Source organism: Crinia signifera, chromosome 4 (genome assembly GCF_055691185.1).
Source record: "Crinia signifera chromosome 4, ASM5569118v1, whole genome shotgun sequence".
NCBI classification, from domain to species: Eukaryota; Metazoa; Chordata; class Amphibia; order Anura; family Myobatrachidae; genus Crinia; species Crinia signifera.
In genome coordinates, this window is record NC_139220.1 from 286,423,595 (window position 1) to 286,711,952 (window position 288,358).

General features: G+C 44.6%; 5 protein-coding genes and 1 long non-coding RNA gene across 8 annotated transcripts in view; 2 read left to right on the top strand and 4 right to left on the bottom strand.

Moving 5' to 3' along the window:
• The window catches only part of LOC146075550 (gamma-glutamyl hydrolase-like), a 17,542-nt gene extending 16,955 nt beyond the window's left edge, over window positions 1-587 (bottom strand). The window contains exon 1 of the mRNA XM_083184891.1: window positions 486-587. The gene's annotated coding sequence lies outside the window, so the exon portion shown is untranslated. The remainder of the gene's footprint in view (window positions 1-485) is intronic.
• A 4,390-nt stretch (window positions 588-4,977) lies between these two features.
• ADAM9 (ADAM metallopeptidase domain 9) lies at window positions 4,978-91,810 on the bottom strand. 2 transcript variants are annotated; one of them, XR_014473591.1, is made up of 23 exons: window positions 91,326-91,810; window positions 64,174-64,268; window positions 63,901-63,962; window positions 57,034-57,112; window positions 53,466-53,542; window positions 51,064-51,250; window positions 47,925-47,990; window positions 43,600-43,668; window positions 40,376-40,545; window positions 38,020-38,101; window positions 35,042-35,175; window positions 27,771-27,942; window positions 26,527-26,619; window positions 25,762-25,957; window positions 23,477-23,582; window positions 21,900-22,095; window positions 21,620-21,700; window positions 18,415-18,520; window positions 15,193-15,334; window positions 12,558-12,825; window positions 11,738-11,805; window positions 9,702-10,915; window positions 4,978-9,658 (listed from the first exon to the last, which is right to left on the bottom strand). XR_014473591.1 is itself a non-coding variant. In XM_083184892.1 (22 exons), exons 1-22 carry the CDS (start codon window positions 91,402-91,404, stop codon window positions 10,840-10,842), a joined length of 2,604 nt encoding a protein of 867 aa, XP_083041018.1. In that variant the 5' UTR covers window positions 91,405-91,810; the 3' UTR covers window positions 4,978-10,839. The 2 variants fall into 2 exon arrangements, 1 of the variants encoding a protein (XP_083041018.1); XM_083184892.1 differs by having other exon boundaries at window positions 4,978-10,915.
• A 567-nt stretch (window positions 91,811-92,377) lies between these two features.
• On the top strand, window positions 92,378-107,562 carry TM2D2 (TM2 domain containing 2). Its single transcript, XM_083184893.1, has 4 exons — window positions 92,378-92,699; window positions 93,541-93,628; window positions 98,406-98,521; window positions 106,982-107,562. Exons 1-4 carry the CDS (start codon window positions 92,521-92,523, stop codon window positions 107,193-107,195), a joined length of 597 nt encoding a protein of 198 aa, XP_083041019.1. The 5' UTR covers window positions 92,378-92,520; the 3' UTR covers window positions 107,196-107,562.
• A 14,414-nt stretch (window positions 107,563-121,976) lies between these two features.
• HTRA4 (HtrA serine peptidase 4) lies at window positions 121,977-170,714 on the bottom strand. The gene is made up of 9 exons (XM_083179877.1): window positions 170,270-170,714; window positions 141,908-142,007; window positions 139,809-140,013; window positions 138,926-139,120; window positions 138,766-138,798; window positions 130,561-130,675; window positions 126,381-126,438; window positions 123,204-123,299; window positions 121,977-122,604 (listed from the first exon to the last, which is right to left on the bottom strand). Exons 1-9 carry the CDS (start codon window positions 170,712-170,714, stop codon window positions 122,439-122,441), a joined length of 1,413 nt encoding a protein of 470 aa, XP_083036003.1. The 3' UTR covers window positions 121,977-122,438.
• Window positions 170,715-185,685: 14,971 nt separating this feature from the next.
• LOC146075554 (uncharacterized) lies at window positions 185,686-212,620 on the top strand. Its single transcript, XR_014473592.1, has 3 exons — window positions 185,686-185,755; window positions 208,379-208,410; window positions 212,503-212,620. It is a non-coding gene; the product is annotated as an uncharacterized LOC146075554 (long non-coding RNA).
• Window positions 192,144-288,358, bottom strand: part of PLEKHA2 (pleckstrin homology domain containing A2) — a 107,519-nt gene continuing 11,304 nt past the window's right edge. Inside the window, exons 2-13 of one of the 2 annotated variants that reach the window (XM_083184895.1) lie at window positions 284,784-285,210; window positions 281,892-282,052; window positions 279,099-279,155; window positions 268,865-268,913; window positions 267,448-267,545; window positions 256,851-256,976; window positions 256,618-256,770; window positions 219,076-219,144; window positions 217,464-217,534; window positions 204,057-204,120; window positions 199,603-199,680; window positions 192,144-193,527 (exon numbers count right to left, since the gene is read on the bottom strand). In XM_083184895.1, coding sequence (XP_083041021.1) covers window positions 193,213-193,527; window positions 199,603-199,680; window positions 204,057-204,120; window positions 217,464-217,534; window positions 219,076-219,144; window positions 256,618-256,770; window positions 256,851-256,976; window positions 267,448-267,545; window positions 268,865-268,913; window positions 279,099-279,155; window positions 281,892-282,029 — 1,218 coding nt within the window. In that variant the 5' untranslated portion in view covers window positions 282,030-282,052; window positions 284,784-285,210 and the 3' untranslated portion in view covers window positions 192,144-193,212. Of the gene's footprint in view, window positions 193,528-199,602; window positions 199,681-204,056; window positions 204,121-217,463; window positions 217,535-219,075; window positions 219,145-256,617; window positions 256,771-256,850; window positions 256,977-267,447; window positions 267,546-268,864; window positions 268,914-279,098; window positions 279,156-281,891; window positions 282,053-284,756; window positions 285,211-288,358 lie in introns of both variants that reach the window. The other variant, XM_083184894.1, reaches the window with a different exon arrangement.

Below are 288,358 nucleotides of genomic sequence, written 5' to 3' on the forward strand. Positions count from 1 at the left end.
AGCCCGGAGCTCTGCAGCAACTAAAGCATACACGTTAACCCTCCTGCGTCGCACCGCCACCGTTACAGTACACACACAGCGGGTTTAATAAATGAGGGGAAGCACTATCCCCTGCTTTAGCGCACGGGGATAGTGCATATGCCCCATAGCGGTGTTTGATAAATCTACCCCTGAGTCCTTCCAAACACAATATAAAGGTAAGCAGTAAAGGGAGCACCCACAATAAACACTTAAACACTATGAATACTTAAACATTATGGTTAAGAAAATAAACTCCTTATGTAATGATTTGCAATTGTGTCCAACCAGTACTATAACTCTGTATAATTAGCTCTGTCGCAGAGTCCACTTGAGTGGCTGACCCAGTACCTCTAATGCAGGGGTAGGCAACAGACGGCCAGCTAAACGTTCCTAACTGGCCCACTGCTCAAAACTGTAGCGCAAAGGCAAGCGGCCGCTTGTCATTGCAGTACAGTAGTCCCAACCTGTGTCACGGCCGCCGCTGGGAAGAGCCGGGATTTCCTCCTGTGTGATGATGTGAGCCTTTAGCGTGGTGACACGTTGCAAGGCGCTGCACAGCTTGCGGGGCGGAGCCAAACGCCAGTCAAAACTGGTGTGCTGCTGAGAAGAGCCGTTTGGTGGCTTGCGGTGCAACTGTCAAAACTGGTGTAAAATGGTAGATGCTGCTATCTGGGTCCTTGTGTCCCCTTACTATAATTTGTGTTGTTATATATATATATATATATATATATATATATATACACACACATACACAAACACACTCACACACATAGAAATCAATTTAGAGAGCTGTGATGACAGAGATTGAGTAGCTAAAAGCCTATCCAAATGACGGTGCCCTAACTAGTACAAGATATTTTGTGTGCGGCCCTCGGATATTCACTGGAAGTGTTAAGTGGCCCCCCAGCCGAAATAATTCCCCCCCCCAACTCCCCCTGCTCTAATGGGTGAAAAAATCACCAAAGAAAATGGTGGAAAAATGAAAAGCTCTTTATAACCAAATGCAAGGTATACAGCATAATACAACATACAGGAATAAGTATCCGGAGATGACTACACCAAAACTCTTATACGGGATACAGTCGGTTGGTCGACCTAAAGATGGTCGACATATACTGCAAGGTCGACAGGGGTCTATGTCGACACGGGACAAGGTCGACATGACATTAGGTCGACATGGGGTTTTTCACTGTTTTTTGAGCCGACATGTGCCGATAGGTGCTATTTCATACCCTACCATCCATTAGGGTGTGGTGGGAGAATAAAATCGTGCCGAGCGCAGCGAGCCATTCAATGCACTTGATCCAGTGTCCATGCTGACTGTGTCGACATTCGGGTCAAAAAACAGTGAAAAACCCCATGTCGACCTTTTGACTGTCGACCTAATGTCAAGTTGACCTTGTCCCACATCAACCTAGACCCCTGTTAGCCTTGCAGTATGTTGACCTAATGACTGTCAACCATCTTTAGGTTGACCCAATGATCCATACCCTCTTATACAACCCAATCTGTAGTCATGCTTACCTATCATCTGGCTTCTAGCACCAATCTTTCACCACCATACAAGCTTGGTACAGAGATAGCCCAATGTTTCCCATCTGTTGGCATGCACACAAGGGGCCTTATTCTAGTTCACTCTTAGAGGCAATTTTCTTCTCAGATGGACAAAACCATGTGCACTGCAGGGGGACAGATGTAACAGGTGCAGATAGAATTAGATTTGGGTAAGTTATTTTGCCCCCTCATACGCCAATTCCCCCTCGCTCCATTTTTTTGAGCGAGGGGGAATTGGCGTATGCGGCTCCAGAAGCAGCGAGACTTGCGGCTAAATACTGCGAGTTTCCTTCATTAGCCGCGGGTCTCGCTGTTTTGGGGAATTCTCGCTGTCCTGTGACGACGAGGATTCCCCTGGAACATTGAATAGAGCGAGCGGCCGGCGCGGGGGTTAAACCGCGAGGACTGCTGGTTTTCTGCAATCCTCGCTGTTTAACCCCCTCACTGGCCGCTCGCCGCGGCATTGAATACACCCCTAAGAGTGAACTAGAATGGGTGTGGTACAGGGGTCGGACAGTCGGGATCCCGACAGTCATTAGCCACATGTCGGCATCCCGACAGTCAATATCCCAACTGGCCGGACCCAGACAGCATGGTGAGCGCAACAAAGCCCCTTGCGGGCTTGCTACGCGAGCCACCTGTTCTATTCTCCCTCTATGGGGGTCGTGGACATCCATGAGGGAAAATAGCAGGTGGCCGTCGGGAACCCGGCTATCAGTGTTTTGACAGTCGGGATCCCGACGTCGGGTAAATGCCTGTCGGGATCCTGACTGTCGGGACCCCGTCTGGCACCCACTATAATAAGGCCCAAAGTGACTAAGGGGAAGATGTTTCAAGCCTCAGAGAAAAATTGGAGAAGTTGCACAAAGTAACCAATCAGCGTCTGTTATTTATCCAGCGGAGCCTTTTAAATGATAACTAGAAGCTGATTGGTTGCTTTGGGCAAGTACTCTAATTTATCTCTCCCCAATGGGTTTATTTACTAAGCGATGGATGCATGGTCTGCATCAGTAGGAGACCTGGCATAGTTGAATGCTGCTGCAGTAAGTCCGGCAAAAGTCTCTATGAATGTTTTGAGCAACATTGCAGTGTGTCTTCTCTGAACCTGTGAGTTTACGCGTGAAGTTTAAAAAAAAAAAATTGGACCAAATTAGGCTGAAAAAAGTATATTGTATAAACATTTGGAAAAATTCTGAAAAATTCACATTTTTCATGCCCGTTGTTTCTCCGGGGATAACTGAATATTGGGCTAAACTTGCAACATGGCGATTAGTAGTTGATTGGTTGGTACGCTCTTCAAGCTTTGGAACATCTTCCTCTTACTAACAAATTGGTCAATTGAGACAATAGCGCCAAATTTATTCAACATTTTTTTTTTAATGATCAGCCTTCATTTCACCACAAAGCCCTTCAATTTAGACTTCGCACTGGCAGACTCTTCTGTGCTGTGCCATTTAATTAAATCATGTTCGCACCATGCCAAAGAAACTCACCCAAGAACATTTAATTACTGAAGCTATTTTAAAGCCCTGTACAAATGGGGCAATTTCAGCCGAAATTGCCAGGGATATGGTTGGTGAATCGCTGGTTGCAGGAGCAGCGGCTTCCCCTGGCAGGTGGTCTCCTTTTCATCAGCAACCATTGCTGGTTTCTAATGAAACCGGGACACTCAGCAATTTGTGGAGCTTAAGTTGAATTACCCAGAATGCTTATAACAAATAAAAAGGACCACTATTTTTCCTTTCATTGCCACCAATTATTATTGTTTATGTATATGGCGCTACAAGGGTTCCGCAGCGCCTGACAATACATAGATGAGCAAAAAGGACCAAGAAAATAATGATTTACAGTTTAGATGCAAATTAGGACAAGTAAATGGTAAATAAAAGACAGTTGCAGCAGTAGACACGGACACAATTATGAAAGTGGCAGAGATATAGGGCCAGATGCACTAAGCTTCAAAAGTGATAAAATGGAGAGTGATAAAGAGACAGGATTATATGCATTTGCATTATTTTGCCCATTCTCACTGGTTATTACATATTTCACCTAAAATCTAGTGATGGTGCATATTTTAGGCCCTGCTCCCTTTCCACCCGCGAGTCACAGCACTGCTTTGGCCTGCTGCTGCTGGTCAGGAAGTGGTAGAGTGTGCAGGCTGGGGCAATATGTGCGCAGTGTGGGGAACCTTGGATGTACGATATGTCTAACACTGCTCTAGGCTGCCAATCCATGTTGATAAAAGTCAGTCGGGGCGGATGCCATTACGAAGCTCCAGAAACCTTTGGCTGCCCCTGGCCTGGGACTTTACACCAAGAGACAGACTTCTGCAGCAGAGGAGGCGGGCAGAAGGGTTTTGACATCACACGGGGCGGAGGAAATGCCATGTCACAGTGAGTATGCGGCGCAGGGAGGAAGCCTTCCACTGCGCCACCCTCACACGCTATGCTGACATTTGATCCATCGGTGCTGGAGATGAGGGTCCGTGTAGTTTATGCAAAAAGAGCTTTGGACCCTGCAGTCTGCTGTAGCAGCCAGGAAGAAAAAAAATCCTGTGTATAGCACTAGACATCTGCAGATGCGGTGGGCCTATTTTGGAGGTTTATTAGCAACTAATTGTATGCTGATTTTTAAATAAATAGGTAAAAAATTACTTTTTTTATTATTTAATGTAGCATATTTTAACAATTTTCATGCACATTTCAATCATTTTATGTTGCATATAATCCTGTCTCTAGTGATAAACAACCAACCAATCAGCTCCTACCTGACATTTTTTAAACACATTCTGTGACATGGCAGGTAGGAGCTGATTAGGTGGCTGTTTATCACTCTCCATTTTATCACGTATGAAGCTTAGTGCATCTGGCCCATAGTCTTAGAAAAGCACATGAGGAGAGAGGGCCCTGCTTGTGAGAGCTTACATTCACAGTTTATCAGGGGTCCTGACCGTGACTGCATTTAGAAATGACAAATGATCAGCATTGTTGCCATGACAATATTCCTGAAAAGCAACAATGGTTTATTTAAGCAGTTTACATCTCTGAACTTTCTTTATAAAAGGAACATACACACACTCAACGAGCAATATAGTTACCGATGTTGGCATAAACATTATAGTGTATACACACTGAACGATATCGCTTATGGTATCGATCAGTGATGTCAACTGACCCCTGTGATATGGTCACAATCTGACCGCATGTTTAGACAACTGGGAGGGTCGTTAAGGACCCACGGGAGAAAGCATCATTAACGATATATAGTGCATACACAATAGACAATATGCATGATAATATTGTCAACTGTATCATCGTGCATATCCTTAACGATTATCATGGGTGTGTCCACCTTAATTAAGAGTTTCAAGATCTGTGATAGAAAAACAGGGATACTAAAACGTATTACAAAACATTCTTTATTGATTACAGTGTAATTATTTTACATGTTTAATAAAAGCCCTTCAATAAAATCAAATCAACACAAAACAAATCAAGTGAAACTTCAAAACAAAATTAGAAACAAAGTGGAGGTTAGTATAGACACAACCTTGAAACAAGATCACATTCTGAGTGTTGCTTTGCATTTAATCTAATTGCAAGACAGAAAAACTGTAACCCTTCATAACAAGCTAGGTGTTCGAGAACGTCACGTAGAGTCAACGCTGAGGATTCTGGGAGTTGCAGTTCTGCAGCAGCCAAAGCAGGCAATATAGGTTGCAATGTTTGCAAGTAAGTTTTATTCCTCTGACAGACTAAACTGTACAGCAGACCCTATGTATCACCAGTTACTAACATTCGGATTTAGTTCTGATGGCTAAAATATTACACTGCAATTAGGAAAAACAGTTTGAAAGCATTCCCAATAATGTTCTAGAACATTGATCATAAGTGGCTAAATCATACAATGTACAGTAAAGTAATAATAAACAGTGGTTTTATGATACTCGTCATAACTGCGCATAATTAAGTAATGTTCTCAGTCTTTGTGCTCCAAAGCCCAAGTTACAATGTCACTCTGAAAATCATATAGTCCAGCTATCCTCCGATCTTCTTTGTAAAATTGGAACATGTGACTTAAGCGACTAAATCAAACATAATGACACTTCCCAGTATACGCTGTGATTTATTGTACGGTATACTAGTTTATTACAGTGGAGACCGTGATCAATTCATCAGGTCAATAAGCACAAAGGGCCTTATTCTGGTTCACTCTTTCTGACAAATTCCTTCTTAGATGGACAAAACCATGTGCACTGCAGGGGGGCAGATGTAAAATATGCAGAGAGAATTAGATTTGGGTGAGTTATTTTGTTTCTGTGCTGGGAAAATACTGACTGCTTTATTTTTACACTGCAATATAGATCTCACTTTCAAGTGAAACCCCACCCAAATCTAATTCTCTCTGCCCAAGTAACATCTGCCCCCCTGCAGTGCACATGTTTTTGTCCATCTAAGAAGGAATTTGGCAGAAAGAGTGAACCAAAATAACCCCAAAAGTGCCTAATCCCTACAGAGTCCCTACCGGCATGTATATGAATATTGGTTCATAAAGTAAAAAAAAAAAACACACTTAAAAAAGGAAAGAATAACTGTACCCAAACTGAGAAAGAATGTTTTATGAAAAGGATCACTTAATTAGTCCTTCATTCACCAGAAATATCGATGCTTATGGCTCACATACCCATCACACACCCCTGTAATGACCTCCTCAGCTACTGTTTCAAACAGGCCAATTGGGAAGGGGATGTGATGTACGGACACTAGAGAGGGCGGAACCTGAAGGATACTCTGAGTGATGAGTAAAGTAAAGTTGGTTTTATACCATAGCCCCCAACTGATTGCATTTATACTTTTCCATGTACAGTGTCATTAAGTGTACAGTACCTTACCATAAAATGTATATATTAACAGTCATGCAGCATACAAAGCTGTTAGAATGCATATATTGCAATAGTATGTGGAAATACGAAATGTCGAACATGGTGACATGCAATTTAGCAATTTCCAGACTTTAGCATAGCTCTGTCCAAGTAAAGGGGTGACATAGATAAATGAATACAAATATAGATAAATAGATATAATGGTGTCTCTATAATGGGTGCAGTCTTTCAATACTTTTCTCAGGAGGACCGCGGCAGTGACCCTGAGCACTAGGTGGTGTGCAGGGGCCATACACCCAGTATTTTGTGCATGCACAATAGGGAAAATGGCCACCTCGCCATATTCTTGGAGACCTGTGCACCTCCTAGTGCTGAGAGTCACTAGGATATGGTCACTAGGTCGATAACAGGAAGGTAAACATGCATTGGGTCGACCATTGAAGGTCGACATGGGGTTAGGCCGACACATGCATTAGGTTGACATGAGCTAGGTCGAGAGTCAAAAGGTCGATTATGGGGTTTTTCAATTTTTTTTGAGCCGACAGGCAGTATTTCATGCCCTACCTTCCACTAGGGCATGGTAGGGACTGTTGACCTAGCCCATATCGACCTAATGCATGTGTCAACCTAATGACCCTGTCGACCTAATCCCATGTCGACCTTGATGCATGTCAACATTCCTTTTGTTGACCCTATGAACCATACCCCTGTCACCGCCTAGATATTAGGGGCCCTGATGGAGACTGCACAAACATCCCCAGATGGATAATCAGCAGATGCTAGGCTGACAGTTGGGTCACAGTGCTGTAAGGCATTTACTGACAGAGACTATACTATCAGTAAACATGTAATATAAATGTGTGCGACAAACTGTACTTACTTAATCTTTTAGTGTAATAATCAAAATATGAATGGATAAATGTGTGACTTTATACTTTATATATAACCCCATTTCTATATACAAACCTCTTATCAATAAATAGAATATAGTTAATACAAATACATCACATGTGTAGGGTATGCATTATTTCATGCTAGAAGCATTATTTCCCAATACACTTAATGAGACTGTACAGAACAACAAGCAGCTGGGACAGGAACAATGGCATTATTAGAGAAGTTAGCAAGACCTCCAATCCGTAACAGGGAAAAATGATTTATAGAATATAAAAGGACAGTGCCATCTAATGGCCAAATAATCACACACAAAAGTCAGACTTTTAAGAGAAGTAGAGAAGTAGAGAAATGCAAAACATTATTCCGACCAGCATTCTAATTACGTCTACGCCAGTCACCTGACCAGTAACCTGGTCAGTGTTGTACACCAGTAACCTGGTCAGTGTTGTACACCAGTAACCTGGTCAGTGTTGTACACCAGTAACCTGGTCAGTGTTGTACACCAGTAACCCGTTCAGTGCTGTACACCGGTAATCTGGTCAGTGCTGTACACTGGTAATCTGGTCAGTGATGTACACTGGTAATCTGGTCAGTGCTGTACACTGGTAATCTGGTCAGTGCTGTACACTGGTAACCCGGTCAGTGATGTACAATGGTAACCTGGCCAGTGATGTACACTAGTAAAAGTGGGAAGATTTGGGCTAGCGGAGTGACCAGCACAGTTAGAGGGGGTATATATAAGCTAGTGTTACACAGGCTAAAAGCTACACCCCTGACTCTTTCAGACCAGTAACTGCACACAGGCTTATCCCCATGTGCTTAAAGGAGATGATCACTCAATTAAACGGACAGGAGGGGTCTAAGATAGTTTGAGGGGATCATGGGACACAGAAATCTGTTAATATTTAACACTTTGTAATATCTTCGTAATAGCAGTTAAATTTCCTGTAAAAAGTAACAGGTCACAATTTCTGAGAAGCAAGAAAAATGTTTAGCAATCTACAGACATTGGGTTAAAGAGAATTCCAATCATACATTCTTCAAAAAGTATACTGTATTATATACTTCAAGTATATTATTGCAGACAAACATATAACATCATCTCAAAAGGAGTGTTTGACATGAAGGGAACACAGGACAAAATGGATGGAACAGTGTACTAGAAAAAAAAAAAATTCAACACACATTCTTATAAAAACACATTTCAAAATGATCTTCAATCATCACGCTCATAACACTGCAAATAGGAGAAATACAGCAACGTGTTTGTAAATCAACAATGAATTAAAGAAGTCACTACCACCAGCTCCCATACCATCTCCCATCACCCTTGGAACGGCTGCTACAACACGAAGCATCAATCCGAAGAGGACCTGACATGCTTTAGGTTTTATTGTTCCTGCTCCTAGAGGTCTGTGACACCTGGCCTGTGACCTGCAACAGGATCTTTACTTCCGGACACTCTAGCCTCTGTTCCAGGTATGTGCGCAGATGGAAGCTTAGAGACAGCCTGTGTACATTGCTATACAATGTCATTCCACCCCTTGTAGATGCCCTGCTGCCTATCACCTCACACACAGTGGTGGGAACCACCCAGAGCTTTCCCTGCAATATATCTACACTGTGTAGGAGTACTGTGGACAGGAAGAAAGGATCGCAGAGATGAAAGGGGCTGGAGGGTGGCGATAGCTGAGGGAAGTACAATATTAAGGGGCCTTTAGGAGAACTAGGTTTGTTTATAGGGATGTGATCAGTAGGTGTACAAGCATTAGGTTGACAGTCATAAGGTCAACAGTCGCTATGTACACATGATATAGGTCCAAAAAAGCATTAGGTCGACATGAGCTTTTTATGGTTTGTTTTTTTAAAGGTGTGTTTTCATACTTTACTATCCAAGTGGGCATAGGGGGGAGCATATAATAGTGCGCTGAGGGCAGTGAGGCTCCGTGCCCCAAGCAGAACGAGTGAAGCAATCCAGATGGTATCCATGTTGACTTAAGTTGAAATAGACACCAAAAAAATAATAATGAAAAACGAATGTCAACATTCCCCATGTCGACCTAATGGCTATGTTGACTTAATGCATGTCGACCTATTACAAGTGTCGACCTAATGACTGTCGACTTAAGTTCTGTCTACAGCTATTACCATTACCCATTTATACAATGAAAGTAATAATGGATTAATGAGGTGAAGTAAAATTGAGGGTTCTTTAAATCAGGAATATGAAAAGAATGAATAGATAATGTTGGAGTTTGATGAAGTTCAGTGGCATAACTCTAGAGCGTGCAGGGGGTGTAGCTGCTATGTGGCCTGGCGGCTTGGGGGGCCCCAAAGGCAACTCCACTGCACCCTCTAGCCTTACCGGCGGTAAGCAATCGTCACCCAGCCTCTATACCCCCTCCCCATAGTGCGGTGCTCCAGGACCAATGATGTACGGCATACAGAGCTGTACAGGGTAGCAAGGGCATTAAATGCCAAAAAATGTACATACAGTATACATACTTACGAATGCACCCTCATACATCGAGCCTCAAAACAAAATTTGGGAGGGTATGAAGCAGGGCATGTTGGGAAGTGTAGTTCAATAACAGCTGTAGGGCCAAAGGTTCCCCATCCCTGAACTAGATCGTCACTGGTTACCCTCTAAATACCACACCAACTGGGTAGACGTCATCAGGGACCACATCATAGTATAATAGCAGACAGCGATTTTGATTACTAAAGTAATATAAACTAGGGACATCAGCTGAGGCATGAGGCAGTCTGTGCCTCAGTGATTTTACTGGTTTATAATGAACTCATTGACTTCATATTGGTTCAAGCCATAAAACGGTCACCTCCGAGTGTAGGTGATGGATACAAGTAATGATATATCAAATAAAAACAAAAACTGCAAGACTGAATCGGTCATAAGGCATTTTGCTGGCAGCACATTCTAATAATCATTATAAAAATGCATTCTACAATCTAGATCCTTTGTTTCTTGCATAAGTGACTCCTAATAAAATGGTTATTCACCTTTATCCCAAACAGAGGATTAATTATGGAAGTGATGACGTAAAATCAAGGCCATATATCGGATTGGAGAAATCAGTCTGGAAAAACTTAATGAAAATGAGATGATGACTTTCAATGGTCAGATTAATTCTAACATTATTGCATGTACATAATAACTTCCGCAATGAGGCCTAGTAATTGGGAAAAGAGCAGTATACGACTATTACATCTCAGATGTTTGTTCTGGAGCAAGATCCAAATTCTGCGTAAATGTTTTCTGAAATCCTCACATGCACAAAGCCATGTCTGGATAACCGCTTGGAGTACTTGGAAAACTCATACTGTGCACAGTCCCCACCAATGTCAGGCCATTTCTTATCTCTCCCAAACTTCATAAAGGCCGTGTGTCTCGGAAACACAGATGTACCTAGTCAATGTAAAAAAAAGTCACAAATAAAATGCTAAACTGATTCAGGAGCTGGGTGTTATACCGGTGGGGCAGGTGGAAGACGTGATGGGGCAATGTTAGGGGTCATCTCTCTTTGGTGAGGAGGTGGAGGCCTGCGGAGATAACAGAATAAAATGGACAAGTCAATGAGCAATTCTACTGTCCAAAGAAAAAAGCAATCACAAAACATAACACCTGGAGGGGGCTCAGGAAAGAAAAGAGTGAGATGCATCCGGCTGGTGGGAAGCACCCAGGGGATCCAGAGATGCAGCCGCATATTATACACACACACACACACAGAAGAAAGGTAGTCGTCACTCCGGGTCTTATGCAAAACCTGGCCATTTAAGCTCAAGAGGAGTGCCACCAGCACAAACTGTAATTATATATATATATATATATATATACATATATATATATACATATACATACATACATATACATACACACACACACACACACACATTTAAACATTTTACTGGGAGGGTTATCCCTTTGGGGGGAGCCCACACTGTATTGGCACCTTTCCCCATGTGTCACTTTATATGCAGATTTTTAGTGGGGCATAATCCAACCCCCAACCACCCCTTTCACCAGTGTCACGTGATTTCTGCCCCCCTAACCTTGCCTCCTTTTTGCAGAATGCCACTGCTGCAACTGATCTCTGCACCCACAGAGCTCAGCATATTTGTGGTTGATGGGGGGGGGGGGGGGGGGCTATGTTCCCCTTCTTCAGTTTTGGTTTACAGCACATGCATTCTGGAGAGCTAAATGAGGATTAATGTTGGGGAACACAGACCTCAACATCACCCCGGGGCAATTGGAGCTGGAGATTCATTCACAGAACAGATTACAACTATGACAGACGGGGGACACAGTGGGATGGTTTGAAGGTTCCATGTCGGCAAAGGCCAGGCTGGAAATATGGCACTTACCTAGATGGTGTATGATGAGGCTGTTTCACCATGTATGTTGGAACCGCAGAGTTACTTGGTTTATAAGACTGTAAAGAAAGAATAAAACCACAGTGGACAATAGAACTAGAACAACTACATGGAAAGGAATTCTGACCATCACTGTATATATAAACATTTCATCCTCACAAGCTATGTACAGGTGTGTCCTCATACTCTGTAGCTTCAGTAGTGCCAAAGAACCAATCTCTGGACAACTTGGCCAAAATGATCATATTGTGTGTGCATATAAAACAAGGGAGCAACAAAACTACTTTGCTAAATTGCACTGATCAATTTGTCTGGCAAGTGGTTACACCAGGCTGGACTTTCCTCAAGGTTGAAGGTTGAATCTGATGCAACCAGTAAGAAAATGAAGATTGTGCTACTCTCGGAGGGAACGTCAAGCCCCTCTGTTTTCGGATTCCCTCCCCCAGTGTCTACTGTGCTGTTAAACGGGCAGCCCATGGCTGCAGACATTTGCAGGGCCCAAAGCTTTGTAATAGACCTTTACCTTGCTTGTGTATATCCCAGGGCTGCAGAGGTAAACCGCCATTGGAAAAATGTAGGTACCTGTGGAACCTCATGTTCTGATCATTGGTGGATCAATATCTTACCCAAAATGTTTAAACAAGGTTTATTTAAAATTAGTGTTTCACTACATACGCTTAAACCTAGGTGGTGTCGGGCACCTCGATCCATATGGCAAATTGAGGATAGGTGTGTGAGTACACATCTGTACATAAAAGGAGAAAAGCAGAATGTTCTGTTGTTCTTTATGTCTTCAGTCACATGTACTCACGGGTTCATGAGTGGATGGGTGCATATTTCTGTTGGGTCCCATAGGTGGCACATTTCTGGGTGGTGCATTGGCTGCTGGTCTACCACCTGGTGGAATATTTTGTAGATTTCTTTGTGGACGAGAAGTCGGGGGGACCCTGGCTGTTGGCCCATTCCTCGGTGGATCATCCCAGTCTGGAGAAGTGACTGGGGTGTTTCTTGGTGGACTGGTAGCTGGACCACCTTTGCTGGGAGCATTCCTAGGTGGCTTTCCCTTATCTTGTCTTATTCTGCCAACAACAACGAAAAATAAACTTCTAAAGTATCAAAATGTTCATAGCCCCCACACAAACCCCCACTAAAATTGTATCCACACCATCCATCCCTCATTTAAAGTGAGTGGGGATAGCGTTGTGTTAAATCCCAGCTGACCTTTTTGTCTTCTTCAATTAAATAAAAAAGGATGTTCTTCTTCAAAAGAGCTTCTACTTCTGCCATAATAATAATCATCTTATACAGTGGCTAGGACTTGAAAGGATGATGATGGTTTATCTTTCTTGAGAACGGATTCCCAAATAATTATCTTTAAATAATTTTTTTCAGATCCTTTACCATGTAAACTACTGAATAGTTTGTTAAATTATGTTCACACTAAGGCCACACTAATTTGTTCTCAAAATGGGCAAACCCAAGTGCACTGCAGGTGGGGCAGATGTAACATGTCAGAGTTAAATTTGGGTGTGTTGCAACTGAAATCTAAATGTGTAAAATTAATGCAGCCAGTATTTACCCTGCACAGAAACAAAATAACTCACACAAATCTAACTCTCTCTATACATTACATCTGCTCCTCCTTGAAAACAAATTTGTACTGCGATCAAATCTGAATAAAGGGCCTAAAGGAGCTCTGACTCTACAAATAAGCATGGAAAGAAATATTAACTCCATATAATGGAAAGCAGATGTTCGATATAGATTGACAGGGCACATGATGAGGATACATGGATAGTGAATTATAAGATGGCCATACATCTATAAATCGATTGTCAGATTGGGCTGGTTAGAACAAAGTCCTGGTAATGGATGAGAGCAAATGACAGTTGACCATTTGAGTTGAAATGCTGGAAAACTGCCAAAAAAGATATTACCAGGTTTTTGCTCCAACCAGCCCCATCAGACAATCGATCTGTAGATGTATGGCCACCTAAAGTTTCAAAGTTTTACCAGACCTCGTCATCAGAACACATCAAGAATTACCTATAGCAGAGGTTCTCAAGGCACACCAATGGTCCAGGTTTTACGGATAACCATGCATGGTCAAAAGGTTAATTAGTACCCCAGTCAATTTGATTTAAACATCTGTGATCAGTCATGGATATCTTTAATACCTGGACTGTTAGGGTGCCTTGAGGACCAAGTTTTGGATCCACTGACCTATGGTATGAAAATTATTTGGGGGAATTCAAAGAACACCATGAATACTTAGTGAGGAATACTATAATTCATGTTGGCTCATGCCAAACTAACCTAATAAGTTTTTATGAGGAAGTCAGCAGAAATCTAGACACACTGGAGATGCTGTAGACGTAGTTTACCTGGATTTTGCAAAGGCATTTGACACTGTGCTACATAAGATGATTAATAAAATGTGAGGATTTGGGACTAGGCAGTAAAATGGGCAGCTAGGTAAGGAACTGGCTGCAGGACAGAGGATAGAGGGTGGTTATAAACGGAGCTTGTTCAAGCTGGATACCAGTACTGAGTGGGGTACCACAGGGTTCGATGCTAGGGCCTCTTCTATTGAATATATTTATTAATGATATATAGAACAGAATACAGTGTATCCATCTTTGTAGATGGCACAAAACTGTGTAGGGTGATGCATCTAGGGAGACATAACCAGGGTGCGACTTCTAATCTAAAGCAGCGGTTCTCAAACTGTGGGTCCTGACCCCAAAGTGGGTCCCGACCTTCTCAGCATGGGGTCACGACTCCATGTTGCGGACCATCAGGCTGATGACTTTCCTTGAATCACAGACTGAGATTAGAAGTCTGAAAAGTCTGTTGAATGTTCTGTTATTTTAGACTCCTCACATCATTTTGTGCCTCCACAATGCTGCCATGTATGTGCTGTCTGCTGACTAAACATGAGTTGTAGTGACCTTCTGCTGTAACCTGCTGAGGTCCTCCAATTCATTTTATTGTCTGATGGGGTCCCACAGCAAAATAGTTTGAGGACCCCTGATCTAAAGAATCAGAAAAGGACCTAGGAGTCCAAAATCGACAAAAAACTGGGGTGCAGTGCTCAGTGTCATAGTGCGGCCACCAAGGCCAACAGGATACTAGCCTGTATGAAAAAGGGCATGGAATAATGTAATTATACCACTCTATAAGGCACTGGTTAGACCTCATCTGGAATTCTGCGTGCAACATACCAACTAGGCCGCTACACATTTATCAGAAATATTGACATTTTTTTACATTTAATAGTTACGGTTTAAATTGTAGACAATGTCTAGTTCGACTGCTTGCATCAACCTTTTGTCAATGTCAACCATTTCACGGTGTCAACGTAGTCACTGTCGACCATTAATAGACAACCTAAATAGCGTAAGCTTAAAAAAACAATTGTTGGGAAAAGGTAACATTACACTTACTCGGGCGCATGTGACCTCTTCTTCCTGCAAAACCGCCTTTTAAGGTCATTTCTTCGGAAAAATATGAAGGCTCCAAGTGCCACCAGTGGTACAATGAGTAAGAAGAAGACGAGCATACCGTCCCTGAGAGAGGTGTCTTTATCTGTAGTATCCAGAAAATAAAAGAGCGTTCTGGTCAGATACAAAGACTAGACCGACAATGGTTATATCGTTTGTTTCACTACCCTGACAATGCTCCTATGAAAATGGCAGCTCAGTTCTGTCTGCAGTCAGTCGGTATCAATTCTGTCTGCTTCCTGCAGATGCGATTCCAAGGTATCCCTGATCTCAAAGCTAGAGACCCAGAAACTTTTTAATGCCAAGCCAAAGATTCCAGCACAGTCAATGTTGAGGTGTGAATACATGGATATATTATGAAAATATTTTATATAATCCTGTATAATAAAAGGCTAACTGCTCCATAAATCCAATTCAAGTGTTTTGCTCACTGGCGGCCACTAGAGGGCACCCAACAGAGCCATGAAGTGTTGCTCCATTCAGGCACGCACATTCACCGTCGTTGATATTCCGCTTATGCGGTTTTGATAAGCTGGTAGCTAGCAGATGATATTAGGGCACCCAGACTAATATCTACAAATGGAATTATAACCTTCATAAAAGTCGGAGGTGTTTGCCTTTTCTATGCAAAAAATAAAATAAAACCCATGAAGGAAACAACTTAAGAAGCAGGTACTTCCTGAGGATAACCAACAACCAGTGAAGCAGTTTTCAGAACAAAGGGGCCGGGGTATTCCCTCTTGCTCTATAATGGACACCGATTTCTGGAGATATTTACATTTCACAGCTCTCCTTGTATGGCATAGACTGAGCAGAGACAGGGAGACAGAATGGTGTCAGGTCGATAGTCAATAGGCGAACACCATATGGCTAACAAGCAAAAAGTCAACACATGAAAAAAAACAAAAAAAACACCTTTTTTTTTTTTTTTACCATCCATGTGGTCTCCGATTGGGGATGGTAAAGTGTGCAGAGGGCAGTGATAATGGTGGTATGGTCATTGGGTCAACCCATATTAGGTAAAAATGTTTTTGGTCGACCACTGAGCGGCGACATGGCTGAAGTCGACACATGAAATAGGTGTTTGTTATTAGGTCGACATGGCTATAGTATACAGGGTTGGAAGGTTGACACAAACATTAGGTCAACAATGGGAGGGTTGACAGTCAAAGGGTCAACATGAGTTTTTCAGTTTTTCTTCCCCGGATGTCGACACAGTCAACATGGACACCACTAAAGTGTACCGCTGTGCTCACCAAGCTTGGGGAACACTATTTTAATGGGTGGAGATCAGTTGGTCACCAGCAAGTTGTTAGACAGTCATTAGGTCGACATGTGTCTAGGTGGACATGCAGGAAAGTGGACATGAGTCTAGGTGGACATAGGTTAGGTCGACAGGGTCATTAGGTCAACATGGGTTCCGTCGATAGTCAAAAGGTCGACAAGGGGATTATCACTTTTTTTTTAGCCGAATGTCGACACAGTCAACATGGACACAGGTTAAAGTGCACCAGGTCCCCTCGCATGGCTTGCTGCGTTTGCCATGCTTCGGGCTCTGCACACTATTTTATTCTCTAACCACGCCCTAGTGGATGGTAGGGAATGAAATACCGCCTGTCGGCACATGTTGACTCAAAAACCAATAAAAAAAACCATGTCAACCTTTTGACTGTTGACCTAACCCATGTTGACCTAATGACCCGGATGACCTAATGACCATGTCGACCTAGACTAGTGTCAACCTTCCTGCCTGTCGACCTAATGACTGTCTAACTTGCTGGTGACCAAATGACCGTATCCCATTTTACTCTCCCATCACACTGTATCGGTGGCAGGGCATGAAATCCCGCCTGTCGATACGTCGTCTCAAAGAAAACGTAAAAAACGCATGCCGACCTTTTGACAGTCAACTTTTCCATTGATGACCTTCTAACCCTGTCAACCTTCATTGGTCGACGTAATAACCGTATCTCCTGATAACGGAAGTGAGGTACCTTGCCTGATGCTAATTTGGAGTCCACATGATAAAATCTACAAATTGACACAAGAAAACATAAAAAAACTCATATCAAGCTTTTTATGTGTTGATATTTTATTTGTGTCAACTGTGTGCATGTCGACCTATCGACAGTCGACCCTTTATACCATAACCAGATAGAACTTGTGTTGTAGAGTCACAAAAATCCCACATATGAATGCATTTACGGAAGATTATATTTTTCGCATAACGTCTCAGCATAAACAAAACTGGATTTACAAAGCTGCAATTGTCCCATAAGGGGAGTGGCCAAACTCCAGGGGCATGCTGAGCACTGAAACGTGATAGGCCGCCCCTTCTTTCACTCCTGTCACATTGTAGCACCAGTTGCAGGAGTATGCAGCGACCATGTATTCTATGTAGAGCAGCATGGATGGGTTATACTGCGCAGCTGCCAGGCAGATCGGGACAATGCAATAATGGCAAGAGAGCCCTGAAATTGGAGCACTTGGGAAGTGTACACAATATCTTATTTTGCAGACCATTGCACGTGTGTTCAAATAACCCATTAACTAAAGTGTGGTTTTCAGCTCTCAGAAATTAATGGTAAAAAGCTCTTTGTGCATGAACCCGGTATTCCAGCTGCTGTGGAACTACATATCCCAGCATGTGTAGCAGGGCATACTGGGATATGAAGTTACACAGAAGCTGGAATGCCACCTACCCCTGGTGTAAACAACTGTACAGTAGGACATCATTTGTCACGTATCGACTTAATAAAAGTGACAGCTTGACTAGATTTCCTTAAGACTAATGGCTTATGTACTAATCAAGAGACACCAAAGGGGTAACAATAGAGGAACAAGGCGTGTACAATTATATATTATATATTAAATGCACAGATCAGCAAGCTGGTTAATAGTAGAAAGTTAAATTTTGAGGGATGCGGTTAACACCCCAGCAGATGGGTTGGCCGCAGTCATAATACAAAAACACCAGCATAACGACATGCGGCAACAAGACCGACATTAAAATCCCAATATCTATGAGAACTCAGATGCTGAGATTCTGAATGTAAGTATTGCGGCAGCTTAGCGTTAGCCGGGGGCGGTGCCATTGTCATATGAAGTTCTGTGGATTATTAACCGATAAGAAACCATATTGTCCACCCATTAACAAGATCGTACCATTATACGTTGGGCCACTGTCCCTGCTTCCACCAAAGCCCTTTTCCTTACAGTCAGGGAAGGCCCAACCTTCATTGCAGTGGCAGTTCTTATTACTGTTACACACCTATGAAGCAAACACAATGTTTTCGCTGAAGTCAGAAAAAAGGTGCAACATAATATCATTAGATAAAACAAGACGGTCGAAATAACGGAAGAAAAACATTTATTAATAATCTATAGTTACGCTCTATGGGCCTAATTCAGACCTGATTGCAGGACAAATTTGTTCTCAAATAGGCATAACCATGTGCACTGCAGGTGGGGCAGATGTAACATGTATATAGTTAGATTTGGGTGAGGTGTGTTCAAACTGAAATCTAAATTGCAGTATAAGAATAAGGCAGCCAGTATTTACTCTGCACAGAAACAAAATAACCCACCCAAATGTAACCCTCTCTGCACATGTTACATCTGCCCCACATGCAGTGCAGCATGGTTTTGCCCAAATTTGCCCTGCAATCAGATCTGAAATTGAGCCTATGTCTCACTACTGGCAAACGTTATGGTTCCCATGTAAAGGTTGTCATACACTACGATGTATCGCTGCAGTGTCTGGCCATTCGCGGACAGCAGCGGTTGGCAATTCTATTGCCAGGAGCAGCTCAAATGAGAGCTGCACCATCTGTATACAAGAGTCAATGTGTCATTATGTAATGGGAAATTACCATTAAAAATGGAATAGGTGGTGTCTGCTTGTTCGAATTTAGGTTTTATTTTTGCTATTATGTAGGTAGACAGCCAAGCATTTTGTATTTGTTGCTGGTTTTGGGGACATTGTCACAATGATGTTTACTTGTTTGTCACATTTTTTTTAAGTAAATAAGAAACAGTTAATTTTTAAACAAATATTCAAATTAATGAGATTTTTTAAAATAAAGGTTTTAGAATAGGACCTCAAGTCCTAAAATGAAGATGATCTGCACTATCATATATTTCCTATCTGTACCAGTGTTCAAAGAGAAGTCAATGGGGAAGATTTACTAAGATGTGTATCCTACTTCATATGTGATGTTTCGGTACTTGTGAGTTATCCGGGCTGCCGATTTTTTCATCGCGCCTGAAATCGTGGGCATCGCGTCGGTCGTGGATGTTATAAGGAGCCGCGACGCGATGCCCGCCATTTCCCATAGACAGTAATGTTAAAAGACGCGATGGACCCGATTTCCCATAGACAACAATGTTAAAATAAAATGACAATGTGAAATTGGCCAATATGGGCATTTCACATTGGATATGTTTTTAAAAAAAAAATGTTTCATGGCCCCCCACCACCGTTAACGCCACCCCGCTATTGACGCCAACCCGAAGCGTGGCGAGCGCAGCGAGCCCGCGAGGGGCGGCGGTACGCGTCCTCCGACCTTTTCATACCCCTACTATCCACTAGGGCGTGGAGTGAGAATAGAATAGTGTGGCGAGCGCAGCGAGCCACCGAGCCCGAAGCGTGGCGAGCCCCGCGAGGGGACGCGGACACCTGTGAAGCCCGCAAGGGCACGCGGATACCTGTGAAGGTATCCGCGGGGCTCGCTGCGCTCGCCACGCTTCGGGCTCGGTGGCTCGCTGCGCTCGCCACACTATTCTATTCTCACTCCACGCCCTAGTGGATAGTAGGGGTATGAAAAGGTCGGAGGACGCGTACCGCCGCCGCTCGCCACGCTTCGGGTTGGCGTCAATAGCGGGGTGGCGTTAACGGTGGTGGGGGGCCATGAAACATTTTTTTTTTAAACATATTCAATGTGAAATGGCCATTTTGGCCAATTTCACATTGTCATTTTATTTTAACATTGCTGTCTATGGGAAATCGGGTCCATCGCGTCTTTTAACATTACTGTCTATGGGAAATCGGGTCCATCGTGTCTTTTAACATTACTATCTATGGGAAATCGCGGGCATCGCGTCCCCTTATAACGGCCACGACCGACGCGATGCCCCCGATTTGGGCTAAATCGCGGGCGTCGGTCGGGTGTCCTTAAGTTAAGGACAAAATCAGCAGCCCGGATAACTCACAAGTACCGATGTTTCTATGGGCAACCAATCAGAAGCTACTTCTTATTTATTTAGCACCCTCTAGAAGATAGTAGACAGGATCTGATTGGTTGCCCGTAGCAACATCACAGGTGAAGTAGAATACACATCTTAGTAAATTTCCCCCAATGACATGTAAAATGACACCTATTCCATGTAGACATGATCACATTTACCCTGGTTAAACTTCCCATTACGAACTAAAATGTAAAACAAAGAGGGCAAAAAGGAGACGCATGCGCAGTCTAATCCCGAAATCCCGGGATTGGATACTCCAATCCCGGGATTGAAATACCGGACATTTTCGAAATCCGATCCCGGGATTGGCCACCCTAAGCAAGAGTGAGGGTCTGCAGCAGAGATGGGGCAGACCAGCAGGAAAGGAGAACCATTGTGTGGGCAATAAGAACAAGTGTAACATGACATGGGCGGACTGAGGTGACCAGCCATATGACTGATCCATTTTACTAGAAGTAATATATTATTCATTTTATTGTTATTATTGTTTATTTAAAAGGGCCACAAGGGTTCAGCAGCGCCTAACAGAATACATAAACAAACGGTTGCATCAGTGGACAAGACATGGAAGTAATTATTAGGATGGGGGAAACTGAGGGTTAGGAGCTGTAGAAAATTGTTTATTGCAGTGGTCCTCAAAGTCTGCCCTCAGGACCCCACACAGTTCCCATTTTCCAGGTCACCCTACAGGTGCACTCATTACTGACTGACACATTTTAAAAGATCCACAGGTGGAGCTAATTATTTCATTTAATTCTGTGAGGAGACCAGCAAATCATGCACAGTGTGGGGTCCTGAGGACCGACTTTGAAAACCTGTGGTATTATGTATCTGCAATATATTGCGACAATCAATTGACAGTCAGGTTGGCAAACCAGGAATATTAAATAGGTTTAAAAACTGGTGAAAATGGGGGCTTTAAGAGAGGGAAAACAAAATGAGGGGAGAGGGTGAGGGCTTGTGAGCGCTTACATTCAGAGTTAAGAACAAACTCATGTTCTACAATTGAAGAAAAGCTGTTGCCCCCAATATAGTAGATAACAAGAGTGAAGAAAGCTGTGTGAAAGCTGCTGCATTTGTAGGATGGATAGAGACATTGTATAAAATAATATATCATACTCACCCCATTACCTGCACATTTCGTCTGGACATCACAGTCATATCCGAGTATTGTTGCACTAACGCACTGGTAATTCTTGCACACCTAGTAAAAGAAGAGTACAAACCACCAGGTCATGTGATACAAACCATGTGTTAATGGACAAAGTGGAGTGCTTGTCTCTGAAAGTCATAGAGCTACTTACACAGTAAAACAAACCAAACGTGTGGTATGATAAGGATCCAATGAGTGTTTTAGCAGCACGGTGCACCAAACATGAATAGCAGATTTATGTAACTCTTACCTTGCCTTTGTCACAAGTGGTGCCTTCGTTGACCATGGCTGGATCTGGGACATCGGTACCAAGCTGGAAATCCACTCCAAAGCATACAAAGGACACATTGCCCACAGTGATTGGAGTCTGACTCATAGAAGGCCGAATGCCAAAACTAGGCATAGAGGTCACATCTTCACACTGCAGCTTCCCACACTGGGCATTCCTGAGGCAGAGGAGTACAAAGGTATCAATAATATGGGTGGCGCCCAGCTGCACTCAAGTTTAAGCCCCGTGATAGAATACAACATGATTCAAGCCATCTACCAATTTGCCTTCTTTGACGAAAATGTTGCCAAATACCGAATTTTAGGGGAATGCTATTAGCTTTGATAGTTTAATGTGTGCAAAAAAAAAAAACTGTCTTTTTTGTATATTTTTTTTTTGCTTCAGGATAATCAATTAGAGACCATTTTTGTACCTGCTTAATTAACTACTTTTGGAGGGCAGAAACACGTAGAATCCGTGAAGTTCACAAGCTTAGGTTTCAATGCCGCCTTTGCGAAAACAGGCAGCTTTTGAGCCTGAGGATGCCCCGTCTCTCGTCTCTCCTCTCCCCATCCCCCATCCCCCCCCCCCCCCACCACCACAAAAAAAAAAAATGTATATTGTGCTGCCGGCAGCCATGCTTCGGGCTAATTTGATAGCTCTGTGCGGTCCATTAGCCTGCAGTAACTTACCCTGACTAAATGAAGTCCCCCCTTCCACTTACCGGTTCCAACTACTTCCTGTTACCACATGAGACTTCCGCATCTCTAGCCGATCCACACCTACTTGCACTTTATGCCACCCTTTGCAACCTCTAGTTCCATAGCTTCATATGCCTCCACCGTAGAGCACCCTGCTTTCTCCACCCTTCAGTATGTGGTCTACCCTGCAAAAATGTCCTCCTCATTTCTTCCTGAGCTGCACCCAATTTCTTTTATTGCATTTTGCAAACAAACCCTTAAGGTCTCTCTTAAGAGGCTTATTCCATTTGCCTCCTACAGACCAGAGGAAACATGTATTCATGCCTACAAGTAGGCCTATGCTTTGAACAAGCTACAGGGCAGGCGATGACAAGGACACATATGCTGATCATGCAGAGCCATGCACAAGCTCTGCATATGTGCATTCACACCTATTCCGCTGCTAACGCTCCAACAGTGTGCTCAGAATTTAATTACCAATTAGAATAATTAATAAACGGTGTCACTGTAATTATTGCAGTGACCGGAGCCTGTCATTGCAAACATTGCCATCAGGGGCATTTTATCAAAGGAGGCGGCTTGTGAGAATCCTATGTAAGTCTATTGTGCATGCACAATACCTCAGGGAAAAAGGATATATACCCATCACCCCGGCACATTTTATGGAAGAAAACACTGAAATAGAAGTAATTTCAATGGGCACAATTTATGTAGTGTGTGCCCTCCTAGACACTGGGGCCTGTGTGTACTGAATGCCATTGACCCATTGCAAAAGGAAAGCTAAAGAACAGGTGAAATGGATTTAGACATACGGTAGGACTGCAACGAGAAACGCCTAGGAGAACCGTGGTGACTTACTTGGCCTCGCATGGATTGTACTTGTTGCCTTGGAATCCACAGTTCCCGAATCTGTCACCTTTTTCATTCACCTCCCGAAAGCAAACAGGAGCAGCTGCCTTCGCCTCTACGACAGATAATGGTGCACATGTCACATCATTTCTCATTGTATCCATTTTCTATTTCTATACCAAATGTCTTATTATTTCAAGCTCACTTAGGTGACAGAAATCTAAAACACAGAGACTGAAATCATGTGACTGGCACCACAAGCACATGACCTGCTGTGAAGGAACCTAGGGCATGGCTCATGACTGCATGAAGACTATACATAACCAGACAGCTCTATTACAAGACTGTCTCTCACGTTATATCCTAATCACTATCCGAAAATCAGACCACAGGAAATATAAGTAAATAAATAAATCTTCTAAGTTTCATTCCATTCTTATTTTCTGCTAATTTTAACAATTTGACATTTAAACTACTCAAGAATGAAAAGAAATAACACTTAAACGGAGCAAAGCACATCACATGGCTCAGCCCTTAGGAGAACCACATCATTTAAATACAACCTCAGCCTCACTAAGGGGCAGATTAACTAATCAGCTGCTTCGACCAATGTTTTTCAAACGGCAGAAGTAACTAATTGGGCAGCATGGACAGTGTAGTCATTAGCATTACTGCCTCACAGCACTGAGGTCATGGGGTTGATTCCCACCATGACCCTAACTGTACAGAGTTTGTATATTCTCCCCGTGCCTACTTGGGTTTACTCCGGGTACTGCGGTTTCCTCCCACAATCCAAAAAATAGACATTCTAGGGTTAATTTGTTGGAAGCCAAATAACCTACCAGTATAGGTGTGTGTGTGTGTGTGTGTGTGTGTGTGTGTGTGTGTGTGTGTGTGTGTGTGAGAGCGCGTGTGTACATGTGGTAAAGAATATAGATTGTAAGCTCCACTGGAGCAGGGACTGATGTGAGTGCTCAAATATTCTCTGTAAAGCCCTGCGGAAAATGTGTGCGCTATATAAATAACTGTTAATAAATAATAATAATAATAATAATAAACAAATGCTAATCCTGGGATGATTTAACATGAATTGCTATTGTCCGATTTGAAACCCATCGGACAAAGCTGATCGATCATCGGGGCTCTGTAAACATAACGCACAGTAAATCTACACGTTACAGTTACAGGTGTGCACTTTGGAAAACCTACTCCCCCAATCAGGCACTGATTGGTGGGTTGCATCATTGATGTGGGGAATAGCAGAATACGGAATACTCAAGGCAGAAGTTAGGACTTAGTGTGCCACCAGTGGCAGGGCTGAGCTCTGCACCAAGAAACAATAAAATTGTTGCCGCTCAGCAAACCCAATCGATCATTAATGGCTAGATTTAATATTCTCCCATACACAGAACTACAGTATATGCGCCCCAAATCCTCAAGCTTGAATTTGGTAATGGTGATCATTATCTGTGTGCACCTACTCCAGGAATCAGGTCTATTTATGCTTAGGTCATGCCGTTGCTTCAACAATCCCGCACTAGGCTTTGCCAAAATAACCCATTACCGCCCAGTTTTGCCTATCCAGGAGCAACAGTTGTGTGCATGAAATATGTATGAGTGTGTATCGCCTGTACTAGGGTACCCTCAGGCCCGGAACACGCAACCGACACTTCCGATTTTTAATTATAACCGAGATTCTTATTTTCATGGTAAATTTTTCTTTTTTATGAAATCAGAAAATTACAAAACTTATTTTTAGATTTTTTGCTATTTTCACTTTACGTTCTGAAGCCAAAATTTTCTCAAAGAACGTTTAACATACTTTCTTTCTGGGCTAAACACCAGTGTCATATTTGTCTGCTGGATTACCCATGATGAATTCCTTAATACAGGATTTTTTCTCTTGTTAGACTAAAGGGGTGTAAACAAGGTGAGATTTTGGCAGGAGATTTTTACTAGATAGTCAAAATCTCCTAGAAGCTTAGCCAAAATTTCCCTATTTTTCTCCTGCTTAGTCAATATTGTCTAGCATAGATTGCTTAGTATAGATTGACTGTGCAGGCAAGGCAATTTTGACTAGATCATAGACTATCATTACTTAGACAAAATTGCTTAGTCAAAATCTCCAGTGCATCTAGCCAAAAGCTCTCAAAATTGCTTAATCAAAATTGTCCATTAGCCATAATCCCCCTGTGTGTACACCCCTTTATGTTACGTTTGTCATTTAATATGTAAAGTAGTAATACTGTACAATGGAACAACATTTCTTAGCTAAAACAATAATAAGATCTTACTTGATCCAAAAATGTCCTGGCACTGGGCATCATGGTACTGGCAGATGCCGTTATAACAGTAGGCTTTGCTGTTTTGGCATGGGCTCCCATTCTGAATAAATACATCAGGCTGGCAGAACGGGGAAGAGCCATTGCAATACTCAGGGAGATCACATTCATTGGCCACACCACGGCACACTGTACCACCGGGAGAGAACTGCCAGAGAAAGCGAATATACATCATGAGAATAGACAGATAACAAAGCTCTAAGTAACTACAGCACTACAGTGATGTGCCAAGGCAATGTCCCATGGCGCACAGCACTGTACATTAGAACAGTCAAGCATCACTCATTTAGCGCTTTCCCACAACACGGCCGACCACAAGTAGAGGAAGACAGCTAAACCCTTTTGAATATGTCAGCTCAACTGCTCTTGAGGTTCTTTGTACACTAATGACTTCCTCTTTAGGGAACATGTTTGGCACACAGATGGAAATCTATGATAAAATGCAACTGGTGCCCGAACAATAATATGCACAAGTCCAAGAAGAATAACGGCACTCCTGAGGCAAAAAAAAAATGGTTTCAAACCATGCGGATATATATATCTACTGTGTATACACTAAAATATCATATATGCACATGCGTGCGTGCACGCACACACAGACACACACACACAGTTACCAGCAAGAGGGGATGCCAAGCAGGCGTAACTTATTACAGCGCTCGTCACCCTGTTCTCACCACACATACACAAAACAGAGCATGTGTGTTCAGTACCAACCCGGCAGCTTTGGCAGCAGGACCCATAGGCGCACTGAGACCCTGAGCGCAGTTTGCACGTCCCAGGCTGACAGCATGGATCCTTTTCACATTCCTGGAAAAAAAATGAAAATATGCAGTTAGGAAAAGGCACAATATAAACCAACACGGAATGAATCATTCCCATCTGTGACGACAACAACAAAACTAACACAAGGAAGAATGACTTCCTGGTTTGTGATAAATCATTATCGTGACGGATTGCGTCACTACAGAAAGTAGCAATCTCAGTGGCTGACCATTCATGGACAGGTGGACACATAGGGGGGTATGCAATGTCATTCTAACTCCCGCAGCCATCTCCCGACGGGGGAGATGGCTGCGGGGCCCTATTCAAGGCTGTCTTCCCCGACAGCATTGAACAGGGGTTTTGCGCAGAACGAGCCCAACATCACAAGCTGTCGGGCTCGTTCTGCCGAGAAAAGCAGGAAATAGGCGAGCTCCCGGCCGGAGCTCGTCTATTTCCGTCATCAACTCGCGGCCACGCCCCCTTCTCGCAGCTCGGCGGCCGGGACATTGAATCCCGACTGCCGAGCTCCAGGCGAGTTGACCGAGAACGGGACAGGGGCACGGCTGTCGCGCTAGCTCAACAGCCGTGCCCCTGACATTGAATACCCCCCTAAATCTGTGCTCCTTAACCCTTTGAGTGGCAAGTAAATTTGTCAAAATTGGTGTGAAAATTGGCAAGCAAACATTGTTATTCATAATAATGACCTGTAATATTTGCCTCATATAAGAAATATAATTTTTTTTTTTTTTTACACAACATTTATTTGAATTTATATAACAAATGTGAGAAATATCTCACAAAAATGCTGACAAACGGTTAACATGTCATACTGTACAAGGGACAGGAAGAGAGTGTTCGATTTTGACCACAGGCTAAAATAAAAACGAACACAAATTATGAAGCTAACCGCTTCCCTATTTTTCTCTCAAATCATAAAAAAACAATGATTTACATTAATATATTCTATGCTATATAGTAACCCCTAATAGCAATAATGTTGCACCAATATGATGCTGTATAAAATCACAGGACTGTAGGTGTTCAGTCAGCTAACAAGTCCCTTGACCACAGTATAGCTAAAATGCAGAATATACTAAATATAATTAATGTTTATTGCTGGTAAATTACTGCAGAAGTATAGGTCAAGTCTAATTTTTTCTGAAAAATCACAATTCAGACAGTCCTGTGATCTTGACCTTTAGATTTCCGCAATCACACTCTTCCCCTGGGTCCACCAGCTTGTTCCCGCAGGAGGGGGCGCTGTATTCCTCATCTGGAGTGGGCACATTCAGGAGGCAGCTCCCACCCTTGTTCAGTGTCAACTTCTCAAAGTCGTCTTCACTGCATGTGCTGAAATTTTTAGAACCACTGCAGGGAGGTAAAAGGAAAACTTATGTCAACCCCTTGTATATATCTCAGCAAATAAAGTTACTATTAGACTAGAACATATGCACACATTAAGAAAACACAGACACATAGCACTGATGACACAACATTCATGTCCAAATGGAATGACACTTTAAACGAGTGCTCACGGAAACTCATTACACTCATCATAGAGAAACATGACACAGAACTTGATGCACTAAATACACAAATAGAAAACACCAACAAACTCATAGAACCATACACAAAGGAACCAGGGTACAAAGACATTGAGGATATCACAAAGCAGAGACTAGTAAACAAGGAGGACCAGATTATTAAAATTAAAATCAACAAGATACACAGGGATCTTAAACCCAGACACACCAATACCCATTCGAGATCAAACAACAAACCTTCAGCAGGCCACACAACCAACAAACGTAAGACCCTCATTCCCCACACCCCAAACAAAAGACATCACATCACCAACAAACACAAAAACGTAACAACACCTAAATTATATAGGAACACAGGACTTACCTACCAACAATACATGCACAAACTCCACACACATCAAACATCCGGACACACACAACCAAAAGTTAAAAAGGTGAACACGGACAACAGCACTAACGGTTTACCCACTAATAATACCCAGCCAACAGAGACAAACAACATCAGCTTAAACACAACTGACTCAGAATCTGAGAGTGATTCATCATTCTCAGTAAACGAGATAGACGACGACACGGAATACGAACACCTGGCAAGGCTGTCCTTCGACCAAGGGTGGGTCACAACACTTAGAGACTACCAAAATACCACAGCGGCAACTCCAAATAACACCACAACGACAGCAGAATGGGGGGAACATTTTTTAGACACAGAGACAGGCAGACTGGCCTGTCTAAAAAATCCCAGTCAACAGAACCCCCATCCAGAACAAAACACCAAAAAAAAGACAAAAACCAGAAGAGGATGCCGAGGAGGCTCCTCTAAAAACACCAAAGAAACAGAAACAACACACACCAGAACAGACATAGAGAAACCCAACAACGACCATACTGACAACACAGCCATCTTTAACTTAAGTAGCACACCTCTCACACAACTGCAGGAACAGGTACTTTCAAAAGGTCTCAAATTTGCACCTACAAACAAACCCAACAAATTCGACATATACTGTGATCTACAATCCTTCACCAGGAAACTGACATTGAAAAAGTACTTCAACTCCAACCCCATAATCAGAAACCATGCAGACTCAGTCGACAAATACAAACACACACTGCTCAGACCAAAATCCACCTTCTACCCCACTCACATGAAATCTCACCACATCAAGACTTTTGAGACCCTAGTGGCTAGAGATCTTGACAACATGAAGGACAAACCAAACAAGTACGACACTAATAACATGACTAAGCCAGAACTACAAGCACTCAAAACCCTGGAAAAAAATGACCAGCTTATAATCAAACCTGCAGACAAAGGGGGTGGTATAGTGGTACTGGACCAACATGACTACACAACAGAGGCGCAACGCCTACTCAATGACATCAATACCTACAAACCACTGAAGGGTGACCCCACACAGCAATTCAAAAAAGAACTCGACACACTTCTTAAAACAGGCAGAGACAATGGCATCATCAACAAACATGAGCACATGTTCTTACAACAGGAACACCCCATCATACCCGTCTTCTACTACCTCCCTAAGATACACAAAAACCAGACACATCCACCAGAACGACCCATTATCTCAGGTATCAATTCCCTCACCTCTAACTTAGCCCAATACACAGACAACTTTCTACAAGACCATGTAAAAACACTACCCTCATACATAAAGGACACCACTGACATCATCAACCACTTACAAACCATTAAATGGGAATCAGATTACTGGATAGCCACCAGTGATGTTACGTCACTATACACAGTCATTAACCACAACCAAGGTCTTGAAAGCACAAAACACTTCCTAGACAGAGACACTGAACTCCCACCGGAACAGACCACCTTCATCATTGACGCCATCGATTATATCCTACACCACAACTACACATGGTTTAATAACACTTACTACCTACAGACCACCGGGACCGCTATGGGATCAAAAGTGGCACCCAGCTATGCTAATCTGTTCATGGGTAAGTGGGAGGAGGACCATATACAGACAGGGCATAGCTGGAAGGACAATTTGATCCTATGGCGGCGCTTCATTGACGACATCATATTCATATGGAAAGGGACACTTGACTCACTCAATGACTTCACTCACTACCTAAACACCAACAACAGAAATCTCACTTTCACCACCAATATCAGTAAGACATCAGTCCAATTTTTGGACTTAGACATATACATTGAAAACAACAACATACACACAAAAACATACAGGAAAAATGTAGATGTCAACAGCTACATACTCTACACTAGTGCACACCACAGACCATGGCTACAGAACATCCCGAAGGGACAATTCCGACGCATCAGAAGGAATTGCTCCAAGACAGAAGAATTCATAACACAAAGCACAGAACTCATGGAACAATTCCATGAGAAACTATACGACCAGCACATAGTGAAAACCGCCCTGAACGAAATCACAGCACTCGACAGATCCGCTACACTCCAAACTAAACCCAAACACAACCAGACAGAAAACAATGAGGTAACATTCATCACCACATACAACAAATCAGCTAAACAATTCCACAACATCCTCAAAAAACACTGGCACATTCTACAACAAGACCCTGACCTCACTCCTGCAATACCTGACAGACCCAAAATGACATATCGCAAGGCACCGGACATCAGAAAAAGACTGGTACACAATCACATCAAACCTAAAACATCTACCCAGACAACCATAGACCACACCACAGGTTTCCATTACTGTGGAAAATGTGCAGGCTGCAAAAACTTAACCACAAAAACCACCAAGAAAATACAAACATGGACATCAACAACCATAGATAAAACATTTAAAGTCACACATCAGGCATCTTGTGAACACACAGGGGTGATCTATCTCCTCAGATGCCCCTGTGGTCTCGAATACATAGGTAGGACCACACGCACACTTAAACAACGAATCTACGAGCACATCAGGAACATTCGCATAGGATATGAGAACCACAGCGTTTCCTTACACTACAAAACCAAACACAATAGCAACCCCAAGGACCTATTCTTCATAGGAATAGAGATCCCACCAAAAAACTGGAGAGGAGGTAACCACATGGACACCCTCAACAGAAGAGAACTGTTCTGGATCTACACAATCAAAACCCTGACCCCTAGAGGATTGAACATAGATTTCCACAATAGCCATCTGGGCTAGTAAATCCAGTATATACCCATAATGTAAGGAAACGCTGTGTTTCATACCAACTCTTGCACAAATGACACTTTACTGCAGCACAAACACCTCCTCACACACACCCCCTAGAGCTGACAGACACATAGCACCCGATGGGTTAATAACCCCTTAGAACCATCCACAATAAACGGGACATTAGGACTCCTTAACAATACTGATAAATACACTCACATCATAATCCATAGTTAATACACAAACTATGCACACATAATACACCACTGTCTATTGCATACTGACACCGCTTTAAACATCCAGCTCACGCAGGGTTAACAACCCAGTTCAGCTACACACCACCATCATACCTCCCCCCCCTCCCCTCCTGTGAGTGACAACCATCTTGTCCAATCAGGGGCGGACAGCACGGACCAATCACATCAATGAACTGATCTGCTGGCACGCCCATTCAGCATATAATCACACCAGACTTAACCTACAGCATCCTTGATAAAGGCCCACAGTGGCTGAAACGCGTTGGACAGACACACGCAGCACCCACAACTACTACCATCACGGAATCACCTAAGTCTCCTCCGTGCGGAGTCGAGCGCACAGCTTCCCCCCGGTGACATCATCGCGCTAACCCGGAAGTTAGCGTCCGGGTCAGGTAACTGTGGAAGCCGCTTCCACACAGACGGAAGGGCTCACAGACTTCAGGCAGCGAGTTGAACTTTTCTCACCACTGCCCAAACAGCGAGGACGCGACACCCAGCATCAACACCGCTGCACTCACTCTGCAAACTAATCAAGTCGGTAAGAACTCTGGGAGCGGGGCGCCACTACCCAGCAACAGACTTTTCCTGTTCTGCAGCAAGGAGTGTAACCTGGACTGTCCGCCCCCCACTGTTTACCCACCCGCCCGCGGGGCATCCCATACCCTCCACCCTCCCCATCTCCACACCAAAGCCTTCGTGAGACATAAGCCCAAGGGCTTATGGTAAAAAGGGTTCTGCTGACCCCTCATACCCTCCGGGGCTCACCACAGGCCACTGCATATTTACCCACCGCTGTATGAGACAATCCTCACAGGCTTATGGTAAAGGGGCCTGTTGGCACCCCCATCTCCCTCACGGGACTCATCTCAGGCACCCCCACCATCCACAAACTTACTTTACCCCATTTATATGTATACTGTATATTATGTCTTATGAACAATAAACATATTATTCAGAAAACCAGCATTTTGTTATTTATTCTCACATAATACACAACCAAGGTGAGCGCTTGACAAATACTATTTGTTTAGAACATATGTGTCGCTAAATAATATATATAAGTTGACTGATGGATGTATAGTAAAATAATATCTTGTTTTTGGAGAGAAAGCAGATATTGTTACAGGGACAGATGTTTATTTTTCATTGTAAAGGGCGATACAAAGATGGTGTTTCCGGACTGGTTTGCAGTCTTCTAAGTAACAGAAATAATCATTTGTCTACACGCTGACATTTTGTAGGCTTTGCTGCGACCCAAGAAAAGAATTGCAGGGCGCTCTAGGGTGAACAAGAATTAAACAATTTATTAAAAAACAAAACACAATATTAAAACAACGAATACACAATCATATAATGCATTTAAAATCTCATAAATGGTGCACCATTATATCTAGCTCTGGGAATTATTCGTGGCCAGAGGTTGAGGATTGATTCCTCAAATTAGAGGTGTTTGAGTCCCAGTATAATAACTGAATTTAGTGGCAAATGTCCAGATTTGCTTAAGGTTCTCAAATGAGGGCTAGAGAAACAATAATGGACCAATGTCAAATGGCGCTGTTCTGTTGGTGCCCGTGCATGCGGAGGGCAAGGACTTCTGTCTGGTGGCTGGGTGACAGTGTCCGTCCTGCCTCCACTTGGTGTTGGTTGCACGGCACAATATAATAAGCACAGTCAATACTTGAAAGTTTAGTGCGCCGCAGCGCTATCTCACCCCTCTCGTGCAGCTCGGCTGTCTCCACTGTGTTCACACAGATAATGTTAGGGGAATGCCCCGGCAGCAGCTCCTTCCTTTTGTTTGTAAGCGTCAGGTTAAATACCTTCCACAGCGCTCTGTCACTGCGTCTTTGCAGGTAATACAGGTGTACGGCTGGAAAATCTGAAGAAGTCGGCTCTGCAGGAAGACGTAAGCCGGCAGCAGGGGTGTGCTTCTTTAGTATCCTTTATGGATCCTTTATGGAACGCGTTTCTCCGCTCACAGGGCGGCTTTCTCAACCAGAGAGTGATACTCTGGTTGAGAAAGCCGCCCTGTGAGCGGAGAAACGCGTTCCATAAAGGATCCATAAAGGATACTAAAGAAGCACACCCCTGCTGCCGGCTTACGTCTTCCTGCAGAGCCGACTTCTTCAGATTTTCCAGCCGTACACCTGTATTACCTGCAAAGACGCAGTGACAGAGCGCTGTGGAAGGTATTTAACCTGACGCTTACAAACAAAAGGAAGGAGCTGCTGCCGGGGCATTCCCCTAACATTATCTGTGTGAACACAGTGGAGACAGCCGAGCTGCACGAGAGGGGTGAGATAGCGCTGCGGCGCACTAAACTTTCAAGTATTGACTGTGCTTATTATATTGTGCCGTGCAACCAACACCAAGTGGAGGCAGGACGGACACTGTCACCCAGCCACCAGACAGAAGTCCTTGCCCTCCGCATGCACGGGCACCAACAGAACAGCGCCATTTGACATTGGTCCATTATTGTTTCTCTAGCCCTCATTTGAGAACCTTAAGCAAATCTGGACATTTGCCACTAAATTCAGTTATTATACTGGGACTCAAACACCTCTAATTTGAGGAATCAATCCTCAACCTCTGGCCACGAATAATTCCCAGAGCTAGATATAATGGTGCACCATTTATGAGATTTTAAATGCATTATATGATTGTGTATTCGTTGTTTTAATATTGTGTTTTGTTTTTTAATAAATTGTTTAATTCTTGTTCACCCTAGAGCGCCCTGCAATTCTTTTCTTGTGTATTTTGTTTTTAGAGGGTGGCAATCCTCTTTGGCGGTGGCTGCAGGGGAGCAAGATACAGCACCTGACCCCTAGCGCCAAAGACCTTATTTTTCTTTTTGCTGCGACCCAGGCCATTTATAGCAGAGGGGAACAAGAACTAAATAAATTCTGCTTTTCAACTAGGCTGTTAAACAAAGGGCATATGGTCACTAGGTCCACCCCATTTAGGTTGACATGCATTGGGTTGGCGGTTGACCACTGAAGTCCGAAATTTGAAATCGGTCAACATGGCTTAGGTTGATAAGGTTGGAAGGTCCTCCATCCACTATGGGGTGGTGTGAGAAAATAATAGAGTGCAGCGGGCCAGGAGAAGGGACGCAGTACACTGTACTGGCAAAAAAAACGTTAGAAACTCATGTTGACCTTTTGACTATCGAACTTCCCATTGACCTATTTGAGGTGTCTTCAGTGGTCGAATCGATGCATGTCAACCTAAATTTGATCGACCCAATGACCCATACCCAAACAAACACAAGGCAAGGCTGTATTTTGTTTTACGCTCCATACAGGAGAATGTAATACTTTTTGGTATAAATACCTGTTAATATGAAATGGCTATATAATAATAGCCTTAGTTAGCTCAACCGCAGCTGAAGAACAGTCATGTCATGTAATGCTTTAAATTAAATTGGTGAGACCTAATTTCACATCTGTCCGTATCTACTGTATATCTTTTATTGTCCTCCCACAAGAACCTTTACCTGGCTCCAGAGTTCATTATACAGGTGCTTACAGGACAGGTACAGATTCGGCTGTCGTCATGATTCATTCCCAAATTGTGGCCCAGTTCGTGAGCCACAATCGAAGCAAAAGACGGCAAATTCTGGTGTGGATACTGAAATAAGAGAGAACACATAATTCACAACCCTCGATAAATAATATTACAATTGTAAATTCTGTCTGTTTCTACTGTGAAGAGATTCACAAAGATTTCTCTCACTTTACGGCTGTTGCAAAATGAGACTGTAGTAGGAAACCAGCTATGATCACAGCTTTCTTATGAACGGACTGCACATTGTTTGCTAATAAGCTCATTCTCAGACTAACAAAGAAAACTCCGAACAGCATAGAGCCCAACGACTTTTATATTCTCAAATCTGTTACTTTATGATAAGAAATATGAATTCAGTATTTCCCATGTTGCCCTGTACATGTCTGTTTACCTGAATATTAAATCCTCTGCAGAATAGCGCGTCACCAATACTTCATAGCTTTATATACTGAGATATGAAACAGCACTTATCTACTTATGTTACTGAGGGGTAGATGTATGAAGCGGTGATAAGAGATGAGAAGTGATAAAGAGCCTGGTACTTTATCACCGGCCAATCAGCTCCTAACTGTCTCTTTTTAAACCCAGTCTGCAACTTAACAGTAAGGAGCTGATTGGCAGGTGATAAAGTACCAGGCACTTTATCACTTCTCCCTTATCACCGCTTCATCCAACTACCCCTGAAGGGGAGATTTATTAAGCTTGGTGAAGTGATAGTGTGGCTGGTTTTTATCACCAGCCAATCAGCTTCTAACTGTGAAGTTACAAGCTTGGTTTGAAAAATGACTGGTAGGAGTTGATTGGCCGGTGATAAAAACCAGACACTTTATCACTTCACCGAGCTTAATGAATCGACCCCTGAGTTACTTTCCTTTTCCCTCCGAAACTCCTGTACATTGCCAAAGGCAAAGATGAAGAATGCAGATGTGCTATTCCAAAATGACTTATTAGAATTTTTAGATGTAAGTAGCAGGAGAGAGCTGTAAGTGAAAAGGGAGACATGGGCATTGACAAGAAGAGGGAGAAGGGCTCTGCTCTGAGGTGCTAACAATCAAGTGAATGACTGGATAATGGAAAGATCTTAGAGGGGACAGAATTTGACACTGCAACAACAGTCATCTACAAACCGGGCTGCAACAATTTTATATCTGCTACACAGGCATCCCCCAACACAAGATGCATAAGCATTACCCAGTGTTCCTACTGGTCCCCCAATGCTGAAAAGGCATTTTCGCTTGCAGTGTCTTAGTCCTTCATGTTTCACAACTTAATCTACACAAACTGCACCTTACACTATAACCCTTCTGCAATGATTTCAGAAAATAGGGTTGTGCAAATGCAAACCCTCTTTTCAGAATTTAGTGTTACTAAGCCCATCGTAATGAAATCACACATAACTATGTAGTACTGGATTCCACCCAGGCCACTGAAACCACAGAATTGTGATAACAACCTGCTCTTAATTATGAACCCCCCCAATCATCCCTCCAACATCTATGGAAATAACTAAGGGGGTTCTTCTGGTTCACTCCATCTGGCAAATTCCTTCTTAGATGGACAAAACCATGTGCACTGTAGGTGGGGCAGATGTAACTTGTGCAGAGAGAGTTAGATTTGGGTGGGGTTTTACTTCAAAGTGAGATCTGTATTGCAGTGTAAAAATAAAGCAGTCAGTATTTTCCCTGCACAGAAACAAAATAACTCACCCACATCTAATTCTCATCTGCCTTCCCCCCCCCTGCAGTGCACATGGTTTTGTCCAAGACAAAGAAGGAATTGTCAGAAGGAGTGAACCAGAATAAGGCCCTAAATCCATATACTATATTCTCAGACTATAAAATCAACCCACCCAATAAATGTTTTGGGGAATGTCAGCAATACTGTACAAGTTAAAGTACTTAGGAATATATTACACAGTAGTATCATCAGCCTCATCAAGCTACATAACCAGGCTTACTTGCTAAAATTAAGGTTGACCTCACGTTCTGGAATAAGTGCTTGATATCTGGGACTGGGAAAGTAATCTCCTCCTAGCACCTAGAACTTCCTCTTTATTATACTATGGGGCAGATGTATTAAACTTTAACAAGAGATAAATCCAAGGGTGATAAGGAGAGATAAACGTCCAGCCAATCACCTGCTAACTGCCATGTCACAGGCTGTGTTTGAAAAAAGTCAGTAAGGAGCTGATTGGCTGGACGTTTATCTCTCTTTATCACCCTTGCATTTATCTCTTGTTAAGGCCTAATACATCTGCCCCAATGCTCCTTATCTGGGAAGGAATATGCCCCCCGAGATAAGGTTATGCAGAGGCCTACACAAATACAGAGTCTGTGCGGGAAATTTACTAAGATGGGAGTTTTATTTCACATGGGAAGTTGCTACGGGCAACCAATCAGCAACTATCTATTATCTCCTAGAACAGAGGTGGCCAAGCCGTGGCTCTCTAGCCGCATGCGGCTCTCCCCCTGTTAAAGTGCGGCTCCTGCTCCCATTCACCTCTCATACATTAACCCCTTGAGTGGTGGGTTTTGGTGGGGCAGGACAAACCTACCAAGGCAGGTTTGTCCTGCCCCAGCAATTCCCACCACAGGACGTTGGAACAATGGGCCACAGCCACTGATTGCACCACTCTAGGATATGGGGAAGGGTTCAATGTACCTGGACTTGGTGTGATATGATTTGCCAGAGTACTGAACACATTAAACGTGTTCAGTAATGTGAAATTTAAAAGTAACAAAATATACAAATTAACTACTAACGTTAATTAGTGAGTGTTAGGATATATTATTCCTGGATTGCTGCTATAGTAAGGAGAATATAAAGTTAATACAGGTTTCCAAGACAGCCTACTTCTACACCAGTGGTGGAGATGCCATTGAAGCCTAAATAAGGATAGCATCATACCACATTTATGCCCCCTGCGTGACTCCTTGAACACACGGTGCCCACAAAAGCCATTCCTGCTGTGCCGCCAAATCCTTTCTTCCTATAAGGAAACAAAGCAACAGAAAAATATAAGTCATGAAACTGGGAGTTTGTTAAATATTCACAGAGATTTACATGCAGATATCGCTTCAGGTCAAGGCGCTGCTGACATGATTGTCATACATAAAGGCACGTACGTCTCTTCTGATAAGTGTAGGCAAAAGATATTCAAAATAATGGGCAAATATGTCATGAGACAGAATATCGCTGACTGACTGGCCGAAATAACCATATCTAAAAATAATATTTGATGATAATTATGTATGTCAGGTGTTCAGATTTATTGACTGTTGTATGGGTCCTTATTGACATACAAGAAGTGAGTTTGTGTTTTGTAATGTCATGAAGATTTGTCTGGCATAAGTACAAATACCACTCTGCATGGAGCACAGTGTCCTGCTTTTAAATGAAGCAACATAGGGCCTTATGCGGAGGTGCGTGCTGCTGTGTCTGCTCTAACAGCTGCTGCCGGAGTCACAGACAAATAGACAAATGCTACCACCAGCCTTTCACTTGTGTAATAGTGTGCGCCAAAAAGTGCCAGCCCTGAGACGCTTGTACAAACTGTAATAGCACCATCAACACTTGCCCAGCCCTATGGCATAGCAAGGGTCGATGGGATGGATTTTTGGTGTTCCCTTCAGGCTATCTCCCAGTCACCACCCAGGAATGCAACAGTGCCTTTCAGTGTACTCTCAGGGTAATACATACACCGTAGAGTTTCTCTGAATTTGTAGCAGTGGTGTAACTATAAAGGGGGCCCAAAAAGCAATCCCCGGCACCCTCTTGATTTTTTCTATTTCTTTATTTAAAATCCTAGTGCCGCTGCATGAGTTTGCGGCCCTCATTTTTAGTACTGGAGAGAGGGCAAGGGAGGCTTCGCTGAAGAAAACTGCAGCCAGCTGTAGCAGTGTAAAGACCCAGCGATGGTGAGTATCCCTCAGTCCTTTTGTCATTCTGTCCTCCCTGTATGTCTATCTTTGCGCCCCACCCTTCCCTCCATTTATGCTGCCCCTTCTGTCCATTCATCTGTCAGTCTGTTCCCCATTATGGTCTTCTGCCATTCATCTATGCCCCCGGTCCATCCAACTGTGCCCACCAACCATTTTTCTTTTTATCTATTGTGGTTTGCCCCCATCTGTCTATGCTCCTCCTCCATTCGGCTATGCCCGCAACCCGTCCATCTTTCTATCTATGGTGCTATGCCCATCTGTCTATGCCCCCCGTCCATCTTTCTATCTATGGTGCTCTGTCCCCATCTGTCCATCTTTGACCCGTACGTCAGTTGTACCCCATATGGTAGTGTCTGTCCATACATCTGTCCTCTCCTCCCCCTGACTCTTTCGCCTTGAAATGGTATCTTTCCCTTCCCCTGACACATTCTCTCTTTTCAAGTCTCTTTAGCTCGCTCTCTACCTGGTGCTCTCTTTCTCCTGACACTCCTCTCTTCCTGACACCCTCTTTCTCTCCTTAACACTCACTCTCTCTTGCTTCCCTTTCTCACTCCCACTAACAACCCTCTCCTCTCCGACATTCTCTCTCATTCTCTTTTTCCCTGATTAGCCCTCTCTCCCTCATTCCACTTTTTCTCTCTCTTTCCCCGGAACCCTCTGTCTCCCCTCACTTTTTTATTTTCCCCACTAAAGGGCATTGTAGTGACAGCTGCAGGGGGGGGGGGGGGGGGGGGGGGGTGGTATCTATGGATTTCTTGGGCATCCATAGAATCCACAGTTCCCATGACCAATGGAAATCTATATTTCATTCCCACAAGCTCTCCTTGTGGTCACTAGAACCAGTCCGCAGTAAGTCATTACTGCCTTGGATCAGCCTAAGTGGATTTCTGTTAGTGCTCGGACTACTCTACATTTGATCTGCATGGGACTAACAATGTGCTCAGAGAATGGTACAGATAAATCACAGTCATTAAATTAATAAAACAACTTATGCTAGGTAGGGGGAAATGGGTATCCCAGCTGCTAGTGTTTATAAGGATACCATACAACACAACAGTATAAAGGATACCACACAACACAATGGTATGAGTATACCATACAGCACAATGGTATGCTGCAAGAATACTATATAACAAAACAGAAAAAGTATAACATAACAAAACAGAATAGGTATACCATATAAGCACAACAGAAAAAGTATACCATATAACAAAACAGAATAGGTATACCATATAAGCACAACAGAAAAAGTATACCATATAACACAACAGTATAAGATTACTGTTCTGTTGCCATGATACGGAGATGCGATGAGCACTCACAGGACAAACTGTGCGCTGTCGTGTCTGCGGAGCGGCACCAGCTCCTTCTCTCGCCACTGCACAAAACGCCCCAGGACATCTCCGGCGCTACCGTCAAGAATGATTTTGTTGCCAGCTGTCCAGATCTCCAGTCCAACCAAGACAATTCGGATATTCAGCATTGAGTACATCTAGAAAGCACAGGTGACAAAATGATTTCCAGAGAAGGAGAAGCAGCACATCATGCAGCATGTAACCATAGATCATGTATCATTTGGGTGTCCCTGGTTAAAGCAATCATATTCTATCACCCGGTAAGGAAATCAGATTGTACACTATATTGGAGCACAGTGTAATATGCCTACATAGCATCCTCTGATTCTACAATACTGCAGATTATGGTAGCACGGTAATAGAAAAGTCCATTCATAGTAATATTACATTTAGATCAATAGACTATGTAACCTGTATACTAGTCAGACAGGAAGTGCCCATTCCACACAATATATAGGACACCTTCTAGGTGGCCAAGGTTCTGCCTTCTTGACCTATACACATCAGCCATAACATACCACTACAGACAGGTGACGTGAACTATATTATATTATCTTGTACCTGTCAAGGGGAAGGAAGTTTTAGGACGCAACACTCAGTGCTAGAAGCAGGAAAACATGAAAATGTACTCTGCATGCAGTGGTTAATATCTACCAAAAGACAACCGGTGAACTGGATATAGGGTCATAGGCATCCAGGCTTATTGATGCATGTGGGGAGTGAATGCTAACCTGTCTGGTCCTATCCCACAGAGTAGCTAATGTAGCACAACCACAAACTGCTGAAAAGGTTAATGCTGGCAATGACAGAAAGTGTCTGCACACACAGCGCACCGCGGCTTGCTGCTGCATTTGAGGTTAGGTAGACGCAGACCAGAGAGAGGGTGGTATTCAATTGTTATATCATGCCCGATCTCCCAACTAAAGTGATGGGGCGATATTCAATTGATGTATTTTTTTTGCACATATCGCACTCATTTATGGCCAGGTTTAGCCACGCATTCGCACATTTCAGCTCACCAACCCCGGGGATAGTGAGCTGGAATACTGGTGAAAAGCAACTGAATACCACCCTCAGTGTCCATACTGACCCCTGTCTACAAGCCTCATCATGAAGGACAGATGGACATGTGTGCATTGTTTGCCTGAAGAGAAGGAATCAGGAAACTCAGTCTAAGGCAAGCCGGAGGAGTCATCAAGCTTCAAAAGAGATAACATGGAGAGTGATAAACAACCAACCAATCAGCTCCTAATTGACAGGTCACAGGCTGGGTTTGGAAAATAACAGGTAGGAGCTGATTGGCTGGCTGTTTAGCACTCTCCACTTTATCACTTTTCGAAGCTTGATACATCTGACCATGTTAAAGGAGGTGAGCTGTTGCTATTACCTGAGAAATTGGGTTGGGCTGAAGCGCTGCCTGGGTATACTAAATACAGTGAATGGAAAAAAGAAGAGAAAGGGTGTATTTGGTGCATAAAATGTTTATTTAAGTAAATAACAAATAGTGCAACGAAAATAATGAATATAATACATACAAACTGTTGCATGGGGTGCAATGATGTTTTGTGGGGATAATGGGTTGGGTGGCCCGTTGAGTACCACTACTGAGAGCCCCTGAGGGTATTGGGGTATCAACAGATCCCTTTGTACCATAAGCCCAAAAAGGGCTTATGTCTCTCAGCAGGTGCAACCTTAAACGGGGCTTGGTTACAGTCTGGGTGCGTGCTGGGGATAAGCAGGGAGCGGCGTCCCGCTGGCCTGCTTCTTACCCTGTCAGCGTTGCGGGGTTGTGCGGTAGTTCGTGGTGCACAAGCGCTTGGATCCTCCCTTGGGTGGACCACCAGTGCGGGTGATGCGGCTTTCCCAGTCCTGGGAAGCCGGTCGTTCCTCCTCCCTTGTAGGTTGGTGTGTTAGGTGATGCTGCCCGGGTGACGCTGCAGCCGCAGCGTGCTTCTCCCGGTGCTGGGTCTGTACGGACGGTTCCACTCACTCTGTCAGCGCCGTCACTTCCGGGTATCGGGTCAAGGATCCTTGACAAAGGCTATTGACAGCCGAAACGCGTTGGACCTCAAACAGCAACACCCGCACAAGACGGTACATCACCATCTACAGGACAAGTCTCCTCCGTCGGGAGTCGAGCGCACCATTCTGCAGGTGACGTCACCCGGGAATCGCCGCTGGTCTCGCGAGACCCGATACCCGGAAGTGACGGCGCTGACAGAGTGAGTGGAACCGTCCGTACAGACCCAGCACCGGGAGAAGCACGCTGCGGCGTCACCCGGGCAGCATCACCTAACACACCAACCTACAAGGGAGGAGGAACGACCGGCTTCCCAGGACTGGGAAAGCCGCATCACCCGCACTGGTGGTCCACCCAAGGGAGGATCCAAGCGCTTGTGCACCACGAACTACCGCACAACCCCACAACGCTGACAGGGTAAGAAGCAGGCCAGCGGGACGCCGCTCCCTGCTTATCCCCAGCACGCACCCAGACTGTAACCAAGCCCCGTTTAAGGTTGCACCTGCTGAGAGACATAAGCCCTTTTTGGGCTTATGGTACAAAGGGATCTGTTGATACCCCAATACCCTCAGGGGCTCTCAGTAGTGGTACTCAACGGGCCACCCAACCCATTATCCCCACAAAACATCATTGCACCCCATGCAACAGTTTGTATGTATTATATTCATTATTTTCATTGCACTATTTGTTATTTACTTAAATAAACATTTTATGCACCAAATACACCCTTTCTCTTCTTTTTTCCATTCACTGTATTTAGTATACCCAGGCAGCGCTTCAGCCCAACCCAATTTCTCTTGCATGACCCATAGGGGGCACGGGACACCCCTTAGGCTAAGCAGCGCCAAAACCACGACCCACAGGGGAGCGCAGTATACCCACCTCTAACACTGTTGCTATTACCTGCATGATATCTTCATTTCATAGAACACAAACATATCATAACAAAATACAGATACAGTGGAGAATGGACACACAGGACATTTAATAACATGTGATATATTTATAACACTGTAATCAATGAGCTCTGATCAGTCCAAAGTACCAGATAAAATAAAGCCAAGCTGTAAATAGTTTTGTCTCATTCACTCTGTTCTTAACAGTTCTGTGGCCACAAATGGCATTTGTATCTATTAAAAATCCACCAGGAACTTTAAAACTTTTTACTTACGCTATCCAGGTAATTAGACAACTGTACCATCTCTGATCTCACAGCTGTGACGTTCCCAAACATGTCATACTGGAAGATAAATCAGACAAGATAAAGGAGTATATTAGGAATGCTATGTACTGTACTGTGCGGCCATATTGTTCATGTTTACAGTAATGAGGTAGTAGTTTTAGTAGTGTCTGGCTCTGGATTTGGTGTGGGACCCACAAGAGAGAGGTCTATGAATATGGTGGTAGCCAACACTGCACAAGAAATCTTTTTTAATTACTATAGTAATCCTCTGGCAAACATATTTGTGGAGGCTGTGTGCCTGGATTCCCGGGGCGGGGGACATGTGGGTGGGATCCTGACTGATGCTGGAAATGTCCAGAGGAATTCTTAGAAATTATACAATAACAGATGTTCAGCAGCATTACATCACAACCTAGATCTAATAACAGAGGCACGAAAGCACAGGGATAATTGCTAACAGATACAGGTTGAGTATCCCGTATCCAAAATGCTCGGGACCAGGAGAATTTTGGATAACGGATTATTCCGTATTTCGGAATATTTTAATATTTCAATGATGTATTTTGAAGTATCTTGCATTTATGCTGTATAAACACATAATATACACACAAATATATTTTATTACCACATAAAATACACACAAATATATTTTATTTGTTCAAAAAACAAGGTTTCAAAACGTGAAACAAAATGTGTGTACTATCTCAGCACTGAATTTGAATGCCAAGCAATCATTTTCTTGTACATATATAGTGCCAGTTACATATCATGTCCTCAGCAGTGCTGTTACAAATGTCCCCAGTGAGTTTTTAGCAAAAAAAAAAAAATTTTTCACTTTCTGGAATGTCCGTATTTCGGAATAATTCGGATAACGGATATTCGGATACGGGATACTCGACCTGTAATGCAAATTCATTAAACAGAAATAAAATCAACTCTGAATCAGATTAGTAGAAGAAAGTCACAGATTTTGTACTATATATGGGACATTTTGTTTTGTGCTAGTCAATAAAAGTACATAGTACAGTGGAGGACACTAACACAAAAAGTTACACATAGGTACCACGATTAGAACAGTTTGGGTGTTCCATGTTTTTTTATCATTTTATTATTATTATTTTTTATAAAGCTACAGAGAAATTGTGCACAGGAGAAGCATTCCTTATACAAAATGCTCAGGAACAGAAGCATTTTGGATAACAGATTATTCTGTATTTCGGAATATTTTTATATTTCAATGCTGTATCTTGGAAGTATCTTACATTTATGTTGTATAACCACATGAAATACACACAAATATATTTTCTTTGTGCATGAAACAAGGTTTTAAAACATTAAACAAATTTTGTGTCCCATCTCAGGCACTGAATGTGAATGCTAAGCAATCATGTCCTTGCACATATTTAGTGCCAGTTACATACCATGGCCCCAGTAGTGCCAGTTACATACCATGGCCCCAGTAGTGCCAGTTACATACCATGTCCTCAGTAGTGCCAGTTACATATCATGTCCTCAGTAGTGCCAGTTACATATCATGTCCTCAGTAGTGCCAGTTACATATCATGGCCCCAGTAGTGCCAGTTACAAATCATGGCCCCAGTAGTGCCAGTTACATATCATGGCCCCAGTAGTGCCAGTTACATATCATGTCCCCAGTAGTGCCAGTTACATATCATGTCCTCTGTAGTGCCAGTTACATATCATGTCCTCAGTAGTGCCAGTTACATATCATGTCCTCAGTAGTGCCAGTTACATATCATGTCCTCTGTAGTGCCAGTTACATATCATGTCCTCTGTAGTGCCAGTTACATATCATGGCCCCAGTAGGTTTTTAGGAGAAAAAAAACAATGTTTTTTTGGAGTAATTTGGATAACAGATATTTGGATATTCAACCAGTACTGGGATTGGAAGGCATCTTTGCAAAAGGCTTGGTTGGATTGCACGTAAACCTGCTATTTAAAATGTGTTGAAACCTGATGAATGGTACTCCAGCCAATCAGCTCCCAACTGTAATTTTGCAAACACATGGCAAAGGCTGATTGGCTGGAGCACCCTTTATCATATGCAAGACATTTTAAATATCTAAAATAAATGCCTTCTACAAGGACAGAAGTGAACACCACTGTGTGACACAGATGTACAGATTATGACTTGTTCAGAGCGGTATAAGCATATATAGTAATATATTTGCTGACTGTTCAGTTTTACATAGGAAAATGCTCTCATCTGAAACAAAGTATCAATTAATATTCTTTATAATGAGTCATTGTAAGAGCATCCATGGAACAGACTAACTACATAATGTATCACAGAGAGGGAGACAATCTGTGTAATATTATCTGGACTGTGATACGCCCATGTGTTATGTGCTGGAGGCAGACCACAGGGCGGGTTTCTCAGAACCGTTGGACTCTTCAGTAAAAAGGTTCTGAAGGGTTCACGTTCAAACCACTGCATTCATCCAGTATAATCTGTGTAATTGTACGGGCTCCGCTTTATAGGTTGTTACTGTTGACAGTCAATAGTTCGACATGCATTTGGAAGACAAGTATAAAGGGTCAACATGTAACAGGTCGACAGTGCTTAAGGTCAGAAGGTTCAAATAGTTGAACAATACGCACATGGATGATCAGTTAGGTTTTATTTTTTCATCATTTTTCAGATGTCAACCATATGGGGTCAACCTACTGACTGTCCACACCCAAATGTATAACAGTACAGCAAAAACAAGACAAATATCCTGTAGTAGTCCACACTCTAACACTGCACAAATGCATCCAAATCATTCAATTCCATGGGCCCGATTCAGACCGGTTTCACTAGGCTGCATATATTCGAAGCATAGCAAACAGGTAAACACCGAACGTCCACCCCCCTAGGCCCAAATATGCTCAGTCGCATACACATCCGCTCGCATGGGAGAAAAAAAACATTCAATGGTCGCTCACCATCGATTGATTTTTTTTCTCCTTCGTTTAGTCTGGCCACAGATGGCTGAATTCGGGGTGGGCGCGGACGTCATGTGTTCACCGTTTTTGTGGGCACGCCCATGAAACAATGGGTGGTCCCCTGCATCCGCCCTCCCATCCTGGAACTAACGCCCCAGCAAAGTGAAGGCGTTCGCACATGCGCAAACTCCTAACATTGGACGAGAGAGCAAATTCTGCCCCTCCCATGTCCGCAGCCAGCAAGGACCGGAACATAGGAGCGGAGATTGGTTCTGGTGTTAAGGAAATGCCTGACGATCCATGTGGGCCTATGTCCTGTCCTTGTCATCAGTCACTAGTAGAACAAGGGGCTGCTGACGTCATCAAGAATCAGAGCAGCCGTTAATAAGCCAGAATGCAGCTATTTAAGTGTCATAGGTACAAACTATAGCCTGCTTTACAGTGGCTGCAGTGGTAATATTACTTGTTCAGATCTATTTATTCACCCATGCACTAACAGTTCTACATTACATGAGCGTTACTTGCCATACATTGCCTTCAGGGGAAGTGAATATGCATGGTTAGCGGATTCCAATATCCGGCTTTAAAACAAACAACTGTAACATTCTCAGTTGTTTATTATGTCTGGTATGTACTAATGTAGTACAACCCAGTATTTCTGGGTTGGATTGCCGGGACACTGTACCCAGGATTTTTACCAGGACGCATTTCCACTAGCAAACAACCCGGGTCAGTGCGAGTCCCCGCACAAAATCCTGGGTTATTTTTGCTAGTGGAACAAGGGGTATAACTAATCCAGCTAAGGCTGGATTCACAGGTACAATAATATTAATTATCTGCTACAGTCTGGCTGTACTGGATACTGAACACAGCTGTAAAAAGAACTGGATCTTTAGAACACATCTTTATAACAAACCAATTTGGCAAGGTCTGTGGTGCAAGTTCAGGAGATTTGTGTTTAAATGAATTATGTTGTTTAAATCATGTTAGTTATAAGTAAACGTGTATTTTCTTGCATATCGTCTAGCGTGTATGCACTATATCGTTAATGATGCATGCTCCTGTGGGTCATTAGTGACGTCCTTAATTATCTATACATTCAGGATGAGGAATTATATCACTGTATATGCAGCATGGCCCTAGCTCAAACCTCTACCAAACCGGGGTTTGCCCTTCTCAGGCCTATGTACTATTTATCAATGTACTAGGAACTTGTGACACAAAAGTAAATAGTGAATACTGGTTCAGCTGACTGTCTCCAATGTCTTTAAGTGATCAATGTAAATTAAAAAATTATTTTGGTCAGTGGATAACGCAAGGAATAATGCACTTCATACCCAGAGTCCTTTGCTCCTATGACCTACCCTTTCCTTGTCAACCACCAAGAACAGTTCCACGTATCTTGTCCGTGACAGGATTGCTCTCTTCCTCTAAATTCAAGAAAATAAAAGATCACAAATAGGTTTATGATTGTGACACATGTAGATCTATACAATTTATATGTTTTTCAAAACAGCTGTGTGAAAATGATGTATTAGTTGTAATGTTACTGAGAAAGCTGCTGCCACAGACTAAAATTAAGTATACTGCTTTTCGCACAGCTTCATTATGTTTGCACTATGAGGGTTATTCTGATTCATTCGGAAAGGCACCATCACTCTCTAATGGACAAAACTATGTGCGCTGCAGGTGGGGCTGATGTAACATGGGCTGAGTGTTTTATTGTTTCTGTGTAGGGTAAATACCGGCTGCTTTATTTTTACACTGCAATATAGATATCAGTTTGAAGTACACCCCCCACCCAAATATAACTCTCTCTGCGCATGTTACATCAGCCCCACCTGCAGTGCACATGGTTTTGTCCATTAGAGAGTGATTGTGCCTTTCTGAGTGAATCAGAATAACCCCCTATGTTGGCCTTTTCATGTATAAAAAAGTGTTTAAGGCAGACAAATTTATTTAAAACCTAGGAGCCAGGATGAAAGTGTAGGAGCCAGACACATAAGTGCCGCTTACCTACATGCTCGTTGCTATGGGTTTATTGCTTGATACCAGGGGTTACCTGCTCGTTGTCAGGGGTACATAATCCTTGCCAACGGGGGATAACCCCTCTTCCCTCCCCCTCCCCACCATTACCACGTATGGTAAAGACAACAGCCAGGAAGAGCGATGGGAAACCCACCCAGCAGGTCCGCGGCTATTTGAAAACTCGAGCCCAGCTCGCAAGCCCATCAGAGCTTGCAGTTCGACAGCCAATCAGAAGCTAACACTGCCGCTCCTGATTGGCTGCCGAACCGCAAGCTCCGATTGGCTCGCAAGCCTATTTTTGAAATCGCCACGCCGCAGACCTGCTCTGATACAGCCCAAGTGGGTTGTCCACCCCTCTGTCTGGCTGTTGGCATTAAAACAACTCACCACTCTGCCCGGCTTGATCTGCTTCCTGGCAAATCTGGTCGCCAGGAAGCAGTATCTGGTCCCCAGGATTTGTTCAAGGGGGTATGTAGTTAAGTTGCTAACGGACGGAATACCGATTGACAGAATCCCCACAGCCAATTGCCGATGGACAATATATCGACATATACAAAACACTGACAATCGAAACACTGACCACATGAAATTCCAAGTAAAACGCTGACAGGAAGAAAAAAACACCACAATTCTGACAGCCAAAATAATGACACAAGTAATACTGATTACAATATTTCATGATTTTTTATTTATTTTTTTAAACGGACTTGTTCACACTTTATCAGTGGGCATAGACAGAAAATATTATAGTGTGCCGAGCGCACATTATAACTGTGTTGGTATTTTAACATGTTTGCCATTATGATGATGTCAATATATTGACCGTAGGCATTTCAATAGTCAGTATTATGTATGTATCGGGATATTGACCATAGGAATTTACACCCTGCTGTGTCGAACCAAGAAATTGGCGGTAATTCAGTTGTAGGTAAATCATACTGATCCCGTTTACGGTCAGAATCTTGTACACAGCGATGGTACCGCCAACAGGTCATGTTCTGAGGATTTCCACTTGTAGAAGCGGGTGGGATAAATACTCACCCAACAAAATACGTTAGCTAACCTGTGCATGATTAAAGACATTCATAAACCATGACATGTTGGCGGTACTTGAGGACTGCAGTGGAGAACCCTGGTATAAGGTGCTTAATTCTACAATTGTTTATCTAGAATTGGCCTGGAGTAGAGAGTTTACAAGGAGCTAATCTCTGCGTGGTGCCAGCCTACTGCCTCCCTTTCTGCATCAGCATTTTATAGATATCCACAGTTCTTAGATTCTTTTGCAAGCCTTTTCATCCTGAAGTATTATTAGCAGCAATCCGATAAAACCTAATGAAATAAAACACTATCAAGTCTTAAAGAGGACTTTTAGCTTTTGGTCTATGAATAGCAGTGGAGGATAAAAGCTAGTAAATAAAAATAAGCTCCCCATCTGCCCTAACAACAGATGGCAATATTGTAGTTCAACACAGATACATTTTTAAATAATTTTTTTGGGCCAATTAGAAAGTGGTAAGTGTAGCCTAGAACCGTCTTTAGATCATGCAAACAAAAAACGTTAAAACAGGTCTTATTGGTATCTGCTCGACAATGTCTACGTCGACAGTCACTAGGTCAACCACTAATGGTCGACAACTGAAAATGGTGCCAAATACTAGGTCCACAATGTCACAAGGTCGACATAGACATGGTCATACTTTACCATCCCAGTGGGCATAGCGGGAAAATAAATTGGTGTACCTGAAGCATGGAGAGTGCAGGGGGACGTGGTACACCAATACGGTGTCCATATCGACATATGTCGACAGACACCAAAAAAAACCTGTAAAGCTCACGTTGACCTTTCTTGGGTATTGATTTAGTTTCACGGCGGCACTTCTAGCAGTTCGTATGCAAATCGCATGCGATATTATCATACGATTCGATCTGCGATGCGATTTCCACGGGGCTCATTGTGTTCGCCACACTTTATAAATTCTACTCCGCGCCGACATGGATAGTGGGGGTATGAACCGGTCGGGAGGACACTTACCGCTGCACTCGCCATGCTTCGGGCTGACGAGGATAGTGGGGGTGTGCTAAATCGCATCGCAGATCGAATCGTTTGCAAATTGTGTGCGATATTTGCATACGATGCGATCTGCTAGGAAGTGCCGCCGTGAAACTAATCATGTACCCTTTTTTGTGTTGACCATGTCTAAGTTGACCATTTGCTTGTGTCGACTGTGTGTCACTGTCGACCTAGTGTATGTCAACCATTTTTCAGATGTCGACCTAATAACTTGACCATTAGTGATCGACCTACATACATTCGATCATTTATCCAATTTACATATGAAGTTGGTTACAATACTAATGCTACAGGGTTATATAGCCAAGCCCAGTTTATTGTCTGACCAAATGCCACTTGTTATTCAGTTTTGTAAATAGGAAAGCACAATGGGAAAGTAATTAGATATATAGGTAAATGTATACCCGCAGTAATTGAGTCATGCCGGGAGAGTGGTGGTGCTCACTCGCATGGTCCACCTCAGGACTAGACACACCACAGACCATTGGCTCCTTCTTCACATTCTCAAGACGATAAATCAAGTGATGGGACTTGGAGGACGATTGTAAGGGTTCAATGCCGTAGCTTCCATTTTGCAGGTGTAGCAGACCGCTGTGACAAACAGAACTTTGTTGTAACCTAAATGTTTTAAGAGGCAGCAGTTCATCCAAATCTGTACAGTCAGCTTGAGTCAGGGCTGGCCAAACCAATTATCAAGAGCTACCAGCAGTCCATGTTTTCCAGACCGCCTAAGCTGGTGCACAGGTGTAGTTCATTACTGTCACTTTCTCAAGCATGTGCTGCATTCATTCCGAACAGACACATTTTACAGATCCACAGGGGTGCTGAAAATCATGAATTGTTGGCAGATATTGAGGACTGTTTGGCAACCCCTGGCTTAGGACATCCACAAATGAGCAAGAAAAGGCCATTTGGCCACCTATAGTACTGCACAGCATCATCCACCTGTATCACATGACTTCCTTCTAAAGCTTGTTGTCCATTTTACAGATCAGTTTATGAACAGCACAGGGGGCTTATTGGCTGTACAGATTAATATAAAAGGACAGTAGTTGTCATTATTATGCAGGTGACTGTCCTTTTGACATGAACCGTCTACATAATACATCTCTGTCCTTGTCCCCATTTACACTCCCACCCATCTTCTTCGCACTGCTAATGCCTTTTACTGCCTATGGATTATTCCTCCCACTCTTACCTCCAAGACGTTTCTCTGGAATTCTCTACCTCCCTCCCTCAGACTCTCCAACTTTCTACAAAATTCAAAAGGGGCTCTCAAGATCCCTTATTCACCAACCCCAGTGAAATCTCACCTTAACTATCTGTTCCATACTTACATTCTACTCCATCTGTGTCACCCTTTTCTGTCTGCCCCTGCCCTTTAGAATATACGCTCTCATGAGCAGGTCCCTCTTCACTTATGTGCTTTTCCAGTACTTGTTTCCTAGCACGGCACCCATCGCATACCGTACTTAGTGGTGTTCGGTGCAATTTTCCCGTTAAATTAACAGGAGTGCTTGTACAGTGAAATATCGCATAGCATTGCATGCCATCAAATGGCATGCGATGTGATTTTTAATTGTACAAGCACCCTGATGGGTGCTTACAATGTTAAATGCACCCTCATTGTCAACGCCACTATCAACGACAACCCGAAGCACGGCGAGCGCGCGAGGGGCGGTGGTACGCGTCCTCTGACCTTTTCATACCCCCACTATCCACATCGCCTTGGTTCTGAGTTTAGAAAGTGTGGCGAGCGCAGCGAGCCACTGAGCCTGAAGCGTGGCGATCGCAGCGAGCCCCGCGAGGGGCAGCGGAATACATGTAAAGTATTCCGTGTCAGCTGGCCATGTTTCGAACTCGCCACACTATCTAAAAACAACTCCACGCCAACGTGGATAGTGGGGGTATGAAAAGGTCGGAGGACGCGTACCGCCGCGCTCGCCATGCTTCGGGTTGGCGTTGATAGTGGGGGTGGCGTTGACAATGGGGGTGCATTTAACATTGTAAGCAACCATCAGTGCTTGTACAATTAAAAATCGAATCGCATTGCTTAACCATCTTTAATGGCACCAAATTCTGTGGTTTCAGTGTACTCTGCTGATGCAGCTATGTGTATGTACCCTGTACTTTTCCTCTATTGTATTCAACTGTAAGGAACGGTTTTGCATATTCATCTCTGTATTCTGCATTGCGGATCCCTTGTGGCGCAATATAAATAAGGGATAATAATAAAAACAACAACAACCACCCACATATACAGAATATAATACAATACTTTAAAAACGTGTGTCCTTTACCAACACACCACAGAGACAATCAATTTGTACTAAAACAATGCTCCTCCTAGGGAGAATGGTCATAAATATTGGTTCATCATGCAAAATGGCTGCCTTTATTGTATGCCCAACACTGGTAAACTGTGAAGGCTACCACCATGAAAAAATGGTTTTGTTCTTGGGTGGAATCATGGGTGCTAAAATGAAGTCCTAAATGTGACTTTCTTTGAGTTCTGTAGAACCAGGCCCTGCTTTGTATAGACCAGTGATGTTACTGGAGAAGGTCCCAGAGATATGATGGGACCCGCTGGATCCGCAGAGCACAAGAAAAAAGTTTAGGGTTTTATTTTAACACGCATAAAAACAAGAAAATGACATGATTATTTTATATCACACATGAATAGAAAACAAATGTTTAAAATGAAAAATTCTGTTAAAAACAAGCATACTATGAAAAACAAAAGCATAAACATTCAGAACACCATCTGGTTATAACTTAGCACATGCAAGGACAAGGTGATAGCTACCGCAGGCCTGAGCAGGTGCTGATGGCCACTCGCGACTCCGGGTCCCCTTCTGCATAGCCCTGATAAATGCAGGGGTCCTGAGAGAATACAGAAACTGTAAGGAATAACATCACTGCATTGGAAACACAAGCTATAAAGAGAATAAAAAGGGGTACAGTACCTGCAGGTCACTTTAATGTTTTGAGTTGTGCACGCCCTCTTACCACTTTCATAGCCTAATTTATTTTTGCCTTATTTCTGTACCTATCGCTATATGTACTGTACATTTGTATGGCTCTGCCAATGTCACTGCATTAAGGGGACCATACGTCACCATCACAAAGAAAAAAAAAAAGATTCAGATTCCTATTTTTTTTCTCCCTGATGTAACAATTCTCCAATTTACCATTATGCACCACACTTTGCATATATTTCACAGTGATTCGCAGATCATTTTCATCCAAAAGTCAGATCTGCAAATCTAAAAAGTGTCTATTTTAAACGGTCTTAAAATCAGCTGATTGTCACCATACACTGCCCTATTGGTTGAAGAAATCCAACATGAATTACGGAATCCGATCACTTTTTGGTCAGAGTCAGTCATTGGTGAACCTTATGCATTGTCAAGTAAAAAAAAAAAATTCGCAAAATGCAATTGCTGATGTTTGGGCCCCATTAGATTCAAGTATCCTGATAGCAGTTTAGTTTTCCCTGGCTATAAGATTATTACAATTACTAAGTGATACATGACTGAAAGGCTTAGCGGAGATCAAGCAATGTAAAAATAAATATATTAAAGTTATCTGAAGGTGGAAACCCTAAAAGAAAAGGGCAATTAAACTGTATGTCCTGAAATTAGTGATGTTTAAAGGGATTTTTTAAATTACTTCATTGCTACAATCTTCGGTGAACTAGGAGTATCTCCAATAAAGGCAATAAAGCTGACAGGCTGCTCTCTGACAAAGTCCAGCTATGATAATAGAGGCATATAGAAAGAGCAGATTGTGAATACACCACCAGGGGGCAGTGTAACATCTTCCTGGATGGCAGCAAATCATCATGTGTCTAGGTTATCCCTGGCCCTGTTGTCACGGGTTTTATTTACCAGGCCCATTTTGCAGATTGTCCTATGCGTGCTCTGTAACCAGGCGCACATGGTGTAATGGTTAGCATTACTGCCTCACAGCACTGAGGTGATGGGTTTGATTCCCACCATGGCTCTAACTGTGCAGAGTTTGTATATTCTCCCCGTGCTTGCGTGGGTTTACTCCGGGTACTCCGGTTTCCTCCCACAATCCAAAAATATACCGATAGGCTAATTGGCTCCCAACAAAATTATCCCTAGAATGTCTGTGTGTGCGTGTACATGTGGTAGGGAATGTAGATTCCACTGGGGCAGGGACTGATGTGAATGTTCAAATAGTCTCTGTAAAAGCGCTACGGAATATGTGTGCGCTATCTAAGAAATGGTTAATAAATAAATATACGTGTGAGATTTAGCGGTTCAGTGCCACCTAGTCATATCACCACTTGCGGTTAAGGGGCCTAAAGGAGACAATGGGGATTTTCAATGTAGGCAAAGATTAAACATGGATTTGGACATTTAATACCAATATTTTCCTGATATAATTTATTTTTATTTTTTATTTCACTCCCCTGCATCTATCACCAATACATAGTGGTGGCAGCCATCTTGAGGGCTGGACCTAACCCTTAGTCAGGAGCTCATTACATCATTTAGGCCAGTCAGTAACTCGTGACATCCGCTCACAAGATGGCTGCCTCCAGTGAGCGCAACAACGGATAAAAATGATCATTTCAATTATCAAAGTAGCTTACTTTATCATGTGCATTCAGAAAGTATTTGCTGTTCCAATAAATCCTAATATAATCCTGATAGGAAAAGTGTTAAACAATTGATTTTTATCTAGCAGGAAATCTATTTTTCTAACTGGAGACTGCCTCATTTCCCACTGCATGTGGCTGACCGATAAACTGGGTCTTATCACCAGTTCCTGCTGGCTCACCAACAACAAGACATACGTATGAGCCGCACACACAGTATAGATGTGCTTATGGACACAGGATGGGGAGACATGTACAACATGTCCAGTCCGGGAGGAAATAATGTGTGTCAACTGTGACCAAGAAATATATGGGCATGGTAAGAGACAAAAGAAAGAGTACAGTGTTGAGCGATCAAGTGCCAACCAATCAGCTTCTATGTGTGAAAAAGGCCAGTGAGCAGCTGCCTGGTTGGTACTTTATCTCTCTCCAAGCTTTGATACATATGCTCCACAACCTTCTGTCAGTCAAAAGTGGAAAAACTCTGAAATGTTGATTTGCTACAGAGAAGAGTTTTCCTTTTATATAGTAAACCAGTTATATTTACTCAGATAATCCTATGTCAGTATCCACCAAAGTCACTGACTATGATAGACAAATAAACTGCCCTATATTAAGCAATATATACCAGAGTAAAGGTCCATACACACTTGGCCGCTATGCCCAGCATCTATGGACCGGGATGATCACTATCACCGCTGGGGGTAGAGCCTCTCAGTGCATACGCAGTGCAGCCCGGCGCCGACAGATGGGGAAGGGCGGCTTTACATAGCGCAGTGCTATGCAAAGCCGTTCTCAAAGCCGCTCATCTGCTGGTATAACCAGCAGATGAGTGGCTTTCCCGGCGATTATGCAGGAGCGCGCAGCAGCGTTCATCGCCGGGGCATACACACTGGGCATCTTTGAGCCGAAAGCCGCTCAAAAATGCTGTTTTGAGCGACTTTCAGCTCAAAGTCGCCCAGTGTGTGTGGGCCTTTACAGTTCATACCTCCGTAGTGACACCACTGCCTAGAAGTTGTAAGGACTCAGACCCGTTTGGAGGGCTGCAAATTTGCCACAGACTGGGCATGCACACAGTTCGCGGGGTCCCCTTGCATAAAGACCGTGCAAAGGGTAGCCTCCGCTGGCCGTATGCCAGGTGACTGACAGGCAGGCAGTGTTCCAGGGTGGACCCCTGTCATTTCATGGGCATACCCACAAAAATAGTGGGCGTGCCCATAGAAACACTAGGTAAGCCCCAGTGAATGCAGGCATACCCCTGTCCTACTGGGGGCAGGTACATGATGTCAGATTTGCGGCAATGCAAGCAACCAGGGACACCCGGCGGCTGCAAGCACCAGAAACAGGAGGTAAGGGTCAGATGTACTAAGCTTGAAAAGCGATAAAATGGAGAGTGATAAACCACCAGCCAATCAGCTCCTACCTGTCATGTCACAGGATGTGTTTGAAAAATGACAGGAAGGAGCTGATTGGTTGGTAGTTTATCACTCTCCATTTTATCACTTTTCAAGCTTAGAACATCTCGCCCTAACTAACCACAGGGATGCCGTCAGAAGGGTGTGTGTGCGTTTGTCAGGGAGGAATTAACCTGCTCTCTAGGATGCGAAAACCAAAGCCTAGCGAGCAGTTCTGAATCGGACCCTTATTCACTTTACGTTACAGTTCATAGAAAAGGTGACAATTCAATATCATTGGCAAATACACTAAGTCAGTAACACACTGTAACTCATTACGAAGCACACACCTGATCATGAATCTGGCTTGCCAGTCTTGTTCCATTTCCAGCATATGTATAAACTGTAAAATCTTTGGCTAACAAGTTTCTGTTGAAGAAAAAAAAAGAAAATGATAAATACGGACTTGAGTAAACTTTGCATAATACATATTATGTATGCTCCAGCTGTGATCCCATCACATGGAGATCAGGACTAGTCTGTAGTTGGCTCTTGTGGGGCTGGGTGGGGCTGGCTACACTGAGCCTATTATTCCCGTATAGATTCCTGTAGCTTCAGTTCCTGGACTTTGAGACCAATGTAATAAAAATGTACATGTTATAGGATTATACCACACGGATTGGTAAATCAGGGGGATGATTCCCAGAATATAGAAGAGGAACCTGTGGCTATAAATACAAAGCATTTCTCAACATAAATGTGATATCTTGTGTAACTTTAGTTAGTGACCTATAACCACTCATCTGTTTTCTCCATTAGGAAATATTTTATTTTACTGCAAAAAGAAGCAATTGTAAAACAGATCATTAAACAGATCACATTGTTCAGAAGGGGCATCACTGTCCTGTCAATCAGACTGCAAAGTCCCATTATCATGTCCAACACTGATGGTAGCTGTGGCAGATTTCGTCCCTGGGCATGTAGTGACAGATGTCTTAGCACAGAGATAATAGGGAGTAAATGCTTAATATTCTATTGTGTAAAAGCAAAGTCTTTTACCCCTTTCACACCAGCCAAAAATCCTGGGTTGGCCGCGACTAGTGACTAGCGCTGGTGTGCAAGGTTCCCGGGACAAATTCCTGGGAAAATTTGCTGGGATTTCAACCCTGCTTGCTAGCAGGGATGCTCCTGCTACCACCCCGGGTTACTGGCTGGCGTGAAAAGGAACCTCTCCGGGCAGCAGGGTCCGGGCAGCGGCGGCTGGGTGCTTGTAGCGCTATTTTCCAGGCAGCGGGAAGCGCTGCTGGATTTGAAAACATATTGAAAAGCCTGGCGGGACCCAGTCAGTCAGTCAGTCAGCGTCCGACCAGTCTCTTCAAAAAAAATTCAAATTCAGCAGCTTTTCCTGCCCTGCTGCCTGGCAGGGCCTAGGCCGGTGTGAAAGGTGCCAACCCGGAAATGTCCCTGTTTATGAGCCCTGGACTGTATTCCCGGGTAAGTCCCTGCATTTTCTGGTGTGAAAGGGGTATTAGAGGTAAATGTACTAAAGCTTCTACAAATAAAAAGGGGACGTTTCCCATAGCAACCAACCAGATTGTAGGATGAAATAGATATGGGGAGGAGGGGAATGTATGATACAGACAAGGATTACGGGCCAGCAGGCATAAACACGTCTGCATTTGGCTAGCGTTTCATTGGGTGTGCCCACCGTTTTCGCAGGCACACCCTTGAAATGGTGGGGGTCCACCCCCACACACCCACTCCTTGTCAATGCTGTGATCTGCTGGCAAATAGAAATATTTTCCAAACCGATCGCAGCCGGGCAATGCGCAGTGGCCCAAACATCGGTCAGTGTCGGATTTCAGACCTGGCCGATGAAGTCTGAATTAAGCCCATAGTTTTTAAAATTTCATAATGAAAAACACAGTAAAAAAAAGTTGAAATACTCTATTACCCCTTTCACATCCACATGCCAAGTAGGACCTACGATATTGATCCTGGGTCCGATCCGGCACCGACGCTTTCACTTTATGAAAGTAATGAATATCAGCTAATTTCCAGCAATATAACTGACATACTGTATACGGCTCAAACTGATGATCATATGAGAATCCAGTAATAGTCACTATTCCCGGCCTTCTAGAGGTCATTAATAAGGACAAAGGAAACAGCTGACTGGCCTGATAATGAATCATAAAAATCAGCTATCTGACAGAACACAGGAAGCATGAGAGACGTTAGGTTTTATAGAGGATAAGGATACTTTAGTTTCTCTACTACTGTCTTGTACGCTAAAGGCCCCCATACATTAGTCCGACTTGTCCTAGGGACAAGTCGGACCTGATTTCACCCTGCAGCTCCCCAGGAGGGGGACACACGATTAGGCACTTGATGTGCCAAGGTTTGCATATGATAAATCGCATGGATTTATCATATGCAGTCCCCGGGGAGCTGCAGGAGGAGGGAGCCATGCGGGGGACATCAGCGGGTGGGGGGTGCCGGCTAATAGAGAGCCGAGCAGGGGGAGGCTGCATAGGGAGCCGGGCAGGAGGAGGCTGTTGCGGTGGGGTGACAGCGGGAGCAGAGCGCCGGGCAGGGAGGATGGCGCTGGCTGCCGGGCTGCGGCGGGAGCCGGGAGGAACAGATAACTTGAAAAAAAACAAAAAAAACACATACAGATGACTAGCAAGCCATTGATTGGCTGAGACCTCTCTCAGCCACCAATTGGTTCACAAAACAATGGTATGAACGATCGAAAGGCATCAGTACTTTTGGTCAGGTGAGTGCGACTGGGCAATAAAAGAAAGGTGGGGAACTTAAGCTGGGTTCACACTAGACTATGTGCAAATGGTGTGATGGTCGTCCCAATGGGTCTTATTCTAGTTCACTCTTAGAGGCAAATTCCTTCTCAGATGGACAAAACCATGTGCACTGCAGGCGGGGCAGATGTAACTTGTGCAGAGAGAATTAGATTTGGGTGGGGTTTTACTTCAAAGTGAGATCTATATTGCAGTGTAAAAATAAAGCAGCCAGTATTTACCCTGCACAGAAACAAAATAACTCACCCCAATCTAATTCTCTCTGCACATTTTACATCTGCCCCCCTGCAGTGCACATGGTTTGTCCATCTAAGAAGGACTAGAATAAGGCCCCATGTGCACTGCAGTGGGGCAGAGGTCACAGGTTCAGAGAGAATTAGATTTGGGTGAGTTATTTTGTTTCTGTGCAGGGTAACAGACATAGCTAAATGTGAAAAAAAAACTCATGGTATCCGCAGGATACCAGAATATGGCCCTTAAAATTATAGCAATTAAATCCAGGGATTGGAGCTATCAATCCTGGGATTCCAGGATTAGTCTGTGCATGAACAAATATAATGCCAGGCACGCTGGGCGCCCGCTCAGATGCTGCCCAGCTCCTCTAGTGCGGCCCTGCACAGAGTGATGTGATGTCATAGGTCACACTGCGCAGCCCGCTTGCCACTCCAACACCCGGCTCCAGATCGCAGCCTGGTTTGGAGGGAGAGGGGGGATAAAAGGACATCATTACATTGCCAAACTCAATACCAGATATGCCGGGAATCCAGGGATTGAAAAAAAATGCCCCGGATTGGCATGCCTACTTGTGGTGCCTGATGCTTTTGATCCTCATACCAAGTTCAGACTGCAAATGCAGGGTCGCACAGAGACTTTGAAACGGTTCAGTCCTGGTGCGACCTTGCATTTGCAGTCTGTTCAGATTGCATCAGCGAACTGGAAATATTGCCGGTTCACTGATGTCATGTGGGGGCGCGGTGGAACGTCATCAGGGGCAGGGGAGAAGGCAGCGCTCAGAGCTGGCGCTGCATCAAGCGCTGCTTCCTCCATAGTATGGAAATGGGTCGCTTCACTAGATTAACACGTTCACACTGTACAGCAACGTACCGGTAAGAACCCTTTTTACCTGGTTCGTATTGCTGTGTTGCTACGGTTAGCTGTAACCTGGTATTAGGTGCAATGTGAAAAGGTGATTACTGTATCATTAACAATCACAAAGGTAAATGCAGCAGGAGAAAGAATGTGTAAGGATATAGGGACCTAGTATTAATAATTGTGGCACTGCCATAATTATTAGTCTGTATCACAACAGATCTTTTCATATTGAATGAAAATATTCCTGCGATGTACGAAAGTTAACTCCAAACTGCATGCCCAACAATGTGACATAACGGGACAATGAACCCAGTACTGGCAGAAAGTGGATGCCAAGAGGGTATAGCCCTTTATTTGTATCGGTGTCCAACATGATGCCATCAGTATACTCATGTGATCACAGATTTAATCACATATTGCCACCTACATGTAGGTGACCTCAGTTTTGCAATCAGCAATATGTTAAAACAATGTTTCTCACAGAAAGACAGCAAAACTTTAAGCAAAACGATTTGTAAGATTACGTCAAACTGTGATGCGGTGATCATCATTAAAAATACATTATACTGTATTGAGGATAACATTGGCAAGGACTGGTACAGACTGTGGCAATGGAGATTATGACTATGCTGCCTCAAGTAGAATATGTACAATCAATATTATGTTTAACCTTCACCAATAATTCATAAGAAGCAGCTGCAGAAGATTATTGGTGTCCTGTATAATAAAAGGCTGCACCTCACCTTTACGGGGGGGGGGGGGGGGGAATTCAAATGTATTGCACTAAATGGCGCCCAACCAAACAGTTCAAGTGGTCGCTCCATTCCTGCGCACACACAGCAGCCCAAGTTGACATTGATGTTATATTGTCCCGTCATTTTGAAGGGCTAGTAATGTTATTTTAGAAATTTCTGTGGTGCTATATAGAGTAGGCTGTATATAGCTGCCAATATAGATCACCACTTTAACATTTGCACATGATACTCTATAAAGTACACTTATAGCAATAATAATTATTGTTAAAGGAAGCAGTTTGCAAGAAGCAGCCAGGAGGTAGTGACTTCCAGGCAAGCAATACATACTTTACATGGGACAGAATTTGGGCATGTACCACAACAACGTCTCCCTGACCAATTTCTGATTAAAAAAAATGGAGCCGCAAGCAGAACAGACAGATGTGGGAAATGAGAACGGAGATGCAGCAAACACCAGAGTGGTACACTCTAATCTGCCTGTATCACAGAGCTCTACTGATAAATATATATAGGAACAAGGGGCCTTATTCTAGTTCATTCTTTCTGACAAAATCCTTCTTAGATGGCCAAAACCATGTGCACTGCAAGGGGGGGGCAGATGTAAAATGTACAGAGAATTAGGTTTGGGTTAGTTATTTTGTTTCTGTGCAGCGTAAATACTGGCTTCTTTATTGTTACACTGCAATATAGATTTTGAAGTAAAACCCCACCCAAATCTAATTCTCTCTGCACAAGTAACATCTGCCCCACCTGCAGTGCACATGGTTTTGTCCATCTAAGAAGGATTTTGTCAGAAAGAGTGAACAAGAATAAGGCCCAATGAGAGGGCTCCAGGGGACTTCTCAGTAAAAACTAACAGTACCAAATCCACATGTTCAGTTAAAATATACATTTCTGGATTATAGCGGAGAAATCGCATTGCATTCCAGGATGAGCCACGCTTAGATCGCAATGTAATCTATAAATATACACTCACACACACAACCCAAAACAAAACAAGGTACTGTACATGTCCAAACGTGTTTTATTTGTAAAGTCTATGCAATCTTGATGGAAGATCATTCTGTTTAACCTGTGCCAACATACCGAATATTTTATAAATAAAACATGATTGGACATTTACCTCCTTCTGTCTTGCTGGATTGTATTATTAGATATATTGTTTAAATTGTAGAGAGATTATATATATATATATATATATATATATATATATATATATATATAAAAATATATATAAAAGTTTACTGGTGCCTACAGCCGTAAGCACCAGTAAACTTTTCTTTCACAGGACCCGGAGTGACATCTATTTATAGGTAATACCGGCACTCGTTGGACTTCACAGCATAAGAATAACAGACACAAGTGTCTTAACAGCGACGTTTCGGTTTAAGCTCGAACTTGAAAAGGTTGAATAAACCGAAACGTCGCTGTTAAGACACTTGTGTCTGTTATTCCTATGCTGTGAAGTCCAACGAGTGCTGGTATTACCTACCTCTGTAAATTGTGCATACATACGCAAGACAGGGCACCGGGGTGATACTATCTACTATTACATCTGCTGAGAGCTGAATTGACGTGTGTGTGTATGTGTGTGTATGTGTGTGTATGTGTGTGTGTATATATATATATATATATATATATATATATATATATATATATATATATATATATATATATATATATATATATATATATATATATATATATATATATATATATAAATATTAATTTTTTTTTTTTCTCATCTATATATGAGTCTAGAGTCCATGAGTCTCCTAAACACTTCCATCTGCTGGCAGAGTGTGAAACTACATCTCTTTCTCACACATGCACACAGAAGGTAGCAAGCTTTTGCTTTGAGCAGGCTTACTAGTTTATATACATATACGTATAAGGCTAACTGCCCCTCACTTCTATGGAGGTGAAGTACCACCACTGACCACTAGATGGACCATATTACGCCTCTGTGTGCTAAAATATGTCATAACAGAAAGTGAAAGCAATTCCTGCAGGGACATTGATCTGTTTCAAACTTGCTGTATATGGAGAGAGGGAGCTGTAAATCCAGAGACTGGAGGTAGGAGTAGATAGAGACTGGAGGTTCGGTGGAGAGTTTGTGGGTTAAAAACTAGAGATGTGCAGATCCGGATTTACCCGGATCTCAAAAGAGGATCTTATTGGCTATATGTGGTCACATGTTTTTGCTAGCCAATAAGATCCCGTTTTGAGATCCGGGTAAATCCAGATCTGCACATCTCTATTAAAAACTGTCAAAGCTCAAAGTGAAAGTACATTGCAGAAGCCATCAGTTGAGGAGTTAAAATAGAAAAGTTATCACAGAGAAAATAGAATGAAGGGAAGTCAATTTCAAAAGTGGTTAAAAAAAATTTAACAAACAAATACTATACCTGTCTGTACATCATACACATCTCAACCCATTACCCAACCAACCCCGCTCCTTCTCCTCCTCTGAGTCTCCTCCCCTCCCACACAGTAACAGAAGGTTGTGGGAGAGCGCAGCATTAGATACGGGGGATGGGGGAGACAATACCTGTTCTGCTGGAGATGTAGTATGTGTTTCTTGCCCTCGGCCTGGATGACGTAAGACAGACCCTGCAAATATTAAACAGAGAGTACAATGATTCCTATTCAAATAATCCAAGTCATACGTACATCATCAGCGTGAGTCACAGACTTCTTATGAGGGGCGGAAATGAAGTTTTACATATTTTGGCACAAGACCGCTCTCCTAAACAACCCCAGCGACTCCATTCAGCCATCTCCCAGGAGCACTTTATTATCAAACACAGAGAGGCTTAGTTACCTCGGACAGGGAGCCAGACGCATCTCTTCTTAGCCGAGTTACTCTCTGCGGTATAACAATTTCATAGGAAGACAAGAAAGATGAAGGGTGGTCACCTAGAAAACATATAGGACAAATCTGAGTGTTGCAGTCCACAGAAAGTAACACCACAGGCCCGTTACTCAGCGGTGATGGCTAAGCTACAGTAAATAACCCATATAAAATGATTGAACAATTTGTATCCATCGTCGTCTGCCGTTTACATTATGTAACCAAGACGAGACATTGATCTTTTTAAAAAGCTGATTACTAAGTAAATAACATACAGATCAAGCCCCAGAGGTAACAATGTGACCATGTGCTCCTGGGCTTTATATATGGTTGAGGTGCAGGGGTCCTGTGGGTGGGGTGCATTAGTACCACGGTTGGGGGAGTGGCGATGTTGGGTGGGCGCAGGTAGGGGGAGGGTGTCCGGTGGTGCTTACTTACACTGCTTTATCACTTGCAAGTCTGAGTGATGCATTTTTCCTGATGAGAGATTGGGGAGGGGCGATCTCGGCAAATGTTGCACCAATAGGCTATTAGCCCCGATCAGTCACTCTAAAGCCCTGTATACACGGGGCAATTTAAGCCATTATCGCTGAGCGACCATATTGCCAGTGTGTTTTTTGTGTTGTGGGAGATAAATCTATAGGAGCGTGCTCCCGCAGCCAGCCCTTAATGGTCACTGGAACATGCTCCTGCAATTATGGCTAAAAATGCTGGATTTCTAGTCAAAATGAGGTAGAGACAGTACGAGACAGAATAGCTTGCAGTTTTCAAATCGATGATCACTGATGAAATAATAAAATAAAAAAAACACACGATACAATATATTGCTGAGAGATATTAAGCCAGTACACTGAACAATATACCTGATCTCCCATTTAAAGAGTCAGGAGATCACAGGTGATATTCAGTTGATGTTTTTTTCACGCATATCACGCTTATTAAAGTTGTGTTTAGCCAGACATAGCGGTTGCACCAGACCAAACAAAGGGGCACACATCGAGAAGTCCCATTTGTGCATTGCAGGCCACCACCTCACCACCACCACTGGGGGGTGCAAGCTGGAACAGAGCTACATTTGAATAGCTCAGCTGGGAGCCTTCTTAGTGGCTGCCAGCGGCGTACCATTTGAATACGGCCCATGGACTCAGGCTCTCACTATGTCATGTGGTGGGGAGGATTTTGCATGACAGAGGTCAGGGGAGTGTTCCAGCGCCTCTCTGCTGACTATCTCCTTTTCTATGTGACTCATTTGCCATGGAATTCATAGGACAGTGAGTAAACTGCAGAATTCATCATCATAAATAGCAGACTGAAGGAAACCCAAAGAAAAATTGTAATAACAAAACTATTTCTTATAGCCTGTTATGGTGATTTTTATATTAATGGGATTGTTGCTTTCAACCACAATGTTTGAACTATTTTTATTAGCCAATGAAATATAACCTTAGGCTAAACTTTCTATAGCTCCTGCACTGACATGCATCAATGGGAAACATGCTTTCCAGGTCGCACAGGAAGCCCTTCAGCTGGTAAAACACAGCGTTCTGACAGCTAAATCTCTCTGCAGCATTTCCTGTGTGACTTGGAAACTGTATTCCCAGTGCGCGGATATGTCATTTCCTCCCAGTCAGATCCCCGATGCTTGGAAATGGCCTGGGATGATTTTAGGCTGTCTCTCTGATTATATTACTTTTCACTTAGCAGTATCATCCCCGATACACAAAGCACTGGGATACAGAACCAAATAGCACACCAGCCCATGAGCTGAATAGACTGTCAACATGTTGTGTTCCTGCAGCCAAATGAACAGCATCCACAAGTTCACAAGAGATTCTGCCATCACAATTATCACAGTATTACCGAAATGCCCCCCCAAAAAAGAGATACTGGTTTTCAAAAGAAGCCTAGAAAAGAGTTCTATAACCCATAGCAACTTTGGGGATTATTCTGACTGGCCAAAAAAAATCGGTCGCCTGTGCAAACGCGCAGGGGACCGATGTTTGGTGACTGAGCATAGTTATTTATGTGCACGTGCAGCTGCTGTGTGCGAGCGCCCACAGAAGTCTGGGTGGGGGGCGTGGGGTTGGCGTGCCAGGGATTCGCCCATTAAAATGCCCAACGTTCCCATGAAAAATTCTGGGAGTTCTCATGGAAATTCCCTGATGACGCGGCTGTGGGAGGTGGGCAGCTGACATCAGCGGATGTCAGCTGCCCACCCCACACAGGATGCCTGCAGATCAGAGACACCACAGAGGTGTCTCTGATCTGCAAACGCTGGAGATATCATACGATGGTCACTGATCATCGAATGATTTCTTCCCCTGCACCCAAGGCTGCGAATGGATGATTATGCGGATGCGAGGAGGGGGGGGGGGGGGTGTACGGCCGTGCAGGAGGCATCTGGGGGACTTGCAAGGCTGCAAAAATGTCACCTTGCGTAGGAAAAAGCAGAGGGGCTTCCATAAAAGGAATGGATCTTGCTGTGACCATTCAGCCTATGCAGTAGACCCTTAAGCCGCCCATACACGTCTCGATGCGGGCGGGCGTAGTGGGCTGCAATAGCAGGTATCAGATTGCATGTGCATGCAATGCGATGCAATTTGATGAAACCCAAGTACAAAAAGTATGTGCAAGCACATACTTTTTGTACTGTGCGATGAGGTGCGCGGGAGCGCGCACCTCAAAGCACACATCGGCTTAGCATGCTTAGCAGCGTGTATGGGCAGCTTTAGTGTTATTAATAATGTGTTATATAATACTTTCCTACTCTCCCGCAAGTGCCGGGAAACTCAACATTTACCGAACAATCCCCCCGCAACCTGGAAAGAGCTAGGTACACACCAGGACGACTAGGGCACGATTCTGTCAATTTAGATCCGATTCCGACCGGTTGTATGCAGATTGTGTGTACTATCGTGTGTTTTTGCCATTTATTTGATCCGATTCCGATCCAATGCGCGTTCACGCCGCTCGTTTGGTCGCATCTTTGGTCCTACGTGCTGCAGGTAGGATCCGTCAATCCCAGGCCGACCGACCGTCAATCGTATGCAGATCGTGAGTGTTTTTTGCCGCCTCCGTCGTCCGTCCGTCGGTGCGTCCGTCGTTTGATCCAGCCTATTTGAGTGGCATTTCCTAAACACTCCCCCGGCGCCATGTTTTTCCACATAGCAAACAGCGCTGGCGCAGCAGTTGGACTCTCCTTCTTGTCTCATCTCCCAGAACAACAACCTGGTATGTTTGCACTCCCAATGCTCTTCTATGCATGCCCACTGTTGCCACCAATGTATATAGTGTGTATAAAGCACTGGTTTGGCAACCGTGCACCCGACCATGTCACTTTTGTTTTTTTGGGTGGGCCCCATCTGTGTGTGTATACATATAACCAATGTCCACCATTGCAGTATTCCAAGCACTCCTCTCTGCTAGGCCCCATTCACCTGTGTGTGTGTGTGTGTTTGTGTATATATAGATATATATACATAAACCATTGTCCACCATTGCAGTATTCCATGCACTCCTCTCTGCTAGGCCCCATTCACCTGTGTGTGTGTGTGTGTGTGTTTGTGTATATATAGATATATATACATAAACCATTGTCCACCATTGCAGTATTCCATGCACTCCTCTCTGCTAGGCCCCATTCACCTGTGTGTGTGTGTTTGTGTATATATAGATATATATACATAAACCATTGTCCACCATTGCAGTATTCCATGCACTCCTCTCTGCTAGGCCCCATTCACCTGTGTGTGTGTGTTTGTGTATATATAGATATATATACATAAACCATTGTCCACCATTGCAGTATTCCATGCACTCCTCTCTGCTAGGCCCCATTCACCTGTGTGTGTGTGTTTGTGTATATATAGATATATATACATAAACCATTGTCCACCATTGCAGTATTCCATGCACTCCTCTCTGCTAGGCCCCATTCACCTGTGTGTGTGAATAGCAATCTGCACAATAAAATGTATAGTGGTTTTCATAAAAGTTTATTAACATTTTAAATACTTAAAACATAAGAACTAGGTAACTGGTGTAACTATAAAAATTTAAATATGAAACAAAACATGGGTATAACTATAACTATAAAAATTTAAATATGAAACAAAACAAACAACTAAAATGGTTTTATCTTTTTACAGTCCCAATGTCCAACGCAAAGGAACAAGAGTTTTTGGAAGGGTTTATTGAAAAATATCGTACACACGAATGCCTGTGGAGAACCAAATCCAAGGAGTATTCAAACAAAATGAAAAGAAACCAAGCCTTGGAGGAGTTGGCACGCTACAGTCTTCCATTTCATCCAGAGGCCAATGTTGAATGGGTGAGGAAACGCATCCAGAATATGCGCACGGTGTTCTTAAAGGAACACAAGAAGATGGAGGCTGCAAAGAAGTCTGGTGCTGGAGTCGACGAGATGTATCAAACATCGCTCTGGTACTATGACCGGTTGACATTCACCCTCAGCCAGGAGTCGATGAGGACAGGAGTAGTCCTTATGGTAGAACATGAAAACCAAGAAGTCACGGCGCAGGAGGAGGAGGAGAATTCGCAGTCTGCATCGGTGAGTCTATTTTTTTGGCTATCTAATTGATTCCTCCTGCCAATCCACAGCGCCCTCCCCATTAAAGTAGGCCATGTACTCTTCCCTCACCTGTTTGGCTCGTGCACTCCCTGTGTAGCGTTGTGTTGGGGTTTGCAAGGAGGATATCTGCACTACCTCCTCTGGCAGTTCTTGGTCTTCTTGGAGTGCTGTGCCTGTAGCCCTTTGCTGTGTGGCTTTTCTGCGGAGCAAATTGTGCAGGACACAGCACGCCGTGACAACCCAGTCAATTTTGTCCACCCTCAGGTTAATGGCAGTGTGGAAAATGCGAAACCGGCTTGCCAGGATGCCAAAAGCATTTTCCACAACACGCCGTGCCCTGGATAGCCTGTAGTTAAAGATCCTTTTGTCATGGTTCAACCCCCTTTGCGCATATGGCTTCATGACATGCTCGTGCAGGCCAAAAGCCTCGTCAGCCACAAAAACAAAGTTAAGCCCCTGTTTAGTTTCCTGGACAGACGGCAAGTGAAGGGTGTTCGCTATGAGCCTTTCGTAGAACTTTGTGTCCTTGAAAGTGCCACCATCCGATGCACGGCCATTCCTTCCTACATCCAGGAAGATAAACTCATAGTTCGCATTAACAACAGCCATTAGTACAATGCTAAAATAGCCCTTGTAATTAAAATAGTAGGAACCACTATTGATAGGCTGGGCTATGCGGACATGTTTGCCATCAATGGCTCCACCGCAATTTGGGAAGTTCCATCGCTGTTCAAACTCCTCTGCGATGACTTTCCATTCATTCACGCTGGTAGGGAACTGAAATTAGAAGTAAATAGAATTGATTAGTAAACATGTTCAATTTTTTTACAGCTTGGTGACTACCCACCTGCAACCCCAGACCTATCTGTCCTATCTGAGAATGCATGCACATCGAACGAAGTTCCTACTCCGGCACGCACTCCGCCACCCACCCTGGAACCCACTCCACCACTCCCCCGTGCCAAAAAAATGCGTGGCAAAGGAAAAAAAGGAGAAGCAGCGGCACATGAAGAATTTATGATGCGGGCACATCAAGTCCTGCAAAGAAACCCCGACAAACATGACAACTACTTCACTTATGTGGCAGAGTGTGTTCGCAACATGGCTCCTGACCAGCAACTTACTTTTGAAAAGTTATGCATGGAGTTGGTGTATAATGGCAGTTTAGGGTATCTCAACAGTGGCACTAAAATAGTTGGCATTGGTAGTGCACCAGACACACCACTGTCATTAGAATCACCAGTGCCTACTCCGCCTGCCACCGTAGCAGGCCAGTCGAGCACAATTCCAACACATACCCAGTCAACACCTACACAGCCTTCTCAACCCCCCCAGTACCGTCAATTCTACAGTTCTTTACTGATAGAAGATCCAGAGTGTCCTGTTTTTGAGGATCTGTCTTAAAAAATAGGCTACTTTATCATTTACCATCGACATGGTCTCAGCTGCAGGTATGTGATGGCCACTGCTCACATGGCGTATGGCGCACATCAATGGGGCCGGGACCATTGCATCTGCGCCATGCGCCATGTGGGCCGCAGCCTTTACATATCTGCAGCAGACATCCTCTGCCACACAAGGGCCACAGTGTGTATTTTTGTTTATTTATATGCTGCTACCTGTACCTGCATTACCAGAGGGAGAACAGGATTCTCCTCAATCTGGATAGCAAACTCCATTTATTGTCCTTTTGTCTTTGCCAATAGTATGGGGTACTGTGCGGCAGACATGGTCTCAGCTGCAGGTATGTGATGGCCACTGCTCACATGGCGTATGGCGCACATCAATGGGGCCGGGACCATTGCATCTGCGCCATGCGCCATGTGGGCCGCAGCCTTTACATATCTGCAGCAGACATCCTCTGCCGCACAGTACCTATCCCTACTGTTGTAAGGGCATGTTCCAGAAGTTACCAGAGTGTGTTTTTTTTGTTTATTTATATGCTGCTACCTGTACCTGCATTACCAGAGGGAGAACAGAATTCTCCTCAATCTGGATAGCAAACTCCATTTATTGCCCTTTTGTCTTTGCCAATAGTATGGGGTACTGTGCGGCAGACATGGTCTCAGCTGCAGGTATGTGATGGCCACTGCTCACATGGCGTATGGCGCACATCAATGGGGCCGGGACCATTGCATCTGCGCCATGCGCCATGTGGGCCGCAGCCTTTACATATCTGCAGCAGACATCCTCTGCCACACAGTACCTTATCCCTACTGTTGTAAGGGCCTGTTTCAGAAGTTACCAGAGTGTCTTTTTTTTCTTTTTATATGCTGCTACCTGTACCTGCATTACCAGAGGGAGAACAGGATTCTCCTCAATCTGGAGAGCAAACTCCATTTATTACCCTTTTGTCTTTGCCAATAGTATGGGGTACTGTGCGGCAGACATGGTCTCAGCTGCAGGTATGTGATGGCCACTGCTCACATGGCGTATGGCGCACATCAATGGGGCCGGGACCATTGCATCTGCGCCATGCGCCATGTGGGCCGCAGCCTTTACATATCTGCAGCAGACATCCTCTGCCACACAGTACCTTATCCCTACTGTTGTAAGGGCCTGTTTCAGAAGTTACCAGAGTGTCTTTTTTTTCTTTTTATATGCTGCTACCTGTACCTGCATTACCAGAGGGAGAACAGGATTCTCCTCAATCTGGAGAGCAAACTCCATTTATTACCCTTTTGTCTTTGCCAATAGTATGGGGTACTGTGCGGCAGACATGGTCTCAGCTGCAGGTATGTGATGGCCACTGCTCACATGGCGTATGGCGCACATCAATGGGGCCGGGACCATTGCATCTGCGCCATGCGCTATGTGGGCCGCAGCCTTTACTTATCTGCGGCAGACATCCTCTGCCACACAGTAGCCCGTACTTAGTGGGAAAGTTTAAACTGGGTCATACATACTTAAATTTTTATATATAGTGTGTGTTTTTGTACAATATCTTTTATATATGGTATTATAATATATTTGTGTTGACACAATCTATTTACTATTTTACATGTTTTAACCATGAAAGGCCTAAAAAACCTGTTTCTGTCCTAGGCCTAAATTATAAATAAAAATATTTTGTTTGCACAATAAAGTGTACAGTGTATATTTCATCTTACCTTGCAATACTGGTACTGCAGCACCTTCACAATGGCTTTGCAGGTCTCCGGGATGATGAGGCCCAAAGCTTGCGGGGAGATGAGGGATCCAAACTTTAGGTCAGCAAGAGACCGTCCTGTCGCCAGAAACCTCAGGGTCACCACCAGCCGTTCCTCAGCAGGGATAGCCATGCGATACTTGGTATCCTGCTTCTCGATGTGGGGAGTCACCAGACGCAGCAATTCCTGGAATGTGGCATCATCCATCCTCAAGAAGTTACGAAAATCGTCTGGGTTATTCTCCCTGATGTCCCTGAGCAGTGGCATGTGCGAACGAGTCTGACGCTGAAGTAGCCACTGCTTTGTCCAGCATGATCTTTCTCTCCTGCGCTGGGCTCTCTGACGCCTGAGCTTCAAAACTGCATAATAGAGCAGGTACTGTTGCTGGTGACTACCCATCACTGCATTCTCCATAGTGCAGGGTTAAAAGACACTTTGTAATGGCAGGCAAAACAAAGTAATGTGTAAATAGCTATGTCCAGCGTTCAGCAGGTATAAACCAAGCCTCACTAGTAACAAAGCAGAAATACACTGGTTTAAAATGGCTGCTGCTATTCCTATCCCCCTCTGCTAGTCCTCCCCCCTCTGCTAGTCCAGCCCCGTCATTCAAATTTCAAAGGCCCATCTGACGACGGTCGCATGTGTTCTTGCAAAAAAACAAAAACCAGCGATCCGACCGTCTTAACGACCATCGCGGGCGCATCGGGATCGGATCTAGATCGTTCCGCAAAAAAACACAATTTTTGCTAATCGTTTGCTGGGGACTGCCTGGGAGCTCCCGGGAAGTCCAAGGGAAATCGTTCCATGGTCGTCTATCGGTCGTGAACGACGGTGGTCGTCCTGGTGTGTACCCTACATACACCTCCCACATAATCACACCCACTTCCTAGTGAAGCGGGCAGGATGAGTAGATTGCATAGGGAATTATGGTACGCTATGTCTAATGACATGAATTTGCCTCATTTAGCCCAGCAAATCACAACATTTTGGAGACGGGGCCTACTGAGTGACAACCCAACCTGGCCCCTTGGAAGCCTAAGCATTTTCTCCTCTCTGGGCTTCTACAGGAGAAGAGACGTTATAAGTAGGCAAGTATGTATTATACCTGTAATAATGTGTTTTATATAGACATTATCCACACTAAGGGGTACATTTACGAACACTTCTAAAAATTAAAATGGGTGATGTTGCCCATAGCAACCAATCAGATTCTGTCTATCCTTTTCTAGAATGCAATAGAAAAATGATAGACACAATCTGATTGGTTGCTATCGGCAACATCACCTATTTTCATTTTCAGTAGCTTTAGTAAATTTGCCCCTTTAAGAAGACCAAAGTGTATATACGGGTACCAAAATAATGCCGGACATGCTCCAGTGTTCCGCAGAGCAGGGGACCTGGATTGTTGTATGGCGCCCACATAGGACGAGAATACCTATCTCTTATTGGCTGTCCATTCCGCTATATCGAACGTCTTATTGTGACAGCTATATATGTCAGAGGCATTGCATTCAATGCACTGTGTGTGAGGCAGACTATAGCATGATAAGTGCCAATTGTGCCCAACGCATGGGCTGAGCTGACATTTGTAAATCCCCCTCTAAAAATCCATTTTTGTCAAAATAAAACCTAATAACTGATTAATTGCAAATAGTTTCATTTTACCTGAACACCGGTTTTATAGGTTTGCCCAAATACTGGGATTCTGACCTAACCTAAATGGTCCATATTTTATTATTTTCCGGTGCATGTAAATGTAATACAACATAATATATGAGCTGCTATGCCATGTATACTATTATTTTTACCTTTCTAGTATATGCCATGAGGGATAGTCACATACTTTTAAACCCTACAAACATCCGCTTAGGCTCTGCCGCTAAAACACCTCAACTTTACTCTCAAACAGAAACTTTTATAACCTGCCAACTTGGATTAGCACAGAACCAACACTCTTAGCAATCCCAAACCACACGCCCACGTGATAACCCAACCAGCGCTGCACATACAGTACAAGTCATTCTTTCAGAGTCTTAGCAGTCACGGAAACTTCTGAATAAGTTATTTTCGCCTGGTCTGGAACATGCAGACAAGTGTACGACAACCTGCAGCACAGATACAGCTGTGGGGGAAGCCGTACATGGTATAGTCTGATCACATTAGCACCAACTACGGCTGGGTATGGGTCATTGGGTTGACCCAAATTTAGATTGACCTGTATTGGGTCGAAAACAATGTAGACAGGGCTTACGTTGACAACTGAAATAGGTCGACATGGCTAAAGTCGACAGAGTTGGGAGGTTGACACAAGCATTCAGTCGACAACGGCAAGGTCGAATGTTGACATGAGTTTGATGGATTTTGTGCCGAATGTCGACAAAGTCACCGTCATAGTGTACTGCTGCCCTCGCCATGCTTCCGGCACGGTGCCTAGCTGCTTTTGTAACACTGTTCTATTTTCCCTCCCGTATATTATATACACACACATATATATATATATATACACACACCTATAAGACTCCTTCCATCAGGCAGAAAATCCCTGTAAGGCCTCCATGGAATTCCTGCCTTATCTCTCCCTGGGCTCAGACAGGATAATAACAGACAGGAATTATAACAAACAAGGCTAAGGTTTCATTTGGTTCCAGCAGCAGCTAACAGACAAGGTCAGCCCGATAGAACCAGAGAACACTATCCACATTTATAAGAACTTATTCCTATACCTCACTCACACTGGACTCGGCAAGCCCCACCCTATCTCCCCGAACAGCTGCTAAAAGCCCAATCCCTGGATACTAATAATGGGGATGAAGACGAACAATAGTCAAACTGTGAAAAAGACAACCAAAGTATAATGAGTAAGGAAGTAGGATGAGCAATTCCGATCCCAAACACTTGGAGATAACACAAATTGTACAATAAAGAGAAAATAAAGTGTATACAAGAACATAGCACAAAATGAGTAAATAAACAAACAAGGATGATGCATCATTTTATATATCATGAAGGATGTTTTAGAAAGACATGGAAACAAATAGACATACTTGGAATCAGCTTTCAAAAGACTGACTTATGGGAGAAATCACAAAAATCCCATATGCCTGATTACTGTACTGACCAGAGCATCCATCAGCACTGACTGAGGACCCCAGCTAGAGGCTCCCTGTAACGGAAGCTGTATCTGACTGATAAGGCTCCAATGAACCAATCAGGGGCCTTATTGCATGTGTCTAAGCTGCACTGTGTATGTTTTGCGGCGGTCAGGTAACAGATAGGACTTATTCACAAACTGGTTGACAGGGACTGTTTGGGACAGCCACACCATACAGGTGTCATTTGCAGCTTTATCACCCTTGCCAATGTGTGTGTGTAATGTGATCCATAAAGGTCAGTACAGCCAATGTAGAGGGTGACCCTTCTGTACTTCTGAGGTGATCATCCCTACTACAGACAGGCCTGTTTCAGTGTTTCAGTCCTTGTATGGATCACATCATGCTACCTGCCTATATATGCCGTAACCTGGGATCTACTTCTAGTCTGTACTACAACTGTCCGGCATTAAATAAAGAAGATGGAGACAACATTTTGCCCTCTGCCAAGCAGTCCGGATCCAAAGCAAGTGATAAGAGGAAACAGTCAGGTGCTATATCAAACACTACATAGTAAGCAGCACCAGGTGCTGGTGAAGAAGCCTGGTGGTGGCATTGACTACTCTCCCCAACTAGTGCACAATTGTTGGTAGGGGACTACTCTCCACCCAACTAGTGCACAGTCAGTGAATGTCTTGTGGTTCAGTTCCCCCAATGCTATGGTCAGCAGCAGTGCTATCATCAAGGGGGTACTATCGGCACAGCTGTCTTGAGCCTCAAAGATGTCACTAATGCCCAGTTATGTAAAACACACAAAATGGCTGCCTGCCTGCACAGTGCAGAGAAGACAGGCACACATTAAAGCAAGGAGGTAAACAATCCACAAAATAAAAAGGTTTGAGGTTTTCATTAAATATACTCAAGTAACATGGATGTTACAGAAGGAACAACACTTTGTGTTTTAAAAGGTTTCCTTCAGCAACAATCAATGACTTGACAAGTAAAGCTTATGCACAGCGTTGACACGTGCTGTTTGTCTGTGTTTAATCCTGGCCCCCACCCAGATAGGTCACCAGCCCCTCCTAGTCAGTCAGGAAGCAGCAAGGCTGAGCTGCCCGTATAAAGAGATGCATCGCTTTTGGGAAAGGCTTTCAGTCTGTCATAATTCGGGACATAAGAAATATTTATGTTATCTGGGCAGGAAACCAACTTTTCCCTAGTAGTAACTAACCACAGGAGTAGTCTGGGAGTATGGGAAAAACAAATCCGTGAGACCGATACAGAGCAGATCATTGCAACAGAAAGGAACATGACGAGTACATGTGAAATATGAAACCCCTAAAATATTTGGAGCTGCTGGAGTTTGTATATTCTCCCCATGCTTGCATGGGTTTCCTCTGGGTACTCTGGGTTGCCTACCCTCCCAGAAGCTGCAGGAGACTCGTGATGAGGGCAGTCCCACGCATCTCAGGAAAGGTATTTGGTAAGGATAGCCATCGACCATCGATGGTTTAAGACTAATACAGAATAGCTTTAACATCGATGGGGGAGAACCAGATGGTTCTCCTTCCTCGATGGCACAGCATAACTAAATAGCTGTTTTTGTCTCCCGAAGGTGCAGGGACATGGAGCAGAGCTCCGAGCACCCGTAAAGCCCCTCCCCCAGGTTCTGATTGGCCCATGGGCCAGTCAAAGCAAACAGATGACCATCAATAGTCAAAAACATAGATGGCCATCCATTAGACATTATGCTACTATCGATGACTGTTTGTACTAACACCATCAATGGTAACCATGGCAATGGCAATAGTACTGATGGCCATCACTAGTGTGTGGCTCTCCCCTATCCCACCAGCTTCCTATAGCATGAGGATAACAGCTTAGAAACGGTGTGAAAGGGGCCGGGCTAAAGGATGGGAATGGTGATATTCAGCCCCGCCTCCTGTCTGCACAAATAGTGGGCATTTTCCCATTATGGGGGCAGGGCCCACAGCAGGGTTTTATTTGAATATTCTCTGTAAAGCACTGCAGGATATGTGTGCTCTATATAAATAGCTTGTAATAAATGATACATTCAAAACACTTAAGCTCAACAATTGCAATGTGCACTGAATACAGTAGAAGACAGTAATAGTATTGATATCTTCTCAGGGTCAATCCAGGTCTGCGAATAAAATCACTGCACTGGTGAGGAAAGGCCCAAGGGCAATAAATAATTAAGGGTAAAACAGTGATTTTATACTGCAAACATTTGCAAGTTATTGTTATACTTGGATCAAAGAAACCCTTTCAGACTGCAGGAGCTTATATGTATTATGATTTCCATTCATATAATGTATGATAAAAATAATTAGCATTTTTAGAAATTGCAGGTTACATCATTGCTATCATATTAAACCATTATTACACAGCTTGCAATAAATCAGCAGGCACTTTCAAATATTTGCAAAAGGAAAATAGTCTAGATCTTTTTTTTTTGCATATGCATCAATTGCTTTTGCAAGTGAAAAAGAATCAGGCCCAAAGTATCAGCCCTTCAGCTCCTAACTGACATATTACAGGCTGCATGTGAAAAATGACAGTTACCTTGGTATATGGATCATTAGATAGACATAAATTAGGGTCGACATGCATGAAGGGCGACATGGGGTTAGGTCGATAGGGTCATTAGGTTAAAACAAGTCAAAAAGGTACACATGGGGTTTTTCTGTTTTTTTACCCAAATGTGCACAGCGTCAACATGGACACCGATATGTAGCACCATGTCCCTTCACTCGCCATGTTTTGGGCACCATGCCCTAGTGGATGGTAGGGCTTGAAATACCGCCTGTTGGCACATGTCAGCTCAAAAAATAGTGAATAACCCCATGTTGATCTAACTCCATGTTGACCTTCAGCCTTGTCAACAGTCATGCATGTCAACCCAGTGACCGTATCTCTTTATCTCGCTCCAAGTCTTATGCAGGGTACACACCAGGACGACTAGGGCCCAATCCCCTCAATCTAGATCCAATTCCGACCAATTGGATGTAGATTGTAGGTAGATTGGGCCCTTTTTTTTCCCTGTTCTGGTCCGATCCCGATCCGATGCGCGGCCCCGCGGGTCGGTCGGTCGTTATTAGGATCTGAAGAACGACCATACAGCCAGGGGCGGGTCGCCATCGGACATCGTGAGCAGGTCGTTGTGGTTTGTACCCTACATTAGTACATAGACCGTTATAGTTTATTATTAATCTTTTTTCTCCATTACATTAATTGAGTGCACACCAATGAACACACTCATTTAACCGTTTGAGTGCCAACATCTCTGTAAAGGATGTTTAAAACATCAGCTGGAAATGCCAGCGTCGCTCACATTTGTTATATAAATTGAAAAAAAATGTTGTGTAAGAAAATATAATACTTCCTATATAAAAAAGGTAAACATTACAGGTCATTGTGATGAATAAAAATGTTTTTAAAGCGGCAATCATTTACACTGCAAAACCGTTTTGCTTTTGCAGTGTAAATGATTGCTGCTTTAAAACACTGAAGCTTTCTTACCAAATCTCTCACTTTCTGAATTGTTCATCCTATTACATTTCACCCACTGATAATGATGACCAAGTGACTGACTAATGACTGTTAACAAAGAATGAGAGGCAGCCACTATGAGCAATAAAACCACAGTTCCTGAGAATGTGTACACGCATATTTTACCTCAACTTTGGTAAACAGGTGACAACAGAAAAACTTTACTTGGCTCAAAAATGACAAAAAGAAATAACTATGTGTGCTTCCTCTATGTAAGTACAATGGTGCATTTCCTAAGAGGATTAAAACAGCGACTTTGGCAGCTTAGAAACTATATTTACATAATGCGCTGTTTAATTAACTGTAGGGAGTTGATGTATCTACATACAGGAAGTCCTGAGATTCCCAGCAGCCGGAGACCCTCTCACTGTGTGGCCATTCACACAAAAGAATATATAATACATACATAACTACATATCTGCACACAGGGCCTGATTCAGAAATGTACGCTAATGCTGCCGTATCTGGGAATGCCATTGTACAACCATAGTCACCGTGCCACTTAGATGCGTGCACAATTGGACGATAATTGATCAACTGTGTATAAATTGTGTTTGCCTACAACTCTGTATCAGACCCACAGCTAGCATATAGAATATTGAAACACACACACACATGCCGCAGACAAGATGCCAGTTGTGGGCCTCTCTATAAAGATCTCAATGACTGCAACATTACTAATTTTCAGCCAGGTGCTACACACAAATTCACAGCTGCAAATACATAACAGTAAATCTCTAAGGGCCAGATGTATCAAGCTTCAAAAAGTGATAAAATGGAGAGTGATAAACATCCTGCCAATCAGCTCCTACCTGACATGTTACAGGCTGGGTTTGAAAAAATTACAGGTAGGAGCTGATTGGCTGGCTGTTTTTATCACTCCACTTTATCACTTTTTGAAGCTTGATACATCTGGCCCTGAATCAGGCCCACAGTCCAAACACCATGTTTTTGAAAAATTGGTAAATCGGTGTCCACAGGAAAATCCTGCTGCACAGCAATCCGAGAGAGAAAGAGAAAGGGGGTATTCAATTGGCATCATTCAAAAATTGCCATTTTCCAGGATTTAAGCGCACTGTGGAAGGCCGTCCAGCACTTCTGGTATCCTTTCAGCACTACCCGGATGTCCCAACCGGGGTTGGGACCATTTACACCGCCCACGACCCAGGTCCAACCAGTGTTCAACCCTGGTCAGGACCTGGGTAGGAGACCAGTGTTACTGGACCTGGGTTGGCCCCTTTTACACCAAGGCTGACCTGGGTCCAACCTGGGTTATTCCTTGGTGTAAAAGGGGTATAACATTCCATTCTTGTAGATGATTGCTTGGAAGTAAGATAGCAAGGATCCACTATCATAGCGAGATCTTGTGTGCAGCCCGGAGCCAGCAGCAGGGACAGCGTTGTCCCTGCTGTAATGCTGGGCACACACCAAAACGATTTGGGCACAATCCCATCAATCTGGATCCAATTCAGACCGATTGGATGCAGACTGGATGCAGATTGGGTCAAAATCGTTTGGTTGGATCCGAATTGGATCAGATTCCGATCCTACCTGCTGCAGGTTGGATCTGTAGAAGATCCATTCATCTGAATACAGATGGGATCGGATAGTATGCAAATCGGATTGCACGATTTGCATACAATCCAAATCGTTTTGGTGTGTACCCAGCATTAGGATAGGCATTGCATGCCCAGTGCTGGAAATTTGGGCAATTTGTGGCTTTTATGGTAGATGTATGCCTGACAGGCATTCATACATCACCCATGCTGCAAACTGCAATACAGAAAAACAGAAGGACAGCGCCTGAATGGGAAGCTCAGGGCTGCCCCAGGTGCACATTATGAGCTACTTTAATACAATAACAAGCCAATAAAACACCTTCTACTGGCGTTAGTGCAGGAAAACACCTTACACTATGTAATACATCTACCCCAGTGTTCATTCCAGCACCCTGAATATTTCAAAACTTGTGCAGTTCCTATTCCCTGTCTGTGGTGTCACTCTCTACAGTACTATAGAATGGGCATGTCATTCATGTGGCTATATGAGTGATAAAAATCCCCAAATAGATAATCTAAGAGTGTCTGAATACATCTAACATACCAGCACATGTAGTCACCATAGCATGCAGTCAGCCAGAGCACATCAAGAGTTTATGCAAAGCAGTAGCTAAATACACCTCTCAGGCTGCCCAGAGCAGCTGCAGTGTCTGCTATGGCGGGGAGAACATGGTGAAATCTCCATGATAAGCAGCACACAATTCAGCCTAGCAGAGGTCCCCTAAACCAGGCCTAACCATAGTCACCAAGATTAAAAAGGGGGGGGACTCCCCCAGAACTGTTCCTCTATTCTGAGCGACAGCACTGACCATTGGTCATGGTAGCCACAGACCTCATGTGACCTAACGTAGCAGCCAAAAGCGGGAAGACGTCAGATATGGTCACGCCCTGGCTGCCATTGTAGCAACGTGCATCTTAGTAACCTGAACATTGGTCCACGGTGACTAGAACCTCTACATGCTACGGTTACACCGTGGCATTTGCTGCTAATAATATTCTTTAATTAGTGTGCTCTCAAAAACAAACAAAGTATAACCCATAGCGGTGCCCTGAGTCATCACATAAGCTTGCCTTTGTGATGCCTGCTAGCGCTCAGCGACATAGATCTGGTATTACAATCATGATGCTAAAAGCACAATCAGTAGAATGTTCATCTGGATCCAGGCATTCTTCTAGAACACTGGTATAACAAAGGGTTACACAACCAATGCCCTCAAGCAAATAGTGCAGCCAACTGTACACAAAATACACTCAACATGTTCCTTATGAGGCAAGATGATGGATGCAGATCAGAAACAAAGGGACCTTGCTCCTGTGAGGGTTTTCTTTTCGAAAGTCATTGTCAGTAACTGATCAGGCTATACTTGCCTACTCTCCCGGAAGTCTCCCAGTGTTTGGGGTAGCAGGCAGATCTCCCCCATCCTTGCTGCACCCTAGTGAAGGGGGCAGGATGGAGAGGTAATCACTGACATTTGCATGTCCATGGGGAGGGGCTAAAATGATGCAAGGTCGACAACTATTGGTAGACATGGTCAAAAGGCGGACATGGAAAAAGTTTACATGAAAAAAGGTCGACATGTATTTCATATCCTACCATCCAGGTGGAAGAATACAATAGGGAGACTGCCAAGCGCTGCACTAGGCACTGTGCCCGAAGCATGGCAAGCCATGCGACGAGACGTGGTACACTTAGACAATGGCCATACCTATGTGGACAGACACCAAATAAACATGAAAAACTTATGTTGACCTTTTGACCCTGTTGAAGTTTTGACCCTGTCGACCAATAGTGGTCGAGCTTTTGACTGTAGACCTAGACATTTTACATCTAATATACCGTAACCATGCATAAGGCCTAGAGGCAGGGTTAAACCTGCTCTCCTAATTAGATTTACAATATATTTGTCATTCTAGAAAACGTATCAATGTCTGATTGTGTCTCCCCAAAAACATGTCTGTTGGCAGTGAATGAAACTACACATCTTTCTCTCTCACACATGCACAAACAAAAAGGCAATCACAAGGTAGCAGACTAGCTTTCGAAGCATGTGCTTCGAGCGGGCTTACTAGTAAGATCATAAACCTAAACGAACGATTGACACACACGCACACACATAAGCTGATTGCCTGGTACTTTATTACTCTCCACTATCACTTTTCAAGAATTGGTACATGTGCCCTGAATATTAACAGATTATACTTCAAATCAATTGTGTCGCATGACTCACTTTACATACGAATGTGACTCAAGGTACATTTTCCGTTTTCTGTTCGCACAGAGCTGATACAAATGACTCAAACCTGTGGAATCCACGTGAACAAATCAGTGTAGGCCTGTTTATCTTCCTGAATGACTGAGAAAGTGATGGGCATTTGTAATTGCTATTGCTGTCTGCTCTGCGCTCACTGTGAATAGATAGCACCACACGCATCATCTACTCACTGATGGTGACCGCTAAACCGCAACTTTACCCACCCATAGGTGGAATCACCAGAGGGCAGGCTGTTTCAGTGGGGCACTAATATCAGCTCAGGGCGCATTTTGTTATTTTTAAATTGGGCAGGGTGTGGAGCACAATTGAAACAGCCTACAGCAGTGGTTCCCAACCCTGGTCCTCAAGTACCCCCAACAGTGCACGTTTTCAAGGTCACCCGGCAGGTGCACTCATTATTCATGCACATTTTAAAAGATCCACAGGTGCAGCTCATTATTTCACTGATTCTGTGTGGAGACCTGCAAAACGTGCACTGTTGGGGGTATTTGAGGACCAGGGTTGGGAACCACTGGCCTACAGGGAATAATACCAGGTAGCGTTTATACAATTGCCCATTGTTGAGCCATTATCAGTTACATTGAGTTCCATGTGTAATCCGGCACACAGCCACTATAGGATATCAGAGTGATTGACAGGAAGACAGCATAAGGGGGAGATGACGGAAGAGTGGTCAACAACATGCAGGTATGGATGGGCTGTTTTAGAGATGGGTAGCTTAAGGTGTCTGTAATCCTGTACTCACTTCTTTTGTATACATTGACTCACTCCAGCCAGCTATGCTGTGTAACCATGGGGCTATGCAGGACGCAACAATCTGTGGATCTGCGTGTGAAATGCGGCTGTGTACACAGCGGTGTTCCTCTATATGATGACTGAGGTGCGCATCTCTTTACAAACAAAAAAATGAAACTATGTAGTAATGCAGAAGTCCTCAAACTATTTTGCTCTGGGACCCCATTAGACAATAAAAATAATTACAGGACCCCAGCAAGTTACTGCAGATGGCCATCACATCACATGTGTAGCCAGCACATACATGGCAGCATTGTGGAGGCACAGAGTGATGGGAGGAGTCTAAAATAACAGACAATCCTACAGATGTTTCAGACTCCTTGAACCACTGACTGAGATTAAAGGAGGTCTGCATCTGCCCAGTAAAGCCAAGCACTGCCCCAAGGGCTATTTCACACACTCAGATTTGACCTGACGGCAGTGCCTTTCACATGGACTGGATTTTACCCAGACTTAATGGTGTGCTTATAAAAAGAAGGTATACAATTAGATAAATAAAAAAAAAAATCTGCTTCTGCCAAGGTCGTCACATTAATTCTCTGGGCGGGGGGTTATATATGAAAACCGGTGTGTGTGAAAGGCCTTCATCTCCCTGGGCACACACTCGCATGTTAGGATGGGCCGGCCACGGCCTGGCAGCCATCCTTTCCAGTGGGTAGAGCAGTCGTGTAGCTGGCAGCTGGGCCATGTCCGGCCCATGTGAAAAGGCCTGTAAGCTTTTACTAATGATTACGAAGTCTGGCACGGCTTTTGCCCATCCAGGCTAAGCTGATGTGTGAAATAGCCCCAAGACCAGTGGACGGCAGCACGCCGACACACCCTCACTTACACTATCACAGACCGGCCACATGAAATCTGTCTCCCGCAGTAGAGAAGCGGGCTATTGACGAGCTTAGCTATCCCCATTGTGGAACGATTACCTTCTGCTTACTGCTGCTACTGGGATTGTTCTATGCAGGACATTCATTCATTTGTATTTAGGGTACTTGTGAGTTATCCGGGCTGCCGATTTTTTGATTGTATGCCTTAAGTTAAGGCATACAATCAGATGCGATGCGATGACCCGATTTTTCCATAGGAATCAATGTTAAAATGGACTGAGTCCATTTTAACATGGAATTCAATGGGAAAAAGGGGTCCTTTTCATACCCCTACTATCCAAGTGGGCATGGAGTTGGATATAAACCTGTGGCGAGCGTAGCGAGCCACCGAGCCCGAAGCGTGGCGAGCGAAGCGAGCCCCGCGAGTGGACGGTATTCTGTGTCCGCTCGCCACGCTTCGGGCTCGGTGGCTCGCTACGCTCGCCACAGGTTTATATCCAACTCCATGCCCACTTGGATAGTAGGGGTATGAAAAGGACCCCTTTTTCCCATTGAATTCCATGTTAAAATGGACTCAGTCCATTTTAACATTGATTCCTATGGAAAAATCGGGTCATCGCATCGCATCGCATCCGATGGTCGCATGCGATGCGATGCGATGTGCCCGATCCGACCCGATTTAGAAATCGGCAGCCCGGATAACTCACAAGTACCGTATTTAGAAGCTGCTGCACTTCTCCCATTCTGTTTGCAAACATTTTAAAGAAGAAGGTTCAATTACCGTCCCGTTTATATGATCCTCTTCCTTGCATATCAGATTTGATACTGACATTTTATTGAAATTAGATTCTGTATAATTTATCACTGATTAAATATTTTAATAATTACTTTGTGTGTTATGCATTTATTTCATGTAAGCACCGTTTCATATACATTATTTATTTACAGTTTCTTATATAGCGCAGCAGATTCCATTGCGCTTTACAATAGTAGACCGTGATAAAACAAACTGGGTAACAACAGACAGACTTGGAGGTAGGAGAGCCCTGCTGCAAGCTTACAATCTATAGGGATATAGGAGGGAAACACAAGGACAGGCACCAGTAATAGCATAGCAGTCCCACCACATTAGCGCATAGTTTCATTTTTATGTTTGTTAATATTGGTACTTTTTTTTTTTTAGAGAAAAAAGACATATTAATAAGCAATCACCGGCATAATAAAAATTCTGCAGCACCAATTAATATTTATCACACTAATAGTGTGTAAACACGGGGCGATATGGCTTCCGATGTTGCCGATATAGTGAACATCGGAAGCCATATCGCATACTTTTTTAGGGCTTGCGAGCCCGATGCGCGCTCCTGTGTGAGCGCAAATCGGCAGTGGCATTAACATTTTTTTTTTATATGGTACTTCTTCAACTTACGTTAGCCACTACGTAAGGAGAACAATCGTGACCTCGCTTCACTTGCCACAAGTTTACTAAAGGTAATATATGGTGGCGTGGACATAGGAGAGTGGCGCGGACCCAGGGTGGTGTACAGTACGTAAGTTCCGTAGCGTAAGCGGTGGCCGCAAAGATGAGGAAGCACCTTTTTTATTTATTTATTAGCCTTTTGGAGGTTGGTACTTCAATACACAAAATTTGCAGCTGCAGTTGGAAATTTTTCCACATCTGAAGCAAGCCCTGAGTGTTCACTTGTTGCCTAATGTATCCCGCACCTCCGCAGGTGCCATTATAATGAAATAATCAATCATATTCATTTTATCTGATCGCGTATTATTGCTATGACTGACAGGTGTATAGCATCACCAGCAGCTGAGCTGTTACAAATCTACCTGAAAACTAGACTTCATCCAATACAAAATATTTGCTCACATCTCAGAACAAATGGCTTAAGAAGATGATCATGTTATAATTTGTACTTGCACATGATACCACAAGTCATAAGAAACATACAAAAGTTTATTGCTGCAAGCAGGGAGGTTACCACATGCCGTAACAGGTCCACAACAACTAGAGGAATTGGAAAGGTAGTGGGTAACAAGTTAGCCACTGGTGTAGGGGGCGCAATGGATAAGAGGTGCTCTGCCAAGCTGCAGTGTTGAGAAGGGGGTAGTTAGCCCCCGTTAAAATACAAAGAAAACACAGGGGTACACTGCGCTAAATAACAACAATTCTAAAGAAATAACATGTAGTGCCAATTGGGTGAAAAAAATATGAAATATTTATTAAAAAAAACATAAAAAAGTCAAAGCTCCCTTTCTTCCCCAAATGATGGAGGGGGGGGCGGGGTATTTAACTGAAGAGGAATAAAAGTGTAGTCCAGTTCATACGGTACCGTATTCAGTAGAAACCAAGTAGCGATGGGTCTGTTCCTATGTTGTCTCCAAAATGAAAAGCTGTGTATTTGTATCCAATGTGTCCAGTGTGGTTATGGGACAGGATTTTTGTGGAGTAGCAATCTCCTGGTGTAACACCCGTATCCTGATTCGGGCAAATGGAGGCCCCAGATGGAGGAGCACCTAATGGTTGCCGGTGGTCACAAATTGGACTGCAAACAAGGAGGAGACTGGTCCAGATCCAGATAATGGAATGCAATGATGTTTGGGAACTGGATGTGGGTATTCTTCTGGTCCACCAACGCGTTTCGCCAGGTCTCTGGCTTTATCCAGGTGACATTGACAAAGCACTAACAGCAGGGGGAATCCTGGGGGTAACAAAAGAATAGGAGGCTCTGACAACAGCAGGGGGAATCCTGGGGGTAACAACAGAATAAGAGGCACTGACAACAGCAGGGGGAATCCTGGGGGTAACAACAGAATAAGAGGCACTGACAACAGCAGGGGGAATCCTGGGGGTAACAACAGAATAAGAGGCACTGACAACAGCAGGGGGAATCCTGGGGTAACAACAGAATAAGAGGCACTGACAACAGCAGGGGGAATCCTGGGGGTAACAACAGAATAAGAGGCACTGACAACAGCAGGGGGAATCCTGGGGGTAACAACAGAATAAGAGGCTCTGACAACAGCAGGGGGAATCCTGGGGGTAACAACAGAATAAGAGGCACTGACAACAGCAGGGGGAATCCTGGGGGTAACAACAGAATAAGAGGCACTGACAACAGCAGGGGGAATCCTGGGGGTAACAACAGAATAAGAGGCTCTGACAACAGCAGGGGGAATCCTGGGGTAACAACAGAATAAGAGGCACTGACAACAGCAGGGGGAATCCTGGGGGTAACAACAGAATAAGAGGCTCTGACAACAGCAGGGGGAATCCAGTTGTTACAAATAAAAACTAAAAGTATAACTATAATTATATATAGAAGCATAGAATTTGATGGCAGAGAAGAACCATTTGGCCTATCTAGTCTTCCCCTTTTTTATCCTTCAGATAATCTCAACCCTTTTTGAGATAGATAGATAGATAGATAGATAGATAGATAGATAGATAGATAGATAGATATAGCAGGGGGGGGGAAACAGCAGCACTCCAGGCGTCTTGTCAAAAAAACACGATCATGTTTTTTTGACAAGACGCCTGGAGTGCTGCTGTTTCCCCCCCCCCTGCCTTCTATTTATTTATTGGAGCAGGCACCCGGCGCAGACAAGCTAAATACAGGGAGAGCCGGATCAACCCCATTAAACTCTATATCTATCTATCTATCTATATATCGAGAGATATATAGATATATAGATATATATATATATTTTACACACACATACTAATTTGTTCTTCTATCTGTGACCAAGACTATACAGCAGAGGGAATCCTGGGGTAACAACAGAGTGAGGCACTAACAATGGTATGCAGTCATTAGGTTGAAAGTCAATAGGTAGACCAATATTGGTCAACACATGAAAAAGGTCGACATGACGACAAGGACTCTCCTTTTGCAAACACTACACTCCCTAGGTCTCAATGATACAGCCCTTTCCTGGTTCACATCTTACCTATCTGATCACTCTTTCACTGTTCGCTTCTCTGACTTTACTTCCTCCTCACTACCTCCGTCAGTCGGAGTTCCGCAAGGCTCAGTCTTAGGTCCTCTGCTTTTCTCAATCTATACCTCCTCGCTTGGCAAACTAATCACCCCTTTCGGATTTCTCAAATTTATCTATCAACCCCAGAGTTGTCACCAGTGGTTTTGGGCCGAGTCTCTGAATGTCTCTCTGCCATCTCATTTTGGATGTCTTCTCGCCAACTCAAACTTAATATTTCCAAAACAGAATTACTTATATTCCCGCCAACTAAGAACAGTTACCATCCTGATATCTCCTTCACTGTTGACAACTCGACAATCTACCCTACCCCACAAGCTTGTCGCCTAGGGGTCACCCTCGACTCTGAACTGTCCTTTCTTCCCCACATTCAATCTGTCTCCAAATCATGTTACATGCATCTAAAAAAACATATCCAAAATACGACCGTATCTCACACAAGACACTACTAAATCTCTTATCCATGCACTCATTATAGCCCGCATTTAACTGGTCTTCCCAAGAACAGACTCTCACCACTGCAAGCCATTCTAAATGCTGCTGCGAGGCTGATCTTCCTTGCAAGACGCTCATCGTCTGCTGATCCGCTCAGCCAGTCCCTCCATTGGTTACCTGTATCTTACCGTATTCAATATAAAACACTTCTACTTGCATATAAAGCTATTAACCATACTGCACCAGCTTATTTCTCTTTACTTATCACAAAATATCTCCCATCTCGACCACTCCGCTCTGCACAAGATCTGCGTCTCTCTTCTGCACGGATCACTAGCTCCCATTCACTATTACAGGACTTTCATCGGGCTGCTCCCATCCTATGGAATGCCCTTCCCTGCACAATAAGACTCTCCGCTAGCCTCCAAACCTTCAAGTGTTCCCTGAAAACTCGGTACTTATGTATTATCTGGGCTCCCATGTTAAATGAACCCCATTTTTTCATACCCCTACTATCCAACTACGCATGGAGTTGATTATATATAGTGTGGCGAGCGCAGCGAGCCACCGTGCCCGAAGCGTGGCGAGTGCAGCGAGCCCCGCGAGGGGACGCGGCCTCATAAGAAAAACGGGAGCCCAGATATTACATAAGTACCGAAAACTCACCTCTTCAGGCAAGCCTCTCATATTGCAGTTCTACACACATAACCCTCTGAGGCACTTATGTATTATATAGCTTCCCTTCTGGACTTGTAACTTGGTGGGACTACTATGCTATTACTGGTGCCTGTCCTTGTGTTTCCCCCCTATATCCCTATAGATTGTAAGCTTGCAGCAGGGCTCTCCTACCTCAAAGTCTGTCTGTTGTTACCCAGTTTGTATTATCACTGTCTACTATTGTAAAGCGCAACGGAATCTGCTGCGCTATATAAGAAACTGTAAATAAATAAATTAGGGCAAAAGGTCGACATGTAAATGGTCAACATGACTTCATCATGATTTTTTTTTTTGTTAAAACAGACTTGTTCTTACTTTAGCATCCCAGTTGGCATGGAGGGAGAATAGTGATTGCACCATGCCTGGATCATGGCGAGCGCACGCAGTACACTCATATGGTGTCCATGTTGACATCAGCCGACACAGGCACCCAAAAATGAATGTCATGGGCAGTATGAATTGTGTAATGGTTAGCATTACTGCCTCACAACACTGAGGTCATGGGTTAGATTCCCACTATGGCTCTAACTGTGCGATGTTTGTATATTCTTCCTGTACTTGTGTGGGTTTCCTCCGGGTACTCTTGTTTCCTCCCATATTCCAAAAATATACTGGTAGGTTATTTGGCGTCTAACAAAATTAACCCTATAATGTCTGTGTGTGTGTACATGTGGTAGGGAATATAGATTGTAAACTCCACGGGGGCAGGGACTGATGGGAATGTTCAAATATTCTCTGTAAAGCGCTGTGGAATATGTGTGCGCTATAGAAGAAACTGTTAAGAAATAAATAATGTCATCCTTTTCATATTTTGACAATGGACCAATATGAAAATGTGACAGTTAGTAATGACTACAGCTGTGCACCAGCTAGGTGAGGTGGAAACCGTGGACCATTGGTAGATCTCAAGGATCGGTTTGGCCAGCCACATCATCTGAAAGACAATGTTCTAACGAAAAATTATATTTCCCTATACAAATGGCGTGTTACTGAAAAAAGAAAAAATACGATACATCTTGGTACATCTTGTCCATACTTGGACACCTTGAAAAAGCTCCCTAGTGGAGTGAAACGCGTTGGAGGTTTATCAGACTGACTGAATACAAAGAAAGTCCTGAAACACTGCAGTGTGTTCCTATCCTGATCCTCTGACAATCTACATCATTGTGGACACTATCCTGGGCCACACCATCACCCAGAGGCAACCCCTGAATCATTGTGGACACCATCCTGGGCCGCACCATCACCCAGAGGCAACCCCCAATTCTTTCCTGGCAAATTTACATAAGAGGAATTTGGATCCCCAAACAAGGAATTGCCAGCGGGGCTCTACTGCTTATGTCCCAGTCTCAACAATACCAAGTGAGGATTTCTAAGAATAAGGACACCAGATCTGCACATACAGAGCTCTAAAAACCAATCGGTTTCTCCAAAAAATACGGTACCGTATGAAATTACAATATTCATCAGTTCAGTCAATTTTTAATTTGCTTTCCCCTCCCCTTATTTTTAAGGTTTTTGAATGGCCAATATCTGACCTATAATGTTGTGAAGTTTATATTGTTTAGAATCAGAATTTAAAAAAATAAAAACCAATATAGTGATACTCGAAACGTCTATATTAATTTTGTTAAATATTGGATATCAGCGCAGTCAACCTCCCCTTTTTCTACATCTTGGTACATACCATTATTTTTCATATATAGAGCAGATCAAAAAAAATTATAACAGCACATTATCCAGAATTAGAATTACTGGGGTATCATTCAACTTGTAAAACAGATGCTATAGGAACAAAGACGTTATGGTGCTGCACATGTTAAAGACATCACATTGTATAGAACTTTCAGAAGTTCAATGTCTCTCACATGGGATCATAAAATGTGATAAACATCTATAGGATAGGACAGTAAATGGCATCTGGATCAGGCATGTGACTCCCAAGCTCAGAGCAATGACCAAATGAGGAACGTGGTGGTTTAACGCTATTATTGCATACAGTAAAGCAACGTAATATACTATAAAGTAACTACAATAAGATCTACTACTGTATATAAAATAAAATGTATCTACAATACAGTTTTATAAAGATAAATAGATTATCCTTACCTAGAGCCACTGTGCAGGTAATAATGATGATGAGCAGCGTCCCTGTGCAGAGGGTGACAGACAGGTAGGTAGAAGCCATGGGATGTAAACTTTAGTGTAGGTGATGTTGGTATTTACAAGAGCAGCAATCTCCTCCCCTCAGCTCCAGTCTGATCTCAATATGTGTCGCCCCCTGCTCCCCACCTCTATAACTGCCCCCTAGCTGAGCCTCATGCTCAGGCGGAGCACGTCACCCCCTTCTCTGCCAGCAGTAGCAGATCCCCCCCACCCCAAGACCGAGGAGGTAAGAGTTTCTATGCAGGGAATGTAACACTGTCCCCACGCAGGAAGAGCACTGGCAGCGGGAGGAAGATGAAGATGATTCCCTGTGTGTGTCCCACTCCCAGTGCTGCACTCTGCCCAGCAGCTGATCATTCCCTGACCTCAGCCTGATCAGCGAGCATGCGCGCACCGGCTGCCTCCGACCTGACCAGCTGCTTCTCCGAGTAGCAGCAGCGCCATCTCCTGGTCTCATGGTAAACTGCAATCAATGCAATTCAGTGATATATAAACGAGTTCCACACCGGTAACGTGTCCATAACGTGCCTTACCTGACCCTTTCCATTGAGGAAGAAAATGCAATGTTCCTGGACTTCCCTGGTAATGTATGATTGCCATCACCTCTGGTGAAACACCTTTCTGATCAATTACCTAGCTCACCACAGGTGATGGCAATCATACATTACCAGGGAAGTCCAGGAACAGAACATCTTCTCCCTGAAGGAGAAGCAGGCAACCCTGGTCTATAGTACTGGGATCGCTAAACAGAATATTTCACCATTGCTGGAATTAAAAGTACTGTACGTAGCAGGGTCTCGTTTATCGCGTGAATAGGCTACTATGTTAAATAAGGTGTTGCTTTGCATTACAGACATAGCTCATATTGGTGATTGTTTGTTTTTTGCTCCCATGACACATAAAACTGGGACAGTGCTTTGTTTACCAGGGCGCTTCCATTTTCTTGGAGACCAATATACATCGCGGGCAATACAATTCCAGCTCTGCCAAAATGGCTCCGGCAGTGCAGACCACCGATAAGGAGGGATTGTTGATCTCACACAGGACGTTCCGGCGCTGCAGTGTGATTGGTTGGTGAGGTACTGGCGGAAGAAGCCGGCAGGAGCGGGTTAGGCCGTTCTTCTGCTGTGGGAAGAAGATGGGATGGCCGGTACCGCCAGTGGGGTATCTTTTACTGGGCGGCCAGGGGCTGCTCTTGACGTTCTCCCTCATCGCCTCGCAGAACCATACCAGCCCGGCCCCCTCCCCGGAGCTCAGCACTACCCCGGCCCCCGAGCTGAGGGACCCCAGCGGGCCCCTCGTACTGTGCGAATACCTGTGAGTAGGAGCCCTGGCCCTCCGTGTATGTGATGTTACCCCAGCCAAAGGGCGGGAGTGTGAGTACCGTGTGACAGTAACACGGGGGAAGCGGGGTATGAGTGCAGTGTGACAGTATCACGGGGGGCAAGGTGAGCGAGTGCAGTGTGACAGACAGTACCACAAAAGGGGGTGAGGGAGTGTGAGTGCAGTGTGACAGTACCATTGTGGGCAAGGGGAGTGTGAGTGCAGTATGACAGTGCCACTGCGGGGGAGAGTGAGTCATAGTTGCCTACCCTCCTGCATTTTGCAGGAGACTCCCTGAAACACCAGCAATCTCCCTCATTAGGCTAGAAATCTCCCTCATTTCACCCAGACCACATTACACTGTTACATTTTTTTTGGGGAAAAGGAATGAGAGACAAATACAGTTACACTGAATCATCAGCACCATTCCCAGCACTTTACCAAGTATAGTAGCTCTTACTAACTGCTTTGGGGCTCATCTATATTTGGATATAAGTCATTTTAAATTACACACCCACGCTTCTAAATGCCACGTTCACAATCTTTTTTCACAATGTCTCCATATATGGAACTAGACACGCCCTTTGGGTGGAGCATAACATGTCCCCTCAATGGGGCGCTTTGCAAAATTCTACTACCAACTATAATCTCCCTGAAACTAGTTTTAAAAGTAGGCAAGTATGGAGTGAGTGCACTGTGACACTACCACAGGGAATGTGCCAAGGTTTGAATGTAGATGTATTGCTGCACATTTTGGTATGTTCTTGGAATCCACTCAGATGTTTAATCCTGAGAATTGACTTTAACTTCCTATGTTTCACCATTTATGTCTCAGCCCAGAAGAGTTTATAGAGTGTGATGATCCAGTAGACCACACAGGAAATGTGTCTGCCCAACAAGATCTTGGTTATGGATGTGCTAAGGTGAATACCCAGCTGGCATTTATCTTTTGTGGATTAATTCCCCATCTATTATTACAGCATTAGATGTCCTTGCATAGTTACAATCTGAGACATTAATTCTTTCTTATTCATTTTAAAGAGTCATTAGTTTAGTTCACAGCTGGCCTTAATTATAGTCATACAGTATTGCACAGCCACAGAGAAGTGACCATGCAATATCGCACAACTAATATGCTAGTATTGCAGCAGGAGGCGCCTGTCAAAAATATGGCTCCTGACAGCATCTGAATAAACTCCACAATTCTCAGTATGCTATTAGTAACGCTTCAGCCTTTATTGGCCTTTATCAAGCACAGCAAATGTTTTGCTGTGCTTGATAAAAGCCAATAACATGCACTGATACCACTTATCGGGTTGGGATCATTTGGTCTACAGCATGATGGTCGACATGGGAAAAGGTCAGCCTGGTTATAGGTCGTTAGGTCGACATGGGGTTTTTCACTCACTATGCGTCGGGCACGGTACCTCGCTGCGCTCGCACACTATTTTATTCTCCCACCACACCTTAGTGGATGGTTATGCATGAGATACCGCCTCCCGGCACATGTCGTCATAAAAAACGTGAAAAACCCCAGGCCGACCTTTTGACTGTCGACCTAGACACTGTCGACCTAATGACTGTTGATCATCATGCTGTAGACCAAATGGCCGCATCCCCCACTTCTCTCCCATAATGATGATTGATACAGGTACCCCTTTGGCATATGGGACTTATAACAGTCCCCCTAATTAGTTACTGTCTACGTTTGTTGTTTTTTAATTGATCATATATAAGAATTCACAAATAAACATTTTTCACTCTAGGATTTTTTTTAGGGCAGGATGCTGACCACCAGGCAGGGCACTTTTTTTTTCAATCAAGAGAGAACATTTTATATTAGAAGTTTGTGAAGTTTGTGAGTACACAGATATAGAATCGCATACATCACAGAGCGATTCAGATCAATCCTCTAGAGGTAGACGTCCTTTTTTTCGCGAGCGTGTTTACACGCGGAGTCGAAACCGGGGTCCAAACGACCCACCAGAAGAGGGGGCAGAAGGCACAGGAAAGAAAGGAGCAGCAAGGGGGCGAAAAGCCCGGAATTAGCGATCTATAATTTGTCTAAATACAGCCCGACCCCGGCAGAGATGGCAGTACTATCGAAAGGTCTGACATTTGTTCAGACCTATAAACCTAAAGCCATCGATGTCGATGTGGAGCTGTACAAATTTCAGAGAAAGCTTAATTTAATGGATTTCTTTAAAAAACATGGTACAGGAGCTGAGAGGAGGGAGGGGCCCTTTAGAGCCAAAAGTGTTTTTGATCCACCCACCACAAGTGCATCGATTGAAACTTTTTTTAGGTTGGTCAAGGCAGATGTTAATTGTGAACAGAGACTCAAGAGACCAATTAGGTCCAATTTATCTAAAGCAGAATCGGCAGCCATACGATCACTACATGATAACAGCAATATAGTGATCCGCCCCGCCGATAAAGGCGGGGGTATTGTGATCATTGATAAAAATGACTATATCGCAGAAGTGATGCGACAGCTGAACGATACGCAATGTTACAAGCGCCTGACCTATGACCCAACGGCATCCTACAAAAAGGAGATCGATGCAATAGTGGATATGGGAGTGATGAATTGTTGGATAGACACTGACACCTCAAACTTCCTTAAACAAGAGTTTCCAAAGATACTATTGATTTATGTGCTGCCAAAAATCCACAAGAGCCTAGTGGCCCCCCCAGGCAGACCAATTATCTCTGCAAGGGGGTCACTAGGCCAACCATTATCGCAGTTTGTGGATTTTTTCCTGCAGCCAGTTGTGATACGAACCCCCTACTTTACCAGAGACACTACGGACTTTCTGTTGAAGTTACGTAGATTTGGTGATCCCCCACCTGATAGTCTGCTAGTAACCTTAGACGTTAGTAGTCTTTATACTAACATCTCGAATGATGAAGGCACAGCAGCAGTGAGAGAAATCTTGACTACCAGCAGAGATTATTGTGGTCCACCAATTGATTATCTCATTTTATTGATTGACATCATTCTACGCAAGAATTATTTCTTATTTAATAATGAATTCTTTTTGCAATTATCGGGAACGGCCATGGGGTCGAATATGGCCCCGGCATATGCCAATTTGTATATGTTTTTTTATGAAAAGACCTTCATTATGGCGAATCCTGAATTTTCAAGGTATATAAATTTTTATATGAGATTTATTGATGATCTTTTTCTTGTATGGACCGGCACTAAGGAGCAATTGGATTGTTTTGTCAGCCATTTGAACAGTTTACCTGGGCGGATAAGGTTCACACATAAAAGTGACCCTACCACCATGGACTTCCTTGATGTAACTGTGAAAGTGGTTAATGGCATCTACACAACAAGGGTTTTCAAGAAACCGACAGATAAAAATACGCTTTTGGCCTATTCCAGCTTTCACCCACAACCCCTTAAAAAAGGACTTCCTTTTTCCCAGCTAGTGCGTGTGGCCCGGATAACTTCAGACAGGCGAGAGCTTGAGAATGATCTCCAACAGATGGCACAAAGGTTCCTGGATCGAGGCTATGACGCCAACGAAGTAAAAATAGCAATGGAGAAGTGCATGGAACTAGATCGCGAAGCATTGCTTGTCCCAGAGTCTAAGGATAAGACATTAAATCGTGTTGTGTTCCCAAGCACATATTCCACGTTATCTAGTGCCATAAAGAATGCAATTTCAAAGCATTGGCACATCATTAGGACTGATCCTATAATTGGCAGTGAGTGTGAAGAACTACCACTCTTTAGTTACAGACGTAGCCCAAATATTAAACAAAGGATAACCTGCTCTGATATTAGTCCTGGAGCCAGCAGCAATAAAAACTGGCTAACCCTGAAGAAAGGGGCCTTCAAATGCACTGGGTGTGCGAATTGTAGGTTTTTGACAGTTGGCACTCAATTCACCCATCCCATCACGGGAACTGTCCACAAATTGTTCCATCGCATGAACTGTGAGACAAAGTACATTATATATGTGATTATGTGCCCATGCAAGAAACTTTACGTGGGAAAAACTATCCGCATGGTGAAAGAAAGAATTGGAATGCACAGATCATCCATTAAAAAGGCCTTAAATTGTGTAGATGCCAATACCCCCCCGGTGGCGAAACATTTTTTTGAAAGTGGACATTCAATAAAAGATTTTTCCTTCATGCCGGTCGACCACATCCCACCACTGCGGAGAGGTGGCGACAGGCACAAGATTTTGTTACAAAGAGAATGCCAATGGATTAAAAAGCTAAATTCATTATCACCTTGTGGACTCAACGAGGAGTTCCCTATGTCTGTTTTTCTCTAATCACCGTATATTGATAGAGTCAAAATTTATTATTAGGTTGTAGGGAGCTGCTTATGATTATCTATGGAGGGATTACAGTGATTTATTATCAAATTTCTTATGGGTGTATGTATACTGTCCAGTTTTTGTAATTTTTGTGCTTTTTGTAATTATTTTTTTGTAATTTTTTTGTGAGACCAGTGTGACGCGCAGGCCTGCAGTGGACAATGTGGTCAGTCCTAATTCCATAAACTTCCTACCTTACATAACGAGCCACCATAAGCCCTATAGGGAGCAATAGACGCTGTAATACTTAGCGCGTTTCCCACGGTCCCCTAGGCAACAAGACGCTCCTAATGTAGGAAATGTGGGCGTGAGCGCCGCATGTTACCAAGGTAACACAGCGACGCGAGTCCTGTGCCTTGGACACTGAGAGACGGAGGTGAACGCGATGATGTCATCGCGTACACCGTCCTCAGTGTGAAGCCCCGGCAATGAGTTGAGACGCTTGGTAGGTGTCTCTATGACAACGCCGTGACGCATTGACGTCACGACGTACTAAGCCCATATATGGACATCCGGGATTGCAATTGTTTAAGTGCAGGGGCGCGTGCATTGGTCAAGCAATTAAACCATCACAGGTGCGGGGGATTTGAATAGCAGTGTGGCAGCTATATACTGGGCTGATCTGCTCACTTTGAATGAGTCAGTCCAGGATGAAGGCATGAAAGCCGAAACGGGCTCGTCGACTGCTATTGGAAATCTCTTAGGATGGGTGAATATTTGAGTGTCCCACCATGAATTATTTTTTGCAAATCAGTCCAATCATGATATGAACTCTTTTGCTATGAGATCCATTGAGCAATAAATGGAATTTATTTACTTCAACCAAAAGGTGTGCTGCCAATCATATATCTGCAAGGATACATGTGTTTCTATATATATATATATATAATCTCACACTCCTCTAGGATTACACCTAGTAAACCTTGTCATACTCTGTTGTGCCCATTGCAAATTCTGTCATAATGCCTATTACACATTGTGGCACACACTGTAATGACTCTTACACATTATACCACACACCATATTGCCCATTACACATTATATTATGGCACACACCAAAAGTTCTCATTGGCATTTCAGCATGGTGGGGGCAGTTTAAGGGCGCACAGTGCCACACACAAAAAGGGCAGGGTGCATTTTGAGGTTTTAAAAATGGGCAGGGTACGGCACCCTGCAAAAGAAACTTAGAGGGAACACTATATAGTTATTAAAAAATAAAATGTCAAAGTTGGCAAATACTGTTTTATATCTGCTGTAGTTGTTGGTAATGTAAACAGCGGGATGTGTTTCTCTTTTATATGCAAGTAGCGTTAATGAATTATTTATTATGAATAACATGGCCATTTCTGTTCCATAGTTTGGGGGACAAGCGTACAACGAAGTGGAGCACACAAAAGTGTGGTGCCGGGCTCTGGTCGGAATTGAGTGCGCTGGACCTCGCTTATTCCAACGTGGGAACAAGCCATGCATCAAGTATGTGTTGTTCCCTGAATCAATGTCTATAGGAATGGAGCCTGTTTCTCTAGTGCTGCCATTATGTACCCGGTTTCTAATAATAAGCTGAATATTGTGTGTAAACAGGAGGTGCACTTTACGAGGAAATGGTTATGAGAAGAGTGGAAAGGCATTTAGATGGAAATTCAGGGTTGTGTAGGATGAAACCCATAGAACATAAGTAATGGTGTAAGAAAATGACTGTTAGAGCAGGAAGATCCTTGCCTTACTGTATGTGACCTTTCATTTTTGCTATTACCAGCAGATGAGTGACAGAATGGATGGCTTTTCACCATAACTCCCTGCTACGGAAAGCCTTCCATCCTGGGGGAAATGGCTGGACAGGGGGAAAACGCTCAGTGTGTATGTACTCAGCGTTTTTCAGCCCAGCTATTTTCCCCGTCATTGTGAACCCCATACACACTGGGCATAATCGCCCAGTGTGTATGGACCTTTAGATAATGAAATTAAAACTGCTTGGTATAGGTATAAAAATATTCATAAAGAGACCAGGAAAAAAATAGGCTTGAAGTTGCCCAAAGGATATACAACTGTTCTATGTAACAGTTTTGTTACTTTACATATGCTGTATTATTATAATACTAATAATAATTACACTCCTTAAACTAACTTTGCCCCTATGTGTAATATACTATAAATCATCCTCCATTCTTCTGAGAACTGCAGTGCTGATAATATTCTGGCTCATGATCTCATGATCTTTACATGTATATGACGAAATTATGCTTATGTCTTAAGGCCCATACACACTTGAAGATTTTCATTTCAAAAGACTTTGCCAAAATCTTTGATAGATATATCTTTCCCCAAAGTAGTGCTTACACACTGAGCTATTTTCCTTAAAGAGCGAGAGATTTTCAGGAGGCGAAAGACTTTGCTGAAAATCTTTCATACAAAAGGCTATTTACATAATGGGTGGGGAGATATATATATATATATATTAGCGATGATTCTGGCACTCACTGCATAAAAACGATAACGATCCTGGTGCCTTCGGTTAGAACACCTAATGCAAAGCATGCAGGGGTCCTGTATATATTCGGGGTGCGGCGGCACTCAGTCAAAGAAACAGCGGTACAGCCTTTAAGACGCCAACGTTTCAATATTTAATCATATTTTCGTCAGGGCAGCAATAACATGTAAAAAACTCACCATACTTATAGTGCAGACCATCACCAGATCCTCCCTCGAGGCAAACGCCGACGCAGTCGGAGTCGCCAGCGGAAGTCATCACCCTGTGTTACAACCATCACCATCTTGGTTACTGGAAACAAAGCATAGGAATCACTATCCAAGTACTGGCAAAACAGTTTACATAGAAAAAACGGAGCAACTGCAGCACAATAATACATAGAAAACGTAACATTTGTAGGAACACTTTATAAAAAGCAATGAAGACCCATAGTCTCATTAAGTCCCTTTGGACTCAATGTGTCAAGAAGGTAAATCCATTTGGATTCTTTTTGAAGCAAGCATTTAGATCTGTTCCCCCCACGGGAGGAGGGAGGGACATGGTCTATAATGATATGCTTAAATGCCGTAGGGGAGTGTCCGGCTTCAGCATAATGCCTAGCAACAGGCTGTGTACTGTTGCCAGACAACACAGCGGCACGGATTGCCTGTCTGTGTTGTGCCATTCTGATTTTAAATTGGCAATCGGTTTTACCGATATAATATTTGCCACACGGACAAATCAAGGCATAGACAACGAAACATGATGAACAAGTTAAACGATGATGGATTTTAAAGGATTTGGGCAACGAGGGATGTTTGATGGAATTGCCTGTGAGCATATACCCACAGGTCGTGCAACCAGTGCATTTTACACATCCAAGTTTAGGGGTCCCCCAAAAACCAGATGACATCTGTTTGCCCATACCCGTTACATCAGTATGTACGAGGTGGTCCCTCAGGTTCCTCCCTCTAGAATAACTTGTCATGATCCTTTTCTTATTCAGGGCAGTCAGGTCAGGGTCTGATGTTATAATAGGCCAGTATTGTTTTACTGCCTGTCTGGCCAATCCACTAGAGGTGTTATAGCGGGATGGCCAGATAAGTGTATTGGCATGATTAGTTTTGGCTTTCTTAACTAGAGTACTAGCTCTAGTTCTGTTCATAACCTTATGATCGATTTTCTTGATGTTAGGATTGAAAAAGTCAATAACATGCTTAAAACTACTTTGTATGTCAAACCGACAGACCGTAATATTCTCCTACCCCCTTCGAGTTTTCACCCTTTACCAGTACAAAAGGGCTTGCCCTTATCACAATTCTTAAGGGTTAGGAGAATTTGCAATGATGACGCTGAAGCCAATAGGCAACTTGACTTAATGATTGACAAATTTGCAGTGAGAGGTTATGACAGAGCTGATCTGTTGGCCACTAAACATAAGGTTATGAACAGAACTAGAGCTAGTACTCTAGTTAAGAAAGCCAAAACTAATCATGCCAATATGTAAGTATGGTGAGTTTTTTACATGTTATTGCTGCCCTGACGAAAATATGATTAAATATTGAAACGTTGGCGTCTTAAAGGCTGTACCGCTGTTTCTTCTTTGACTGAGTGCCGCCGCACCCCGAATATATACAGGACCCCTGCATGCTTTGCATTAGGTGTTCTAACGGAAGGCACCAGGATCGTTATCGTTTTATGCAGTGAGTGCCAGAATCATCGCTAGTATATATATATATATATATATATATATATATATATATATATATATATATATATATATATATATATATATATATATATATATATATATATATATATATATATATATATATATATTCGCCATTTAAATAAGTACAGTGGGCATACACATATATAAACATCAGTGGGCATATACAAAAATTGGTGGCAGTGGGCATCAGCATATAAATAAATAAACCGTGGTGCCAGTGGGCATCAGCATATAAATAAACAATGGTGCCAGTGGGCATCGGCATATAAATAAATAAAAAATTGTGCCAGTGGGCATCGGCATATAAATAAATAAACATTGGTGGCAGTGGGCATTGGCATCTAAATAAACATTGGTGCCAGTGGGAATTGGCATATAAACATTGGTGGCAGTGGGCATTGGCAAATAAACATTGGTGGCAGTGGGCATTGGCATATCAATAGATAAACATTGGTGGCACTGCAGTGGTACTCACTTTTGTGCTGCGGGCAGGGGGACAGTTGGACGGGCAGGCACTTTATGATTCTTCTCTTCAGAAGTTCAGTCCTCCCCCTCCTCCCTGCTCCGTGCACTGCAGAGACAAGACGAGCTGGGGGAGGGAGCAGGGGAAGGTCAGCAGCCAGATTCCGCTGCTGCTGAACGGAGCAGGGAGAGGATAGAAGCCGGGGAGGGTATCTGCTGCTGCTACTGAACAGAGACCCCGGGGCGGAGAAAGGACAGAAGCCGGGCTGAAAGTCTATCATCTTTCAGCCCGGCGGCAGGGTGAGCGTACACACTAAGCGATGATGGCTCAGATACCAGCCATCATCGCTAGACATGCTGGTCAAACCAGCCGACGTGGGACGTTTTCAGCGATGATGCGGGAGCGCGCATCATCGCTGATCTGCAGTCGGTGGCCCATACACACTGATCGATTTTCAGCTGAAAATCGCTCAAAACAGCAGTTTTCAGCGATTTTCAGCTGAAAATCGTCAATTGTGTATGGGCCTTTAAAGTGGATATGTTATACTTGATATTTATGGACACAAGAAATGTTGCTGAGTTGGAACGTGTGTGGGTGTGTGTGTGTGCGCTAGTCTAGTGTTCCTTGTGTGTTTCTGTACTGAGCATGTGTCAGACTTGAGCGTTCACAATTACATGCTTGCACGCTTCTCAATCGAGTGTTCATTTGTGACCAGAGTTGGAAATGGGTTGTGCAAGGTCTTTGGGTAGAGGCAGAGTCCAGTGTGGGTGCGTGTAAGCAAAGAGGCTGTGGCTCAGAGATGTATCTTGTGCAGCTGTTATAGGGCATGTGTAAGATCGCATTGATGATGTTGATTAGCAGCAATAAAGGCATACAGAGGCCGATGCATCTTCAGATGTGTAAAAATATGCATACAGGAGAATATACGCCATTTTTTTCTGTGCGCACTTCTATGTAAAATGTTTCCAACTCTGTATCAGCCCCAGTGTGTGTGTATATATATATATGTGTGTATGTGTATGTATGTGTGTATGTATATATATATATATATATATATATATATATATATATATACATACATACATACATACATACATACATACATACATACATACATACATACATACATACATACATACATACATACATACATACACACACACACACACACACACACACACACACACACACACACACACACACACACACACACACACATACATACATACATACATACATACATACATACATACATACACATATATATATATATATATATATATATATATATATATTAGAAAAATGCAGCACTCCACGGCAGTAAAGCAGTAAAAAAGCTTTAATATCCAAACTTAGTTTGGATATTAAAGCTTTTTTACTGCTTTACTGCCGTGGAGTGCTGCATTTTTCTATCCTATCTACATCCCTTGCTGTGCGGGCACCCAGGCTGAATTATACACGGAGGTTGTGCCATATATATATATATATATATATATATATATATATATATATATATATATATATATATATATATATATATATATATATATATATATATATATATATATATATATATATATATATATATATATATATATATATATATATATATATATATATATATATATATATATATATATATCTCTATATATATATCTATATATATATATATATATATATCTATATATATCCCCGGCACTCCGGATACGTGGTGAACTTGCCTGGTGCCTTCCGGGGGGGCGCACTGTATGTACAGGGGCCCAATGGATATGTCACGGTGACGGCGGCACTCAGGACTTAGTAACAATAACAACAGGAGGCTGTGTTAAGTTCAGCGTTTCAGCGCTTGTCGCGCTTTTATCAAGAACAGCATGAAGTGATACAAAGTGAACTTACCAAATATATAGGAGCTCCGGGCTGGTGCTGTGTCCGCCTCCATCAGCTTCCTGCTTCCCTCCAGTGACGTGGGTCGCCCGGAAGTGATGTCATTCGGCAGTACCCGGTAGCTAGGCAACGTGTATACAACGCATAGATGTGAGCTGCAAAATATAAACAAAACGTAGCAGCGTTCTGTCTGGTCAAAAAACTGTGATATTAAGGCATACAATTATGCAAACATGCTCTGTGGACTGTGTGTGGAACAACTACAATATTTGACACTGTAAATCAATGTGAAAAAAACGTGAAAACATGACAAGAGCAGTAACAGATCATAATTTCCTAGTGATGTGACACTCAATTAATGATGCCTCACGCTGAGTGGGTGGGGAGGCTTTCTAAAAATATCTTAAAAAAGGAACTAACTTAATGGATCCTTGTGGCGTAAACAATACTTTTTTTACTGGTATTTCTTAATCAAAAAAAAATGTAAAGATGAAAATTCCACTATCGAATGAATTTTTCAAAAGGTGCTTGTAAGCTCTGTGAACATCTGCTGGGAGGATGTCCACCTACATAAATTCATCATCTCCCGGGTATAGTATTTAGTATAACACTGTATTATCAGTATCTATACATTAAAGGAAACAAGTCAGTCCCAGGGAGTCATTTAACCCCCTTGGGGTCACTGTTCCCAATTTGAATATCCAAGAGGATTCAAGTTGGAGGAGTCTCTTCCCTCTGTCTCCTCCTCGTGTCATGGGGGGTATCTGATCTATAATTCTATATCGGATCGATGAGCTCTCATGCCTAGTGACCGGTTGGTCGCTGGTGCCCTTCACCAGTGTGGCTTTAATGGCCGACCGGTGCATGGCCATTCGCTCCCGGAACTGTCTTTCTGTCTTGCCCACATACTGTAATGAGCAGGGGCATGAAATAACATATATTACACACTTGCTGGTACATGTAAGGCGATGTTTAATGTGATACTTTTTGCCTGAGAAGGGGTGGTTAAATGTTGGTCCCGTGAGCATATAGCCGCAGGTGACACAGTTGGGACATTTATAACATCCGTTTTTAGGGGGCGGCAAAAAGGTTTTTTGTTGGGGTATGCCTAGGTCAGAGATGTCCGAATGGACAAGTCGGTCTCTAAGGCTTCGGCCTTTTCTGTAGCAGGGCATCAATTGTGTATCCTGTAGATGGAGACTGGGATCTGATTTAATAAGTGGCCAGTATTTACGGGTTTTTTGTTTTATTGTCGGTGACATGCATGAATATGTGTTTACCCGTGTCACCTTGAGCGTTTCAATTATCTCTTTTTTGGGTCTTAACAAGTTTTCTCTGGGAATTTTGATGGCTTTAATTTTCATGTTTAATAGTTTTGGGTCATACCCCCTATCTAAAAATTTTTGGGCCATCTTGTCCACCTGTCTCAAAGCCTCTGATCTGTCACTAGTGATTCGTAGGACCCTAATGAATTGACTATAAGGGAGAGAGTCTTTAGTCTCCCTGGGGTGTGCACTAGAGGCCAGTAACAGGTTATTTCTGTCAGTTGGTTTAGAAAATAGTTTTGTGGTGAGTCTGCCTTGTTCTCTGGAGATAGTCACGTCTAGAAAATTTACACTTGTGGTGTCTACTGTGTATGTAAATTTAACTGGGTGATCCAGACTATTGTGCTGTTCAATGAGTTCTATGAACTCCTGGGACTCTCCTGCCCAAATGAGCAGTACATCATCGATGTATCCATGGTACATGATGATTTTATTGCTGACTGTACTATATGGGTAAACACATATTCATGCATGTCACCGACAATAAAACAAAAAACCCGTAAATACTGGCCACTTATTAAATCAGATCCCAGTCTCCATCTACAGGATACACAATTGATGCCCTGCTACAGAAAAGGCCGAAGCCTTAGAGACCGACTTGTCCATTCGGACATCTCTGACCTAGGCATACCCCAACAAAAAACCTTTTTGCCGCCCCCTAAAAACGGATGTTATAAATGTCCCAACTGTGTCACCTGCGGCTATATGCTCACGGGACCAACATTTAACCACCCCTTCTCAGGCAAAAAGTATCACATTAAACATCGCCTTACATGTACCAGCAAGTTTGTAATATATGTTATTTCATGCCCCTGCTCATTACAGTATGTGGGCAAGACAGAAAGACAGTTCCGGGAGCGAATGGCCATGCACCGGTCGGCCATTAAAGCCGCACTGGTGAAGGGCACCAGCGACCAACCGGTCGCTAGGCATTTTGCCCAGGCCAGGCATGGTATCTCATCGATCCGATATAGAATTATAGATCAGATACCCCCCATGACATGAGGAGTAGACAGAGGGAAGAGACTCCTCCAACTTGAATCCTCTTGGATATTCAAATTGGGAACAGTGACCCCAAGGAGGTTAAATGACTCCCTGGGACTGACTTGTTTCCTTTAATGTATAGATACTGATAATACAGTGTTATACTAAATACTATACCCGGGAGATGATGAATTTATGTAGGTGGACATCCTCCCAGCAGATGTTCACCGAACTTACAAGCACCTTTTGAAAAATTCATTCGATAGTGGAATTTTCATCTTTAAAAAAATGTTTTGATTAAGAAATACCAGTAAAAAAGTATTGTTTACTGGATCCATTAAGTTAGTTCCTTTTTTAAGATATTTTTAGAAAATCCATTAAGTTAGTTCCTTTTTTAAGATATTTTTAGAAAGCCTCCCCACCCACTCAGCGTGAGGCATCATTAATTGAGTGTCACATCACTAGGAAATTATGATCTGTTACTGCTCTTGTCATGTTTTCACGTTTTTTTCACATTGATTTACAGTGTCACATATTGTAGTTGTTCCACACACAGTCCACAGAGCATGGTTGCATAATTGTATGCCTTAATACCACTATTTTTTGACCAGACAGAACGCTGCTACGTTTTGTTTATATTTTTCAGCTCACGTCCATGCATTGTATACACGTTGCCTAGCTACTGGGTACTGCCGAATGACATCACTTCCAAGCGACTTACGTCACTGGAGGGAAGCAGGAAGCTGATGGAGGTGGACACAGCACCAGCCCGGAGCTCCTATATATTTGTTAAGTTCACTTTGTATCACTTCATGCTGTTCTTGATAAAAGCGCGACAAGCGCTGAAACGTTGAACTTAACACAGCCTCCTGTTGTTATTGTTACTAAGTACTGAGTGCTGCCGTCACCGTGACATAGATATATATATATATAATCTCCTAAGCTTGTAATCAGGCTGAATACATCAGTTAAGTCCTTGGGGCATGTCCCTCGTAGTATATATACGGAACAAATGTGAAATAAAAGCATTCTGTGACCAGTTCATTGTTGCTCATGTGATGTCCTTGTCCTCTTCCAGGTACACCGGTCACTACTTCATCACCACTCTGCTGTACTCCTTCTTCTTGGGCTGCTTTGGGGTGGATCGCTTCTGCTTGGGACATACAGGTGCCGCTGTGGGGAAACTCCTCACTCTGGGAGGCCTGGGCATCTGGTGGTTTGTAGACCTTATACTACTCATCACCGGGGGTCTAATGCCGAGTGACAACAGCAACTGGTGCACCGTCTACTGAGACATACATCGGGGATTGTCCACTCTCTCCCACCCCCCGGACTGTTACAGCACCGCAGCTGTGGACTTATACAGAAGAACTGTAATCTGCTAAGACCCCTGCCACAAATTCTACTAGTTCAACACGTTTGATAGGGTACATCATCGCCAAAGATGGCTGGGTTTATTATTATTTTTTTTTTATGCTAATTTATTTATCCTTTAGTGTAATCAAGGAAGAAATTAATCCTTTTGACTATCGGTTACCTCTGAAATTACACAAAGCAGAACACACAGAGCCATTGTTATAATTGTGAGAGACTATACTGTAAATACATTATAATTGCCATGACCTGGTTTAAAGTTTAATAAAAGTAACAGACCTTATACTCCTGCAGCATCTTGGCATTCTGTGTACACAACGTTATTGGGGAGCTACAAACATGCCCTCGTTGCAGCCATCATCAATAATCCTTTACTTGATCAGGACTCATTCTTGAAATATAAACTACCGCCCTTTATCTCCATCCATCGCTTATCCCCACCTCACCACTTCCATACCCTCTTCTCCACATAAACTGCCTTAACTCTTTTCTCTAATGTAGCCATTGATACTGCAGATCACCACCTCCTTCAACCTGTCCAGTCCTTTGAACTCTAAGGACACACTCATTTTTTTAGTGTAAAACCACCTTCACTGCTTCTGCTCTGATGCCAGTACCCCTCTAAACTTCTCCCCCATGTGTCTGTTCTTGTATGTTTACACCTCCTCTGAAAATGTAATGGGCTCCATAGGCCTCCAATACCATCTATATGCAGATGATACCCAAATATATCTCTTTACCTATGATCTCTCTTCATTCATCCTCTCTTGTGTCTTTTGACTTCTTGCCGCTTGATCCTAGATGTTCCAGCCCTTTCTCAAACTCAATATATCTGAAAACAAACTGATTATGCTCCATCCATACAAGACCCCATGACCTGTCCTCTTCTGTTGACAGTACCACCCTTCTCTCTGTCACTGGCTTCATCCGCCATTCCTCCTTAAATCGCTCCCCACATCCATTTTCACAATCTTGCTGCTTCCACTTTCTATCTCCAACCAGTCTGAGCATGGGTGCCACCAAAGCTTTCAGCCATGCACAGATGGTGCCTCATACCCCTAGCCTTAATATGCAAGAAGCAGTTTAAGACCGGAGAGGGCCTGCTTGCCAGGCCCACTATGGTCCATCCCCTCTCTCGCTGCACACTAGACTTTTGCTTTGTTACAGAGTTTACTGCATATGTACAGGTCTCCATGAACAGGGCACCTTTGCCACATTTCCAGTGACGTCTCTATTGTGCATGCACAAAACACCAGGAAAATGGCTGCCTCACCATTTTCCTAGGGATTTTCTGACACAGGACCCTGGAGAGGTAAGTATAATTATGCCTGGCGCAAGTGAGCCACACCAAGCTTTTTTCTTGACGTTTCACACTGCAGACTCTGTGACACTACTGTGTACCGGCCGTACAAGGCTGCAACTTTAACTGCACAGGAATTCATTTTAAATATGAACAGTCGGATGTAACAAAACAGAACCTGGTGTGAAAAAAGCCATAGTTGCTGCAGTGCATCATTACTCAGCTGGGAAAAACAAAATAGCTTCAAATAGATCACGGATGGGGAATGCTTGGCCCTCTAGCTGTTGTTGAACAACGCATCCCAGAATGCCCTGCAACAATTTGAGCATGGTCGAATAGAAAAACTGTAGCAGGGCATCCTAGGATGTGTAGTTCAACAACAGCTGGAGGGCCAAAGGTTCCCCATTCCTGAAATAGAGTAATGCACTAAGAAAGTATTAATCTTTCTTGCATTTCTTTAAATGTTACATGAAGTTTTTACATTTCTGCTGCCTCATGTCCATAATATTAATTGTGCTGTAAACATATTGCTCTAATAAATAATATATATAATTGATGAAGTCAGACCGGACGAAACGCGTTGGGTGTTCCTAGCCTTCAGAATCTTTTTAAGATAAGCACTTTATTGAATATATTTACGTCCACCTTTTTTTATATTTGTTTTTTAAAAATATTTTATATATTATTCTTATACTGTATTGTTATAAATAAAAAATGTTATATTTATATATCATCGTATATACAAAATTATCTTTGACCATATATCTCCGGTTCCAGATTGCTACAAAACAATTAGTCGCCGCTTCTTTATTCGCTGTATTCATTTTTGTTTGGAGTAATATACCAATATTATATGAAGAGTGCATAGCCACTGAAAGCAAAACCAACCCAAAGAAGTTTTTTTAAATACACTAACCCACTAACTGATACTAGTGGAAAAAGTGTTACTGAGGACAAGGGAAAAGCAAAACTGTTAAATGAGTTCTTCTCATCAGTATTTACTAAGGGAGAGCAGACTGTGGAACGAACATTTACCACAAACGGGACAAATAAGCCAGATCTCATTGTGGATTTCACGCCGAAGGAAATAATACTGAGGCTAAACAAACTCAAAACAAATAAATCACCAGGGCCAGATGGGATTCATCCGAGGGTATTAATGGAATTAAGGGATGAACTAGCTACCCCCCTACATTATATCTTTAGCAAGTCACTATCGACAGGTATAGTACCAAAAGATTGGAGAATAACAGAGGTAGTGCCAATATTCAAAAAAGGAAGATCCCGCTAATTACAGACCCGTTAGTTTACCCACAATTGATGTTAAACTATTTGAAGGATTTTTAAGGGATGGTATCCAGGAATATTTAGATAATCACCGTCTACTCAGTACTAACCAACATGGGTTTGTGAAAAATCGTTCATGCCAAACTAATCTAGGGTTCTATGAAGAGGTTAGCAAAAACCTCTATAATGGAAATGCTGTAGATGTGATTTTCCTAGATTTCGCTAAAGCATTTGATACTGTCCCACACAAGAGATTGATTAATAAAATGGAGAACCTAGGATTGGGTGAAAATGTCTGCAGATGGGTAGGGAATTGGCTATGTAATAGAGAACAAAGAGTGGTTGTGAATGGTGCCGTATCAGATATGATACCGGTACTAAGTGGAGTGCCCCAGGGTTCGGTTTTGGGGCCCATTTTGTTTAACATTTTTATTAACGATATTGGGATAGGGTTACTCAGCAATGTATCCATCTTTGCGGACGATACAAAACTTAGCAAAGTCATCAAATCATCAGAAGATGTCACCATGCTTCAAAATGATCTTGCAATTCTAGATGAGTGGGCAAAAAAAATGGAAGATGAGGTTCAATGTAGATAAATGTAAGGTTATGCACCTTGGGAGACACAACCAGTGTGCAAGTTACAACCTTAGCAGAGAGGAACTGGGTAATTCCATACTTGAAAAGGATCTAGGAGTCCAAATAGACAGCAAACTGGGATGTAGTGCCCATTGTAATGTAGCTACAAAATAGGCCAACAAAATTCTGGCATGTATTAAGAGGGGAATGGAAACTAGGGACTCAAGGGTAATTATGCCACTATATAAAGCATTGGTGAGACCTCACCTCGAGTACGGAGTACAGTTCTGGGCCCCACACTATAAAAAGGACATCATAGAATTAGAAAAAGTCCAAAGGCGAGCAACAAAGTTTATTAGGGGAATGGAGAGATTAAGCAATTTGGGACTATTTACATTAGAAAAGAGACGTTTAAGGGGGGACATGCTCAACATATAAGATAAGAATACTTTATTGTTATTAACAATACATCACAACAATGCACTGTCAACAAAACTTAACACAAGAACCTACACAAAAAAAAAAAAAACATTTAGGGCAATTCCCATGTCACTTTACAGCATTTAGCATACGAACAGCAGTGGGAAAAAAAACTATTTGTCATACGCTTTGTACGTGCCGAAATACTGCGATATCGTTTTTGTGATGGCAAAACTTCAAAAGCCTTGTATTTTGGATGGCTAGGATCTGCTAAAATACAATTTGCCTTCTTTAACAATCTATTTTTGTATAGATCATGGGCGCATGGTAAAGACACCCTGATAATTTTGCCTGCAATTTTTATGTACAAGTATATCAAGGGCCAATATAAGGAACTGTCACACACCCTCTTTTCTACTAGAAAGGAATCTAGGACATGAGGGCATGAGTATAGATTAGAAGAAAAAATATTTAATTCAGCTAGTAGAAAGAATTTCTTTACGGTCAGAACAGTCAAACTCTGGAACTCTCTTCCCAGAGAGGTGGTAACGGCTGGCTCATTAAATGCGTTCAAGGCAAAGTTGGACAAACATTTACTGGAGAAAAACATCCATGGGTACAAATAAGAAATATAATTTGTTTGTAAAATACCAGAACCTACCAAATCAGCAATGGATATCTATACCAGGTTGAACTAGATGGACGCAAGTCTTTTTTCAGCCTTACCTACTATGTAACTATGTAATACTCTATTTCTTTAAAGACTGGCTGACACCCTTTTTTAAAATACAATATTCCTTGATTCGGTGTCCAGGGACATAAACTCACTACTAACCAAATCGAACAAGAACAGAAACCCCAACTTGACCAATGAAGAAAAACTAACTTCACCTCAAAAAAAAAAAAGACATCACCTCATGGGATGAAATCATAATCAAACCATCCGATAAAGGGGGTAATATTGTCCTGTGGCCGAAAGACATGTACACCAGAGAGTCCAACAGACAGTTACAGGACACCAACTGTTATAAACAAATGATATTTAACCCCATGGATAATTTTAAAAGAATCTATGACAGATTGATAAATGAAGCCCATGCGAAAGGCACCATCCTTAAAGGTGAACATGCCTTCTTATCGGTAGAGCACCCCCGAAACTCCAACTTTTTACATGCTCCCTAAAGTACACAAAAACTTGACAAATCCACCCGGCAGGCCAATTGTCTCAGGCATCAATGGACTCTTGGAACAAGCCAGTATCTTTTTGGACAAACACCTGAGACATCATGTCCAGATACTTCCATCATATGTGCAAGATACACGTGACATACTGACGAGGATCCATGATGTCCATCTACAGGAAAATCAAATCTTAGCAACTCTAGATGTAGAGGCACTCTATACATGTATCGAACACGACCTGGGAATATCGGCAGTCCGCTATCTCCTGACAATGGAAGGCATGACAGAGTTTGGCGAATTCCTACTCACACTATTGGAGTTTGTCCTGAAAAAGAATTACTTCACCTTTGATGACAAGTATTTCCTACAGACCCGGGGAACAGCGATGGGCGCGGCCGGTGCACCAACGTACGCCAACCTGTTCCTCAGTGGTAGGAGAGGGAAAAAGTGTTTTCAGAAGAAAACAAAGTCTTCACGAATAACATCATAACATGGGTTGGTACATAGACGACATCATGCTTATCTGGCAAGGGGACCAAGACAGTCTCCTAAAGTTCATCAATAAACTTAACAACAATGTCCTCAATCTCAAACTTACTCATTACATCCACAAGGATGAGATCACCTTTCTGGACTTAACCATATATCGATCAGAAAATAACGAACTACAAACCAAACTCTTCAGGAAAGAAACCTCCACTAACAGTTTACTGTTCCATGAGAGTGCTCACTTCCCACCAACCATCAAGAATCTCCCCAAAGTGGAATTCTTACGCCTGAGGAGAAATTGCTCCACCACAGAAATGTATGAACTCCGGAGTGATGACCTGACCTTGAAACTGTTGGAACGGGGGTATAGAAAATATAGAATTTCGGGTACAATTGCGCAGGATAGTACCAAAGCAGCTAGGAACACCCAAAACAAGTTACACCAAAACTTGACACAAATATACAAAACAAAAAATTCTTGGGGTTCTGTGCGCTAGGGCAATGAGTGTAAGTGTTGAAGCTTACACTTAGGTATATTAGACAAATAAGTGATTCCATAAACTGAGTGATTCACTTACACTGAGTATTATAGTATATAGTTCACAACAATGGAATAAATCCTGATATGTCCAGCAGAAATTTATGATTCACTCCACTGTCTCTTGAAAACCTTCTAGAAAGAGAGAAACATTGTGCAGACACCTTTTGTAAAGGGGGGTACAATTTATTAATCCGATGCACTCACAAAAATAGGGTTACATATAGCATATCTTTACCAGCCGGTTATAGAAGAAGGGGACGATCTCACCCAACCGCAGATGGATTCACAACAATCGATTAGCAGAAAGCAAACGATGAAAAATGTGGTCAGCGGGTCAGAGATGTTCTCCCAAGTAGCGTGTAGTTCTTTTCTCCAGCCAGGGGTACGGTCTGCTCAATGAATTTCGGACCTTGTAGTCCTTCGTCAGGAGCATGACGAGTAAATTAATCCCAGTGCTTTGAGGCAGTAATGCTAAGCATTACACCATCTAGATATGCCGATCCCTTCTATTTCCATAGCGTCCTGCTATGGAAAGCCGGTCATCCCCTGTGATAATCGCTGGCCGGGGGAAAATCGCTCAGTGTGTATGCACTGAGCGATTTTCAGGACAGCAATTTTCACCTCAATGCTGTCCATACACGCTGGGCATAATTGACCAGTGTGTATGGACCTTTAAAATAAAGTCAATTATTAAGCATCTCGATCAAATCAACACTTACAATAGGCTTAAAAATAAAGATCTCTCATAGGCTGATTCCAGTGAAAGCGCACTGATGGAACCATGAGCTGAGCAGTATGCGGTCCCTGCGTCGACATTGACTAGGTTGACATTCACTAGGTTGACCATTAATGGTTGATAATGACAGGTCGACACAAGGTTAAGGTCGACATGGATGATATGCATTTTCACTTTTTGTTTTTGAGGTGGTTTTTCATACTTTACTATCCAAGTGGGCATAAAGAGAGCGACTAATCGTGTGAGTGAAGCATGGCAACTGCAGCGAGCCATGCAAGGGGACGTGGTACACAAATACAGTGTCCATGTCGATATAGACACCGAAAAACGCATGCCGACCTTATTCATGTTGACCATGAGACTCGGAATCGAGACTTGGGATAACAGCTGGTAAAATGGAGAATGTTGTTTCTATGAGTTTATTGAATAGAGTAGTGGACAGTGAACCAGCATGGTTTATTATAGTTGCCTCCAAATAATTGATCTCAGTAGTGCTCACTGCACTGGTGAATTTAACTGGACTTTCCCTACTATTGTGTGACTCCATGGGTGAAATGTAATAGGATGAGAGATTCAGTAAGTGAGAATTTCTGGTAAGAAATCTCCAGTTTTATTAAAGCGGCAATTATTTACACTACACAATCAAACTGGTTTTGCAGTGTAAATGATTGCCGCTTTAATAAAACTGGAGATTTCTTACCAAATCTTACCACTCTCACTTTCTGAATCTCTCATCCCATTATATTTCACCTCATGTGAGCTAACATTTCAGCCACTGGTCTACTGCAAATTAACAGGAGGTACTCCATTTTATATTGTGTATAAAACAATATCCGATGAGCTATAGGAGGGGCAGAAAGAATACCTGTTCCTCAACCTCAAACATAAATATATTCGCTTACGATGGGGCTACTGACGCCCCCATCGCACACCTAGTCTGAACGAAAAAGATGTCTAGGGATACTAATCCCTGGGCATTTTTTCAATCCCGGGATTGACAAATGCTCAATCCCGTGATTTGGCATCCCTAGTTCGCAGGTGTGTCCCTGTACCCACCCCAACACAGGCCGACCTGTACATTTACTTACATTTGCGGGCAGGTGTCCGGGAGTGGAGTGGGTTCGGAGGTGCATGGTGCATCTGGGTGCGTGCACCTCCTCCTCAGCAGCTGGAAATGAGGCGGGCATGCAAAGGAGAAGAGGTTGGGGGCAGGCAGGAGAAGGGGGTGGCTGCACAGTGGGCGGTGTGGCCTGCGCAGCGTAACCTCAAACAGTCATGCTGCGCAAGTCGCACACCGTAATACATCCTGCCAACAAAACTACTGCTCAACACCATAAAGTTTGGGGATTGTGACTGTACACTTACCTGTACCTCTTCCCGAATGAGAAAAAAACATATATTTTGGCTTTTTATTTAGTTATGTACCTGTAATTAGTGTGCACTTATTGTATATTATACATTTTGCATCTGTCAATTGTACGACTCCTTTAATATTACCTTTGCATTATAGTGACCTATATTGTATATTTCTGAGCTTCCAAATCACACCCCATTTGGGTTCAGTGTTCCATCACTATAATGTAAAGGTAATATTAAAGGGCCCGGATTTTGGGGGCATACCACCCAAGGGGTCCAAATAGACGCGCCCCTTTCTTGGTGCACGTGCCTTCGAGGCATGCATGTTGTTAGCTCTTTAGCTTGACTACAGATATTTTTTGGCTCTTTACCTCTGGCCGGTTGGCCACCCCTGTGCTATGACATCATAGTAAAAGCAAAAATAAAAGTATTATACTACAATAAAGGAGCTGATTAACCAGCAACTGTTTGAGGACTTGTGTGTGAGAAGACCTATAACAGATGGTCCAATTTGTATAGGTCTTGTCATAGCACGGTAGGTTAATTGGCTCCCAACAAATTAACCCTAGAATGTCTGTGTGTACATGTGGTAGGGAACATAGATTGTAAGCTCCACTGGGGCAGGGACTGATGTGAATGTGCAACTATACTCTGTAAAGCGCTGCGGAATATGTATGCGCTATATAAGAAACTGTTAATAAATAAATAGCACACCGTAACCAAATATCTGCAGTTTGGAAAATCAGTTTAAAAATTAACGCCATACAACCACATGATGGCAGCAGATAACTGACAAGGAACCCACACTCATTGATTCCCAGTGTTACCAACAATTTATGCTAAATCCAATAAGACATCTTCAGAGAAATGCCTGTATAATTTTAACATACTATTCCATACTCTTTCAAACTCTGATTTTAAATCTTACTTTTTCACTGGTCTTGTATTGTCCATAAATATACCAAAAGGGAGTATTAATGTATACTTAATAAAAGTCCAGTTTTAAAATTACTTAACAATGCGTCCCCAATAACAGTTCCTTTCCTATGATTTTGTATTATGTTTACGTATTTACTGTTGGGAACACGTATTTACTGTTGGGAACAGCACCCCCCATGTCAATTTATTTAATTTGGGGTCCTCTCACAAACATCTAGTGTGCAGGTTCGCTATATGCTCCCTAGAGGAGAAAATACACCTTAAGTACACATGTTTTGCGCAATATTCAATTTGCTGTCCTTTTTTGTCGGGCATTATAATTTGTTATCTGGAGATGACAGATATTCCCGAAAAATAGATGTGACTGGTATTTGTGTTTCTTTGAAAGTGTGTACGCATGTTTACGGTGAGGATGGAGCAAACAAGAGGACTCTCACCAATCCGTCAACCGGGAAGGAGGCTGTTGCTGCCATCAAAGCATAAACTCTACCCACCGTTTTTTCCACCAAATAGTAAATATTAATTTTAAACAGATCTATTCATTGCTTTCAACGGACACGTTTGCTGTTGTTCACATCATACAAAACCCTACTCTTTAATGTTCAATGGCCACAGCTTATATTAACCATTTGGCTGATTAGCTGTCACAAGCAAAGTGGGGATCAACTGTCCCCACTCTCCTCTATATGTCGGCGCATGAATTTTAAAACTTGCATTAAATGCAAAGTATCACATCCAACTTTTATTTATTGTGTTTGGGAATATGGTAAGAGTAGAAAGTTTTGGCATAAGGTAATTCAGTTTATAAAGTCCATGTTCTCCACACATTTGCCTCCTGATCCACTAGCTTGTTTATGTTAGAATTTCAAAAATTGGGACATAGGCCAGGATAAAAAAAATATTTAATTTCTCTTGCTAGTAAATATTACTGTGGCAAAGAAAATTATTCGCATAGACTGGACTCATCCCTCGTCCTCTTTACAATAAGAAATTACAAATAAATGAACTCTGATCTTCTATATTGATAGATGTTCTACTATTCTGGAAATGGATAAAATGGTTTCACTGGGTGAGAAGCGTTAACAGCAGTGTGCATGGGAAAACTTACTGGCTATACCGGCACCGCATTAAAATCATCCTTTCCTTCTGCCCGGCGACTGCTCTACTTCTTTGCGGCTTTATTGCTACTAGATAAAGAATTATTCTTGTTACATTAAATTTGTGGTTTGTATATTAATTTCATGTTGGCCAGCAATTATATCAATTATACATTGCCTTATAAGTGCAGATCATTTCCTTTTCCCCCTGAATTTAGTTGTCTCTGGTTTGAGGACTAGTTAACTAGTTATAGACAGAGCCCCCCCCCCCCCCCGTGTCTATCAATTTATCTGCTGCTATTTCTTTAATTTTATACCTATTTACTCTTTTTATAAAGAGCACCTGATTTCTTTTTGATCTTTCTTGAGAAAAAACAGGAATTTATCAATGCTTTGGATGTACCTACTCAAAACCACATTTTGCACCATCTTAATTTGTTGGATGGTGCAACCTGGAAGAACTTGCCAGATTACCACTGGTGTGTAGATGTTTTTATTTACCTATAATATTGTATTATATATATAAATTGTATATTTGATTATGTCAACATTCTTTGGTCACCAGTTTGTTGATTTATCTTTCTCCTCTTTCTTCCCTTCTTTTCCTATGTGTACTGTTTTCCCTTTATCCCGGAATATTTTTTTCATGTCATTGTTGAATTGTTTGCACATATTTATTGTTATTCATCATTTTGTTTTCTTTGTTGTCTTGCAACATTTGTAGAATCGTTATCTTTGATATGTAAAGGGAGATACACATGTGGTGACCTGGCTTTTTAGCTGAGCGATGTGCTTCAGCACGATCACTCAGCATACATCACGATGCACCCGCGATGTACATCACAATTCTTTCTGTTGAGAGGCCGTGCTGAGCGGGGCTTTGCCTATTTTTAATAGGCAATGCCCCACGATATAGGAAAAGTTCCTTGCTGATGACGCATTTGACAGTGCATCGCCATTGCTGCAAGCCCATATACACAGAGTGATCAATGCTCAAAGTGATTGCTTAGAAAAGGGGCTGATATCTCCCCATGTGTATGCCCCTTAAAACTAAATAAACTGTATTTGGCACTTGGCAGGCTGGATGCATGCAACCTGAATTTTGATACGTCTATTGTCACAGTTGCCAATCCATTTGTCACACCACAGTGACCAAGCTAGTTATAGATCCTGGGTGTAAAAAACTATATAAAAGATGGACATGTGTATAACAAATAACAGTTGTATTAGTAAAATGGAATTACATCATAATACAGAAGTGTTAAACATTATATAATGGAACATGTATATTGTAAATGCATAAGAAAATAGTCAAAAGTTGCAATATTTGAATAGATATATGCTATATGTAAACTTCTAACTCAAATGCCACATTTTCTGTTTGTATTTAACATGTCAGATTTGAATAACTAAAATTATGACAAAATAGCTTTGAAAACCTTGTGCTCTATTGTAGACCCTCTGAGACACCTATCTTTGCTCAGGGTGAGACTGATTACATGGTAGTAGACTGCCTTTGTGTGTACGCTGGGCCATGGTGCAGAACACGTATAACAGGCACTGTGTGAGTATGGTCCACTGTGGTGTAGAACGGGCATCACTGGCATTTGTGTATATGGTCAACTATGGATCCAGAACCCGTATCACAGGCACTGTGTGCAGGGCAGCCGATAGGAATGCCGGGCCCCGGTAAAAAATGTTTGGGGGTGTCCTAAATGCAGGAGGCGTGGCCACATCCGCAATTAGGACACGCCCCTAAAACATTTAGGGGTGAAAATTCACTTTAAAGTTGAGGGAGGAGTGTCGCCCCCCCTCAGCAGCAGCACATACCTACAGCATGGGCTGTGCTGATAGCAGGCTCAGCATGGGTCTCACACTGTCAGTGAGATGCTCATGCTAAGCCTGCTTTCAGCACAGCACATGCTGTATGTGTGTGCTGCTGCTGCTCGGGAGAGACGGAGGGGGAAGGGGGGGTAGACCAGGGCCCCCGCCGGGCCCCTCCAGCAAGCCTGGGCCCAGGTAATTAGTACCCGCTCCTCCCCCCCTCTCGGCAGCCCTGACTGTGTGTAGGGTCAGCCATGGTGTAGAACGGGCATCACCGGTATTTGTGTATATGGTCAGCCATGGTGCAGAGCACTTATTCAGGCATTTAAAAATAAAATATAATACAGGTCAAGGAAGGACTAACCTATGGTGGCACGTAGCTACATACTGGGTGAGCCAACTGTTTAATATCTATACACAAAACACATAGACCCTTCATAACTGGCATATCAAAGATAGATGGAATCCAGAGACTGAGCAAAAAAACCTAAATACAAATGTATCCTATCTAGATTAGAAACCTCATGAACCATACCATGGGGTTGTCAAAGGGGCTTATTTGTATTTACATTTACCCCATTACTGCTGAAGTTCCCTATCATGATTCATATAACTATAAACCCTGGATTTCTTTGATTTCTGTATAAGCCCATGGCCACCAGCTTCATAGATCACAGAACTCTGGTGTTTCCTGTATAATTTACAATAGGCGTGCACAATATCCAATACCATATATTATTCAGCACTAGAACTGTACGTAGCACCGCTGGGCTTCATCATAGCTGATTACTCTATTGATACAATGTCTGACATGCAATATATGATCTAGCTAAAACTATTATCTGGCATGCAAAGTCCACTATACTGTATGTGCTATTTCTGGGTTCTGGGCTTGCAATTGCTGCATTGATCGTATTCTTATACACGTCTGTCTGATAAAGGGCAGAATGTGAGATGCATGGAATAAGGTGGGATCACTTCCATGTTACTACTAGTCCAGATAAATAGATATTATCTCTCTTATCTTCCAACTGTTCATCTCCTACCAAATGTCTCCAAAATGTTCCATTGTAAGGGTTTTATGTCCCTGTTGTAATTATTTAATAACATCCACTGTGTTTTTAAGTGCTTTTTTGTTTGTATCAGTAGTTCTATTAAATAAGCTTTATTTGTGTATCTATTGCTGGTACGGATATAATTATCTTCTCCCAGCACTGAGATTGCTGTTCTATCCCTTAAAAAAGGGCAGGCTATATTGCATTGTGGTGTTTCTGCATCATTTCTATCACTTGCTAATTGTTCCGGCTATGTCAGTTGACTCATTAACACCCCTGTTTATATAACTCGTTGGGGTCAATCCTATTGGGTGTAGTGGGTGAGATGTGCTGTTGTCGCTGCATTTCAATGCCGGCATTGGCAGACTATCTCGCACCCTTCGGGGCTGCGGGCAATTTTTGTGAATTTGTACCACTGTGAAGTTCACCCGCTGCCACAATGGTTCACACTTGCTATACAATTGTGGCTAATAGGATTGACCCCACCAGAATCCAGCTCTGCTATGTATTGTATAAAATATGATTATGGAGGTTATTCTGCTTCACTCCTTCTGGCAAATTCCTTCTCAAATGGACAAAACCATTTTTACTGCAGGTGGGGTAGATGTTACTTGTGCAAAGAGAGTTAGATTTGGGTGGAGTGATCTTCAAAATGAGATCTATATTGCAGTGTAAAAATAATGCAGCCAGTATTTATCCTGCAAAGAAACAAAATAACCTACCCAAATCTAATTCTCTATGCACATTTTACATCTGCCCCCCTGCAGTGCACATGGTTTTGTCCATTTAAGAAGGAATTTGCCAGAAGGAGTGAACAAAAATAACCCCCTATGTCCTTATATAGTGTTCATTCTAGAACCCGCTATTTTTGAAAACCCACGCAGTTCCTGTTCCCTGCCTGGGGTGTCGCTGTCTGCTGTAGTGCTTCTAGCACAGTGTGGTCCGTATATCAGCACTGATATGCAACAGGAACTGCATGGGTTTTCAAAGATAGCCGGTTCTAGAATGAACACTACTTATATAAGGCATTCCCTAACTCTGTCCTCAAGGAACACTAATGGTTAAGTGTATGAAGATGGGGTGTTGCCCATTGCAACCAATCAGCTTTTACTTTTTATTTTTTTAGCACCTTCTAGAACATAATAGATAGAATCTGAATGGTTGCTATGGGCAATATCCCATCTTCAATAGAACTCCCATCTTAGTAAATTTACCCCTAATGGTGCCCACACACTAAAACGATTTTTTTGCAGATTGGCCGGTTGCTGATAAATCAATCGATAATCGGATGAAAATCGTCCGCTATCGGTCAGATGCGTGCTCCTGCGGATCTTTTGCTAAATCTTCTGATCTTACATGCGCATGAAAGATCAGAAGATTTAACAAAAGATCCATAGGAACGCACATGGGATCTTAAGAGAAATCTTTGGTAAAGATGTGCGCTTGCCTGAAAAAAGAATTCAAGGCTCATTTATGCGCACATCCTAATATCGCAGTGTGTTGGCATCTTAAGAGTCCAGGTTTCATTGATATTCATGCTTAAGCAAAAGTGTCTTCATTAGTACCTTTGTTCTGTTGAATTAACCATCTGTGATGAGTCCTGGATATCAAACGTGCACTGGTGTTGTGCCTTGTGGACCGAGGTTGGGAATACTTGCTCTATACCAGGGATGGGGAACCTTTGGCCCTCCAGCTGTTGTTGAACTACATGGCATGGCCAAATAGCAAAAATGTAGCACGGCATGCTGGGATGTGTAGTTCAACAACAGCTGGAGGGCCGAAGGTTCTCCATCCCTGCTCTATACTAACAGGTAACATGTCACGGCAATTATATACAGCCAACATACTTACACAATATATTGCTACTAAACATTTTAAAGAAGTGATTGTATTACTGTCATAATATTGTTTCTTGTCGCCCAGCTTTACAACTTCCCACAAGCTTACTTATATTTATATATGGATATATATATTATCTTTGCTATGGCCATTATTTTGCTTTCTTTATGAGTGTGTGTAATATACTTCATATGTGTTCCCATGATTGGTTGTGTTGATGGAATTCCCGTCGTCACTGAATATTGAGTTTGGCACAGACGTCATTTGAATATCCATTTGAGATCTGTTCTCTGTATATTTGTTCTCATGTATATTTGTGATAATGGGAAACTCATCCTCGTCCAGAGTTTCTCGAGTATTTTGTGAAGGGATTCATTCCCATCCATTTGGGAGTTCAGAATCTGAGCCATCTGGTGAGTTCCAAGTGTAAACGTCCAAGCACATGACACAATGCGGAGAACAGAGATCCTAATGAAGGATTGGAAGAGCTGATATTAATGTGATACAGCAGTTGGTTCTAGCCCATCTCCTCAGGCACAACATTGAGGATAATATCTTCATTGCCTCGCCGCACCACAATGGATAAGGTTTCGCTGATCTTCACTGCTTCGCTCACCTCCTCGGTGGTGGCCACCATTTTTCCATTAATGCTAATAATGACATCATGATCCTTCATACCCGCACTATATAAGACGATTAGAAAAGTTAGAGGAATCCAACAAATATTTTATGCATTTACTATTTATCTTTAAATAATGCCAATGTTATTAATAACTGAATGAAACATCATCACTCTCTACCATCTTGTTCTTGAGTCACCTCTCTCTCTCTCCTTTGCTGCCATCTTATGGTTCTAGCCATATCTTTGTCTCTAGGCCTGGTGGCACCAAAATTTTCTTGCTCCATCCGTTTCCTATTGTTACTGCTTATACCTCTGCTCTCTTTTTTCCATAACCAAAATCATCATGGATCCAGAAATCGTCATTGCTGCTACAAGGATTTTCTTAAAAACCACAGCCATGACGATTTCTGGATCCGATCTGCACAGGACCACGGATTGGAATCCAGATCAGAAGTTAGTCACTTATGACACTTCTTGTGCGATTTTTTTTTTTTTGGCCCGATAGGTCAAAATTGTGGAAAAAAGGACCATTTAGTATAAGTGAATGGTCACCTTTAGTCTCACAATGGGCCCAATTCAGATGTGGATGAAGTTGCTATCACAACTGCTTTTTTAAATGTTAAAAGAATAGTTTGGCTTCCGATTAATCAGCAGTTTTACCTTGCAGCCGCAGTTCCGGGGAGGACTTCAAACACATACACTCCAGAGTTAACATCAGGGAAATCTTTATCCCGCATCTTAAGCTCACGAATAAGACTGGAAGACAAAAATACATACAGTATACCGCAAAGCTTCCACTATAACAAATGATATATTTAAGTCATAAGCTTATTTAAAGCTTGCAGGGTGTATTGAATTAAGCAGATGGGAGTTCTTCAAAGCATTTAAATTGTTAAATGAATAACCTATAATATAATTTTCACAACTGCCTTCTATCTATGTATATGGCTCTCTACTTGCCTCAGGTCCCATCACTACATCCTACCATTTCCTCTGTCACATGCATTCCCAGTGTGTATAACCTTCGTGAAATTATGACTGTAATTGTGAACCATTCATGTATTGTGGCTTTATATTACCATTTTTTATTGATCATGGGCACATTTGTCAAAGCATATGTTACCATCTGAGTGTAAATGCTAGAGGTGTTCCAATGGATATTACAGAGGACTTAAGGTACCAAAAAACATAAGAATTTTTTTTTGATGATTGGCCGATTTTTACCGCAAGAACGGCCGATCTCAATCGGATGCGCGCTCCCGTTGATCTTTTGCTAAATCTTCTGATCTTACATGCTGCATGAAAGATCAGAAGATTTAGCAAAAGTTTCATAGGAACGCACATGGGATCTTTAATAAGGATGCGCTTGCCTGAAATCTTTAGTTCAGGAAGAACAAAAGATTTCAAGGCTCATTTATGCACCTCATTTATCTTAAGATCGGAGATCTTTCTAGTGTGTGGGCACCTTTACACATTGGACCACCCCATTCCCAACTGTGTGGTGCCTGACTCATCGTATGATGTCTACACTGGAACCACAGAATGATATTTACATGAAGGGAAACTGTTGATATCTGCAGAATATACTCAATATTGTTGTGCAAAAATTGGTATTCACGCTCCGGCGTACATGAGCTCTGACACTGCATTCACATTGAGAAATATGTGACTGCAGTCAAAAGGTGCCCATACACGGTACAATTATTGTATACAATTTGGACTAGATCGCATCGCATAGGTTTTGCAATGCAATGAGATTCAATGAGATGAGATTTAGTTCAAAAAGTATGCGCAGCACATACTTTTGATGCTGCGCGATGACAGGTGTGCAGGAGCGCGCATCTCATCGCACCCAGTAATTGTACCGTTTATTGTCACCTTTAGGGATGACGGTCAGGGGCAAACGCAGGATTTTCAGAAGGGGGTTTCCAGAGGGGCGGAGCAAAGCACGGAGATGGACACTTAGGTGACCCTGTAGGAGGACATGTGACCTCTGGTTATAGTGAGCAGCAACAGTGTTCAGGCTATTTTATCATCACTATTAGTGTGCTTATTCCTTCTCTCCTAACCAGCGCTCCTAGGTGACCCCAGGGCCACAAATATATAGACTTAGGTGACCTAGTATATGCCGGGTCAGTTAAAGTATTATAGATAGACCAATGTATATAAATAATAATAATAAATATATATATAAATACAGCAGTGTAGACCCTTGGGCATAGCAATGTATTGGGGCCCCTACCTATCTTCCAGCGGTAGGGGTGAGGGGTGCTATGCGCAGAAGCTTTGATGTCCCGCAGGTGGTAGGGGGTATTATATCAACCGCTCAGCATGTAGGGCTCAGTCATTTCCACTAATTACCCCTTTACTGCACAGATGGTGGGAGATGGGGTGGGAGAAGGGGGCATTGGGCTGAATGAAGGGGTCCCAATACATACCTTCCAGGGTGGTAGAGGATGTTTAATACACAGAGGAGGGGGGTATAGTGGAGTGGGCTTATTATTCATAATTTTCTGGTGGGAGGACAACTTGCTTGACTGCAGATATCTCCAGTTCCCGGAACTAGATTTCTTAGCTTTTAATAAAAATTAAAAACTAGAGAATCCCACCTACCAAATGGTATTGGGGACTAGGGGATCAGATTTCAGGAGGCAGAGCAATTTGCCAACGAGTATATAAAACTACATACCAGGTGTGTGGAGCTGGAGCAGAAACCAGCTGCTTGAAGGCTGATATCTCTGATTCTGGGCACAGTAGAGACAAGCTACTAGTGTCCATCAAAGGGGGAGAGTCCCAGTCAGACAGAAACTGAAATATCTGACTGGTGAGAGCAATTAACAGGCTTGGATGGGGACCACTGCTTTGAAGTCAGATATCTCCGGGTCCCCAGGGCCGATTATTAAAATTCTTGTACCCATGGAAAGAGGGGATCCTCAGCTTTCAGACTAGGGTCCTCAGATTCCTGGGGGGGGGGGTTCTGGGTACCCAGACCCCCCTCCCCCCCTGCGTTCGCTACTGACGGTGCCGGTTGACTCAGCATTGCGGCGCTTGGGCTGGACAACAAAGCGTCTGAATCGTTTGCGGGTTGTCAAACGCAGTCACTGTGACCTGGGCCAGCAAGCGACTGGCTTCATAACCAGAGGATTATCCTTAATATGTGAGCACTTTGCTATATAGGGATTAAATAAGTCATGCCGCACTGTCTTGTCCACAAATTCATGAGACTTTCCTGACACACTTTGTGTAGTGGCTGGACCCATATATGGGCCCCCAGCAGGGTTGGGATTGGAGGTGTAAGTGACCATGAACCTAATCTAAACCAATGTCCTCTAACCTTTCTTTTCTTTTTTTTATGCAGGGATGTGCATCGACCCAGGTTTTTGCTAGTGGTAATGCAAAATCCTGAGTCAACTGACCTTGGTCCAGGGGCAGTGGGGACAGCTAACCTGGATCGATGCAACCCGGGTCCCTTTCACTGCAATAGAGAAGTGCTGTAATATGCTCTCATCTCCCAGCGCTGTCCAGGCCCCGCCTCCCGATGATATCACCCGTCCGGCTTTATGTCGGGGCGCCAGCGGGAATAGGTTTGTAAGCCGGGTCGCACCCGGGTACAAGAATCCTGGGTGCGACCCAGCTTGCAAGTGGAAAAGGGGTGTTGGATAACAAAAGCAGGCATCTGGTTGGTTGGATGGTTGCTATAGCTTAGTGTAATATTGTACTGTGATACAGAACAGTGCCGGTAAATGTCCTTGCTGCTTGTATTACATGGCCTTGCCTAAGGAACTAATTGAATACTGCAGATTCCAGAGTGCTGACTGTAGGGAAGGAGAAGCCTACCTTGATGACAGCTGCAGCATTCTCACTCCCATGTATTTCTTCTTTGGTAGGGACTTTCCTGTAGAAGACATATAAAGGTGATGACCACATCCCTTTGCAACATGTACCCTCCATTCTTCTGAAAATGATTAACAATCTTAGCTATATCTATGACTTATGCTAAATCTGGTGGATGTGCAGTATTATGCCAACACTACAGTGGCAGTGTGTACTATAGCAGGATGGCTATAATACCAGGGACAGATGTTTTTCCTGTGCCAATGAGGACATTATTAATGATCACAGTCATACATAATACATACCTTCCAATATTTTGGGATAACAGATCGGTACATATGTGAAAAGGGGGCATGGCCATGGGAAAAGGGGGTATATCCCAGCAGAACTGGTATAGAAATCTATATAAATCTGGTGAGAGGTGACTCGTTGCACCACCTTGCATAGTGCACACATAACACTACATGAACAGAATATGAGGAGATTGATTACTGAATAATCAGTCGCGCTGCCTGGCCACCGCACCCCACGCAAAGCTGCTCAGCGTCAGGCAGCTTTGCACCCAGAAGGACGTCACTGCGCATGCGGAGAGCGCTGACAGTCCTTTCCCCGGTACTTGTGTATTATAGCGGCGCCCCCGATGTCCATCGTACGATGAACGTATCGCATCGCATGCCATGTACCCGATGGCATGCGATGCGACGCGATTTTGACCCCCTATACGATGAAAAATCGTATAAGCACCCTAAAGGGTGCTTTTGAGCACCCTAATGGGTGCTTACAATGTTAAATGCACCCCCCCCCCACTATAAACGTGAACCCGAAGCGTGGCGGAGTTGAGAATAGAATAGTGTGGCGAGCCACCGAGCCCGAAGCGTGGCGAGCGGACGCAGATACCTTCACAGGTAAACGCGTCCCTTCGCGGGCTTCACAGGTATCCGCGTCCCCTCGCGGGGCTCGCTGCGCTTGCCACGCTTCGGGCTCGGTGGCTCGCTGCGCTCGCCACACTATTCTATTCTCAACTCCACGCCAACGTGGATAGTGGGGGTATGAAAAGGTCGTAGGACGCGTACCGCCGCCCCTCGTGGGCTCGCTGTGCTCGCCACGCTTCGGGTTCACGTTTATAGTGGGGGGGTGGCGTGGGGGTGCATTTAACATTGTAAGCACCCATTAGGGTGCTTATACAATGTTAAATCGCATCGCATCGTATGGCATTGTATGCCATGTACAATGGCATACAATTTGAAAATTGTATGCCATCGTACACTATCGAACGATGTCGCATCGCATACCATCGTATGCGTTATGGTATGCGATGCGATGGGCGCCGCCAAAATACACAAGTACCCTTTCCCCTGAGTGCACCGGGTCCGCGGTGCACGACCCCAATGCACTCTTGGAAACGCCGGGTGCTGGGCCAGGGGAGAGCGGCTTACAGTGGCTGAGACAGAGCCCGGAACCAGGAGGAGGAGTCAGGATGCCAGGGGGAGTCGGGCCAAATCGGTACTATCGGTACAGTCTTTATATTCCGGTACTGTACCGGTAAATTCGGTATAGGGTATGCTAATAGAAGCGTAAACTTTTGTAAATGCTGACAGGTGATACATTGGTCAAGGGGATTTCCTGTTTCCTTTGAGTCTATGCCTAACACTAATACAGCCTAACCCGAATCCAAAAATCATTTGTTGACTGTGAATGTCGACAGAATGACTGGTCACGCTTTTGCTTAATCCAAATGAAATAAAAATACATTAGATTAAAACATTTGGGGTGGGAAGTTCTAACATCCGCTGCCCATTTTCGCCCCGCTTCGCCTGGTAACGCATTGTTAATAATCGAATATGCTCTAACATATGCGATTATTAACGCAAGGGACAGCTCTTGCGATAAGAGCTGTCCCTTGCGATGCGGTACCGGCTCTGGACTTCCGAGTCAGAGACCCGGGAGTCCGCCTGCGCAGAGTGACTGGGATGGCCGGGGGCATGCTGGGAGGGATCAGTGATGGATCCCACACAGTAGTGCTGTGGTAAGAAGCCCATAGGTTTCAACAGGGAATCACCAGCTTTTGCTGGTGATTCCCTCCGCAGCGCAGCCACTGTGGAGGGCCATTGGAGCATACAGAAATGCAGTAAAAACCCTGATAACGGGGTTTTTACCACATTTCTGCTTTAGAGAATCTCCCCATTGGTCAGTGGAACATCCTAACAAAATAAAAATGAACTCTTAGTTTAGCCCATGCATTCTCAACCCTCCAGTGGCCCCAGCAAGGTCTGTCCCTGTTTTGCTATGTACATTGCACTGCTAATCCCCTCCTGGTCCACCTGCTTCCCCCAACAGAGGGGACCTTTTCCCCTCTAGATCCTCTCTAAACTAGTGAACCCAAGTGTTGCCTGTATACCAGGGCAGGATTAAGGCTAGGGGGGCCCCGGAGCAATTAGGGTAGGGAATTGGTGCAGGGGGGGGGGGGGGGGGAGTGTAGATTGTGCGTAGATCCAAAAATAACCCATTTCAGGAGGGTCAAAATACTCTCTATCTGTACTTCCCTCTTGATATGATTAGTCTTCATTCTAGCACCCTCGTAAAATCCTTGCAGTTCCTCCTCCCCGCCTGGGGTGTCACTGTCTGCTGTGGTGTTTCTAAAACAGTCTGGTTTGTATCTCAACATTGTGATACAAACCAGACAGTTCTTGAAGCACCACAGCAGACCGCGACACCCCAGGCGGGGAGGAGGAACTGCAAGGATTTTACAAGGAGCAGGGTGCTAGAACGAACACATTATGATTGGCATCAAGTGTGTTTAAACTATTTCAATTTTATAATAAATGATTTTGAACACAGGTAATTGCAATCTTTAAGAGGAACATCCAAGTAGAGAGGATTTTGTCCCTCCTGGATGGGTCATGTTGGGAGGTATGAGTTGTGTACAGTATATTCTATTTAAGCCACTGTAATATATTCGATTTGAACTACAGTAATAGTGTAATAATGTATGGGTACTGTTTATAGCACTAGCTAATTGAGACAACTTTTATAAAGTTTATTTGTAGTGGACCAAAGACAACTTAAACTACCTTAGAATACACATAGAAATGAAAATTCTACTGTATCATCTATCCTGTCACCCGCAAGTATAGCAGCAGCCTCTGTACTACTTACACACTGGGACGGGAATCAGGAGAGATAGTGATGTCACTGTGCTCAGGCCAGGGGCCCCCCCGACAGGGGGTGGCCGGGGGTACAGTATTCCCCGTACTTGTGTATTTGCAGAGAACGGCCAGTCATTTGACAGGTATTTTAAAAATCTAATAACCCCCACTGCGCGTCCTGTCCCGCAGCGCTGCTGAATGAGAGACTGTGATCATCACACCGCCCGGCCAGGTCAGCACTCGCCGGCGCCGCCAGCCAAGCGCTCAGGGACCGACTACCCGCCCCACTGCTCCCCCGGTCAGTCTGCATGCATATGCCTGTCAGGTGGGCAGGCATATGCATACAGGGAGGTCGGACGTGATCGTACATGCTGACCGTCCGACCTCCCTGATCCGGTCCGATGCGCACGGGACCGCGCATCGGATCGGATCAGATATCACACACCTGCTGATTTCACCCGGTTATTGGCCCAAAGTGCCGAAATCGGATGAAATCGTCCCAAAATCGCATAGTGTATGGGGGCCTTAACCCTGACACAGTTCTGCTACTAACAGTACAACATCCTGAGAATGGGGGACAAAGAAGCCACTGTCATGGCTTTTGGATATGTTGTGTTGTCACTCCGAACATTGCTTTGGTTGTCATGATTATCACAACTGGGGAAATCGGTCAAGAAAATCATATATTAACCATGGCATTAATATAAAAACTAGGTGGGGTGGGTGTTCTGTGGGGCAGTGTTTAGCCAATCGCTAAGCAGTAAAAAAAAAAAGTGCTTAGCGAGTAGGCGCTGTAGGTGTTATGTTTTATGTCTATATAGCGTGTAATAGAATTCAAGTATTATAGTTTCTAGAGGTCAGTTCTTTGGAGTATAAGATTATTTGGCTTCATGATCAGTGCCTGTAAGTATTTAATGTTGTCATTATTTGTGTTGGCCTGAAGCTGCCTAGATCTCTCAGCTGGCACTACTGCTCTAAGGAAATTATGCTGTTGATTAAGGACAAAAGAAAACATATCTGAAAGCGTTGTAGTGTACCTTTAAGTTGACGGTCATGTGACTCTGCCAAGAACTGCCGGATTCGATCAGATGGAATTGCAAATGATATCCCTGCCGTCACTTTCAGTGTGTTTATACCAATGACCTCACCGTCCTATGAAAAATCAAAGGAAGCCAGAAAACGACTTCAGCATTCTGCACACCACACTAATTACACACATCTACATTGAGATAATAGAATGTCATTTGTATTGACCAATCAGGTTATTTAAAATAATGGGTAGTGCTGTTTACGGTAGACTGGGGAGGTAGATTCTTAGGATATAAGTGTAGGTAGTTTGTGAAAATAGCTAAATATCTAGGATTATTTACAGTGGTCTGTGTGTCAAGACAAAATGTGACAACCAAACCCAGTGTGATTGTGATCAGTGATACATTGCTGATTCCCATGAAACATTTGCCATAATTTCTCCACAATTTGTGTTCTGTTTTGGCCCCCACTGGACCTCCCAATACCACAAACATCAGGATCCCCCCTCCATCTACAGGTCCTATCATTGGATACCTTCAGTTACTTTAGAACACCACTAGGTTACCATTGGCCTATAAGTGGACTCTACACAGGGAGACTGACTGACCAGAGCAGGTTATATTCATTTACCACCAATCAGGTCTCAGTGATACATTGTTTTTAATATATGCATATCCATGTCATCAATTTTAATTTGTGCTTATTCGTATAATAAATCTGTATTTAATAGAATTGCTTGAATCATTACTTGAGCGCTGCAAACCTTTTTTTTTTCTATTCTCTATGGCTGTGACTGATGCTCTGCCGGCTACTGCCTGGTGCTTTGAGTATTGCAGTATGACACTGCAGTGTGGCATAATGTGTAGGCATTACAATGTGGCATAATGTGATACCTATACAAATCAATGACTCATTTTCCAAATTTCACTAGAATAAATTTGAAGAAAAAGGTTATTTTAAGACTAAACTACTCTCACATTAGTAGTAATATTGAATCATTGCTTCTTCTATGTCCTAATGTGTATAAGTGGCTTTAGTGTGGGGTAACATGAATAAGAGGCACTACTGTGTGGTTGTCATTTGAATAACAGACAGTGCTCGTGTGGTGTAATGTGAATTGCGGATACTACTGTCTGTTGTAATTTGAATTTATACTATTCTGTGGCCACACCTGCATATATTCCACTTAGGGGAGCACATGATAAAATTAGGCTCAGGCCAGCCCTGGGTATACTACTAAATACCTCCTGTTTCTCTTCTCGTTATTTCAAAACCCTGACAAGGAAGCGAGGGATGACTGACAATATGGAGCCAAACTATCCAGCCTACCTATCTATGGCACTAAGCGCTACTACTCCAGTCCTGAGGTCACATCTATTTATGCATTTATATCAGGGTCCGGTACCACTATGAAATCCTTGACGAACAACAGGAAGATCCTGATGTCCAGAATCCTGACACATTCCAGATGGCCAGACTAGTAAGTACTTTACCTCACCCCTAATCCTAACCCTAGCCAGCACCCTTCCATATCCTAACCCTAATGCCCCCCTTCTACACCCTAACCCTATATTATGGCGCCCGTGCCTTGTTCCAGTGCACTTGCCCAAATTACTCAGAAATGGTCGTGGTACCATTTTTCTGGAGATTTTTGTCTTCATTGCCGAGATGTCACCGTGGGGCTCCGGATGGGTACATATTATATATGGGTGTGGGCCCCCTGGACCCAGAGAATATGTTATAGCAATGCCTATGCTACTCCTCCCACTTGGACCTCCCCTAGTGCTTAACCTCAACCCTTGTGCTCACCTCGGGATCCCACTGTCAGACTTCTGAAAACTATGCTCCTCACTACCATTGCTTGTTGAAGTTAATTACCTCCGCTGTCTGCCAGGTAGACCAACCCACCCACCCCCACGCCCCTCCCCCCCCCCCCCCACAAAAAAACAAAACATTTTCACGATACTGCATCTTGAAATAACGAAACAAAATCTGTATAAAGAACAGCACTTTTCTTCCACGCATAGAGTTAAATACAGGAAAACATGTTAGACACGCTGGACATCTGATACATCAGCCAAGCAGATTGTGCCTGTACTTGTGTCGTAATATGACGGCTGGGGCAGGAAAGCCAGTTTAACTAGTTTATTCAGCTTAATATCAATATCTGACATAGAGCAAACACCTGGGATGAATTGTGCAAGAAGGAACATGTGGTCTAGAAGTCATTGATCATGTTAACAGTTTGACAGCATAAGCGCGGTCACTATAGAAATCAGTGACTATTAAAGTAAAGAAATTTATCATATTAAACATTTTACTGTAGCTCCAACTATTTTACATTTAACTGTATCATCAACAGGCCCCAGGACACTGTATTTTCATTACACTTTTAAACCTTATAAAGTAGTCTGAAGAGTGATGTAAAAGGAAAAAATGCATAATCTGTTACTTGAATCCACATAATTGCAGCCAAGCGCCACAATGTTCTGCCCAATGATCTACATTAATCAACAGTTTTCCTCTATCACCACAAGTCACTACACTATGTACTCACTAACATTGTATCTTCCTTTTGCTCATCACCTATCATCACTAGTCTCTCTATATATTCTGCCTTTTGGGATCTAACCTATCCTTCCTATCTACTCCATTCCTAGATCTCCACATATCACCTCTCACTCCTATCCACTCTCTCCCTACATCTCCACATATCACCCCTCCCTCCTATCCACTCTCTCCCTACATCTCCACATATCACCCCTCCCTCCTATCCACTCTCTCCCTACATCTCCACATATCACCCCTCCCTCCTATCCAATCTCTCCCTACATCTTCACATATCACATCTGCCTCCTATCCACTCTCTCCCTACATCTCTACATATCTGTATCACCCCTCCCTCCTATCCAATGTCCCTACATCTCCACATATCACCCCTCCCTCCTATCCAATGTCCCTACATCTCCACATATCACCCCTCCCTCCTATCCAATGTCCCTACATCTCCACATATCACCCCTCCCTCCTATCCAATGTCCCTACATCTCCACATATCACCCCTCCCTCCTATCCAATGTCCCTACATCTCCACATATCACCCCTCTCTCCTATCCAATGTCCCTACATCTCCACATATCACCCCTCCCTCCTATCCACTGTCTCTACATCTCCACATATCACACCTGCCTCCAATCCACTGTCCCTACATCTCCACATACTGTATCACCCCTCCCTCCTATCCACTGTCCCTACATCTCCACATATCACACCTGCCTCCTATCCACTGTCCCTACATCTCCACATATCACCCCTCCCTCCTATCCAATGTCCCTACATCTCCACATATCACCCCTCCCTCCTATCCAATGTCCCTACATTTCCACATATCACCCCTCCCTCCTATCCAATGTCCCTACATCTCCACATATCACCCCTCCCTCCTATCCACTGTCCCTACATCTCCACATATCACCCCTCCCTCCTATCCACTGTCCCTACATCTCCACATATCACCCCTCCCTCCTATCCACTGTCTCTACATCTCCACATATCACACCTGCCTCCTATCCACTGTCCCTACATCTCCACATACTGTATCACCCCTCCCTCCTATCCAATGTCCCTACATCTCCACATATCACCCCTCCCTCCTATCCAATGTCCCTACATCTCCACATATCACCCCTCCCTCCTATCTAATGTCCCTACATCTCCACATATCACCCCTCCCTCCTATCCACTGTCTCTACATCTCCACATATCACACCTGCCTCCTATCCACTGTCCCTACATCTCCACATACTGTATCACCCCTCCCTCCTATCCAATGTCCCTACTGTACATCTCCACATATCACCCCTCCCTCCTATCCAATGTCCCTACATCTCCACATATCACCCCTCCCTCCTATCCAATGTCCCTACATCTCCACATATCACCCCTCCCTCCTATCCAATGTCCCTACATCTCCACATATCACCCCTCCCTCCTATCCACTGTCCCTACATCTCCACATATCACATCTGCCTCCTATCCACTCTCTCCCTACATCTCTACATATCACCCCTCCCTCCTATCCAATGTCCCTACATCTCCACATATCACCCCTCCCTCCTATCCAATGTCCCTACATTTCCACATATCACCCCTCCCTCCTATCCAATGTCCCTACATCTCCACATATCACCCCTCCCTCCTATCCACTGTCCCTACATCTCCACATATCACCCCTCCCTCCTATCCACTGTCCCTACATCTCCACATATCACCCCTCCCTCCTATCCACTGTCTCTACATCTCCACATATCACACCTGCCTCCTATCCACTGTCCCTACATCTCCACATACTGTATCACCCCTCCCTCCTATCCAATGTCCCTACATCTCCACATATCACACCTGCCTCCTATCCACTCTCTCCCTACATCTCCACATACTGTATCACCCCTCCCTCCTATCCACTGTCCCTACATCTCCACATATCACCCCTCCCTCCTATCCACTCTTTCCCTACATCTCCACATATCACCCCTCCCTCCTATCCAATGTCCCTACATCTCCACATATCACCTCTCTATCCTATCCAATGTCCCTACATCTCCACATATCACCCCTCCCTCCTATCCAATGTCCCTACATCTCCACATATCACCCCTCCCTCCTATCCACTGTCCCTACATCTCCACATATCACCCCTCCCTCCTATCCACTGTCCCTACATCTCCACATATCACCCCTCCCTCCTATCCACTGTCCCTACATCTCCACATATCACCCCTCCCTCCTATCCACTGTCTCTACATCTCCACATATCACACCTGCCTCCTATCCACTGTCCCTACATCTCCACATACTGTATCACCCCTCCCTCCTATCCAATGTCCCTACATCTCCACATATCACCCCTCCCTCCTATCCAATGTCCCTACATCTCCACATATCACCCCTCCCTCCTATCTAATGTCCCTACATCTCCACATATCACCCCTCCCTCCTATCCACTGTCTCTACATCTCCACATATCACACCTGCCTCCTATCCACTGTCCCTACATCTCCACATACTGTATCACCCCTCCCTCCTATCCAATGTCCCTACATCTCCACATATCACCCCTCCCTCCTATCCAATGTCCCTACATCTCCACATATCACCCCTCCCTCCTATCCAATGTCCCTACATCTCCACATATCACCCCTCCCTCCTATCCAATGTCCCTACATCTCCACATATCACCCCTCCCTCCTATCTAATGTCCCTACATCTCCACATATCACCCCTCCCTCCTATCCAATGTCCCTACATCTCCACATATCACCCCTCCCTCCTATCCACTGTCCCTACATCTCCACATACTGTATCACCCCTCCCTCCTATCCAATGTCCCTACATCTCCACATATCACCCCTCCCTCCTATCCAATGTCCCTACATCTCCACATATCACCCCTCCCTCCTATCTAATGTCCCTACATCTCCACATATCACCCCTCCCTCCTATCCACTGTCTCTACATCTCCACATATCACACCTGCCTCCTATCCACTGTCCCTACATCTCCACATACTGTATCACCCCTCCATCTCCACATATCACCCCTCCCTCCTATCCAATGTCCCTACATCTCCACATATCACCCCTCCCTCCTATCCAATGTCCCTACATCTCCACATATCACCCCTCCCTCCTATCCAATGTCCCTACATCTCCACATATCACCCCTCCCTCCTATCCAATGTCCCTACATCTCCACATATCACCCCTCCCTCCTATCCACTGTCCCTACATCTCCACATATCACATCTGCCTCCTATCCACTCTCTCCCTACATCTCTACATATCACCCCTCCCTCCTATCCACTGTCCCTACATCTTCACATATCACCCCTCCCTCCTATCCACTGTCCCTACATCTCCACAGATCACGTTTCCCTCCTATCCACTCTCTCCCTACATCTCCACATATCACCCCTCCCTTCTATCCACTCTCTCCCTACATCTCCACATATCACCCCTCCCTTCTATCCATTGTCCCTACATCTCTACATATCACCCCTCCCTTCTATCCATTGTCCCTACATCTCCACATATCACCCCTCCCTTCTATCCATTGTCCCTACATCTCTACATATCACCCCTCCCTTCTATCCATTGTCCCTACATCTCCACATATCACCCCTCCCTTCTATCCATTGTCCCTACATCTCTACATATCACCCCTCCCTTCTATCCACTGTCCCTACATCTCCACATATCACCCCTTCCTTCTATCCACTCTCTCCCTACATCTCCACATATCTCCTCTCCCTCCTATCCACTCTCTCCGGACATCTCCATATATCAGCTCTCCCCAGGGCCGGACTGGCCACCTGGCACTTCTAGCAAATGCCAGAAGGGCCGATGGCCTTGTGGGCTTATTTTCTGCATCGCGCCGGGCGGTGGTGTCATTTTCATATTGACCTCATGACATCATGACTTGCACATCTGATCCGCCGGACCTCTCCCTCCTATCCACTCTGTCCCTACATCTCTGCATGTCACCTCGGAGAGGAAAGTTTCATTGCGCTTCTGGGGCCTGGACATGAGCCTAACGTCATCAAGCTCCACCCCACCCTTAGAAGTGGCACGATTTGCGGGTGTACTTGGAGGGACATCTCTAAAATTATGTGATTTGCATCTTTTTAGCCCCACCCCCTCGCTAATGCCGGTATTGAACCTGCAGGATAGGAGGAGACTGGGGGGAATGCGGGGGTCCGTGGGCTTGTAGGAAGATTGCCCACCCTTACGGGGGGGGGGATTTTCGGGAGGGTAGGCAAGTATGGGGAAATTAAGTATACTCTCCTGACCCCTGCCGGTATTCCCTCCATCGGGATGTTGCTGTTGGTATTCTGAATGCTGGCATCTCCACTACCAGTCATTTATATGTATGCCATTAAAGGAAACAAGACTCAACTCCCCCCTCCATTAATAACAGCCCTAATTCCCAAAGAACAACAAACCATCTTCCCCACTACCCAACCACCACTGCCCCCACCCTCCACTCTCCTTCACTTTTTTATCCTTTCCTCCCTTAGTTATTGTATTTGAAACCTTTCATGAAATATTCCCAAAAATATAATTTACTTGAAAGTACTTACAAATATATTTACTTTAGACAGTTTATATAAAGATACACAACATAAAGGTAGTACATATCAATTACTGCATTGCCAATTTACAATATTTAGGTCCTCATACATATGGTGCCGTGATGACCCAATCACACGACCTGTTGGCACTGCCGATCCACTGGGGAATCGGAGAAATTGAGGATGGCCATGCGCCCAAATATTTATTGTGTGATCTGGCTGGTTAGAACAAAAATCATGGGAGCAAATGACAGTTAACGATTCGCTTTGAAATGCTTGAAAACTGACAGAAATGGAATGTTAAAAATGCTCAATTTTGATTGGGGGATCGGGATTTTTAAACATGTTTTGAAACAGATCAGGGGATCAGCCCATTGCCCTCTGTTGTATGTGGGCCTTTACATGAATTCCTTCAGCACAGTAAACTGAGAAAAAAGGGATGCCTTTAACCTCCAAATACTGATTTTTCTACTGAAAATTTTTTAAATGCATAATGGGAAGATTTATCAAAGCTTCTAAAGAGGTTTAGTGCTCATAGTAACCAATCAGATTCAAGGGGGTAAATTTACTAAGATGTAAGTTCTGTTGAAACCAATCAGATTCTACTTCTACTTCTTTATCTAGCACCTTCTACAGCAGTGGTTCTCAACCTCGGTCCTCAGGACCCCCAACAGTGCATGTTTTCCAGGTCTCCTCACAGAATCAGGTGAAATAATTCGCTCCACCTGTGGATCTTTTAAAATGTCAGTGACTAATGAGTGAACCTGCCGGGTGATCTGGAAAACATGCACTGTTTGGGGGTCCTGAGGACCGATGTTGAGAAGCACTGTTCTAGTAGATAACATAATCTGATTGGTTGCTATGGGCAACATCTTATCTTCAAGAGATCTCCCATCCTAGTAAATTTACCTCTAGCTATCGGTTTTATAGAACTTTTTCTAAAATGATAGAATCTGGTTACTCTGGGCAACTTCGTGACTTGTTCTCTCTACGAGTTTTAATGACTCCAACCCCCCCCCCCCTCCCAATTGGGCACACCGATAGAGGGGTTTAGTGTATAGAGTAGGGAACAATGGTTACTTACTAGATTTACCAATGGTCCTCCAGAATTGCCATACTGTGAATAAGAACAGAAAGATGTTTATGTCCATAAATAAATAAAATGATTAAAGCTAGATATAAATAAAAGTAGAGTATAATGATCTCCAAGTTCCCATATGTTTCTATATATTTATTTTACTTACATTAATAATGGCATCTGTCTGGATGTAATCCATGTCGGAATCTTTCAGCCCCAGTTCCTTGCCGCCTCGCTGGGTGGTGCTGATGATCCCGGTTGTCACAGTGTTCTGTAGAGAGAACGGGCTACCAAGAGCAACCACAAATTCTCCAGGTCTGAGGTCAGAGGATCTTCCCAGCATGAGCACGGGGAGTGGTGCCTGGAAAATGACATTGTACAGTGCTAGTTTCAACCTAGTACAGAGCCTAGAGTAACAGACAACAGTGAAAGGTGTAACGTGAGGGTATAGCATTAGTACCCACATTAGTTGTGCAAATGTTTACTGTGCCGGCCCATTCCCTTACTGGCTACTACAGTACATTGAAGGCTAAAAAGAATAAGCTACAGAATATATCAAAGACCACCAATAACCTAAACTCAGAATGATTATTCAAGAGAATGCAGCTAATTAATTCATTAGGAACCCATACCCTATTGGTCATAAAGTGCCTCAGTGATGTCACTGAATCTTTATAAAGTTAATGATATGCCACATTGCTTTGATTATTATAGGCCCGAAGCAAAGCAATGCACTGGGGCCCCTGCACACCGATTTAAATGGAATTTATTGAAAAATCATAACATGCTCCCACAAGTTTCCATACAGTGAATGGCTTTCAGCACTCAGGTGAATAGTCCAGCCATCCACCAATCAGCATGCTGACTGCCATCCACTGTCCCGCTGCAGGTTGGGAGTCAGGTATAATATTCTGCCTTGCCGCTATGATTGTGTGAATACCACCTGCCCATTCTCAATGGCCCCTAGAATTGTGTGCAGCTGCCCAGTGTGCCCATATAATAAGATGGCGCTGCTGTTAATAGGGGGCATGTTTCTCTGCGATACTCACATCTGGGTCGATTTTGATCAGTGCTATATCCAACTTTTGATCAATGTCCTTCACTTTAGCATCATAATGAGCACCGTCCTTCACTTCCACTTTTATCCTCTGCTTGTTTGTGAGGACATGAGCGTTTGTCACTATGAGTCCATCTTCAGACACGATAAACCCAGAGCCACTAGACACAGCCATCTCCTGACCAGTGAATGGGGACCTGTGACAGGAAAAAAATTGCTCATTTTACAGTTGTCAGAAACATTCCACAGACCATTCCATCAGTGGTTGGACCCGTATGCAGGGCTGATGCGCATGGACCCGATGGGATGTCAAGCACATCTGATTTGGGGCGAATTCTCCACCCGAACCGTCGGAATCAGGTCAAATCGCCCCAAATCAGACAAATGTATGGGGGCCTTAACATTCCTGTTGAGTACATGACTGCCTGATTCAAGCCAGGGAAGTATCATGCTTGACAAGTGTGACAGGAGTCTGCTGTCATATAGTAGGAGGGTGCCGGACAGTTTCTCGATAGTGGGCATCCCAGCAGTCATTACCCCGACGTCGGGATCCCGACAGTCAAAACCCAGACACTCGGGGTCCCGACGGCCACCGGCTATTCTCCCTCGTGGGGGTCCACGACCCCCATAGAGGGAGAATAGAATAGGTGGCGAGCATAGCGAGCCACCGTGCCCGCAGCGTGGCGAGCGCAGCGAGCTCGCAAGGGGCTTGGTTGCGCTCACCATGCTGTCTGGGTCCGGCCACTCGGGATCCCCACGTCGGGCTAATGACTGTCGGGACCATTTACCACACCCTAGTATGATGGGAGGTAGGTTTTGAGAAGTGCTCCACCAAAGTGCTTAATGAAGAAGAAAGTAAAATTGGTGATCCCCATTAACTAACTTCATGCAGCTTCATACAAATAGGTTACCATTGCTATCTATGGATAATACCTATCGTAATGAAAGGTATGGGCTGTATCACTTGATGCCTTCCAGTGAGCTTGCCCTTGTAACAGACGCTGGGCCAGTCCGGCTCATGTACACAGGTCACTACTTTTAATACAACTATAACTATAGGGTCCTGCATTGCCACATATGAGGTAAAATCTCTATTTAATGATTGCAAATCAACCTTCCCATGCTTCACATGTGTCTGTAGGAGACATATCACAGCTGACATAAAGGAATTTATCTCATAGTTGCGAGAAACAAAATGTAAATTGTGATGTCCTACAGAGAAAGCTATTATAACGACAGATAATAACCAAGGGCATATGTATCACACCTTAGAGGGGTATTCAATCCCAGGATTCCAACTGTCGGAACATCCTGACAGTCAGAATCCAAGTAGTTTTCCCACATGATCTCAACAGTCGGTATTCAATGTTCCGACTGTCGAATGAATGTGGTTTGGCAAAAACGGGGCAGTTTTGTCGAAAAGCAGCCATGATTTCAGCTGACCTGGAACATGTGACCTGCTGGGTGATTTGGAATGGAAACTGTGAAAGTTATTTGCAGCCACCCACTAAGCAAGGATTTTTCGACTCTTAAACTGGGTACACACTAGACGATATGTTGTCCTATCCAGTGTATTGGACTGATGTATCGGACACATCATCTAGTGCAGTGGTAGCCAACCCTAGCCCTCGAGAGCTACCAACAGTGCATGTTTTGCAGGTCTCCTCACAGAATCACAAGTGAGCTAATTAGCTCCATCTGTGTATCTTTTAAAATGTGTCAGTGATTAATGAGTGCAGCTGTGCAGCAGCTAGGTTGTCTGGAAAATGTAAACTGTTGGTAGCTCTCGAGGGCTAGGGTTGGCCACCACTGATCTAGTGTGTACCCACTATGTCATTAACGATGCGCGCTCCTGCCTGTTGTCAGCAACACCCTCCATCTGCCCTACATGCAGGGCCAACTGGAGATGTTGTTTGCCGGGTCCTGCCACTGTCAAGCTGGGTACAAATGGTATAATGTGTACTGATCTTAAGGTGATAAAAGGGGTAAAACGTTCTTCCCAGCAAATAAGTGCCTGGTTGAAATCAGACATATCAGATAGTCACTACATTTTACATTAACACCGCATAAATCCCTATCATAGAATATTACCTTCTAAATAGTTCCAGATGCACAACAGCCGGGGCAATCTTCTGCACCACATCCGCTATGAAATTAAACTTGTATCTCAGGCTGTCAGGATAACTTGAACCTTTAAAAAATATATGTAAAGTTGTTAACTTGCCAGATATAGAAAGATCATTTCAGAGGATTATATATTGTTTAATTTGGTTTGTTGTCTGAATTGGAAGTAAACCTGGTTCATGTTGCTTCTTATCTAATACTAAAAATGTCTATATTTTAGAGACGTGCAGTCTCTGATTTAAGGGGCATACACACGTAGAGATCTGTGCTAAGCAATTTTGCTAAGCAATATTGCTGGTGTCAAGATATCCCATGCAGAGCACATACACACGCAGTGATTTGTGCTAAACAATTTTGCTAAGCAATTTTTCTTAGCAATTTTGCTTAAGCAAAAAAAGGCCGGGTAGTTGTTCAAAATGAGAGATTGCCATCAGTATCTCTCATTCTGTACACACAGAGAGATTTGCAGTCATGTGCTAAGCAATCTAACTAGATTGGGACTGCATGCACTGACTTAGTTAGCAAGAGATATTTAATCTCTCGGAGCATACACACGGAGAGATCTGTGCTTACTTTCTAAGCAATCTAGTTAGATTGCTTAGAAAATAGCACAAATTTGCTCTGTGTGTACACCCCTTAACTCTGATTTCAAAGCAGGATCTTATTGGCTATCAACTGTCAACAACTGTCATGTGATTTGGGATAGCCAATAAGATCCTGCTTTGAAATCAGAGTAAATCAGAACCTGCACATCTCTACTATATTTGGCTGTATGAACAGTTACAGGGATATTGTGGCAGGTGCACCCCATAGTACGCTGTGTACAAAAAAATCCACCTGGAAATATGAGTATTAACGCTCATGATTGGCAGTTCTACTGGCACACCCTCTCTGCAATTTGCCTACGTGAGCATGCCCAGTTACAGCCCAGTGACACCTCTACAGTAGTAAAAAAAGACAATGTGAAAAAGAAGATAAACATTGGGATTCCTATGGTCTTAGACCGATGTCGGAATCCTGACTGCCGAGACTCCGCCGGGGGGGAGTGCTAACAAACACCCTTGCTGAGTGCTCCACACTGGAGATGCGCTCACCATAGGTTCTATTCTCCCCCTATGGGTCATGGACCCCCACAAGGGAGAATAGCCCCCGTAAGTCAGGATCCCGATGTCACTCTATTTACCATTGGACTCCCAACTGTCGGGAGGTCATCCAGTACCCAAACATTGTATGTCATGCTGCCTCAGTCATATTTCATAAAGGACAGTGGGGCCGATTTATTTATTTACAGTATCTTATGTAGAGCAGTAGATTCCGTTGCGCTTTACAATTGGAAACAGTAATAAAACAAACTGGGTAATAACAACTAGACATAGAGGCAGGAGAGCCCTGCTTGCAAGCTTACAATCTATAAGAGACAACAGCGAAATGCCCCCTTCGGTAAAGTGATGGCCCTTGACCATCAATGATTAAAAATCATTGATGGTTTATGGCTGATGATGAATAGTTTTGTTTTTGAGAACCATTGATGTAAAGCTTAATCAAATAGTTTGGTCTCGCTTTTTTCCCCAAGGGAACAGGACACGGAGCATAACTCCGCCCCTGACACCCATGAAGCCCCGCCCTGTATTTTGATTGACTCACAGGCCATTCAAAGAAAATGGATGACCATGTAAAAAAAAAAATCGATGGCATAGTAATACACTATTGATGGCCAATTGCACTTTTGCCATCGATGGCAAAAGGCAACAATGGCCATTCCTACTTCGGTATAGGAGCCGGCGGCTGAGACAGCTGTCTCCGTCATCTGGAGCCTTGATACCATTCACAGCTTTGTGGTAAACTCTCCTCCGCAGGAGGATGAGGAATGTTCGGCGATTTGCCCCGCCGGGAGCAGCAGAGAGGAGGCCATACAGGACACCCGCGCGCAGACTCGCAGCCTTGCCTGTCAGATCTGTTGTAGGCACAGGCAGCAGCGCAGCAGAGGAGACAGGTAGGCTTCATACAAGCGGCGGGGCTGTGGCGGGCCTGAACAATGAAAACTCGCGAGATGACATCATCATCTCGCAAGCGCATCAGCGTCTGTCAGGATGCGGAGGCAGGCCACAGAGGGGAAATACAATGGAGGGCAGGAGGCTTTTTTAGACACCCGGATTCTGGGAGAATCCGGGAGACTGGAAAAGCCTACTGGAGGGTTTCCACTAAAAATGGGAGAATCCCGGAAATCCGGGAGAGGTGGCAGCCCTAGACATGGAAAATGTGCACTGTTGGTAGCTCTCGAGGACTGGAGTTGGCTACCCCTGGCCTAGACTGTTTAGTGGGTTATGGTATTTTAGATCTACAATGTCTAGGTCTACAGTCATATGGTCGACAGGGTCCTCCACGCAGTAGTGGGGTCCGGTATGATATGCCGGCGGTCGAAATACCGATGCTGGAATCCCAACCGCCGCAATGCCGACAAGGGATGGCCGTGGTTCACCACCCCCTTGCGGGCTCGCTGTGCTCGCCACGCAGCGGGCCCGGTGCCTCTCAATGCTCGGCACACTATTTTATTCTCCCTCAAAGTGCCGGCATTGATTCCGGCGTTGGTATTTTGACCACCGGGATTCCGATCGCCAGCATATTGACCACATACCCAGTAGTGGATGGTAGGGTATGAAACACTGCCTGTCGGCACATGTCGGCTCATCTATCATGAGTCCGGATACGGTTCAGTGTCATCACAAATAGTCTTCTGAGCCACTCACTCCTGGAGAGCTCTGGCGATATTCGGCCTGTTGTGACAAAAGGTGGAGTGGAACTGACAGATAGCGCTCAGTGGTAGCTAAATATCGAGGGTGATTAGCCTCAGATGGAAAATATACAATAAAATATTTATACAAAACCAAATACAACTTCTCAGTGTCGCACAGGATTTGAATGCATTGGGTGGTTTCAGTTTTCCACATACATCCAAGTGAATTCTCCCCTATTAGGCATAAATGGGAGACACAATAGGGAAAAACATGGTGCAGATCATTATGATAAAAAGTATTTAATAGGGTGGATACACTTACAAAGTGTTGTCGGTTATAAAAGCGTATAACAATGAATCCAAGGCAAAGCAGCAGGCATAAAGATGTTTTCAGGGAAGAGCTACTGTCCAGGGTCCCTTGGTCTGGAATCAAGGGGGGCTCAGTCCAGGATCTTCCTTTGCCGTGAGTACTGCTACCCGGAAATCCAATGTCCAAACGCAGATAGAACACGCTTAACGCGTTTCGGAAACCAAAGTTCCTTCTTCAGAAGCGTGTTTAAAAAGTCCCCAGGCAGGCATATATATACCCCTTATCCTTAAAAAAAATACAGTGCAGCTGCCGCTACTCGGCGTCCAATATCCGGATTCTGTGTGAAAGGAAGATGGCGGTGCGTTCCGTATACCGGAAATACATCACTCCATGCGTTCCAATTGCCGGAAGTGATCGCGCTGCAATGAGTTAGACGTGGCTGTGCATTCCAACGTAGTCGCGCTTGCGTTCCACTTCGTTCTTTAAGACTATCACACAATTTGGATCAGTAAATATGCATGTAATAAATATTCACAGGGAAAACGGATATTGTGTACATAGATCAGCAGTATATATTGGATCTCTGTCACCTGTCCTGGATCTTGGGTGTTTTCTGCTTGCTGAGAGCAACTCACTGTGAGTTTTAGAAGTTCCACAGCTGCCAATTAAGTACCACAAGGATGTCTTCCACATACAAATCCTTAACTATGTGATTTGTAGACTGGGTGGTGCCCCCCCAGATCCTGGCGCCCTATGCAGCTGCCTAATGGTAGAGCCGGCCCTGCTCTTTGTCTTTGGCTCCTTCCAGCTCTTCATTCCAGATTCAAACATCTTTGCCAGTGCAGAACCCCTTCAAGAACTTCATCCTGGATCTACAAATCCACATCTGTGCTCAATTTCTTCCAGTTTTCGCCTCTGGATCATAATCATTCTTAACTCCGTGTCCATTCTAGTCAGCCGTTATTTCGCGCAAAGACATATTTGTTCTCACCTCTTGAACTATTTTTATTTATCTGAAAGACGTTATTTGGAACTTGTCTTATTGTTTTTCATTTCTAAAAAAGTCCATAATTAAACCTGCTCGCTTTAACCAAGTAATCTCTAGTCCCGGTGTGATTCCACAAACCCATCCTAACCCACTTCTGTGACAATTTACTTAACAGCAGAAATCTTATGTAAAAGACTGCATGTGGAATAAGTTCAGTGGTGGGCTGGGCAGGGGGGGGCAGGGTGCCACATGCTTCCCCGGGCCAGCACAGTTGTACTTTGCTGCCAGCTACACAGACTTCTTCCACTATCAGTCATGTGGGGGAGAACAGTGGTCCTGCAGCCAGCAACATAGCAATTAGTCAGAATAACTCAGATCCCGCCAGCTGCATCTCCTGTTCCACGGACCACCAGCAACCAGGGGGGTACTGCAGGGTCTGGAGTCCTGGGCCCAGCCACTGGGACATCATGGGGTGCTGGCCCATTCATTCCCTTACTCAGTTGGCAGCTCCAACCCTGCCTCTGTCTGGCTCCCAGCAGCTTGAGCACCCGGCATTGGGACCTCTGTCTTCCCTGCCACCTGGCTGTAGCATCTTTTCCATGGCCGCTCAGTCCTGCCTCCCGGCTGCAGGCATCTAGTCCATCCCCTGTCTGCTTCCTCTGCCTTCAGCTGTATGAGGAGGTAGAGGAAGTTCCGCCTGTGCCCGCCATCTTGCTAGGACAGGGTTGGCTAAACCGGTCAACGGTCCACATTTTCCAGATCACCTAGCTGGTGCACAGCTGTAGTCATTACTAACTGTCACATTTTCAAACCTGCTGCATCATTCCTACTATAGATCCACAGGTGGCCTGAAAAACATGAACTGTTGGTAGATCTTGAGGACAGGTTTGGCCACCCCTGTGCTAGGGCCACAGCAGCCTACAGCACTTGCTCCCCGAAACCTCATATGCCCGCTCTCTGGGGCATCGTGCACAAACTACAGTCAGCACCTGCTCTGCAGCTATTACAGCCCCAGCTCCCCACCGTGACAGTTTGAATGTGCTTCACGCCTGGCTCGCTGGGGGTTCCCCATGTGAAGATGACCTTGATGGTGAGCGGCTGGGAAGGGGCCATCAATTTTCGGCTGCTGCGGGAGATCCTGGAAGACTAAGGAGGTAACTACCCATGTGCAGGCTGTAAAAGGGTTTGTGCGAGTGAAAGAATGAAACAAGCTGCTGTAAACACACTACTGTCATCCTCACCCTGCCGTCATCCTCTTGCTGCCATCACGCAAACACTGTAATAATAACCCTAAAGCTACTGTCACGCTCACATTTCTGTTACCAACACATTGCTGTCACTCTCATGCTACCATCACCCTCATACCATAACTCCCAACATGACCCATTCCAGGATGGACACAATGCTCTGTTTCTGGACTTCCTTCTAAATTTATGATTACCATCACCTGTTTTAAACAGGTTACTTGATAACAAAGGTGTTTCACCACAGGTTATTTTAATCATAAATTAAGAGGGAAGTCCAGAAAGAGAGCATTGTGTCCCTCCTGGAGAGGGTCATGTTGGGAGGTATGCTCATACTGCTGTCATCAAACTTATGCAGCAATCACTAAATCACTGCCATCACCCTCATGCCACCTTCACCCACTCACTGCCACCATCAGCCACACACTGCTTTAACCCTCACACAATCCTTTCCCCCACACACTGCCTTCACCTTTATGATGCCGTCACTCACGCCACCATTACCCACTCACAGCCATCACCCTCCCACCACCGTCACCCACACACTGCCATCACCCTCATGCTGCCATCACCAACTGTCTGTCAATGCAATGTGTTGGGCCACTTGCTTGTGTTTGCCCCCCAGGCTCAAAGCTGCCAGCCAGCCCCTGAATAAGTTGTTCTTCCTTTTAGCCCCATGAATATAGGAGCATCACCACGCAAAACAGTGAATGCCTCTGTCTGAGTAACAGTGAGAAGTGTTCGTGGGTAGGGCCGGCAGGCGTTTCACCTCCATTTTTCAGGAGTATCCATATTAAGGACTGCAACGCAAGTTTCCTTGGACTCTCATGCCAGCCTGCGACAAGCACCCAGAGCAAGGTTAAACTTACTCAGGCTGCGGTCGCAGAGGAACGCCAGGACCGATGGTCACGTTAGAAACATAACATTTTATGGCGGATAAGATATTTCTTTGTAAGGATATCCTTATGTCTATCCCATGCATGTTTAAATTATTCTACTGTCTTAGCCTCTACCACCTCTGATAGGAGGCTATTCCATTTATCTACTACCCTTTCTGTGAAGAATTTTTCTTCAGATTTCCCTGAACCTCCCTCCCCCAGTATCAGTGCATGTCCTTGTGTTCTAATACTTCCCTTCATTTGAAGAATGTTTCTCTACTGGACCTTGTTAAAACCCTTGGTATACAGTATGTGAACGTTTCTATCATGCCTCCCTTTCTCTTCTCTGCTCCAAACTATACATATTGATATTTTTTAGTCTTTCTTTGTAAGTTTTGTGATGTACAGATAGAGCGCCTCTCTTCTGGCGGGGGTTTTGTGGTCGGATCGCCAACCGCCGGAAGGGGACGCACGCGCACAAGACACTTGCGTGTCCCCTTCAGATGGAGCGCCATCTCGCCAGCGGGGGGCATTCTGGTAAGCCACGGCGCTAGCTGAGAGGCACTCCATCTGTAGGTCATGCACCATTTTAGCTGCCTGTTTTTTACCATCTCTACTGTATTTATAGCCTTCTTGATATATTGCCTCCAGAGCTGGCATTTTTAGCAGACATTTTGCACATCACTCACAGAGATGTTGGCACTCAAAAGGGTTAATACCATATTTAGCCTTTAGTTTTTTTAATCCAAGTGCGTGATTTTGTATTTTTTGTCATTAACTGTGATTGCCGTGCTCTTGACAATTCCTCTAGCCTAGATCATCAACCATTTATTTTACCCTCCTGGTGTGTCTACCCTGTTGCATACCTTTTTGTCAGCTGCATAAAGGCACATTTTACCTTCAGTTCCATGTGCAATGTCACCAATAAAGATATTAAAAAGCACTGGTCCAAGTACAGATCCCTGGGTTACTCCACTTGTAACATTACCATTCTATGAATGCAATCATTCTGTTTTCTTACCCATTCAGACATCATAGTATCCAATCTCATGCTTTTGAGTTTATTTAGCAGTCTCGTATGTGCAACAGTATCAAAAGCCTTACTAAAGTGTAGATAAGCTATTTCTATGGCCCACCAATTACATACCTCCCAGCATGACCCTCTCCAGGAGGGACACAGTGCTCTCTATTCCTGGACTTTCCTCATAATTTAAGATTGCCATCACCTGTGTTGAAACACCTTGCTTATCAATAAACCTGTTTAAAACAGGTGATGGCAATCATACATTAAAAGGAAAGTTCAGGAGCAGAGCATTGTGTCCCTCCTGGAGAGGGTCATGTTGGGAGGTATGCAATTACTTTAGTCACCCAGTCAAAAAACCCCAAAAGGTTTGTTTTGCATGATCTTACCTGGTGAGTTAATCTACAGCTTTATTTTAATAGTGTATCCATTAATTTTCCTACTACTGATGTAAGACTCACTGGTTGGTAGTTGTTTGCATCTTTCTTGCTTCCACTTTTGTGCAGTGGCACCGCATTTGCTATTTTTCAGTCCCCTGAAAATACTCTAGAAGCTAGTGACTGGTTGAATAATTCTGTTAATGGTGCTACCAGCACCTCTTTAAGCTCTTTGTACCGCAAACATATCAAGGTTCAATGCTATCGCAAATGCAGGCAGGGACAGGGGAAGCTAAATCAGGCCCATAGTGCATATACACTGTGTGATCTTGCAAAACCTATCGTCAGTGGCTACATCCAGTAGTATGTGGTCATTGACAATATCTTCAGATTGAACTGCATGTGCAGACGACAGAGGACCTCGCTAGGTAACGATATACTGTATTGCATACACACTGGCCGATATAACAGATTTGTCATTATGAATGTTCATTATCTCCAATATAGTTTTCATGTTGTCTAGTGTGTACCCAGTTTAACTCAATCCTGTGATTAATACATTTTTAATGAGGCTGACTAATCTGGTATTATTTCTGGGAATCATGGATCATGATCTTCCTATCACTTAGGGCCAGATGTATCAAGCTTCAAAAACTGATAAAGTGGAGAGTGATAACCAGCCAATCAGCTCCTAGCTCTAATTTTTTAAACCCAGCTGGTAACATAGCAATTAGGAGCTGATTGGCTATATGATTATCACTTTCCATTTGATCACTTTTTAAATCTTGATACATCTAGCCCTTATACACTTTCACACCGCCGATTTGACACAAGTTATTTGTGGTTTAACCCAGGTCACTGCTTGGTGTGAAAGAGATTAAACCTGGGTCCAGTGACCTGGGAATCCAACCTACTGTAAGCTGAACACCAGACAAGCTGGGTTACGGGGCAGTAAGGGCACCCACATACTGTTTGTCCACCACCTGCTGCTATAACACCCTATTGCCACTGCAATGCAATGCACATTATGCTAACAATGCACCCGGCTCCTTCCCTATGTGAGGAGTGGGGACATGGGGCGGGATGTACTAAAGGGAAAATGTGGTAAAACACCCATTTTACTGCATTTTCCTATGTACTATTACCCGACCGCACGGATTTCGCCGGGCAGGGTCTCGCCACCTAAAGGTGGCGATACCCTATAGAAGCCTATGGGCTTCTTTTCACCACCCGCCGCCTCGCCGCAACCCCGCCGCCTCGCCGACCCCCCCCCCCTCTCCCCCTCCCTTGGGCTTACCTCCTTTGAGGTCCTCCTGGACGCCGGAAGGTAAGCCCTTCCTCCCCTAGCAACGCAGCCGGCCGTCCTTCCGGCTGCAAAGGGAGGAGGAGGCGCCGGGGACAGCCTCCTTAGCTTTCCCCGGCGTGTAGGCGGCAGGGAGGAGACTGAGACCCCCCACAGACCACAGTACAGGTATCGCGGGGGGTCTCCCTTACCGCACCGCGATGCCAGCCGCATATGTTGGTACATATGCGCTGGCATCGCAGCGGACAGGCGGCGATGTATATTAATACATCCCGTTTATGGGGAGAGAAAGTGTCTGAAAGCAGACGGGGAGGGGGAGGAGCACCCAGCTCCCATCTCCAGCACAATGCCGGAAGGCAGTCTGCTAGCTGTCACAGGCTCCTCCCACCAAAGCACACATTGGGTAATATTATATATCCAGAGGGGAGCTGTATAATGTTATATGTACAGTGAGGGGCAGTGCCAGATTTCCCAATTAACACGGGAGAAGCGCAGCTGGAATGGATGTGGGGTTCCAATTTTCACTAAGGGCCAAGGATCTTATTCAGGTCCGTTCGTTTGGACCATTTTGATCACAAGGCATTTCATGTGCAGACGCAGGTGTGTAGTGTTATATGTAGGGTGGGCTGGTATGTGGTGTTATATGTAGGGTGGGCTGGTGTGTAGTGTTATATGTAGGGGTGGGCTGGTGTGTAGTGTTATATGTAGGGGTGGGCTGGTGTGTAGTGTTATATGTAGGGGTGGGCTGGTGTGTAGTGTTATATGTAGGGGTGGGCTGGTGTGTAGTGTTATATGTAGGGTGGGCTGGTGTGTAGTGTTATATGTAGGGTGGGCTGGTGTGTAGTGTTATATGTAGGGGTGGGCTGGTGTGTAGTGTTATATGTAGGGGTGGGCTGGTGTGTAGTGTTATATGTAGGGTGGGCTGGTGTGTAGTGTTATATGTAGGGTGGGCTGGTGTGTAGTGTTATATGTAGGGTGGGCTGGTGTGTAGTGTTATATGTAGGGGTGGGCTGGTGTGTAGTGTTATATGTAGGGGTGGGCTGGTATGTGGTGTTATATGTAGGGGTGGGCAGGTGTGTAGTGTTATATGTAGAGGTGGGCTGGTGTGTAGTGTTATATGTAGGGGTGGGCAGGTGTGTAGTGTTATATGTAGGGGTGGGCTGGTGTGTAGTATTATATGTAGGGGTGGGCAGGTGTGTAGTGTTATATGTAGAGGTGGGCTGGTATGTGGTGTTATATGTAGGGGTGGGCTGGTGTGTAGTATTATATGTAGGGGTGGGCTGGTGTGTAGTGTTATATGTAGGGGTGGGCTGGTGTGTAGTATTATATGTAGGGGTGGGCTGGTGTGTAGTGTTATATGTAGAGGTGGGCTGGTGTGTCGTGTTATATGTAGGGGTGGGCTGGTGTGTAGTGTTATATGTAGAGGTGGGCTGGTATGTGGTGTTATATGTAGGGGTGGGCTGGTGTGTAGTGTTATATGTAGGGGTGGGCTGGTGTGTAGTATTATATGTAGGGGTGGGCTGGTGTGTAGTGTTATATGTAGAGGTGGGCTGGTGTGTCGTGTTATATGTAGGGGTGGGCTGGTGTGTAGTGTTATATGTAGAGGTGGGCTGGTGTGTCGTGTTATATGTAGGGGTGGGCTGGTGTGTAGTGTTATATATGTACAAGGAGAAACTCTATCATTTTGCTCATTTTATTGAAAGAAGCCTCAACAAGTTTGTTGTCCAAGGGCCCCTGCAGACCTTAATCCAGCCCCAAATTATGGCCCTCTGGCCATTTACTGTAACCCTTCACTGCCTATTGTGTCTATTTGACATTTATTACTCCTCAGTGGAGTTTTTGTTTATGTGATTACTCTGTGTTAGAGCTAATTCATTTTAATAAATGCTGTGTATACTGTCATCAGCTGTGACATATACTGTTTTGTGCTTTTTATTCTCTCATATTATTATTATGTTATCATTTATTTATTTATTATTTATTACCAGTTATTTATATAGTGCACACATATTACAAAGCACTGTACAGAGAATATTTGAACATTCAGTAATTGTGTATTATCAGGGAGCCTGGCTACGCTACCTTTTCAACGTAGGCGAAGCTACGTTGTCAGCGCCGTGATAATACAGGAGGCAGCACTGGGAGCAGGGTGGTGTGGTTTATACTTACCCTTCTCTGGGCGCTGCCTCCGGGGAGTGACCGTCGCTGCCACCGGGGAGTCATCGGGGGATGACTCCCCGGTGGCAGCGATGGTCACTCCCTGGAGGCAGCGATGGTCACTCCCCGGTGACAGCATTCAGTCCTCAGGCACTCGCAGCGGACGCTGTACGTAATTCAGCGTAGTGCCGCTGGTGGCGCATCACATGGTTTCCCTGCTCCCCCAGCGGCACTACGCTAATTGCGTACAGCATCCGTGGCAAGTGCCGGAGCAGGGGGACTGACTGTGACTGCCGGGGAGTCACCGTGGATCCCAGCGTGAGTCAGCGGGGATCGACGCGGTGCCCGGGCCAGAGGAAGGTAAGTATAGACCAGCCATTTTACCCCGACTATCCACATCCTACCCCCACTATCCACGTCATACCCCAAGTATCCACATCGGCATGGAGTTGATCTTATAAAGTGTGGCGAGCCCCGCGTGGAGATGCGTATCCACGTCCCCTTGCCACGCTTTGGACTCGGTGGCTCGCTGCATTCGTCATACTTTATAAAATTAGCTCCACACCGACGTGGATAGTGAGGATATTAAGCATTGTGTGTTTTTAGGGCTCCAGAGCCACTTACGTAGTTTACGTAACCAGCATAGTGCTGTATTAGTATTCTGAATACACCACTACATAAACTATGTTATGGGCGCCCTGATAATACACAAATACCGAACATTCATATCAATCCCTGCCACAGTGGAGCTTACAATCTATATTCCATACCACATGTACACACACACACACACACACACACATTCATTCTAGAGGTAATTTTGTTGGGAGCCAGTTAACCTACCAGTATATTTTTTGGATTGTGGGAGGAAACTGGAGTACCTGGAGTAAACCCACGCAAGTACAGGGAGAATATACAAACTCCACATAGTTAGGGCCATGGTGGGAATCGAACCCATGACCTCAGTGCTGTGAGGAAGTAATGCTAACCATTACACCATCTGTGCTGCATGAAAAATAATTTACTTAATCGTTATAATTTTTAGCCAGGGAACCTTGTCCTTAAAAACACATACACCCAGATACCTGTTTGGAATTGGGTCAGTGTTGCTGCAAGGCTGCTTTCCTTGTATCCCTCCTGTACGTTCAGCCAGCATGTTCTCGCATGACACTGACTCACTAACACACACTCGTAGGTATTTACCCTGCAGAAAGCTGCCTGTCACCTCCAGCAACAACACACAAAATCAGCCCAGAAATCTTCTCCGGCATGTTACTCTACAAAAAGGATTATGTTTATTTCAAAGAAAAGACAAGCTCAGTACGCAACTCCCATTGCGGGGGAAATGTATGAAGCTGTAAAGCCCCCAAACACTACACATCTTGTGCCTAATTTCACCCGATTCTGGAGGATCAGGCCGAGAAATTGGGTGAAATAGGCCCAAATTGCGTAGGGTTTGACATCCGATCTCATCCGATGCACGGTCCCATGCGCATCAGATCAGATCCGGAGGTCGGACTGCAGCCATCAATGCAGCAGGGAGCGAGGTCTGGTGGAGCAGGGCCCTGGAGCTCAGCCAATCAGTGGCCACCCAGTCTTTTGAATAGGATTTTTTCTATTCTCTCGCCACACTCTGCTCTCCAGTCCCGCTCCCCGCCTGCCACTACCCCAGAACCTGCTCTCCTGCCGCTCCCCCGGGTCACATGTGATAAATCACATCTGATTTATCACATGTAATAAATAGCACATCAAGTGCCAAATCTTATCAAGCACAAGTCGGCCTCATGTATGGGGCCATAAGAAACAGATATAGCCGGTGCCTGATTAACCAATAGGCAGATTAAGCTGCACCTAATGCACCAGGACTGGGGGTCGCCTTGCATGTGACATCCAAGGAATAAAATGATGGCCTAATTTATTACATGTTTATTAGCTAACACCCGTCCTTATGTACTTAGGGGGGTAAAGTTCTTAAGGTGACTGCCAGATGGCTGTGCCAATGTAACTTACTGATGGAACCATTACTTTATGTACTTTGTGCTGCATTGCCAGCTGGGCAGCATAAAGCCAAAGGGCCATATGTATCAAGCTTCAAAAAGTGATAAACAACCAGCCAATCAGCTCCTACCTGTCACTTTTCAAACCCAGTCTGTAACATGGCAGTTCGAAGCTGATTGGCTGGCTTTTTATCACTCTCCATTTTATCACTTTTTGAAGCTTGATACATTTGGGGGGTGCATAGGGTCCACATATGGGAAATACCTTTTTAGACAATTACTATGTTCAACAGAAAGGGATCATGAAGTGAAAATATAACTGACTGATTACTGTATTAGATCAGATATCTGTTAGTTCATCCATATGATATTAGCCACAGAACTACCTCTGTCAGCTTCATAAGTGTATAACACTATTTTATTCTAGTACTATTACATAATGGACATACAGGGTATGATAAAACCGCTGATTATATTATTCTGATAAGAGTATTATAGATGCAGCTTTCTCATCTGATTCCTTTGAAAAATCCGCTTATAGCTCAGAGCAGGCGGGGAAATGCGTCAGTTTGAGAAAGCTGCAACCATTACCATACCTTTCGGATGCCCAGTTTAATTTATAGCTGGCAGGTACCTACAGTGGTCCCAGTCCATTCATTCTAAACATCAAGACTGGATAAAGCTGCACGCCTTGGGTGATTCAGCACCAGTGGCTGGGAGAATTGAAAATCGACACTGGATGTCAACACCACAGGTACCTTCCACACAATGTCTGGCCAGACATAAAAAAGGATTACTATACTAACTCTTCCAGTTTGGAAATAATTACATACTAATCTCTGCATAACTAAGTAATCCCCGGCAACTAACATCGCTTACTAACTTTGCATGAGAGCTCTATTAAATCTGTCCAACTTGGAGTCATCTATATTTCACCTTTTTGGGGTTATATATCTATTCCGTGTAGCATATAAAGGCCTATTGTGACATTGTTTATAAATCTTTCATGAATTTTTTATTAAGTTCTGTCTTGTTGTGTCTCTCATTCTGAGGAGCTTAAGCAAACTCCTCATAAGAACGGCAGCAATTGGTAGTAGGAACTTTCTATTGTGAATTGTTTTACTCAGATATATAGCACCAGACTCTTGGTTTTCTGAAAATATAACTGACTGATTACTGTATTAGATCAGATACTGTATCTGTAAGTTCATCCATATGATATTAGCCGCAGATCTACCTCTGTCAGCTTCATTAAGTGTATAACACTATTTTATTCTAGTGGTATTACATAATGGACATACAGGGTATGATAAAACCGCTGATTATATTATTCTGATAAGAATATTATAGATGCAGCTTTCTGTATTAATAACTTGAGCATAATAACAAATAACTGATTGTTACTGTTATAAGTCCATACCTCCCAACAGTCCCGATTAACACGGAAACCACGTCCCTCCCGTGGCCAGCAGTGTCCCGCGGCGGGGGAGCTGTTGGGCATCCACCCTGTCAGCTGCTGAGCAGTGGTGAATAAACGCTGTGGGTATGCGCACAGCATCTATTCCTGTAGCCAGGGGGGCTGGGGGCATGGCTAGAGGCTCACAGAGCCTCTGGGCCATGCCCCCACAGTGGCAAAATGGGGGCGTGGCCTAGTGTGAAGATGTGCGTATAGGTCACGCCCCCTTCCCAGGTAGCCACGTCCCCCTAATTTTCAGGCGTGCGCCTGTGTCTCTCTTCAGGGACCATCAAAGTTGGGAGGTATGCAACTCTATTAGAAATTACCGCAGCATTAAATATCCTATAGGCAGGAATGTGTGCTTCTGTATAATTATACAATTTATACTGGGTGGGATGTTCTAATATCCGCCGCCACCATTCGCCGCCTACCATGCATACTAATTGCATATGCGCTAACATATGCGATTAGTAACACAAAGGACAGCTCTTGCACTAAGAGCAGTCCTTTGCAATGCGGCACCTCCCTGGACTTCTGGGTTGGCGTCTGTGCTGTGGCCATTCTGGGAGGGATCCGTGATGGGAGAAGAGAGAAGCCCATATGCTTCTATAGGGTATCACTAGACCCCCCCCCCCCCCCCGCAGCACTGCACTGCACCGGCGGAGGGGCTTTACTGCAAATGAAAAATAGATGCGGTAAAAACCCGATAACAGCCTGCCCACAGCATTTATATGACCTCCAGGAGTTGAATACATTGCACTCATTAGCAATGTGAATCCAATTAGATATATACCATGGGAACAGCTGATGACTAATTATTAAGTCGAACCTTTGTTAAATTCATACTTGCCTACCTGACCCTCTCCTTCAGGGAGAAAATGCTCTGTTCCTGGACTTCCCTGGTAATGTATGATTGCCATCACCTGTGGTGAGCTAGGTAATTGATAAGAAAGGTGTTTCACCACAGGTGATGGCAATCATACATTACCAGGGAAGTCCAGGAACAGAGCATTTTCTCCCTGAAGGAGAGGGTCAGGTAGGCAAGTATGATGTAGTTTTAACACAATGTCCAATGTTTACACAATGGAGCATGCTTGGTGGAGCCCGGGAGAAGGGGGTGTATATTAGATTGTGCGGAACTCTTTACCTAGAAGGGCGGGCATCGCATGCACTAAAAAATCGCATGCGATGCGACCGACGCGATGACCGCGATTTCCCATAGGGAACAATGTTAAATGTCCCAATTGACCCGATTTTCCATAGGGAACAATGTTAAATGTCCCAATTGACCCGATTTTCCATAGGGAACAATGTTAAATGGCCCACAGAGGCCAAATAGGCACCCTGAAGTGTGAAATGGCCCCCCCAATTGTTAACGCCACCCCACGATCAACGTGAACCCGAAGCGTGGCGAGCGGCGGCGGTACGCGTCCTCCGACCTTTTCATACCCCCACTATCCACGTCGGCGTGAAGTTGAGCATAGAAAGTGTGGCGAGCGCAGCGAGCCACCGAGCCCGAAGCATGGCGAGCGCACGCGGACACCTTCACAGGTATACGCGTCCCCTCGCGGGCTTCACAGGTGTCGCTGCGCTCGCCACACTTTCTATTCTCAACTCCACGCCGACGAGGATAGTGGGGGTATGAAAAGGTCGTAAGACGCGTACCGCCGCCCCTCGCGGGCTCGCTGCGCTCGCCACGCTTCGGGTTGACGTTGATCGTGGGGTGGCGTTAACAATTGGGGGGGGGGGGGGCATTTCACACAACAGGGTGCCTATTTGGCCTTTGTGGGCCGTTTAACATTGTTCCCTATGGAAAATCGGGTCAATTGGGACATTTAACATTGTTCCCTATGGGAAATCGGGTCAATTGGGACATTTAACATTGTTCCCTATGGGAAATCGCGGTCATCGCGTCGGTCGCATCGCATGCGATTTTTTGGTCTCATGCGATGCGACCGACGCGATTTTTTTTTTCCTTACGATGCCCACGATCAAAATCGTGGGCGCCCCTCTAGGTAAAGAGTATCGTGCATACCTCCCAACATGGCCCATTCCAGGAGGGACAAAATTCTTTCTATAATATGACTGGCACCACCTGTGTTGAACTATTTCATTTATAATCAAGGAATTTTATAACAGGTGATAGAATTCATAAAGAGAAGTCCAGGTAGAGAGGATTATGTCCCTCTCTCTCTCTCTCTCTGCCTATATGATTGCAGATACAAGTTGACTGAGCCTCAGTAGGGTGCCAGCATTTGGGAGTCATTACAGTATATGAGGCACTGGTTGTCCATGGGTGGCAATCTACCAAAATTTTTACATTTACAAGTACTTATTGGAAATGAAATGATTTAGGTCTGGGTGAGTCCTTGTTGCTCGCTGCTGCCACCAATTTAGTGAATTTTGCCGCAGTTGTGTCTGATGCTGATCTTAGCCATTCCCCTGGTGTACAAGTACAGTATGTACAAGGACTGACATACCCAATTTGAGTATGGTCTCCACTGTGTTAGAGCATCTTTATATGCAACTAGTTTAGCAATGAGCCCACCACTCGCATAACATGTCTAAAGCTGACCAACTCTATGCATCTAAATAACCAACTTCCAGTCACCAACAAGGCCCAGCACATGTCCTGTACATTCCCGGTACCATGCACCTCAATTGCAACTACATCTCTTTGGATGCACACTGTGTAGGAGAGGGTCAGGTAGGCAAGTATGATGTAGTTTTAACACAATGTCCAATGTTTACACAATGGAGCATGCTTGGTGGAGCCCGGGAGAAGGGGGTGTATATTAGATTGTGCGGAACTCTTTACCTAGAAGGGCGGGCATCGCATGCACTAAAAAATCGCATGCGATGCGACCGACGCGATGACCGCGATTTCCCATAGGGAACAATGTTAAATGTCCCAATTGACCCGATTTTCCATAGGGAACAATGTTAAATGTCCCAATTGACCCGATTTTCCATAGGGAACAATGTTAAATGGCCCACAGAGGCCAAATAGGCACCCTGAAGTGTGAAATGGCCCCCCCAATTGTTAACGCCACCCCACGATCAACGTGAACCCGAAGCGTGGCGAGCGGCGGCGGTACGCGTCCTCCGACCTTTTCATACCCCCACTATCCACGTCGGCGTGAAGTTGAGCATAGAAAGTGTGGCGAGCGCAGCGAGCCACCGAGCCCGAAGCATGGCGAGCGCACGTGGACACCTTCACAGGTATACGCGTCCCCTCGCGGGCTTCACAGGTGTCGCTGCGCTCGCCACACTTTCTATTCTCAACTCCACGCCGACGAGGATAGTGGGGGTATGAAAAGGTCGTAAGACGCGTACCGCCGCCCCTCGCGGGCTCGCTGCGCTCGCCACGCTTCGGGTTGACGTTGATCGTGGGGTGGCGTTAACAATTGGGGGGGGGGGGGCATTTCACACAACAGGGTGCCTATTTGGCCTTTGTGGGCCGTTTAACATTGTTCCCTATGGAAAATCGGGTCAATTGGGACATTTAACATTGTTCCCTATGGGAAATCGGGTCAATTGGGACATTTAACATTGTTCCCTATGGGAAATCGCGGTCATCGCGTCGGTCGCATCGCATGCGATTTTTTGGTCTCATGCGATGCGACCGACGCGATTTTTTTTTTCCTTACGATGCCCACGATCAAAATCGTGGGCGCCCCTCTAGGTAAAGAGTATCGTGCATACCTCCCAACATGGCCCATTCCAGGAGGGACAAAATTCTTTCTATAATATGACTGGCACCACCTGTGTTGAACTATTTCATTTATAATCAAGGAATTTTATAACAGGTGATAGAATTCATAAAGAGAAGTCCAGGTAGAGAGGATTATGTCCCTCTCTCTCTCTCTCTCTGCCTATATGATTGCAGATACAAGTTGACTGAGCCTCAGTAGGGTGCCAGCATTTGGGAGTCATTACAGTATATGAGGCACTGGTTGTCCATGGGTGGCAATCTACCAAAATTTTTACATTTACAAGTACTTATTGGAAATGAAATGATTTAGGTCTGGGTGAGTCCTTGTTGCTCGCTGCTGCCACCAATTTAGTGAATTTTGCCGCAGTTGTGTCTGATGCTGATCTTAGCCATTCCCCTGGTGTACAAGTACAGTATGTACAAGGACTGACATACCCAATTTGAGTATGGTCTCCACTGTGTTAGAGCATCTTTATATGCAACTAGTTTAGCAATGAGCCCACCACTCGCATAACATGTCTAAAGCTGACCAACTCTATGCATCTAAATAACCAACTTCCAGTCACCAACAAGGCCCAGCACATGTCCTGTACATTCCCGGTACCATGCACCTCAATTGCAACTACATCTCTTTGGATGCACACTGTGTAACACATGTATTGTACCATTTGTACATGAACTGTAGCAGAAAATTGCCCAACATCAGCACTGTGTGTGTGTCTCTCTCAAGGCCGATGTCTAAATGATCCTGTCAAGCAGCAATGTGCCCTTGGAAGACAGATCAAATAAGGTAAAGGGCTTATTTTATGAATGAGCTTAGGGGGTGATTCTGGTTGACCCACAATGCTGTGAAAGTGCATGAAGCAGATGAGCAGCTTATGCCAGCTGCCCACCCCCCATGGGTGCATTTCCATGGGAACGCCCAACACTGGGCGTTCCCATGGGCACAACCCCTCGCCGCCGCCCCACACCTCCACTGCTGGCTGCAAACGGGTCAGCAAATAAGCAAAAGTTTATGCGCATACACAATCGCTAAACAACGCTCCCTTGTGCAAATGCGCAGGGGAGCGAAGCAACCTGAATCAGGGCCTTAATCCCATATCATCATTAAGGTCATTCAGTGCACATGACATATGGGGGCAGATGTATTAAGCCTTAACAAGAGATAAATGCAAGGGTGATAAGCAGAGATAAACATCCAGCCAATCAGTTTCTTACTGACGTTTTTCAAACACAGCCTGTAACATGGCAGTTAACAGGTGATTGGCTGGACGTTTATCTCTCCTTATCACCCTTGCGCTTATCTCTTGTTAAAGCTTAATACATCTGTCCCAATGTATGTAAAGGACTGTAGCCACCAATGTTAATGTGCTTAATATTGGGACATGTTTACAATTTTTCCAAAATGGAAAATTTGAACCTTGGGGAACAGGAGGGGTTTGTTTCAATATATCGCTCCCTCTCTCAGAAGAATGGTCTGCCATATATTTGTAATATAATTATGTATGCATGTTCAATTAAATGGACCTGTATTAAAATGATTCTTATGTAATCTAGAAAAAAGTAACACTGGGAACGCATTTTTACTAAAAACTGCAAGTTTATAGCAACTGATAGCTATAATCAGCAATTTAACATTGATCAATTAGGATGTGCATCAGGATATGCAGGGTCGGACTGTCCCACAGGGGTAGGTATGCCCTACTGCCTCCTCTTGGTATCAGGCTTCAGAATGTGCATTTGATTTATACATTCTACATATTATGCACAGGACTATGGTGTATTTTCAACAGTGCATTGCTGTTATTAATCTGGTAACCTGTCATGCATACATTCATTATATTTTAGAGATGTGCCCCAGACACTTCTCGGGTTTTGTGTTTTAGTTTAGAATCTGGATCGGTTTTGTCAAAACCACTCATTCCGAGTTTAGCTTTTGGTTTGGGATCTGCATTTGAAAAAAAAATCATAAATACTGTTAAAACCATTTTTTTTTTTTGCCGTTCCTATAGTATTTTTAACCTCAAATACATTAATGTCCACTCATTTTCAGTCTATTATGAACACCTCACAGCTCACAATATTGTTTATAGGCCAAAAGTTTGCACCAAGATACAGTAGCTGGATGACTAGGCTAAGTGACACAAGTGGGCAGCACATACACGTGGCACCGCAGTGGCAAATAAGATCAGCTTTATACATTATGTAAAAAATGCTCCAAAGAGCACATAATGCTGTATAAACAGTACATGCACACTTTAACAAACCAATCATTTAAGTGACAGGGACTGCCACACTTGTAGCTGAAATTATTGGTTTGTTTGGGCCCTCACAAAACCAGCTGCCAATGATCTCCCCTGCACCAACTGGCTCTACATAGGCAAGATTCCTCACTCATGGAATTATACAGTGCAATTGGCAGCACTGTTTCAATAAAAAAAAATATTTATATATTTTGCTTTTATTTTTTTTAAATAAATGAACCCCCTTAGTAGTCCTCCATAGTACACTTGTCTGTACACAATTGGCTGCACCCCATGAATTATATGGCACACTTGGCAGTACCCCTTCAGTAAAAATATAATATATATATAAAGCAGCCCCTTGTCACACTGCCCATTGTCAGCAGCCCCTTTACAGGAGCCCCTTGTCACTGTACCAGAGCAGAAGCAACAGGGAGGGGAACTGTGTCCCCAGCGGGACCCGGCTCCAGCATGCTCTGGGATCAGTTATCTGATCCCAGCGCTGAAAGTGCTGCATCGGTGGGTATCCAGGGCCGGGACCAGCCTTTGGTTCCCTTCACTGAACTGTATTCGGTGACAGGGAGCAGCGTTTTGATATTGGCCCCAATGGAAAACACCACCAGTGGTGTTCAAAAACTGACACCATTCAGAAGCCAATTATGGCTCCAAAATTGGCCTGCAGTAGGAAACAGCTGCAGCGGGCCAATCAGCTCTTGCCGCACTGTACTCAGCCCCAGAGTCTGACGTCATACGCTTCCAAGAGGCTAAAGAAGATTGTAAGCTTGCAGCAGGGCCCTCCTACCTCCAAGTCTGTATGTTGTTACCCAGTTTGTTTTATCACTGTCTACTATTGTAAAGCGCAACGGAATCTGCTGCGCTATATAAGAACCTGTAAATAAATAAATAAATAAATAAAGAAGAAGGTGCAATGGTGGAGAGGGAGAACAGAAGAGAGAAGAGGATGCCGCAGTCCCTTCTCAGCAGGGGTGTTTGGTTCTCTAGGAACTGAATCTGCTCATCTCTACTATATATATTTATGAATAGGCCCAGACCATGCTGTCTATAATGGTTAGCCAAGCCTCTGTGGCAGCTGGCCACACCCCCTCTAGAGACTGGCTACACCCTAAACATGGGCCCCTACTTCTACATCGGTCCTTCATGTCCAGTTTGATACTGAGGATAGCTACAATCGGCCAAAGGCCCAGAGTTATACTTGCCTACCCTGGCGGAAGCTGCGGGAGCCTTCTAATTTTTGGGGTAGTTTCCCGCAGCTCAGAAACTGTAGGTGGCACTCCCACATACTGCCTGCTTCCTAGTGAAGTGACAGGATTGTATGTTACTTACTGCCAAGCGTGGGAGACGTGGGGAAGGGGGGTGGGGCTAAATGACTGGAGGATACCATTTTCATCTGCTGCAGATGCGCAAATCACAGGTGATTCAATATGTCGGGGAGGAACCTAATGATGAGATCATTCGGCCATAGGCGAATCTAGGGGGTGGTCCGGGGGTGCACAGGACCACCCATTAGCCCATTTTGTAGCAGAGGGATGGGACTTTCCAACGAGCCCATACCCGTGTCTCTAGCCCCCTGGGAACCGGAGATACTGCCAGGCAAAGCTGGATCGGTTTCCCTATAGGATAACATGGGACCCGCTAATTCCGACCCCCACCCAGTTCAACGGCTGCCAGTTCCCCCTTCGGCATCACTGGAGCTCGAGGTTGATCTCAGTCGAAGCCAAATCGCTGGGCCTTCAATCTGATACCAGGCTGGATCCATATGGGTTAATTGGTTCCAGGGATATTGAGGTTAAACCGTTTTTTTTTTTTTTCATTTCTTAAATGTAATTTCATGACTGTTTATGTTCTTTGAGGGCAGATTGCTCTGGAACCAAACAGCCCAGTTTCACGGGACCAAAATCGTTCAAAGCCAACTCAAAAGTTCTTCAATATGATACTGGTCTCATGTAAATGGGTCAGTTGGTTCCGAAGATATAGCTGGTTGGTTAAAGGGGGGTAGGGAGAGGGGAGTGGTTGTCTCTCCCCCTCACACCAGAAAATGCAGGGACTAGGCTGGTGTATAAGGGGTCAGCCTGGGAATGTCCCTGCCTGATCCTGGGACCATTTTCCCAGGTAAATCCCTGCATTTTCTGTTGGGAAAGGGGTATAATTTCAAACAGCCGTGACCTGCAGTGCTCTGAATACAGCCTGGCAGCCCCCGCTCTCTGCCCAACTTTCAATGACTGTCACCCCTGCAGCTTCCGCTCTAATTTTCCCCACTTTCACCTCAAAACGCCCCCCCCCCCCCCCTTTAATCATGTGGTGCCGGCGCCCGGCGCGCTTCCCCGACTTCACGCACAACAACAGCGCGCACAATATTTAAAATGTCCACTCGGCTAGAGGGGACACCAGGAGGGGAGTGGGAGCGTGCTCTGCGCTGCGCTCTGCTCCTCTCCCCATAGAAGCAGCTGCACCGCTCTCCATCTCTCTCTGCAGCAGCAGCGAAGGCTCATATAAAAATTTACATGTGTGGCTTAATGTATAAGGGGCATTACGGTGTGCAGCATCATGTGTAAGGGGCATTACGGTGTGCAGCATCATATGTAAGGGGCATTACGGTGTGCAGCATCATGTTTAAGGGACATTATGCGTACAGCATCATGTGTAATGGGTACTATGGTGTGCGGCATCATGTGTAATGGGTACTATGGTGTGCGGCATCATGTGTAATGGGTACTATGGTGTGCGGCATCATGTGTAATGGGTACTATGGTGTGCGGCATCATGTGTAATGGGTACTATGGTGCCATCAAGCAAGAACCCCCTAGCAATGCGCACGTAGGTAAGCAGCACTTATGTGGCAAATATGTAATGGGCATTACGGTTTGTTATATAGTATGTAATGGGCATCATGATGTGTGGCGCAATGTGTAATGGGCATTATGGTGTGTGGCCTTATGTGTAATTGGCATTACAGCGTGTGGCTTTATGTGTAATGGGTGTTACGGAGTTTGCTTAAATGTGTAATGGGCATTACTCTGTATGGTCTAAAGTGTAATACTACACCCCTTTTTGTGATGCCACGCCTCCTTCCCATGAGGCCACACACCCTTTTTGACGCGCAAAGGTCCCCCTACGGTTATGTCTAGATCTGGGACCACCCATTACCATAATTCTAGATTCGCCTATGCATTCGGCCCCAAACCATGAGTTGCCTTGCAGTGTCTCTTCTCCTGGAGAGGAAACTTACAAAGTAGGTAATTATTCTCATAGTGCCTTACCCTGAGGCTCCCAGATAACTGCACCTGATCATTAAGTCTATTTTATCATGCTGTATACTTGTACAGCACGGGTGTCAAACACAAGGCCCGCGGGCCAAATCCGGCCCGCCAGACCTCGTCATGTGGCCCGCGTGAGGAGATAGCACGCAGGGGCAGTGTGTCTAAAACAGGAGTGCTGCGGGCCGCATCCACGTCCGCGGCCGCCTTACCTGTTCCTCCACTGTCGGCGGCCATGTTCCTGTAGGCACATATATATGCGGCTACAGAAACATGGCCACCGGCCTCCATGGCTACGTGGAGGAGGGCCCGGCCGCCTGTTCCCTCTGATGCCCGGCAGTGACAGACACTGGGTGGGGACGTCATGACGATGTCGCAGCCGCCCATGCATCTGTAGAGAAGTAGGAGCAGGCAGGGAAGCTGGAGCGGGAGTCGGGGACAGTGTGGCCGCAGCAAGCAGTGAAGAAAAGCTGGAAGCCGCAGCAGCTGCAGGACAGACGGAGAAACAGTAAGTGAGGATGAGGATCACACTCACTATAATAAAAAAATATATATATATCTGCTGTTTCCTGAGGTGTCCCCGTGTATAATAATAATAATGCCATGACACCACAGGCTGCTCCTCCTGTATAATCATTTATGTGTCATGGCATTCATTTTATATTATACAGGGGGAGCAGCCTGTGGTGTCATGGCATTATAATTATACAGGGGGACCTACAGATACAACTGGCCCTTTGAGGGTGACCAAACTGCTGATGCGGCCCCCGATGAATTTGAGTTTGACACCCCTGTACGTACAGTGTGTATACAGCAATAAAAAATAGACTGTGCAAACAGCTTAAGTTTGACTATACTGTGTACAATGTAGGGTTCTCTATACATTGTCACACTGTATGATCAATACTACTGTAACTTTTATTTTTACTTAGTCAAAATTTGAAGTACAAATCCATACCCTCCAACCATTGTTCCCTCTAATTTTACGAAGGCTGTGTGCGGCAAAAGATTTTGGCTGTGCAACTTTTGTGCGTCACATATATAACTGGAAAATGACGTTCAGCATTTGTGTTAACTTTACTTCAAACTGATATTAAACATTTAAACATTCAAAATACAGCACACAATGTAGTTAATGGGTGAAACACACATTAATTGAGTCCACAACTGCAAAAGGGACCACTGCTGCTTTGTGCGCTCTGTTGTAATGTCTGTGCGCACGCTCGTCGAGTTGTGTGCGCGCACAGCTTAGAGGGAACACTGCCTCCAACATGACCCATTCCATTAGGTACAAAATGCTCTGCTCCTGGACTTCCTGTTGAAACACCTTTCTCATCAATTAACTATCTCACCACAGGTGATGGCAATCATAAATTAAGAGTGAAGTCCAGGAGCAGAGCAATGTGTGCCTCCTGGAGAGGGTCATGTTGGGAGGTATGAAATCTCACTGTGTGTGTGCACCTTTACTATACACCTTTGCAGTACAGGGGAACAACACACTTCTTACACCTTTTACATGTACATATACAGGACTCCACAATAAGTACACATCGCACACATATCACACGTTAATATAGGACACAACATTTCTGTTAGAAAGAGGCCCTGTACCAAAATAATTTTTTCATTTCTGGAATATATATGTGTATACTTGTAATAATCATTAGTCTTAGATGTTTGTCTTCCTTCACACTTGTATAAGTGAGAATCATCTTTAGGGCTCATTTACTAGCATTTAGGTGTAACATTTCATCTAAATCAAAGACTGTTCCTTTCATTGTCTACTTTACACTATACTTATAAAAAAAACTAATTTATTGAATGCAAACGATCCAGAAACCTCTGGAAAGCAGAAAAGCATTTGCTAAGGTTATGCAAACCGACAAGATCACCAGGTGTCGCCTTCTAAAGTAAATATTACTAAACAGTTCAATTGGGATATGCCGTAGAGCAGGGGTTCTCAAACTTGGTCCTCAGGACCCCATACAGTTCACGTTTCCAAGTCACCCGGCAGGTGCACAGTTGCATTCATTACTGACTGACACATTTTAGAAGATGCACAGGTGGAGCTAATTATTTCACTTGTGATTCTGTTAGGAGACCTGCAAAACATGCACTGTGCGGTCTCCTGAGGACCGACTTTGAGAACCTATGCTGTAGAAACTACTGTATGTGGCACCTTAAACATAAAAGATGACAATAATACTACATGGTAATTCATATTATTCTATCCATATACTGTATACCTTTATATATGTCTACATTTGTTTAACTATTTATTTTAAATCAAGTTGTTGTCTTATCACCATTATCATTATGCAATATACTGTATGAGGAGATTCGGATAACAGCAATGCCTGTAAAGTTCCCCCAGAATGGCTGTCCGGAAACCGTTTGTGCCAAGCAGTGACATCACTGATTTTCCTTCAGCCTCCTTTAATATAATGCTGTGCAGGATAATTAGTGATGTCACTGCTCTATAGTGATGCAGCCAAGCATTCCGTGGCATATTGTAGCATGTGATGGTGCTTACTATGGCAGCCTAGCACTGAACACTTTTATTTGATAGTAGCTTAAAACAATATTTCTGGTGATAAGAATATTTCAATTCCTGCTAAATTTTCCAAACGAGCAAAAAAATTAATTAATTAGCGTCAATTAAACCATATGGTTCAAAGAAATGTCATGGACATGTTTAAACATGAAAAAAATGAATAGAGAATTCAATTTGCAGACAAACCTTTAATAAATAATTTTGTGAAATTTGGTATGTCACTTTGCTTAGGGTAATACCTTGATAAATACAATGATGCAAATATAGCAGGGATGGCGGATATGAAATGAAAGGGGGTGGAACGGTGACATAGAACGTGCCTGGAGATAGGGTAAAGGTGAAATCAAGAGCTGCAATCATAAAATACAGAGAGACATGAAAGGAATTAGCAATGGGGAGACAATAAGATGATGGCTGTTCAGTACAGTAGCTGTCAGTGATAAGGGGAAACGGGTGTGGATCATTAGGTCACCAGCATGTTGGTCGACACCATTAGGTTGGCATGCAGGAAGGTCGATATGAGTCTAGGTCAACATGTAGGAAGGTCGACATGAGTCTAGGTCGACAGGGTCATTAGGTCGACGCCTATTAGGTCGACGGTCAAAAGGTCGACATGGGGTTTTTAACATTTTTGTCCCGAATGTTGACACAGTCGACACGGACACTAAAACGTAGCACCGCGTCACCTTACATGGCTCGCTACGCTCGCCATGCTTAAGGCACACTATTTTATTCTCCCTCCATGCCCTAGTGGATGGTAGGGTATGAAATACCGCCTGTCGGCACATGTCGGCTCAAATAAAATGTATAAAACCGCATGTCGACATTTTGACTGTCGACCTAACCCACGTCGACATAGACTCATGTCGACCTAAATGCATGTCAACCTAATGGCGTCGACCTAATGAATGTCGACAACACCTTGGTGACCCAATGGCCGCATCCCGTGGAGGGTGTTGATGACCCAATGACTGCATCCTGGGGAAACGCTGCCATACTTCCCAATAATAAAATGTACAAAGGTTCCCTGATAACTCCTAATACAGCAAAGTCCACCTGAGGCTCCTACAATGTACTCTAACAACTTGGAGTAGAACTATGTCAGATACGAAGTACAGAGTCATGCCAGCCAGAGCATGAGAAATAACATATCATGGAGAGTGCTAAGGGGTTAATGTGTACAGGAAAACATAATAAGCCAGCAGGGCCGTGTTCTAATGTGTAGCTGTACTACGTAATGCAAATAAATGCAGACCAGAAATAGCACAGACAGCCCAATTAACCAAAACAGAAATGACAGTAAATGGAATAAACATAAAAGTATTTCTTTGCTAGCCCCTGAGCAGCGCTTCACTATGATTAATTGGCCTATATGCTAAATATTATTATAATTATTATTATTATTCATTTGTAAAGCGCATGTATAAAACATGGACATAAAACGTATACAAAGTAAAGGCAGACAAGAACAGAACAGGTTAATATTTAACACAACCCTTTCTTTAAAAAAAAATTAACCCTTTGATTGACAACATCTCTGTGAGAGAACTTCAAAATATCCTCTAAAACTGCCAACGTCGCTCACATTTGTTATTTCAATTCAAATAAAACATGTTGTGTAAAAAAAAAGATGATATTCCCTATATACAAGGTAAACATTACAGGTCATTATGAGGAAGAAAAATGTTTGCTTGCCAATTTTTACACCTATTTTGATAAATTCACTTTGCACTCAAAGGGTTAAGAAATTAGTAAAGCAGAATAATGGACGCCGTAGCTGAGGTTGGTCCGCTGCCCGCAGTAGGCGCAACACAACCAAATCCATATGTAGATGTCCTTCACACTAAAGACTGAAGTCATTGAACAGTAATAAGAAAGACAGTACTGAAATGTGCACAGACTTGTATCAGTGGAGAATGTACTGCGATTGTATAAGGAAAATAGGTGAAGGTGAGGAGACAGGTACAGGCAGCTGAGACAAAGAGGAGCACAGGGGCAATATTTTACCTTACTTCCTAATCAGGAAACCTGGTGACCCCCCTACTAGTCTATAGTGTCCCCAACAGTGCCTCCTTACCCGTGTCACAGGGCCCCTTCTGGATATGAATGGCAGGTGGAGAATTCTGCAGCCTTGCCCGTCTGTTCTCCGCTTTGAGGTGGCACAGGTTCCTGTAGGTCTTGCCATCACTGCCACACACTGGTTCGCTGGTTCTGCAGACACACACCCCTACTCGTCTTCTTGTCGTGCTGCTTCCAATACCTGGCAGGACACACTCCAGACCCTCTCCACAGGGAGAACCTCCACGCTGTCCACAGGACTCTCCCTCACCTGACCCACACACCGGACAGCACCCACAGGAGTCTCTCACCTCCCCTGCCTGGCAAGGGGACTGGGGACGCGGGCAGCGGGAGAGCTCACAGAGTCTGGGGCAGTTAGATGCCTGGCGGCGTGAGATACGAGGGAGGGCAGAGGTTGAGAGAAAGAGGAGAAAAATGGGGAGCAGAGTCCACACAGGAGACATATTTACTGACATAAAGGAGCCTAGCGCTGACTTTCCAAGCTCACCTATATAGTATATACATGTGCCAAGCACTCTGATTGCAGAACCTATGTATATACCCCTGGCTCATTAACTTCCCCTTTATTAAAATATATATATATATATACCTATATATTAGGTGGTAAAATAAATGATCAAGCTTTCTATTATACAGTGATAATAACTCTTCTTTCCTCAGGCTTCAGAAAGTTATGCGGACAACTTAGCTACTTATTACTAACTGGGTGTTCCTAGGATGCCTTCACTGCATTCAGGTGGCTTTAAGTCCTGACCTTTTATGTGCACAGATAGCTAATATCACCCAGGGCAATAATTCCTGCAAACTCTTGAATATAAGTAGACAAAGTATGTTTCAATGTCTCCTCAGTAAATGCTCCCCAGACCTATTCTCTGCTCCTCTGCCCCCTTTTTCTTCCCTGCTACAAAGCGAGCTGCAGAACCTAGTCATTCGTGCTCAAATCACCCTCTGTTCTGGCCCCAGGACATGAAATCAGGCAGCAGATCCAGCTCTCTGTCTTGTCTCCTCTCTAATAGCCGCCTCTGTAAGTTTAGCTGAAATCATTTGCTCAGCCCCCTGATTAGGTGGTGAATTTCCATCAAGTCCCACCTTAGTGCGAATCCGGCCCCCAAATTCCTCCCTGTAACGTCCTATCTCCAGCATCACCCTGTAAGTGTCACAACTATTTCTCTGAGGAATCCAACATATGAAATGGAAAGTGAGAGAAGGGGAAAGAGGCAAAAAGAAAAAGTGGCTGATTTAGTATAAATGGAAGTACTCACAAATAGATACCAATACCTGCCTGAAGTTACAAGGTGATACAAAATGTAAAGTCGCTTCCATACGGGTGTGGTATAGGGCTCCGACAGTCGAGATCCCGACAGTCATTAGATTGACTGGCCGGACTCAGAGAGCATGGCGAGCGCAACAAAGCCCCTTGCAGGCTCGCTGTGGGCACGGTGGCTCGCTACGCTCGCCACCTATTCTGTTCTCCCTCTATGGGGGCTGGTGGCCGTCGGGAACCCATCTGTCAGTGTTTTAACAGTCGGGATCCCGACGTCGGGTAAATGACTGCCGGGATCCCGACTTTCGGGACCCCATCCGGCACCCTTCCATACTATGGAAGTTTGCAGATGTATTTGTATTCATTTATTAACTAGTGGTTCCCAAACTAGGTGGGAGATGTACTAAGATAAAATTGAGAAGAAATAAAGTACCAGCCAATGAGCTCCTAGCTGCCATGTTACGGGCTGTGTTTGAAAAATGACAGGAGCTGATTAGTTGGTACTTCATCTCTCTCCAAACGTTGGTATATATCACACTTTGGGGGAAATTTACTAAGAATACAAATACGACTAAGTCTTACTTATATTCTTAATACGAGTGAATATGACCCAGATCGGTCGCATTTTTACCGAAAAACGAATTGTAAATAGCAGATTTACCAATCTGACGTATTTACTGAGTTGTATTTGGGCGACGGCGTAGGCGGGCGTATTCCGCAATATTCATATTTAGCGGAAGAAATAATTTAACACACACACACCCGCAAAGAGCCGGTCCTGGTTTTAAAAATTCATGGAACAATTGTCGTGGGCGTTCGTCAGAATTTTTAAAACCAGCACTAGGCTCAAGGGACGGTCCGTTACCCGTTCACACTGCCCAGCAACCCGGGTCCCTGGACATGATATTTCTCAAAAGGCCCTTTCACATTGCACAGTGACCCTGGGTCGACCCAGCAAAAACGTGGGTCGGACCGGGGTTATCTGTGTAGTGTGAAACGGGTAATAGTTAGCAGCTATCAGCACTGGTTCTCTCTGTTATATTGACCGGAAGTAATTAGAGAGGAGCGGTCCAGATTCCAAGGAATCCATCCGAACCACTCCTAATTCCAAGGAATCCGAACTGCTCCGAATACAGCCCCCCGAGCCGCCCGCAAGCCGCGCTGCGAGTTTCCAGCTTTGCTCGGAAACCCAAGCGTGGCTGAACAGCATAGTCTCGTGTCGGATTCTCGCGAGACATTGAGATCGGCGTCTCGTGTATTCAGCGCCATTTCTCCCATGCTTCCGAACAGCGCACAGCTCTGCGGGGTCTCTTGTGCTTGGGCTTGCGGTGCTGGATTTTGCGGTGCAATGCTGGGTCTTGTGGTGCACTGCTGGGTCTTGTGCTAGCCTGGTGTCCTTTTAAGGGCCCAGGCATAAATTATAGACTATAATAAATATAGTCAGTCAGTAGTAGTACTAGTGTATGTTTCGGGTTGTGTGTAAGACAGACTGTCAGTCAGTATAGTGCTGGGCAGAGGCTGTGTCAGTCAGTTTAGTGTACAGGCAGGCAGGCTGTGTCAGTCCGTGTGTCTACTATAATAATTGTGTAATTGTGCTGCACTGCACTTCACCCCAATATACCATAGTGATATACTTTGTCAGAAGTTCCGTCTGTCAGATTGTTTTGCCTCCACGCAGTGTTGGACAAGCTGAGTTCTCAAAAATAAAAATAAATATATTTCCTCTTGTTTATTGTTTGTGTGCACTGCACCCCATAGTGAGATACTTTCAGAAGTTCTGTGTGTGATTGTTCTGCCTCCACGCACTGTTGGACATGCTGTGCCCTCCAAAAAAAAATTATATATATATTATTAAAAATTATATATCTATTTGTTATATGTTAATATATCTTGATATTCTCATCAATACTATGCGCTATTTTGAGCATTGCATATTTTGGTACTTGTTTCCTATCTGGGCGCCCGCTAAGTTAATTGCGCACCATGCTATTCTCCGTATAAAAATCGGATCGCATCGCATCGGATACCACAAATGCACATACACGATATTGAACGATGCGATGCGATGCGATCCGATTCGATTTCCCATAGGAAACAATGTTAAATGGATCAATTTACCCAAATCAGCATAGGGAAGAATGGTAAATGGGCCAGAAACCCCAAAAAAACCCACAGAGCAGTGGAATGTCCCCCCAAAAGTAGTTGACGCCACCCCGCCATCAACGTGAACCCGAAGCGTGGCGAGCGGCGGCGGTACGCGTCCTCCGACCTTTTCATGCCCTACTATCCACTAGGGCGTGGAGTGAGAATAGAATAGTGTGGCGAGCGCAGCGAGCCCCGCGAGGGGACGCGGATACCTTCACAGGTAAACGCGTCCCTTCGCGGCCTTCCCAGGTGTCCGCGTCGCCATGGACACCTGGGAAGCCCGCGAGGGGACGCGTATAACTGTGAAGGTATCCGCGTCCCCTCGCGGGGCTCGGTGGCTCGCTGCGCTCGCCACACTATTCTATTCTCACTCCACGCCCTAGTGGATAGTAGGGCATGAAAAGGTCGGAGGACGCGTACCGCCGCCCCTCGCGGGCTCGCTGCGCTCGCCACGCTTCGGGTTCACGTTGATGGCGGGGTGGCGTCAACTACTTTTGGGGGGACATTTCAATGTTCATGGCTGTTTTTGGCCCATTTACTATTGTTCCTATGAGAATTTGGCTAAATTGAGCCATTTCACATTGTTTCCTATGGGAAATCGAATCGGATCGCATCGCATCGTATGCCATCGTACATCATCGAGTACCGAATCCGATGCGATGCGATCCGATTTCATTACGGTGCCGTCCGTAGAAAACCTGGGCGCCCAGATAGGAAACAAGTACCCATATTTTATTGTGGGGGCCAAAACGAACCAGTCATTTCAGTCACAGGTTTGGCAGTCCTTCTGACTAAAATGATTGGTTTGTTCAAGTGTGCAATCTGCATGTCCTTTTTTACAAGCTTTTGGGCCCAGGGACAATTCCATTTTGCAACGCCATTCATTAATCCCACTGCTGGGAGGCAGATATGTAAGAAACTACCATCTGTTTGGGCCGAGGCTCTGTCGCCTAGTATAATATTAAAAACCAGCCAGCTTGCTGCAGACCTTGGCTTAAATTGAATAAAAACATCGTGAGCTTTAAAGTGGTCAAAATTGTCTGGAAAGAGCTAAAAATTAATGTTATTGAGGTCAATATTACTCAAGGGACAAAAAAACGCAAAAATTACATGATTTGGGCTTTTTTTTACCATTTTTGAAAAAAATCCAAAGCCTTTCACCGCCGCTTGACAAATCCTGTAAAAGAATCCAAATCCAAATCTTCGGCCCCGGAGCCCATCTCTAGAAGTAATATGATTTGGTTTTGAACCCTTAATCCAGGGCACCCCTAGGCCCCAAGGCAACCCACGGTGCTACGGCACACATGCTCTAAGCATTGATGCCTATTCCCCATTGAATGTAATACCCCTTTTAGACATACTACCCGGGATTTTGGCCAGGTTTACCCGGGATTTTCAACCCAGGTCACTCCCGGGATTTTAGTAACAGACCCCCTTTCACACTACAGCTCAAATCCAGGAAAAACCCGGGTATACCCCTTTCACACATAAGCCAGGCTTTTCAAGCATTTCAGTGTTTCATCATTAAAATGGGACACGCCCCGGCAGCAAAAAAAAGCAACATCACATGTTTAAAACTGAAAAACCCGGGTAAACCCATTCAGACATAAGCCGGGTATTATACCCAGGAGTTAAATACTGGGAAAAACCCTGGTCAATTGCAGGTGCTCAGTATCCGGGAGTGAAATCCCGGGTATACCCTTTCAGACATACGCTAGTCCCGGGTTTGGGCGCGTTCATGTGAAAAAACCCGGGATTTTCGCGTATGTCTGAAAGGGGTATTAGTAAGCATTACAACATATAATGGTGCATACTGAGCTAACTAACTGAAATGTGCAACTGTAAATGGATCCCATACACAAGCTATAAGACTATTCTTGTATAATGTCTAACAGTTTTGTATTCCTGAATCTTTTTAGAGGCAGAAACACTGTAACAAGATATCAATTCTGTTCTTGTTGTGAAAGTCTTGGCTTAAAGATAAACAGTATGTGATAGCAGCAGCCACACAAACAGATAAAGAATATCATGTTAGAGGCCTCTATTGATGAGACCATCATGCATGAGACACATTAAATGCCCTGATAAACAGATACAGTTTGGATTCCATTCAAATACACTTGTCACAGCTCGTTCTAAAACGTGAGATTGCATGAACATCAGTAACCTGAAAAGTATTTTTATATGTGCTAGAATACTAGTGCAATACACCTAAATACAGTCTGTAACATAAGTCAAGCTGGGTAGACACTAGACTATACAGTATGTTGTCTGGTGGATCGGACCGACATAGGGGGCACATTGCCTAGTGTGTACCCAAATGATGGTTCATGGCCGATGTCAAATACTTTTGCCATCGATGGGGAGAACCAGATGGTTTCCCTCAATCAATCGAACAGCAAAAGGATGTTTTGCTTTTTTTTTTTTTTATGCCGGGACGCGGAGCATAGCTCTGCCCCCCGACACCCGCGAAGCCCCACCCCTGTGTTTTGATTGGCCAACAGGCCAATCAATCAAACATAATGGCATAGTTTAGCACTATCGATGGCCAGTTGCAGAATTGCCATCGATGGCAACGGCAACGATGGCTATCCCACAGTGTACCCACTATATTTCTTATGATGAGCACTTTTACACGTCATCAGCGGCATTCTCCATCTCGCCTGCATGCAGGGCAGATGAGAGACATCGTTGGTGTTTCCCCCACCTTCGACTGCGCTGCCCCCACTGAATCCCACTGCTCCCAAAGTGCTTGCATAGGAGCGCAGTCTTGTCTTCCACCTCCGGACGCTGGCAGCCATGTAAAACATATAATGGAAACAGGGGGGTTCCTGAGTCCTGCTCTAAGTGTGAGATGGTATAAAATAAATGGGTGTGATTGTGTAGTGTGAGGCACTGTGCGATAAGTGTAGACCTTATCCTTTTCTTTATGTAAAATATAATGCCTACTTGTGAGCCAATCGGAGCTCGCAACCCAGCAGTCAATTAGAGTGGCTGCCAGTACGCAAGCTCTGATTGGCTCACAAGATGGTGTTTCATTTTAAATAGCCTCAAGCGTCCGGAGGTGAAGGAGAAGCCTATGCACTAGAACTTCTTCAAGAGCAATGGGCTTCAGCAGGGGCAGCTCAGCGGAGCTACTGTAGTTGGGTATGACTGCGGGGGATGTGGTGGGCAGAATGAGTGGCCTGGGCCTTTCCCTCTCTGTGAAAGTGGCCGGGCCTGGGACAACTGTGCCCACAGTACCCCCTTGGTGGCAGCCCTGTTTGCAGGCAATGCATGCCACTTGTACTTTTATTTTTTGTCTTTGGGGTTTTAAGGACCGAGTTTGAGAGTCAACTCTTTGTTTGTAAGGCAACTGAATGAAGAATATAATACCTGTCTACCTCTTTCTGAGTATTGGGAGCAGTGGTGGCTACATACCCGTGAGGCCAGTTAGGGCTGGCTGATCTGCTCATAGCTCTCTGGCCCTGCCCTTCCAGTGATTGACGACTGAAGGTGGGGCTTAAGACAGCCAGAGGTGGGGCTTAAATTTGTACTATTTCCTGGCTTAAAATGGCATAGCTAGGAAATAGCCTGGCTTCTATGGGCTGCATCAGCTGCAGTCCACAGAAGCCAGATGGACTGATGTATTCTTCCCATGGGAAGCGCTCTCTCTGCTATGGCAGTCCCAGGGGAAGAAAATACCTCTCCCTGGGACTGCCTGTCTGGCTGTGATTAACAGGGAGTACTTGCTATGTGAAATCACTGCCACTGCTCATCAGTCCCTGCGAGTGAGGGTATTTTTTAATGAAATGAGGACCAAGTGGAGTGAAGGGGAATAAATAGTCTGTGGAAGGGGTCTGGATCAGCAAACGGTGTAAAGGCTCCCATCCACTAGTGCGATTTGGGCCCTTTTTATTCAATTCGGATGTATCGGGGCCAAGGAATAGGAGGAAAGGTCCCAAATTGCATGTGTTTAACCACCGATTCCGAACCAATCACTGTCCCATGTGCCTCGGTCTGGAGCCAGAGATCTCACTGCTGCACTAAGGATCCATCAGATCCTGCAACCAGGAAAAGGATTGCATACGATACATTTATGCAAAAGGGGATGATGTATTGTATGCGATCCTGCTGCCCGGGAGCCACCAGGTGAGATTGAGGGGTATCACATGTGAGGTACAGCATGCGGTGCCTCGCTGTAGTGGATAGGGGTCTTTACTTGTGTGTTACTCTTGCTCCTGGCCCCTCCAATATCCTTTTGCAATGCTGCATGCATAAACCTTTGGTATGTGCGACTTTGACAAGCTGCCAAAAACGTAAAACACACTGGTACATGACAGCAACTAGAAACAAAGGGCACATTTTAAGCAGGCCAGCCCCAATTTGCAACCAATGGAAACAGTGAGGCCCAGGTTTAGGTTTGTGGTGCTTCACTAGAAAGTGGGTGTGATTGCGTATGCAAGATTTGTGTGATAGGACATTGATTTGTGCAGATTGTTTTGACCCTATTTTGTCTTGATCAATGTTGGGAGGTATAACAGTGGGATACACAATAAGCTAGTAGCTGGCAACTGTTCTTGGGGGAGATTCTCTAAGCTAAAAATGCGGTAAAAACCCCGTTATCGGGTTTTTACCGCATTTCGGGATGCACTAAGCATCCCCCGCCGGATTACCGAGGCGGGGGGCAACGCTAGAAAAATCTGGCGATGCCCCATAGAAGCCTATGGGCTTCTACCGCATCCCACCGCTGCCCCGCATCGCCCCCTCACCTGTGTCCGGGCAACACAGAGCTGTGCTGCCCGGACCTGTGACCTCCTCCCTGCACTGATCCTCTTCCGGGTGCAGGGAGGAGGAGAGCCCGGCGCAGCAGCAGCTCCGGGTAAGGGAGGGAGGGGGGAGCTGCCGGGACCTGCTGGGACCCGGCGACTCTCACCGCAAAGGACAGCTCTTAACGCAAGAGCTGTCCTTTGCCATAATTATCACATATGTTAGTGGGGGCGGAGCTGAGCGGCGAATATTAGAGAATCTCGCCCCATTTCTCTTGATTGCTTCTACAAAACTTTGCAACAGGGGCGGGCTGAGCCGGGGGCAGGGTGCCATGTGCCCCCCAGGCCGCTCTAACAGGAGTGCTGCAGGCCGCGTCCGCGTCCGCCTTACCTATTCCTCCACTGTTGGCGGCCATGTTCCTGTAGGCTTTTAAAACATGTATGCGGCTACAGGAACATGGCCACCAGCCTCCACGGCTACGTGGAGGAGGGCTCGGCCGCTTGTTCCTTATGATGCTAGCAGTGACAGACGCTGGGTGTGGACGTCATAACAATGATGCCGCCCGCAAGGTCTCATTAGATTTTCTCTGGGAACTGTGGGAGCAGCGGTGTCTGCTGGGATTGCTGATGTCACTGAGGCAGGGACACCAGCAAGAGAAGATCCTGTGAGAGCCATGGCTTTCTCCGCCGCTGAGGTTGTGATTGATGCCACTACCGCCATTGCCGGCACTGCTAGAGCATACTCTCCAACCTGACCCATTCCATTAGGAACAAAATGCTCTGTTTCTGGACTTCTCAGTTGCAGAGTTGGGGCTGCAGCACAGTTCAATATTCAAAAAGGAGAGCCACACCTAATACCACTCCAAACATCACTGTCCTGGACTCACTGGCAGTTGATGTGACCCCCCTGTTTGAATTATGGACTGTGCTGGAGTCCAACCTCTGTAACTGCCACTATCAGGGAAGTCCAGGAACAGAGCATTTTGTACCTAATGGAATGGGTCATGCTGGAGGGTATGCTAGAGCAGTGTGTGGCAAGATGTATGGATCCGAGTGAGTTAGGGATGCCGGAAAGTGGAGATTGGGGGGGCAATTCTGTATTAGCCTAGGGCAGCTGCAACTCTTAACAAGAAGAAAAATGGGTGCGTGAGATGTAGCAGAGGAACTGACAGGATAATAAATCTAAAGAAAGGTCCCAGCAAAGAGACAAAAGTAGCAATAGAAAGCCAGTGACAGATACATGGGAACAATAATTACATTTTGTTGCCATGAAGCACTGTGGGGATGATTTGAGCCACATGCAGCAGCTGTAGTTGCATCATGACTCTCTTTAGCAACCTCAGCATCATGCCCCCTCCCAATCACTGCCCAAGGGATGCCCAGCACATTTCTTGTCCATTTCTGATACCATGCATCTCAATATCAACCACACCTCTGTAGATCCTCGTAGGCACAGTGTAATGTGCCATAAGAGTTTATGGACATGTGAAGTTGTAGAAAATCAGTTTGATTTGTGGACATCGGCACTGTGTGCAACTCTGAATCAGCCTCTGTATGTGGTGTTTTGATGTCTGGTAGAGAACATTTCTCATTACCGCAGTGTTATGTAAATCCAACTGAGCGTAGCTATAGTAGGGAGAGTATGTCCTCCAGCCAGTCAGACTAGTGGAATTGTATATGATGTTCTGATATCCTGTATAAGATCTCTGTGTTGATGTAGAGCCATAGCCGGGGGTGCGTGTGGTAGTTGTAGGGTGGAGTTGGAATTCTGATGAGGCCTGAGAAGGGAGAGCTGCAGATTGTCGCCTCTTCAGTAGGTTCTATGAAGAGTTGTGGTAAAGTAATTAGGAAAGGGAGAGGTACTGTACGTTAGAGCCTCGAGTTCTGTCTCTCCTCCGTGTCATCAGGGAAATCTCCAGCTCAGAAGTAGAGACGAGAACAATTTCTCGAGTAGGTTTTTTTTTATAAATGAGATGATGGTAAAAGAGATTTCACTTTCAAATATTTGTCAGTCAGGAAATTATCCATTTCATAGTAATAATAAATATTAATTTCGAACATTTCTACTAAGGGTGCATCCACATAGACACGGTTTCTGGGGTTTGGACATGAGTGTGTTAAAGCATGAAAAACAATGCAAGTATACATTTTGACACCTCAAGCCTATTTCAGATCTGATCGCAGGACAAATTTGTTCTCAGAATGGGCAAAACCATGTGTACTGCAGGTGGGGCAGATGTAACATGTGAAGAGAGAATTAGATTTGGGTGGGGTGTGTTCAAAATTTAGTTGAAATCTAAATTGCAGCGTAAAAAATAAAGCAGCCAGTATTTACCGTGCACAGAAACAAAATAACTCAACCCAAATCTAACTCTCTCTGCACATGTTACATCTGCCCCACCTGTTGTTATCACTGACAAGAATTGTAAAGTGCAATGGAATCTGCTGCGCTATATAAGAAACTGTAAATAAATAATAAGTAATAATAAAAACGTTACAGAAATAAAAGTTACCAGTACTGTGTAGTGTTCAGCAGAGGTTCCAAAATCTGGTTCTCAAGACACCCCAACCAATGGTCTAATTTTTAGGTATATCCATGCTTGACCATAGGTGACTTCCTCAGCACCTCAGTCATTTTTTTTTTTTTTTTTAATATCTCTTTATTTCAATTTTCAAGTTTAGATCATACAGTGCAAATATTGGAGCATATCCTTGCTCCACCAGACAAATATAGAAAACCTACATACATTTACAGTGCTGCGTGTTTCTAAGTACACTCACCAGGAGACAAAACAATATATATGCAGACAGGGAAAGGCAGTTATTTATAACTCTATAAACTACATTTCTTGGCAATTTTATTTAGTCAATTTTAATCAATACGTTTTCGGTTTGGGACACAGCTCCACTTTCTGGGCCTTATTCTAGTTCACTCTTTCTGACAAAATCCTTCTTAGATGGACAAAACCATGTGCACTGCAGGTGGGGCAGATGTTACTTGTGCAGAGAGAATTAGATTTGGGTGGGGTTTTACTTCAAAGTGAAATCTATATTGCAGTGTAAAAATAAAGCAGCCAGTATTTACCCTGAACAGAAACAAAATAACTCACACAAATCTAATTCTCTCTGCATATTTTAGATCTGCCGCACCTGCAGTGCACATGGTTTTGTCCATCTTAGAAGGATTTTGTCAGAAAGAGTGAACTAGAATAAGGCCTTCTATAGCACCTCAGTCATTTTGATTTAACCCTCTGTGCTGAACCATGAATATACTTAAAACCTCTACCGTTGGGGTGCCTCAAGGACTGCAATTGGGAACTTCTGGTGAAGAGAATCTCCAGAAGAAAGCACAGCGTATTACTAGTAAGAATGACACTGAGATATACTGATACTCTCTTTTTTCCGTTCTAGTGGGTCATATTATTGCACTCAATTTATGATATTAATTGTGTTTCAAAGATTGTGATCATTTTATTGCATCTCATTTTTATAAACGTATTTGTAACAGTTGTGAACATACTGTATTATAAGTTCTGTATCATTTTGTGATCACGAAGTCTGGTGTAAATCTATCGCTCACAGCATAAACTCATTTAACTTGTTTCCTCCGGCTAGTAAAAACCCAGATTAAAGATTTAAATAGTTTAGTACATTCCTCACTGAATAACTACTTGTACATATATCCAGAGATGTGGTTTGTAGAGCAGGTGATATGAAATACATGCCTTAGGCAGAGCTCAAACTATGTGAGTGTGTGTGTTATGTATTCCTTCTTAGCAGCACCATTTCATTATTGTTAATTAAAAGGAAAGTACCCTAGCACATATCAAGGTGCTTGGATTTGATAATAGAGCCAAGTACAGTAGCGCACGCAGGGGGGGTTTCTGAGTACCCAGAAACACCCCCCCCCCCCCGGGAGTCTAAGGGCCTTAGGCTGAAAGCTGAGGGTCCCCTCTTTCCAAGGGTTCAAGAATTAAAAAAATCGGCCCTTGGGAACCGGAGATATCTGACTTCAAATCAGTGGTCCCCATCCAATCCTGTTAATTGCTTTTCCCAGTCAGATATTTCAGGTTTTGTCTGACTTGGAGTTTTTCTGAGGGTATATTCCAAAATCTGGGACTCTCCCCCTTTGATGGACACTAGTAGCTTGTCTCTACTGTGCCCAGAACCAGAGATATCAGCCTTCTAGCAGCTAGTTACTGCTCCAGCTCCACACACCTGGTATGTAGTTTTATATTCTCGTTGGCAGATTGCTCTGCCTCCTTAACTCTGATCCCCCTAGTCCCAATACCATTTGGTAGGCGGGATTCTCTAGTTTTTAATTCCATTAAAATCTAAGAAATCTATTTTCGGGAACTGGAGATATCTGCAGTCAAGCAAGCTGTCCTCCCACCAGAAAATTATGAATAATAAGCCCACTCCACTATATATATTTATTATTATTTATATACATTTAGTCTATCTATAATACTTTAACTGACCCGGCTTCGCTCCGCCCCTCTGGAAACCCCCTTCTGAAAATCCTGCGTTTGCCCCTGAATTACAAGACCTCTGGTGAGGACTCGGACCGATATAGGAATCGGGGAGGCTTTAAGAGACTCTTGCACATTCACCCAGAAGCAGAGATGAGGCAAGATAACATACAACCCGGTTTATTGTAGACAGGAAGGTTGTATGTGGCAGGCAATAAGGTATGCGAGATGACTGGTACAATACAGGACAGATGGTATGTGGTGCAATGCAGAGCACTGATGAAGTCCTTGAGATAGCAAAGTCAATACTGTGAGAGCGATACTTTACTGTGGCTTGCCTTAGGATGAGATGTGGAATGATGGCTGGAACATCGAATGCACAGGAACGATGGTTAGAACATTGAATGAGGCAGGAACGATGGCTGGAACATCGAATACACAGGAACTATAGTTAGAACATCGATTGAGGCTGGAACATCGAATTCAGATGCATACCTCCCAACTTTTTAAGTTGGGAGGTCGTGACGTTCGCGCGGTGTAGCCGCGCGCGCTCCCGAAAAGGGGGCGCGTCCTCGAGAAAAGGGGGCGTGGCCTCATGGGGTGACGCGAACTCCGGCCACGCCCCTGTTTTCGCCGCTCGACGGCGCTGAATAGATGCTGTGCGCATGCGCACAGCGTCTATTCTCGGCAAGCTGGGGGGGCTCCCAACTGTTCCCCCCACCGCGGGACAATGGCGGCCCCGGGCGGGACGCGGGAACGTCCCCGAATATCGGGACGTTCCCGCGGTAAGCGTGACAGTTGGGAGGTATGCAGATGAATGATGGCTGGAACATTGAATGAGACAAAATGATTTTGTCCCCGCACACAAGGCTGCACATGCGTGCGGGGATATTCAGTGTGTACGGGGGGGGGGATGTGTGTTATCTTATGGGGGCATATGTGTTATCTTATGGGGGCATATGTGTTATCTGGCATCATGGGGGCATATGTGTTATCTGGCACCATGGGTCAGAATGTGAATTTTTACTCATTCCCTGTGCCACAATATGAATTTGAATGCTAAATAGACACTGATATATGATATAATATAGGGGAGGCGACTGTACAGTGCTGACAATGGGTATATAGGACTCTTTTTTTTTTTTTCTTGTGGCCCACACAAGACTTAGACCTTGATTATTTGACCCAGTTGGGATTTTGAGTTGGACATACAGTACCTGCTCTACAACCACGGAACTTATATACCGCATAGGTGTTATTATTGCATTTGCGCTCTGAGATTTTCCTGCCCCCACTTACATATCCAGGGCTGCAATGAATCACTAGAGTTTACTTCTACATCCTCTTTTATTTTCTGAGCCATTGGACAAAAAAAAAGAAAAATGCAGAGGCATAGCCATATTGTATATAGGGCCTGATTCAGACGTGTTTGCTAGCCTGCATGCAAACGCAGCCTAGCGAACAGATAAATGCCGTCAGGCCTAACGCCTGCCCCCCACCAGCGCCAAACCCCCTAGCATGTGGCTAAACGGGAGAGAAATCATTCAATGGTGCTGACCATCAAATGCTTTTTATCCCCTTTGTTAATAAGTCAGTCTAGACTGACTTTTATTCCAGCCGATATCCACCGCAGGTGCTAATGTCATGTGACGTCAGTTGCCCGCCCTGAGCAGGCATTCTCAGGGTAACGCCTATGGAGAGACCCATAAAACGCAGGGCATTCCCGTGCTGCCACCACCTGTTCCCCTGCTACCACCACTCTCTTCCTGGAACGAACGGCTCGGCGAGCGCAAACCCCAAACATCGGGGACGGTAATGAATTTAGACCCAAACAAATGGGTCTGAATTGGCCCCACAGTCTTGTAAAGGCTCTAATTCAAAATAGTTTTGTTTATAAAACATTTGGGTACTTGTGTACTTTCACGGCTCCCATCGCATGCCATATGTAGTGGCATGCGATGGGATGCGATTTTTGCAGTTTTTAAGTATTTTTTAAAATTGCATGCGATCGCATGCGATTTTCAACAGAAATGCATCCAAATGCATTGAAATTAGTATCAAACATGTTCAATGGCCCCCAAATGTAATTTTTCAGGCTGTACCACCCCCACTATCAACGCGAACCGGAAGCATGGCGAGTGCAGCCAGCCCGCGAGGGGCGGCGGTACGCGTCCAACTACCTTTTTTATACCCCCACTATCCACGTCGGCGTGGAGTTGAGAATAGAAAGTGTGGCGAGCGCAGCGAGCCACCGAGCCCGAAGCATGGCGAGCGCAGCGAGCCCCACGAGGGGACGCGGACACCTGTGAAGCCCGCGAGGGGACGCGGATACCTGTGAAGGTATCCGTGTCCCCTCACGGGGCTCGCTGCGCTCGCCACGTTTCGGGCTCGGTGGCTCGCTGCGCTCGTCACACTTTCTATTCTCAACTCCACGCCGACGTGGATAGTGGGGGTATGAAAAGGTCGTAGGACGCGTACTGCCGCCCCGCGCGGGCTCGCTGCGCTCGCCACGCTTCGGGTTTGCGTTGATAGTGCGGGTGGTACAGCCTCAACAATGACATTTGGGGGCCATTGAACATGTTTGATACTAATTTCAATGCATTTGGATGCATTTCTGTTAAGAATCGCATGCGATGCGATTTTTTGCTATGCGATGGACATCGTGGGAGCCGTGATTCTACACAAATACCAACATTTGTGTTGTACAGTATGTGGCATTGTGTACAGTATGTGGTATTGTGTACAGTATGTGGTATTGTGCTTATTTTATGTCTCTTTTAGAAAAAAAGAGTTTTATATTTGGTGAAAAGAAAATGACATATCTATTTCAAAGTCTGGTCATTCATTTATCTATGGTGAGTAATTACCTTCAGCCAAACATTTTATAATCTGCCCAGTGCCCACTCTTTGGTGTGATTTGCTATAGCATGGCTGAGGCATTTGGGAGGACCATTAACATCCCATTGAGCAATCAATAGTGTCCAACAAGACTGCTAGAACTGTAGACCTGTCACCTGCCATAGTGCAGTTACACTATCCTTACTGATTTATCACACCATGAGTCGTATGCAGAAGTGTTTATTGGCGGTCGTCTGTTTTGCATTTGCAACATTAAACTTCCCTAATGTACATCTGTGCGGCCGGATGTGCAAGGACTGAAATGTCCACATGTAGCGCCCATACACGCTATATTACCTATTGCTGCGTCCTTATCTGCCACCATGGTATGCCCCATCAAAACTTGTACCAGCCAGGCAGATGCAGATTCCACATCTGTCCACCACCTCCTAAGGCTGTGTCTGTGCATCTGGTAATATAGCCACCTGCATTGACTTGCCCCAAACACTTCCATAAAGTTTATTACTAGCCACCTCCCAGTCAGCGCCTAGGAACACCCATCGCTTTCCCATATCATTTCTGATACCACACAACTTGACCACAACAGTGCCTTTGTGTGGACATTCTGTACCTCACATGCACCGTACGACTCTTTAGAATTGTTTGCGCAATTACAGTTGCCTACTTTCGCTCAACTACGTGTACATTGGTGTTGCGTTTGTATGGCAGTCATCTCTGAATTGGGCCGATGGGCAATATTCTTGTTCTAATTTCTGTTCTGTTATTATTTCAAATTATGATCGGAGAATAACAATACGCACCTGTAGAGACCATAAAATGATATTTTATGTACTGTGTTATATTTATTGAATTGGCCAAATGACCAAGAACCATGCATTTAAATCTTGCTCAATAACTTTCCAGCTCTCACAAATATTCTGTTACATAATTAGTTTTCCGCTTTAAATGTCAGTGCTCGCAGCTTGGTATTATTTCTGTGATGTAATCCATGGCTTATGACATCATTACATCATTCTTACAAATAAACTTTATTATTCCACAGTGTGATGTTGTCCCACAAAATGAAAAGGCATTTGCTGGTAAAAACACTAATCATTTAAAAACTAAAAATATGACCCTGTTTATCTGCTGTCTGCACACGCTGAAGGTGACAAATATCTTATAGGAAGGCTTACATTTGGAGGATGTTTCCTGCGTTCTTTCTCACAGAAGTCCAATTAGGAAGGTGACATAATTTTCTATTTTGTAATCAAACTTCACGTGTCAAATGACATGATTTTTTTTTTGACATGTGCCAAAATATACTGGTTGTATAAACACCATACAAAAAAAAAAAAAAACATTTTCGACTATAACAACAAAATATTGTGGATGTAATGTTCCCAGAGTTGCAGGGCTTCTAAGCCTGCCCCCAGAATCCTGTGAAACTAGCCAATGGGACTCTGGGGGCGGCCTTAGAAGGAGTGTGTGAAGCTTTATGGTAAGTTCTGGGTGCAGCACAGCACCTGACACACATCATGAACCAGCCAGCACATTTATGACATACATCAGAACATATGCAAAGCGGTTCCTCTCTGTACTGTGCTGCGGCGCGGCTGATTTGCACCCATTGATGGACATTCTTAATGTGAGAAAGAGCATGGGGTGGCCCAAGTAATAAAAGGGAGGGGCTTAGTTTTCTGGTGGTGTGGGGCTAAGCCAGAGGTGGGCACAGGCGGCCCCTGAACAGCTCCCGACTGGCCGCTGCAGCTGTATGTGTGTCCGATGGTGGCTGTGTGTGCACACGACATAGTCCTGTGTAGCCAGCGCTCAGCCTGTGCATGGCAGGTGCCAGGCGTGTCCCGGCATATGTGCAAAAGGCTGTGGAACTATGCCACGGCAGGTGTGTGGAATTACTAAGGGGGGAGCTGGTGTGTGGAAATGTGAGGGGCATGTGTGGCATTACTGATGGGAACAGGTGTGTGGAATTACTAATCTGGGCAGGTGTGTGGCATTACTAATGGGAGCTGGTGTGTGGAATTACTGATGTAAGGGGCAAGTAAAAGGGGCCTACTATTGTGTTGCATGATGAGTAAAAGAAGTATATTGTGTGCTACAATACATTCACCCCCCCCCCCCTTTCGAGTGACCACACCCCCTATATCTGGAGTGCGGCCCTCGAGTATCCGTTGTAAGTATTAAGTGGCCCCCACAGCAGAAATAATTGCCCACCCCTGGGCTAAGCTCTGTGCCATTGTACTGAGTAAAAAAAAGTAATACACACTGAGAGCAAGTAGGCAAAATCATCAACCATTGGTGGATGTGAACCATCAATATTTATTCCTACTTATCCTCATCAGCATGTGATCCAAATCTGTCTGGTCAGAACAAATATCTGGTAATGTATGGGGGCAATGACAATCAACCATCTGCTCCCAAGTGCCACAAGCGCCATTCCCAGACCTGTTGCTATATCCCACTGTCCTATCCAACTGACTGACACAATGGGGGGGAATAGATAAACTGGAGATTAAGGGTGTATTGAATCAACCGCAGCTATCTCCCTGCTCGTTCTCAGTTGAGCAGACCGAGAACGGGACAGGGTCACGGCTGTCGGGCCAACTCGACAGCCGTGACCCCAGATTGAATTCCCCCCATAGTGGAAAGATATAACTCACCAGCCAATCAACTCCCAACTGTCATATTTCAAACACAGCTGATTGGCTGGTGCGTTATCTCCTTCCACTTTATCTCTACTTCATGTTAAATACATCTGTCACACAGGCAGGATGCTGGGGCATTCAGCTGTCTGCATTTGGGTACAAATACAGGCCAGGATAGCCTTGCATCTGCTCAGGTACACTATGGACTGTATAGGTACACATCATGTGAGGGCATGGTACCTATATTCCTTATTATTATTATTATTATTATTGTTACAATAAGAGCCATCTCTGCATATAGAACTGGTGTGTGGGTTTTACTTCTATTCATTTTACATATCTTGAACCTCTGCTGATATAAAATACAGTGTAAATGAGTATTCAGCATTAAAACTATTTGTTGGTTTGTGCAATACTAATAATGTTACACCCGTGCACACGGGCTGCAGGTAGAGGGAGCTAGAGCACAGCTCCTCCCCAGGCCTTGCTCCATGTGGCTGTGAGAGAGCTGCCTGGGGGAGATCAGGACTGTCCCCAGCAGGTACTCTGCTGCTTTTTTGAGAGGGGTGTATTTGTGTGTATATGCTGTGTGTATGTGTGTGTTTGTTTGTAAATGATGTGTTTGTACATGCTGTGTGTATGTGTGTGAAAGAAATGTGTGTACAATCTGAGTGTATGTATGCTATATGCATACCTCCCAACATGAGGAGGGACACAATGCTCTGTTCCTGGACTTCCTTGTTAATGTATGATTGCCATCACCTGGGAGGTATGTATACAGTATGTGTCTGTCTGTGTATGGTGGGTGTGTGTGTGTATGCCTGTGTGGACATGCTTTGTGTATGAATGTATGCTATGTGTGTGTTTTCTTTCTTTGTGTATATATCAGGGTTGCCGACTTTCTTCTTCTCCTCTCCGGGAGAAGCCCGGAGAGGAGAGATTCAGTAGCTGCTCAGGGGGCGGGGCTTAAGCGTGACATCACTAAGCCCCGTCCCCATGCTGTTAAACCAGCTAATGTAGTGATCTCCGTGGAGGGGGCGGGGCTAAAAGGATGCGATTGTGTCATTTTAGCTCCGCCCCCTCCTCTGAGACCCGAGGATTGCGGCATTTTAATGCCGCGATCCTGGGTACAGCGGGGGTCCCCCCTGAATCCGGGAGGGTTGCCCACCCTTCCGGGGGGCCGGGAGGGAGCCCCGATTTTCAGGAGACTCCCGTAAATTCCGGGAGGGTCGGCAACCCTGGTATATATGCTGCATGTGTACAGGCTTTGAGTATGCTATCTATATGTCTGTGCCTGCAGTGTGTATGTATGCTATGTGTGTATGTACAGAAGTGTGTGTGTGTGTGTGTGTGTACAGTGTATAAGTATGTGTATATATATATATATATATATATACTATATATACACACACACACGCCATGTACGTATATGTACAGAACCCCCCCCCCCTGAGAATCTTGCGTTTGCTCTTGAGTTATGGTGGGACTGGGGGGTATATTTGTCTAAAAATAAATAAGTTGTTTCTGCAATTCAGGAGAAAACAATAATATTAGAACATTCTGCATCTTTTTATTGGATTCAGACATCTTGGAGATAATAGCAATCAACCAAGATTTCTGTTGTTATTTACTCCCATACATGTTTGTTCCCACCAAGCTGAATGAACTATATCGGGTACTCTTTACCTAGCACGGCGCCCATCGCGGGCATCGCGGGTACATTTATGTGTGGCCGCGACGCGACCGACGCGATGCCCGCGATTTCCCATTGAAAACCATGTTAAACATGGAAATCGGGTCGGTCGCGTCCGGCCATAAATGTACCCGCGATGCCCGCGACGCGATGCTCCCGATTTACCATAGGAATCAATGTTAAAAGGCGCGATGGACCCGATTTTACTGTTAAATGGCTCAATGGACCCGATTTGGCCCTAGAAATCAATGTTAAATGGGCCACAGAGCCCATTAACCCTTAAATGTCCCCCCCAATTTTTAACGCCACCCCACCATCCACGCGAACCCGAAGTGTGGCGAGCGCAGCGAGCCCGCGAGGGGCGGCGGTACGCGTCCTCCGACCTTTTCATGCCCTACTATCCACTAGGGCGTGGAGTGAGAATATAATAGTGTGGCTATCGCAGCGAGCCACCGAGCCCGAAGCGTGGCGAGCGCCCCCGTGGCGACGCCGACACCTGTGAAGCCCGCGAGGGTACGCGTCTACCTGTGAAGGTATCCGCGTCCCCTCGCAGGGCTCGCTGCGCTCGCCACGCTTCGGGCTCGGTGGCTCGCTGCGCTCGCCACACTATTCTATTCTCAACTCCACGCCGACGTGGGTAGTAGGGCATGAAAAGGTCGGAGGACGCGTACCGCCGCCCTTCGCGGGCTCGCTGCGCTCGCCACGCTTCGGGTTGGCGTGGATCGTGGGGTGGCGTTAAAAAATTTGGGGGGACATTTAAAGGTTAATTCTGCCTATTTGGGCTCTGTAGCCCATTTAACATTGACTCCTATGTGGAAATCGCGGGCATTGAGGCATTTGACATAAAAATCGCGGTCAATCTGCCTTTTTAACATTGTTCCCTATGGGAAAATCGCGGTCATCGCGGGCACCCGATTTTGATGTACCCGCGATTTACCCGCGATGCCCGCGATTTTACCCCCGACGCCCGCGATTCTAATCGTGGGCGCCGTTCTAGGTAAAGAGTACCCTATATCGTTCAGTGACATCATCAGATTTGACTGCATGTTGCGACGATAGGGGTTATCATTAACAATCAGCTGAAGCATGCTTTGTTAACACAATAGTGTGTGCACACTGAAGGATATGCACAGTGATATCGTTAAAAAAATATAGGTACTTGTTTCCTAGCACGGCCACAATCGCGGCCATCGGGGGTAAATTTTAGTGGCCTGTGACGCGACCGACGCAATGCCCCCGATTTTTCCATTGAAATGCATTGAAAACAGTGAAAAATCGGGTCGGTCGCGTCGTGTGCACCTAAAAATGCTTAAATGGTCCAGACGCGATGCCCACGATTTCCCCATAGGGAACAATGTTAAATGCCTCAATTTACCCGCGATGACCACGATTTCCCATAGGAAACAATGTTAAATGGATCAATTTACCCAAATCAGCATAGGGAAGAATGGTAAATGGGCCAGAAACCCCAAAAAAAACCACAGAGCAGTGGAATGTCCCCCCAAAAGTAGTTGACGCCACCCCGCCATCAACGTGAACCCGAAGCGTGGCGAGCGCAGCGAGCCCGCGAGGGGCGGCAGTACGCGTCCTCCGACCTTTTCATGCCCTACTATCCACTATGGCGTGGAGTGAGAATAGAATAGTGTGGCGAGCGCAGCGAGGGGACGCGGATACCTTCACAGGTAAACGCGTCCCTTCGCGGGCTTCCCAGGTGTCCGCGTCGCCATGGACACCTGGGAAGCCCGCGAGGGGACACGTATAACTGTGAAGGTATCCGCGTCCGCTCGCCACACTATTCTATTCTCACTCCACGCCCTAGTGGATAGTAGGGCATAACAAGGTCGGAGGACGCGTACCGCCACCCCTCGCGGGATCGCTGCGCTCGCCACGCTTCGGGTTCACGTTGATGGCGGGGTGGCGTCAACTACTTTTGGGGGGAAATTTCAATGTTCAAGGGTGTTTTTGGCCCATTTACTATTGTTCCTATGATAATTTGGCTAAATTGAGCCATTTCACATTGTTTCCTATGGGAAATCGTGGTCATCGTGGGTAAATTGAGCCATTTAACATTGTTCTCTATGGGAAAATCGCGGGCATCGTGTCTGGCCCATCGCACCTGATTTTTTTAGCGGCCGCGATGGCCCCGATTTTACCCCCGATGACCACGATTAAGATCGTTGTGGCCGTGCTAGGAAACAAGTACCAAAATATATTGTTATGTGCATCGTGAATCTTCCTCCCTCTAGGACAGGCATTCCCAACCACGGTCCTCAAGGCACACCAGTGATATCCAGGCTTAAGCACAGGTGACTTAATTAGTATCTGAGGGATTCTGATTAAACCATCTGTGCTGAAGCCTGGAAATCACCAAAACCTGCACTGTTGGTGTGCCCTGAGGACCGTGGTTGGGAATGCCTGCTCTAGGTCATGCACTGAAACTAGAGGGAGGAAGATTCATTAAACATGCTTGGGATAAGCATATTGATATCCTTACAAAAAAATAAGGACCAAATATGGTTTGAGGTAACATGTTTAAAAAAGGGCAGACTAGATGGGCCAAGTGGTTCTTATCTGCCATCAAATTCTATGTTTCTATTTTTCTTCACAGATAGTTAAATAAAAATAACAACATAGGCACTGATTAAATCTCCTGTGCTGTTATGGCTATCCTTATAACCTGGACCTGAGCCATGAGGACTGTCCTTGGAAACCCATACTCTACAGCCTAGCTTGGAATAGCCTGACAAGAAATATCATGCTAAGCCCAATACTCTATGTAAACTAAAGAGAAAATACACACCATTGTCCACTCGTAACATGCACCAAACCATACAAGATGTAGCAGTGGGTAATTAATATGGCCGCTAGTTATTATTTCTGATATTAAGTCCAAAAACAAAAAAAGAAATCAGACTTTTTCACAGTCAAGTGCCCGGTAAAGGCTGTAACAATTAATAAAGTTTTCTCATTTGAAGCTCTCCTAAGTACAATGAATACTGCATGATGGTGCAGGGTGCAGCCATGGCCTGAGAATATGAATACTGCAATCTGTGACGATGCAGTCTGTACACACGAGATTGTTCCTCTGTACACCAAAGTTACATGAGCTGGGCCGTGGTTACACATCTGAAGTACGGATGTTTGTGTCATCTAGACTGAATGGAAATGGATTGTTGCTTATCCGTTGGGGCTCAGACATGTGCCTGGCTCTGACCATCCCTTCAGTGTATTCGCTAGAGTCCCCCAATGTCACTGCTCCACACAGCTCTGTTTCATATTTGGGAACTGGGGTCCAGGGCTGCCAGGATGATTTCACTGATGTACTTTTCTCCAGTGGCCGCTTGACATCACAGTTGGGTAAGGAGTGGATGGAGGCTGGGGAGGAGACTGGCATGGAGGCACGGTTTAAAGACATGGTGCGTCCAAAAGGCTCCTGTGGGGAGAACACATTTCTATGAGTTACATCTTACATAGTCATCCATATGCAAAACTAGTATTAAAAAGCTAGTTATGGTTATCAGCTCCTTGCTATGTATGTTTGGGGGAGGGAAGAGGGCACATATATATGAGTCCCCAACAAATAGTGAAAATTATAGTACAGTCACCATCTTCTTCCTAGGAACCCCAGTATGTCACCCACCTACATAATCATCCAGACAGTAAATACTGCAGAGGATGATGGAATAAATGTATATGTACAACATCAGACTTGTAGAAGGATTTGGAGAATCAATGTATAACTTATCATATAATGTTAAGTGATTGATTGATTCAGCCTGTGTATGGTAGGGATATCATATTTTATTCATTATAAGTGCAGCAATTACATATTGCCTTTGGTGTTCCGTCGGAGCAAGGTATATACCTGTGCTACACTCCTGTTCTTAGAACCATATGTATTGTGAAAACAGGAATGTAAACGCAACACTATCATGATACCAAAGGAACAAGGGGGTTTATTCTAGTTCATTCTTTCTGACAAAATCCTTCTTAGATGGACAAAACCATGTGCACTGCAGGGGGGCAGATGTAACATGTGCAGAGAGAATTAGATTTGGGTGAGTTATTTTGTTTCTGTGCAGGGAAAATACTGACTGCATGATTTTACACTTCAATATAGATCTCACTTTGAAGAAAAACCCCACCCAAATCTAATTCTCTCTGCACAAGTTACATCTGCCCCACCCGCAGTGCACATGATTTTGTCCATCTAAGAAGGATTTTGTCAGAAAGAATGGACTAGAATAACCCCCAAGGTTTGATGATGCACTGTAAATCCGCAAAAAATTCCTAGTGTGCGCAAGCACACATGGCCACTAAAGTTGATTCTATTCTATTCACAAAGCTACTATGAGGCATTATTCCTTGCAGCTTGTCTATTAAGGTATTACAAACCATAATTAACAACATTCTCAAATGGAAACTGGGGAAATTAGGCCACATGTCTGCACCACCCAACCACAGCCTAATACACTCTAACTGAACCTGTATTTAAAAATAGAGGTTAAACCCGCTTGATTTTCCCTTTCTGCAGTATAGGCTTAATTCAAGATGGATCGCTAATTAGAGAATTCACAATCCATTTGGTTATTAAGCAACTGCTTGTGCGCAGTATTCGCATTGCGCAATTTGGGAATAAATATTCGGACACACAGCTATTGCAGTTTGATTTACAGTAAGCCAGCATTTAGGGGTGGAAACATGGCGTTGTCTGGGTATGTTTGTGACAACACACCCAGAAAACGCCATACATCTACGAATGCATCACTAGTTGTGATGCATTTGCAATGGGCATGTATTCTTTCTGTCTCAATCTATGTTGAATTAGGCCTATAGTAGATAGTACTGATGTTGTAGCATTGTAACTCTTCCTAAATGGTGCCAGGTTAAAGGGGTATCCAATTAGCCATGGTATAAGCACAGCTAATGGATTCACCCTAAGCTATCCTATCGTCCCAGAAAAGCCAAGATTTGTTTTATGGGGGATTTTGTATCACCTGCCTCAGACAGGAGAAACAAAAATCCAGATGAGTGCCGGCTTTTCATGGAAGGGAAAGCGAAAACATGCTAGTTTCACTGAACCTGCATGTTTTCTGGAGAGAATAGATTTCTTTCTGTGCGACCTAATAGGATTGCTCAAACATATTGACAAAACATTGGGAAAAAAAAAAACACATTTTCACATCCGTACCATGCTAACTGAAAATATTTTATTATCAGTTGGTTTCATTGAAGTGAACCACACAAACTGTTAGCATACTTCATAGGAAGGGCCGGTTAGCTAGGACCATGACTTCAACGAAATTAGGTGACGTGCAGAAAAAGTGGCCAGGTGAGGCACTGCCTCACCTGCCATAGACTTTTTACTCCAGAGTTTTGATTATAAATTTTTTTTAGAATAACAAAAATAAGAACTTTTTTTTATATATACTTTGTATTTGATAATTGTTTTTGACATAGTTTATAAAATTAAAACTGTAGCGTATATGTTAGTATGACAGGAAAGGCTCTGCCTCACCTTCCTCACCCCACTGCACGCCACTGTTAGATACAGGAGTACCACTGCAGGTGTCCTGCTGACTGCTTGTGGAATAAGATCCTTATATAGAGACCTACATCATGGGAACCAGAAGAGGGACAGGAAGGGCTTCTTTGGACAGAAACTACTTGACATTACATCTTCCATAGAACTGTGGCAAAAGCCAGGAGACTTTGACATTAGTTCCTACCTTGTAGTCTTTATACAATAATGTCATCCCTTCCAAGCAAGTGAAATAAATCAAACAAAAGAATGTGTACCCCTAACTATGAATGAGGTTATTTGTTTTATTCATTGCACCACCCAACCACAGCCTAATACACTCTAACTGAACCTGTATTTAAAAATAGAGGTTAAACCCGCTTGATTTTCTCTTTCTGCAGTATAGGCTTAATTCAAGATGGATCGCTAATTAGAGAATTCACAATCCATTTGTTTATTAAGCAACTGCTTGTGCGCAGTATTCGCATTGCGCAATTTGGGAATAAATATTCGGACACACAGCTATTGCAGTTTGATTTACAGTAAGCCAGCATTTAGGGGTGGAAACATGGCGTTGCCTGGGTATGAAAACGCCATACATCTACGAATGCATCACTAGTTGTGATGCATTTGCAATGGGCATGTATTCTTTCTGTCTCAATCTATGTTGAATTAGGCCTATAGTAGATAGTACTGATGTTGTAGCATTGTAACTCTTCCTAAATGGCACCAGGTTAAAGGGGTATCCAATTAGAAATGGTATAAGCACAGCTAATGGATTCACCCCAGGCTATCCTATCGTCCCAGAAAAGCCAAGATTTGTTTTATGGGGGATTTTGTATCACCTGCCTCAGACAGGAGAAACAAAAATCCAGATGAGTGCCGGCTTTTCATGGAAGGGAAAGCGAAAACATGCTAGTTTCACTGAACCTGCGTGTTTTCTGGAGAGAATAGATTTCTTTCTGTGCGACCTAATAGGATTGCTCAAACATATTGGCAAAACATTGGAAAAAAAAAAAAACATTTTCACATCCGTACCATGTTAACTGAAAATATTTTATTATCAGTTGGTTTCATTGAAGTGAACCACACAAACTGTTCGCATACTTCATAGGAAGTGCCGGTTAGCTAGGACCATGACTTCACCGAAATTAGGTGACGTGCAGAAAAAGTGGCCAGGTGAGGCACTGCCTCACCTGCCATAGACTTTTTACTCCAGAGTTTTGATTATAAATTTTTTTTAGAATAACAAAAATAAGAACTTTTTTTTTATATATACTTTGTATTTGATAATTGTTTTTGACATAGTTTATAAAATTAAAACTGTAGCGTATATGTTAGTATGACAGGAAAGGCTCTGCCTCACCTTCCTCACCCCACCGCACGCCACTGTTAGATACAGGAGTACCACTGCAGGTGTCCTGCTGACTGCTTGTGGAATAAGATCCTTATAAAGAGACCTACATCATGGGAACCAGAAGAGGGACAGGAAGGGCTTCTTTGGACAGGAACTACTTGACATTACATCTTCCATAGAACTGTGGCAAAAGCCAGGAGACTTTGACATTAGTTCCTACCTTGTAGTCTTTATACAATAATGTCATCCCTTTCAAGCAATTGAAATAAATCAAACAAAAGAATGTGTACCCCTAACTATGAATGAGGTTATTTGTTTTATTCATTTATTTTATTTATAAAAAAAATAATAGAAGTTAATTATCATATTACGTAAGAAAATAATTGTACAGTTTAAATACACACTAACAATTTACTTTTAAATATTCCCTAGAAAGGTTATGCAAAAAGCCAGCAGGGACTTCTAAACCTGTGCCAGCCCCTATAAGCAGAGATTTATTACACAGATTTATCACCAATTATGCTGACAGTATGATACGCATCTGGCTGGAATGCCAAACCTCAAATTGCTAAACCTTGTTTTTCTGCATGGAAAGTTGATAATGTGATCTTGTGAAATCTCAGTATTACTTTAGGTGTGAAGGAAGAATGTCCAAACGCCTTAAAAATATGAAACATATGTATGACAAATGTTAGATATATTTATATCCAGGATATTAAAAATCTATTAAAATGAACTTCCTGACGTGCTAGATTGGCACGCATGCGGAAATGGTTGCTGCAAAACTGATGTGTAGAACGGTTGTTTTAGAGACGTTTGATCTCATAGCATCCTATTTATTATGCTTAAATGCTGTAATACAGATACAGGGGTAGCTGTATGAAGCAGTGATAAGGGAGGAGAAGTGAGACAGAGGAGATGTGGCCCATGGCAACCAATCAGCTGCTCTGTATAATTTTATATTATGCAAATTATAGATGTTACTTGAGTGCTGATTGGTTGCCATGGGCCACTTCTCCTCTGTCTCACTTCTCCCTTATCACTGCTTCATACATCTACCCTTCAGTTTGCACAGGGAACTCTTTTACCTACTTTTCTCCCTTCTAGTAGAATCCCGCCCCTCACCCCGCCCATTTCACCAAATTGTGTAGCCTATTATGAGTAACTTGTTCCTTCTAAATGTCAGTCCTCATTTTAGAGGATGGTCCCATTTCCCTAATCATTTAAGACCTTTGTTCTGTTGGGAGGTGATTGTCATTCATACCCAGAAGACCATGTTTCTGTGTCTGTCAACAGTGCTTCCAGCTGTGACGGGGTGTTTTAAAGACAGGGGAGCAAAATGGAGTTGTGGAACAAAAGCATGCCTCTAGGGATGTGGCATGCCACAGAACAACATGGTCATATCCTCAGAAATGTGGGGTCCGTGACTCTTTTTATACAGTGTTGAAGGTTTAGTTGGACACCATAGTGGCTCAGTTGTTACCAGGCCTACATCATTCAAGAGAATGATGGATGGAGTTTTTGTATGTTTTGTTTTTGTGTGCGAGGGTTTTCTTCATGAACTCCACTCCTGGAAGCTGCGAGAGACTCACCAAATTTCAGGTACTTCCCTACACTCTGGAAGACCAGGTGGCTCTCCTGCACCTCACACTTCCTAATGAAGTGGGCACAATGGGGAGATAATATGGGTCATCTTGGGTCTGCAGAGAGAGGGTAGGGCTAATTGATGCTATCTGCATCCCTTGATTTGTAGCATCGGGCCATGGCAGGGGTGGGGCCTATTGATGTGGAGAGACAGCCCGTCCACCAAAGCTTTCTTCAGCATCTCATCTCTGGACTTCTCCCAGAGAGGAGATAAAGTTGTCAAGTAAGCAACATATACAGATAGGATAACTGGATTCTGAGAACATGAACCGTAGTGTATGATTGAGGGAATTTGGTCTGTAAGCCCCAATGGGGCAGGGACTGATGTGAAAGACATCTTGGATCTACACAGTACTGTGTAAAATATGGTGGCACTATATAAATAAAAAACAAAAAATTATTCTACTGTCTGAGGGATGGTCTAAAAGAAAACAGGTGCAAGTTTTTTACAACCAGTGCAACCGCCTCATGCTTTTGTTTGCTAGAAACACACAGACAGGGTGTGCAAGTAGTGGTGTCACAGAGCCTAAGCTCTGGGGTGGCACTGCCACGGCCATCTTCTTGCAGGGTGCCTGTAACTGTTACCAGTATCGCTGCTGCAGTGCTGCTTGGAGCGTCATTTGTAGGCCCAAAACATGCATACTGCAGCCTGTGCAGCCACCCGCCCAATCGGTATGACGCCATGATGTAATTCAGTCAGAGGTTGTGACCGTGGGCATGGTCATCACAGGGCACAGTGCCACCCTGTCACGGCACCACACATTGGGGACGACAAATGTAGATAATCATCATTTGTTGTGTATTTATATATGGCAGTAATATTGTCACACAGCTAGTACAATGTATAATATGCATGACACTGAGTGTGGGCATATTTCTCTTCTCTGTCTGAGCTAGGGGCTGGTATAGTAGTTAAGGACTACAGTTATTTTTACACTTTTTTATTACTTAAGACAAATAAAAAAAAAAAATATATATATATATACCCGGCAGCGTGTCCTGAAGGTCTGAACAGCGGCATTAATGGCTTTTATCCAGCTGTCCATCTCCCGGGGACTGTCAGCCTATGAGAGAAGTGTGAAAAAGCATTTATGTTATAGATGATTCTATTAGGACGTTATAAACAATTGACTGTAATTTTTATTACCACTTTCTTAATTAATATTTGCCCATTCTGTCATGTATGACATTCCCTTGTGCATGACGCGCCCTCGTGAATAACGCACCCTTGTGTATAAGGGATCCTTGTGTATAGTGTGCCTTTTGTGTATAATGCTCCTTTGTATATAATGCGCCATCGTGTATAGCACGCCTTGTGTATAGCGCGCCTTGTGTATAGCACACCTTGTGTATAGCGCGCCTTGTGTATAGCGCGCCTTGTGTATAGCGCGCCTTGTGTATAGCGCGCCTTGTGTATAGCGTGCCCTCGTGTATAACGTGCCCTCGTGTATAATGTGCCCTCGTGTATAACGTGCCCTCAAGAACGATTTGCCTTCACATACAATATAACATGCTTACATGTGTAACATGCTTTCATGTGTAACATGCTTTCATGTGTAACATGTTTTCATGGAGAACAGTAGAAGGCATGAGCTGCTATGGTCGGGGTTACGTCCCCTGTGCCTGACCTGCTGTTCGAAGCATACGGGGGTCGGGATGCTGGCAGTTGGAATACGGACGCCAAAACCAAAAAAACACTGGTCAGAAGACTGGCGCCGGAATCCCGATATTGCTGACAATGCCGGTGCCAGAATACCGACTGTCGGCATCCTGATGGTAAGTATGCCGGGAAGGGGGTTAGGGTTAGGCTGCAGGGGGAGGAGGTTTAGGCAATAACATAGTAGTATTGGGTTAGGATGGGGGTGGGTTTTGGGTTAGGCAGCAGTAAGGGAGGGTTTGTATACTCATCTACTAGGTGTCGGGACCCCCCCCCCGGGAAGCAGCTGTCAGTCTTCAGACCACCGGCATCCCAAGCACCAGGATCCTGATTACAACACCTGTAGGTTATCACTAGAGGAGCACATGAAGGACAGTGCCTGATTAACCAATAAGCTGATGAGGCTGCAGCCTAGGGCGCCAGGACTCGGGGGGGGGGGGGGGCATCTTGCAGGTGACAGCTGAGGAAAAATGAAGGCCTAATTTATTCCATGCTTTTTGCTATCACCCTTCCCGATGTACTGCCAGATGGATGTGCCAATGTAATTTACAGATGGAACCATTACTTTATGTTTCCACGCCACAGGCATTAGCTCCTACATGCCAGGTGTATATTTGTCATTATCTGCACATGGGCAGTATGACTAACGAGTACCTGAGCTCCCATACTGCAGCATGACAGGGGGAGATACAGGTGTATTAGCCTAGGGAACCTGGAACCTTTAATCAGGCCCTGCATGAAGAGAAAGCCTGGGTTTCATGAGGAAGGAAGGCATGTGTGTGCCCTGTGAGCCGGGACTGACGTCACTCTGACCTACAGAATAGCCTCTATTTGCTGTGCTCAAATCCTGTCAGCAAAGTTTTATGTAGTTCCAGAAGGGAAGTAAATAATGTTCTGGCTAAATAACCCACATTTCCATTGAAATGTTTTTGTTTTTCTGTGTTTTTTTTTTTTTTTAAAGGCAAATCTCCCAATCTTCCCTAAGGTCAGCCAAGGGAAACATCCAATATTACATCTAACACCGTTTCTACTCTTCGCTGAATATTAGAGGAAGGAAAGGACGTTGGCTTGTTCTGGACATGACATTTCATGACTCAATTATAAGACCTGCCAATATGTGTCAACAGCATGACAGAGGGAGATATATGAAACCCTCTATTATATTCCTTATAATACAATACATGTATACAGGGTATACTCCTGGCAATGTACAACATTTACAGAACTTTAGGCCTAATTCAGCTAGGATCGTTAGTTAGAGAAAAAACAGTTGCCTGAGATCAGAAAAGTCTCCACCCAGACAGAAAGAAAAAATACAAAATAGCACCAGTCTAGGCCATACACTCATCAGCTAAAGAACCAGACAGGAAGTGGTCATCGCTGACATCAGAGGATCACCTGAAAACCACCTGGGCATGCCTGCGTTTTCACAAACACACCCAGAAAATGCCATGGTGCCACTTTCAATGCTGGTTTCATGTCAATCAAACTACTTCAATGCCTACGGATATTCATTTGCTAATTGTTGCTGTGCAATGTGAAAGCCGCACACACGTAGTAATTCAATATGAAACAGATAGCGAATTCACTGATTAGTGATCTATGCTAAATTAGGCCATTTGTCCAGTGAGATCAAATGCAATGTGCACATTTTGGGTCACAGATCCCCAAAAATCACAGATTGTGACTTTCAGGAACACGTGCCTGGGGGGTTGGGGGGCACAGGGGCTGCATAAATGTCATACACAGCCACTCTGACCCAAAAAATGGCCAGCTAGGCTGCACAGCCAAGGGGCAGCCGGTAACCTGCAAACGCTTCACTGTGTAGCAAAGCGCTCGCACTTAAGCGATGTACCCGCACAATTTTGTGTAAAATGCACACTACATTTTGCATGATGAGAGCTGCCATGGACATCGCCCCTTATCTAGGATCCTCCAGAGGGGAGTCCAGCACCTATGTTGTGATATGATGTTTCATATAGTTACATAGTAGGTAAGGCTGAAAAAAGACTTGCGTCCATCTAGTTCAACCTGGTATAGATATCCATTGCTGATTTGGTAGGTTCTGGTATTTTACAGACAAATTATATTTCTTATTTGTACCCATGGATGTTTTTCTCCAGTAAATGTTTGTCCAACTTTGCCTTGAACGCATTTAATGAGCCAGCCGTTACCACCTCTCTGGGAAGAGAGTTCCAGAGTTTGACTGTTCTGACCGTAAAGAAATTCTTTCTACTAGCTGAATGAAATCTTTTTTCTTCTAATCTATACTCATGCCCTCGCGTCCTAGATTCCTTTCTAGTAGAAAATAGGGTGTGTGACAGTTCCTTATATTGGCCCTTGATATACTTGTACATGTTGAGCATGTCCCCCCTTAAACGTCTCTTTTCTAATGTAAATAGTCCCAAATTGCTTAATCTCTCCCCGTAGCTTAAATTCTCCATTCCCCTAATAAGCTTTGTTGCTCGCCTTTGGACTTTTTCTAATTCTATGATGTCCTTTTTATAGTGTGGGGCCCAGAACTGTACTCCGTACTCTAGGTGAGGTCTCACCAATGCTTTATATAGTGGCATAATTACCCTTGAGTCCCTAGTTTCCATTCCCCTCTTAATACATGCCAGAATTTTGTTGGCCTTTTTTGTAGCTACATTACAATGGGCACTACATCCTAGATTGCTGTCTATTTGGACTCCTAGATCCTTTTCAAGTATGGAATTACCCAGTTCCTCTCCGCTAAGGTTGTAACTTGCACACTGGTTGTGTCTCCCAAGGTGCATAACCTTACATTTATCTACATTGAACCTCATCTTCCATTTTTTTGCCCACTCATCTAGAATTGCAAGATCATTTTGAAGCATGGTGACATCTTCTGGTGATTTGATGACTTTGCTAAGTTTTGTATCGTCCGCAAAGATGGATACATTGCTGAGTAACCCTATCCCAATATCGTTAATAAAAATGTTAAACAAAATGGGCCCCAAAACCGAACCCTGGGGCACTCCACTTAGTACCGGTATCATATCTGATATGGCACCATTCACAACCACTCTTTGTTCTCTATTACATAGCCAATTCCCTACCCATCTGCAGATATTTTCACCCAATCCTAGGTTCTCCATTTTATTAATCAATCTCTTGTGTGGGACAGTATCAAATGCTTTAGCGAAATCTAGGAAAATCACATCTACAGCATTTCCATTATCGAGGTTTTTGCTAACCTCTTCATAGAACCCTAGTAGATTAGTTTGGCATGAACGATTTTTCACGAACCCATGTTGGTTAGTACTGAGTAGACGGTGATGATCTAAATATTCCTGGATACCATCCCTTAAAAATCCTTCAAATAGTTTAACCACAATTGATGTTAAACTAACGGGTCTGTAATTAGCGGGATCTTCCTTTTTTGAATATTGGCACTACCTCTGCTATTCTCCAATCTTTTGGTACTATACCTGACGATAGTGACTTGCTAAAGATATAATGTAGGGGGGTAGCTAGTTCATCCCTTAATTCCATTAATACCCTCGGATGAATCCCATCTGGCCCTGGTGACTTATTTGTTTTGAGTTTGCTTAGCCTCAGTATTATTTCCTTCGGCGTGAAATCCACAATGAGATCTGGCTTATTTGTCCTGGCTTATTTGTCATACTTCCACCTCATGTTTTATTATACATTTGTGATGTTGTTTTGTGAGGTGCAATACAGCAGATGTTTCAGTTGTTGGCCTCATCTCTTACCACATGGAATACTGTTTTGCACTATTTAAACATAAAATAACATTACCTGGATATAGAATGTCCTGGGGCCGGTGATGACTTCAAACAGGTTGTCCCTCATCAGTAAATCCCTATTAGAATACAGGCATTTTATAAGCAATGATTGGAAATATGTATCAGTTATACAGCACAGTACCTGACAAGTGGCAGCAGACCTTCTGTACATTAAGTCAATATCCTTGAGAATGCTACACATCGATTCACAGGCAAACAAGGACCTGAGGGGCAGATTTATTAAGCTTGGTGAAGTGATAAACTTTCTGTTTTTTATCACCGGCCAATCAGCTCCTACCTGTGAAGTTACAGGCTTGGTTTGAAAAATTACAGGAACGAACCGATTGGCCGGTGATAAAAACCAGACACTTTATCACTTCACCGAGCTTAATAAATCTACCCCAGAGTGTCAGTATAACATGCGTGCTATCTGTGCTCCTCAGTGTAATTGTATTGCACATTCTGCCATTGTAGATGAAGCTAAATACATGAGTTTTCTGTGAATGGAGCCCCAGCCTCCATGTGACCAGCACTCTGCGCTAGACATGACCTCATTAAGATGGGAAGTAATTATGATGTTCCAGTAATTATGTTTAGCAGCTGATGTGTGACGGCTGTACAGCTGTGGGTCTGAACTCGGCATGTGTGAGGGCACAAACACGGCAGTGTCAGGGCCGGACATCATGTTTACACATTTACACCACCCACATCCTCACCTCATGTCAGTGGCAAGCCGCACAGCTTTACCTGCGCACTGGCACTGCTTTATATAGAGCAGGGCTGCATATGAAAAGTGATCATTATGTAATGCAGCATGTTCATTATTGTGTATAGAGCTACTCCGCATCATTATCCAGTATAGAGATCAGGGCCATAGAGAGACATGGCGGGTCCAAGTGAAAGGAGAGGCGTGGCCCAATCCTGGGGATGTGGCCACGCCCACTGAAAAAAAAGAGCATTCCTCACCCAGCACAGCTGGATAGGGTCCCTCAGACAAGCTCGGAGCAGGGTAATTTGTACCGATGCCCATGCTACCAGATACTCAATTCTGAGACACTCCAGTAATTTGGGGGTTCCTAATTGGAACAGCGGGCCACATACAGCTTCTGTTCATGTGAAATGGATTTGCGTCTCGAGTGCCCGATGACACCGCTGCCCGAGTTTGTTGCTTGCTCTTACACTTATATAGGGTACATACCAGAACGATTTGGCCCAAACTGACCCGTTTAGAAACAATCTCGACCGATTGTATGTTAATTGGGCATGTTTTGGGCCATTTCTAATCTGATCCGATGCGCGGCCAAGCGGGTCGTTTGGTCGATTTTCAGATCCTACCTGCAGCAGGTAGGATCTGAAAACGACCATTCAACTGGGTACAGGTGACGATCGGATCGGACTCAGATCGTATGCAGATCGTGAGCGGGTCGTACTATAGTCTTACGACCCGCTCACGATCTGCATCGTTTTGGTGTACCCAGCATTACACTGGGATCTACAGGGCCGGAGATCTAAAAAGCAGGAAATATACTGTTACAGTATGTATGTTTTATATATACTCCAAACTGATGGATAACCACAAGAGGGCCCTGCACCAATGCTTCTAAAAAGACATCTGTCTCTGAAGCAGTTGTTCAGTTTATGCCCCTAGTACTGCCCTAGATCATTTTATGCCCCAAAGTATTGTCCTAACTCATTGTTTTCCATAAAGTACTGCCCTAGATCATTTTATGAACTATAGTACTGACCTAGATCATTGTATGCCCCACAGTACTTCTCTAGATAATTGTATGCACTAACCTAGATCATGTTATGAACTATAGTACTGACCTAGATCATTGTATGCCCCACAGTACTGCCCTAGATCATTTTCTGAACTATAGTACTGACCTAGATCATTGTATGCCCCACAGTACTGCCCTAGATCATTTTATGAACTATAGTACTGATATAGATCATTGTATGCCCCACAGTACTGCCTTAGATCATTGTATGCACTATAGTACTAACCTAGATCATTGTATGCCCCACAGTACTGCCCTAGATCATTTTATGAACTATAGTACTGATATAGATCATTGTATGCCCTACAGTACTGCCTTAGATCATTGTATGCACTATAGTACTAACCTAGATCATTGCATGCCCCACAATACTGCCCTAGATCATTGTATGCACTATAGTACTAACCTAGATCATTGTATGCCCCACAGTACTGCCCTAGATCATTGTATGCCCCACAGTACTGCCCTAGATCATTGTATGCACTATAGTACTGCCCTAGATCATTGTATGCCCCACAGTACTGCCCTAGATCATTGTATGCCCCACAGTACTGCCCTAGATAATTGTATGCACTATAGTACTAACCTAGATCATTGTATGCACTATAGTACTAACCTAGATCATTGTATGCCCCACAGTACTGCCCTAGATCATTGTATGCCCCACAGTACTGCCCTAGATCATTGTTTGCCCCACAGTACTGCCCTAGATCATTGTATGCCCCACAGTACTGCCCTAGATCATTGTATGCCCCACAGTACTGCCCTAGATCATTGTATGCACTAAGTAGTAATGATGGTTGTTGAACAGGTTTGGGTCTTGGCAACTCTCAGCAGCACATGATTAATTGGACAGCTGTTGCACAGTGTGTGATCTGTTCCATCACACGCACAGAGGGGCTGATTCAGACCTGTGCTCTAGCCTGTGTATATCAGAAGCCTAGTGAACAGGTAAACGCTGCCTGTCCGAGCTCTCCCCCCCACATCGAGAAATCATTTGATGGTCGCACACATCGAATGATTTTTCTCCCCTTCCGTAATAAGTCTAAATGTACTTTTTTCAGCCCACAGATCACCAAAAAGGGGGCGGGTGCTGTTGTCATGTGACATCAGCCGCCCACTCCACGCAGGCATCAGCACGTCTGCAATCCCAGGGGAATGACCAGCCTTTTTATGGGGACGCCCATAAAACGCTGGGCATTCCCCGCTGCCACTTACTGACCGCCCTAATTCCGCACCTGCTGGAGCGAACGGCTTGGCAAGTGTGATTGAACGAATTGTCAGTAATGGATATCTGTCAGTGTTTGTGTCAATAAGTGTTTACTGTGTCAGTAAATGCTTGTGTCAGTAAGTGGCAGCTGTCGTAACTTGTATCAATGTCAGTAAAGGATATTTGTCAGTTTGTCAAATACCCATCATAATTTATTTAAATGTAGAATGTTTCTTATAATACCTAAGTTTCCCTAATGTAATGCACTAAAAGATGATGTCAGAAGTCATAAATTATAAGCAATGACATCACACGCACGCACGCACGCACGCACGCACGCACGCACGCACGCACACACACACACACACACAGAATAACCTTTATATTATTTACCGGATTTCAAATATAATTGACTAAGTTCTGAGACCACAAGAACAGACAGTAAATGAGTAAATGTTTTGCTTTTTTTAAATAAAAATAAAGTGCTTCAAAACCCATTCTCTGCACTTGCTGCGACCCCCATATGTATGGCCCAACATCTGTTTATGCTCACTATAATGAACCGTTTATGTAATGTGCTCTTTGTGCCACTAGATGGCATGTGTTCCTTTATTATTTCCAGCTTGTGTATCGGTGGGAGTTAGATTGAAAACTTCCTTTGAGTATTTATATACCTAAAGGCCCCCATACACTACAAAGATATGATGCTGAAGTTGGATGCATTTTCCCTTGAACTCCCCCTGGACCTTCCCGGGAGTGATTACAGCCGATTTTGTACTTTGGTGTCATTTTTGCATAAGATATATCTCATGCGATTGATCTAGCCGATATGCGATATATCTTATGGTATACAATTGTACCATACAATATATCTGATGGGCTGGGTTAGGGGGCTAGAGGGACTGGAAATGTAATTCAAACATTCTGCAATATAGTGCATGCACAAAGAGCACTCCTTTTTCCATCCGATTCCGATAAATCACAGGTGCAGACCGACCAACCAAGGGTCTCCTATCTGACACTCATTGGACCGCGCATTGGATCGGATGGAAAACACAAATGACGTGGCACTATTCAGACGATATATCGACCTGAATGGTCGTAATCGGCCTTTAGATTAGCAATACTGTTACTGTACAGGATGGGTCAATCAGGTGATCTCTGTAAATTTATGAGGGTAATCCCAGATTTTTTTTTTTTAACAGAACCAACCCTAATTGGAGGAAGACTAATTACTACACATTAAAATTATGAATTATTTAAGATTATTTAAGATTATTAAGTGTTCTTCAGAGAACAGTTGTTGATGAATTGTAACCCCTTTTCTCTCTTATATGTACGCAGGAGATTTCTTTCAAACAAATTTTCTGAATAAGGTGGGAGAAAGGAGTTATGTATATTTAATAAAAGTTCTATATTATAAACTAGTAAGGCAGACCGACGTTTAAAGCTTCAAAAGTTAGTCTACTACCTTCTGTGTTTGTGTATGTGTGGGAAAGAGATGTAGTTTCTTTCTCTGCCAGCAGATGGCAGTGTTTCTGAGACTCACGGACACTAGACATATATATAATACGACCAAACCTGACTTTAAACCCGCAAGTACTTTCGATCCTCCTTGCAATAATGCTGCTATAGCTATGTTTGCTAAACTCATCAAAAGGGATACATTACCATTCATAGATTCCCAAAAAATCTCGTATTCAAATTTAACTAGACAACAGAATCTAGCAATAGACTCCCTGAAAAATAATAATTCATTAATAATACGCCCCGCCGATAAGGGGGGAGGGGTGGTCTTGCTTAATCGAGATGATTATGTTGAGGAAATTAAAAGACAGTTGAACGATAATACCTGTTATAAAAAACTCACTTATGACCCCACCTATAACTACAAAAAGGAAATCGATGCTATCATTGGATTAGGCTTGGGGAATGGGTGGATAGATGAACCTACTGCATTTTTTCTTAGGCAAAATCACCCGAGAATTCCAATTATATACGTTTTGCCTAAAATCCACAAAACGTTAATAAAGCCCCCAGGTCGACCCATAGTGTCATCATGTGGATCACTATGCCAACCTCTCTCGCAATTTGCTGATTTTTGGCTACAGCCAATTGTACAGAAAACTAATTACTATCTTAAAGACACAACTGACTTTATTGTAAAACTGAAAAATCTGGGCACTTTGCCTAACTCCTCCCTACTGGTCACAATGGATGTGGCCAGTTTGTATACCAATATAAGACACAAAGATGGACTTGATGCAGTCAGAAGTTTGGTTACCGCCAGTCCTCATTATGCAGGCCCCAACATTAATTTCCTATTATTATTAATGGAGATTGTGTTAACAAAAAATTATTTTCTTTTTGAAAATTCTTTTTATTTGCAGACCCAAGGCACTGCTATGGGGAGTAATATGGCCCCGGCATATGCAAATTTATTTATGCATATGTACGAGAATCAATACATTATGGCGAACGGTTTATTTTCATCTCATATATTTTTTTATGTTCGATATATCGATGATTTATTTATGATTTGGACTGGCGGTGCCAAACTTCTGACTGAATTTCTAGATCACTTGAATTCTCTTGATACCACCATAAGGTTTACCATGGCGTTTAGTGATACGATCTTAAGTTTTTTGGATGTAAATGTTTGTAATGACAGGGGAGTGTTAAGCACCAAACTCTATAGAAAAATTACAGATAAAAATACGTTATTAAATAATGAGAGTTTTCATCCACGCCCCTTAAAAAAGGGGTTGCCTCTCTCACAACTCATGAGGGTGGTGCGTATCACTTCTGATGTCAATGAACGGTATGTCTCTCTCTGTGAGATGGGAGAAAGATTTGTAGAACGAGGGTATCCTAAAATTGAAATAGATACTGCTATTGAACAATGTATGAATTATGCTCAGGATGACTTGTTGGTTGGACAGAGCAAGAAATCTAATGCAAATCGTTTAACATTTGTGTCTACTTTTTCAATTGCATCTGAACGGATCAAACAAATTTTTTTGAGGCACTGGCACATCTTGCGTTCAGACGAGACCATGGGACAGTTTTGTCTTGAAAATCCGTTATTTTGTTACAAAAAAAGTCATAACATCAAAGATATCATCGCTAAATCGGATATACAATCTGTCAAAAAATCTTCATGGCTAACTCCTAAAAATGGATTCTTCAAATGCTCCAAGTGTGTGAACTGCCAATTTGCCCTTACAGGTTCTAAATTTGTGGATCCCCTCACTAACCAAAGTCACAATATCAACCATCATCTCGATTGTGACAGTCGGTATGTTGTCTACGCGATTGTTTGTTCCTGTCCGATGATTTACATCGGAAAAACCATACGGACACTCAAGGAGAGACTGGCTATGCACCGTTCTTCAATTAAAAAAGCTTTATTAACCATTGATTCCAATACTCCACCTGTGGCTAAACATTTTGGATATAAAAAACATACTTTCAAAGACTTCCACTTTGTTGCTCTTGACCACATTCCTCCACTGCGGAGGGGAGGAGATCGTGGCAAATTATTGTTACAAAAGGAATGCTACTGGATCCACAAGATTAACAGTATGGCCCCCAATGGACTAAATGAAGAACTGTCCTTTCATTGTTTTATATGAATTATTCTCTTTCCCAATCATGTACTTTCTTGAATATTTTTATATGTTTGAATTTTTTTATGTTTGAATATCTTTTTTCCATTTGCATGCACTGTCACTTTAATTGTGCACTTCTCTGCGCTAATAACATGGTGTCCTATAATGTCCAAATTTTTGATTCTAAGCCCTTGAATTTTTTCACTTTATCACTGGAGACCGTGGTCAGTGGTTGATGCCTTTGATAATAGGTATCATCATGACAGAACGTGACTCCGATGTTCTGACTGTGCTGATGCACGTCTGCTGGCACAATTCAGCTTATTGCTGGGCTGCTGTCAGTGTGACGCGCTAAGCACGGCCGGGACAGTTGCCGTAGTAACGGACGCGGTGGGAGGTTAATTCCGACACCCTGCGCCACGTCACTTCCGGCGATGTTGTTCTGTGTTGCCGGAGAGACGGACGCTGTAACCTAGTTACACTGGGAAGCGGCGTCGCGTCACTTCCGGCGCCCGGGACAGGTGAGTAACATGTGTGTGTTAACCTGTGCTTTATGCAGGTGGGCTAACTTAATCATTAAGGACTCAATTAGTGACACTATTTATATGCGCACTGAGGTTCAGTCTATTGTGCTCCTGACGACGGCAACCACGTGCCGAAACAGCTGTTGAGCCTGACTGACTGTTTGCAGTGATGTATCCCGTTTCACCATGATGTATGGACGGTTGTATTATACCTTCAATTGCTGCAAAATGTTTTCACGTTTTTTCACTATAAAAGACTTCTCTTTTTTGCAAAGGTGTGCCAGCCTCTAATTGTCCATCTACAAACTTTCTACATGGTTTTTTGAGCACCCGCCTGGTGTATACCAGTAGTGTGCAAATTGCTTCTGCCCGGATATATATATATATATATATATGTTTCAGAATGGAATAGAGAAGCGCTTCATAGTGTAAAACTGTTTTTTATTTAAAACACATACAGTGCTGCGGCACATAAAATCAATGAGGACTCGTACCGTTAAGGTAACCGCTGTGGGCTGGTTACCACAAGTTTTTCAAAGAAAGCCTCAGGCAAAACTCCAACCTCCGTCAGGACTCAGCCGGGTAACTGGACACGCTCACCGCACGGACAGTGAGGGAAGCGCGCCGGGAACTCCAAACAGGAACGGACGCGGTGGGGAAGCCGGGCACAGGTACAGCAGACGTCACCAAACCCCGCCCTAACGTGTTTCGTATCAAACTTCGTCAGAGGGCGTCCTCATACGACGGTACGAGTCCTCATTGATTTTATGTGCCGCAGCACTGTATGTGTTTTAAATAAATACAGTTTTACACTATGAAGCGCTTCTCTATTCCATTCTAAAACAGATCCTTCTTTACCCCACGAGTCCCGGGTTCTTTGTTGGAGAAAGCTGCAGTCTTCTATATTTTGGACTTAGTGTCTCACAGGAAAACATCTATCCTGTCATTTGTCGTCTGGTTGGTGACCACATACAAGCGCAGATTCATCTTCCCTGTTGTTCTACATATATATATATATATATATATATATATATATATATATATATATATATATATATATATATACATACATACATACATACATACATACATATACATACACTGGCTCTCAGAGATCCTGTGCTACAATACATGATTTCCCACTGAGATTTTTTATTTTTTTTGTGATAGGAGCGATTTACAGCCTACCATCGTCTCCCTGAGTATTCTATAATCGTTTTTTAAATAGGTGGTCCAACTACTACCTCTATTATTGCACTAACAGTTGCTATAAAGGACACACCATCTCCACTTGATTACTATAAAGGACATTTCATCTCCATTTGTTCTAGAGGATGTACTACCTCTAGAGATTTATTCATTTGCCCCTGATGAATTCCTGAAGGATGAAACGCGATGGGCTGCGAATTGATCTTACATGTGACACCTTGAAAATGTGGATGAAATTACACTTGCTGGAAAACTCTTAATAAATGTTTAGGTACTTGTGGAGTATCACGGCTCCCACGACCTTCATCGTATGCTAAAAATCGCATCGCATGCGATCAAATCGCATGCGATGCGATCGCACCCGATTTTGCACTGAAATGCATCAGAATGCATTGAAATGTGTATTAAACTTGTGAAATGCCCCCAAATGCACCATAGTGCACCACCCCCACTATCAACGTCAACCCGAATCGTGGCGAGCGCAGCGAGCCCGCGAGGGGCGGCGGTACGCGTCCTACGACCTTTTCATACCCCCACTATCCACGTCGGCGTGGAGTTGAGAATAGAATAGTGTGGCGAGCGGACGCGGATACCTTGACAGCTATACGCGTCCCCTTGCGGGCTTCACAGGTATCCGCGTCCCCTCGCGGGGCTCGCTGCGCTCGCCACGCCAACTCCACGCCGACGTGGATAGTGGGGGTATGAAAAGGTCGTAGGACGCGTACCGCCGCCGCTCGCCACGCTTCGGGTTGACGTTGATAGTGGGGGTGGTGCACTATGAAAAATGGCATTTGGGGGCATTTCACTAGTTTAATACACATTTCAATGCATTCTGATGCATTTCAGTGCAAAATCGGGTGCCATCGCATCGCATCGGATGCCATCGTATGGCATCCGATGCGATCGCATATGATTTTTGAGCAAAAATGCTCAAAAATCGGTAAAAATCGTATCGCATCGTATGCCACTACATATGGCATATGATGCCATACGATGGGGATGCGATGGCATACGATTTTTGAGCAAAAATGCTCAAAAATCGGTAAAAATCGTATTGCATCGTATGCCATCGTATGCCACTACATATGGCATACGATGGGAGCCGTGATACTCCACAAGTACCAATGTTTATTTTTTTTTATTAATTATTGTTTTTTTATTGAATTTAAGAGTAACTTTTTATTAAAAAAAACTGGTATAGGTGATATAGCGCACCTCTATTGTTTTCCTATATATATATATATATATATATATATATATATATATATATATATATATATATATATATATATATATATACAAAACACGGGGTCCGGCACAGCCTCCTGAAGAAATAGTTACCCGGGTGCCTCCAAACAATCAAATGGATAGGCAGAAATACAATGTGGCACTCCCGGGATTTTGCAATAGAAAAAATTTTTAATAAAGCAGAATACACCAACGTTTCAATGCCTACTTGGGCATTTTTGTCAAGGCTAACGGTTAGCCTTGACAAAAATGCCCAAGTAGGCATTGAAACGTTGGTGTATTCTGCTTTATTAAAAATTTTTTCTATTGCAAAATCCCGGGAGTGCCACATTGTATTTCTGCCTATATATATATATATATATATATATATATGATGGGTGCACAACACTAAGGTAACTTATCTTTCTGCCATTTTGTTATCGTGTGTTACTCAGTGCAGACAGAAAGCACAACATCATCACCGACCGTCGGCCTGTACTACCGGCCAAATAAACCACTTTCCATAATCTACTATGGAAAGTGGTTCACCCCCCATTGAAAATGTGTGTGCAATGAGTGATTTTTAGGCCAGCGATTTTAATAGCATCGCTCATGGGCAAAAACGCCCAGTGTGTCTGCCCCTTAAGTCATCATTTGCCAGATATAGCTTATGTATTAATTACTCTAATTTGTTATGTGTGTATCAGATTATACAGTAGTCACCAGATGCAGCGGATGCTGATAGACACATTCCCTGGTTACAAAACCCTTAAGTAAGTACCACCAGTTACATATGTCATGTTATTACTGTCAGTACATTTGAGGGCTGGCAGCTGTGCTGGGTGTGTCTGGGCGGCTGTCTAGCGCTCTGCTGGGGGTTTAGGGTTCTCAGTGGCACAGAAAGGTGAGGAAGTTCCTGTGAGACATCCGGTGTGCTGTGGTTTATACTGACATAAGAGCTGTAGAGAGCAGAAGCTTCATGTTTGTTATAAGAGTTCGCTGCACTGTAACAGCAATGAGCCGTCACACCATTAATCATAACATCTGTTAGAAAACATGCTGACGCAAAGGTGTCAGAAGGTTGATAATAACCATTCAACACTACAAAGTCGACTTGAAAATGTTGGCATGGTTCAAACTATCGACGGGTACCGGTTCAGCATGTTGACATCTGAACTATAGCCATGTGAATTGTCAACATGACAGTCACAGTTCGGTGACACTGAGTGGGTTTGGTTTACACTACGTGGGCAAAGTCAGATTAAGAGGGGAACGTTACCTCAGGCCCCCCCCCCCCATCTCTCAGGAGCCCATTTACTGTCATCATGCAGGCAGCACTGTGCTCCTAGTGCTGGCCAAGGCCACCAGCACAGAACAATGCTGAGAGCTCCAAGCAAGCAGAGCTCTCTGCATTAAGGTCCTTATTCTGGTTGACTTGCAAGGCTGCGAAATTCCACCAGATGCCGCCTGCACGTATCCCTTTCATGCCTGCGGCTCGCGATCCCCCTCTCCCACCTCAGAGATGGAAACAGAATAAGTGCTGGCCAGCAGTGTAAGTATAGTGAGGCAGGGCTGGGGAATGACAGGTCCAATTCTATAAAGTTGCTGAGCTTTCCTGTTTGGTCTTGTCATGGGCCACCTACCCGAAAATCCTCCCTAGACCACCAAGGTTCGGGCATTAGGCCTGTGGGGCATGTTTTGGCCCTCTCGGCCTGTGGGGACCATAGGCTGGCCCTCTTGGCCCGAGGCCATTTACAGCCGGACTTTACTGGCCCATGGGCAATAGACCAGGGCCCCCCGGCCCCAATTCAGGGTTCGGGCATTAGGCCCACGGTGCATTAAACATGCACTTTCTACTTGCAGGGGCAGCAGTCAGGCCCTTACAGCCTGTTTCAGCCAGGTCTGTGGTGCAGGGCGGATGGGCAGCAGGCCCGGGGGCACATTGCAGTAGGGCAGCAGGCCTGAGGGTGCAGATACAGCCTAGGTAACTATCGTGGTATGGCCATAGGCAGTCAGAGGGAGGTAAGCCTTTGGTGTTTTCTGTGTGTATTGCCTTCATTGCATTTTGCTGTACTTTTGCGGTGGATTTCTTTGCTCGCATCTCACTGTGTATTAACCCATGCCCCTGTGTTCACTACAAAGGGTTTTGCTTACAGGACACTTGGTTTTGCGGGTTCTAGACCACAGGTTTTTCGGGTGCCAGGCCACAGGTTTTGTTATGCGTAATAATGCTGAGTATCTCTATACACTGATAATGATCACGCTGCACTGTATAATGATGCTGAGTATCTCTATACACTGATAATGATCACGCTGCACTGTATAATGATGCTGAGTATCTCTATACACTGATATTGATCACGCTGCACTGTTGGGTCATCTGACCCGGCTCCCGTTTACAGCAATGGGGTGCCCAACCTGCGTCAGTATGTACTATGCAGACAGCAGTGGAGGCAGGGAGGAGGTGAATGGATGCCTGTGTTTGGCATCCATTCACCTCGTGCATTGGGGCTAGGGAGGGGTGCACGGAGGCTAGGGGCAGCCCAGCAGCTTAACTTGTTGCTGGGCTTGCCCCCAGTGCGGCGGGGCGATCCCTGGTCCCGGCACTTGGAGATCATGTCGTTTCCAAGCGCCGCCCCCGTTTACACAGCGGGTTGGGGTGGCAGTGGAAACAAAGCAAATCCCAGATCCGACCTGGCTTGGAACTGTGTTCCAAATAACGGGTCGGATCCGGGAGTTTGGTGTAAAAGAGGTATTACATGCACCTGCACAGTGCACACTATCTGTATGAGACTCTGGGCCTTAGAGCTAAGTGATGCTGTAACTGTTCTATGTACAAAGCAGATCCCTCCATATAGACCCAGCTAATAATCCTTTGTGTGGAGCAGTAAACCCCACACATTATACCACCAGCTGCACACATTTCTCCTAATGCAATGCAGCATTACTTGCTAGATGACTTCTCTCAGCTGTCAGTGAACAAGCAGTTTCCCCGCAGCTGGGGTTCCCCCTATGTATCACAGGCTACCACTGTCAGCTTACTGTAGTGAAAGTGTCTATTTAACAAGCCACTTAAAAAAAATGTATATAATTGAGCAAACCATTTTCTTGTTTCAGGAGTCTTTTCTTTTTGAAACGATTTCCTTTATCAGTAGCAGATAAGTCAGTCCTGGCCGGCGGAGCAGTAATACCAGTTTTACCACCCCAGCCACTATTGCTCACCTGCTCCATCAGCATTTTGCAGTGATGATAACCTATTTTCTATAGTTGTGATAAGACAATGTAACATCTGTGCTATCACCCCACTTTACCAAATACAGATGGAGCCGGCCTCATGCTTCCAGACTCGTCCGCTGTCGGAAGAGGGCGCACGCGCGAGACGCTCGCTCCCCATTCCGACTGAGCTGTTCGCCTCCTCCCCGGTCCCATCGCCGGTCCCCACCGCCTTCTCGAACCCCCCTAACCCTGTCCGTCTCCCTGAAGCCTGGATGGTTAGGGTCCCGCCGCCCAGCCGCCGACTGACTGGGACGCACACGCATCCCAGTCTAATGGATTCGCTCTCCGCCAGCACTCGCTAGCGGGGACGTTCTGGCGAGGGCCGGCAATGGAAGAGAGGGGCTCCATCTGTAGTAATAGGATTAGCTAGGGGTAAATTTACTAAAATGGGAGCTCTATTGAAAATGGGATGTTGCCCATAGCAATGAATCCGATTCTATCGATTATCTTCTAGAAGACGCTAAATAAATAAGATCTAGAATCTGAATGGTTGCTGTGGGCAACATCCCATCTTCAATAGATCTCCCAGTAAATGTTCCCCTAGGTGTGAGGTCAGAAGGAGCAGGAACATCGTGTACTTACCCAGACTTAACTAGACATTCATGGGTCTTCAAAATATCCCTAAGATGTATACAACGTAGAGGTTCCCGGTCCTAAAGAGAATGTACAGGAACGTATCAGATACTGTTGGCCGTAGCACTGGTCTGCTGCTGCTGCTGTTCTGTTATGAACCAGTGAGGAAGACTAAATACATACAGTGATGACTTGGCATGCTATAATGTGGACATTTATTATTGGGAGATACAGGGACAGGGACTCTGATAAGAGACCCACCCTAATATCCGTATGTAGCAAAGTTCAGGCCCGGCTGTGGTACTGTGTATGCAATGCTCGTCAGTCCACATATGTGCAAACTGGAAAACAGGCGATGGGCATGTCACACAGCTCCAGCCAACCAGGGGGTCATATTAAGCCCACTCTATGGCTGGGTAGCCCACATAACATGCATCTGCAAACTGTGGCCGCCATTTACGCCTAGTCTACCTCTACTCAAGGCCCATATTTGTAAGATCGCATCAACGTAATCTCATTACAAATTGATTGTTAGGTCACGGTGTCTACTGTCTAGCAGTGTGTTGCCACAGTCTGAAGGTATCCAGTATAGTGAGACTGGAGTGTGGTTTCTAGAGATGTGGCTGTATCCCATCAGCCCAGCGCTGCCAACAGGAAGGCTGTGACTAGCTGTATGTAGGTGACAGGAAAGAAACCAGTTGTAGATGGGAGAAGTGCATTTATATGAATTATAGACATGGCTCACCTTCCAGGGGCGGGATGCAGCAAGCATAGCAATTTGCTTGTGATGTATACCACTACACTCTGTGTACATATCAGCGATTTTAGCAATAGAGATCTCTTGCGGAAAGCACAGTCTTTTGAGATGATAGGACTTCTGGGCACTTCTAGGACTTCCTATCTGCTAGGCTTGATCCATATGTGGAACGCCACCATATCTCTGAGAACTTAATGTTTGGTTGTTTGGCTGCTTTTTAAAAGTAGCTGCATCTCGTCTCATGTCACTTAGCAGCAGGTCTCCCCAATATCTATTATGACCTCTGTTTCTGAATGCCAATGCAGCCCCCATAGTTGTCACCCCCTCCACATTCCTTCTTATGGGGGAAGGGCACATGAGTAGTGGGCCTTCACATGCCAATGCATAAACAGTATAAGTTATATCGCTGTGTGCCATGTGCATATCTCTGGGAAAAAGGCAGCAGCACCTTTTTCCTGGTGACTTTTTTTTATTGCACGTTCCTGCTTATCAGGGAAAATGGGGCCACACAAGGTACTGTAAGTACACTGACTGTGTGTAGAGTGTGCGGTAAGAGCTCTTCTGGGCCAAGGGCCCTGTGTGCATTGCAAACTGGGCACCTGCTATAGATGTGCCACTGACCCTTATATCCGTGGCACAGCTGTATGTTCGTATACCTCCCAGTGAGTTGGAAGTTAGCAATGTGTTGCCAATAGGTGGGTGTCTGGTGGGACATCAGTGGATTGGGGTGGGGATTTTTTTTATCCTGATTTGTGAAGTGTTTAGTGGTGTACATTGGTATGTTCTTTATAGATGTGCCGCTTGTAGTCAGCCCCAGATGTTATCACAAATATTGAACATGGACAATAAAGAAACATAACTTACCTTGTCACATTTGTAATAACAGATATTAAAAGCACTCAAGACAAAATATCTTCTTTTCCAGTTTTTTCTCTGAAAAAAATATAAATATAATAAATGCAACAACATTCATTTCAGTAGCAGTGTTGTGGACATGGAGATCACGTGACTACAACCAGCAAGCCATTTTTTATATACACAGTAAAGATCATTCCTGAACTATGCGATCTGGGCTCGATTTCACTCGATTCTGACGGATCAGGCTGAGAAATCGGATGAATTCGGCCCAAATAGCATGTGTGAAATCCAATGCGCTGCACATAGGACTGCCGGAGATCATACGTGCTGCACGTCAGATGTCCGGGTCGGACCCCTGATGCGATACGTCACATAAAAAAGAGAACACAAAAAGCAGCGCTCACAAATGATGAGTGAATCAAATTTGAAAATTCATATAACAATTTATTAAAAAACAGTTTTAAAAATATATAGCAGCATATAGATCAAATATAATTTTTTGACAAGTATACACTATTGCAATAGGATTATGGTAGCAAAAAAATGGGGGGGGGGGTAAAATCACAATTAATAACTGGTGCCCAGATCTCACGTGTGTCTGGATGACCCCGTCCGGGGTTGGGAGGATTAAAGAACCCGCACTGTCCACATTAGAAGTGCAGTCCCAATGATGTATGGAGTCCGTAAAACGGCGATTTGTAATCCTGAAAGCACACCGAGGGAGTGGCTGATGTTTTGATAGCCTACCTACAACCTCGTGTAACACTGGTGCCGGATCCTGGACAACCATTTGGAGGTTTCACCTGCTCAATCATCTGACCACAATTCTTCTCATACAATCCCTGGAAGTCTACGGCTCAACTTCATCATCAGTTAACCTGGACACCCGGCCACGAGGTTGTAGGTAGGCTATCACAACATCAGCCACTCCCTCGGTGTGCTTTCAGGATTACAAATCGCCGTTTTACGGACTCCATACATCATTGGGACTGCACTTCTAATGTGGACAGTGCGGGTTCTTTAATCCTCCCAAACACACGTGAGATCTGGGCACCAGTTATTAATTGTGATTTTACCCCCCCCCCCCCCCCATTTTTTTGCTACCATAATCCTATTGCAATAGTGTATACTTGTCAAAAAATTATATTTGATCTATATGCTGCTATATATTTTTAAAACTGTTTTTTAATAAATTGTTATATGAATTTTCAAATCTGATTCACTCATCATTTGTGAGCGCTGCTTTTTGTGTTCTCTTTTTTTCTGTATATATGTAGGGACTGACCCCCCCTATCCAAGCAGCTGCTCCCATTGAGTCAGCAACTCAATCCAAGCGCTCCCAAGGGTTTACACAGTAGTGTAACCACCCACTTTTGGTATGCGATACGTCACATGCAGAAGTACTGTATCATATACAATCCATTGAATGTGACTTCTTCGGGAGGAGACGTCACTTAGGGCCTTATTCTAGTTCACTCTTTCTGACAGAATCCTTCTTAGATGGACAAAATCATGTGCACTGCAGGGGGCAGATGTTACTTGTGCAGAGAGCATTAGATTTGGGTGGGGTTTTACTTCAAAGTAAGATCTATATTGCAGTGTAAAAATAAAGCAGTCAGTATTTACCCTGCACAGAAATAAAATAACTCACCCAAATCTAATTCTGTCTGCACATTTTACATCTGCCCTCTGCAGTGCACATGGTTTTGTCCATCTAAGAAGGATTTTGTCAGAAAGAGTGAACTAGAATATCCCCCTTAGTGTATGGGCACCTTTACACTGCAGACCTACAGGTATGAGTCATTGGATTAACCAATATTAAGTCGACATGCATTAGGTCGACCACTAAAGGTCGACATGGCTTAGGTTGACACGTGAAATAGGTCGACATGCCTAAGGTCGACATGGTTGGTAGGTTGCCACAAGCATTAGGTCAACAACAACAAGGTCGACATGAGTTTTTCATATTTTTTTTGTCCCGAATGTCACAACATGGACACAGTGTAAGGGGGGTATTCAATCTTCTGGTCACGGCAGACGAGCTTGCTCGCCTGCCGTGACCCAGTCCCGTTCTCGGTCAGCTCGACCGAGAACATGCAGGCGGGATTCAATGTCCCGCCTGCAGCGGGACGAGAAGGGGGCGTGGCCGCGAGTTGCGGCCGGGAAGTGACGAGCTGCAGCCGGCAGCTCGTCACTTCCCGGCTGTTCTCGGCAGAACGAGCCCGACAGCTAGAGATGTCGGGCTCGTTCTGCCAGGAAACCCTGTTCAATGCTGTCGGGGAAGACAGCATTGAATAGGGCCCGTCGAGCATCTCCCCCACGGGAGATGCTCGACGGCGATTGAATATCCCCCTAAGTGTACCTATTAGACGGCTTCGGGCACTATTCTATTCTAATTGCAGACACATAGCATATCTCGGCATTTTTCTGAAGTCCATGCAGGTGATCCGAGAGGACTAAGCCTGATGGGCCTGGAATCAGTGCCAGAGACTGCTCGCGGCGGTGATAGATTTAAAAAGCTTAGTAAACAGGAAGTATTTTGGATGTTTCAGATGCACACAATTCACCCCGAGGGCCTTAATGAGGCCGTCGAGCTGAATTCTGTGCTCTAGCTTTATATTCAAAACAGGTCGGATTCCAACCTTTCTCCAACATTTCATTTTCCCTTTTCCTCTCCCCCCCTCCCCCCCTCCTATTTTCTCTCTCTTATACCTCCATCTAATGGGAGGACATACTTTGCCGAATTTATACATGTACGAATTTTAAAAGTACTATGAAAATGGACTTCTTATCGTTTTTTCATTCTTTATATCTCTGTGTGACATCTCCTATATATTTGGCTACATCTGTCACTCAAAGTGGGTGTCTGTGTCTATAACGCTCTGTTCCTGGACTTTCCTCTTAATGTGTGATTACCTTCATCTGTGCTGAACACCTTTCTGAGAAATTAACCTGTTTAAAACAGGTGATGGCAATCATACATTAAGGGGAAGTCTAGAAACAGAGCATTGTGTCCCTCCTGGAGAGGGTCATGTTGGGAGGTATGTGACAGAGAACCAGCCCAGTGAGCCCACAGACAGTGCCAGACACCCACTGCCTTCCCATGTTGCCCAGCACTGCTATTCCACAGCCACCAGGTGAGCGCCCCCACCCGCGATTTGCGGCAAAACCTCCCCCCCCGCGCGCCCCCCCTCCCGCGATTCGCGGCAAAAACACCCGCTCCCCCGCGACCCCCCCTACCGCGATTCGCAGCAAAAACACCCCCGCGACCCCCCCTCCCGCGATTCACTGCAAAAAGAACCCCCCCACAACCCCTCCCGCAATTCGCGGCATAACCACCACCCCGCGACCCCCCCTCCCGCGAATCGCGGCAAACCCTCCCCCGTGACACACACCCCCCCCCGATTCGCGGAAAAAACACCCCCCCCGCGACCTCCCTCCCGCGATTCGCGGCAAAAAGAACCCCCCCGCGACCCCCCCCTTGCACGATTGGCGGCACCCCCCCTGCGACCCCCCTCCCGCGATTCGCGGCACACACCCCTCCCCCCCCCCCCCGCAATTCGCAGCAGCCCCAGGATTAAATGGCACATGCAAAACACTGCCATGGCTATGGTCGACAATGAAAAAGGTTGACATGAGTTTTTGAAGATTTATTTTTAATTTTTTTAATTTTTTCATATTCATTGTCATGTGTCGACATGGACACCAATGAAGTGGCACACTTTTGTCAACATTTACATGTGTTGACCTTTCTGTGTTGATTTTTTTCTTGTGGCGATTCGCGTCACACCCCCCGCAACCCCCCCTCCGGCGATTCGCGGCACCCCCCCGCGACCCCCCCCCCCTCCCGCAATTCGCGGCAACCCCCCACCGGAACCCCCATGAACCCCGCTCTCCCGCGATTCGCGGCACCCACCCCCCGCAACCCCCCCCTCCCGCAAATCGCGGCACCCCCCGCGATTCGCGGCAGCCCCAGGATTAAATGGCACATGCAAAACACTGGCACGGCTATGGTCGACAATGAAAAAGGTTGACATGAGTTTTTGAAGATTTATTTCATTTTTTGAATGTTTTCATATTCATTGTCATGTGTCAACATGGACACCAATGAAGTGGCACACTTATGTCAACATTTACATGTGTTGACCTTTCTGTGTTGATTTTTTCTTGTGGCGATTTGCGTCACACCCCCCCGCAACCCCCCCTCCCGCGATTCGCGGCACCCCCCGTGACCCCCCACCTCCCGCAATTCGCGGCAACCCCCCACCGGAACCCCTGTGAACCCCGCCCTCCCGCGATTCGCGGCACCCACCCCCGCGACCCCCCCTCCCGCAATTCGCGGCACCCCCCCGCGATTCGCGGCAGCTCCAGAATTAAATTGCACATGGAAAACACTGACATGGCTATGGTCGACAATGAAAAAGGTTGACATGAGTTTTTGAAGTTTTTTTTTTTTCATTTTTTGAATGTTTTCATATTCATTCTCATGTGTCGACATGGACACCAATGAAGTGCCACACTTATGTCAACATTTACATGTGTTGACCTTTCTGTGTTGATTTTTTCTTGTGGCGATTCGCGTCACACCCCCCCCCCACCCCCCCCGCAACCCCCACTCCCGCGATTCACGGCACACACACACACCCCCGCGATTCTCGGCACCCCACCCCGTGACCCCCCCTCCCGCGATTCTCTGCAATCCCTCCCCTCCCGCGATTCGCAGCATCCACCCCCCCACAACCCCCCCTCCTGCAATTCGCGGCACCCCCCGCGACCCCCCCTCCTGCAATTCGCGGCACCCTCCGCGACCCCCCCTCCCGCGATTCGCGGACACCTAAGTTGCAATACAGGCATCTTTCATACAATTCTAACCATATTTCTCATATACAAACGTTCACAAATTAAGGGGGCGCAGCCCCTTACGACGGTGTGAAGAGCGCCCTTAGGGCGCGATGAATCACCTAGTAGTAAATATATAGGAACTAGGTGATTCATCGCGCCCTTCGGGCGCTCTTCACACCGTCGTAAGGGGCTGCGCCCCCTTAATTTGTGAACGTTTGTATATGAGAAATATGGTTAGAATTGTATGAAAGATGCCCTGTATTGCAACTTAGGTGTCCGCGAATTGCAGGAGGGGGGGTCGCGGGGGGTGCCGCGAATTGCAGGAGGGGGGGTTGTGGGGGGGTGGATGCTGCGAATCGCGGGAGGGGAGGGATTGCAGAGAATCGCGGGAGGGGGGTCGCGGGGTGGGTTGTCGCAAATTGCGGGAGGGGGGTTACGGGGGCGGGGGTTGCGGGCGAATCATGGTAGGGGGGGTCGCGGGGGGTGTGCCGTGAATCACGGGAGGGGGGGTCACGGGGTGGGGTGCCGAGAATCGCGGGGGTGTGTGTGCCGTGAATCGCGGGGGGGGGGGGTGTGTGTGACGCGAATCGCCACAAGAAAAAAACAACACAGAAAGGTCAACACATGTAAATGTTGACATAAGTGTGGCACTTCATTGGTGTCCATGTCGACACATGAGAATGAATATGAAAACATTCAAAAAATGAAAAAAAAAACTTCAAAAACTCATGTCAACCTTTTTCATTGTCGACCATAGCCATGTCAGTGTTTTCCATGTGCAATTTAATTCTGGAGCTGCCGCGAATCGCGGGGGGGTGCCGCGAATTGCGGGAGGGGTGGTCGCAGGGGTGGGTGCTGCGAATCGCGGGAGGGGGGGTTACGGGGCGGGGGTTGCGGCAAATCATGGGAGGGGGGGTCGCGGGGGTGTGCCGTGAATCACGGGAGGGGGGGGGTCACGGGGTGGGGTGCCGAGAATCGCGGGGGAGGTGTGTGTGTGCCGTGAATCGCGGGAGTGGGGGTTGTGGGGGGGTGGGGTGACGCAAATCGCCACAAGAAAAAATCAACACAGAAAGGTCAACACATGTAAATGTTGACATAAGTGTGCCACTTCATTGGTGTCCATGTTGACACATGACAATGAATATGAAAACATTCAAAAAATGAAATAAATCTTCAAAAACTCATGTCAACCTTTTTCATTGTCGACCATAGCCGTGCCAGTGTTTTGCATGTGCCATTTAATCCTGGGGCTGCCGCGAATCGCGGGGGGTGCCGCGATTTGCGGGAGGGGGGGGGGTTGCGGGGGGTGGGTGCCGCGAATCGCGGGAGAGCGGGGTTCATGGGGGTTCTGGTGGGGGGTTGCCGCGAATTGCGGGAGGGGGGGGGGTCGCGGGGGGTGGTGCCGCGAATCGCCGGAGGGGGGGTTGCGGGGGGTGTGACGCGAATCGCCACAAGAAAAAATCAACACAGAAAGGTCAACACATGTAAATGTTGACATAAGTGTGGCACTTCATTGGTGTCCATGTCGACACATGAGAATGAATATGAAAATATTCAAAAATGACAAAAAAACTTCAAAAACTCATGTCAACCTTTTTCATTGTCGACCATAGCCATGTCAGTGTTTTCCATGTGCAATTTAATTCTGGAGCTGCCGCGAATCACGGGGGGGGGGGGGTGCCGCGAATTGCGGGAGGGGGGGTCGCGGGGGTGGGTGCCGCGAATCGCGGGAGGGCGGGGTTCACAGGGGTTCCGGTGGGGGGTTGCCGCGAATTGCAGGAGGTGGGGGGTCACGGGGGGTGCCGCGAATCGCGGGAGGGGGGGTTGCGGGGGGGTGTGACACGAATCGCCACAAGAAAAAATCAACACAGAAAGGTCAACACATGTAAATGTTGACATAAGTGTGCCACTTCATTGGTGTCCATGTTGACACATGACAATGAATATGAAAACATTCAAAAAATGAAATAAATCTTCAAAAACTCATGTCAACCTTTTTCATTGTCGACCATAGCCATGTCAGTGTTTTGCATGTGCCATTTAATCCTGGGGCTGCTGCGAATTGCGCGGGGGGGGGGGGGGTGCCGCGAATCGCGGGAGGGGGGTCGCAGGGGGTGTGCCGCCAATCGTGCAAGGGGGGTTCTTTTTGCCGCGAATCGCGGGGGGGGGGGGGTGTTTTTTCCGCGAATCGGGGGGGGGGGTGTGTCACGGGGGAGGGTTTGCCGCGATTCGCGGGAGGGGGGGTCGCGGGGTGGTGGTTTTGCCGCGAATTGCGGGAGGGGTCGTGGGGGGTTCTTTTTGCAGCGAATCGTGGGAGGGGGGGTCGCGGGGGTGTTTTTGCTGCGAATCGCGGTAGGGGGGGTCGCGGGGGAGCGGGTGTTCTTGCCGCGAATCGCGGGAGGGGGGGGGCGCGGGGGGGGAGGTTTTGCCGCAAATCGCGGGAGGGGGGCGCTCACCTGGTGGCTGTGGAGTAGCAGTGCTGGGCAACATGGGAAGGCAGTGGGTGTCTGGCACTGTCTGTGGGCTCACTGGGCTGGTTCTCTGTCACATACGTCCCAACATGACCCTCTCCAGGAGGGACACAATGCTCTGTTTCTAGACTTCCCCTTAATGTATGATTGCCATCACCTGTTTTAAACAGGTTAATTTCTCAGAAAGGTGTTCAGCACAGATGAAGGCAATCACACATTAAGAGGAAAGTCCAGGAACAGAGCGTTATAGACACAGACACCCACTTTGAGTGACAGATGTAGCCAAATATATAGGAGATATAGAAATATCTGCATAATCCATCCTGTATTTATCCATGTTCCATATTATTATAGATATACATATTGTCATCATTAGACTCCGTTTTCTGACGAAAATATGCAAATTTGATGTATAATCATATTTCCCTATTTCTCTTGTAAATGTTCTATATTTTTGTTTAAATAGTTCTCTCTATATTATAGATAGCAATTGGCTATATACTAACTGAGAATCAGTTAAGTTCTTTGGAATGAAAATACCCCACTTCCGGGTTTCTTTTGTGGACCGCATATACGTGCGTTCCAAATAACGCACACAATGGATGCAAACAGGCACCTTATATTTCTGCCCCCATTTTCCTATATACAGGGGAACTAAATAAAAGCCGTACACGGCCATTCCCCCAGTCACCTTAATGTACCGCACTAAAACATAGCTCCATTCATTGATATTTGAGAATCCTCTGCACTAAATATACGCACATTCTGTCCAACTTAACAGAACTTTCTAAACACACTCATTTTCAGTGTGGATAGCGCCGTGTGAGACAGCGCTATGCGACTCACGTGCGTTCCACGAGAGAACCCGGAAGTACATACCCGGAGTCGCAAGACGCCGGCTATGTGAATATGAGATGAAAACTGTATTTTTAAGGTAAAGCACAACTCGTTTTTTAATGTTATTACTATATTCAAAGTGAATGCTGTCTCCTGCTCATAACAAAGTCTACATATAAGTATTTTACCTCAATAGAGAGTTAATTGTTTACACACAGGTGCATATGTTTTTGTAATCAGTATTAGTATATATACCCCCACCACTAGCCTGATAAAGCTACCTTGAAAAAGCTGCTCCTAAGCAGTGAAACGCGTTGGCACAGGCAACCCAGCCACCCCCCTTGTGTATTGCTGCTGCTCCAGACACCTACCTGGCAAAAGAAACCTACAGAATTACATCTACTATTTGGAGAACCAGACCGGGACCCCGATTCACCAAACCACTGTTCCAGGTACCACAATCTGAGGGAACGCCACCCATCTAAGGTACCCACACATGGTCATAAGTGGAAATTGAATCTTACAGAGAATCCATATTCAGGACATTTACCATCTCAGTCCAATTTGGAGGACACTCTGTAAAGGAATCCCTGTCCCAATACCTGGAGGACAATTACACCGTCCCCTTCTCCTATTTCTTCCAGCCAGAGAATAAGGTGATTAACCTACATTACTGGACACAGCTCTTTTCATGTTTTCAGATTTTTAACTTCGATGCAATTGCACCATTTTTTAGTATACCAAATGTTTAAATAAATTGTTATTGTTACATTTTTTACAATTACTTGCTCTGTCTTCATTGCGCAATCTCCTCCCATTTTTTCTTTTGCAATTTAGGGACTGACAATCCCTGCTTTTGATTGCTGCAGGCTTAACCACTCATACAGGCGCCCCAAACAGACACCTTGGTCTCTGTATTCTTTCTAGTATTCTCCCTCCACGCCTTAATGGATGGTAGGCCATGAAATACCGCCTGTCGGCACATGTCGGCTCAAAAGATAAAGTGAAAAACTTGCGTCGAACTTTTGACCGTTAACCTTGCCATTGTTGACCTAATGCTTGTGTCGACCTTCCAACCATGTCAACCCACTTCATGTGTCGACCTTGAGTGGTCGACCTAATGCATGTCAACCAAATAGGTGTCTACCTAATGACTGTATCCCAGACCTACAGTAGTTTGTTCTGTGCACACATGCACCTGCTGGAGTATATGTATTCTGTAGTCACTCATTATATCCAGTATCCGCTCTCACATACAGCACAGTAAGACCTGGGCTACTCTCACTTATTATCTAACGACTGACGTTACCCATGATGTATGGCACAGTAACACTTCTCTTATTATGCATGGCACAGGAAGCTCGCCCTCAGTAGTGGCAGAGTAACACCTCACTCATTATTTATCAACACATCACTAATTATTTATAGGAACACCTCATCCAATATATATGGCACAAACACACCTTGTTCGTATGATACAGTAACACAGCAGCACCTCACTTACAACTTCATTTAATATTTATGGCACACAAACTCCTTGCTCATAATTAGTGGCACAGTAGCACCTCACTTGTATAGACTGGCCTCGGGGCCATATATTAAAAAAAAAAACAAAAAAAACTGGTTGACAGATGGCCTTTCGGGTGCGTCGGCCTACCGGGGATCTTGCCTTCTTCTTGGTCTATGGCCAATCCGTCCCTGAAAGGCCCCCATACACTATGCAATTCACCTGCACTTTGGGCTCTTTACACACTACAAGATATTTTTTATGATATGCACGCTACCTCACTAATTTGTATGTCTAATTACTCTACATAAGGTACAATAACACCCCAATTGAGGATACAGTGATCACTTTCACTTTCCTGTAAAAAATAAGTCAATTTAAAACACTCCAAACAAAAATATGACAGAAAAGACATAAAGGAAACTGATAATTATTTTAAAATTTAATTGTTTATCTGAAAAATAAGGATATTTCACATATTTGACAGCTCTTAAATCATATATATTAAATTGGAAATTTTAAGACAAACACACTATATATATATATATATATATATATATATATATATATATCTCCTATATATTTGGCTACATCTGTCACTCAAAGTGGGTGTCTGTGTCTATAACGCTCTGTTCCTGGACTTTCCTCTTAATGTGTGATTACCTTCATCTGTGCTGAACACCTTTCTGAGAAATTAACCTGTTTAAAACAGGTGATGGCAATCATACATTAAGGGGAAGTCTAGAAACAGAGCATTGTGTCCCTCCTGGAGAGGGTCATGTTGGGAGGTATGTGACAGAGAACCAGCCCAGTGAGCCCACAGACAGTGCCAGACACCCACTGCCTTCCCATGTTGCCCAGCACTGCTATTCCACAGCCACCAGGTGAGCGCCCCCACCCGCGATTTGCGGCAAAACCTCCCCCCCGCGCGCCCCCCCTCCCGCGATTCGCGGCAAAAACACCCGCTCCCCCGCGACCCCCCCTACCGCGATTCGCAGCAAAAACACCCCCGCGACCCCCCCTCCCGCGATTCACTGCAAAAAGAACCCCCCCACAACCCCTCCCGCAATTCGCGGCATAACCACCACCCCGCGACCCCCCCTCCCGCGAATCGCGGCAAACCCTCCCCCGTGACACACACCCCCCCCCGATTCGCGGAAAAAACACCCCCCCCGCGACCTCCCTCCCGCGATTCGCGGCAAAAAGAACCCCCCCGCGACCCCCCCCTTGCACGATTGGCGGCACCCCCCCTGCGACCCCCCTCCCGCGATTCGCGGCACACACCCCTCCCCCCCCCCCCCGCAATTCGCAGCAGCCCCAGGATTAAATGGCACATGCAAAACACTGCCATGGCTATGGTCGACAATGAAAAAGGTTGACATGAGTTTTTGAAGATTTATTTTTAATTTTTTTAATTTTTTCATATTCATTGTCATGTGTCGACATGGACACCAATGAAGTGGCACACTTTTGTCAACATTTACATGTGTTGACCTTTCTGTGTTGATTTTTTTCTTGTGGCGATTCGCGTCACACCCCCCGCAACCCCCCCTCCGGCGATTCGCGGCACCCCCCCGCGACCCCCCCCCCCTCCCGCAATTCGCGGCAACCCCCCACCGGAACCCCCATGAACCCCGCTCTCCCGCGATTCGCGGCACCCACCCCCCGCAACCCCCCCCTCCCGCAAATCGCGGCACCCCCCGCGATTCGCGGCAGCCCCAGGATTAAATGGCACATGCAAAACACTGGCACGGCTATGGTCGACAATGAAAAAGGTTGACATGAGTTTTTGAAGATTTATTTCATTTTTTGAATGTTTTCATATTCATTGTCATGTGTCAACATGGACACCAATGAAGTGGCACACTTATGTCAACATTTACATGTGTTGACCTTTCTGTGTTGATTTTTTCTTGTGGCGATTTGCGTCACACCCCCCCGCAACCCCCCCTCCCGCGATTCGCGGCACCCCCCGTGACCCCCCACCTCCCGCAATTCGCGGCAACCCCCCACCGGAACCCCTGTGAACCCCGCCCTCCCGCGATTCGCGGCACCCACCCCCGCGACCCCCCCTCCCGCAATTCGCGGCACCCCCCCGCGATTCGCGGCAGCTCCAGAATTAAATTGCACATGGAAAACACTGACATGGCTATGGTCGACAATGAAAAAGGTTGACATGAGTTTTTGAAGGTTTTTTTTTTTCATTTTTTGAATGTTTTCATATTCATTCTCATGTGTCGACATGGACACCAATGAAGTGCCACACTTATGTCAACATTTACATGTGTTGACCTTTCTGTGTTGATTTTTTCTTGTGGCGATTCGCGTCACACCCCCCCCCCACCCCCCCCGCAACCCCCACTCCCGCGATTCACGGCACACACACACACCCCCGCGATTCTCGGCACCCCACCCCGTGACCCCCCCTCCCGCGATTCTCTGCAATCCCTCCCCTCCCGCGATTCGCAGCATCCACCCCCCCACAACCCCCCCTCCTGCAATTCGCGGCACCCCCCGCGACCCCCCCTCCTGCAATTCGCGGCACCCTCCGCGACCCCCCCTCCCGCGATTCGCGGACACCTAAGTTGCAATACAGGCATCTTTCATACAATTCTAACCATATTTCTCATATACAAACGTTCACAAATTAAGGGGGCGCAGCCCCTTACGACGGTGTGAAGAGCGCCCTTAGGGCGCGATGAATCACCTAGTATATATATATATATATATATAGGACAAAGGTGTACCGGCACTCTTCCTTAAGGATGCAGATACTTGAGGTGCCTTTCCGTTTCTCGAGGAAAAATGTAACCACAAATAGGTAGATGGCACTCACAAGATTTGTATAATTTCTGCGCGGCGGCAGCAATGAAGAAATAAATGAATCAACACAGGCTTGTGTCAACGTTTCGGGCAAAGCCCTTTATCAAGACATACTTGTCTTGATAAAGGGCTTTGCCCGAAACGTTGACACAAGCCTGTGTTGATTCATTTATTTCTTCATTGCTGCCGCCGCGCAGAAATTATACAAATCTTGTGAGTGCCATCTACCTATTTGTGGTTTTATATATATATATATATATATATAATATATATATATATAATCTTTTCAACTTAGGTCTGTGCGCCAATAAAAAATACATTCTTCTCTATCCTCTTCAAATGTACAGTAATATTATTTATGGACAGTAGCACTTTGCCCACTATTTGTGCCTAAGTAACATGTACGGTCGATCATTATTTATGACTGCTTTCTCATAATAAATGGCACCTCAATTATTATCTATGGCACAGTGATATCTCACTGCAGGCCACCACACCATTTTCCCGATGATTTGCACATGTGCAGTAGAGATGCCCAGGGAACAAGGCAAGGCGTTATGGGCAGTGGCGGCTCCTGCTATTGGGCTGCAGGACTGTGAAAACCAGGAGGTTTCCAGTGTAAAACAGCCAGCCAGCATCAGAGCTCCGGTGGGTGCATGCGGGCACGTTCGCTGGTGCGCAAGAGGGGGTTGTGCATTCTACCCGGGAGGGAGGGGGTGCAAGATCTACCTCTGGAGCTCTCTACTGGCTGTCTGAATCTCTCCCAGTCCTCATGTGTCACATGATCACGTCTTTCTTGTCAGGAGTCACAACACCAGGCTCCATGTGTGACCTCCTCTCATGTGGGGAAGAGTTCAGCATGTAGTAGCTTCCTATTGGAAGCTGCTACTGCCCATTATACAGAGGACTGAAAATTCCTCCCCCACTTGGGCTGGCAGCAGTACATGGAGCGATGACAGCAATAGCTTTCCAGCAGGAAGATTTTCTGTCCACATCACCAGAGCTACAGTGCTTCCATGGGCTGCTGCCTGTGCAGCCCAGAAGCAAATCATCTGCAGTGAGCATGCCCAGACTTCAGTGAGTCACTCAGGGCCTTATTCTGTTTGGTGCGGTCCGTTATGAATTCTTTCGGAGGGCACTTTTTAGCTATCTGCGCATGCGTAGGCAACGCGCATGTGCAACGTACTGTCTGCGCACTCGTTCTCACCAATACTGTCTACAAATGAGCACCGAACTCCCTTGGGGAATATGGGCGTCATGTGGGCGTACACAAGGGCGCGGTTCCAAGTGGGCAAAACTGGGCATAAATCTGGGCATACACGTGGGAGTGCACAAACAGTGGTAGATGTGCATTCGGACCGGACACCGAGTGCAAGCGAACCAACACGGCAGAAATCTGCGGAGTCCATAAGCAAGTTTCAGTTCTCGGAGAGCACTGGTTCATGCGCTAGGCATTCTGATCGCCCAATTAGTACGCCCGCATCTTAAACACTCGCAGCTGACCACAATACAATCCACTCCTCAAGTCATTAGTGATTAATTACACTCTTTTCACAGGTTCAATTGGAAGCATTGCTGCCTAAATGGCCCATTACAAAATACTAGAATATATGCTGCAAACTCGACTGGATTGTTGCTATCTGACCCACATTTACACTGAAAGCAATGGACAGAACTCTGTTAACCAAAGATAAATGCACATCTCACTATTACAGTAATCGGAAACAGCACACATGTGGGGGGGGGGGGGGGAATATTTATTAAATAATAACAAATTATAATATAGTTTCACCAAGTTACTTGTCACATGGGAACATAAGGGTAAATAATAAAGGCCCTTATTCTGGTTGGTGCGGATATTCCCGCTTGCGTACGGGCCGCCGATGTTTATCTTCTGCGCATGTGCAGAGGTCACTCTGCGCATGTGCAGGCGATTTCGCCGCAAGGATTCTCTATACGCCGCACAGGGGGCGTAGAGGGGCGTGAGGGGCTACTTATCCTCATTACCCTATGCATACGCCCCGCGTTTCATGGGCGTTCCCATGCAAACGCGGGGCGTATGCATGGTAATGAGGCCGTGACGCGTGGGTACGGGGCGGGCATCTGACATCGCCGGATGTCAGCTGCCCGCCCCCATACAAGATTTCACACGGACAAGTGTCCGTGTGGTCTTGTGTTGCGGGACCTGGTGGAGCGTGCGGCCCTGCATTCGATGTTCGGCGACCATCGAATGCAGGGGCTGCTCCCACCATGGAGGAGGCGTATCCCCGTCCAATTTCATGCGGATCGCCACATATCCGCGTACGGACGGCCGTGGCGATCCGTATGGAAGGCGGGGATTCGCCTGCACGGTCGGAGCCGCATATGCGGCTCCGGCCGCACCAACCAGAATAAGGGCCAAAGAGTGTATATAACATTTTACACATAACATTAGGAAGTAATTGATTACATTTAAAATTAAGCTATGTGTTATGGGGTAGGCTAATTGGATAAGTGTGTCATGTTGCAGAAGCATGACATCCGAATAGAGTAATGAGGTTTGCGGAAATACACCAACTCGGTGCGTACCGGGCAGCTTCCCGTCCGTTCGGACGCAGTAAGACCGTGCAGAATCTTTGAGTTCCCAAAGCACACGCACGTTTGGATGCAGTCTGAAGACACTCCCTCTTCTTAGCGAGTCCGTCCGAACGGATGCGGACGACCTGTGGGCGTGTGTTCTTAGAATGTCCGCCTTGTTTGGCGAAAGAATTCGGAGCAGACCACCTTAACTAGAATAAGGCCCTCAGTGTGATGCAGCTGAAGGAATGTATGCATTGCACCAGAGGTGCATGGAAGTTTGTTTTTTTATATAATATTTGAGCCTCTGTGTATAATATTTATTTAAACTATTATTTATGTATAGATCTTTAATAGGAGTATACTTTTCTGTACTTTTATTAATATTAAAGTTATTCAAAGTGTGTACTCTGTACCTGTATTTGTGTGCATATGGGTACATCAATTGTTTACATTATATGCACAAAATCACTGGTATATAGCAATCACAATCAAGGTTACTTTATTCCATTGTTTAAGGTGATTTAAAGTAGATTATCTGTATGTTGTGTTCGTTTGCAATGAGCAGTACCCAGGCAATTGCAGCCCCCTTAAGTCTAAAGGCAGGAGCCGCCACTGGCTATGGGCCTTATTCTAGTTCAATCTTTCTACAAAATCCGAGATGGACAAAACCATGTGCACTGCAGGGGGGGGGGGGGGCTGCACAGAAACAAAATAACTCACCCAAATCTAATTCTCTCTACACATTTTACATCTGCCCCCCTGCAGTGCACGTGGTTTTGTCCATCTAAGAAGTTTTTTTTTGTCAGAAAGAGTGAACTAGAATAAGGCCCCATGTTCCTAGAGACCTGCACATGCACTGACTGTGAATGGTTTCACTGACTGATGGTCATCCCTGCTCTTTCACTGAGTGCGGATCGTATTGTTGACCCGACTTAGGTCGACAGTCATTAGGTCGACAGGGTTCTAGGTCGACACGGGACAAGGTTGACATGGGTTTAGGTCGACAAGTCTCGAGGTCGACAAGTCGCGAGGTTGACATGTGTTTTTTCGCTAGTTTTAACTTTGTCCACTGTCGACACAGTCGACATGGACAAAGTTGGAAGTCTACCGCAGCCCTTCACATCGCTCGTTTCACTTGCGATGCTTCGGGCGCGGTGTCTCGCTACGCTCGGCACACTATTTTATTCTCCCACAACACCCTAGTGGATGGTAGGGCATGAAATACCGCCTGTCGGCACATGTTGGCTCAAAAAACAGTGAAAAAACACATTTGTCGACCTAAAACCATGTCGACCTTGTCGCATGTCGACCTAAACATCTGTCGACCTTCATCCATGTCGACCTAGAACCTTGTCGCCTGTCGACCTAACGGTGTTGACCTAATGACTGTCGACCTAAGTCGGGTCGACAATACAACCGTATCTCCTTTCCCTGGCCGTTCCGTGGGTCAATCAGAACCTGGGGGTATGGTTTCACTCATGCATCAGAGGCTGCACTAACAACATGGTGGGTAGTATTTACCATCAACGGTGGGGAACCATTGGTTCTCAAACATCAATGGAAAAACGATCTAATACTGCCATTAAACGATATATAACCATCAATAATTATTTCTGCTCCGTATTCACTGCTGAAAGAGAGGGGAAGGGGCCACAATTAAGTTGCAAGTATAGTCAGAAAACTGAGGGAGAAACAAGTACATTTACAGAGGAGAAAGTCCTCACAGAACTCTCAAAACTGAAAGTGGATAAATCAATGGGGCCAGATGGGATACATCCAAGGATACTAAAAGAGCTCAAAGGGGAGCTGGTAAAACCAATAACATAATTATTCAACCAGTCACTAGCTACTGGAGTAATCCCAGAGGACTGGAAAACAGTGAATGTAGTCCCACTGCACAAAAGTGGAAGCAAAGAAGAAGTAAGCAACTATCGACCAGTGAGCCTTACATCAGTAGTAGGGAAATTGATGGAAACACTCTTAAAAGAAAGAGTTGTAGAATATCTCAAAACCAGCAATTTACAGGATCCAAAACAGCATGGGTTTACTAGGGGAAGATCATGTCAAACAAATCTTATTGACTTTTTTGACTGGGTGACTAAAGTAATAGATCAAGGTGGGGCTGTAGATGTAGCTTATCTAGACTTTAGTAAGGCTTTTGACACTGTCCCACATCGCAGACTGTTAAATAAACTTGAAAGCTTGGGATTGGATTCTAAGATAGTTGAATGGATAAGAGCATGGTTGCAGGACAGAAAACAGAGAGTTGTAGTAAACGGAGTACAGTCAAAGGAGGGAAAGGTTACAAGTGGAGTACCCCAGGGATCTGTACTTGGACCGGTGCTTTTTAATATCTTTATTGGTGATATTGCAAATGGAATTGAGGGTAAAATGTGCCTTTTTGCAGATGACACAAAGGTATGCAACAGGGTAGACACACCAGGAGGGGTAAAACAAATGATTGATGATCTAGGTAGATTAGAGGAATGGTCAAGAGCATGGCAACTACAGTTTAATGCCAAAAAATGCAAAATCATGCACTTGGGTTGCAAAAATCCAAAGACTAAATATAGTATAAATGGCACTATAATGGAAACTACTGAGGAAGAGAGGGATCTAGGTGTCACTATTTCAGGGGACTTAAAGGCAGGTAGGCAATGTAACAAAGCAATGAAGAAGGCAAGTCAGATGCTTGGTTGCATAGGGAGAGGTATCAGCAGTAGAAAGAAAGAAGTAATAATGCCACTGTATAGGTCATTGGTACGACCTCATCTAGAGTATTGTGTTCAGTTCTGGAGGCCATATCTCCAGAAGGATATAAATACATTAGAGACTGTACAAAGAAGGGCAACTAAAATGGTGCATGGCCTACATCACAAAACGTACCAGGAAAGACTAAAAGATCTTAATATGTATACTTTAGAGCAGAGAAGGGAAAGGGGGGACATGATAGAAACTTTCAAATATATCAAGGGTTTTAACAAGGTACAGGTGGGAGACATTCTTCACAGGAAGAGGAGCAGCAGAACACGAGGACATGCACTGAAACTAGAGGGAGGAAGATTCAGGGGAAATTTGAGGAAGAATTACTTCACAGAAAGAGTAGTAGATAAGTGGAATAGCCTCCCATCAGAGGTGGTAGAGGCAAATACAGTAGTACAATTTAAACATGCTTGGGATAGGCATATTGATATCCTTACAAAAAAATAAGGATCAAATATGGTTTGAGGTAACATGTTTAAAAAAGGGGCAGACTAGATGGGCCAAGTGGTTCTTATCTGCCGTCAAATTCTATGTTTCTATGTTTCTATGTAATGGTCGATGGCCAACCCTCAAAGAGGAGGGGGCCCGAATGAAACCTTCCTTTGGTAGTATCTGCCCTTGGTAGTAGTTTTACACCAATTACTATATAACTCCTCAATTATTATTTATAGCACAGTAACACCTTACCCATTGTTTATGAAACAATAATATCTCATACATGAATTATTATGATATAGTAACACCTTACTGATTATTTAATACACAGCAACATCTTGCTCATTATGTATACTGCAGTAATATCCCACTCATTATTAATGACACTGTAACACCTCACTAGGCCTATTACAGTATGTATGGCACAGGATGACACCTTACTCATGATTTATAGCACAGTTACACAATGCTCTTTATGTATACTGCAGTAATACTGTATCTCACTCATTATTTATGGCACAGTAACACATTACAAGCCTATTATTTACAGTATGGTAACACCTTGCTTATTATTTATAGCACAGTAACACCTTTGTTAATATTATAGCACAGTAACACCTTGGTAATATTATGTAGTAGTAGTTTGCTTATTTATAAGGCGCCACAAAGTGTCCGCAGCGCAGTACATAGCAAACAAAAAAACTAATTACAAGGTAACGTACAGGGTGTGTTGATAAAATACAGCATAAATAGGGGTATAGCTGGTAGAACTAAAATCTGCATCAGTTCTGAAGTAGGTGTCGAAATTTTCGAGGAGACTGAAGATGAAGTAGAGGAAGGGAAGAACAGGGCAGGAGCACTCATAAGAGATAACAGACTAAAAAGGAGGTGGGTGGATGAACGAAAAACAATAGGATAAGTAGGAACAGATAGGAATTGGGAATAGGATAGGAGGAGGGATAGGCTAGTCGAAAAAAGTGGGTTTTGAGGGAGCGCTTGAAGGAGGTAAGGGAATCAGAAAGCCTGATGGGTGGCGGGAGGTTGTTCCAGTGCAGGGGGCAGCGCGAGAGAAGTCTTGGACACGGGAGTGGGAAGAGGTGATTATGTGAGAGGTCAGGCGGCGGTCGGCGGCAGAGTGAAGAGGACGGGAGGGAGTGTGGATATAGATCAGTGAAGAGAGGAGGAGGAGTATTATAGCACAGTAACACATTTCATGTTTGGCACATTAACACCTATCTACATATATGGCACAGTAACACCTATCTACATATATGGCACAGTAACACCTATCTACATATATGGCACAGTAACACCTACTGTATCTACACATATGGCATTGTTTATAACATATGGCACAGTAACACCAATCTACACATGTGGCACAGTAACACCTATCTACACATATGGAACAGTAACACCTATCTACACATATGGCACAGTAACACATTGCTTATTACATTTGGCGCAGTAACACATTGAAGCCATGCACATGGGAGGGTGAGCGTTTACCTGATCGTGGTGCTCCCAACCCAGCTATCAGGTCTGAATCGGGCCCATAGAGACACCTGCTTTCTGATGGTACAGGGTACACACACTTTGTATCATGCACAAAATGATTGTACATAGTCAGAGTCCTTCTGGACCCAAGCATTTGGCAAACCTCCCACCTGTGCCGATTACAGCAGGAAAGTCCTGCTAATTGGATCCAGTCTGAACAGAACTGCTTGTCATGCCCCCACAGCGCAAATATGGGGCGTAACCTCGCTGGAGCATTGCGAGCATAGTCCATGCCCCCTGCGTACTAGGCCACACCCCAAAATTTGGGAAAAGGTGCCCGAAATATGCATGTGGGTTCCACCTTTGAACATGCATGGGGTTTTAGAAGGGAGCTGGGCCACAGATTTTTGGAAAACTGGCAATGCTGGCCTCTAGGTTCCTTGCCCCTACATTCCCTATTGTGGCATCCCTGAGCACAGTTGCCCCTTACCTCATTTATGGCATGGCCATTGCCGGTTCTGCTCATTATTTCTTCCACTGTGAACCCTTTGCTCATTATTTATGGAGCAGTAACACCTCATTCATTATTTGTGGCTCAGTATCACCTCCCTCATTATTTATGGCACAGTAAGGTCTTTACTTATTAGTTATGGCACAGAAACACAGTTTCTCATTAGTTATTATGGCACAGTATTAGCTCAGTAACCACAAAATCTAGAGAGAAGAAAACTGACAAGAAGGCGTAAATATCACACACACCCTTCCAGAAGCCACAACTTGTCCTGGTCTCTGATCTCTTATTTGAATCATACTTTTATATATTATCTGACATTATCCAGATTTTTCTTATTCATTAAATTTACAATTCAAACAATAACTACGGTAGCTCATTTTGAAGTAGTTGTCCAATTTTTGACATTCAACTACATAACATAAGTCATAGGGGCTGATTCTAAGCAAAGGAGAGAAAGTAACTATGTTCAATAAAAGGGGTGCAAATGTTCATGCAGAGTAAATACTGGCTGCTTTTGCATGTAGCCCACAAATGCTTTATTTTTTTAGGACACAAACCTCTCAAAACTGGATACAGTCATTAGGTCGATAAGCATAAGGTCAACAGTCATTAGGTCAATACCACTATGTCAACATGCTGAAAGGTCGACAGGTCATTAGGTCGACATGGGCTAGGTCGGCAGTCAATAGGTCGACATGGGGTTTTTCACTGTTTTTTGACCTGACATGTGCCCACAGGCGATATTTCATAGTGTAGCGAGCGGACGCGGTGCACTTTATCCTGTGTCCGTGTCAACTGTGTCGACATTCGGGTCAAAAACAGTGAAAAACCCCATGTCGACATTTTGACTGCCAAGTGTACAAGAGTTTACTTTAAGCCTCACGGCCAAAGAAGAATGGGCACCTACTGAGGTGTTGTGTCAAGCTGCTCCTGCTGAGGGGTGTCAAACCCCTAAAGAGGGGTACAAGTGGTAATAATAAAGGTGGAACGTTAAAAAAAAATTGGGTACTTAGGATAATACACAATATTTATTATTAAGAAATCATAACCTTGATATGAAGGTATAAAAATTAGACAAATAAATTTACATATAATGTGACAGTGTATCATACTCAATAAAAGAATAAGGCAATCAAAGGTTGTATACTTATTTGTTCGGCGTCCCGTTTTTTCCCCCCTTTTTGAGGAGCTCTTTGTTGGTTGGAAGTGCTCAGTTCCCCCAAGATGGATCCATTGTGGTGTTGAAATTAATTGTGGGAGTCCATAAACCTTGCAGGATTTTTTAAATAACGCTTCTATTCTGCAGACTTATTGGGTAACTGTGACCTGGCCTAGGAGGCAATATGATTTCCAGAGGAACTAATGTCCTTTCTAATCAATCCAATGCACTTTTCTTTCCTCTTGGGACCAGCCAACAAACACTGCAACATCCCGTGTCTCTAACCGGATATACCACCATACAAAGCTGGATCGTTTTCCCCACAGGATAACATGGGACCCGCTAATTCTGACCACCACCGGGTTCCAACGGCTGACGTTTTCCCCTGGCATCACAAGCTTGTGGTTGATCTCATTCGAACCCAAATCACTGGGCCTTCAATCTGATACCAGGCTGGTCCATATGGGTCAACTGCTTCCGGAGGTATTGTGGGTAAACTGATTTTTATTTCTGAAATGTAATTCAATGGCTGTCACTTCTGCCGGCGGCAGCTGTCTCCCAGTTACCGCAAGCATGTATTCCCCCTTGGCAATGAGTATGTAATCCCACATGGCTATGAGAATGGAACCCCTGGCAATGAGCATTATGCTGTAAATAATGCACGCCTTTAGAGCGTAATGTCCCTGTTTATGAAGCATATTGTGTATTTTGGCTCAATCCGTGCTGTATTTTGTGAATTTTGCCACAATCCATGTGGCATTATGTCAATTTTGTCTCATTCCGTTTGGCATCATGTTTAAGGGGCAAGTATAATGGGGTCTAGTATTTTGTTGCATAATGTGTAGAAGTGGTATATGGTTTAGTATACTATACTCAAGGACATGCTCCCTTTGAGTGGCCACACCCCCTTTCACAGAACGCACCTTCGGCACAAGCACAACTACATCCTTCACTTTTAACGCCAAGGTGGGCCTGTGTACTTTATACACCAGGGTCTATTTTTTATTTTTTTTTATAAAGTATTCTTTATTGAAAATTTTGAATATATATAACAATACAGACAATACAAAACCATTACACATAAGACATACAGTTGTTCATACTTGAGACATTTCTATTAGTTTAGTTCAAGTTGAGGCTTTTCCTTCTAGCGTTCAAAATAACTGTCTACCTCATTGTTGTTATAGCCTATTTCGATCCCATCTATCATAGCAGTTCATATATTAAAGTGTACTCTATACAGAAAACACCCATTAACAAGGTTAAAGCACTAATATAGGTGGCTATTAATAGGTCTATTCGGTGACTGGTTAGACAACAGATCGTGAGTTCCTATACTATTGATGAGCATATTACTTTACCGAGTACCTTTCCTCCCATATATTCAGCCATTTCTCACTTGATTTTCTAAAGTAGTGCATGTGTTACACATAAAGATACCGTACAGAAACATTATACATAAGACTTTCCATTGCGCGTATATTTTAATTCACGCCTTTAGAGCGTAATGTCCCTGTTTATGAAGCATATTGTGTATTTTGGCTCAATCCGTGCTGTATTTTGTGAATTTTGCCACAATCCATGTGGCATTATGTCAATTTTGTCTCATTCCGTTTGGCATCATGTTTAAGGGGCAAGTATAATGGGGTCTAGTATTTTGTTGCATAATGTGTAGAAGTGGTATATGGTTTAGTATACTATACTCAAGGACATGCTCCCTTCGGCACAAGCACAACTACATCCTTCACTTTTAACGCCAAGGTGGGCCTGTGTACTTTATACACCAGGGTCTATTTTTAATCCCATTCCTGCCCTCTCTCTGCTCTCCTCCTCTCCCACCGCTCTCTTAGCATGTACACTGGCACCCCTAACATCCCCCCCCCTCTCCCTCCCAAACCCTCTCTTATCATAGTGCCCCCCACTGTCATTTTTTCCTGGATCCGCCCCTGCCCGATGTGCTGTACATAGAAATAGAGCAATTCCTGTCAGATATCTCCCATCTCAACCACTCCGCTCTGCACAAGATCTGCGTCTCTCTTCTGCACGGATCACTAGCTCCCATTCACTATTACAGGACTTTCATCGGGCTGCTCCCATCCTATGGAATGCCCTTCCATGCACAATAAGACTCTCCACTAGCCTCCAAACTTTCAAGTGTTCCCTGAAAACTCACCTCTTCAGGCAAGCCTATCATATTTAAGTACCACACGCATAACCCTCTGAGGCATTTATGTATTATATAGCTTCCCTTCTGGACTTGTAACTTGGTGGGACTGCTATTCTATTACTGGTGCCTGTCCTTGTGTTTCCCCCCTATATCCCTATAGACTGTAAGCGTGCAGCAGGGCCCTCCTACTTCCAAGTCTGTCTGTTGTTACCCAGTTTGTATTATCACTGTCTACTATTGTAAAGTGCAACGGAATCTGCTGCGCTATATAAGAAACTGTAAATAAATAAATATGCCCCCACAAAGCACAATTTTCTTATTACGCACCACTAGACAACTAGGGGCAAATATACACAGACAATAACTGACTGAATTGTTTTCCGTGCTCGTGATTGGTAACGTCACCTCTGCAGAAATACATCAGAATTCATTTCTAATATCATCCTGTATAGTATGAAAGCAACTGCAGAAAATAGGCACCAGGCTTGCACGTGTGAGAGGAGATTAATGCCTGTGTATTGCCAGGAAACACTGGCAAAAATGTTTTCATACAGCAAGATGGAAAACTAAAGTGTTCACAACAACGTCATATCAATAATAAGGCAATTCATCAAACTGTCAGCAAGACTCCCTCCTAGGCAAATAAAGCCATTAACAATCCACATAAATCTATCAGGCTGGGAGTGACGCAGAAGGGGTATAAAGAGCAGGATACCTGACTTGCCCTATAGTACTGCCATTTTAGTTGCACCTAGTTTTCGAGATAAGAATTCATTTTGTGGAGCACGATCATGAAACGGCCATAAGTGTCTGCTCATTGCTTTGCTGGAAGATACACAGGGGCCCATTCAATTTGCCTTGCTCCTTTTTTTCCACGTGGCGCAGGAATTGCAGCCGCCACTGGGTTTTCCTAGTCCACTGCCTTCACTGAAGTAATTTCTGTAGAATAGCCCCAGAGCAAGTGCAAAAGGGGGAAATTGTTAATTTAAGGCATGGGGTTCTCAAACTCTTTTGCTCTGTGACCCTAAAAGACAATACAATTATTATAGGACCCCAGCAATTTATTGCACAGTGAACCTGGAAGTTGCTAGCTGGATAGCCGCCGCCCAGACCGTAAGAGAACCCGCCCCCTGCCAGTCTGAGAATTATCTTATCGCTATCCACCCACAAATCCATATGCAATTCACGAACCACTGAATGATTCTCCAGTCTGTGCAAATGTGAGTTAGCCTGACCCATCCACAACTCAGCGACAGAGGCAGGCTGATTGAGGATGATGCTGACGGTACGGACCTGCACTTAAAACTGTGGGTGTGCCCAGGCATTTTTGGACGCTCCCTGAAAACAGCTGGTGCCCATCCCCAAATGTCAGCTTCCCATCAGTCACCCTCCAGACCCTTTTTTGATACCAATCTATCCACAATTTCTATAGCTACTGTATTTAGTCCTGCACATGCATGCTATGACCTGTACGTATCATCCAATAATGGCTCAATCTGTGAATTTGCCGATCAGCGATCAACTCTGAATCAGGCCAAATGGCTGCCACATGTGTGGTCAGCAGACCGCACAAGCACAGTGGAATTGCAGAGGCATAAAACAAAGTGACCAATAATAGGACAGGGAGGCAGTGGGTAAGGGGGGATAGAAGAGGGTGACAGGGGGGTGGAAAAGAGAGGTAGCTTTCCTCTGCTTCCCCTGCTCCACAAATACCATAAAGTATGTGCTCTCATGCTCCCCTGCTGCTGCTTTCTGGAACTGGAAGTAGTTCTTCAGATTCAGGGTCCTGCTTATTGAGAGCTAGCTGGCTAGTGTGCCAGAAAGGGAATTGGTATTGAGGGAGGGAATTGAGTGGTGTTAGCTTTTAGTTGGAAGAAATAACATTAAAGAAGGGAGGTAAAGAAAGAACATTTATTATAGTATATGTGCAGCAAGCAGGAGGAGGAGTTTGCAGGTGCACACTAAATATAAATGCTAGACCTTTTAATATCTGTGCCCTATACCTATCTCAGAGTAGTGTTAGGGACTGGTCCTATTGATGTAACCTGGACGTGGTGGACAAGCCGATAATAATGGCCATCATTATGTTAATAACCTCAGAAATGCAATATAGCAAAGATATTAAAAGGTCTAGCATTTATATTTAGTATGCACCTGAAAACTCCTCCTCCTGCTTGCTGCACTACAGGTCTCAACAGGTAGCACCTCATATGTCCAGGGTGTGCAGTTTAGGGCCCCTCCCCCTATGTATTATAGTATATGTCCCATGTAAATAAATAGCAAATGATTTCTGCCAAATTCATGTCTCAGTCTTTATTTTATTAAGGTACAAAAGTTGACTGATGCCTTCACAGGACAATCCCAGGTCTATACATGAAGAAGCTTACCCACGCTTCACACGAGAGTATATTTGCCAAATATCACGGCAATAGCTCTTCTCAAGGTGGCAAAAGACAAAAAAAACACACAAATTCTAGAAAAAAATATGAATTAAAAGTGGATTTTTGGAAGAACTTACGGTTTGAACCCCTTTCTCTGAGTCCAGTCCGGTGACACAGCTCCACGATGGGATGTAGTAGGGTCCGCCAGGAGCCAGGCACCTATGCTTCAATTCTTTGGGAGCAGGCTCCTCCCTCTGCATCCCATCATGCTTCAGTTCAACTTCAAGAGCACACTAGGATACATACTCAGAACAATGCCTGAACACTTTATATGAACCATAACATGACAACACATGAACGTACCGTTAGGGAGGGATCACTGTGTCACTGGACTGGACTCAGAGAAAGGGGTTCGAACTGTAAGTTCTTACAAAAATCCCCTTTTAATTCATATTTTTTCTAGAATTTGTGTGTTTTTTTGTCTTTTGCCACCTTGAGACGAGCTATTGCCGTGATATTTGGCAAATATACTTTCGTCCAGTCCGGTGACACAGCTTCACAATGGGACGTTCACGAGCCGGTCCTTTGGGAAGGTACGCTCAGACCAACAGTTCTCATCACTGCCCGTCCAAATGAAGCGTCCTCCGACGCAAACTCATGAAATCTGTAAAATTTGGTAAAGGTATGAACAGAGGACCAGGTGGCAGCCCTACACAACTGCTCCGCCATAGCCCCATGGCGCACCGCCCAGGAGGAAGCAACCGACCTGGTGGTATGTGCATTTATCCAAGACGGAACTGGTCGACCTGCTTTACAGTAAGCAAAGGCAATGGTAGATCTCAACCAGCGAGCGATGGTCTGCTTAGAAGCAGGCCACCCAACCTTATGCACATCATATAGCACCAAGAGTAAATCCGATTTTCGAATGTCCTTTACCCTCTCAATGTATATTCGCAAGGCGCGAACTACATCCAATCTCTTCAGTTTGTCCCTATTTTTAACCCCGTCTGGGGGAGAAAACACTGGAAGTACAATGTCTTGGTTTAAATGAAAAGATGACACTACCTTAGGTAGGAATTTTGGCACTGTTTGCATCACAGCCCTGTCATCATGAAAAAAACGGTGACTTGCAAGACAAGGCACCCAACTCAGACACTCGTCTGGCTGATGCAACTGCCAACAAAAAAGTGAGCTTCCAGGTCACATACTTTAACTCTGCAGATCTTAGCGGTTCAAAAGGAGGATTCTGTAACATAGATAAGACCAAAGATTAGTCCCAAGGCGTCACCGGCTGCCTATAAGGTGGTTTAAGTCTAGCAACCCCTTGTAAAAAAGTTTGAATCTCAGGTAGCAAGGCTACTCTCTTTTGAAAGAATATGGATAAGGCCGAAAGCTGCACCTTTAAGGATTGCAGACTAAGGCCTGACGAAAAACCATCCTGTAAAAAATTTAAAAGTCTTGACAATTTGAATCTGGAAGTGTGAAGTTTCTGTCTCTCACACCATCTAATGTATATCTTCCAGACCCGATGGTAATTTGCCGCCGATACCGGCTTACGGGCCCTCAGCATGGTCTGAATGACCTCATTAGAAAACCCCTTTTTCTTTAAAAAGGAGGTTTCATAAGCCACGCCGTCAAATTGAGACGACCTAGGTCCTCGTGAAGAAACGGTCCCTGGCCTAACAGGTCCTGATGATGAGGAAGCCTCCAGGAATCCTTCGACAACCTCAGTACATCGGAGTACCATGACCTCCTGGGCCAGTCCGGTGCAATTAGAATTGCCCGCACTCCCTGATTCTTTATTTTCTTCAACACCCTCGGTAACATGGGAAATGGAGGGAAAATGTACACCATCTGGAAGTCCCACTGAACTGTCATATGCGTCCACTGCCCAAGCAGCGGGATCCCTCAGCCGCGAGCAGAATCTCTGAACCTGACGGTTCATTCTTGTCGCCATCAGGTCTATGTCTGGCAGACCCCATCGATTCACAATCTCCTGAAAAACCTCTTGATGGAGAGACCATTCTCCTTCCCGAAGGGACTCCCTGCTGAGAAAGTCTGCTTCCACATTCCTGACACCTGGAATAAATATCGCCGACAATGCCGGAACGTTGGTCTCTGCCCAACTGAAGATCTTGGAAACTTCCGCCATCGCCATCTTGCTGCGTGTCCCGCCTTGATGGTTCAAATAAGCCACTGTTGTTGCATCTTCCGATTGTATTCTCAGCGGGGAACTTCTCAGAAAAACCTCCGCCTGGATCAATGCGTTTAAGACTGCCCTCAGCTCCAGAATGTTTATAGGCAGTTTGGACTCTTCCTTCGACCAAAGGCCCTGAAGTCTCAGGTGAAGAACTACTGCCCCCCAGCCCCTCAGACTGGCGTCGGTCGTTATGACCAGCCAATCCCAGGGCCTGAGAGATCTCCCCAGCTGCAAATTTTCCACATCCGTCCACCATAGGAGGGACTCCCTGGACTCCGGTGACAGGGATAAAACTTCCTGCTTCATCCTCTTGGCATGCTTTGAAGAGCAGATCGTCCAGGTAAGGGATAACAATTATTCCCTGCAGTCTGAGAGCTGCAGCCATGGTGGACATCACTTTGGTGAACACTCTCGGGGCCGTGGCAAGCCCAAACGGGAGTGCTTGGAACTGCCAATGTCTTCCCCCGATTGCAAACCGGAGTAAAGACTGGAAATCTTTGTGGATCGGGACATGGAGATAAGCATCCTGAATGTCCACTGATGCTAAGAACTCCCCTGGCTCTATGCTCAACAGCACCGACCTCAGGGATTCCATGCGAAAGTGATCCACCCAAAGATGAACATTCAAAGATTTTAAATTTAGAATGGGTCTGAATGACCCGTCTGGTTTGGGAACTAAGAAAAGGATCGAATAAAAACCTTTTCTTCTCTCCTCTCGAGGGACTGGTATAACTACCCCCTTCTTCTCAAGAGATAAGGCAGCTCCCAGAAGTGTAGATCTGAGAGACGCGGTCCTTGGTAAAGGAGTGGGGAGAAATCTGCGAGGGGGTGGACCCCTGAGAATTATTTGATATCCCTCTGAAACAATGGAAAGTACCCACGGATCTTCCGTGGCCACCCTCCAATTGTCCTGAAATTGCAGGAGGCGACCCCCTACTCTGATTCCAGAACAGGGAGTCTCCGCCCCGTCATGCAGAGGGTTTGTCTTCGCCCTTGGTGGCATGTTTCTTAGTAAAGGCGCCAAACTTAGACTTGGTCGGTCTACCTCTGCCGGCTTGGAATATTCCACGCCCTGACCTCTGCCAGCTGCTCCCCCTCGAAAGGAAGGACTAAAGGACGGTTTAAAGACTCCGAATTTAGAGCCAGAGGATTTAGAGGTGGTGGGAAGAAAAGTACTCTTACCCCCCGTAGCCTGTTTGATAATCTCATCCAATTCTGACCCAAATAAAAGCTCACCCTTAAAAGGGATAGTTTCCAGTGACTTTTTAGACTCACTGTCTGCCTCCCAGGCCTTTAACCAGAGAGCTCTCCTGGCAGTAACAGAAGTGGCAGACACTTTGGACGCCATCTTGGCACCCTCCTCGCTAGCTTCACATATATATTCTGCAGCACACCTCAACTTTTCTGCCACAGAAAAAGCCTCTGCATCATGTTGGAGATGACTACTTAAACTCTCTGCCCACTTGATCATGGCTTTTGCCACCCAGGCCGAAGCAATAATGGGGCGCATAGTGAAACCAACACCTTCAAAAACTGCCTTCAGACAGCCTTCAACCTTCTTATCAACTTAATCTTTAAAGGCCGCGCCACCCTGCACTGGCAGTGCAGTGGCCTTGGATAATCTGGCCACAGAGGAATCCACCAAAGGAACTTTCTCCCATACCTTAACCTGATCCTCAGGCATGGGGTACATGTTTGCATATTTTTTTGACATTAACAGTCTCTTCTCTGGAGACTTGCCAGCCTCCCCTAATAAAGCAACCATGCCTTTATCCGAAGGAAAGGACACAGGATCCTTACGGCTCCTTTTAAACACACACTGCGCAGCAGCCTTTTCCTCAGCAGGCAAATCCAGAGCCTGTTTTACAGCCAAAATCAAATCTTCAATACCAGAGGCTGAAGAATCTGTTTCCTCTCCCTGTGACCAACACAAATCATCCTCATCTACTCCACAATCATCTGTGTCAGTAGCTAATGGAGGTACCATAGAAGACCCCTGTCTAAACATCACCTCATCAGATACCTTTGTAAATTGCTCCAAAACAGAAGACATCTTATGCACACCCTGTGCAGTGTCCTGCATAGCCTGCAGCAAGATAGGGTCTCCCTGTGCAGGGGTAAGAGATCCCTGAGATGAGGGAATAGGTCCCGGAGATCCCAACAAAGATCCCTTTTGCCTATTCAAAGCCTCTGTCAAAGCTTTAACAGACCGTCCCAAAGCCACAGCCCACGCTGGCTCAGCTCCTTCGGGACTCTGGGTCCGTGACCCACAGGGCACAGCTTTGCAGGAAGGGCACAATTCCCCCTGGTCCAACTGTTCACATGATAAATTTACATTACATCTCTTGCAATGGTAAAACATCTCATTTGCTCCCTCCCCAGCAACAGAACTGCACTCGTCCGCCATGTTAATATCAGAATAAAACAACACAGCTAATCGTTCAGGCAAAGTCACAGAGTAATGCACCAGTGTACTCATCTGTGTGTTCTGTTGCCAGCGATCAGCGGGGGAAGCGTTTGTCAGGAGAGACTTCTGAGCAGGATCTCTGTCTTTCAGCTCCGCAGCAAGCACAGAAATGGCGCCAGTAAACCGTGGAAGAGACCAAGTCTCACCTCCAGCGCGGGTAGCTGACGTCTTTTGGCGCCAAACCGCACACACACAGGCGCTCCCACTATGCTCTCCCCTCCAGTAACTCCCCCTCTAGGGACCACTTGGAGTTGCCCAGAAACGCTGGGCGTCCTGTAAGAAACCTCAACTCCCCTGGGGGATTTCGGTTTCCAAACTCTTAAAGATGGTGGCCGCCATCGCTGAGAGACCCGTCACCAAGATCCCCTTCTAGGCGCTGGATGGGGTCCCCCGGAGCCCAGGACAAGCCTCCGTCTGAGCGGAGTTAAGCGCTGTGCAGAGTGGGCATTCCTCCGATGAATGCCCTCCTCTGCACACAGAACACTGACAGGACGCGCTTCTGTCAGTGTTCTGCTGCGCTCTCAGTGTGTACTGACTTCAGACAGAAGTCACACGCTGGCAAAACCTGCTACTAAGTCTAATGTTAAGAAAACAATAAAAACCTAGTCTAACTACTAAAAACCAAAGAAAAAAGTGTGGTTGCAACGCAGCCACTCAGCATTGCACCCACTCCTGTGGGCACCTAAACGAAACTGAAGCATGATGGGATGCAGAGGGAGGAGCCTGCTCCCAAAGAATTGAAGCATAGGTGCCTGGCTCCTGGCAGACCCTACTACATCCATTGTGAAGCTGTGTCACCGGACTGGACGAAAGAGAAATATGAAATGTAAAAATGAATAGGACGCCCAACACCCACCATGCAACCCAAAATAGAAAACATTATGGGCGGAATGTAATATATGTAAGATCAGTGGCAGTGCGGGATGCCGGCCAAACTCGGATGTTTTTTTAAAGGGGCAATCACTTACAAGGCATGGTTTTACCTTATAAGTGATTGACCCTTTAAAAAACCCATCCACGTTTGTTTGGCATCCCGCACTGCCACCAAACGCGGGCGGCATTATATGTCACTACATACATACATATATATATATATATATATATATATATACATACACACACACAGTATATATGTGTTTGTGTGTGAGTATTTAGTTTGCTGTACCAGAGAAACAGGATAACACATGTCTCATCCCTTTGGATACCTTTATTCAAGGTATCTGGGTATCACTTAGCTTCCATTGGGCTGAAATACTCATAAATCAATATAAGCAGTATTCTCTAATCACCACAATTCCTCATTTTGATAGACGGTGTGTTATTCCATACACAAAATTATTTCCCTGTTTTGTATAATAATAATAAATGGTCATAGGAAATTAATGTGCATCCATCAGCGACACCAATGACGGTAAACAATCTGTGGGCCAGGTTAGTCCCCATGAGAATGAATGCTGCTGCAGCACATACCGGCACTGATATGTAAGTGAGAGGGACACACACTTTGTACGTTATCCCTGTACACACAGTTGCAGACCATCACCACACATTCCATCAAGGAAAACAACTGACGTGGGTATACTTGCTGCAGGATCTCACAGTTGGGCATTGACCTGCAGTCACCTGGGATACAGGGCAGAGCCACTGAGAATACTTGGCAGCTGGCCCTCGGCACTAGGACTAATGAATGGAATATTTGAATAGTGATAACCACCCATAAGCTGTCATTAACGTTCCAATGTAAATAAGACCTCTTTCATTTAATAATTACAGTTAACCATTAATCAGGTCCCAGATGCTTTATGTAGAGCCGCACATGAGGAACGGCGGAAGCAGGAACGTAAGTGTTTGCCAGATGATGCTACAGTGTATAACATCCTCTGTAACCAGGTCCATCCGAATATGCCGCTTCCTATGACAGACTATATACTCTATTTACTCTATTTAGTCTGTAATAACATTACAAAACGTGATGTTTCAACTAATACCTGTACGTATTTGTTATAAATAGTGAGTTCTGATGTCATTGCTTCAGTGGTCATCAAGAAAATGTATAAATGATATAGGGTAATGCTGTATATTATATACTGTAAATATTACTGCATGTTATACAGCAGGGGTCAGGAACCTTTTTGACTAAGAGAGCCATGAAAGCAAAATATTTGGAAATTTATTTCAGTGAGAGCCATATAATATATTTTAAAAGTGAATTCAACTAAATGTCAGTATAAAACGCCTCTGAATTTATTCTTTTAAATAATGTTGTTATAATACTCACCATTAATGCGAGCAGTATAACACACATAATGCCCCCAGCAGTATACCCCACATAATGCCCCCAGCAGTATAACACACACATAATGCCCCCAGCAGTATAATAGAAGTGCACAGAATGCCCCCAGCAGTATACCACACATAATGCCCCCAGCAGTATACCACACATGATGCCCCCAGCAGTATACCACACATAATGCCCCCAGCAGTATAACACACATAATGCCTCCAGCAGTATACCCCACATAATGCCCCCAGCAGTATACCACACATAATGCCCCCAGCAGTATACCACACATAATGCCCCCAGCAGGAACACAGATAATGCCCCCAGCAGTATAACACACATAATGCCTCCAGCAGTATACCCCACATAATGCCCCCAGCAGTATACCACACATAATGCCCCCAGCAGTATAACACACACATAATGCCCCCAGCAGTATACCACAGATAATGCCCCCAGCAGTATAACACACACATAATGCCCCCAGCAGTATAATAGAAGTGCACAGAATGCCCCCAGCAATATACCACACATAATGCCCCCAGCAGTATACCACACATGATGCCCCCAGCAGTATACCACACATAATGCCCCCAGCAGTATACCACACATAATGCCCCCAGCAGTATACCACACATAATGCCCCCAGCAGTATAATAGAAGTGCACAGAATGCCCCAGCACAAACTTACTGCTGTAAGTTACACTCACCGTCAGTGTCCAAAAGCCTCCAGCACCCGTGTGGCGCGCAGTGATTCCCCACGTGTCAGCAGAGGTGGGGAGCCTATCAGCGCGGCGGGCAGCCTGTCAGCACGGCGGGTGTGGGATGTAGCTGGAAGAGCCTACAGTACACACTGCGGCGTATCAGCTCTTCCACCCACATCCCCCCCCCCCCCGCCGCCGCGCTGACGGCTCAATCCATTCCCCCGATGTCAGCCGCGTATCCTCATAGAAAGGGGATAAAAAATCAGGCAGTCTGCGAGCCATATGCAATCATCAAAAGAGCCACACCTGGCTCGCGAGCCATTGGTTCCCGACCCCTGTTATACAGTATACTGTAGATATTAGAAGTCACCAATGAGTTCTGTGACCACAAAAAGATTGTGACAGAACTCCGCAATGTTTATGCAATATACAGTAGAAAGTGCATTTAAATAATAATAATAATAATTGGCTTAATGTGATACCCTGAAAGTTGGGGTATCCCCTTTACAGTGCCATAGGATTATAAATGCAGCCTTTGCTGCCTGTGGAACGTTTGGGGCAGCATGCTGCTGGGATTAACTTCTTGAGCTGTACTATCAGGTTGCCAGGCAACCAACCCATAATGGGCTGTGCAACCACAGGACACTAGGACCCAGCGTTACCTACAGGTCCCTGGAGATCGGGAAGAGAGAGAGGAGGAGCTGGGCAGTGCGCAAAACGGTGTGCCCAGGAGTAAAGGTGCCCATACACGTTACAATTATTGCATACAATATTGTATACAATATCGCATCTCGGTTTTGCGATGAGATGAGATCTAGTACAAAAAGTATGTGCTGCACATACTTTTTGTACTAGATCTCATCTCATCGCAAAACCGAAAATTGATAAGATGTGATATATTGTATGCAATAATTGTAACGTGTAGGGGCACCTTAAGGAGTATGCAGTATGGCTGCGCAGGGCGTGCTGGAGAGGAGCAACACAGGCAGAGCAGAAAGCCGTCCGGGAGAGGGAGACCCGCCAGCGCGTTACCTCATTTCAGACGCGCAAGACAGAACCCCGGCAGCGGAGATGCAGGACGGTGCGCTGATTGACAGGCGGGGACAGAGCCGCCAACAGGAGAGAGATCCGGGACTCAGCTGCAGCAGAGCCCAGCCGAGGGAGGCCAGAGGCACAGCGCACCCCGCAGCGGTGACGGACAGCCCAGCCAGCAGGGAGAGAGAGAAAGGCACAGGCAGCGCGACTTCCTGGAGACCCCAGCAGTGACCGACAGAGGAGAGCCCGTGACTGGCAGGAGCTGGCAGCCGGAGCAGATTGCAAGGTACCCTGGTCCTGCTCCACCCGCTGCTTACCTATGCCCTGCTGAGCTCCCGCTACCCTGCTCAAAAGCCCTCACCCACTTCATTAAGCTGAATAGGGCACCAGGTCCCAGTAGTGAAATACCTCCCACTTGTCAGGCCCTGGACACAGGCCCGTGTGATCAGGCCCTTTCCTCCCTGCCTCAGTCTAGTGACTGGACCCCAGTTTCATAACCTGCTCCCACAACCTTAGGCCAATTAGGCCATTTATTGGACCTCCTTTTGCTGTGTGAAGCTAATCTTCAGTGTTGGCATTGTGCCAAAGTTCAGGATACATTTTGCCTTGGATTACAAATTCTACATTAGTTGCTACTCCAACGTTATACGTGCACCTAGGCCAGAGAAGGTACCTAACTTTAGCAAACTGCGCAGTCCAGGGACTTAGTCTTTTCAGCCTGAACACTTGTTTTTATTGATGCAAAGTACAAATTGTTTTATATTATTGTCATTTACTTATTAGCGGTTGCAGTTAATTGTTTCATTGCATAGTTGCCTAGGATTATTCAAAGTGCAGTATATCGTGCGAAATGCGGCATACAGGTGCTACGGTGGTCCCATCGCGCACGATATCCTTTCTTAGACCATTATCACTCTTTTATTGCATTGATTGTTGGAAACAGTATATTGCATTTATTATAATGGGTATTGTGTGAAGTGCGGCCTACAAGTGCCACAGTGACCCCATCGCGCCCAAGATCATTCAAAGTGAAATCTTCTGCCAGTCTTTACCATTGACTACAGAGTATTGTTATCGCCATTGCATTGTGTAACCTCTTTCACAGTGATCCATGATCCTTTCTGCTGCAAAATAAACTATTTTGATCACCGTCCTCACGTGTGGTGACCATTGTCTGTGGTTGTTTTGGGGTAATGTCTTGCCGGGCTCCCTTTGACCCTTGAATTGCAGGCGAGTGAAGCAGGCAGGTCGCAGCCAAGCAGTGCCGAGAGGAGAACAGGAACACCAGGTAACGGTCACACACCTGCACGCAGTCTGACAACATCACACTAATATCGCTCAGCGACCATCGCTCAGGGCACCTTTTCACCAACGACCATTTTATAATATGAAATGTATACTAAATAAACATTTTATATTGTGCCTCAGAGTGTCTATCTGCATAGTTCTTCCTTTTTACACCTAAAGTCCAAACATACTGGTAAATTAACTGGCATAGGACTAGATTATCCCTGGCATGCGTATCCCTGTCTAAGTAGGGACATGTAATTGTAACATTAACTATGGTAAGTATTATGCCAAGATGAAGACACTGCAGTTTTAGCATGGTAGGTGGCTGCTCCATTAGTAGCTGTGCAATGAGCTGCATTACAGCAGGCCAGTTTTACCGCAGGCCATTCATTCCTTATCTTACCAGCTCTCCCAGGTGTCCATTCTATTTCTGGTGATAGTCCCTGGTGACTCAGGGAGAGATTGCCAAAAGCTTAGAGAGACATAAAGTCACAACAAATAAGCTCCTAACTCTCCCAATTACAGCAGGATGATCCTGCTAATTGGCCCTACCCCATCCACTGGTACCGCACCCACCAAACTCAACCCTTTGCCTATGGTGTTCTGGAGCGGCATGTCCCAGGTCTCTAGTTACAAAACGTTGGAAAGTATGCTGTCACTTATCAAACACAGCTTGTAGGAGCTGATTGGTTGTACTTGATATCCACTTTATCCAGGGCTTGATAAAACTATCCCTCAAGTTCTGACCCATCATGTTTCATATCCTTGGTGTGACTTTGTGCCTATTTGACCAGTCTACTGACCTCTCCTGCCTTTTACCTAATCTAGTTTATTCTGTGATTTGTCCCCCTGCTTCCTAGCTTCCGACCACAGCTGTACCTAGCCCTTACTATGGCCCTGTTGTGATAAACCTTCACTGCCTGAGCTTATGTCCTAGCACAGTGGTTCCCAAACTGTGCGCCTAGGCTCCCTGGGGTGCCTTGGGACACTTGCAGGGCTGCCTCGGGTTGGTCGTCCAGGACCAATTCAAATTATTTATGATCAATTATTTCTGGACAAAACCAGTGCTGGTGGCTGCCAATCATAAAATGTGTACAATCAGAACCAAATTCTGCCCTTTACCACATAACTGAACCTAATAAGCTAATCAATCTACTTGATTTGATATATATTTTTGGGGGCCTAGGGGTGCCTTGGAAAAATTCTGATACTCTAGGGTGCCGTGATTAGAAAAAGATTGGGAACCCCTGCCCTAGCAGCATCCGAATACCTGTCTCTCTACAGCAGGGCTGGGCAACACCGGCCCTCCAGATGTTGATGAACTACACATCCCAGGATAGTTTTGCTATGTGGCCATGCTGATACTGAAGCAAGGCATGCTGGGATGTGTAGTTCATCAACATCTGGAGGGCCGGTGTTGCCCAGCCCTGCTCTACAGGAAAGGCGGTCCTTATCACACTATTACCTCAATATCATTTTATGCCATCTACAGAAACTAGGATAAACCCATAAAGTGACAAACTCATACAAGCCAATGAGTGCACTGACATTGCCACCCCCCCCCCCCCCCCACACACACACACACACTAATACGCAGCAATATCAGGGGTCCTTACCATGTTTCCCTGCTTCACACAATATCCACTTTTCAAAACAGAAGGGAAAGGCAATGGCTTATTCACAGGTAACGGTATGTGGCTGTGAGTGCGGCGGAGTACTGAGTGAGAGGCCCCTTCATTTGCTCTCACCTCCAGACAGTCTCCACCATTCTGAGGAAGGCACAGAAAACATGGCATTAGAGTCATTACAAAGCCTAGTAATAGGCAGATACAATTGCTGTAAGGTGTACCTGGCTGAGGGGGGTCTGCACCACCACGCCGCCAATAATCTCCGTCTTGTACGCCGTTTGTGTTTTTTTCTCCTGCACAACTGCAGATCCTGTCTCAGGTATCTGGGCAGCACCTGGCCGGGGTACCTGTGAATGTATAGACACAATGCTGAAGTAAGTCTGTACTTGGTTCATGCCACCAATGCCTTTTATGTTCAGGGTGCATTTATATTTCATATAAAGCACAAATGGGGAACAGTCAACTGGTACAGTGACCCTAAAATGTACACTTTGTACATACTGGATGTAGCTGTTATAAAGCAGAGCTGTACAACTTTTTCGGATGGAAGCTACTATAATATAAATGCACTGGTTGGGACAAAATGTTGAAGCACTATCGGATGGCCCAGCCTGGGCATTGTGAAATGCTTTGTCAACTGTAGTCTATGCATGAGCGGATCTTATCTGACAGAAACATAACTATCCCCCTCCCTATGTGGTATGAATCTGGCATGAAAGTCACAAAACAATGGACAGACTCAGCCAGTTACAGGAACTAAGGTCATATGGCCGGGCCGGGTTAAACCATTGGTTCCACAGCCTTGAAAATACACAGTGAAAGAATTTGCCTTTGGCACATTTTCTCTCGTCTTCAGCTTCATTTAAACAAAGATGTGTTAATCACAGATGCCTGGGCTCCTACTCCAGACACGGGTTACACAACCTTGGATTGTGGCCCATTTCTCACAGTATAATTAGCTCTATCTGAGCATTGCTGAGGACCGTATGCCCTGCGGCGTCTCAGCCACCCACACACACGTACTCATTAATGTCTTGTTATTTCAATCAAAGCCCTCAGTCTGACACATTAGTGCTAATTCTCCTCACACGTGTTCTACCAGGCGCAATGTATGATGAAAGGAGGCTTTGCGCTGGACAGAGAACAGTAAAACATACATGTAATTATGCTGGGCTCCCATATATCAAATTATTTCCAAAGATCATAGAACTCCTATAAGGACACAGGCTGAGGAGTTCATGTGCGGCCACAAGCTAAGAATGCTAAAGTCCTGTCTGCTTGTCTCCCGCAGTATGGAGGCTATGGAATGTTGTAGGCGGATGTTCCCGACATGGTTCTGAGGGAATCATTTCTTTAGAGGTCTCGATCAATACTGGGTGTGGATTATTGGATAGACTGGATTTAGGTCGACAGTCATTAGGTCGATCACTATTGGTCGACAGTAAAAAGGTTGACACTTGAAAAGGTCAACATGCAGTAGTCGATACCAAGAAAAGGTCGACATGGAAATGGTTGACACAGTGATGGTTTTTGATGTTTTGTTTGGGGTATCGATGTCAACGTCTCACTTTGCTCACCATGCCACGGGCATTGGGCCTGATTCAGACCTGATGTTTGGAGCCCAGCGATCAGGTAAATGCCTACAATCACCCCCCTGGCTGTCAATCGCCTTGCAAACAGCCACCGCTTGGTGAAATCACATGGAGGGCTCGGGCATGCGCACTGTGGACCGTGCACACACGCGCTCCTCGGACAATCGCTCGGGCTGCGGATTCGCAGCCCAGCGATCGGGGCTGAATTAGCCCCATGGTCCCTTGTTTCACTTTGCTCGGCACAATTTACCATTCCCAATAGTAGTCCACGTGGGTTGTAAAGTATGAACAAGTCATTTGGTTAAAAAATCATGAAAAACTCATGTCGACCTTTACATGCGGCCTTGCCCTTCTGCTCCATGGGATGTTTCTGTCTTCCTTGAGCTCGCCATAGCAAGCTATGGCTTGTGTCCACCTCTTGGCAATGTCAACCTAGCGGTCGACCTATTGACTGTTGACCTAGACACAGTCGACCTATCAACAGGAACCAATCACTACTCACGTTAATCTTAATGATACCGAGGGATCATCTTTTCCCCATGTTGCAGCATTTCTTTCCTTATGGCAGGAATGGGGTACCTTGGGCCCTCCAGCTGTTGTTGAACTACACATCCCAGCATGCCCTGCTACAGTTTTGCTATTTTGCCATGCTAAATCTGTTTCAGGGCATGCTGGTATGTGTAGTTCAACAACAGCTGGAGGGCCAAAGGTTCCCAATCCCTGCCTTATGGCATACAGACGGAGCAGCCGTCAGCCAGCCTGCTCCATCGCCAGATCTCCTGTGCTGGCGCAGGCTGGCGGACGGCAGCTCCATCTGATGGGGACACGCAAGCTTCTTTCACCCTCACGCACCCCCATCAGCAAGGTTGGGTGGAGCGGCTTCCCTACCCGTCTCTGCTTCAGGGAGATGGACAGGGGATCGGGGGCAGAGCTGGACGGGGATCTGCTACCGCCTCTGAGAGAACGGGGCAGGAGAGACCCATCAGTACTCTGGCGGCGGGTGGCGATTGGCAATTCAATCACCAGGAGCAGCTCAAATGAGAGCTGCTCCATCTGTAAGTATGATGAACATGATACTGATGTTACATAATGGTCCTCTCAGCCACCAGATCTGATCCCAATCACACGTGTACAACACCTGAGATAACCACCAGTCAGTTGGGCCACAGGTCCACAGGTGCTACATCCCTCCTGCACAATTCTGTATGCAGCTTTTACCACATCTTACATGTGCAACTCCTTGGAATGGAGAAGCAGACACAAGATGGGAAAGGAAGAACAGGGGAGGCAGTAGAGGAGGATAGGCATAACCTGAGTGGGGAGAGTATGGCCTGGGAAGAGATAGTACAGGAGAGGGGAGAGCATAGGGGAGGTTACATGGAACAGGAGCAGAGAGTGGGGACAGGGGAGAGGAGAGGCAGGATAGGAGAGACGAGATAAGTGAAACAGAAGAAGCAGAACAGGGGATGGGAGAAGCAGGAAAGGACGGGTGAGACGTTAAGAGCAGTAAGGGTACATTAGCTGAAATATACCTGGACACAGACACAGATACATCTGACAGGTAGCTTATATGTTTTGTGCTTGAGGCTGATGCAATGATATGCAAAGCTGATGGTAATGATTAGCAGCATTAACCAGCCAGGTCTGACTCTATCATAATAAAGGATTGACATCTAAAGCTACTTAAATATCACTGTCAATGCTGACTGTTGTGTATATGACACTTCATTACATTGTTATATTGCATATAAATAGGATAACGCACCTTCTCAAGTTACTACTAAAGACTAGGAAGCCACATGTCTATGCAGTTCTAAGGTAAACGTGCCACATACATGTTGGTGTTGTACACCAGGACTGAACACATGCACTTCAATACAATTTTGCCTCCGACTGTGCACGACCGCAAATGTGTGTAAAGTTATTTCTGAATGGGGTCAATAAATCCTAACAACCTACCCACCACAAGGAATCTTGAAATATAAACACATTACAAAAACAATCTCTTATATATTTGGCTACATCTGTCACTCAAAGTGTGTCTGGAGCTGTAACGCTGGGTTGTGGACTTCCATCTTAATTTATGATTGTCATCACCTGTTTTAAACAGGGTAATTGATAAGAAAGGTGTTTAAGCACAGGTGATGGTAATCCATAAATTAAAAAGAAAGTCCAGCAACAGAGCAATGTGTCCCTCCTGGAGAGGGTCATGTTGGGAGGTATGCACCTCCCTCCCTCCCTCCCTCCCCCCCCCCCCCCCCCCATTCACGTCATCCCCACGATAAAATGGCACATGCAAAACACTGACATGGCTATGGTCGACAATGAAAAAGGTTGACAAGATTTATTTTTCACTTTTTCAATGTTTTCATATTCATTCTCATGTGTCGACATGGACACCAATGAAGTGCCTCACTTATGTCAACATTTACATGTGTTGACCTTTCTGTGTTGATTTTTTCTTGTGGCGATTCGCGGCACCCCCCGCGACCCCCCTCCCGCGATTTGCAGCACCCCCCCCCAATTCGCGGCACCCCCGGTGACTCCCACGATTCGCGGCCCCACCCCGTGACACCCCCCCTCCTGCGATTCGCGGCACCCCGCGACCCCGCCTCCCACGATTCGCGCCAACCCCCCGGGCCCCCCCTCCCGAGGTTCACGGTGCCCCCAACGACCCCCCCTAGCGCGATTCCCCACCCCTGACCCCCCCTCCTGTCATTGCGGCAACCCCCCGCCCCCGCGACCCACACCCCCTGCAATTCGCGGGATCCACCCACGACCCCTCCTCCCGTGATTCGCGGACACCCCTCACCTCCTCCCTCCCCCCCCCACCCCCGCGATTCACGGCAACCCCAAAACACATGCAAAACACTGGCACGGCTATGGTCGACAATGAAAAAGGTTGACATGAGTTTTTGAAGATTTATTTTTCTTTTTTGGAATGTTTTCATATTCATTCTCATGTGTCGACATGGACACAGATGAAGTGCCACACTTATGTCAACATTTACATGTGTTGAACTTTCTGTGTTGATTTTTTCTTGTAGCAATTTTTTTCCAGTGACAACTATGAACTATGTGCACGTCAACCTACACATCATCAACCACTTCTTTGTATAATATATAACACCTGTTCTGTTTTACTGTAGGTGTTTTAAGTCAGACCTTTTACTGCTACTATTACTGTTTATGTAAATGCATTCTGAATGACAGCAACATCCTACCATCCTTCTACAAGAATATATAACCAACTAGGTGATTCATCGTGCCCCGCGCACACCCCCCTCCCGCGATTCGCAACCCCCCCTCGCGCAATTCACGCCCCCTCCCACGCTTTGTGGACCCCCGCCCTCTCCCGCAATTCGCCGACACCTGCACCCCCCCTCCCTTGATTCACGGCACCCCCCGCGCCCCTCCCGCAATTCACGGCACCCCTAAGCCCCTCTTTAGTCCCCCGTATACTCACACACCCCTATCACTACCCAGCTTCCTGCTCTCCTGAACCGTAACTTTCACCACTGGGGAGTCGCTGATGCTGTTTTGCCCACATGCCCCTATCATGCCTCATAGCCCAGCCTCCTGCTCTCATGCACCCGAACTCCCACCCAGTAGGAGGAGACACTGACTAAGGGCCACCATCCTGTACTCCTGTACTGCCACCCTGGACCCTCACCCACTGGCAGAAGCTACACAGTATCTCCCACCCTCCTCTTTAGTCCCCCTTATGCCCACACACCCCTATCACTACCCAGCCTCCTGTTTTCCTGTGTCGTGACCTCCGCCAGTGGGGAGCCGCTGACTCAGAAACACCCTACTATACTATTGCACACACACACCTAAACAACATGCACACACACCCCCACACCCACAAATGTCACTGTACCATCCACACTATCAATGTACATCTTACTCTGTAACCGCTTTTTAATTAAACAAAACAATACACACCCTCTTCCACATCATATGCTCTCTATTTAACACATTTCACCTATAACTCAAGTTGCAATACAGGCATCTTTCATACAATTCTAACCATCTTTCTCATATACAAATGTTCACAAATTAAGGGGGCGCAGCCCCTTACGACGGTGTGAAGAGCGCCCGTAGGGCGCAATGAATCACCTAGTTATTAATATGTAGAATAGGAAATATAGTCATGGTATCGGCGGATATACTGTATGTAGTAACAATGTGTGTTAGGGAATGGCTTGTTACCATTGTATTTTGACTACTATTTTTCATGTTAATTGAAGCAGAGTGTGAACAGAGGAAACAAACAACAGCTGGTGCGGTGTACAGTAACGGGTGCATAGCGCTACGGGCGCACTTAGAGGAAGTGCTGCTCACTGGAGCACTACAGCCCATCTCCTTACTAACAACAACAGACACCTGTACATTGTGTGCCTACATACTGTTTGTCCATTCATTAACAGGCAAACATGGTTGAAGAGCATTACAAATATGGCCAATACAAATCATGAAATTCTATCATCTGTCCTGTTCATGGTTTATCTCAGCCTCTCGGCATATTGAAGGTAATCTACAGTATCTAATTGGCTTCTGATTAAACAGGCCCTGGTGTGGTATTTTGTCTATGCACGGTTAGGGAATAAAACTGCTATAATTTCTAGGTCAGGGCCTTGTGTGCATGAATATCAATTATCTGATTATACATCACCTTGGAATATGTTGGTACTATATTAGGAACATTATGCATCAAATTTTAGTAAACTTCTTTATTCAGGAGTAGATTTATGAAGCAGTGATAAGTGGCCCATGGCAACCAATCAGCACTGAAGTAACATCTATAATTTGCATACTATAAGATTATACAGAGCAGCTGATTGGTTGCCATGGGCCACTTCTCCTATGGCTCACTTCTCCTCCCTTATCACTGCTTCATACATCTGCCCCTCAGTCCAGGTGGTTGGTTTTACAGAGAACTGGCAGCAGTCACATGATTGGAGGAGAAGAAAGGGGGCCCTTGCAACAGTATAAAAACATGGGCAATGTCAGTGGCAGCCCAATCTGGAGCTACCGTTAGTGCGGTCTATAGCCACACTTACTATTGGCCGTGCATAAATGAGTAAATGTATTGGGCCCTAAATGTGAGATGTATCAATCTTTGTAAGAAAGACAGGGGGGGGGGGGGGATAAGTCTCCCATAGCAACCAATCATCGTCATATTAAATGTACAGACTGTACTTAATAATACCCCTTTTACACCAAAATCCCTGTTCAGACCCTGGACTGGGTTGGACCCAGCTTCATACCCCATTTACACAGCACTGTGACCCAGGTCTGCGCCGTTTACACTGAACCTGGGTCAGCCCTGCTTTTCCCTATGGAGGACATTAAAAATGCCCATTTTAGGACTGATAAACTGCCAGCCAACCTTCCCTCAATGATTTAAAATAAAAATTTAAAGACATGACAAGTTAGCTTTGAAAAATGTTGGTTTGTTTATTTTGTCAAATATTTTTCAAAAAGTTTTATCCAGTGCTCAAGCACACACAGCAGTATAAAAGTGCAGCATCACCCATGTGCTCTTCCCAGCCCCTTCCCCTGCAGCAGCAGACCAAATCTCCCATGTGCTCCCCCAGCCCCCCCCCCCCCAAAAAAAAATATAATATAACGATACTGCATCCAATTATCCAATTATGATTTCTGTGTGCACTGCCCGTATCCTTCCTGGCTGCTGTATTTTGCCACTGCAGCGCACTGCGGAAAGGCGTCCAGCACTTCTGGTATCCATTCAGCAACACCCGAATGTTCCAACCTGGGTTGGAACCATTTACACCGCCCACGACTCAGGTCCAACCAATGTTCAACCCTGGTCAGGACCTGGGTAGGAGACCAGTGTTACTGGACCTGGGTTGGCCCCTTTTACACCAACGCTGACCTGGGTCCAACCTGGGTTATGTCTTGGTGTAAAAGGGGTATTAGTGACAGGTAAAAGGTGATTTCTTGCTATCGGCAACTTCTACAAATGATCCTTTTCAGAAGGTTTCCTAAATCACCTTATTATTTCCCCATGTCTGCTTTTTACAGTGTTTGGGATTTACCAAAGTGACATCTTATTCCCTTATGTTACGATGCTGCCAGTGATTACATATAAGGTGCATGAAAGATTTATGGATTATAAAATAGACACATTGTGAGTAACTACACAGCCCACATGCACATACTTGTAGTCACCATCAGCTGAATCCACCACCCAGATAAGCCGCGGAAGTCAGTGCCGCTCCCAAACACCTTGCAGTAGTATACAATACACCTGCGCATTCACTCGGAACAGGATATTGTCTGGACAATGGGATTCTGATAATCCACATAAACCAATGTCTGTTATGCCATGTGCGTTTAGAATAAAGGATCATCAGTCAGCCCATAATCCCTCGTGAAACTCACTTTTAGTCTTAACATATGGTTATACAACAATCAGCCCTCTATAGTAATAGTTCCCTCAGTCTCATGGCTAGACCTCCTCTCATCCTGTGGCTGAACTTTACATGCCCTGCTGTACCTTATGCAAAACTGCTGAGATAGGAGTTTCATGGGCTGATCTCATCCTCTCTGCCCAGGTACTCAGGCCAGCATAGATTATACAAAGCGCTGCTCTTATACATAGCATTCTAACACAAGTGCAGCTGCATCACTAGAGTGGTCGCCTGTTACAGGAAGGGGATAACTCACCATGTGACATTTGGGGAGATTTATCAAAGCTTGGAGAGAGATAAAGTGGAGAGAAAGCACTGACCAATCAGCTGCTGTAACTCCATTCTGTGTTTGAAAAGTAACAGCAGCTGATTGGTCGGTAGTTTATCCATACCTCCCAACTAGAGGTGGAACTACCATTGGTGCAGCAGCGAAAATGGGAGCGGCCTTGTAACAGTGGCTCAAGCATAGGCCGTGCCCCTTGTCTCTAGGTCACACCCTCAAATTTCAGATGCACGCCGAAGACACGCAGGGTTACGATTTTCATGGTTTAGAAGTTGGGGCATATGGTTTATCTCTTTCTGCTTTATCTCTCTTTAAGATTTAATAAATCTCCCCCATTAGCACTGAGAAATTTGGTGGAAATTGGGATTTAAATCATTGCCAGTGGTTTGTTTGTGCTGCAGCAATAAATCGCCGGGTGCGCACTCCTGTGTTCAGCCCCCTAATAGTCACTGGTCTGTTTACCTCTGCAGCTCCCCCGGCAGAGTCTCCTGTTCATCAGCGACCATCTCTGATCCCTGATGAAAAGGAGACACTGAGAAATATATTGCACCGTGTGTACACAGCTTTAGCTGCTTACTGCATAATCAATGATCCCTAAAGACGTCCTTATGAAAGAAGTGCACACGTGATATCACAGGTAAGCCAGCCCTGTCCATTCGCCAAGCCATATGTGTGAGTCTTTACATGTTTGCTGACAGGCAGTGCATTCAGAAGGCTGAGCTGTCACTGCTGAAGGCACTGTAAGTGAATACAGCATAAATTAATAATTGTGCTAACTGTGTGCCCTTCCGCCTACCGCCCCCTCCTCCACTATTATTATGTCAGCCTGTCCCCCCTCAGCAAATAACTCATCTTAGTGATTCCCTTTGTGATGTTCCTGCTGAGTCTGTTCCTCACTGTATTATGCTTTACCTGACTGATATTAAGCTAGATCTGTGTTTTTCAAACTCGGTTGCTCCAACAATACTAAACCAGGCGCGAAGTTTAGTGAAGTAAAAAAAAAAACAACCTTGTGCGGTTTACTGCAGCTAAGTGTGTTTCCTATACCCAGTTCAATGTAAATGGTTGCTGGGGTTTCAGCTCAGAAGGGCACGCACCACGACTGAAAAAAACTTACACCACCAGTAGTCTCCATCTTATTTTTAAACAGAGGAGGTTGCTGCTGGGTGGTGTGAAGCCTGTTGGGTGCCGGTGGCTCCTTGGAGATGTAGTTCTTTCAGCTACTGCTTTCAAAGGGTCACACACACAATGTTTTCTGCACACTCGTGCACACACACACATACATACACATTCATGCAATTCAGATAGGTGTTTCCGAGCAGTGACCTTGGGGGGGGGGGGGGGGGGGGGGGGGAAGGGGTGGCGTCAGTGGGCCTGACAGGGGCATGAGGGATCAAGGACTTAATTAGAAGATGCAGTTACACTGACACCAGCGGCCAAATTCCATTGGACCAGTCTGAGCACACAACACCCAAAATGATCATTATCAATAAATGTTGCAATAACAAATTTTCTATAAGAAACAAAAATCTCATGAACATTAAACTGGTTTTACAAATCAGACCCCCGTCCGAGCCTACGCTGCTTGGAAAGTAGATTAATAATACAAGGACTGATTCTGATGTAAGAGTAAAGTAGGAATGGCAAGCAATCATCGAAGATTCATAATCATTGATGGCTTATGGCCGATGTAGAATACTTGCCAACATTGAGGGAGAACCGGATGGTTTTCCTCTATCTACCATGTTGTTGTTTTTTTCCCTCAAGGTGTTGGGACATGAAGCATATCTCCAACCTCCGATGCACATGAAGCCCCACCCAAGGTTCTGATTGGCCCACAGGACAGGTAACCAAATAATCAATGGACATTCACTGCATAGTTGACTACCATCAATGGCCACCAGCAGTATCAACATCAATGGCAACCACATCAATGGCTATTAGAGTAAACCAAATGGGAGCAAGTACAGTAACTGCACCTGGGAATACCATGTTGGACTGCAGGGCTTGTGGGCAGATATAAAATATAGATTTAGTCGTGAGAGGGATGTGCCCAAACTCAATCTAAATTATAGTGTAAATATAAAGTTTCCCAGAATTTTTGGGCTACAAGCAAAAACAGCCAGCATTTACCCTGCACGTAAAAAAAAAAAATGTATGTGGGCCCCTTACATTGCAGCCTGGTTTGTCCAGGTGCCTTATTTACTTCCTCTTCTTTGCTATACATGGCGACAGGATGTTTACAGTTTGTTCAGTACACGGTAACCTAAAAATAATAGATTCCTGTGCTCACTATACCCATTTACACTGTAGTACACAATACAGACCCCTCAGCAAGAACTGAAGCATTCCTGTGTGATGGGCTGTGGCGTGCTGTGCAATGTGGAACCATTGCATCATGGGGTATCATAAACACTACAAGCAGTAAACCTAGCACATCCTGACTGCGCATTCGGTAAAGCAGAAGGTAATGTGAATTGGGGAGGTCACAGGAGACACTTACCGTAATTTTACTTGCAGCATTTAAGGCATCCACCCATCCCTGAAGATCCTTCTGGTCACTGGCCTGAAGAAAGTACCGCTGAGATAAGGCATTGATAACTGGTAGGAACATAAAAATAGTCACACATGTTGTATAATGTATAAGGTCAGAAGGAGGGAAACAATAGGTAGATGTTATATGGACTATCCGCAACAGTTGTATGTAGATATCAATGGAGCAATAAGAAGAGTTATAGGGGATAGGTATATAGATATATAAGGAGAGGTTCTGTGGTGTCATAAGAAGAGTTATAAATGGGAAAGGCATATATATATACATTGGCATTGGTATGGGATATTCCTGTCCGTCACCCTTCTAAAATGCCAGCTCCTCCACAGTGACAGGAGTTGGGTGCTGCAGTGTGACAATAACCTGCAGCACTCGGCTTCGGTCACTGACAAGGAGACAGCAATGCTGGAGAGTTTCCAGGGGCAGCCAGTCCGCCCCAGGAGTGAGGCAATCAGGGACTTCCCCCGCAATGCCACATCCTGTTTCACACCCAATCCCATTTTTTTTAAATCATTCACACTACAAAACTAGGTTGATTTTGCCAAGTAATTGATTGCCGCTAAAAAAATGGAAAAACTCTCCCAAAATCTGTATTTGTTTGGCTGGGAAACATTTTAGCATCACTTTTTTGCTGACACAGACGCAATTACATACATACAAAATGATGTCTGAATTTATAGAGCTATTTTGTTTCTGACATTATAACTCGCCTCAAATTACATCGGTGGATTTGTATGTTTAACCCTTTGAATGCCAAGGGAATTCGTCAAAATAGTGTTAATAAAAAGGTTTGCTTGACAATTTTCACACCTGAGTGCCAAAGTTGCTGAGAGAGATCCTGAAAATATCCGCTAAAAATGCCAGTGCCGGTCACAGCAGGTCATTTTTTGGGTGCAAAATTTAACTTTACTTCAATTTATTGACTTGGATGTCCCACTCCACAGGGGGTTTCTGTCCTCCCTCAGCTCGCCTTAGGACACCTGCGTTACGGTTTGACAGGTGTACCGCCCCAGTCAATCTCCCCACCTGCCACTGTCCCCGGAATGGGTCGGTATTTATTTATACTAAAAGAACAGTCGCTGTGAGCAATGCTGGAATTTTTAGCGGATATTTCGAAGATGGCTCACAGTAACGTTGCCACTTAAAGGGTTAACGTGTGTAAAACACCTGGATCCAACCTTTTAGCAGCAGCTCTTGTTCGGAGCTAAAGCATCCGACTTTTAATGAACACTATTACATTGGCCAACAAAATGTCCAACTATTGTGGAAAAAGCGGATAGTTCACAAAATCAGACCCAATCGACTTCCATTACATCCCAGCCATAAAGTTAATAATGATGCTTTTAGCGGACGTAGATTAGTTACTTACCGAAGCAACATGTCAGCTTTGCTTTTTGTTTCACAGCAGCTGTGCCAACCTGACAGGAAATAGACAGTTATTACTGTGCCGGTGAGGGAGCAGGACCTTTCACCCTGCAATAAAACTAGTTATTACACTAATATACTGTATGTTACTGTGCAAGACGATGTGAAAAGACAATCTGTATGTTAGCCGATTTATTTCCACGCTGACTCAGCCATAACCTGTATGAGGCATACAGTAAATCAGGGTTGCCTACCGTCTGGAAATGGAGATGCAAATTGTGTAATTTAGCCCCTCCCAAAGACCCGCAAATTGCAGGATTTGCCGTACTGGGGGGCGGTGCATGATGACGTATACATCAGGCCCTGCACCCCGAAGTGCTGCTGACAGTCTCCTCCCCGGGCTTTTCCCAGAGAGGAGACTTTAAAAGTAGGCAAACCTGGAGGCATTGCATGTGAATGACTACATGTATACAGGCAAATAATACCATACCTTCCAACATTTGCAGCCCAGCAGTCAGGACACTGCTGCTGCGCGCCGGAGGCGCGTTGAAATTTCCGGGGGGTGTGGCCTAATTTGGGGGCGTGGCCTAAACTCGCGGCTCTTCCGCGAGGTCACGCCCCCATTTTGCCGCTATGGGGGCATGACCCAGAGGCTCTGTGAGCCTCTAGCCATGCCCCCAGCCATCTGGCTGCGGGAATAGATGCTGTGCGCATGCGCACAGCGTTTATTCCCCGCTGCTTAGCAGCTGACAGGGGGGGACTCCCAACAGCCCCCCCACACCGCGGGACACTGCCGCCCGCGGGTAGGACAGCGGGACAGGCCCTGACAATCGGGACTGTCCCGATAAAATCGGGACTGTTGGGAGGTATGTAATACATGCCTAACTCATCCACTGCATGAACTCAAGTGTGACCTGGGCCTATTTATCAACAACTTTTATCTATTAATCACAAGGAAATGTCAGGTTCTTCTGTTGTGGAGCTAGAGGCACTGTCCCAGCAAATCATTACGGATTGCTTCAATATGCAGTCATAAGTAATGATAATTAATGGGGCCTATTTGTAATATAAAAAGACGATCTGAATTTTCCATGCTTCACAAATGTCTCAGTTTAGGAGAAGGATATACTAAGCATCACATGTGATATGTGTACATCCCACCACTTACCTCATCTATATACTAATCGCATAAAGTATGTACATATATGCATTTAGTATAGCAAAGGACAGCTGTCTCAACAAGAGCTGTCCTTTGTGATGTCAGGACTTCCGAGTTTCAGCCCCAGGAGTCTGTCTGTGCATGCAGGAGGTGTTGAGAGGAATCCGATTGGTTGTTTGGTGTGGTTTCACAAGCACTACACAAACCACCAGGCCAGTGGTTCACAAACTTTTTTCTTTCACATCTTTATTCTTTTTCATATTTAAAAGACAGTCAACACATACATAACATACATATCATACATTAATCAAAATTACAAAGATAGGGTCATTCATTGAATATTTCATGCTGCTCTGGAGTCACTGCGTCCGCTAATTGCTTAATTGCTAATATATCATCGTTTCTTGCATTCCGCAGTTTTTTTTTTGGGGGGGGGGGGGGGGGGGGGGCGTTTTACCTAGTCTGCACAAGATGCTCACGACTCTTTACCAGTTATCACCTTGTTATTGGCCATCATATCATACAAGAAGATATTCACTAACGAAGTGCAAATACATATTTTACAAGTGGTTTATCTAAACATGAGAGAATTATTTACCGTGCTTTGTGTATACATAATTCACAGCGGGCTTCAATTCTGCCCATCATTTCGTGAAACACATTAGGTGGATTAGTGTGGTATAAGTCTACTCTAGCAGAGTATTAGTGCGGAGAGCAGAAAAAATAGAAAGGTGAAAAAAAAAATAAGTAAAAAAGAGGGAGACAAAAAAAAAAAAAAAGGATAAAGAGATAAGAAAAGAGATAGGGAAGTATCTCCTACCTATTTTATCATATTTCAGTGATCTTTCAGTGTATCTAGCAAAAAAGTGCTTATTAGTGCTCTTATCAATCAATCAGTATTGCAGTAATCCAGTATTGCCATATCTGGTTAAATTTACTTAACATGTGACGGCTAGCGTATAGATATCTTTCTTGCTTAATGGTATAGGCAACAAGTGACTTCCAACTATTATAATCCGGGGGTTCCCTGGACATCCAGGTTCTTCCCACGATTAATTTCGCCAATGAGCAGAGATTAGTTATGTATATTCTTTCATTGTTCGGAACTTCCTCACTAACTCTGCCTAATAGACAGCATTTGGGGGTTAAGAGCTCATTAGAGATCCCTGTTTTTACTATGGTGAGTTTAACTCACTCCCAGTATTCCTTTACTAAGTGGCACTCCCAGATTAGATGAATAAAAGTACCCGGGAGAAGATCACATTTAGGACATTTTGCCGAAGGCCTGCCGGAAAATTTGCATAGTATTGTGGCTGATAAGTATGATCTGTGCAAGATATATAATTGTGTCAATTGAGTACTTAGCGAGTTCGTGGCTATGGTTACTGCTCTTTTGTCCCTGTTCCATTCTTCGTCGTTCAACCTCCCCACATCTATTTCCCATTTCGCTTTTAACCCCTCTAGTCCATCGTTATGTCGATTTTAATATCAATTTTATCGGGGATTCCCTGAATAAGGGGATTTTATTTACTATTTTTCCCTGTAGCGCACTTCTCAGCTGAAGATAGCGAAAAAAATAGGTTTGGGGCACGTTAAATTCCTGTTTTAGTTGTAAAAATGATTTAAGCCCTTCGGCGTTATAAATTTGGCTAAATTTAGTCACTGCATGGGAATACCATACCTCTTTGATCTGCAAGGATTCCGATTCATTATTTGTAAAATAGTCTGCCAAAAGATAGTCGCTATCTATAAAGTCAGTCTTTAGTATTTGATTCGCTTCCTGCCAAATTTTAATTGCTTGAACTATTAAGGGGGGGTCAGCATGGAATTTTTTTTCCTGTATAATTCTTTGCATTGGATTAGCCCCGGGGGTAGAAAAGGTTATTAAGGTGTTTACTGATTCCCAGCTATGCTCTTCCTGGGTAAACCATGATCTTAATTGTGCTAGCTGGGCGGCTATATAATATCGCCTGAAATCAGGCAGGCCTAGTCCCCCATCATCCCTCTCTCTCATCAGATTAATCAGTTTGTGTCGTTCCAGACAAACGAAGCCAGAATACTGTTTAATTTTCTAAATATAGATTTGGCAAGATATATCGGTGCTTGATGTAATACATATAAGAATTTAGGGAGGACCACCATCTTTACTAGGTTTATTCCGGCTACTATCAACGGAAGTTTTTTCCAAGATTTAATTTTTTTCCTCACCTATTCAAACAAGGGTTCGATGTTATGTTTTACAAAGTCTCTAGAATCCCAGGATACTGTGATACCTAGATACTTGAAAGTCGTAACCCATTGCAATAGAAGGGGAGGATATGGTAGGTAGTTCGAGGGGGAACCTACTGGAAAGATGATGGACTTAGTCCGGATAATTCGGAACCCAGAGAGGTCACCAAATTTCTCGATTACCTCCAGAGTCTCCAAAAGGGATTTGGTATAATCTGACATATATAATAAAAGATCGTCCGCATATAAGGGCCATAGTGAGATTCCCTCTCTTCGTTCCCCAGATGAAACATTGGTGATCTCAGTATATTGCCTTAATTGGCAAGCTAATGGTTCGATCGCCAGGGCGAACAGGACGGGGGAGAGCGGACACCCCTGTCTCGTTCCCCTGGCGAGGGTGAATGTCGGGGAGGTCGACCATTAATGGTGACATGGGCACTCGGTGAGGTATATAAGAGTTGAACCCATTTGATAAAATTCGGGCCAAGCCCGAATGATCGTAGTACCACCCACAGATATGGCCACTCTATTGTATCAAAGGCTTTGATTGCATCTATTGAGACCACAACCGGTTTTTTATCGTCTTTCCTGACTGTCTGTAGGTAGGTATATAACCGTCGTATATTTATAGAAGTTTCCTTCCCGGGCATAAAACCCGATTGGTCGTCATGTATCAATGTTTGAATGTACCGATTTAACCTATTGGCCCGAATTTTGGCCAATATTTTAGCTTCGGAAGGAATCAAAGATATTGGTCTGTACGAATCTAATTTTTTTGCATCTTTCCCGGGTTTTAATATTACCACTATCTTGGCCTCTGTCATTGTTGCTGGGATGACACCATCCTCAAATGAGTTCTCGAAAGTTTCTAAGAGGAGGGGAGCCAGGGATTTTGTGTATTTCTTATAGATCTCTAATGGGATCCCGTCTAGTCCCGGGGGTTCACAAACTTTTTTGATTCACGGCACCATAGAGTATTAGTATTTTATCATGCCACCCCTAGGCCAAACGTTTCTTATTGCGAAATAAAAAATAAAAAAATATTGCACATTCACAGTAATGAAAGTGTGCATGCGAAAGCACGGGGGACCAAGCAAACCAGAACAACCCCCACAGTTTGGGAACCAGTTGTGAAAATTTAGGCAGAGCAGTCATTTGCAGGTTTGCAGCATCTTTGCATACTAGCAATCAGGGGCCTCAACAAATATCTGAGGAGCCAACGCCCTGACATATAGGCCCCTTAAAGTCAATGAGATGTTTCACACTATGACAGTCACACGTAGGGCCTAACTGAATAGGAGTTGTCATTTTGCAAAGTTTACCAAATTACGACTACCGGCGGCAGGCTGTTGGACGGCGCTCAACATAGGGCAAGGCCTCCCTGCACGCCAGGTCCTGCCCCACGGCATGCCCACAAAATTTTGCGGACACATTGTTATTGTGCGAGTGCTCCGATATACAGTGAAGTGCTTGCACATTACCAGCTGCCCCCTGACTGCTCAGGCAGGCCATGTTTGTGGTCACAGGAGCTGCACCGCGCCCCTCCCCCCTAGAATGGTCCTGACACAACTGTGTTGTCCAGACCACGCCTCAAAAATGCAGCATCGCCAACCCCACAATGGTCCATCCTGCTCGTTGCCGCCCCACCGTCTTCACTGGCACATGCGCAATTTACCGATAAAAAAACACAATCTGCAATTTGTCAGAGAACTGTGGTACTTACTGAGTTTGCCCCATATTTTCCTGTTCCAAATAGCATTTCTGGAAGATTCAGTCCAGTAATTATGCGAAACTGATTGAACTCTTAAATTGCCAAAATAATACAGATCTGACATTATCCACATCCATTCCCATCTCATTAATCTCACGCCCAGCTCAGGAGATTTAAGGCCTCACACAACAATAATTACCAATGTCAAATTAAATTGCCATTTAAGACAGTCAAATTAATTCTCATTTAAGACAACAGTAATAATTACATCCACATTACCCCAAAGCTATATGACAAGTTTCTTTTATACCTATAGTTTTAATCTTCTTAGTGATGTAAAACATACTTGTCAACTGTTTCATTGTCTAAATAAAGCTTTGTGATAGAGACAATTACTCACCGTTCACAGACAACTGAATGTATTCCTCAGACCTCTGTTTGACCGTTTATACTGTAGGTCTGTAGGAGTACATAGGCTAGCGCTACATAGTCCTGGAACCCCATGACTCATAAACATTTCTATAATGGGTGCAAGATGTGCAGTACACACGGGGCCCTGAGTCCAGGGGGTCACACACTGCACCCATGTTTTTTTACCTTTCCGGAATTTTTGCAGCAGTGTCAGAAATGGCAGCCAGAATGGCTGTCGCACCTGTGCACTTTAAAAATTGATCTATGGAACATTTCCTACTGTCCCGCTTTCCGCAGGAATGTCCCGGGGCCGGTAGTGTCCCCTGGCGGGGGGGAGGGGTTAATTGGGAGTCCCAGCACAAGTATAACATTGTACAAGTGATACATTTCTGCATAATTAATATAGATAGATATGTGTATAATATGTTGCATGAATTAAGACAGATAACCAAAGCAAATACAAAAAAGAGTGATACAAGTACAGGCATGTCTTGGCCTTATTTCCCAATACAGAGATGCTAGCTCGTACACTCTCACTTCCTCATGCACACTTCCTCTTTCCTCCACTCAGATGATTCCTTCTGCTGATGCAGACAGCCAAGTGATTGGACTTTTGCAGCACATGGACCTCACTAGCTGTGGCCCCCACATCAGCTTACTAGTAGAGTTATCACATCTCCATTTACACTTTCATTATACCAACAAGCACAGAAATATCAATCACATTGTACAGCTGTCTGGGGTAGCCTCTTCATTAGAGCATGAACAACCTGTGGCTCTCCAGTTGTTGGGAAACTATAAGAATTAAAGATACGTAGTTCCACAACCTACAGATATAGTGGTCGTTATGGATTTAGGCTGGAAAATCCCGCGTTGAGTGTTCTGTCCCTCCTTCCTGAGTGGGACAGCGGAATGGCATTCTAGCAGGCAGTGGGGAAGGTATGCTCACGTTTGCCAACTTTGAAGAAGCCACAAGACAACAGAAGAAGCCACAAGACAACATGCACGTAATCATTTCAGGGGTGGACACCATGGGAAAATGCTGTGTCTAGCAGGTCCGTGGGGAGGGGGGTGGAGCTATAATGGTGTAATTCCTATCATTTTAATGCCGCCTCCTCCTTACATACCCACAGTTCCAAGTATTGTCTCACCTCCCTGCCCACTTATTAAAAACTTGGGAGATCCACCCACTGTTTTAGGGCATGGGGGACTAACCAAAGAATAGGCAAGTATGATCAGGGCATAGTTGCCTACCCTCCTGCATTCTGCAGGAGACTCCCTGACATAACAGCAATCTCCCTCTCTCCATCATTAGTCTAGCAATCTCCCTCATTTCACCTAGCCCACATTATGTAGCTGTTACATTTTTTGGGAAAAAATGGCTTGTCCAACCATTAGAGACAGCGTGGTCTGGGCCATTGTTGTCTACTCTCCCGGAATGACCGCCAAAGCAATAACCCAACACGGATCCTCCATAAACAATAACAACCCCTCCTCAGTCACATTTACTCCATCGGCCCTATAAAAATAATAAAAACAAAACTTATGCTTAAATGCATACCCACACTGCCACACTGACCACAATACATTTTCCCACAGCCATATTTACCTAGCAATTTGTCTCCTCACATCATCTTGGCTGACAAAATACAGGAAATGTCATAAATAATGGAGCACCTTAGTCCCCCCTTAGGTTAGTTTTCGTGCAAATTCCCATAGTGATAGATTATCAGATTATCAAATAGATTATCAATCATGGATTGCAGTGGATGCGCAAGGGAAAACAGTGAAAGAAACAGGGATTTTATTAGCGCCTTCAGTGGTGTTTTTTTTGGGGGGGGAGTGCTCCCCACCCACTGGGTGAGTTTTTTATGGGGAGCGCTCCCTTAAAAAAAAAAACACCACTGCATCCCTGGGTCCAGGCAGCGCCGCTGAACTATCAATCAGCCGCTGCCCGGCCCTGCACCCCGGCTCCCCGTCCCTACCTGCTGCGATCCGGCTTGTCATGAGCCGGCGCCGCAGGCTGTAATGTAACAGCCGGGGGGGGGGGGGGTGAGCCGGGGGTGCGGCGGAGGGGAGGGAACCATCGCTAATCACTGGCAATCCCGACAATTTTCCGGGCTTGCCAGTCTGGGCATTAAAGCATAACCCGGAATGTTCTCAGGATTATCAGTGAAGGGGTTAATCTCAATCCCCACGCAATTTAACTGACAGGATGCTGGCTTTTGGGGGTGGTAACATACCATTTTTACCATTTTCTGGGAGTGTCAAGAAAAATGCATCAGTGTGCAAGCAATTTCAAGGAAGTCATGTGACATCAGTGCCAGCCTCGATCAGCCTGTTTCTGTCACACACTTGTAGTAGGGTCAGGCTAACGCACAGACGGCACACACTGGAAATATCATTAGATGGTGAGTGAGTTGGGTATGGAGTTGCAGCTGGCTGGCGATATTTTTCCGCAAGCCATTCGCAGACTGGCATGGGGCGTGATTTCTCTCTGTCTGGGTGGCAGCTGTATGATCGCAGAGCTCTGCAAAATCACAGACCAGCAATCAGGTCTGAATAACTCCCTTAATCCAATTGCTGTTGGACTGGATGCCAAAAAACTGTTTGAGACGGGAGGGGGAGCACCTCCATAGTAGGGATGGCCATCGATGATTTGAAATCATCGATGGTTCATGGCCGATGTCGAATACTTTAGCCATCGATGGGGGAGAACCAGATGGTTTCCCTCCATCGATGGAACAGCAAAACAATGTTTGTTTTTTTTTGTTTGTTTTTTTAAGTGCCGGGACATGGAGCATAGCTCCGCCCCAACACCTGCGAAGCCCCGCCCCCGTGCTTTGATTGGCCCACAGGCCAATCAAACAAACACAATGGATGACCATCGATTTGTAAAAATATCGATGGTCATCCATAGCATAGTTTAGCACTATCGATGGCCAGTTGCACAATTGCCATCGATGGCAATGGCAACGATGGCCATCCCTACTCCATAGCACAACAGAAGTGTCCAAATGAAACTAGTGCTAAAAGTAATATTGTCTGACTTCTAGTCACACCTCCATGTCCTTACAAGCAAAGCCCAGGAGCATCGTCCTGCTGAGAGCAACATTATAGCTGACCCTCGGCCTAAACCATCGCACTCATAAAGCATGTCAGTCATGCCGTTTCTTTTCTGATGTGTCACACAGGGATACAAAACACTTTTGTCTATGTAGAAATTGAAAATATCCACTTGTAGCTCAAAGACATTGATAACAGAATATCCGATAACTGTGGAAGAGGGACAATGACATATTCTGTGTCTTTGGCTACAAGATGGAAGCATTTTGTATGTCTGCATGTCTCAGATCTATGAATACATTATCGCTCTTCTGAGTAACCTTATGGCTGTGTGGCATGGCCGTCAGAAGTATGACACTGGCGCCATTTTAAATGCATATGGACCACACGCTGTGACACCCTCAAAATGGTTGCAAGTTCATATTGGCACAAACTCCACCACCCCGGTCCCGCCCAAATCGCTCTCTACCTGTCACTCAATATGCATATAACTAACTGTTATGTGCATTTATTCATCCTTTTCATCTAAGGAGTAAATTTACTAAAATGAGAGTTCTATTGGAGATGGGATGTTGCTATGGGCAACCAATCAGATTATATCTATTATCTTCGAGAAGGTGCTAAAGAAATATATAAGAAGTAGACTCAGATTGGTTGCTATGGGCAACATCCCATCTTCAATAGAACTCCCATCTTAGCAAATTTACCCCTTAGGGTTTTATGTATCATTGGTGGCAGTGTCGCATGGCAAACTATCATTTCTAATTACTACATATCATGGCTATAAGAAATCATTTTTATTATCAAATTATTTAAAAAAATGCTGGGACAGTGGCTCTTATATGAGGTCAACCTAAGGAATGAGAAGCAAAATAATTGCTTATGCTTCCACTGGGAGTTCTGGACAAAGGCCCGGTGTGTGCTGAAACATTGAACAGTTAGTTGGGGCTGGATCTAGGAAGATTACATGATTGCCCTAAATCTGTTCTTTTCAAGGGCTAGAGCCAGAGTTGGACTCACCGGGGATCTGCTTGTGGTCCATTTATGCCGGGACAATATTTAGAATCACCCGGCTTTTTTTACACCCGCACCCTGCATCGCTGACATCACACAGGTTGATAGCAGGAGCGAGTGCAGAGAAGCTGGTGCCTCTGTCTAAACACTGTCCTGGCATAAATGGACCAGAAATAGATCCCCAGGGCTAGAGCCTTTGCTTTGAATGACTGTCAGTACTCTTGTAGATCAGATGCTATTTAAGTGCTTCTATTATTCCAGTATGTAACTTCTCTGTGCTATACTGTGCAGTTAGGGTGGCCATACACTACTGCTAGAAATCGCAGCAGTGTATGGCCATCCGATCCCCTTTGAGTCATCCGGGCTTTTCCTGGGTCCTTCTCCATGTGATATATCGCATGCAACCCTGTTTCCCGTGAGATGCTTCAAGTTGGAGATAGGCAGATCCAAACCCTGTTACAGGACCACGGACTGGATCTAATGCAATGCTAAACACATGCAATTTGGGCCAATTTTAACCCGATTTCTCAGCCCGATCCCTTGGAATTCGGCGAAATCAGCCCAAATAGCATATGTGGGTCCATAGTGTCAGCCTCCTTCCCTTGTTCTTAGAATATCACTTCAAGGGCAGTCAATATATTCACTTACTTTTGATATATATGTCAGTTTCAGAGACCCGACTGCTCCAGTCCCATTGGGCAGATTCTGAAAATACATATATAAAAATAGGATTTGCATGAGTTATGTGAACTTACATAAACCTTACTATTCCGCAGAATGGACCAGTGATGCTATATCATCTATTCAGTCAGAGAATATTACCGATAAGTCTGTACAACAAGGTGTTTTATGCATGTCAGAGATTCTAAAAGAATGTAAGGCCTGAGAGGTAGATGTATGAAGCAGTGATAAGGGAGGAAAAGTGACCCATGGCAACCAATCAGCTGCTCTGTATAATTTTATATTATGCAAATTATAGATGTTACTTCAGTGCTGATTGGTTGCCACTGGCCACTTCTCATCTGGCTCACTTCTCTCTTATCACAGCTTCATACATCTACCCCTGAGTAACAATCTGTGTTTGGCTGTTAACAACCAAACTTCTAAAGACAGGCATAAGGCCTTGCTCCTGTCTGCCAGATGCTTCAGCCAGTATGTAAGCAGACATCAAACTAGAAGTCGTCATCTTAAAAAAAAAATAATAACTTGCAGATTTAGAAAAGTAATAATGTAGATCTGTATTAAGATTTCAACCGACAAAATGGGGACAGAAACATCCCCCCACCCCCCCACCCCAGAATCTTGTAGTATGAAGCGTTGGCATCAGAATGACGACAGGTTCTGAAAATCGATAGTCAAAATGTCAACATGCTGAACAGGCAAAATGTGGACATGGTTACACTATGGGCAGTATTCAATGTGAATAGTAGCGACGTGCAGCGAATCCTGTTTAGGAGGTGGGCTCCCCAGGTGCCAGGCAGCACAGGCTGCCCCCCGGGGGTGCCAGCAGGGGACCGGGTATATTCACTACACCCGATCATGCATATGTAATGATCGGGTGAAGTGAATATATGAATATGTAATGAGCGTCTCGGCTCCGGCCCCCTGCTGGCTGGTCTGTGTAAAAAAAAAAATATACAGTATATATATATTTTTTTTAAATTAAATATATATTCATGTGCTTACAGCACATGAATAAAAATAGCATGCCCCTATTCAGAATAAAATTCCAGATTTTTTGACACCAATTGTAAAAAACAAAACACTTTATTTTAAAAGTTCACCTTCCACTTCACCATAAAAAGATAGCGATTGCTACTCGGTGAATCATGGCGAAAAAAACCTTGAAATGTATTTGCCATCTGGTCATTGAATAGGGGGATTCACCGTTTTAGTCAGAAATTCGCCTTACAGCACAAAATCGCCATAAAAACCTGGCGAATCAGCCTCATTGAATACCGCCCTATATCCTGTCCATATCGTCAGTGTTTAACATGCCCCCAGAATATCGTGCTACAGTTTATTTGGGTATCTGGTCAATAGGCCGCCAGTCAACAGGTTGATAGGCAATAGTTTTAACACCATATGGTTGACATGGCCAAAAGGTCAACATGGCAATGGTCAATACATGAAAAGGTCGACATAGGGTTTTTTTTTCTTATTTTTTTTACTTTTTTCATACTTTACCATCCACGAAAACTCCAATTGGGAACGGTAAAGTGTGCCAAGGGCAGCGGTAGAAGAGCGAGGCTTGATGAGACATGTGAGGGTACACTCATGTGGGGATCATGTACTCAAATCTACAAATTGACACCAGAAGGACAAAACACTCATGTTGACCTTTTCATTCCCTTGCTGACCTTTTGCTGGTGTCCACCTTTTGCTTGTGTCAACCTTGTCCATGCCAGTCATTTTGGTTGACCTAGACACTGTCGACTTTTTATACTATAAGTAGCTTTTTCCTTATATTAGACAATGGGTGCGTACACATTGGACCTTATTCAGGTCCGTTTGGATCCCCCGTGATGGGGGGGGGGCACGGCATTCTCTGGGCGGGGTTTGGTGGACTCGCAAAGCTGCGAATTGATATTGTTAATGATATCGTTATCATGCATATTGTTTATTAAAATCATATAGTGTGTACCCAGCTTAAGCCTAACCCTTAAGGTGCGTACACACGGGGGCGATTTTGTCCAAAATCGCGGGAAATATGGTCGCTGAGCAAACATATTGCCCGCAATGGGAGTGTGCACCGGCGATATATCGCCGGGTGCGCGCTCCCGTTTTTGCCCCTGTGGTGATCGCTGGTCGCAGGAACATGCTGTGACCAGCTGATTACCACTGCCGGGCTCCCCCGGGCAGTTTCATTTTCATCAGCGACCATCTCTGATGAACAGGAGAAACTGAGCAATATATCTCCCCCGTGTGTACACAGCATTACCTAAAGGTATCACAAAAATGAGCTGCTGACATGTTCATTTTAACCTTGCCAACATTTGTGAATTTCAACATTTTCTCGTTCACCTTATATTTAGGTCAACTCTATGTTCCTGTTGACATTTTGACTGTGGTGATTCAGGATGTGTTGACATTCTGGTGTCGGCATGCTGACTGGATACTCCCCCAGGCCAGCCCTAACGTGCATACTGTAAACTGTTGGCACATGCACTTGGATGCTTCTAGGAAGGAACCTCTGGGCTCACTGCACAGACTTATCATTGAATGTCTTGTCCGATTTCATCTCCATGCCCGGAAGTCACCTCTGCACCAATCAGTACCTAGCCATCATTTTGTGTAAATGTACTTGTTAAATGCATCCTCAAATCTGATTGGTTGCTATGGGCAACTTCACCATTTCCACTGCATGATACATCAACTCTTAAGTCATTAAAAAGTAAATATAAACCAAATATGGTTTTCTACGTTGATTGCCCCACTGACCTGGGGATTATCCATGTACCAAAGCAGGTAATTTGCCTGGGTATCCAGAATGAAATATCTCCGGAGAAATCTCCCACTCCCTGCATCCTCGATGTCCAGAAACCCACAGGTTCGGTTCAGCCGATCCACATAAGGCATTCCTAACAAGTCCACACATTACCCTGCGATTAAAAGGAACATGCTCCATGAGATAAATTCTACTACACATTTACATTTCATGCAAACAGTTTCATTAAAACACATAAGATACCCAGGCTATGGATAATGTGATATATGTTATACGACGTCGGGAGATCGCTGCCAGACAAGAAGATTTCATGTTCTGCTCCAAAACAGAACATGACAGGTATGTTAAGCGCTGCGGAATATGTTTGGGCTATATAGATAACTGTTAATATATAATGATAAGCAGCGCAGGTTAATTAGTGTAACATAGAATTTGACGGCAGATAAGAACCATTTGGCCCATCTAGTCTGCCCCTTTTTTACCCTTCAGGTAAACTCAACCCTTTTTAATCCTTATTTCTTTGTAAGGATATTCATATGCCTATCCCAAGCATGTTTAAATTGTTCTACTGTCTTAGCCTCTACCACCTCTGATGGGAGGCTATTCCACTTATCCACTACCCTTTCTGTGAAGTAATTCTTTCTAACATTTCCCCTGAACCTACCTCCCTCCAGTTTCAGTGCATGTCCTCGTGTTTTATTACTTGTTTTCCTTTGAAGAAAATTTCCCACCTGTACTATGTTAAAACCCTTGATATATTTGAAGATTTCTATCATGTCCCCCCTTTCCCTTCTCTGCTCCAAACTATACATGTTAAGATCTTTTAGTCTATCCAGGTAAGTTTTGTGATGTAGGCCATGAACGATTTTAGTTGCCCTTCTTTGTACACTCTCCAATGTATTTATATCCTTCTGAAGATATGGCCTCCAGAACTGGACACAGTATTCCAGATGAGGTCGTACCAATGACCTATAAAGTGGCATTATTACATCTTTTTTTCTGCTACTGATTCCTCTCCCTATGCAACCAAGCATCTGACTAGCATTCCTCATTGCTTTGTTGCATTGCCTCCCTACCTTTAAGTCACTTGAAATAGTGACTCCTAGATCTCTTTCCTCCTCAGTAGTTTCCATTATAGTACCCTTGATACTATATTGCGCTTTTGGGTTTTTGAGTCCCAAGTGCATAATTTTGCATTTTTTAGCATTAAACTGTAGTTGCCATTCTCTTGACCAATTCTCAAGTTTACTTAGATCATCAGTCATTTGATTTACTCCTCCTGGTGTGTCTACTCTGTTGCATATCTTTGTATCATCTGCAAAAAGGCATACTTTCCCTTCAATACCATTTGCAATGTCACTAACAAAGATATTAAAAAGCACTTGTCCAAGTACAGATCCCTGGGGTACTCCACTGGTAACATGTCCCTCCATAGAATGCACTCCATTTACGACAACTGTCTGTTTCCTATCCTGCAACCAGGTTCTTATCCATTTAATTGTTTTATAATCCAATCCCACACTTTCAAGTTTATTTAGCAGTGTAGTGTAGCAGTCATTGGATGTCTGTGCTGGGCAGGCTGGACGGTCTCTTATATGTAATTCCAGATCCTGCCCTACTAATCAGAAGTCAGTAGACATATATAAACCCAGCTATGTGTTATCCTGTCCCAGTAATATGCTGCCAGTAGATCACTGTACATTGTATAATAAGTAATCCCATGTCGGTGAGATCCTGCCGTGATAATATGCTATCACTAGATCCCTGCACAATATAGAACATTTAATCCAAGCTTACCAACCTTCTGGCTGCCCCATGCAGGAGGGAGCAATCAGGTCAGTATAATAGGGGGTGTGGCCTCAACATGGGTCGGCGGTGTGGCGGCATGGATTCGTGATTGCACCTTTGTAGCCCCGCCCCTGCTATTCAATGCCCAGATTATCCTGGTAATATGCTATCACTATTATTATTATCATTGTTTATTTACATGGTGCCACAAGGGATCAGCAGCACCTAACAATATACAGATGAGCAAAAAACAAATAACGAATTACAGTACAAGACAATTTAGGACAAGTACTGTACATGGTAAATAGTTGCATCAGGGGACAGGATACTAGATCCCTGCACAATATATAAAATATAAAATCATGTCGGTAAGATCCTCTCCTTATAGTACGCTGTCTCTAGATCACTGGACATACAGTATTATGCCATGTAATCCCATATCAGTGAGATCCTGTCCTGATAATATGCTGTAGATCAGTAAATCACTAAAAATGATATAACATATAAACATCACACGGTGGGATCCTGTCCTAGTAATATGCTGCCAGTAGATCACTAAACATTATATACCATATAAAGGCCCATTTATCATATAATGGACCAGATGCAATAAGCTTTAAAAGTGATAAAATGGAGAGTGATAAACAGCCAGCCAATCAGCTCCTACCTGTCATGTCGCAGACTGTGTTTGAAAAATGTCAGGTAGGAGCTGATTGGCTGGCTGTTTATCACTCTCCATTTTATCATTTTTGAAGTTTAGTGCACCTGGCCCAATATTTGTGGCTTGTACCCGTTTTCAGGGTTAGTCGCAAACATTCACCAAAATGTATCATGGGGAACTGCAGCATTCAACCAAAAGGATAACATATTGCAATGCGAACCAATGATAAATGGGCCCCGTAAACACCACACGGTGGGATCCTGTCCTACTAATATGCTATCAGTAGATCAATACACATTGGATCGAACTTTCACTCTATCATTTTCTCTCAGACAATTACTTAGCTTCATCTAATGATATAACCCAGCATTGTCTCATATTCCTATAAAGTAATCCCAATGAATCCTACCTCAGCATGCATGGTGGGTATGCTTACATTTCTTCGTCCTCCAATCTCTAGCTCCCATTTGATAGCAATGTGCTTTTCCCCCGGTTTCTTTTTAATGTATGTTTTTCAATTCATATGATTAATTAAAGTGCAAATGTCTTCAGGTACACTGCCTTGTAGCTCTCCTTATCCACATACAGTAGGCAGCCTGTGTCTGTATCACTGTCGCTGCAGCCTCTGGAAATTCTCCCCTCTTGAATGATTGCCCTAGATCCTGCAAAGTTTGTCTGGGTCTTTTCTCTATCATTCCCCGGCTCATCAGAAACACTTCTCTCCTCCTCCTGTGTTTGTCTTCTTCCTACTCAGTCTGCGCTGACAATCTGTGTGACAGGCACGCCTTACTCACACCCCTACACACACAAAAGAAACACAAATGTGGGCTGGGTGATGATGATGTGCTGTGTAAATCAGGAAGCTGAAATAGAAAAAAGACACTGTCTGGTAACACAGCAGCGTAGTAACACATGCACTGTATGACTACAACATGTTGCTTACTTAGTCAAGATCACTGAGCACCGGTGTTATGGACAGGTCAAGGAAAATGGGCACTTGGGCACATAGGATTCTATCTACTGATTCTATCTACTGATCTTCCCCCCCAGGAAAGTAGCCAAGCCTCATAGATCCTTCTGTATCAGTCCTGTATCCGCCTTGTATTATTATAATCAATTTTATGGGCAACATTTGTGGCACTCCACTGGAAATGTCAGGTAGAGACCAGAAGAGGCAACTATGCTATGTCATAGTAAGAAATAGGGATGGCCTTCAACCATCGACGATTTAAAATCATCGATGGTCTATGATCAATGTTGAATACTTTTGCCATTGATGGGGGAGAACCAGATGGTTTCGGTGATGCCCAAGCAACAAATATTTTTTTATTTACAAAATGCTGGGACATGGAGTTTAGCTCTGCCCCCCGACACTCCCATGATGCTCCACCCTCAAGCACTTAGTGGCCCATATTCTGCTGAATATAAACCAGGGGTGACCTTCAATGGGTGAAACCATCACCATTGAGGTTAGCTATGAATAGTATCAATGATGGCGACCATCAGAAACTGCTTGTAGCTCGGGGAGGGGCAGCATTATGGCATTGGCCAATAATACTGCAGAAACAACCACAAGGGGAGGCACCAGCACTGCCACTTAGGGAGTGAAGGCCAAAAATTTCTGTGCAGCCCACATGCATCTGTATCCAGCAATCCCTAAACTGTTGTTTTTACAGAAAAAATGGTTCTTAATTGAAAAGTAAATTTGTACAACCTCACAAACCAGCGCATTGCAAAAATATAATTTTGCCAGAGTCGGCCTTGGCCGACGTAGTGCCATAGGCACCTTTAGTACCTTTCCCTTATGTGGGAGCTTTTGCATTTGCCAAAGATGTGTGCACAAATGGAAATTGGGTGTGGCTCTGCAGAAAGAAGGGTGTGGTCTCAATAAAGGGCATGGCATCATGGTGTTGTGCTCCACTTCTCCCACTGTGATGTACTCCCCAGCCTCAACTCCCCTTGTGTCTCTCCAGCCCTCACAAGTGTTTCTCCAGCCCCAGGACATTGTTAAAAAGAGGATTTTGGTACTCACCGATAAATCCATTTCTCTGAGATCAGCAGGGGCCACTGGGAATCACTTCGGGTTTTGGAGCTTGGTTAGCTGGGAGCTAGGCACTACTTAGTTTTAATACAGGGGAGACTAGCTCCTCCCCTCCAAGACCCATCATCCCCCAGTGAGAAAATTGGTAAACTAGAGGAGATAGGAACAAACAACGTTATAACAAACAAAAATAACACAACAAACAGGCAAGCGAGTAAACTGGACCCACGTACAGCCACAACGACCAGGATCCGCAGGCTGGGTTGGGCGCCCAGTGGCCCCTGCTGATCTCAGAGAAATGGATTTATCGGTGAGTACCAAAATCCTCTTTTCTCTGACATGCAGCAGGGGCCACTGGGAATCACTTCGGGGAGGTTCCAAAGACCAGGCCCCGGGTGGGAGAGCGCTGGGGATTCTGGAGAACCAAACGGCCGAACGCTGCGGTAGAGTCAGCGAACGTGTCGAACCTGTAAAAACGCACAAACGTGTTTACGGACGACCAAGTGGCCGCCCTGCAAATCTGCGCAACTGAAGCACCTCGTCTTGCAGCCCAAGATGTGCTTACAGATCTGGTAGAATGTGCCGTCAAGGAGGAAGGCGGAACTCTCCCCGCCTTTAAGTAGGCACTTCTGATTGTGATTTTAATCCATCTCGCTAATGTCTGTTTTGAAGCCGGACGTCCCCGGCGAAAAGCGTCATACAGAACGAACAAACTATCCGTCTTACGGATTCGTCGAGTTCTGGACACATAAATCCTTAAGGCGCGCACAACATCCAAAGATTCTTCTTGAGCAGAGTCTCCCTGAAAAGCCGGTACCACTATAGGCTGGTTCATATGATATGAGGAAACTACCTTTGGAAGAAATGCAGACGTGGTGCGTAGCTCAGCCCTGTTCTCATGAAAAATGAGATATGGAGCTCTGCAGGATAGAGCACTAAGCTCTGATACTCTGCGCGCAGAGGCCAGAGCTAGCAGAAGAACCGTCTTCCAACACAAGAACTTAAGGTCCACCCTTTCCAGCGGTTCAAAGGTCTCTGACTGGAGGAACGACAGGACCAAGTCTAGGTCCCATGGAGGAACAGGTGGAGCAAAAGGCGGTTGCACTCTAAGGACCCCCTGCAAAAATGTTTGGATCTCAGGCAAAAGTGCTAACCTCCTTTGAAAAAGGATGGATAACGCTGAGATCTGTACCTTCAGCGATCCTAGCTTAAGGCCTCCGTCCAGACCACGTTGTAGGAACAGCAATAAGCGTGAGAGCTTGAAAATCCTATAAGGCCAGCCCTTTTCCTCACACCACCTCGAATATGCGCGCCAAATCCGGTGGTAATGGGCCGCTGACGAAGGTCTACGAGCCCTCAGCATGGTGGGAATTACCGAACGAGGTATTCCCCTCTCCCTCAGCACTGCGGTCTCAATAGCCACGCCGTCAAATGGAGCTGTGTCAACTTTTGATGCCAAAATGGGCCCTGTTGTAGAAGGTCCTGGCGTAGCGGTAACCGGACGTCGTCCACTGCCATCCTCTGAATGTCCGAGAACCATGACCGTCGAGGCCAAAACGGTGCAATGAGAATCGCTTGGACTGACTCTCTCTTGAGCTTCTTCAAGACTGGTGCTAGGAGAGGCAGCGGAGGGAACAGGTAGACAAACCTGTAGTTCCACGGAGTTGATAGGGCGTCGATTGCTATTGCTCCTGGGTCTCTTGTGCGAGCCACATACCTTGGTAGCTGATGATTTTCCCGCGAGGCCATCAAGTCCACCTCGGAAGTGCCCCACCTCCTGGTGAGGTCTTGAAACACCTCTGGGTGTAGGGACCATTCTCCTGGATGCAGACTTTTTCGGCTGAGAAAATCTGCTTCTATGTTCTCCACCCCTGGTAGGAACACCGCCATCAGAACCACCTTCCAACGCTCTGCCCAAAGAAGAATTCTTCTGACCTCTGTCATGGCCATTCGGCTGCGCGTTCCCCCTT

Excerpts from the sequence above, each read along its gene's own strand:
- ADAM9 (XM_083184892.1), bottom strand. The coding sequence starts at position 91,404 with ATGGCTTCTACCTACCTGTCTGTCACCCTCTGCACAGGGACGCTGCTC. Across the intron at positions 35,176-38,019 it reads ACGCAGGGGGCATAAATGTG|TATCCACACCAGAATTTGCC; the intron begins GTATGATGCTAT and ends CTCTTATTTCAG. Across the intron at positions 23,583-25,761 it reads CCAGGACATTTTTGGATCAA|AGGCGAAGGCAGCTGCTCCT; the intron begins GTAAGATCTTAT and ends TATCTGTCGTAG.
- TM2D2 (XM_083184893.1), top strand. The coding sequence starts at position 92,521 with ATGGGATGGCCGGTACCGCCAGTGGGGTATCTTTTACTGGGCGGCCAG. Across the intron at positions 92,700-93,540 it reads CTCGTACTGTGCGAATACCT|CCCAGAAGAGTTTATAGAGT; the intron begins GTGAGTAGGAGC and ends TTTATGTCTCAG. Across the intron at positions 98,522-106,981 it reads GGGAACAAGCCATGCATCAA|GTACACCGGTCACTACTTCA; the intron begins GTATGTGTTGTT and ends GTCCTCTTCCAG.
- HTRA4 (XM_083179877.1), bottom strand. The coding sequence starts at position 170,714 with ATGTCTCCTGTGTGGACTCTGCTCCCCATTTTTCTCCTCTTTCTCTCA. Across the intron at positions 139,121-139,808 it reads TGATCAAAATCGACCCAGAT|GCACCACTCCCCGTGCTCAT; the intron begins GTGAGTATCGCA and ends GTCATTTTCCAG. Across the intron at positions 122,605-123,203 it reads CCCGGAACTGCGGCTGCAAG|TGCGGGTATGAAGGATCATG; the intron begins GTAAAACTGCTG and ends CGTCTTATATAG.